Source organism: Lacerta agilis, chromosome 12 (genome assembly GCF_009819535.1).
Source record: "Lacerta agilis isolate rLacAgi1 chromosome 12, rLacAgi1.pri, whole genome shotgun sequence".
In the NCBI taxonomy this organism is placed as follows: domain Eukaryota; kingdom Metazoa; phylum Chordata; class Lepidosauria; order Squamata; family Lacertidae; genus Lacerta; species Lacerta agilis.
This window is the reverse complement of record NC_046323.1, coordinates 19982461-20270818: the sequence shown is the minus strand read 5'-3', so window position 1 is coordinate 20270818 and position 288358 is coordinate 19982461. Positions and strand designations below refer to the sequence as shown.

The 288358-nt window shown below is 42.1% G+C and overlaps 8 protein-coding genes and 1 non-coding gene across 15 annotated transcripts in view; 3 read left to right on the top strand and 6 right to left on the bottom strand.

The window, feature by feature from the left end:
* The window catches only part of WIPF3 (WAS/WASL interacting protein family member 3), a gene marked incomplete at its 5' end in the record, with an annotated part of 35841 nt that extends 10311 nt beyond the window's left edge, over positions 1–25530 (top strand). Inside the window, 6 exons of the mRNA XM_033165931.1 lie at positions 16644–16776; positions 18540–18671; positions 20449–21195; positions 23008–23151; positions 24372–24473; positions 24994–25530. Coding sequence (XP_033021822.1) covers positions 16644–16776; positions 18540–18671; positions 20449–21195; positions 23008–23151; positions 24372–24473; positions 24994–25034 — 1299 coding nt within the window. The remainder of the gene's footprint in view (positions 1–16643; positions 16777–18539; positions 18672–20448; positions 21196–23007; positions 23152–24371; positions 24474–24993) is intronic.
* On the bottom strand, positions 8284–8358 carry TRNAK-CUU. The gene has a single exon. It is a non-coding gene; the product is annotated as a tRNA-Lys (tRNA).
* A 3443-nt stretch (positions 25531–28973) lies between the features above and the next one.
* SCRN1 (secernin 1) lies at positions 28974–54759 on the bottom strand. The gene is made up of 9 exons (XM_033165556.1): positions 54676–54759; positions 42469–42628; positions 41352–41533; positions 37546–37748; positions 36203–36397; positions 35624–35789; positions 33328–33508; positions 30730–30889; positions 28974–30591 (listed from the first exon to the last, which is right to left on the bottom strand). Exons 2-8 carry the CDS (start codon positions 42625–42627, stop codon positions 30731–30733), a joined length of 1245 nt encoding a protein of 414 aa, XP_033021447.1. The 5' UTR covers position 42628; positions 54676–54759; the 3' UTR covers positions 28974–30591; position 30730.
* A 2213-nt stretch (positions 54760–56972) lies between these two features.
* On the bottom strand, positions 56973–62497 carry FKBP14 (FKBP prolyl isomerase 14). The gene is made up of 4 exons (XM_033166359.1): positions 62180–62497; positions 60138–60289; positions 59276–59403; positions 56973–57211 (listed from the first exon to the last, which is right to left on the bottom strand). The coding sequence occupies exons 1-4, from the start codon at positions 62434–62436 to the stop codon at positions 57053–57055; spliced, it is 696 nt and encodes a 231-aa protein (XP_033022250.1). The 5' UTR covers positions 62437–62497; the 3' UTR covers positions 56973–57052.
* Positions 62498–63298: 801 nt separating this feature from the next.
* PLEKHA8 (pleckstrin homology domain containing A8) lies at positions 63299–82906 on the top strand. The gene is made up of 14 exons (XM_033166355.1): positions 63299–63465; positions 69803–69919; positions 70393–70548; positions 71100–71224; positions 72925–73068; positions 74260–74300; positions 74989–75134; positions 75912–76077; positions 76618–76703; positions 77675–77733; positions 78548–78678; positions 80025–80095; positions 80372–80433; positions 82560–82906. The coding sequence occupies exons 1-14, from the start codon at positions 63426–63428 to the stop codon at positions 82755–82757; spliced, it is 1542 nt and encodes a 513-aa protein (XP_033022246.1). The 5' UTR covers positions 63299–63425; the 3' UTR covers positions 82758–82906.
* A 10783-nt stretch (positions 82907–93689) lies between these two features.
* COLQ (collagen like tail subunit of asymmetric acetylcholinesterase) lies at positions 93690–136401 on the bottom strand. 3 transcript variants are annotated; one of them, XM_033166358.1, is made up of 17 exons: positions 135943–136114; positions 126051–126175; positions 121442–121540; positions 119809–119853; positions 117851–117877; positions 116202–116273; positions 113952–114014; positions 111995–112021; positions 110255–110299; positions 109256–109291; positions 108272–108352; positions 105089–105185; positions 102858–102997; positions 101907–102026; positions 98346–98466; positions 97908–98010; positions 93690–96053 (listed from the first exon to the last, which is right to left on the bottom strand). In XM_033166358.1, exons 1-17 carry the CDS (start codon positions 136046–136048, stop codon positions 95984–95986), a joined length of 1377 nt encoding a protein of 458 aa, XP_033022249.1. In that variant the 5' UTR covers positions 136049–136114; the 3' UTR covers positions 93690–95983. The 3 variants fall into 3 exon arrangements, with proteins under 3 accessions (XP_033022249.1, XP_033022247.1, XP_033022248.1); XM_033166356.1 differs by lacking the exon at positions 126051–126175 and having other exon boundaries at positions 98346–98469; positions 135943–136401; XM_033166357.1 differs by lacking the exon at positions 126051–126175 and having other exon boundaries at positions 135943–136401.
* Positions 136402–140826: 4425 nt separating this feature from the next.
* Positions 140827–168172, bottom strand: HACL1 (2-hydroxyacyl-CoA lyase 1). Of its 3 annotated transcripts, none has more exons than XM_033164928.1 (17): positions 167942–168172; positions 163987–164091; positions 159414–159454; positions 158559–158639; positions 157402–157474; positions 155719–155796; positions 154680–154774; positions 152315–152427; positions 150992–151127; positions 149293–149398; positions 148629–148712; positions 147893–147994; positions 147245–147399; positions 145950–146108; positions 145737–145844; positions 144597–144783; positions 140827–141933 (listed from the first exon to the last, which is right to left on the bottom strand). In XM_033164928.1, exons 1-17 carry the CDS (start codon positions 168140–168142, stop codon positions 141901–141903), a joined length of 1857 nt encoding a protein of 618 aa, XP_033020819.1. In that variant the 5' UTR covers positions 168143–168172; the 3' UTR covers positions 140827–141900. The 3 variants fall into 3 exon arrangements, with proteins under 3 accessions (XP_033020819.1, XP_033020820.1, XP_033020821.1); XM_033164929.1 differs by having other exon boundaries at positions 167948–168172; XM_033164930.1 differs by lacking the exons at positions 159414–159454; positions 167942–168172.
* Positions 167945–181622, top strand: BTD (biotinidase). 2 transcript variants are annotated; one of them, XM_033164931.1, is made up of 5 exons: positions 167999–168083; positions 176161–176253; positions 177351–177576; positions 179090–179239; positions 180177–181622. In XM_033164931.1, the coding sequence occupies exons 2-5, from the start codon at positions 176246–176248 to the stop codon at positions 181368–181370; spliced, it is 1578 nt and encodes a 525-aa protein (XP_033020822.1). In that variant the 5' UTR covers positions 167999–168083; positions 176161–176245; the 3' UTR covers positions 181371–181622. The 2 variants fall into 2 exon arrangements, with proteins under 2 accessions (XP_033020823.1, XP_033020822.1); XM_033164932.1 differs by lacking the exon at positions 176161–176253 and having other exon boundaries at positions 167945–168083.
* A 1729-nt stretch (positions 181623–183351) lies between these two features.
* ANKRD28 (ankyrin repeat domain 28) lies at positions 183352–267292 on the bottom strand. 2 transcript variants are annotated; one of them, XM_033165760.1, is made up of 28 exons: positions 235970–236086; positions 235056–235139; positions 220491–220569; positions 218444–218514; positions 215822–216022; positions 214960–215047; positions 212424–212566; positions 210230–210442; positions 208572–208650; positions 206917–207031; positions 206175–206257; positions 202056–202119; positions 201220–201288; positions 199401–199541; positions 197234–197345; positions 196383–196409; positions 195213–195287; positions 194757–194958; positions 193799–193886; positions 192173–192290; positions 191574–191793; positions 190413–190500; positions 190243–190326; positions 188923–189068; positions 187961–188043; positions 187022–187104; positions 186186–186277; positions 183352–185297 (listed from the first exon to the last, which is right to left on the bottom strand). In XM_033165760.1, the coding sequence occupies exons 1-28, from the start codon at positions 236084–236086 to the stop codon at positions 185011–185013; spliced, it is 3252 nt and encodes a 1083-aa protein (XP_033021651.1). In that variant the 3' UTR covers positions 183352–185010. The 2 variants fall into 2 exon arrangements, with proteins under 2 accessions (XP_033021651.1, XP_033021652.1); XM_033165761.1 differs by lacking the exon at positions 235970–236086 and adding an exon at positions 267122–267292 and having other exon boundaries at positions 185011–185297.
* Positions 267293–288358: the final 21066 nt, after the last annotated feature.

The following is a 288358-nucleotide window of genomic DNA, read 5'->3' as shown; positions in this document are numbered from 1 at the left end:
TTTGCAAAGGTGTGTGTGTACCTAATCGGAAAGGTGGATGTAGTGCACCGATGTGAGATTGCTGTGATACAAAAAGGGCAGAAGTATGGAAACTGTGGAGATGAGGGAACATTTTGAGCGAGGTCTTGAGGGTGTGCATAGCGGGATCAAATTGTACAAGACTGAATATCATTAGGGAACCTACAGCTGCTGCTGGTTCCTGTGACTCACAGAGCCAAGGACAAAGGGTGAACATGTGCTCAAGATGTCTTGAGGGAGGAAAACAAGCTGTGGCAATGGGTGGAATCACTCGTGACATTTCCATGCATGAAAGGGAATTTGATGGAAGCAGATAAGCTAGCAGTGGTGCTGTTATAAACACTCTTGAGAACATTATTCAGACAAAGATGCAGGTTTGTGGTGCTGTAGGCCATTAGGAAATGGTTGAGCTATAGATTCATACTATGTTCCGGAGACTCCTGGGGTTTCTCGGGAAGATCAGCTGTGATTCTTTGTCAATAATTTATTTTTACTATTTGTTAAATTTGTGTACTACCCTTCATCCGAAGATCACAGGGCAGTTCACAACGTAAAAATGCAAAATGAGAAACAAAACGCATAATAAAACAAACAAACGAATAACTCCCCTCCCACAAACACGTTTAATCAGCCTGGTGCCTAGAGATATGTAATGAAGGCGCCAGGCGAGCCTCCCTGGGGAGAGCATTCCACAAACGGAGCCACCACAGAAAAGGCCTGTTCTCATCTTGCTGCCTTCCAGGCCTCTCTTCTTGGGGCACACAAAGAAGGGCCTCAGATGATGGTTCCAGGTCAGTTCGCAATGGGGAGAGTTGGTCCTTGTGGAATAAGTAGAAACCTCTATAAACGTGGAATAAGTAGGAATCTCTATGGAGGTGAAGAGCTAGAATTTTAAATTGGTTTTTAGATAATTTCTCATATCACCATGGTACCAGTCTTAAGCTGAAGCTTTTATTTTTCACGACAAAAAAAAACCTTATTGGAGTCTGTTCTTCCAAGTTACTTAATTGGATTTAATAATTGCATTCTGTGCTGTGGGAGGGTGTGGGAATTCTGGAGGGCAACCAAGCAAAGCATAAACTGCATACATAGCATTTTTATTCTTGTTGCCTCTTTGAGCTGGTCTCCATGAATACAGCGTTAGAAACATTATTATTCTAACTGATGCAGGGTCAGCCCCAAACAGGTTGCTGCCTGAGACAAAAACGTCATAAGCTGACTGTACTGCCAGATGAATCTTATGACAACATTGGTGAGGGGAAGGTGTCTCCTGCTGCACCCAAGGCTAGCTTAGGTGGCTCAGGGCAGGCTGCGTGGCGCATGCAGTGCTCTTGTCCAACAGAGAAGAACAGCTGAGGAGGAAAAGCTGGGAGGCTTTTGCTATTGGCTCATCCACACACACACACCAGCACCTGCCTCCTGGGGCATTCATTCTGCCTAATAAGGTGGTCACGTTAAGTGTAATTGGTTTAATTCACACAGAAATGGAAAATGTATATGCATTAATAAAGGTTTAAAATGGGGAAATTCTATTGCTAACATCGGTTTCTCCCCAACAATAAGTTTCTAAAGGATTCCCTGTTGGTTGTTTCTTTTCTCTGTGCTGAGAGTCAGGGGCGTAGCTAGCCGCTGGGCTGCTGGGGAGCGACGCCTCTGCCCGGGCCAGCTGGCCCGCCCCTCTCCTTTCCCCGCGAGCTCCGCTCACGGAGCGCAGCGGGTTTTTGTGCTTCTGCGCTCCCTGAGCGGAGCCGTCCCGGGGCATGGAGAGGGGTTGGGCCAGCGAGGGGGGTGTCACCCCTCCTCGCTGGCCTGCCCCTCTCCATTTCCCGCCGCCTCAGGGAGCGGATCAGCGAAAAAGCCGCTGAAAGGGGGAAAGCCCCCTCTTTCAGTGGCTTTTTTCGCCGCTGGCTGGAGGCGGGGATTGTGGGGGGCGGGGCTCCGCCCCCGAGTGTCACCCCTCCAGGGTGCTACCGGGGCCCCCCACCCCCCTTGCTACGCCCCTGCTGACAGTGAAGATATTGGGTTGCAAATTTGCCATCCTGAAAGGTGGTGGCTGTTAGTCTTGCTCCGAACACCCGCAGAGAACAAAAGCATGTGATAATAGCTCTCCAAAAAGAGCTGCTTAGCCTTAGGCAGGCTGGGATGGGAGGGGGGGGGGAGAGACACCATTTTGATTTTGGGATTATTTCGTATTTTCTAAGATGCTGAGCCTGTGCTGGACAGCACACAAAACACTATGGGTATTTTTTAAAAGTACATTTGATGTTTTGGTGAAGAAAGTTCTGCCCTAAAAGCCTGAATAATATTTTTATGGGCCTGGGCAATGATTTATTCCAAAAGGAGTCGGTTCATAATGCTTCCAGTCGCTTTAAACTGTGCAATATTCATATCTGCAACAGGCCAGCCCTGCTTGTATGCCAGACAAAAAGTGCCTGGTTGGGATTCCCATAGTCCACACAGTGCCTGCTCCCAGTTTGAGCTGGCAACTAGGGAAGGAGCCCTTGTTCAGCAGGGAGGGGGAACTGTGGCCTTCTGGATGTTGCTGCAGCAGCACACCTCCCATCATCCTTGACTATTGGCCGTGCTGGTGGAAGTTAGACTCCAACCACCATAGGTTCCTCGCCTCAGACATAAAGGAAAATTCCATCTGGGAGGGAAGTGGTTGTTAGCAGAGCACTGCATAAATGCTATACTTATTTCTCAGCTTTCCTTTCAAGGGCACACTCTGCTGTAAGGAACAATAGCAAGACGGATCGACAAGTGTGGCTTTAACATTTGTAGACGAGGTTCCATTTGCAAAGCTGGAGTTTTAAGGCGAAGGTCGCCGCCGAATGATTGCAATCATTGCAAACAGTGGTGTGCTCAGAAACTTGAGGCCTATTGTTTCAGGGGAAGAGTGTTTGAGTCAGGCGGTCGGCGGAATAAAATAAAAGTACAAGCACTAGAAAGGTTGACGCGGGCCGAGAAGCTGTAGAGAAGCTGGAACGTCATTGTCTGCCATGAGTAAGAAATTATGGAGCATGAGAATGGTGAAGGTAGAAGAACGGAAGAGGGAAAATCTCAGTCAGCTTGATATGGCCCATGGGCAACCTAGTGAGGAAAAAGAGTCTGAGGGAAGAAATAATGCTTAATTCTCATTGAAGTGAATTATGTGTGTCTGGACTGTATCAGGTCAGATTGTCCCATGAGGGGTCATATCTGAATGTGCTTTCTTTTTTCTTTCTTCAAAATTTTTTAAAAGTCTTCACATAGAAAATTAGATGTCAATGGAAATTTAGTTGTGTCCCAACACGGGCATGTTCCATGCTCAAGCTAATACAGTGGAACCTTGGTTCCTGAACTTAATCCGTTCTGGAAGTCCATTTGACTCCCGCAACTGCTTGGGAACCAAGGCGTGGCTTCCGATTGGCTGCAGGAGCTTCCTGCAGCCAATCGGATGCCACGGAAGCTGCGCCGGATGTTCGGCTCCCAAAGAACGTTCGAAAACTGGAACAATCACTTCCAGTTTTCGATCGTTCGGGAGCCGGAACATTTGGTTCCCAAGGCATTCGGAAACCGAGGTTCCACTGTAGTAGTAATATTACCTTTATCTTGATTGGCAACTTAGACTCAGGGGAGCCAATTTGGGCCCCAGGTTATGGGTGCCCAGTGTGGTACCAGAAATCAGGTTCTGAGGTCTTAGAAGGCCTCAGAAAGCATCTCGGACATTGCATGGGGGCCCTGCGGTGTGGGTGCTGAGCACCCACAACAATTTTTTTTGTGGGTGCCCAGGCACCCAGGGTCCCTCATACTTGGTGCCCCTGCTTAGACTTCTGTTATTCATGTGCATGGGAAAGGAGTGAAGGACCTATGGATTCCACCCAGAACTAAGGTTTGATTAAAAGTCTTCAGTTTTATGAATGACCAAACTGGAGGCTTCTTTGGTGGATGTAGGATGTAAATTCGGTTTTCTTTTTTTCTTTCCCTAGATCATTTTGTCTGTGATCTTTGAGAGCGGACTGACTGAAAATAGAAACTTGACAGATGCCTGTTCCACTGCCACCACCTGCTCCTCCTCTTCCACCATCTCTTTCTGGAGGAGCCCCACCACCAGCTCCTCCTCCTCCTCCTCCTCCTCTTCCGCCATCTTTCTCTGCAGCTCCACCACCACCACCACCACCTCCTCCTCCTCCTCTACCTTCTTGTTCTGGAGGTCCACCACCTGCCCCACCTCCCCTTCCATCACCTTCTTCTGGATGTCCACCACCACCACCACCACCACCACCTCCTCCTCCTGCCTCTTTTTCATCATCTTCTGGAGGCCCACCATCACTGCCATCTTCATGCCCTTTGGTAAGGCTCATCTTTTGATTTTTCCTTGATTGTGAAGAGTATAACCAGCATTGCAGTATCACAATTAAAATTCTGTTTTGGACTTAGAAAGCTAGCTACAAAGCCCTAGGTTTAAAATGTCTTATCAGTAGGTGTTGTTCAAATTAACTAGTCTTGAATGCCTAGACATTCTTCTGTTTATTGCAGATTTCTCCATCCACTTGGTTGTCACCGTTCCCAGTGTCACCCATGAGTCTGTTGACATAATCTGTAGCTTGGACGGTAGAGCATGAGACTCTTAATCTCAGGGTCATGGGTTTGAGTCCCACGTTGGGTGAAAGATTCCTGCATTGCAGGGGGTTGGACTAGATGACCCTCAACCCTGCGCTTCTGTGAAAACATGGTTGCGAAGGCAGAGAAACGCAGGAACATGCTTTATATCAGGGGTGTCAAACTCAAATTCATCGGGGGCCGCATCAGCAGTTTGGTCACCCTCAAAGGGCCGGTTGTATCTGTAGGACTATGTGTCCACTCTTTATTATCATAAATTATTGTCACTGCATTCAATTATTACTGGGTTTTTTAAAAATAATGTCGTGCGTGCGCACTCCGTCGCTGGGCTCCTGCTGCTGCAACGACTTTGCCAGCCCTCTGAGTGAAAATGCGGCTGGGGGGGCTGCCGCGCGTGATCGGCAGCTGCCCCCAAGCCGCCTCCCCCCCCCCAAGCCGCCTTTTCATCCAGCAGCCTCGCAGCATCGCCGCTGATAGCGGCAGCAGAGCGGCAGCAGCGGCGGGAGCCCAGTGATGGAGTGCGCACACGCAACATTTTGCGCGTGCGCACTCAGTCCTGACGTTGCGTCGTGACATCACGGCGCAACGTCACGGCGCCCCGCCCCCAGGGGGGTGCCTCCTCCTCGCTGCCACCCCGGGCGGCGCAGAGCCTCCCTTTGCCCCTGCGGCCGGCGGCGGCTACACGGGCCACATGACGAAGTCTGACAGGCTGGATTCGGCCCGCGGGCCTTGTGTTTGACACCCGTGCTTTATATTGTGACAGACCACTAGTCCATCTAGCTCAGTATTGTTTATATAAACTGACTGGCAGCTGGGATTATTATTTATTAAATTTCTGTACCACCTTCCATCCAAGGATCACAGGGCAGTTTCAGGTTGGGTGTCTCCCAGCCCAACCTGGAGTTGCCAGGCATCTTTTGCTTGTGAGCCACGTGGTCCATCATGGTGCTTCCTAATATCCTAACTTTGGAGGTTGTAGGGCTGCCATACGTATGCAATATCCCGGACGTTGCCGGAATTTCCGAAAATCAGTGAAAACATTTGGGGTAACCCATGCCGGAAATGTTTCTTTTTTTTCCTTTAAAAAGTGCTAATTGGGATTTGTTTGATTATTGGGTAATTTGTATAATTTGGAATATATAATTTGGTTTGATTGGAAAATTTTATTAAAAATTTGCTAACTACCCCCTCCCCCTTAAAATAGCTCAAAAACTCCTCTCAACAGCTTTTGTGTCTAGATTTTCACTTTCTGAAATATGACAATCCCTAGGAGGTTTTTATTTCTTCATTTGCACAGAGAATTTATAGGCCTTTGGTGTCTGTATTGCGCACCTGCTAAGATTACCCAGCTGTTACTGCAGCTGCTAGGTTTTCTGAGGAAACTGGAATGAAGCTTAAGGAATGTAAATGGAATTAGTCCTCACTTACGCACTTCCTGTCCTGCCGTTGTAGCAACAGTCCAAGATATTTGCATATTGTCCATTCTGTTTCCTGCATCATTTGATCACCTCTACCTATTGGGAACAGTTTTTGTTTAGTATTGTGGGTGCTATTTGTTAAAAAAAATATGTTTACCTGAATATTCTTTTTTGACAAAGCCATTTCTACCACTTCCGGTTAGAGACTCACGTTAGGCCTTTTAATCATACAAATGATACAAATACAGCAAATTGTGAATACAGGCATCGCATATGCCCACTTCCTAGAGAGTAATTGGATACAGCAGGACTTGTTTATAAACAAACATTTATAGGATCAGACTATTGATTGAGGGATTAAGACGCTTATGATAAATCATCTAACACTTTTTTAAATTGAATGACATAATCATAAAAACTGAGCCCCATTTTCTTTAACTGGGGATTAGGAGATCGGTGGTGCCTTCCTGCTTTCTGTAATTAGCAGAATTTGAATTTGAATAGAAGCCCACTTGAATAATTTGCACATATGACTCTGTTCACAGAATATAGCTTTTCAAAGCAGAACGTTCTGGGCTTTTTTAAAACAGCCAAATTTATTCTGCCTTTCTACTAAGCAATTAATGCTTTTCTCGGGATACTTCACTAGATTTTATTAAATCCGACATATATTAAATCACCTTAGTGAATTCAATAGGACTATTCTTTCTTAATTGTTGTCACCTTTAAATAAATAAAAAAAAACACCTCTGCGCTTAACTAGGGTTGTGGGAATTCAACACGGAGTCTGGCATCTGACGTAGGAGTGAGAATAAAAGAGTGTATTTGTATTTGGTATCACGAAAGGATATTACATAAAATGCTGTGAGGATTTATTAAAAAAAAAACCTTTAACACTTTATTTTTCACTGGGAGGGGGGGTAACATTGAATTTCAATACACTAAGCTGTCTGGAAAATTACTGCAAGCTTCTTCATTTGGAGCAGGTGTTCTGTTATTCTGTCTGATACTATTGCAATGAGAAACAACCTTCTTGCAGGCGTCCTTGCAGGCAGATGGTGGCAACGATTTAAATAAGTGGGGAGATATTTATTTATGAACTTCCTATGACTGACTGTTTCAAACACTAGATGATGCTTCTTTGACAAAGCCAAAATAATTAATGCTTTTCTTGAATAACAACCCATTCACATTGCTGTTAGTGCTGAAACAGAATCCTCTTTTAAGAAGAAAAAATAATATTACCACCTTTATCCCCATCTCCACGTGCTTGGGAGTAAACCTCGTTGAATTCAGTAGGGCTTACTTCTGAGTCAGCAGTGTGCTGCAAAATCCTGGGTGGAAAACGCAAACAAATCTGAAGCAATCTCAATTTATTTTGTCGGCAGACGGGTGCAAGCTCAGGAAATGTCTGCTGCCCTTTGCACTCCATTACTGCATTATTTACTGTTAATTAAAGCAAATTAATTAATAGCCTGTCCTTTGACAAAAGACACCAGGGCAGTTTACAGCAGTACAAAAAAATACAATACGAATTAATTAAAACAGTCAAAGTTAAAAAACAACAACAACATCTTGCCTCTTTTAGATAACACCTGAGTGGCTGACCTGGGCAGATAGCCGGTCCCCCCTCCTACCCAGAACATAATTGCCAAAGCCTGCCTCTAGACCTGAGGTCTTGGTAAAAGTTAGGCTCTCGACCCAGGGGTGGGGAGCTCATTGGACTACAACGCCCATTATCCCTGACCACAGACCATGCTGGCTGAAGTCTTTGGGAGCTGGGGTCTATCAACATCTGGAAGCTACAGGTTTCCCCCCCCCACACTTCTCTAAGCAGTGGGGTTCTGGGGGTGAAATTTGCCAGAGGCAGGTGTGGTCTGAAAACTTAAGTAACAAGGCAGACGATAAAGTGGGCTGGAAGCATGTACATAGTTGAAAGCAGGTAGAGGTCTAAATCCAAAACAGCAATCAAAGCTAGGTAGCAGGTCCTTAGGGAGAGTCCTCACACAAGGAGCAAGTTGCTCATGCAGACTGAGGAGTGATATCTGATTCAAGGGGTTGCTGGGTGGTGACTGGCCCTTGGGTCAGGTATGCTCAGGTATTGCAAGCCTAGGTAGCACACTCAGAGCACTGTGCTCAATGTGCTGGGCTTGCAGCGGAAAGATAGAATTGTAGAGTTGGAAGGGGCTAGGGTGTGTGTGTGTGTGTGTGTGTGTGTGTGTGATCCTGCAATGCAGGAATCTTTTGCTCAACATGGGTCTCGAACCCATGACCCTGAGATTAAGAGTCTCACGCTCTTTACCGACTGAGCCATCCCAGCTGCCATGTTCAGGAGGGAAGGTACAAGAACCTGACTTCTAAGAGCCCCAGTTTGAGACATCCCTGACACCGAGCGTTTTCAACTTCCTGTAGTTGAGCCCACAGTTTAAATTGGGGAGGGGGCCGCCCATGCCATTCCTGCTTTTAAAGGGAGAGATTTTGGATGGACAAGGCCATCAAAATGAGGCAGCCATCCAAGGTGGCAGATGCAGTGGGGAGTCTGGGCAAGATGAGTCATTGTGCCAGGTGGCAGTGCCCTGTGCTAGCCTGCTGTCCATGGAGGAGGCTGCCCTGTCTCCAATGCTGAAGTAAGATTCAACTGGTCCATTTGGAGGCTGGTCCATTTGGGCAAGAGCTGAGCCCTGCCAAGTGAAATGGTAAGCAGTTAAAAAAAAAAAAAAAAGCTTTCCTTGGAAACATGGGAGCCTTTGCACAGCCATCTGTACCCACAAAATCCTCCTTGGAACTTGGAATCCTGATTGTGCATAGTTCTCGGTCACACAGAAGTGTCCATCCATACCCTTGAAGGGATGAAGGCTTCATCAATACAGGCAGTCACTCGGGTTGGGTGATATATTGATATCTTATCCCAGTGTTTTTCAACCACTGTTCCGCGGCACACTAGTGTGCCGCGAGATGTTGCCTGGTGTGCCGTGGGAAAAATTGAAAAATTACTTTATATATAGTCAATATAGGCACAGAGTTAATTTTTTAAACATTTTTTAACATTTTCTAATGGTGGTGTGCCTCGTGATTTTTTTCATGAAACAAGTGTGCCTTTGCCCAAAAAAGGTTGAAAAACACTGTCTTATCCAAAAACCAGTCCATATTATGATAACGGTTTCATAATTTTTGACCTGGCAATACATCATGAATCATGTTGCATGTGTGTGTGCTATGCAAAAATCATAATGTGGGGCAATCTGTGAAGCCAGCCCTATGCCTCTACATAGCTCCTTCCTTTTTTCAGACATATATTAGTATATTGCAATGTTTAGCTGGTGATATCCTTCTCCTCCTCCTTTGGCGATCACTTGTAGCCGAGTAAGATTGTCTTCCATGAACATGGTCTTAGCGGTTAGGCCAGTTCTGGATCCACACATCCTTCCACAGTGGGGACATAGGTTTCCAGGCGGGAGTTGATCACAGTGATGGTTTGCCAAGTGTGCCTTCCTCTTAGCGCGTTTCTCCCTTTCGTCCTGAGTTTGAGCATCTTTAAAACCCACGGCACCTTTGGTAAAGGCTGTTCTCCAGTTGGGAGCGCTCACATGCCAGTGTTTCCTAGTTGTCAGTGTTTACACTAACTTTTTTAGGATTTGCCTTGAGAGAGTCTTTGAACCTCTTTTGTTGACTACGCTTACCATTTTAAAGTTCGGAATAGAGTAGTTGCTTTGGAAGACGATTATCAGGCATCCGCACAACATGACCAGTTCAGCGAAGTTGATGTTAGAAGCTGGTGATATATTATGAAGTTGAAAATCAGATATTGCCCGGCCTTACTGTTCACTTTTGCATAGTTCCATCCTTATTTCAGACATTGTGATATATTGTGATACGTTGTGATGTTTAGCTGGTATCGTTATATCGCAATGTTGAAAACCAGTTATCACCCTGCCTTAGCAGTCATACTCTTTGCTTGAAAACCAGGGTGTTTTTTTTTGGTGCATTCCCATACCCATTGATGAATTCTGTACAAGAGCATGAACACTCAAATGGAGTTAGAATGTGTTGGGTGGCTGTTCTGATACACTGACCCTCAGGAGGGCTTATAGGGATGTTTGGGTGCAGGGATACCAAAGGAGAATGCCAACAACATGAGAATGGCCCGTTCTAGTGCTTTATCCCAAGAAGGTGTAGACTTACGGCAAAGCACCCCACCAGTTCTCCTAGCCTTTGCAGAAGCAGGATAGACCCTGCAGCAAGGAGACGGCTTGTCTGCACCCAAGCAGATGTACAGATGTTCTCTATGCACAAAGCAGCATATGTCATTTTGTCTAGGACTTCCCATCACATCACCTGCCCAGAAGAGGACATAGGTGGCCAATACCCAGTCCTTACACATAGCTCCCTTTTCTGGGCTCACAGCCCAGCACACCAAGCCCCACAGATAACGGTAACATCAAACCATGCCAATTAGCGTGTTATCACAGCAAATGAGTGCAAACATACGCGAAGCATTCCCCCAGCAATCCAACAATGGCCTTACTCCCCCTCTGCCCAAAAATTTATGTTTTTCATAGCTTCCCACTTGAACCTTCTGTTTTTTTTAAACACACACACACACACACACACACACACACACACACACACGTTTTGGGAAGCATAGATACTGTGTGGTAAAAAATAGAATAACCCTCTCTGCTGAACAGTCAGCCTATTAAATGTATGACTCATTCCATCTCATTTTAAAAAGGAAAGGAAAGAAGGAGGGGCAACACTCCTTATCTAACTTGACATTTCTTATATGCGAAAGAGTAGAAATTCTCCTAGTGTGACAAGGTAAATGTAGAGCCAAGTGAACATGTTCTAATTTAATAAGCCTGGGTCATAGGAATTAATGTTATCCTGATCTGCCAGAGCAATTTGAGGGATTCAGTAAAACGCACAGTCTTCCAGTTTTTGTCATCTTCAGAGCCTTGGCAAAAGGCCCAAATGTTTTTCTTTCTAATGGTGTGCCGCCTTTTGCTTTTCTAATAATAACATAAAAGGCCGAACAAGACTGACACCTTTCTCACTGTCTCTCTGCTTACAAATTCTGCAGCTTTGGAAGAAAATCAATTTTCCATTAATTGCCAGTTTCAAAGGGCTAATCTAATTTTTTTTAAAAAAAGCAAAAAGGGGATGTATCCAATATTGGCCATACTCAGAGTAGACCTACTGAAATTAATGGACATAAATTGGTCATGTTCATCAATTTCAATGGGCTTACTTTGAGTATGATTGGGTACAACCCAATGTATTGTGGCACTGCACCCCAATCTCCAAGTGGTATGAGATTTCCTGGAGCTTTCCCAGGGTTTGAATTCTCTTTGGAATGAGGTACAGAGGAGACTGTGGTGTCTTTCATGATATATGGCTTATTTGCACATATATACAACCTGATCCTACAATGGAGGGGTTCACAGCACCCAAACCCCAAGAGGGTCTTGCTCTCCCATAGCCACAGCCTTAGATTACAGCAGAAATCAAGTATGGCTCTGACCCCATGCCTTCCCAGCCTGCTGTCTCGCTTCCAGCTTCTAGCACACAACTCCAACTCTCCACTCTGACCTTTGTCTTTCTAATTAGCACTCAGTGGAGAGGGGCCCACCCATTTTCTATCTGGCACAGATCCAATTCCTTTGTTACCTTAATGACCCATGACCACACCAGGAAGCTAGCAGACTCTCCAAGTGTCCTGTTTTCCAGGGACAGTCCCGGATTTATAGAAGCCATTCTGATAAACCCTGAATGTCCCGCTATCCCTCTATTTCCATCGGAAAAGCATTGGAGGGTGTGGTTATGCAACCCCCAATGCCTTTAGAAGACATCTGAAGGCAGCCCTGTATTGGGAAGGTTTTGTTTTGTTTTGTTTTGTTTTTAAGTCTAACGTTTTACTATGTTTTTATATACAGTATGTTGGAAGCTGTCCTGAGTGGCTGGGGCAACCCAGTCAGATGGAGGATTATTATTATTATTGAATAGGACATCCTTATTTTCATTGGATAAATGTTGGAGGGTATGAGCTAGCCTAGCTTTTCCAGGAATTTGAGTCCTCCTTTAGATTTTAACACTTGCTGGATCAGGTCTTAGAAGGATCTTGGCAAACAGCCTATATTCCACCCTAAACTCAGGAGAATATACAGTCGTACCTTGGTTTTCGAACAGCTTAGTTCTTGAATGTTTTGGGTCAAGAACACCACAAAACAAGAAGTGAGTGTTCTGGTTTGTGAACTATATTTGGAAACTGAACATCCGACGGGGCTTCCACGGCTTCCGATTGGCTGCAGGAGCTTCCTGCAGCCTATCAGAAGCCGTGTTTTGGTTTTGGAAGTCGAAAGGACTTACGGAACGGATTCCGTTCAACTTCGAAGGTACGACTGTATTGCTTTGCTATTCCTACAAAAAGTAAAGATAGTTGTGTTGGGCAAATCGAAAGCCATATTAGGGCAATCAAAATGTTGTAAGCTTTTGCCGTTCCTGGCCATCCCTAGCCATTTCCACAATGGTCGAGGGTTTATTGGCATCCGAAGTAGCAGGAAAGGAAGCTTGAATGCCCCAAAGTGACCCATTTCTCCCCTAATCCACCAAAATACAAAATGCATTCTTGAATATAAGTACCGGTACTGTGTATGTTCAGAGTTTACCACTTTGTCCAGCCCCCTCCCCGCCCACCACCACCACCAAAATTATCTACTTATTTTGGAAAAGCAGGGGGAATAGCTAGTATTTAGCATGTGGAAATGACACAACCTGTAGATATATGAACCCAGGAACAAAACCACAGCTGTTAGTTCTAAATTTAAACCTACAAGGTCCTGCTCTCTCACCCAAGCAGCAGAGCAAAACGGCAAAACTGTTTGTGGGAGTTGCTGAGATAAATAATTTGTAACAGCACTGGAAAACAAGAAGCAAGAAGTTATTTTGTTCCAGTGATGTTTCTTCAGTTTTTCACAGTACGTATTGCTTGTTCTTCCAGAGGAGATAGGTAAAATTGGTTGTAAATTCCACTGTTGTGTGTGCTGTAGCATTTGCTAAATATATGACTCATTCAGGTTTTGGGTAGCGATGTTAAATAACATTGTCTGTCTGTGTGAAATTTCTAAAGGCACTTGAGGATTAAGTTATGGAAGCTAATTTATAAAGCAATATATTCATCCATGCATTTATTTATTTTTTTTGCAACAAATGTAGCCTTAAAGAATACAAGCTATTAAAGGGATTTTAACATCATCCCCCAGGAATGTTTCTAACAAGACAGTACCCAAGTGTGCCATCTAGAGGAGCTAATGCACATTTAGAAGAAAAGGAAAACGAGGAACTGGCTGTTTAAAATGCTAATACATAGACTGGCAGTTCTTAGCTTATCATTAGGAGGTAGGTTTGTGCTGCTTGTGTCATATTGGGTATCTCTTTCAGACAAATAATAGCCTGTCCTTTGAGCATTTCGGGTGTTTACTTAGTGGCATCAAACACATTCCAATGTGAGCAAAATGCTAGTGCGCTGCTGTTGCAATTGTTTATTCTCTGTACAGTGGTACCTTGGTTCTCAAACGCCTTGGTACTCAAACAACTTGGAACCCAAACACTGCAAACACAGAAGTAAGTGATCTGGTTTGCGAACTTTTTTCGGAAGCCGAATGTGCTCCGTTTTGAGTGTTACACTTTCCTATTTTTGTTTTGTTTTTGTGACTGTGTGGAACCCAGTTCAGCTTCTGACTGATTGTGTGGCTGCAGTATATTGTTTACTGCTTTCATTTTATGGATCAGTGGTCTCATTAGATAGTAAAATTGATGTTAAACTGCTGTTTTAGGGGTTTTTTAAAGTCTGGAATGGATTAATCCATTTTGCATTACTTTCTATGGGAAAGCGTGCCTTGGTTTTGGAACGGACTTCCAGAACGGATTAAGTTTGAGAACCAAGGTACCACTGTATTTTAAAAGTTCTCTCTTGTCTTTATTTCATTTGTCATCACCACACCTCAACAAGGATATTACAGAGCTGGAAAAAATATTCAGAAAAGGGCAACCTAGAGGACCAGTGGCTGCTATGAGGACAGGTGACAACATCCATAGCTTTAGGAGAGTAAAGCAGGGATATGATGATAAAGGTGTATAAAATTATTTTTGTTGTGGGGAAAGGGTCACTCCGGGGGGGGGGAATCATGGGCATCTGGTTGGCCACTGCTGCAGCTTTGTTTTGTCTGGATGTCACACCTGCATGTCCTACCCTATAATAATAATAATAATAATAATAATAATAATAATAATAATAATAATAATAATAATAATAATATATTTATTATTTATACCCCACCCATCTGGCTGGGTTTCCCCAGCCACTCTGGGCAGCTCCCAACAGAATAAAAAAACGATAACATATCAAACATTCAGATAAGGACCTGCTGGATCAAACCAAAGGTTCAGCATTCTGTTTCTACAGTGGCAGCAACAACAAGAAGAAAAACCCTGTTGAAATCTCACAGGAAAGACACAAGCACAGCAGCACAATTTTAATTTTTTTTCAAAAAAAGGAGATGTTGTTTACAGATCTGTCTGTGTTAGATGTCAGCTCCTTTCACTCCGGAAAAGCGTTTCACTTTTGTGTCCTAGCAGAGTATTACCATGGAGATAATGAGTTGTTTCTTACGTTTGCCCCTTTTATCAACTGTGAATGAATGTCCAGGTCAGTCTAGCTCTGCCAAAGGAGGGAGAATATATTTCTAGATAAGCTTATTTGACAATGTCAGGAATGCTGTAATAAAGACTGGCTGTGGGAAGAATAAAAGTGTATTAAGCTTAGCCGTCAAATGGATCTTGGGGGTTATTTCAGGTAGTGTTAACTCCCTTTTCTGCAGAATGAGATGCCTCATGACAGCTGTGGCTAGAGGCAGCCTCCCTGTCACATGACCAAAGTTGTGTACAGATTTCCATTTACTCTGACTCCATTGCTTTCCTACCACTGGCTCTTGAATCTATTTACATAGTGTCACGCAACGATGCAGAACTATCCTGTAGTTTCTAAAGAAATGTTGCTGTTGGATGTCCGTCCGTCCGTCTCCCCGAACCAGCTTCAGTATGCCAGGAAAACTTAAGCCACACTCACTTTGTGGTTCAGCTAAGGTGTGCAAATTGGAGACAGCCATTGCGCATGCGCCGATTACAGCATGTGCAGAGATGACAGCTTCATAGTAGGAGCTGGAGGATGCTTGCCAGGGCAGGGAAACCAAATAGGAAATGCGCATTGGCAGGGGATGGGGTGGGGAGACATCCCGGCCTCCTCTCCGGTGGGGACAACAGCACACAGATGCAACTTGAAATGCAGCAGGAGGGGAAACCAACTTGCTGTACTTTAAGCCGCTAATGTCTATATAGCCCAAAAGTTGCAGAGTTTGGTATGTTGACTCACTTCCTCCAGACTTGCCTTTGTCCCAACTCACTTATGGTCAACGGAATATGCAACCGCACGAGCTGATCGAAAGCGGTCCTATATTGTGTGACTTCATCAAGAGAATTTCCCATGCCCATTAGAGGAAGGAGGAGTAGAAAAGAGCAAGAAAACAGCATTCAACTTCCATAAGATATGTTTGGCAGCCCCTACACTTCAGCAGTCCTAAGCCGCACCTTTCTTTTGCCCTGGTCGTAAGCAGGTGAAGTGAAAGTAAATCCCATTGATCTGGTTTCCGCAGTCTTTGCAACAGTGAGAAATGGATTGACATGTTCAGTGAGTGTCAGTAAGCTGTAAATACAGGATCTAGTGGTGGGATTGTACCAGTATCACAGTGGGATTGTGATTATTGTCCGGAGGGCGGGGGGGATGTCTTAAGACACAGAGCCAAAAAATGATTCATAGAATTGCAGCATTGGAACGGATCCTGAAAGTCATCTAGTCCAACCCCCCGCAATGCAAGTATATTGCAAAGAGCTGTTTCTTAAGGCAGGCGTTGCAAGACACTTTTGTTGCGTATCACAGAGGTAGCCAACACGGTGCTCTCCGAAGATGGCTGGACTCGGATTGGCCCTGATCAGTGGTCGTGCTTGGCTGGAGCTGTTGGGGGAAGGAGGCTAATAACATCTAGAGGGCACCGTGTTGTGTATTGAATAGCTAGTATAAACATAGCAAGTGGTGATCGATGACCAGCTGGTTTTGCTCACCTCCACTGTGTGGCGACTGATGCTTATTGGGACTAGAGGGGCAGAAGGCAGGGAGACCAGCAGGAGGCGGAGCCAGAACCAATGACAAGCAGAGCCAATGACAGGTGGAGGCTGGCTAAGGACCAGTTGAGGTTGGTCCATTAGGGTGAAGGGGGAGCACTGCCCCACCAATTTCAGCCTGCTCCTAGCCCAGCCTTCACCAAACCGCCTCTTTTCTTACAAGAAGTTGGGGGTGGGGTGGCTCTGCCTGTCATAGGTTCTGGCTCCACCTACTGTTGTGTTGTTCCTCCCTCCCATCTATCCTATCAATGGGCATCCCTCACCTGTGGGCCCTAATGGACCAACCTGCCCTGCCTCTCCTCTCCCCCTTGTGCTTCTTCGTTCTTCGGCCTCTGTGGAACCGTGAGCCTCACTGTCTGCTCTCCTTGACAGGCAAACTCCGAACCGCCCAAGCAGAGGAGGGAGGACTCGAAAAGCCGGAGTGCTTTGCTACACGAGATCCAGAGAGGGACTCGGCTGAGAAGAGTGTCGCAGACCAATGACCGAAGTGCACCGCAGATTGAAAGTGAGTCTTCAGCTTCCAGAACTTCTCCAAAGCAACGGTCACAGGGCTGTTTTTTTCCGCAGGCTGAAAGTCCCCATGGGCTTTTTGTTTTGCTTGGTTACCAAACTCTGGAAAAGCACCACATAGATAAGCCTCTTCTACTTATGAGCTGAAAACTGCTTATATTGGCCACATTTCCTGATTTTTGGCCTGTCCAGTTCCACACCCTGCCCTGCAAGGACCAAGCCTCCCATTATAAGCCTCCTGCCCTTTGGTTTGTATTAATGTACAACTTCTTTGAATACATAGCAAGGGGGTGGACAGCCGATATTTTTTTTCCCCGACCAGCCCAGGAGAGGAAACGTATTGTGGATTCTTTCTTAGACTCCCTAACCCCAGTTTGAAAAGTTAATGTTGTTGCTGGAGAGGGGTGCTGTAAATGCAGACTTGACACTGCTCACCCTTTACTTTTTTCTTATTAGATTCCCACCCAGCCCCTGGTCTTTCCTTTAACAGCAATTGTGAAAAAATTTCAGTTGTTCATTGGCCCATGTCACAAGGAAAGTGGAATTGTGAATACTTACCATTTTCTCCGTAAAAAGGCAGGATTCACATATTCCAGCAAATTTAATTTCTACCTGATCTAGGTAGGAAACAATGTGACGGTTTTGATATGGGAATTTGGGTTGTCTTTGGCAACTAGAACTACTGTGTGGCAAGCAACGTATGGAGGTTCTGCATGTTCCAGTGGGAATTGCCTGAAATCTGAGGGTATAGGACTTGTGGGTTGCTGTTTAATATATAAGATTTTCTCTGATAACTATAAGATACCCATAGGGATTTCATGTGACCCTGGGTCATTCCAGATAATATATTTAAAAGGCAATACATGCGTGGTTAATTTATTGAATGGGATGCAGACAGCTTCCCTTGGTATTATTTGCTGTAAGGATTTTATCTTCTCGCACTTAGAAGAGTCATAATTTGTGACTGGAAAAACATGCTCCATAAGGCGGACAGCCGTGGATACAAAACTGATGGAAGTTACCCCTGAGGAAACCAAACAATATTGCTCTTCTAGCGCGGACTGGGGTGGAATCTACACACATATAAAAACCGTTCTGAAAATGCTTTTTTTAAAAAGCGTTTTAAAAAATACGTTGAATTTTCCATAAGGCCCACCATCGCCATCATTCCGACATGACTTCCAATCCCATTGTGTTTCCTAAATTACATTACAACTGTGCATTTAATATCTCTCATAGGTTGTTCAGTCATGTTAATTTTGTAAAGTTCTCTTTTTTTCATGCAGAAGTTAATCCAGGCCTGCCAAAGAATGTGGATTATTACAGTGTTCTTTTAGATACCCTCTGTAAATATTCCACTCTTTATTAAATATTTGTTTTTTGTTTTTTTAAATATATTTATTAAGTTTTCAAATCATCAACAAAATACATACAACAAACAAATACAACTATTACAAACAAACTACAAAAAACTCACTCTTTATTAAATATTTGATCTGTATGGTCTTGGAATCTTGCTGTCAATCTTGCTGTCAAGATGGATAGATTAGCAAGAAGGTCGCTGCCTTTATTCACACACCAGAGGGCGCTGTGTTTCAGTACGTGGAGAATTGTGTATGTGGCTGTTCCATCAAGTTGCTTTCTTATTCATTATACATTGCAAGGAAAGACACCGAGGACAAAAATAAAAGGGCCAGTAACTCGGAAAGCTTGATAAAATAACCCATATTTAATTTTTATTTTATTATTTTGTCACAGACTCTAGGAGGAGGGCCAGCAGAGATGGAGGAAGCTCAGGAACCAGCAGGAGTGACATTCCTCAGGCATTGGGGAACCTCTTTGCAGAGGGTTTTCCTGTTCTGAGACCAGTAGGCCAAAGGGATCTGACAGGTAAAAAAACATTGTTCTATTTAAATACACTGTCCTCTTGCAGCAACTAGAGCCTGGGTAAACAGAACACAATGTTTTTTTCTTATGATATGTTTGAAAGAGACGCTAATTTATTCTTCAGAAACAACAAACTACCGGTATCTATCTATCTATCTATCTATCTATCTATCTATCTATCTATCTATCTATATGTTTCAGTAAAACATTGTAGGGCAAGCCTCTTTGACTCTCCCTTTACACTCAGTTTCCCTAGCAACAATTTTATTTTGGCCCATGATAGGAAAACCATCAAAATATTATATTATTTTTATATATTTAAAAGCCACCGTTAACTACTCTTCAGCCATGGCTCGCAAGAGCAGTTTTCAGAATGGCCCATAAAAACAAATGCAACAAAAAAAGTATATGGGAAAAACTGGATAGCTCAGTTGGTTAGTACATGGATGGTGCTGATAACACCAAGGTTGCAGGTTCAATCCCCACAAGGGGATTCCTGCATTGTGGGAGTTGAACTTAGATGATCCTCAGGGTCCCTTCCAACTCTACGATTCCATTCTATTCTATTATGTTGTGGGGAAAATCTGGCATAAAAAGCAGAAACGAAACACAGAACGAAAGGAGTAGGGCAAGTTGGGAACCTGAGGTACTTGCCTTATAATATCAAGTCAAACTATTGGCCATCTAGCTCTCTCTTGCTTTACTGACAGGAAGCAGCTCTCTGGGGTTTCAGGCAGGAGTCTCTCCCAGCCCTCCCTGGAGATGTCGGGGTTGTATGGAAAGCAGAACCTCTGCCCCTGAGCGTTGTCCTTTCATATTCAGGCCCTTCGGCTGGAGCTGACAATAACACCAAGATGCCACCAGGAGAACCTCTCTTGGAAGGACATTTCAAAGATGGAGTGCCACCACAGAATAAGCCCCATCTCTGGTCATCAGCCATCGCACATCAGACGAGGGAGAGAGGGAGAAGGCAGCAAACACGGAACAAGGCCTCTGAGGCAGGGCAGGTTCCCCTGGTCCCAAGCCATTGAGTGAAAACTGGTCCTTTGACTTGTGCTAGTCCATTGACTAGCAGTTAAATGTAGCATTTTCTGGTGCTGAGATGTTCCATATGCCCAGTTAACAACCCCAATGCTGCCTCTTGCGTTCACTGCAGTTCCGTCTTCAGAAGGCAGCCACACCAACAACAACACACTGCAGCAGTCTAAAAAGCAACGTGACAAGTACCACTGAGAACCATGGCCAGGTTTATCTCTATACATATGCTCTCATTCTGATGGGAGAAATCTAATTAAAGCAACCAGTTTATTGGGGAAATGTGCATCGGACATGGCAGGCTTAATAAGCTGGGTGGAAAGGGCAAAAAACACCCAGATCTGTCCGTACCACAAATGCAGCATCTGCCTCAGGGCTTCTGCCTCGCCTCAGTGCAGCATAACTGAGATGTACAGGAATGATGGCTCATCCCTGTTGAGTAGGAGGCTGTGAATTTCTGTCGTTCGGATCGGAGCAAAATGTGTCTGGGTTTCAGCCACCTCTGCTCTGCCTCCTGGGAAACGGCCGAGTCACTGTTGATACTGCAGCGTCTGACAGCTAATCTGTAGGATTGGAATGACAGGCAGGCAATGGGGATTTGTGGCAAAGGGAAAAGAGATTTGTGAAGAGGCTGAGCAGGACAAGTTCTTATCTCTTTTTTTGGTCGTCCCTCAAAGTGATGGCCCGCGCCATTTTTACCTTGGTTTATTTGCTGTTTCCTAAAACTTTTATTTGGTTTCCTCAGGTGGTCGGGTGGGTCAGCCAAGTGCTGTAAGGACATCTCCTCCTGCAAAGGGTCCAGACCCACCGAACAATAATGGGAAGGCCAGCGGCAACCTTCAAACTGCATCTGACAGCCCCAAACCAGCAAGTACACCGGAAGCATCCAAGGCCCAGCAAGCGATTCCGGCTCGTCCCAACATCCCCGCTCCTCCTCCTCCTCCTCCGCTGCCGCTATCGCCTTCCTCCAGCAAACCTTCGCTTACCTTTCCCCCTCCTCCCTCTCTTCCCCCTCCTCTGCTTGAAAATCCCGAGAACCTCCCCTCCCCAAGCACTGCTGTTCCTTCTCCCCGCAAAACCCCAGCATCCCCTTCACACATGCCGCCGCCACCGCCACCGCCTCCCACTCCCCCTCCCTTGCCTTTAGGGCCCCCTACTTCACTCCCAGGCAAAACCAGCGAGTGCCCCAGCCCATCGGCCTCCCAGCCTGACCTAAGGCTCAGTTCCCCTTCCGTGCCGCCTCCGCCACCCCCAGTGCCTTCTATGTCCACCTTTTCCTCACACAGGACGTCTCTGCCGCTGCCCCCTTCGCCAACCTCTAACAGTGCCTCGAGCGGCAGTGGCGAAGCCCCGCCTCCGCTGCCCCCCAAGTCGCCGTTTGTGCAGTCCCAGATGCAGAAGCCCAGCATTCAGTCGCTGCCTCTTCCGCCAGCCCCTCCAAGCACACAGCAAGCGGCTGTGACCAACAAGAGGAGACAAGGCAGAGGCGGAGGTAGGAATGGCACACTTTAGCTGGTCCATTTTGATGTACCATAGTCCAAAATGCAGGGGTAGGCCAGGGCTGTGGCCTGCAGCTTCCAGCATCCCCAAACATTGGCTACACGGGCTGGTGCTGGAGGGAGGTGTAGTCTTTGCCGCGACCGTGTATCACTGCGAACCTGGAAGTGGCAAAAACTGCCGTAAAGGAATGCAAAAACGGAAACCCCACAAGCCTTTGCAAGTGCAATCCCACAAGCTCTTGCACCAACCGTTGCAGCCTGTGGAGAGTTTGAGCAAAGAGGTTTGGAGGGAGTGATTTTGGTGTTTTCAGGTTTTTTTTGATGGCGTTCCCAATATATGCAATTTCATTTAAACGTGCGGTGCCTTGGAACCTAACCGCTGCACGTAAATGTGAGGAGTTGCTAAAGCACGCCAGACCTGAGCACAGCCAGCCATGCCTTTCTTTTGTATATGCTTTGATTTGTAGAGGAGAGCAAAATCTAAACTAAGCGTGGGGCTAGCAGTGCGGAAGCCATCTTTGTACGCAACTGCAGAATTAATGGGCGTATGTAGAAATCGGAGGAAGCGAAAGCATACGTTTGAAATGGTCTTCCTTTATATTTCAAGCACACTGGTTCTCCCAAAGAATCTTGGGAACTGTAGTTTACCCCCACAAAGAGAGCTACAAATTACACTAGCTTTAAGAAGCTAGTGATATCAGGATTCTTGGAGGGGGAAGAGTTGTTTGCTTTAAATATATGGTGTGTATGTAGCCTTACTGAAATCTAGTGAACAGGCAGGTTTCCGGACAAGTAAATAGCAGCAACAAATGAATGGGACGCATTGAAAGAGGGATAATCATGGGGCCGTTCGGACTCTGTTTAACTGCACATTCAGAACACTTGCCATTGTACAGCTCTACTGGGAATGCACTGCTTTAGGACAAATTGAATGTTCACCTGTTCTTTCAATAACAACAATAAATACCCTTTTAAAATGTGTTGGGGAGGGGGTGGGGCTTACTGGGTTGTTGTTTTTTTAATATTTTTATTACGTATTTTGTGTTTTTATATTGTGGTTTTATGTTGTCACCACCCTGAGACCTCAGGGTATAGGTTGGTATACAAATTTAATAAATAATAATGAATAAGATCATCCTTGTCCATAAAAAGCAAGCACACTGGAAAGTGGGTAAGATTAGAAATTTATTTCACAATGAAAGTCCTGTTGTGCTCAGGTCCTGCTTTCCATGGGTGGGTGGCTGACCACTGTAAAAACACGTCATTGGACTAGATATGTTCTCGTGATGTTAGAATCGGCAGCATTGCATTTCCCCTGTGTAGATATTGCAAAGAGGGGCTACTGTTGTTGTTTTACGTAGGTTGCATGCTAACTTTGTTGTTTAGTCGTGCCCGACTCTTTGTGACCCCGTGGACCAGAGCACGCCAGGCACTCCTGTCTTCCACTGCCTCCCGCAGTTTGGTTGATAGCTTCAAGAACACTGTCCAACCACCTCGTCCTCCTTCGTCCCCTTCTCCTTGTGCCCTCAATCTTTCCCAACATCAGGGTCTTTCTAACTAGCCTGTAGTTTAAAGTGGTCTCGTGCCAATAGGGCTGGAACATAGGGGTTTTCTGAATATTTAGACCTGCTCTTTGCCTATAGCCTACTTCTCGCAGGGATGGTGTACAGGTTATTTTAGCTAGCCTGAGCTCCTTGGGAGGAGGATAAAATGTAAGTTTAGTTAAAAAAAAAAAAAGTATGTATGTCTGATGCAATGTTTGCTTATCTTCTCTGAGCCTTTTTCTAATGTGTATTTTCTCTTAGGAAAGCTGATGCCACCCCCAGTACCTCCTGCAAGGTCTCCGACAACTGAACTCTCAAGCAAATGCCAATATGCCCAAGTATCCCCCTGGCTGCCTAGCCCAGACCTCTGCTCGGCAATTAAGAATGGGGCAGTCCACATAATGGGTAACGTTGATAAATTTACGTCTCTGCCCTGCCCAAAGATAACAATGGCAAGCTTAAAAAGCATGCAGGAACTTGTCTTCTCACAAAACGATGGGGATATTTACCCATGAAGGCTTGTTCAGATAAGGTGTTTACTAATTTACTAAGGAATGGCAAGAGAAGAACCTAAACAATGATATTATAGAAAAAAGCAAATATGCATCAGTAAATTTTAAGTATGTAGCATTGAGCTTCATAAAGTTACAAATGTAATTTTATGTTGTTGTTTTGAGTGGAATTGGGTGGAAACTTTTTTAGAAATAGAGGGAGAATAATATCAATAATGTTTATCAGCTGTCTAAAAAATGAAAGCTGTTTACATGCACCCTCTCTAACTCTTTGTAGGGTGAAACAGTTTTATTATAAGTATCTTTACCGATGTTGTAAAAATTCTGCCATACGATAAGTTTGCCAAATCACTTAATGGCTGAGCATGAACATTCTGGCTCTTGTTTTATTAAAAAAGAATTTCAAACACCACAAGTAACACATAACACTCCCCACCCCAAAAAGCATGCAAACAAAACATGCAAACCATTTTCAGGTTCAACATGCTCCCAAAGGAACTAATTCAATTTCCTGGGGTTCTTTTGTAAAACAAACTAGTTCATGTCACATACAGTTCACAGGTGAATTCAAGTTCATCCAAATCATCATAGAATTGTAGGGTTGGAAGGAACCCCTAGGGTCATCTAGTCCAACCCCCTGCAATGCAGGAATCCCAGCTAATTTTTTTCAGCATTCAGAATATTATAAGCTCTTTGCTTGAAGTATAAAATACACTTGAGAAGACTAAGGAAACATCAAAACATGCACATAGTGGGATGTGAATGGTTTTTATCTTTCTCAACGATTGTGATCTTTAAGGTTAATGGCCCAAAGAGTTTGAAGACTTAAATGTGTGTGTGTGTGTGTGTGTGTGTGTAAAGTAATGGAGTTGAAGATTAAATAGAAATCATTCCAAGTTCTACCCCAAAATGAACCTAATTCACACTCGGTTCAGTTGGCAATGATGGGAACTTCTTTGGGTGTAGTTCAGAGATTTTTGAACTGGTGCAGTAAACTTTGTTGCCTCAGACAACTTTATTCCAAGAACTATCTTAGACCATTCCTGTATCGTTTTTCTACAGTTCCTTGAATTTGTTGTAACTCAAAGGGGTGTTTTCCATTTAATTCTCCAGATGACTTTGAATCTAAATTTACTTTCCATTCCGTGGAAGAATTCCCTCCTCCTGATGAGTTTAAGCCATGCCAGAAAATTTATCCTAGCCAGGAAGCTAGAGGTAAGTGAGAAAGTTCCTTTACGGTCTGATCACTTCAGGAGAGTTAAATTACTCTAATCCACTTGCTTAAAGACTAGAAACGGTTGTGTGATTATGACTCCTTAGAAATTTTCAAGAAACAGTGGCCTGGTCAGAAATAGAGGAGATGCTCACTAGACAGAAGTCTGCTTGGTCAGATCATGTAAAAATAATCTGCAAGAGTTTTGCAGCTAGCATTAAAGGACATGTTTCTATATGCTAGAAAGCCATTGGCTTGGGTCACCTGGCTTGAATCCTCACTGCAGAATCTCCTTTAGCATTCTGAACTTGACTGTTAAATGAGTCCACCTATGAAACTCATGATTCTGTTACCAGAACAAGCCACAAGACTCGGACACCTGCCTGGTTGGATTTGAAGGCACTGAAAGCTAAAGTGGCTTCTTGCATGTCAGAAACATGCCTGAAATCTACAGACTTGGTTGTTCGGCCATGGCTTTTTGTCATTTTGGTTTTCTAGCTAGCCTCCTTTCAATTTTTACAGATAGCACCAACAACCCTCCATTAAGGACACAAGTCAGATGAGAGATCTCAGTAGCAGGAGCATCGCTGAAAGGATCAACAGAGCATTGTGCAACGCAGGACCCTGTTTCGATGACCGCACAGTACATGCAGGCAGAACTGGTGCTACATCCAAGATCATACGTGGTAAACGGTGGGATTGACTGGACTAGGACGCAGTTGGAAACCTACTGTTGTGTAATTCCGTTTCAATTGCTTTAAACCTGGGCTGAGATTTGTTTTTAATTTTGTGGAATACTCAGTATATATACACATATAAAACGTGAAATAGTAGCCCACCTGTGTGGGGGCATACTTTATTTTAGCATGAGTGTTCACCCTGTTCAAAATTGCAAATGAGTTTGCATAGATGACAATGGTTGAAATTCCTGCCTGTACTATCTGCTGGATATAATTTATTCGCCCAAGTAAATCATGCTTTCAAACTAGGTTTGCTATATTTAAATGTATGCAAGTTCCCACCCACCCTCTCTTAGGAATTCTGTGCACTGTAACTTTTTTTATATATATAAATCCCCTTCTTTGCCCCTCTGTAGTTACACTGAATGGCTTTCCAGTTAATGCAGTGGTGTGGATTGCCAGTGGAACGCAGTATGTGTGCATATATGTATATTTAAGTGCATAGGTGATCGGCACTAACCTTCCTTAGCACAGCAGAGGATGGTACTAGGTGTTCACTAGAACATGCACAAACTCCAGCTGATTAGCAAGCATGGAATACCTTCTCCTAAATATTGCCATGTTGCTGCCTTCCACACGTCACCAACATCCCTCCTAGATGCTCTGTCCCATCCATCCCTTTGATTAGGAAGTGGAAGAAAACCTGACGGCTGACTATTGAAATGAGGCAAAGGATAATGGAATGCATATTGACTAATGAGCATCTAGGCTACATCACTACACAACTGTGCCTCCTGGCTGCCCTGGCCTAGCATATTTATGATGTTAACATCCCCAGCAAATCTGAAGGACCAAACTAGATGGTTATATGGCTCTAATAGTTTCTGAACAATTTTGCTCCAGATGAAGAGCATCGACAGGAAGCTGGAGGAAATGAAGCAGGGGAAACATTTTGAATAAGGGAAAATAGGGTTTGATACCTCCTCTGCCGCTCCTGCTTTTAAACTGGCAGTGTCCTCGGCTTGCTTTGCATTAAAAAAAAGGGGGGGGAGAGAAGATGCCAGTATCTTACGCTAGGTACCATATAGCAAAAATATGTAAGAGTAGCAGGTCTTCTTTTTTACATGTGTGTGTGCTCTGTGATATTCAGCTTGGCTCCTGAGAGTAGGCTACTAGCACCTCTGATTTTAGCAACAAACTAATCTGTATCCTAAAGTTCTACTTAAATGTTGTTTCAGAGGTGGGAAAGAGCAACGTAATACCTGTTCTTTCATCTAGCTTCGACACACAAGTTCCTAGTGCGCTTATGATGCAGCAGCAACCAGAAAACGGAGGATCAGTCTGCATTAGGGAACAGAGATGAGCAGGTTGTAGGGGCTTAATGAATCTTGATTTTGAAATAAGGGAGCAAGCATCCCTATTGGTCTCCTTGACTGCTGAACTCTGCCCATTTTGTCTCTAGCAGGGAGAAAGAAATGCAAAATGGGAGTCCGTATGCACCTACAAAAATAGCAGCAAAGTCTTTCTGTGAACTGGATATTTAAAAACAAAGAAGTGTTCTCAATAGTATGAAAAATACCATGTGATTTCATTTTAAAATGCCATGTGAAATGTAACTTCATCTTTTTTTCTTCTTCTTCTCTTGGAGCCTGTTAAGTCAGTAAATGGTTGAAAAGTGCTTTCGTTTAGATCTGCATATATTAAATTATCATGAAACACATGTTTTGCTTACTAATATTTTACAATGGATGCTGAGATCTATTACAGATTCGGTATAAAACACCAGAGTTAAAACTAAGCTTGAACTGGTAATCAAGAGACAGTGTCTAATTCAGTAGAAATTTTTATCCTTAGGATTTATTCTTCACTGGAAGAAAAAACCAGGAGGAAAGTGTACAGAAGTATTTAGCCACTCAAGAGATTACTCTGTGCAGAAACCATTTTATTAGTTTTGTCAATCAGCATTGTCTAATACACGAATCCCAGATGATCGCAACCCCATACATATGTAAACAAAGATTTACAGATTCTGACTCAATTGGATGCTGTTAATGCCAACATATCTTGGGTGAGGCAGCAGGGCCTTATTCCCTCCAACATACCCCAAGCCTTTGGTTAGTGTGTAACGCAGGAGTGGAGAACATATGGCACTCCAACTCCCATTGTCCCGAGCAAGCATGGCCAATGTGCAGGGATGATGGGAGTTGTAGTTCAGCAACAGCTGGTGGGCCAAAGGTTCCCTGCATCTGCTATAGAGGAAACTACAGAAACCATATGCACTTTTATTGCCTTCTAGCCTGACTAAGATTCACCAAGCCCTATAATTTCCAACTGCCTTTTGATGCCACGTCTGTGGATTGAAATAAGCAGTAACGTATCAACTTGCTTTATAATTTAGGCATTTGATTTAGAAACTCCATGTGCACATGCACTTCTGACATAGTATTTGAGCAATGAGGGATTTACATAGGCTCCACAAAGATGCAACAGAGCAACCAAGGAGGAGGAAAATAGGTTGAGTCTCAAGCTTGTTTCTGAAAGGAAGCACAAAAGAGGAGCTTCTGAAAGGAAGCACAAAAGAGGAGCCATCCCACAACTCTTGCACTTGCTTCTATCTCCTCCTCAGTTGCCAGGTTCTTCCAGAAACTACACTGACACTGAAAGTTCAAGACCGGTGTGGTGTTCAGCAATGGACTATGTCTGAGTTTTCCCCTCTTAAGAAAAAAATTAAGGGTTGTGAACACACACACAGCTCACTTGGTGGTAGAAAATTTTCCTGTGCAGAATCAGAGCCCTGACATTTTAACCTACAGGACTAGCACCATAGTTTCTAGAATTTAATCATGTTTGCTTGATACTTACAGGTATATGATTGCTCTTGTCCTTTTTTTAACAACAGAAGCAATGATCCGGAGCAAAGGCTTACATACATTTCAACTAATGGCAAGCAGAGTTTGACTTCCACTTTAACCATGTCTGATGTAAATCTACACAACACTGACACAAAAGCAAACCACACAAAGGAAGACAGATTCAACATGAACATAACAATCAGGGGAGAGTATCATGTTTATCCACAGCCATTTCACACAATTTCACGATGCCAATGAGCCAATAATTTAGTTTCCCCATGTGAGGAAAAGAGAGATTCACACTGAAAATTTGTTTTGTTTTGCTACAATTATGGGATCAGAGGCATATCTAGGATCCCTTGGCAAGGAACTGTATTGGCCTGCATATTGCCTCAAAATGTTGTAAGCCAGCCCTGTTACATTTGGCATCCTTCCAGATCACCCAGCCCTAGTATCTCTACCCCCCAAAGCCCTATCCTGATTGGCATCACTTAGGACTCCTGAACCTTTTAACAGTTAAGAGAGAAAATTTCAACAGATATGGCATAGGGCTGGGCGATATAATGGCTGAAACCGGCTTGAAGTCCATATCATGATATCTGGAAAAACCATGAAGCCAGTCAATGCCTCTACATAGCTCCATATACTTCAGACATTGAGATGTACCAGTATGTTGTGATATTTAGCTGGTGGTACGTCACAGTGTTGAAAGCCAGATATTGCCCAGCCCTAGCATGGCCTTTACTCATGCAAAAGTGTGCACAGGGTTACAGCCTCAGAGCTCGTCAGGAACATGTATAAGACCTCACAATTAGCTTTTTAACTATAAATAGTTAGATATACAGTGATCTATTTTGCCTTGCCTATCAAATGCAATTGAACACAAAACAGTTGCTGTAATTAGTAATTTAAATGATAATCTAACAAACATCAAGGGGGGGGGGTAACACACCATGTTATCTGAGTGAGGAACTGGCAGGGTGACTTTGGCCATGGGTGAGAAATGGAGGACTTCCACCTCCAGGCACCCCTGCTGAGGAGTTGCTCCTCCTGACAGGAAAGAGAAGCAGGAGCCAAGCTGCCTGGATAGTCCTGCTCCTAGTTTGGAGAGGAACCTCATGGGCAGCAGGGCAGCCTTTGGAACTCCCGTCCTGGACAGCACCAGCATCCTCTGTGGGCTTCTGCAAACGCACTTGCTCTCTTGTCTGCCTGGCCCTGTGCTTCTTGCAGGAGTGCCCAGCTGTGACGGCACCCTCCCCTAGAGTTGGCATTTCCAGCCCCCCTGCCTCTGGCTCTTCCCAAGATGCTTGCGAACTAGAGGAAGTGGCTGTTGCTCAGGCTCATTGCTGCAGCAGCCTTTCCCGACTCGCTAACATCTAACTGACAGATAGCGGGGAGAGGGAAGGAAGAGAGCAATGGTGCTTCCAGCCTGCCAGGAGGGTAGACTCAATATTTTGAAAGAGCTCTCTCTTGCTGGGTGCTGCAACCATCCAAAAGGGGCCTAGCATCCCTTCCTCTCCCATGCTGATTTCTGCATGTCCCCACCTCCCTGGTCTGCACCCCGGCAGGGGCCAGTTTCACCACCCCCTCTGTGTATTTTTCGACTAAGTCCCAAAGACAGCACAAAGGAACAATGAAATCTACTGCCTACCATCAGTCGCAGCAAGCATGACCAGCAGGCAAGAATAATCGTAACTGTGCTCCCAACTACATATGGAGAGCCGTAAGTTCCCCTTCTTTGGTGTAAGCAAATATCTGAACAAATTCTGGTCATTTCACTGGAACAATTGCCTTTCCTAAGCAGCTATGGTACAGTTCCCACAACCAAATTAAGGTTCTTGATCTTACCTTCAGTTGTAAGCTTGCTTCTCTTTCTCTCTCTCTCTAAATGCTTAGGCCAATTCACACTGTTCAGAACTCTATTATGGGGAGAAATCGATTATTTAAATGTAATCTTTTCAGCCTGGTATGCAGCAATATGGAACGATAGGTGAGAGAAGCAAAAAAAGAAAAGGAAAAGCTACCAGCCCAATATGTGCACAGGTGAGGCAGCACACAGCTCAACAGACCCAACTCTAAATCGTCAGGACTAGAACAAGTGAGAAGCTTATTCCACTGTTGACATTTATACCAGTAACAAGGCCCATTTTTTCATCCCATCATTTCTTTGTGGCAAAACTCTTTAGGAGCACACATGTACCTGCTGTATTTTTTCCCCTTTTACATGTGGATCAAACTTTTCAGGCAAAACTTTTCAGGCTCATTTTGATTTGCAATATTTAGAACTACATGGATTCTGGCTATTTGTCATCCTTACGTTTCGGTTGCCCAGATGAATGAAAAAACATTCTGCATTACGTTAGCCAGCATGCACACAGTCAGTGAAGGCCCTCTTTCCATAACACACACAGGAGGAAAAGAAAAGAAAAGGAGGAAAGGAATGTGTTAACGCGATACAGCTACTAAGGAACTTTTCTCTAAAAAGAGGGCAATTTCCTCCAAAAATTCGGCAATATGGCGAGAACATCTTTCAAGGCCTGAAGAGCTTTATGGTCTTCTTATGTGAAGGCTAAAGGTGTCTATGGTCACTGCAATGAGAAAAAGCAAAGCTTTAATATTCACTGTTAATTACAAATGCAAGTTTAAATGCAGGGTGGGAATATCCAAATCCATTAGGAGACTTTGCAAAAAGTAGTTACTGGTATGAGGATATGAAAAGGACTCACTTCACTTGAAGAACTTAATTTCTGTATCAACACAGTCATAGAAAAGGTCCTCTACTTCAGAAGGATCAAGAACTTCCGAGCTGGTAATGATGCTCTCCATTGCGTCCAAGCCTTGCTTTTCAAGGTCTAGCATGGTTCTTCTCAGCTTCTCTCCTTTTTCCTACAAAAACCAATGGCCAGCATGAAACGCCTATGAAAAGCATCTGAAAGCTTGATCCAACAGAATCATCTGAAAGCTTGAATGTGCATCCACGTGTTAAGTTCAGGGAGAACTTAGGGGCTTTATCTGCTGTGCGTTGCACAAACTTAGCGCAACAGTCAAACCACAGCAGTATCTCTGTTGAGTTTAGAAATACCAGTTCTGGGAAAAAGGATGCTTTCGCGCAGAGATCGTGTTGAAATAAAAACAAGTCCAGCCTAGTTTACATATTCCTTTCTCTCTGCAATGAGGGGTGGAGTGTGTGAGTTTAAGATTCGAGGAAGGAGATCTTTAAACATTACACTACAACTCTAGGTGGTGTTTTTTTCTGTGGGTCAGTCCCGCAGCATTAGGATCAATGTTTAACGTCCCTCAACCGCGAGGCTTATCACAGCCAATTCTGTGGGAGAGAACCACAGACTCCTATGTTTATCACCCTCAAAGTTTATCAGTACTGAGGGAAAAAGGATGAACAAGAATGTGCCTTGAGAAGAATGGTAACATTTACTGGACTAAAAAAAAAAAAAAAAAGCTTAGAGGCCATTTTTGCTTCATACAACAAGTGGGACTGCAACAAAATGTTGCGGTGTAGAGGATTCATTGTCAGACAATAGTGGCTTTCTTGCGCAATACTTGCCCCGCCACAACGCCTAGTCTGCATTACATGCCCTGGCTGTTTGGGGCTTTTCTTCCCTTTCTTTGGATTTATTTTTTCCGAAGCATCTTTTGTACTACTGCAAACCTTTGAGGGTCCCCCTCACCAATGCCTACTTGGGTAGGGATGGTGCCATTTCACCCATATTAAGGAACTATACTTGGAAAATGAGCTTGCCCAGATAGCTGGAATGAGATTTGGAATAAAGCTTCCCCATATGACTTTCTTGCTGGGTCCATTACAATTAATTTATGTATTGCTGGAAAGGAAACACATTCACTTGCACTGCACACTTCGTCAAACTGGCAGATTATCAATTTCAGTTTTCAACAGATAATGGTTTAACCCTCAAGACTACTGCACTGGCTATCTTCCAGACCTAAGCTGCAAGTTGTTGTTCAGTCGTGTCCGACTCTTCGTGACCCCATGGACCAGAGCACGCCAGGCACTCCTATCTTCCACTGCCTCCCGCAGTTTGGTCAGACTCATGTTGGTAACTTTGAGAACACTGTCCAACCATCTCATCCTCTGTCGTCCCCTTCTCCTTGTGCCCTCCATCTTTCCCAACATCGGGGTCTTTTCCAGGGAGTCTTCTCTTCTCATGTGGTGGCCAAAGTACTGGAGCCTCAACTTCAGGATCTGTCCTTCTAGTGAGCACTCAGGGCCGATTAAGCTACAAGTATCTCCTCCTAAAATACTTCCCGAAGAAACTTATTTCCCAACAGCCAACGGGCCTTTCAGCAAAATATCTCATTGGAACATCTGCACCATTCCTTTGGGACCTCCCCGCCCCTTTAACTTAATGGGAGAAATCCAAGAGGTGCCCAATCACTGGGCATCTGAAAATTCTAATGCAAGCATTAAAGAACTGAAATGTCAAAAGGACCACCTCCTCTTGCATGAACCTGCCCAAGCATCATGTTATTCCTAAGGGCTTGCTCTGCCCTTCCCTCATCAGAGCTAAGGTGACCAGATACATAGCCCTATCTTTGAAATTCCTTCCCCTAGGGCAGGGATTGGGAGCCTGTGGGCCCTCGGATATTGTTGCCTTTCAACTCCCATCAAGCCCTACCAACATGGCCACTGTTTAGGGGCGATGCAACATCTGAAGGGACGATCATCAGGCTCTCTATCCCTGCTGGGGTCTTCCTCATGCAGTTCTTGGAGCCACGTATTTCTTACATGTCCAGGTTTTTAGATGTATCTAACATTGGAATTTCACGAGCTCTGCTGCTTACCTAGCATGAGGAGTTGTTGCTTCCTAGTACGCAATCTGACTACATGTTTTTATATAGCTGAGCAGTGTGGTAATAGGTCAATGCAACACATTTAGAGCTGAACTACATTTTCAGAAAGAGCACGTGCCACAGCAATTCCTGAATTGTAGTGCTACAAAATACAAGAGGACTGAAGTGATGCCTTCAAGTGCATTTGTGCGCCAGGGGACAGGAGGGGCAGAATTCTGTGCACAGAAAAATTGCACTTTAGGGGGAAAAGGTTAAAAATATTTCAGGTGTGGATTTTCCACAGGCAAGGTTATTTTAAGGTGATGGAGATTTTGTACAACTTGCTCAAATATGAGATATTCTGTTGTTTTTTAAAAAAAAGTTTACAGTGACTTAAAAGGGTATTTAACTGGATTTCAAGGGCTCAGGAGGAACTAAACAGAACATAAAATGTAATTTCCAAAGCTCTTCATTTTTTTAAAAAAAATCACTGATGTATTTTCAGAGTGCTGGTTTACCTGTTCATTCTCCATGACTGATCGGGCCCACTCGTGTGCTTTGTACAATTCGTGTCTGCGGTCTGGTTTCTCCTGGAACCGAGGGATTTTTTTCACAGGATCATCACTACCAAAAATGGGTGACTGTACTTTTGACACTAATTTCACATCATCGACAAAGATAAAAGGTTTAAATATGGACCTGAAAGAGATCAGAGGCATCGCTAATTGTTAGCGAGGGCTACATTTTATATTATCACCTAGCAGTTTGCTCACCTTGTTTAAAAAACAGAAAGAAAAGAAAAATTACCTACCACACAAACTTGGATGTGTTGCATAAAATAACTGGGCCATACGAAAAGAGGCAATAACAGTAACACAGATATAGAAGTCATAAGACAGATTGCACTTACTTTTAAACATATTTACTAAATCAGTTCCTTCTAATTTGGACTGGATGGCCCTTGTGGTCTCTTCCAACTCTATGATTCTAATTGTTTGCAGATTAGGACTTCTCTTTCCTTTGATTGTTAGGGAATAAACCAGTCTATGCCATGAAGACTAGCTTAGCAAATATATATTATTTTTAATCCTGAAATATTCTGCACAGAACTGTTCTTAAAAATTAGAATAGATGCACGATGTGTTTAGCAACATTTACAAGACAATGATGCTGTTTTTAAGAAATGCCTGTACAAATTGGTATGTTCAAATCTTCTTTATCCCCTTTACTCTGGGGCTGCATTAAGGTATTTTAGATGAGATCTGTAACACACTTTCAGTAAACAGGGAAGAACCACCATTTGGGATTCACTGACGTTTTCTTTCAAAGTGCTAAAACTTTTTAGACAGATTTGTGTACATTTTCACTTCTCTAGCTTTCAGGAGAATTTTTTAAATACGAATAAATTGCACCAAAACGGGAAGACCAGGAAAATGGAATAACAGCAAATCTCCTTCCGAATAATAAAATGCAGCTTTCCTTGAGAAGGAAAGCAAGCAAGTTAAATTAACTGTACTGCTTTCTGCTTATCCTTTTGCTTTTCATCCCTTTTTATTTGTGGAAGGTATCACATTAAAGGGGTTTGCTTCTACTCAGAATCTCCCTTCCATTATCGAAGGCGGGACTCTGAACAAGCAATAAATGCCACAAGGAGGATTAAAGGGTAAGGCCTACTGTATGGAATGCTAATGAAGAACTATTGATCTTTTCATCAGGAATTGCAAAATGGCTGCTACTTTCCCCAAAAACTTTATAGAGAGTAAATTGAGGTTCTCATCAACTGCAGTCAGTAGAACAGCTGCAAACCCTTGTCCTGAAAAATGACAAGAATGATCCAAAGAATTGCACTGGCAGAAAACAAAGGATATAGCGACTCAAAAGTGCTTCACTTTACACTGATGGTCTTAAATAGTGTTGAGTGAAGTTAGGTGCGTAACCAAAAATGACCCACTACATTCATATTTGCTTTTCTTAGGGAAACTTACCAACCTATCTAATATATGATCCAGTATTCTCTCCTATTAGAGGTCTTATCCACACTTAAGGAACAAGCCTTATGACCTATAGATTATTAGGTAAAACGCTCTATACAGTAGAAGTAAACATTCAAAGATGTCTCAGGGAAGGACTCTGGCAGAAGAGAGATCTTGATGAACTATTTTGCATGCTGTTTACAGAAAATGGATTAGTAGAGTGTGAATAAATGCTGATGCAGTTAAAAACAGAATGCAGCTCTAGCTCTCAGGCTCAAAATGGTAGATAGGAAAGCAATAAATAGCCTCAATGCAGCAGGAGCCACTGTCAGAATTTTTGCTGAGTCAACGTAGCTTATACTTCATCAAAGGCAGTACAAAACAGGCTAATAGGGTTGCCATGTTGAAATTGAAGTAGGTTCTGCCTTAGGTCAGATCAGCTGACTCGCTTGCCGTTTTGCCTTCCCAACCTGCCTTTATGCATCTAGACCGAGGGCAGCGATTGTAGAAATGGGGTTAGGCAAAGAAGAGACCCTTTGGTTGCCTCCCTGCATCGATTAACTTTGCATCAGTAAACAACGTGGAATTAGCCTGATAAGTAAGTTTTTAAAATGCAAAACGAGAAATTAATTTTTGAGGCTTTAAAAAGTACTGGCAGCAAAACTAGAAATTAACTTTGCATCAGTAAACAACGTGGAATTAGCCCGATAAATAAATTTTTAAAATGCAAAACTAGAAATTAATTTTTGAGGTTTTAAAAAGTACTGGCAGCAAAACTAGAAATTAATTCTGAGGGCTTGAAAAAGTGCTGGCAGCCTGCCAGGCACTTTCTCCAATATACCTTGATGGATCTGGTGTGCCGGTAAAATAATGGATGCACGGGGAACTAAGATTCTGAGGTAATACGGACACCATGCTTGATGTAGTAAGAAAAGACTCTGAATCCACACATATACCACCAGGCTTATCCCGCAAGATGTCAATCATCATTTCCACAGTGATAGCGCCTGCAAAAATAAAAACGGAGGCATTAACAGGGTAATAAATTTAGGTCTATCCTACATTGCTGCTCCCGCACTGGGCAGAGGGTTGGGTTCAATGGTTGGGTCCCTTCCCAGTCTGTAACACAAACTGGTTGATCCCATAAAGGGGGGATATCTCTAATTGTTAATAAGTGATCGAAGTTTTGCTAACATTTACACCATCAGAGGCACTGATGCTTCCATAGGTCTGTTGGCTGGAAGGCAGCCAAAGATCTCCGAGATCTTACAAGCACATGCATCTCTAAAGTATCACATATACACAGAACACACTCAAGGAACACAAAAAAGGAAATGCATAATCTTACCAACAGAAGTGATATTTTCACAACTCAGTTCACGCTTTTGGCTATAAGATTTGTGGTGGGTTTTTTACGTACCTTCTTGCTTCTCTAGGATCTCCTTCGCCAAGCAACAATCTGAATGGTTATCAGCCTGAGAAAATACTTGAGAAAAGTTGAACTCTGTATCTGCAGTCCACCACCCTTGACCTTCTGCGTAACTTCTAAGCTCAGGGTGCTCTGCATCGATCTTTGTAGTTAAGGAAAGCTGGCTGCAAATGCACTTGACTCCCTCTATGAAAAAAAACCATTCACATATTATATTGTCGTTCATTAAACGCAAATTTAAGCTGAATCTAATTTACATCGCGCAATATCAATCAATTAGGCATGCAGAGATCACGAAATGCGGGTGGCAAAATTCATTTCCGTGGTACTGTGATGGGATCACCATTCTCAGAGTCGAATACTTTTGAGGCTTATTTGTAAATAACGTGCAGAGTGAATCAGGCATCATCACACCTGATCATCAGTCTTACAAAAGACAGAGGCCAGCATCCAGACTAAGTCAATGAGCCAAGTTAGTCAAGACTTAGTTGAGCTGAAGTTTTATTTGCGTGGTCAGGCGGAGTCCCCCAAACACCAGGCAGCGGAATAACGACACAAGTAAGTGTGCTATGGGATTAGCTAGCAGGACCAGTGGTCAGGGATGGTGGGAATTGTAGTCTCAAAACATCTGGAGGGCTGAGTTTAAGGAAGCCTGCTGTAGAGGTTCCATATGAGCGTGAGAGTATACGAAGAACTGAGGAAAAAAGGGTTTGGATAAGGGCAGTTGCACAATTTGTCTTAAAACTTAAAAATGATTTCTATGTACACTTACAAGCCGCAACAAATTTGTGCGTGGGAGACTTAAATTTGATGGTGCACTATTTTAAAGGTTCAGTGAATGTCAGCGACAATTTGAAGCCAACGTGAAAATGTCAGCAAGTCAGAGAGCCACAATTTCAAGGGACAGATGTGAAAGTAATGTGCACAATTAACCTCGAATGGGAGAACAAGACCTGCAGATAGAAAAAGATCTTTGGTCAATCAACTGTTATTTCTGCTTGAGTGAGAAAAACAAAACTCCACACAGGCAGAAACAGATTTCCTTATGCAGAAAAAGCTTTCTGAATCCTGACATAAAATTCAACCAAGCCAGTATGTTAGAAACTTCCAGAAATTGTCCTTAAGGTTAACAATTAAAAAACACACACACACACACACACACACACACAAACTGCTTTAAATGACATACTACCATTACAATCTGGAAAGCAGGAACAAACATTAAATGGAAATCGGAAATTCATTCATGAGCAACTCATCATCGCCATGGCAAATGTTCATGTACTCAATCACTTCCTCATAAACAGCAAATTAGGATAAAAATTCTAACGGACCTGTAATGTTCTCTGCTGCCCAGTGTTTCCCAATAGTCTCCAGGACCCAAGCTTCTTTTCTGTCCACTATCAGATACGCAGTCTGGAAAGCATGGCATGCACTCCCATCTTCGTAATAATTGCCTCCTTGGCCATGCTCTTCCAACAGAGAGACAATGACATCCAAGGCTTCTTTAGCTGTTCCACCCCTTTCTAGACCAAGCCTGGGGAGGGAACCAAAGGAGGTGGGGAGGAAGCAACTCAACTACAGCAACAATGGAAGGCCATGTCAAAGCAAGCTTACCAGCCCGCCAAAAGATATAACGAAATCTAGAACAAGATCATCATTTGGTTAAGCGATCATGAACCCGACTCCCAAACCCGCATTTGATGTAAAGGTAAAGGACCCCAAGATGGTTAAGTCCAGTCAAAGGTGACTATGGGGTGCAGTGCTCATCTCGCTTTCAGGCCAAAGGAGCCGCCGTTTGTCCACAGACAGCTTTCTGGGCCATGTGGCCACCATGACTAAACCGCTTCCGGCACAACAGAAGACCGTGATGGAAACCAGAGCGCACAGAAAAGCCGTTTACCTTCCCACTACAGCGGTACCTATTTATCTACTTGCACTGGTGTGCTTTCGAACTGCTAGGTTGGCAGGAGCTGGGACTGAACAACGGGAGCTCACCCAGTCGCATGGAATCAAGCCGCCAACCTTCTGATTGGCAAGCTCAAGAGGCTCAGTGATTAAGACCACAGCGCCACCTGCATCCTCATTATCCCTACCAGAACAATCAATTTACCAGTAGTTTAAAATATTTGCATCCCGTTACCACACTTAGTTCATGAACACTAAGATATGTAGTAAAGCACTAACATGCAAGAACATAAAATACTGTATTATTAAGTGGACTAAGCCTTTTACAGGGTAATCCTGTTGGCTCTGCAGGTCATTAGGGAAGATTTTGTAGTAGCCTGAGGGCAGTTGTCACAACTGTACCATTAAAATGGTTTGAAATGGGCAATAGTTTTAATTTTTATCACACCATACTGCTGTGACATGGAACAGGATTTTTTTGGTCAAAATGAACCAGTGGTCCACTTTTCCTTGAATATAAACTCTTGTGGGGTGTAGTTGGTTTTTTAATTGTGCCTGTATATTCTTTAGTGCAGGAAAAGGGACTTAAGATGTCTATGTGCTCCATTTTGCCCTGTCCCACCACCAATTTACTAAATCAAAACAGAATGTTAGCAGATAACATTCCTACGTAGCTGGAAAATACAGAGGAATTGTCAAAAGACAGGGTGAAATAAGGGAACTGGACCTTCTGATGGTCATAACCTCACCCTGCCTTCAATAACCTAATTAAAATTAGCTCCTTTAGTAAGGACTAAGGCGAAGTCTTATTAGAAAGTTACATTTCAAACATCCATAATTTTGATTAATATTGGCCTGCTGTTGCCATTAGGGAATTAATCCCAGAACCCATACATGCTGGAGAATTTGGATATAAGCCGATTTATTCCCGTTAAAGTCAGTGACTGCCGGTCTCCTGCTGTTTTTAAGTTTGAAAAGCAAAATGGATTTGTGAATAATAAAAGTGCCACCTGCTCATAACAAAGTGGGCGGATAAAGGAAGATTCCAGCATAGAAATCCACATTGATTGAAGAATGGGGAAGAGGAGCTTAAAATGTACATATAATCAGCTTATTAAATATACTTCTAATCAGTCACGTGATGAATTGATCTTCCAGCTAAACTGAACGGGATACAGCTGTGTTTTCCCAAAGGAGGATTCAAATCTTGCAAGGACAGTTATAAGGCCTGCACGCTTGGGAACTGCTTGCAACGGGGAGAGTTCATGCAAAAGGAGAGAATCGGGCAGACCCAATCAGTCTTGCTTAGCAGTCTTGCTTGACAGCTTGTCAGGTGTCGAACAGATAAACAACTACAGTATTTGACTTTCAGAAGACACCTGAAGGCAGCCCTGTTCTGGAAAAAAGCTCATACCAAGAACAAACTTAGTTGGTCTCTAAAGTGCTACTGGAAAGAATTTTTTATTTTGTTTTGACCATGGCAGACCAACACGGCTACCCACCTGTAACTGTTCTGGGAAGTTTTTAATGGTTTACTGTGTTTTTAATATTTTGTTGGGAGCTGCCCAGAGTGACTGGATCAACCCAATCAGATGGGTGGCATATAAATAATAAAAATATTATTATCATCATTATTATTAGCTCCAACAACAGCCAGTGTGGTGTAGTGGTTAAGAGCGGTAGACTCGTTATCTGGGGAACCGGGTTCGTGTCTCCACTCCTCCACATGCAGCTGCTGGGTGACCTTGGGCCAGTCACACATCTCTGAAGTCTCTCAGCCCCACTCACCTCACAGAGTGTTTGTTATGGGGGAGGAAGGGAAAGGAGAATGTTAGCCGCTTTGAGACTCCTTCGGGTAGTGAAAAGCGGGATATCAAATCCAAACTACTCTTCTTCTTCTTCTTCTTCTTCTTCTTCTTCTTCTTCTTCTAATCTTGCTGTACTATACTGTACAAACAAGACTGGCCAGAGGAACCATGTCAATCAAGCTGGGCTAGAATAAAACGATTTTCTGGAGCTCATTCGTCAGCACTTGAGTGGTTTTCCATTGGAATGCATGAGATGCAGTATGCCTGACAATGATTTAATTATTCCAGAGTCCCCTCCCCCCCCCACCTCCCCGCCTTGAAGCACACAAGCAAGAATTCTAAGTGGCGTTTTGAAAATGAAGACTAAAACGAAGCTTGTGGGCTGCGCAGATTTACAAAGCAACTGCTGCTTTTAAAAGCACACTAGGTTGTATTCCGACTTTTGGCAAACCATTTTTAAAAAATAAAGAGTGCCCAATTATTACTTTAAAGTTTGTGTACCATGCTCGCCATTCCCAGGGTTTCAAGCCAAAAGGATACATCACATACAATGCTAAAAGGCACAGAGACATGGCAGTTCATGTATTAATGAGGAAAAGAAACACTTGCATTGTACTTCTTGTGTAAAAGCGCAAATAGTTTTCCATATGTGGACCAAAATGGTGATGTTACCAAGAGGAGGGTTTGATTTTCTGCTGATATTTCGTACTGCTGATTCGTTGCTCAGAACCTTTAACAGGTTACGCAACCCATCCACAATGTGGTTGTTAATCACCCACAGGGTGGATTTGATTTAAATCAAACCGATTTAAATCACTAGTCGGTAAGACTTGATTTAAATCTCTCTCCCTCCCTTTTTTTTTTAACAGAAAGACCCATTCTTGCTGGTATAACCTTAGTATTTACAACCAGATGAAGGTTTCATTTTTTGAATAATAAATTTTCAGAGTAGTTTTTACAGTTATATCAAAAATTACTGATTTGGTTATGCTATTAGAAATACATAGACTGATCATTATGAAATTATTGTGAGGTTTAATAAGTTAACTGTTTATATTTGGACTTTTCAGCTGTACTTTATTGGAAGGAGAAAAATAATCATTTCCTTAATAACAACTTAAACAATTTGTTGAACTAAAACAATAACATATGTATCCATGTTTGTTAACTGATGTGAATAAACAATTAAAAAAAACTTAGGCTGAGTTTTAGCAAACATGAAAAACTTAAAACAAATACTTATTTCCTGATGAATAGCCTTTGGACTATAATGTAACTTAAACAGAAAACTATATTTAGAAAGATTTTTCCTGCAAAAGAATTTTATTTTAAAAATCTGATTTAAATATAAAAAGAAACCGATTTAAATTTTAAAAATCCTTTTTAAAAAAAAACATTGATTTTTATCTACCCAGATCACCCACCTGACAAGATCCATTCCTAGGAGCGCTTCAGTTTCTGAGGCTGGTTCTTTGGTGATAATGGCTTCATTGGTAATGAAGACTCCATGTTCATTTGCCCCCATTTCTGCCCCCCAAAGCCAGGAAGGTCTACTCAGAGCGACAGCGTTGGTTTTGGGCACCTGGTCAATCTCAATGTACGTGCACTACAGTGGGGGAGAGGGAGACAAGACCTCACTGAATCAGATTATATTTCTCCATAGAAAGTACAGTGTTATCATATTGACATGTCACCACAGAAAGATTTTTACTTGCCACAGGTAAGTGGCAACTAACAAACTTGTTTTAGACAGGGTATCCTAAAGGATCTCTCACCAGCCCCCAAAGTTACCCAATTCTAGCTGCAAAACTGACCATGAATACACAAAAGATACCGGACAATAATAAAATACAGGCAGTTGCTATTAAATATTTTTAAAGACCAAACATGTCACTTTCCATTGGATTTCAACATGCTGTACTGGTAGAGGAGCGATGCATGAATTTATAGTGCTATGAGAGAGAAAAATCCATTTGATTTTATGGTAGATGTTTTCTATCAAATACGCAGCTGGTTATGATAAGCAAGTTTTCTCTCTAATAAAAGCATATATGATCAAAAATATGTCAGCCCTTTTAAAAAAAGACTTCATAAGGGGAGCAGAAAAGCAAGAGTATGTGTCTCTCTGCTTCTGCAGATTCTGGAATCAGAAAGCAGAATATGTCGTTTTTTCTCACTAAAGTCTTTGTTGTATAAACTGCAATTTGACCCAGCTGCTGTTAGACTGGCAGTGCCTGGATTCAAAGTACAGCAGAAAGAGAATGGTCAGTGCTCTTCATTACGAAAACAAAAGGAAAGTGACTTGGATAACTCCAAGGTATTTGTGAGCCAAAGCTAGTAGGCTCGTTTTAAGATTCCTGTTTTCAATTGCTGTAAAAATGTTCACTATCAGGTAAATGGATCCAAAGGTGAGAACAGGTGAAAGAACAGAGCAACATGCCATTTTACAATATTGACCTTGAGAGTCTATATGTAACATCTGACAAACATGCCCTTTGCCGAATCCACAAATTATGTACAAAATAAAGCCGTTCTGTTTACCTCAACTTTGCATCCTGGATCATGAGTAGCAGCGGCGAAATAAACTATCTCCTGTACCTCGTCCCTGGGCCGGGCAGAATTTTTCCCAATGATTATAAGGCCATCTTTAGTGTGTGGTGGGAATGCAACGAAACAGTAACTGGGAGGTGCCAGAGCCATCCTAGAGAAAAAGGAACATTTTAGGATCATAAGAAACTGCCTTATTCCAGGCCATTTTAGTTCTCCATTTAGCCAGGGCTGGTCCAAAACATTTTGCTGCCTGAAGCGAAGCAGTAAAATCGAGCCTTTCTCACAGGGCATTGTACCCAAGGTTGATCAATTTATTTTGACCCCTGAGGCAGAAAATCCCACAATTGCCCCTCTTGCTGGCAGCAAAAACAATAAGAAAGAACAATTTTCTGCCCCTTTACAAGACACGTTATTTCTTCACCATGCCTAATGATAGGGCTGGCCGTACAGCTATCCCAGTATTTTATTTGCTGCCTGACAAGCAGCAATTTGGGGTATTAGGCAGCCACCTGATTCTTTTAAGTGGTGATGCCAGGATTAAACATGGGATCTCCGAGATACACAAAGGATATGCTCTCCCACTGAGCTACAGACTCTCCCCAAATCGGTTAACTTGACCAAACTGGCATTTGTCGGTTGTTATTCTTGTCTCACCAGCTAAATAATCCCATTTTAATGAAAGAAAGCCATCCAAAATGACTTACTGCAGATCAGTAAACAAAGTCCTTTGAGTGTGAAAGGAGAATGATGGAAGAATTAGTGGGGAGAATAGTGGGATCTGCTTTAATAATTAAAACAGATTATTTTCTCTTACAAACAACTATAGCCAGGTATAGCCAAGGTAAAATGTACCGGTACTTCCTAACTCAAATGTTTAGCAGAGAGATAGGCAAGGATTTTTAAGTACCACAAACATGCCACACCTGAGACAAGGTTATTTGGAAAAATAACCGGTGTTCCCTTATAATCTCAGCCCCACCAATTAATTGACTGAAGCTTTAATGCACTTAAGTCTACTTGTTTCCATTAATTAATGTCTGCAGCCCTAATTGGATATACATTAGCAGAAAGCTGTGTGTTAGTTCTTTTACTGTTTTAACTTCCTCAACAGAGAATTGTCTTAAAGAACTGGAGAATAACTGGCACATCTTGTGCTATTAGCAACCAACTGCCACAAAACTCTGGACCAATATTTTGGCTCCGTTCACACATCGCGTCAAATCATGATTTGCAACCAGCTGCCATTGGTGGTGGAACCTGAGAACTCCAAACCTGTGGCAATAAATCACGCTTAATGACTGAAGTCCTCAAAAACATAACCATTTATTGCTGTGTTCTCATGATTTAAAGACCACAATTGGAGTGTTGGTGCCGTTCTATCTTTAACTGTTCCTGCAGTTTTAGGATTTTTCTGGGCTGCTTGTTTTGACTTTATCACTGGATACTGTTATTTATTAATGCTTGTGTTTTAGGGTTTTAAATGTATTTTGTCTTATGTATTGTTGGAAGCTGCCTTGAATAGGCAGTGTCCCAGAAAGATGGTTTATAAAAATGTCTTTAATAGTAAAGAAAAGACAACAAGAAAAAGACACTTTGGGTCAAAGTGGGCTGCAAACCATAGTTTGGTATAATGTCCGAAATGGCAACTGGTTATTTATCTATCACACTTCAAAGCATCTCAGAGTAATATACATTAATTTGAACCAATAATCAAACTGATAATAATACAATTAAAAACAAAACAAAAGCAAAGCAAGCAAAATAAAAGCCATGTTTTTAAAAAAATCAATAAAAGCCTGAGTGAATAAAGATGTATTCACCAGTAGCCAAAAAGATATCATGTGAACTGTAAGGTAAGCATCCCTGAGGAGAAGATTCAAAAGTTGGGGTGCCACCACGGAGGGTGTCCTGCCTTGCCTCAGATGGCAGCGTCTGAGAGGCAGCCTTTGAGGCAGATATTAATGTTCAGCAGGTGGGCCAGAAACATAATTCTGGCCAGTCTCTGCCTCTGGAGGTTACTACACTATAGTCAGAATGCTGAGCAGAAGGAATCTGAAAGCAGAAATGGAGTTCCAACTTATTTGCTCTTGTGTCTGTTAGCAAAAAAAAAAAAAAAAAAACCATTTTGGGGGCTCTTGGCATGATATTCAAAGTGGGCCTTTGACAAAATAGGTTGGCCTCTTCATTGTCTTCACACAAACACAACCCTACGCACGATTCAGTGTGGTGTAGTGGTTAAGAGTGGTAGACTCGTAATCTGGGGAACCGGGTTCGTGTCTCCACTCCTCCACATGCAGCTACTGGGTGACCTTCGGCTAGTCACACTTCTCTGAAGTCTCTCAGCCCCACTCACCTCACAGAGTGTTTGTTGTGGGGGAGGAAGGGAAAGGAGAATGTTAGCCGCTTTGAGACTCCTTCGGGTAGTGAAAAGCGGGATATCAAATCCAAACTCTTCTTCTTCGTCGTCTTCTTCTTTAGCTATATTCCAGCATCACCAATTATATGATGCACTTTTACATTTCAGTGAAAGGTTAAGGGGAGGGGAATCCTTACCAACTTCCTTGCGTTGGCCATGCCATTTAATAGAATTTGCCCTATGAGCTGGTTGCCATCACAGAGCAAGTTTCCAGCCTCTGATCCAACATAAATAAAAATGGCCTCAGCCCATACAGTAAAGATGTGGACTATGACATTCACCACTGGGATGGATGCTTATGGGATGGATTGTTGTTGCAACAGCTAGAGAAGCTGTGTTTCCCCAGCCACAAATTGCTCACTGCGTACAATACAAAGCATCCCTCGCTTTTTAAGAGCTTGATGGGTATGCTGCTTGTGATTATCATCCCTTGTCTCAAAAGGCATAAATCCACAGAATGGGGACACTGATACATCTTTCAAAAATCCCAGGAGAGCTGAACTGTATTATTCATGCACAGTTAATTAGCTCCAAGAAACAATTTTAGCAGGTTGCTTTGATATAGATCTTATCAGACAAGACAATGGTCAGAATGCAATATCCAATTCCCTTGCGACTACCTGAAGTGACAACTTTCAAGTGATTCCTCACTGTCTAGCTAGTGCTTCTTGATGAAAATTAATCTCAAGGGAATTTGGCTGTACGCTGCTATTTTTGCTGCTGTTTGTTCAGCTAATGCTGCCTTTTCAGTTACTATGCCAATGTGCTTAAAATAGGCTGGCATGCTGAAGAGTAAATAGCTTTGATTAACATGTAAAATGGATTCTTTGTAAGACATTTCAGTGAGCCTAAATGGGGAAAAATTATTTATTTATTCAAGTAAGAACCGCCGTCAAGAGCTCATCTGTACAGATACTCAGGGCTGTCTCCGGGACTTGTGACTTGCCAGCCACAGCATGAACTGAGAACTGCTATTGTGGGAAGTGGACAGCAAACTTATTTTTTTCCCTTTCCTTTATACATATATCTGCATGAATGTAAGGTTGCATTCTCTGACTTGTGACAAGCACAAGGTACGCTGTGAGACTTGGCAAGTCGACAACCCCCTCGTGCTGCTTCTCAAGTTGTTCATACGTATATTAAAAGTGTCTAATTCTCAGCTCTAATGACTTTTAATTAGAGTGTGTTTAGTCTGCTTCCATTATACGCTGAAAGATGTGCAGGCGGCAGGGCTGGTAAAACCAGCACACATTTTTAGCCCGGGGAAATAGGTCAATACTTTGCAATGGTTTTGCGCTGAAACAATGAGATTGCAAGCAGAGGAGGTGGGTGGGGGAGCTGGGGTTTTGTCTACCAAATTGCCTTTTGTTTCAGATGGCTAGAGCCATTAGCTTCTGGTGCAAATACAGTCACTAGGAAACGGCCCACAAAAAGCCTAACCAAGTGTGGGAAAAGCCAGTCTTGCTTTGCAATGTGAACAATTGCTTACTGGATTGAATGGGAGGGTGGTCTTTAAACACTTTTCCCACTTGCTTTTCTACTTTGGTGCCCTGAAGCTTTGTTTCCATGAAACAACCTTGAGATGCTCCTTACTACCTGGCTCCACGTTGGCGAACATTCAGGAAGGCGTATTAAAAACAAACCTAGACTAATTAGTTAAGGATAATACGCCGGTATAAATGGCTTTGATTATACCGAAGGCTTCCCCCCCCCCTATCAGTATCCTCTGTTCACGTTTCTTGAGCAGTAGCAAAAGGCATAAGCTTTGCAGGAAAGCATTTGTTCAAAGGAGACTCATTTTTCCTATTAAAAGAACTTAAGGCAGGTGGGAGCATTTCTGCTGGGAGAAAAGTCTGCATGATGAAACAATAAATCACAGCTCTGCTACCTCTTACATTCCCCTTCAGGCAAAATGCAAGTATAAATAGTACGACTGGGTTACCATTTTCTTTATTAAATATGAATATTTCAAAGTGACTTGAATTCTTAATGCATCTATGGTTGCCAACCCCAAATGCTCTAAAAGTGAGATTCAGAATCTCCACATTCTAAAAGGTTCTTCTCATGCACAGTAATACAGTCATACCTCTAGATACAATTGCTGCGGGTTGCGTTAGTCACGGGATTACGAACGCGCCGAACCCGGAAGTACCGGAATGCACAGAGGCGCCGAATGATACCACGCACATGCACAGACGCGGCGCTTCAGGTTGTGCGCTGCTCAAGTTGTGAACGGGGCTCCAGAACGGATCCCGTTCGCAACCAGAGGTACCACTGTACATACCGACTATCTTTGTAAATACACAGGCCCCAATTCAGACACCCAATCACAGAATTGTAGAGTCGGAAGGGACCACAAGGGTCATCTAGTCCAACCCCCTGCAATACAGGAATCTTTTGCCCAACACAGGGCTCAAACCCATGACCCTAAGGTTAAGAATCTCATGCTCTACCAACTCTGCCACGTTCACCATCCTTCAGCCCCCCTCTCACTATAGGGTGACCCAATGCAGAGATAGTCAGGAATCCTCTGGGAACTGCATAAAAGCAGCTCTAACTACTTCCAACAAATAACACAAACTACCTCCAATATCAAGCAACTGCACCATCTTTGAATTTCAAGGCCACGCAGAAATGTGGCAGCAGCTCTTCAATCGTACACTGCAGCTCCCCTGCAAATACACCACCAGGGGCGTCTTACCGATAGACGCTAGTGGCGCAGGGTGCCAGAGCGCAAGGTTCTGGAGGGTGCCACGCCAGGCGAGAGTCTGGGGAACACTGAGCGCGCTGAGTGAGCGAGGGTGAGTGAACCATTCCTGCCGAGCGTCAGCTCGGTTTTTCCCCTTTAAGCCTGCAATCATGCCCTGTGTTTAATGTTACAGGCTACTCTATCCAGGTGAAGGGAGGAGGCTCTTCTTCTTCTTCTTCTTCTTCTTCTTCTTCTTCTTCTTCTTCTGGGGTGGGCTCCTTCTCCGGCCCCCCACCACCAGCAGCAAGGTCCCTAGGAGTTGTAAAGCAAGCCAGACCATTTAGCACCAACCCCATTCATTCCAGCAGCTGGCCATCACCCACTTACTCCAAGCCCTGCGAAAAATATCATCACCATTACTACTACTACCACTACTACCACCACCACCCCTGGCCCTCCACCCATAGATATCAGGGCGGCTCACAGCCTGAAACTAAGGTACTAAGCACATGCTAAAAACTAGAACAAAGGCAAACCAAACCAAGCCAGCAACACTCCTTCTCCCTTATTTGTGAAACAAGCCTGTTAATTGCCTATCCAACTAAATCAATGCAAGCTAAAAAGCATTGCAGGGGGTTGGGCTAGATGACCCGCAGGGTGCTTTCCAATTCTACGTTTTTCTGAAAAACACACACGCACAACCCAACAACTGTGTGTGAGACTTGCTCCCCAGAAAGTGTGCCTTGTCTTGCTACCTGTGGTTTTTGGTATCTCATCAGCCCCCCCCCCCCATCTATTCACATTCCTTTCTCCCTAATCTCCAATATTATATTTTCCTCTGGTTGAGACTTAAAACAGAAAGCCCTAATTCCCAACTGTGTTTCTTGCTGCAGTCCTACTGTCTACTCAGAAGTAAGGTCCTATTAGATTCAGCAGGGCTTACTCTCAGGTATGTGCAGTTAGGGCTGCAGCCTTTGTGACCCAGGTTTTGGGTCCTTTTTGGGTTCAGGGTGTCACTGCTTTACACCCACCCCCACCCCACCCCCCCACAATATTTGAAAACGTCAGAAGAATCGGCTTTAGCAGGTTAATATTAGGAAAATTGTTCAGAAGAAATTTATGATGTGAATGATTTAATGGTGCAAGAACACTTTAAGATATTGACTATAAGTGATGATTTATACTAGATTAAATAATTTTAAAGAGTATTAAGAGATTTGGTAAATGTTATCGGAAAAAGATATAAAGCTACCTAAAGAGTATATATGATTTTAAAGGCAGTGGAGGGAACAGGGGAAGTCCCCTAACAGATAAGTTAGAAATAAGAAAAGTACAAAGATAGATGTTTGTTAAGGTTTGTATATGTTCTTTTTTGTTCGTTGTTATTGTGATTATTTCTATTTTGATTATTGTTTATTATGTATTGTGTTTTTATTGTGTTTATGTCTATGCAATGTTTTTCTTCTTTCTTTGTTTTATTGTAAAATAATAAAAAATCTTTTTAAAAAAAATGAAAACGTCAGCTTTGTACTTAAACACAAATTGGCCGCGAACTTCTTTATCAATTTATTTAAAGAACAACAAACTGGTGATTGCTTTAACTTTTTGATATGTGGTGATTTGAATCATGAGGATGAATTAGAAGAACTGCTGAGTCTTGAACGAGTCTTGCTTTGGAATTGAGGACTTCAATTAGATTTTCTTCTGCCTTTTCATTTTATTTTGTTCTAAGGGCTTGTTAGAGATAATGTGCAAGCATGTTGTCAGCTCCCTGAAAAAAAGGTCAACAACTCTGGGGAACCTTTCCTAAAAAAGGTAAACAACAACTTTGGGGGTCGTCCCCCCTTAAAAAAGGTTGACAACTCTGGGAAATGGGGGGGCGGGGCGGAAGGATCTTTGCACCACATCACCGGATATGCTTCAGACGGCCCTGTGCATAGGGTTGCCAGGTGTCCACTATTTGAGTGTACAGTCCACTTTTTCACATTATGTTCACTATTTTTTTTCACAAAACAGTGGACTTTTTTTATTCAAAAGCTTTATGATGAAATGGTATTTTAATACGTGTTAAAATGTTTGTAAGAAAATATATAATTTAATTTAACCCCCCCCCCCCGCTTGTCCGCTATTTTTTTGGAAGCAGACCTGGCAACCCTACCTGTGTACTACAGCCCCTATACCCGAATATCTTCCAGAAAAGTGCAAAGGGGAGGGGGAATTTTCCCTTTTCAGTCGAAAAGACTTACAGAACAGCTTACAAATGTCAGCTATAAAACAGTCCCTGACCTCATGCTAAAAGGACATAACACAAAGGGAAAAGGAACCGGGAGAGAGGAAGAAAAAAAGGTTACAGAATCTTAGTAGTCCGGTCAATATACAAAATGACCTGGGCAAAATTGCAACATAAACGCTATTAATGGCATTTTTATGAGAATTGGGTGTAGAATAACATATAAAAAATTAGACAAAATTAAATGACAGGAACACTGTGGTACCTCTGTTTATGAACTTAATTTGTTCCAGAGGTTCTTAACCTGAGGTACCACTTTAGCTTTATGGGGCCTCCTGCTGCTGCCGTGCCACGATTTCTGTTCTCATCCTGAGGTAAAGTTCTTAACTCGAGGTACTACTTCCGGGTTAGCGCAGTCTGTAACTCGAAGTGTTTGTAACCCGAGGTACCACTGAAGTTCCGATGATGCTCACACACTGATGGCAAGTCAAGAGTTTCTGACTTCCTGTGAACCAACCAATAGCATACTCATGCCGCCTCAACACTGCCACTTCTCTTCTGGTATAAGTGGGATCAACAAACCAGGTAGCCTTGGCTTCCCATTATACCCAAGACAGGGTTTTGTGGTCCATTTCTGCTTTAGAAGCCATGGCTATTAGCCAACCTTTGGCTTACAGATCAGATCATGGGCTTGTTAAGTAGCAATATAACACAATCCTCAGTTCATATGCAATATCCTTCCTGGCACAGGTGCCAACACTATAGGGCCCTGGTCCTTTCGCCCCCAATAAAATATTTAGGGGGGCTGCCCCCCCAATATTTTCTGCTTGTTGGCATTTTCCTCCCTCCCTCCCTCCCTTGGGCAGTCACTTCCCCCCCCCCCCGCCCCCAATGGGCACCACCCTCTTTTGCCAGCTTGCCAGCTTTCAGCACCATTTTTGAGCACGTTTGAGCCAGGGCAGCTGTGGAGAGACAAGTGGGCAGGCAGACAGAAGAGGCAGGTCGGTAGGAGAGGTGAGCAGGAAAGGGGGTCAGAAACTTCGGGGGGGGGGATGAGAGGCAAGCGGGTGGGAGGAAGGGAGGCCTGTGCCCAGTTGCGTGCAGCAGAGGAAGGTGTGATCCACAGAAATGCAGTGGGGGGGGAGCAGAAGTGCAGGGAGCAGGGACCCTCCCCCCCACATTATTTTGTTCAAGTTGGTGCCTATGCTTCTTGGTTTGTTTATTCCACTTATGGTAGTGGAGGAGCAACACAGGAACAGAAATATGGAGCAGTACACTGCTCATTCACATGGCAATTCAGAAACTTGTATTGATGCCTCTGGGACGACGCAGCTTACAAATGAAATAAATAGGTGAGCAAAAGGAAATCAGGAGACTGGAGAGAGAGATATATAGTGTTAATTTATTTCAAATCTGTATTCCAATTAGTTTAGTTTACCCCTCAAGGCGGTAAATATAAGCTAGTATATTTTGCAGCGGATAATTGCTATTTCATGCGACACATCAGCCGTTGAGATCTGCAGAGGAGTAGGAGCCGACCAGATCCTGCAACTTTTTGCAAACCCCCCCCCCAAAACCCAACATTTTGTACCAGCAGGGTGGCAGTCACATTAATCACATTCTTATCTATCAAACAGCTTCGAGATTTGCTACAATACTGTATACAAAACAAGTCTCTGCTCTAATAAATGAATGTCAACCAAAGAATATTGCAAAGTGGCTGCAACTTCCTCTCTAGGAGCCAACATCTGTGTTAAGCCACACCCACTTATTTTTTATTTATTCATTAAATTTATATATCACCCTTCATTTGAGGGTCACAGGGTAGTTTACAGTATAAAAGCACAAAAATGCATAGCATAATAACAACACACACACACACACACACACCAGTTTAAAAGGCTATAGATTGTTTAATTAGCCAAAGGCCTGAGAGAAAGAGGAACATTTCTGCCTGAAGATATGCAATGAAGGTGCTAGGTGAGTCTCCCTGGGAGCTCTGCTCCACCTCTGGTATGTTGCGGCAAGCTAAACCATGGTTTGGCTTAGCATGCTTTATGAACCTGGGCTCATGGTTTGTTGTGCTCCAGATAAATAATGAGCTGTAACCAATGTTTGCTCTTTGTTTAAAGTTGAAGGCAGAAGACATGTTAGCTAAGACAGACTTAGCTCACAAGAGCACGAGCTGAGAAGCAGCAAAGTGGCTGTAATCTCCATTCCAAGAGCCCGTACATCTGTGCTAAGCCATGGCTTGTCTCAGTCTTAACACACTTTGAAATGCTACTTTTGAACTGCAAAAGAGATGTTGCTGGGCGACCGAATGCTTCTATAGTTCCCAATAGTCTGAGTTCAAGGGGGTTGCAATGCTCTGTGATAGTGGGGGCAGCCATGGAGTTCTCACTATTCTTTAGATTAGGGAGAGGCAAAAGATAATTTACCAAGGTGTGCTTTCCCATAGCAGCAGGGGACTCAATTTACAAATGGAACACACTCAACAGGAAGCGAAACATGTTCTTATTCCAAGGCAAAGTTCACAAACCAAACACCTACTTCCGGGTTTACAGCGTTCTTAATCCAAGTTGTTCATAAACTAGGCTGTTCTTAAACCAAGGTACCACTGTATACTGAAAGCCACATTCCCTTATTTTAACTGCCAGTGATGGGCGGGGCCAGAGACAAAAGTGGGTGGAGCTAGTAAGCTAGCTTCTACACACCAACTCTTGTCCTCTATACAGGCAAACAAAGGGCACTATGACTATCAGAGGTCAAGGACACATTCCATCCAGGCAAAAACACTCATAGAATCTAACTGAGAAGGAAACTATAATGGACACTACAGGCATTTATACAAAGGTAGCCCACTGGGCCTATGCAGCTGAGTAGTTCAGGGGTCAGCCTAGAAACCCACTAAAATGTCAAGGTCTTGCCTTACAGAGCAGCACAGCTACACAAAGACCAATAGTGCTTTAAACTACAAATCATGCAGATCTAAAACTAATCAGAAAACCCCATTTTGATAAAAGGAAGATGCACATGAATCTCCAAACCCACAATGCCATTTCAAAACCATAACCTTGAGCTGAAAAGCTTATTTTATGTAAGTAGGTCAAACAATGGACAGAGGGAGAAAATGTTCCAGTAAAGCCCAATACCTTAGCCTTGAAGAACTTTTGAATTAAAGTCCCAAAGAGACCACCTGAGCAGGTGCATTTCTTGCAATTATTAAAAACAAAACCAAAAAACAATCAGGCAGTGATAAATCGACTTTCGGTTCATGTATTCACAATTTTAGAAAAGAAAACCATGCATTATTAACAAATCGCAGCAAAATCTCACATTTACTACTTGCAATCTGTGCCCACACTCATATTTAATTAGGAAGGAGCCACAATGAAAAGCAAGTTTGTAGAAATGATTTCAATGAGTCAGATGAACCACAAAGGCTAGACTATATATAGCAGGCAGCCATATTATACTTCACACCAGACTCTAGATAGACAACACCTGTTAAACCTTTGTTAACGAGATAGGAATTTCCAGAAAACCACAGGAAGAAGCAGTGCAACTGATCAAAGGTCACAGAAGATGGATGGCAAATGTCAAAAGTGCAGGAAGACACTGGGGCAACGGGCAGTTAAAACGGCTCAGGAACTCAGCAGCCAACGGAGTTACTACAGCTAGCAAGCCTACATTTCCACCCTGCAAGCATCTCCACAGATACAGCTCCACTACAGCATCTCAGCAATATGCACCTGCCCCCTTCAGTAATACACCCAAAGCCTCGCAGCATCCAAGGACCTCGGTCTCTCAAAAAAATCTCAGATACCAGTAGCTTTCTGGTATCTACAGCCTGAGCGAATTAAGACTTTGTCCCCCCAGGCAGGAAGCTACACACCCAGGGGCAAAAGGTGAAGGGGAGGTCTGGGGTGGGATGGAGACTTTTCCCATCCAGTGCAGAGCATGCAACAATCCAAGGACTGTGTGAAGCAGCCATCGTGGACCAAGGGGAGGCCACAAACACATGCAGAGGAGAGAGGGGCCCAGGGATGAGTCATCAAGTGCAAAGATCAAGGAGGAGCAAGGGAGAAGTAGCCCTAGGCAGCGCTATTTTTTAAGGGAAAGGTGCCTGAACTTACAATGAGCTCACCTCATTCTCTTGAAATGGCAATGCACCCACCTGAGAGGTGCCAAAACTCAGTTCTGGTGAATTCTGCCAGGGGGGAAAAAGCCCTGGCCCTAGAGCTCATAGGAGCCAACGTCCCTTTGGGCCCCCAGTAAAATATTGAGGGGGCTGGGCCCCTGCAAAATGGATGGGCATTGCTATTCAAATGGTGTGTGCGAGCCGCATCTTGTGATCGATTATGCAGGGTGGGTCTTACCTGAGCCGCGCCCCCCCTTCCTATTTTATTCAAGTTGGCACCCCTGCTAGAGCTCGTTCTCCAGATTTCTGGGTTGGCGGAGAGGAAAGGCGTTTGTGTGTGTGTATGAGAGGGAGGATGGGAAAGCTAGGAGGTGACCGGCCTCTTTGCAGAATCCCTGATGGCTGCACCTGCGAAAAAAGAGAGGCCGGCGAGCAGAAGAAAGGGCGCATCCTCCGCGAGACCTGGCCGCGGCTCCCCATGCAGACCGCGGAGGCAGAAGCAGCAGCAGCAGCGCACCTGCCGAGACCTCCAGGTGCGCCCTTGAGGCTGCCTCGCAGCGATGGGGCAGACCTTGGCAAGCAGCAGCGCCGCCGCCGCCTCCCTCGGTCGACGAAACGGGCTGCAGGGAAGTCGCGGGCGAACCGTGGCTGCCGAAGACGAGCAAACCCCCCAAAAGAGACACCCCCGGAGCAAGAGAGAGAGAGAGAGAGAGAGAATTCACCTTGCCGCTTGCTCGCTCCCTTCGAGCTTCCCTCTGCCTGCAGCTCCGTCTGCGTGAGGGCGAGCAGCCGGCGACTAGGAGGCGGCGGCGGCGGCCTCTCCTCCAGGTAACAGCTGCGCTCCTCCGGCTCACGTGAGCGGCCTGCCAGAAGGGAGGGAGTCAGCAGGCGCCGCTGCCTCCTCGCGGATCAGCGCCGGCGCTGCAGCTGCTGCTGCTGCCGCCGCGTCTGCGCAGGGCTCCGCCTAGCGGGCGTGCAGCTGCAGCCGTGGGAATAGGCGAGACAAGGAAGCGGGAGGGTCTTCTGGCCGGAAAGGGGCGTCTGGGTATCCCTCCGCTGGTCTGGGAAGGGCGGCTGCGAGGAAGAAGCCCTATGGGTTCCGGCTACCGGAAGCACAGCTGGGTGATGGAACCCTGAGAAGGGCGCCTCTGAGCATGCACAGAGGGACGCCGGCTTCCCGCAACTGAGTGGCGTCTGAGGTGACGCCCCGACGGCTAGGAGGAGTTCGAGCTGCTGCAGCCCCAACGAACGACGGGAGCCGCCATGAAGCACCCCCCTCTGAAGAGCACTGCAGGGTTTCCTATGAAGAGCAGCAGTCTCAGGGCATTTTTGGACGACCACATTTATTGTGATAAGCTTGGATTAGAGCTCATTTCATCAGATGCATTAAGTGGAGGGGGGGATACGTATTTAAAAACACACCCATGTAAGGAGAAACTATTTTTTTTTAATAGCATTACCTGACCTTTTCAGAAGGTAGCATTAAATTTCTTTGGTTTTTCCAAGAGTTTACGTGTTTTTTTTTAATCAAACGTAGATTTACCAAGCTAAATGTCATCCAGCCACACAAAGAATAGCAAGTTTGAACTCCTCACACCCAAAACATATTTTAAAGACCCCTCACTGAAGAAATGTGCACAAGTTTCGCCTTGTAAAATTGCCCGCCCTGGTGGCTGACCTCTATTTCATGGTCTTTGATCCTTTGTATCTACCAGAGGGAAACGCTTCCATGCACCTGATGATACAGTGAGCTCCACTCAACCAATACTTAAGTCACGGTGGGCTCCTCTAGGCTGTGGTGTTTTATTGCAGGTTTATTTCACGACGTGTTCTTGACATGATAATAATGCACAGCTGGTGGGTTTGTCCTGCTGTGCTTCCCCAATGCTATCTGGCTATCGCTGTCTGGAGGGGGCTACAGTACAACAAAACTTGGGGCCAAAGATAAACCAAAACATTTGTGGTGTAAAGTTAAAAAGATTTCAGCAGGAAGCTATAGGATGTCTGCTGAATGAAAATGAAGCAGTGTGATCACTCAAAAATTCTCCAGGTATGGACAGCATTGAAAGCTGCATCGCGTGTGACCGCAACGATAGCACAAGAGATTGCAATGATATAGTCAGTGTGTTTCATCCTAAGCACAAAGGTGTACTTAGGAAGGCAAGCCATTTGGAACTATTAAAATAGTGAGACACACACCTATAGGTGAAACTCGAAAAATTAGAATATCGTGGAGAGGTTCATTTCTTTCAGTAATTCAACTTAAAAGGTGAAACTAATATATGAGATAGACTCATGACATACAAAGCGAGATATGTCAAGCCTTTATTTGCTATAATTGTGGCGATTATGGCGTACAGCTGATGAGAACCCCAAATGAACAATTTCAACTTTGGGGTTTTCATCAGCTGTACACCATAATCATCACAATTATAACAAATAAAGGCTTGACATATCTCGCTTTGCATGTCAGGAGTCTATCTCATATATTAAACTCCAGTAGCTAATGAAAACAATTGCTTACATAAATGGACTTTTCCACGATATTCTAATTTTTCGGGTTTCACCTGTACTTCACAAGTGACTACAATGGCAATAATTAGCACACTTAACCAGGAATAAGTCCCATTTGATTTAATTCAATGGTGTTTACCTGAGCAGATATGCATAGGGATGCACTATAATATTAATACTGTGGGGGTTTTTTTTTAATCAAAAGCTTCTTGACAGAACACAATAAAATAGGCCAAATACTTAAGTGCTAGAAAAGTTTGAATTTAAGAGCAGGCAGGGGAAGAACAGTGTTGGAGTGTATTTATAAGCAGTAATAATAAACAGAGACTTTTTTATTTCATAGTTTTCTAAATAAATTAATGCACAGAGCTTTCCTACTAAAGTATCATTTGAACAGATGTTGCCACTTTATAACAACAAGTCTCAATGTTTTGTATCAATAGGAGTTCAAGTAGAAAAATGGGCAACACCTTCCACCCCCCCCCCCAGGAGTAACAGGCAACTCCAAATAGAATATATATATAAATTTTGAAGCGTCAGTTTGCCAGTCATTACTTTCTCGTTGGGAATTGCTTCAAAACGTTTTTATAGCTCATCATGTGTATAGACAAACTCCCTTGCAGATATAAATCCATCGCTGTCTTCATCTTCCTTCTCAAATATGTTTTCAACTAAAGAATCATGGTGGCTGTCATTGACGGGAGCACCATGCCTTTCAAATTCTTTCTTCAAGTATTCTTTTACCTATGGAATAAGACATGAAAAAAAAAATAACATTTTAATCATTATGTATCTGTTGGATATGAGAAAGCAAGCCAATGTAAAATGGCCCATCCTCTCTAATATGTTCAGTACAGGTGATAATAATTTGTGCAAAGCAACAGCTATAACATTCCCAAGTGGATTGTAAATCTACGGAACTGGCTGAACACAAATTTTATTTTTATCTTAAAGCCTTCTGCACTGTTTTTCTGCTCACAAAGCAGTGTTCGTAAGATTCATCAAATCAGTTAATATAGCAACAAAACAATTTTTTTAAAAAACCATTGCATTTAATCAACAGATTCCTGCGCTGCAGTGGATTTGACTAGACAAACCTCAGGGTCCCCTTTCCAACTCTACAATTCTATGCTTTTAATAAACCTGGGGGGAAACTAGCCCTGGGCAATAGTCCCATTAGTCAGTATCTCAATTTAAACTCTGTAGGCATTCTAAAAAGATGTCATTTCAAAGTTGTTGCTTTTGAAAGAAGATCAGTGAAGGTGCCCATTTAGATTTTCTCCATGATCAAATTTCATAGCTAAGGTCCCACAGAAAAGAGATTTAGCTTATACGTGTGAGCCTCAGGTTTGCACACTCCTTCTCCCTAATATGGTTGCAAAGGAGATCAGAGGCTTTTGACTCTATTTTCAATTAACCACAGTTTCTTGTTACGTCCAAACTTGGACAAATGGTGGTTACTGCTAACTATGGTTGATTGAAACAATGCCAACTTCAAATTATGGTAGATGCCTTCTAGATACAAACCATAGGTAGGGTTGCCATTTTTTTTAAAAAATGTATTTTTTATTAAAGATTTCTTGGTTTACAAAAGTATGTGCAACGTCTCTTTTTTCAAGTTACATTTTCCACAGGTCAGTTTCATTTTTTGAGACGTTAGTGTTTCCCGACTTCTACTTTTAACTATGGATCGCTATGACGACTCTACCCATGAAAAAGAGGAAGTATCTGGGGAAAAGGAGGACATAATGGCAACCCTACTTAGGTACCAAAACACACACACACCAAGAACTCTGGCCAGAAATTTCAATACTAGGAATAAATCCTACTCATGAGTTGCAGTCATATGCATAGAGACACGTTGATCGCTTCATACGTAGATGCTACATTTGAAAAACATAGAATCACTTGGTACTTTACTAACTAACACGAACTCACACATTAGCTGACGAAGGCGTTCATACCGAAACAGGGCTCTGTCCTGGGTTCTTTCTTTGAATCGACTCTCGACTCCGGCTCCACATACAAAACGACCTTTTGAAGACTTTTGGATACGGACTTATACATCATTTGTTGTTGAGTCAAACCTCTGATGTTCTACATTGTAACGAATTATACGTATGTGACTTTAAAGCTGTTTTTCTGTTAGAATTTACAAGCCTGTAACTCTTACCAGAATATATACCTTTATTTGACTGCAATCCATGAGTAGGATTTAGTCCTAGTATTGAAATTTCTGGCCAGAGTTCTTGGTGTGTGTGTTTTTTGGTATATTAATAACCAGAACTCCAGTTTATCTAACCCTACCTAGGTAGCAGTAACCAAAGACATTTGTTGATGAAACTGTAGTTATCTGAAAATGGAAGCAAAAAGATTCAGCCTCACTGTGATTACTGTTGTCAAAGAAAACTCCAATTTTGTTTGGAAACTCTAAAACCAGAAGATGCAATCGGTAGAAGAGTAATGCAGCAATTATTTCCAAAAACAGACTTAATTTAGTGAAGATGATTTTTCCCCCTGCTGTGTTATTTGTAAAATCTTAGAAATAATGTCCCTTTCTTTGCCACTCAGAAAGGCGGGCACAAGTAGCCTTTGTACTACAAATACTTACTGAAAAGGTGCAGAGAGCACCAGAGTTTTGAGTGTGTAAAAGGAAATTGGAACTGTAATATTTCTCAATCTGCACCACAGTAAAGACGTACAAATGTCACAGTTGCAAAGCATAACCTCAAGGGAAGCAAAACCTAAATTTTTATTTTCCTGTTAAATAAATTAACACACAATTGTAGAATGCATTAGCCTTTTCACCTCTTCTCTGGAAAGCTTCCAATCATCATTAATATCCATTTGTTGAAAGGACTCGTGAGACCGCGGTCCATTCCTGATTTCGAGAAGTTCGATGTTGAAGATCAAAGTGCTCTCAGGTGGAATTTTTCCTACCCAACATGGTACATAAACATTGAGACAAGATTACAAATGTAACCAAGAAGATAAGCATTGTCAGTTTGAATCTGCAGCTTGTCTTGTTTCATTAGCTACTGTGCTCAAAAGAATAGAAAACTGCATAAGTGGCTATGAATTTATGGTGTAATGCATGGGTAGGCAAACTAAGGCCCGGGGGCCAGATCTGGCCCAATCACCTTCTAAATCCGGCACGCGGACAAGTCTGGGAATCAGCGTGTTTTTACATGAGTAGAATGTGTGCTTTTATTTAAAATGCATGTCTGGGTTATTTGTGGGGCATAGGAATTTGTTCTTCTTTTTCAAAATATAGTCTGGCCCCCCACAAGGTCTGAGGGACAGTGGACCTGCCCCACTGTTAAAGTAAATGTGCATGGCATTACACCAGGGGTCAGCAAACTTTTTCAGCAGGGGGCCGGACTATATTTTGAAGGGAAAATATGAACGAATCCCTATGCCCCACAAATAACCTAGAGATGCATTTTAAATAAAAGCACACATTCTACTCATGTAAAAACACGCTGATTCCCAGACCATCTGTGGGCCGGATTTAGAAGGCGACTGGGCTGGATCCGGGCCCCAGGCCTTAGTTCGCCTACCCATGTTCTAAATCATTCCATGCTATGATCAAGATGTTCAGAATGTTTTTTCATTAAATAATAATGTTAAGGATTCCTTGAACCTGGAGAGAGTTCTCCATAACTATTACCTTTTCCTTCTTTTCCATAAGCCAGGGATGGAGGAATGGTTAGCTTACGCCTCTCTCCTACGCACATCTGTTTCAAACCTTTATCCCAGCCTATGATAACTTCCCTTATACCGAGAGTAAACCATGTCGGCTGGGCATTGTTATGCTTGTAGCTGAAACAAACACACAGGAAACATTACTGAGTGAGGTGCCATATACTGTAGTCACAATAAACTGATCATTGGCACTTGAGATGCCAGTTGGAAAGGGCCTTTGCAGGTGCCATTGATCAGCAGGATAATTTCTAGGAAGCAAGCCAAAAAGACCTACTTAAGATCCAGGGGTCCAATACTTTCAAAGGACTAACACAGCGAGATAGTCCATTGTTGCAACCACATGGATGCAGCCTTTTGAAGGACGAATCACTCTATATATTTAATTGTGCTTTAATTAAAAATTTGCCTGGGGCAGAAAGTACTAGGAGACACTCCTGGCGCAGCTATAGACTCTCAAGGCTTGTCTTTTATCTACTAAGAACACCTGCATCCAACAAACATAAGGCGGGTGTATACAGGATTGGCATGTAGGCACTTGTTTCAAAAACTTACCTCTTCATGACGCCTTTCCCTGATGGGTGATCCAGCTATGGTGATGTATTAATCTGATCTACTGATTTATGTTGTGCTGAGGGCGAATAAAAATTCTTGCAAATAAATAAATAAATAGGCCTTAGGGTGGGGGGGGATGTTCTAAGATGATGCCCGTTGCAAGCACATGTATGCACCATCTGAAAATGACGTAATCAGATTATTTTTAGAATTACTGTATTTCATTTCTAAGACAGATTTCATCAAATCAAGAAGAGCTGCATGGTGGCCCAACAGCAAATGGCTTCCTCAACCTCAGCCCTCCAGATGTTTTGAGACTACAATTCCCATCATTCCTGACCACTTGTCCTGCTAGCTAGGGGGATCATGGGAGTTGTAGGCCAAAAACATCTGGAGGGCCGAAGCTGAGGAAGCCTGACCTATGGGTTAAGATTTCTGGACTAGGACCACGAAGATTCTGGGTTCTCAGCCACACAGTTCACTGTGCAAACTGGGACCAGCATCTTTCTCTCAGCCACACCTATGTAAGAAGAGTTCTGATGGATCAGATCAAAAGCTTACCTAGTCTAGCACCACATTCTCACAATAAACAACCAGATGTCTATAAAAACCAGTAAGCAGGACACAAACCTAACACTCGACTCACTTTTGATTCCCAGCAACTGGTATATATATAGGCATACTACACCCCGACAGCAAAATAAGAATATGACCACTGTGATAAGCAACTATCAATAGAGCTATGCTCCATGAATCTGGCCAATCCCTATTAAGAACCTACCTCACAGGCTTGTTGTTTCATAGATTTATTAGAACTGCAGGGTTAGAATGGACCGTTAAGAGTCATCTAGTCTAACACCCTGAAATGCAAGAATCTTTCGCCCAACGTGGAATTTGATAATAATAATAATAATAATAATAATAATAATAATATTTATTATCTGTACCCTGCCCATCTGGCTGGATTTCCCCAGCCACTCTGGGCAGCTTCCAACAGAAATCAACTCAATTTGAACCCACAACCCTGAGATTAAGAGTCTCATGCTCTACCAACTGAGCTGTTCAGATGTTATGAAAATAGGGGCAGCAAGAGAACCAAGTACGCCTGAGCTACTTGGGGAAAGGGTAAATTTAAATGTATCATTTTTATTATTATTAGTGAAAAGAATGTGGCTGACCTGTGCCCCTTCCCCCAGATGCTGCATTGAAAATTAACCACACAATACAGTCATGTTGGACTACAACTCCCATCAACCCCAGCCCACAAGGCCAACGAATGGCCAGGGAGCGTGGGCCATTGCTGTTCCACAGCATCAGGCCCAACAACCTACCATGGGATTTCATGCATCCTGCAGTTTTACAGAGTCTAATACAAAAGAATTCAGATGTAGTTTCCCACCATACATTGCACATACATCATAGTCTGTGTACGTGTGTTGAGGTAGGTATACTCACGTAGAATGAAAGAGCGAGCCATCATTCCCCAAATAGCCTTCGTAGTGCACCAACATCATGTCTCCCGGCTTCGTCTTCCTCTTGCAAATGAAGGGTTTCTGGAGCACTTCGATCTCCACTTCTGGTTCTGGGATGAGACCCGCAGCCCCCAAAGCCACGAACGCAAAGGCAAGGAGAGTCCAAAAGGCACCTTTCATGTTTACCGCCGTGTGTGCAGCGTGTGTGCAATCTTTTAGTTTAAAACGCAACGTGCGCATTTCCCTTAAAAACAAGAAGACGGGGAGACATTCGGACACAATACTAAATGGCCCCAGCACGCTGAATATTTTTTGCAGCAGATTTCGTAGAGGCGATTTTATCTTATTTTCAGAGCACTGGGTTTTTTAATTTTTAATTTTCTGGAGCAGCCACTCCATGCAAGCTTCGCTTCTCAGCAACTTTCCCGAACTTTGGAAGCCCACGCTTTTCCCAGCGCTCTCCGCGAATGAAGGCGGGCTCCCGCTTCCTGCCAGCCCAGCGCATCCCACCGGGCCGTCATTCCCGCTCCTCGAATCCGAAGACGTGGCAAACTCGCCCCCAGAACGCGACGATTTCGCGTCCATTCATTCCCCCCCTCCTCCTCCCTCAGCCTGAGGGGCAGGGTCCAGGCAACGTCGCCGTTCCATTGGGCCACGGAACTGCCAGTATTCAAAACGATACATTGAAACAAACAAAACACACCCTCCCAAGCCGCTGCGAGCGGCGATTGGCTGCTCCAACATTCCAGGAAGAGAACGCCGCGCGTACATCTCGGAATCCCTCAGCACAATACAACCGGCTTCTGCGCCGCAGCCATTGGCTGGCGCGGCGGCGAGAGCGGCGGCCTCATTGGCTAGCTGCGTTCCTGGCCACGCCTGTTCCCCGCGATCACGTGGGCAGCCCGTATTCCCAAACGCGTTTACGCCACTCCTTAGGAAGAAAGAGGAGAAGAAGCGAGTCCTGCGAGGGCAACGTCTCCTGGACGTCTACGCTGCCGGCGTAGTGCCCCGTAGTTGGTTGGCAGGGAAGGGCTAGGGGAGGATCGGGTGGGCGGGTGCGGGAGAAAGGCAGGGAGGCGGGCCGGGCTTCTGCCAGCCTCGGAATGGCCCTGGGTGCCAGTGCTTCAGCCGTGGGGCTGAGCGCTTAAAAGTTTCTGGGGGGGCGGGAAGGCCAGGGGGAGAGGTTTCCCCTGTCCCAAGCAGATCTGGATGGGGGGGCCCTTGTCACCATGGAGGGGGTGCTGTACAAGTGGACCAACTATCTGAGCGGTGAGTATCCCGGTCCTGCCCTGCCCTCTGCCCCCCTCGCCAGGCTGGGAGGGAGAGGCAGACAGCGCGTGTGTTTGTGTGCCAAAGGGACGGGAAGGGGGCAGCATCGCAGGCGCCCCATTCTGACTCTCCCGGTGGGTCTCAGGGGGTGACGGGGGTCCCAAGCATAGGATCCAACTCCTAGGGTCCCTTCACCCCCTACTCAATAAAATATTTGAGGGGGCTGCCCCCACAAAAAAAGTTAATGGAAATTGTCATTCAAATGGTTTGCATGCCGTGTCGTGTGACCGAGTCTGCTTATCTGCGCCCCCCCCCCCAATATTTTATTCAAGTTGACCCTCCCCCCCCGTCCCAAGCGCTGCAATAGGCAGGCTCAACCACGAAGGTACCGCATACATCTTTAACGTGCCTTGGGACTCGTGTGTCATCCCTAAAGAGTTTCAGAGGCGCAGCAAATGTAGGATCTGCTTCTTTGCACACACACACACACCCAAAGAACCCCATCAAGCAGGTAGCGGCTGCAGGTTAAAGGGTGGCAGAGCCCTTCGGTTAGACATGATCTGAGCTGGCAAGGTGATGGGGAAGAGAACTTTGCTTGGGACAGCGAACGCTGCCTCTCAGGAAGAAGGCAGCAGGGGACTTGATGGATGAATAAGTCTGACTTGGGATGCATGCAGCATCGTGTGTTTCTGCAAGTCCACACCTGGCACCAGCGTAGCTCATCTATGTATTTTGGAGGGTAAGAACAGAAAGTTAGAGGGATTTGTTGATAACAGAGTGAAAAATATGATACACACAAACATATATGTATATGTAGTTGATGTTCGTTTTGTTTCTTTCACTTCTGTGTTCAGTGGGGTGTTCTTTTTGTTGTTGCCTTCATCAGTTGACTGAAGTCTGAGTTTCCTGCACAGTATACAGTATGTGTGTGTCTTAAGAATGTGCCTGTGCCCTGATTGTGGTGCTCAAAGTGTTGTGAAGCATATCTTCTGTCTGAGAAGTTATCCTTTGGAAGATCAAGTTGTAATACAAATCTGGGTGAGACCTCCGGGTATAGGGTGGTATATAAATTCAGTAAGTAACAACAACAACAACAACAACAACAACAACAACAACAACAACAGTTTTGATTTAAACCAGCTCAGGAGTGGGGAACCATTTCCAACCAGTGAGCAGGATCCTTACCTTCATCACCCCCTGCACACCATTTTGACAGGTGGGTAGCGCCATCCACCTGCCAGTCACCTGACAACACCTTAATGTCACCATTTCCTTTCCCTGAATTATTCCAAACCACATGGGCAGAGGTTCAATGATGTGTAGGTCAACTGATTGACAGTTCCTGCAAACCCCATATATGATGCCAAGTGAAGGACCAGTGGGCATAGCTAAGAGAAAATGGCTTTGTGGACCGAATTGGGCACTTGAGCCAGAGATTCCTCACCGCTGGATGGGTCATATAGAAACGCAGCTGTGCCTAAGAATTAACTAAGTATCACACAGCAACTTGACTGATGAACTGTGTCAGCTTACTCACAGAGAGTTGTTACCTGGGCTTTTACCTGCGGATTAGCATTTGCCCAGAAGATTTCATTGGGACTAAATAGGCCTAACTCAAATAGTGGTAAATAGACTTTTAAAAAAATGCTTCAGCCACTTAGCAGCACAATGTTATGCATGTCTACTCAGAAGTAAATCTTAATGGGCGTGAAGGGAAAGTATTACAGTATAGGATTGCAAAGAAAGTATTATAGGATTGCAGCTTTTTACCTGAGGAAGTTCAAATTTCAAACTGTTTCCTGTTTACAGAGAAAAATCTGTAACTAAACAAAACACATAATACATAAATAATAATAAAACAAAACCCACCAGGCATGCTTAGCAGATTTCACCGCCTTCATTCCCTCCTTCCCACTCTTAAAACCTAAATAATGTCAGAGAAGTGTCACACTTTCAAATATTTACAAGAATTGCATCCTCTGCCCTACAAATATTTGCAGAGCAAACCGTGGCCGGGTGCATGGAATTATTGGCCGGAGCTCACTGTGAAAGAAATCAGAAAGTGTAACAGTTTCTGTCACTCTTTGTTGTAGAGCAACAAAACTACAAGGCTGAATCAGAGCGAACAGAATGACATTTTGGTTTACAAAAGTTACATTTAAATGAAATGGGTCGTCCTCGATGCTGGGAAAATATATTGATCCCTTTTCACAAACCAGAATCCAGATGCTTGACTTGAGAGTGTGAAACAGCATGCTTTAGCTTAATGAGTTCAGAATCTTGCTGCAGTATTTAGCATCTCATTGATATCGGATGACTTGGCGTTGTACAAGGGCGGTAGGAGTTCAGTGATAGGACAAGGAAATTTGTACGGAGATCAAGAACTAGGGTGTGGGCAGGCAACAGATCACAAAAGAGACTTCCTTCCTCTGTTGCTGAAGTGCGTCCCAGGTCCTCTCCTCCTCCTGGGCTTTTAGTACATTTATCATTCTTTGGTAGCCATGAGATGTATGAATTTGCTTTCCAAAACAAAACTGCCCAGTGTTCTGTTAATTGAATTCAGCTATGCTGTCCAGCATTGCAATAGCTTCTTTGGGGGGAGGTGCAGAGCAACTGCCCGATTCTATCCATGTTTCCCCCCAGAAGTAAACTCTGCAGAATGAGGTAGGACCCCTTCTCAAGTAAAACATACACATGCCAAAGAACTGTCCACAAATAAGTTGAGCTTAAGTATTAATAGGATCAAAGCCCATTCAGGCTGTAATCTTTGCGGCAGATTTTGTAGGAGTTGGTCGTAGTAGTTTCGGTGAGATGTGCTTCTAAATAAACATTGCACAGAACTGCACTATTACGCTGTTGGCCAGGAGCCAATCAGTTACTTTACGAGTGCTTAAGTCATCGCCATGCCCATGTGGGAGGGAAGAGGTGAGTCTTCTTTGCTAGGGTTGAGATAAGGTTCTTATATTCGCAGTTAATGGGTGCGGAGATAAGGCCGAACTATGCCACATATCACCTCATACCACATGTTGTTTCTTCCAGTTTTACACTGTGAGTCATGCTCTCTGTTGGTGTTTGTTGCCACGCCTTTCTTTAAAAAAAAACCCCTACCTGAGGCTCCATATAGTTTATGTTTTTGATTTTTTTTTAAATCAGTTCAATAAAACAAAACAAAACTGAACATAAGCCTACTGGATCAGGCTGTTTGCCTATCTACCGGTAATCTAGCATCCTGTTCTCATAGTGGCCAATGAGATACCTATGGGAAGCCTGAAAGCAGGATCTGACCACAAGAGTACTTTCCCAACCTATAACTCCCAACAACCAGAATCCAGAAGTAGGGCTGGGCGACATACATCATCCCAAACCAGATTGAATTCCATATTGTGATACCGATTTCATAAATTTTGACTTGCCAATGTATCGTGAATCATGATGTCTGTTAGCACTGGGCGATATATTGTCCCAAACCAGTTTGAAATCCATATCGTGATACTCGTTTCGTAATTTTTGACCTGGTGATGTATTGCGAATCATGATGCGTGTGTGCTGTGCAAAAATCACAATGTGAGAAAAACCGTGAAGCCAATGCCTCTACGTACCTCCATCCTTATTCCAGACATTGCAATATATATCATGATGTTTGGCTGGTGATATATCACGATGTTGAAAACCAGGTATCACCCAGCCATATTCAGAAGCATATTGCCTCTGACTATGCAGGCAGAGGATAGCCGTCGTTACTAGTAGCTATTGATAGCTCAATTCTCCATGAATTGATTTAATCTTCTTTTGAAGCCATCCAAGTTGGTGGCCATCAGTAGCTCTTGTTGAAGATGATTCCCTTATTTAACTATTGGGTGAGTGCAAAAGTCCTTTTCCAGCATTCTGCTGCGCCTGATGTCTCCATGTTCTGATGTCATGTAAGAGGGAGAACCCCATTTTTCTAGCTGCTTTCTCGACACTGTGATCCATCTCTATCATGTTTCCTCTTACACACCTTTTGTCTAAACTAAAAAGCCCCAGATGTCAGCTTTCCTCATAGAGTTGTTGTTCCAGCCCATTGATCAGTTTGGTGGCCCATTTCTGAACTTTTTTCTGGTATTCCAATATTCTTTTTGAGCTGAGGCCGTCAGAACTGTACAAAGTATTCCCAGTGTGGTCACACCATCGATTTCTATAATGGCAGTATTATATTGGCAGTTTTGTTTTCAGTTCCTTTCCTAATGATTCCTAGAATTGAATTCATCTTTTTCCACAGCTGCCACACACGGGGTCAACACTGAGCTTTTTCTACTTTTTGCCAAGTTCTTGTTCCAGTTCAGTCCCCATCAGCTCACACCCCATGAGCGTATGTGTGAAATTAGGATGTTCTGCCCCAATGTACACCGCTTTACACTTGCTGATATTGGACTGCATTTGCCAATTTACTGCCCCTTTGTTAAGTTTGGAGGTATTCTTTTGGAGTTCTTCACGGTCTCTCTTGGTTTGGACAACCCTGAACAATTTGGCTGACTCACTGCTCAGCCCTAAATCATTTATGAACAAGTTTAAAAACACATGCCCCAAGACCAATTTCTGCATCCACAGTCTCAACAAGATGTTCTCTCTCTGTATGCACGCTGATGGCTGCAAGTGACGCTAATAGGCTTGTGAGACAGTTATCCTTCCAGAAGCCATGCTGGCTCTGCATCAGTAAGAGTTGTTCTTCTATACGCTTGGGTCATTTTATCTTTAACAGTGCTTTCCATCAGTTTCACCAGAAGCAGATGTTAAACCAGGCATAGGCAAACCCGGCCCTCCAGATGTTTTGGGACTACAATTCCTATCATCCCTGACCACAGGGCCTGTTAGCTAAGGATCTGGATTGCCGAGTTTGCCTATGCCTGTGTTAAACTAACCAGCTTGTCATTTCTAGGATTACCCCTGGATTTCTTGTTACGCTAAAAATAGAACCCATTTTTTGCCAGCATTTGATTAACACTGAAAGCACCCCTGCAGTAGGGTTCTTAAAATTTATGTTAATAAAAGGGGTACATTTTGTTAATACAAATTACGGAGATTTAAAAATATTGTTCGGTCTTGAACGGCGCTAATAAGACAATAGCTGGGGCCTGAGCTGGATTTTTAACCCTAAGTAATTTTACTCAACACGTTTATTTTAAATCCCCATTTGTGAAATCATTTAGGAATGTATGCAACTTGGTGGCCATTGCTGGATAGCTAGCTCAGATTAAATGTGATGTAATAGCATAATATGGCTTTGGGATTAACCCAGTTCGAAGCAAGTTTCCATGTACTAACTCCAGAAATTAATCTGCATCTATATTGGAATTGTCTGATAATATTAAATTGGAAGGGTGTGACTTACTTACGTAACCAAGCTTTGTGGTAGATGCAAGTTCAAACACTTGCACTCTCAAAAGTACCATATAATGATCACTCCACATCTGTATATAGGACAAAATCGGGAGAAGAGAAGGCTAAAGGAGTAAACCCTACACAAATCCAGATTGAGGTCCCTAAGACGGTTGGATGATGTCTTATACGCCTCCTTCCGTCAACTCCTGCAGCCAAGCTGGTGCCAAATGCATTGTTCCGCTTTCCTTTCCTTTTTTAAAATTTTATTTATGCTTTTGGTTTATACATTTCACTAATCATTTTAACATTTCAAAACTTGATTTCCTTCCCCCTCTTTCTGCAGTTCCTTAAATTTATTTTTAATATCCAAATTAACTTAATTTGCTCATTTATTCATCTACTTTAAATATTTACTCTTACAAAACTGCAGGTTATTACAACAACCCTGCCAGTGTTCTTATCTGTTTACTATTTATCTGTAAATATTCAGTAAACCATTTCCATTCTTTTATAAAAAGTTTGTTATCTTGATTTCTTATTCTTCTGGTAAGTTTCACCATTTCTGCATATTTTGTATCCATTCTTCCTCTGCTGGGACTTCTGCTTCTTTCCATTTTGGGGCGAGTAACATTCTTGCCGCTGTAGTCACATACATGAATAAATTTCTGTACAGTTTAGGTAGTTCTGTCCCTATAATTCCCAAAAGTTCTGCTTTCCTTTGGACCACATCAGCAAGGCTGAGAAGGGGAGTCTTGTCATCTGGGCAGCCCAGGACCTCCAAACACACTGTCCAGACTTGGACTCCAGGGAGATGAAACAATGCAGGACGTAGCAGATTCTCCAGTGGTTTGACTCAACCCTGAAGGCTGTAACCCATTCTCTCTCAAGACAGACGGATGCAAACAACAGTTTTGTAAATACCAACTAAATACATGTATATTCCTTCTGGCTGTGATTAAAAAACCATGTTTCTTCCCAGGCTGGCAGCCTCGATGGTTCATTCTCGCAGGAGGTGTGCTATCCTACTACGATTCACGGGAAGATGCTTGGAAAGGCTGTAAGGGGAGCATCCAGATGGCAGTATGTGAAATTCAAGGTAACTAAGAGACACGAACCTGCAGTATGACTTCCATTGAGACATCTACATGCAGCCTCATTTGACTGTAAATAACAAACCTTGGTTTACCAAGCCAAGATAGGCTTGAGGCTTAACACACATACTCCATTTGTGCCACCCTTTCTTTCCTTGACACACTACAATGCAATACTTCCTTGCTTAACTAACCAAATGATCCAGGAAACCGTGATTACCTTGATGAGAACGAGCCAGCACCTGAAACCATGGTTTGAAGTTGGTTTCAGATTCTTTCTCTTCCCCCCCTCCCCCGATCCACATTACCATAGTTTGACCTGTTGGACATAGCGGGAAACCGTGGTTAACTAACCTAGTATATCTTCAGTTACAACATGCTGAGAACAGAAGAGGGAATTGGCAGCGTTTGTGGGCACAGAGCTCTTTCATGATGTTGGCTTAGTAAGCTGAGTCAAGTCTAATTCTGTTGATCTTAGTTCATTCTGCAGACAATACGCGGGTAGATTTGATCATCCCTGGAGAACAGTACTTCTATCTGAAAGCCAGAAATGCGGCGGAGAGGCAAAAGTGGCTGATTGCTCTAGGAACTGCCAAGGCCTGTTTGACGGACGTCCGGACACAGAAAGAAAAAGGCAAGCCGTACTTAGCTGAGACTTCTATCCCCACCTTACTTTCCCAGCATCCCAGAAAACAACATTGCTTGCTTTGTGTTTCCAGTCCCCCTCCCCGTCAGCAAATATTTAGAACAGTTTGTCTTGTGTTTTGTGGGACCTTCCACACCACAACCTTTGAGGCTCTATTTAGTTCCAACACATTTAGTTTGATTCAGCATTACAAGGGGACAGAAAGAAAGAATTGCTAACTTTATTCATTCGTTGATTAAATGTTGTCCTCCCTCCAAATAACCCACCTATGGGGGGAATTGTGATAATGGGTATTTATTTGCAGCATTGAAAAGTATTTAGTTGAGGCATAGGCAAACTCGGCCCTCCAGATGTTTTGGGACTACAACTCCCATCATCCCTACCTAACAGGACCAGTGGTCAGGGATGATGGGAGTTGTAGTCCCAAAACACCTGGAGGGCCAAGTTTGCCTATGCCTGATTTAGCAATTCAGAAGCATTATAAAGTTGTTTCTGGTCACATCCGTTTTGACTTACCTGTGTTATTGCTATTAATTCAGAGTTTACAGAAAACACGGACACTTTGAAAACAAAAATGGCAGAACTCCGGCTGTATTGTGACCTCCTTGTTGAGCAAGTGGCTAAAACGAAGGAAGTCGGCGTGTCTGGTGTTTCAGCAGCTCAGGTAATGTGGTATCAAATAAAAACCAACCTTGTCCAAGGTGCGAGTGAACTTCATATCAGTAGCAGCAATCCCTTCGCTGTAGCATCAATAATACGTTACAGGTGGAGCAGAACCTATGCCACATCCCAAGACCCCGTCAGCTTTTGGCTAGCCTGAAGATGCTGGCCTTGGCCTGCTGCTGTTGGGGGTTGGTTGTATTGTATACTTAGAAATTGTTTATTTTTATTGTTTAAAATAATTTTTATTAAATTTTTCAATTTTATATTCAACACAATCATTATTATCACAAAAAGCATATATAAATCCCTCTTCCCCCCTTCCCATGACTTCCCTCAACTTCCTCTTCTGGTTCTTTAAATATTTACTTCTCCTGCCTGTTTTATTCTACCTTAATTTTATAATCTTTTAATTAAAGGTTGTTGTAATCTTATCATTTTGGTACCATATTCTTCCATATTACATCGTATCCTTTATTATTTCCCAATTATTACATCTTCATTTTTTTACTTCTTTTCTTAATTGTAAGCGTTTACTCAAACCCTGCTACTGAGTAAATACAACATAAATGGTTCCAAGTCCTTTTTAAAGTCTCTATTGTCCTTGTCTCTTAGTTTTCCAGTTAATTTTGCCATTTTGGCGTACTCCGTCAGCTTTTCTTGCCATTCTTATTTTCATTCATATCTTGTAATTTTTCGATCTTTGGGCTAGTAGCATCCTAGCTGCTGTTGTGGCATACATAGTTTTTTCCACTTTTTGTCAAGTCTTGTCCTGTAATGCCTAGCAAGAAAGCTTCTGGGGTTTTTTTTAACAAAAGTTGCTTTAAACATTTTTTTCATTTCATTATAAATCATTTCCCAATAGCTTTTGATTACTTTACACGTGATAAAACGTGCCTTCTTTCTCTTCATACTTCCAACACCTATTGGAGCTCATTCTATACATTTTTGCCATTTTCACAAGAGTAATATACCATTGATCATTATTTAGAAATTGTTTACTGAGGGTGTTTTTTTATGTTCACATCAGTACAACTTTATGGTTCTGCCATATGCATTTATTTTTATTAATTAAATTCATCTCTCACTCTTCCAAAGAGGATCTTCAAAACATCTTTAAAACAATTCCAGTTCAGATGCAGACTGGAAAAATCAACATTTAGTAGAATGGGATTTTCTTATGGTTCCTAATTAAGAATGGCATGCCCTGGACACCCCAGTCTGAAGTGTTGGGGAGAAAGAGACCCCCATATCACTGTATCATCTGTTGAGATGCTCTTGCCTGTGTCTCTCCAATGAGGAGTGAGGCAGGTGTCCACAAAAATAGGAGCTGTTTCAGCTGCGGTGCCTGAGTTACCTAACTCCCTTCCCCTAGGAGGTCTAACCTGCCACTGATATTACTGTGCAGCAAAAAAAAAATACCCTTTCTATTCACCCAGAATTTGTTTTTAAAATTCTGTTAGCATTGTCTTAGAGTGTTGCTCTACTTGTCCCATCTTTGCCTTTTATACTGTTGATTTATTGTTGTGTTTTTATGTCCTTGTGGAAACACGCCCTCCCCCCCAAGAATTTTAACTAAATAAATAAGTTGTTTGTGCAGGTATGTCAACCTGTGCTGGAAAAAGCAAATGTTAGGAGCCTGGCTTGGGGCCAGGTAGAAACCGGGTAGTTCTTGGAAGGTAAAGTCCTCTTCCCATTTTGCAGAATGGAATTGATATGGGAGCGCTGTTGAAATCCACCTGCACTACCTTTCTGAAGACGCTTGAAGATTGTATGCACATTGCAAACGCAGCCTTCTCTCCGGAGATGCTTCCGTCTGGATCTCCCGGCGTTTCCAAACCGAACAAGGTAAGCTTAAGCGCAACCTCTCATCCTAAAGTGTCAATCCACCCTCCCCTTGGTTGCACTGTTGTTCAGCACTGCATTTATTTAGCAACTTCGGAATGCATAATTTAACTAGGAGGCTGCTGTACTAGTTTGCCTGTTTGAGTTGTACCCAATTTTGGAACTTTACAAGTTAAAGCGTACAGTCAAACCTCGGTTGTTGAACGTAATCCGTTCCGGAAGCCCGTTCGGCTTCCGAAATGTTCAACATCCGAGGCGTGGCTTCTGATTGGTTGCAGGAGCTCCCTGCACTCAAGCGGAAGCGGCATCAGACATTCGGCTTCCGGAAAGCATTCAAAATCTGGAGCATTTACTTCCAGGTTTTTGTTGTTCAAGTGCCAAAACGTTCCAAAACGGAGCCGTTCGGGAATCGAGGTTTGACTATACAATAAATCAAGCTGAGGGTCAAAGACATTTTGCAATATAGTCATTGGTGAAGTGTCCAGTAAGACCCATTCGATAATCGGGAGGACAATGATTAAACAAGAAAAAAGGAAACCTGACTCCTGAGACCATGAAGAGCAGCATACTGCTATATAGAGGGCTGGTCCAAAACATTTTGCTGCCTGAGGCAAAAGGACAAGATGGTGCCCTTCGCATTCCACATATAGAATGGCGATGGGAAGCCTCTTCCACCGCACTTGAGGGCAGCAGCTACTTTAGGGGGTTCAGAGCAACCTAGCTTAGAGGACTTGGAGGAGAGGGGGATGAGGCAAGAATGCCATTCAGCATCTTCCACATCAGATAATTGCTTCACCTGCCTAATGGTAGGGCCGGCCCTACATGCAAAAGTTTGTGTCTTGAATCCTTCCATATTCTTTGGATGTATCTAAGGTAAGCTGAAGCACCCAGTGGGAAGTAGCAGTGCCACAAACCTAGCCATCAGAATAGCTGCTGCTTACTGTGAGGAGGAGGGACGAGGCAGTATAGGGACATTGGCACTGTACGGATGCACTTGTGGGGTAAAACTGGCACTTCTGCTGGTATGCCCACACAGTCCAACATCTTTGCCACTACCTGTTCCCCTCCTGCTAAGGAGCAATGAGCCTGCTGGCCAGATGTGAGGGGTGCCACAGTGGCACTCTGAAGGAAAGTAAGTTTCTGAGGTTTAATGATACTAGCATAAACAGTTTTCTTTCTCTTTCCTCCCCACAGCTAATACCTTCCATCTTATTTAGCCGCGATATATCAGAAAGGTACGGTGCAGTTTTTTTCCTTCATTCAGGTGTAGAAATTCTCAGGGTCTGACTCTTTGGGATGAAGCCAATTATGCATCGCTGTTAGAAATAACAAAGAGAAGAAGCATAAAACCATGCTATTGAGGGGTGCACATGTGTATGTGTGTTCAATTCTTTAAGCTCTCTAGATCTCACCACCTGAAATAGGATGCATATCAATTCCAAGAACCTGATGGATGTCAGTTTATTTCTGTTGTTAAGGCAGTGCTACTGAACCATTTTAAGCTGTGTTCTCTTATTTTACTAGTCTTGGGTGTATATATATATATATATATATATATATATATATATATATATATAATCTGAATATGTACACCAAAAATACATTTTAGAGGCTACAGAGCTCCTTTTAAAAAGTAAACTGATTCTGTGACTGGGATGCATTGGGAGTGAAGCCACATTGTGTTACACCACTCCCAAAGCATTCTGGGAAGTGTGACTGGCATGAAGTGGCACAAGGCTGTCTCCGCTGTGCCCTGCCTTCCGCACTTCTGAGCGAAACCCACTAAGGTAAACGGCAACCCTATTCTGGATAGTTTGGAGAAATTATATTGTTCAAAGACTGTAATCAGATAATTCTGTTTAAAACAACAACAACAACAAACTTTATTGAACAAACAGGGTTCTTTTCTTTTGTTCCTCGCAGGAAGATGGAATTAAAAAACTGTGAAAATGGATCTCTGTATGCAAACACCAACCTTCATGAGCGATCCCTGATTGATAAACTGACCCCTGACCCCCTGAAAACTGATAAGATGGACTGCACAAACACGATCAAGCATGATTTGGCAGGTAAAATCATCAGTGGTTATTATTCAGAATCAATGGTGTTGACTCGTCCACTTTTCGGGTTCTTTACCAGTGTTCCGTCCGTCTAAATGGAGCATATAAATTATTATTGTGATTTAATGTAACTGGACTTCCGGTCGATTGCCAAGCCGTGAGCAAGCGGGATTCAACCCCCTGAGGAGGATCCAGCTTTTGGGGAGAAAAGCGGGGCATTGTGATTTAATGTAACAAGTGTGTAATTTGAAACTTCTGTATACTCTTGGCGAAAATGAAATTGAGAAAGCCACTGACATGGAAGCAGTCATTTTGAAGTCTGTATTATTTCACGTTTGTCCTGCCCTTCCTCTGAGAATCTCAGGGCAGTACAGACAACTCTCTCCCGCTCCCCTTTTATTCTCATGAAGCAAAGGTACCTCACAGGTAAAGTAAGGTTCTGCCAAGAGATACTGACTGGCCCAAGACTGAGTGGGGGATTTGAACCCAAGTCTCCTTGTTCTGAGTCTTGAAACTCTAACCACTACACCACACTGGCTGTGCATAAATCCAGAGACAGATTTCGGCAAGCTACACCCATCTCAAAGTTTTCCCATTCAGATTCTGTACGGGTGAGAAGCTGCACAGATGAGCAAGCAGGCATGCCTGCAAAACAGGATATTACTTAAAGAACGATACAGAAGATACAAAATCCACCGCAGTCTCTACCCTCCCCCCTTTTGTTTATATTCAGAGGCAGGTCACCAAGTTTAGTTTTCTGAAGATGTCTCTCCCTTTAAATCCAAGGTGGTGGCAAGGACGATGGAGAGGACAAGCTGCTGCCAAAAGAGGACAATCAAGTCGACAAATCTTTAAAGCCTGTAGTGGAATCAGCGAAGAGATCAACAGCATTGCAATCGGAAGAGAAATCAGACAAAGTGTTACCTACTTTTTTCAGCGCTATGAGCATTAGGTAATGTGCCACCCGGACAGAAATTGCATGGAGAACCTTGAGGAATGGAGTTCAGTCCATTAAGGGGGTGAATTTGCTCTACGTCTTCAGTTTTCTGTACAGAAGGAGAGGGCAGGCTTTGGGGACATGGGAAGCTGCCATCTACTGAGCCTGGCCGCTGGTCTTTCTAGCTTAGTATTGTCTACAGTAATATTTGGATATCTGTCACACAACAACAAATCAGTTTTATCTGTTGCAGACAAATATGAACATCTAGGTAATATCTAGGAGCATGCAAGTGCATACATTTCTGGACATGATATTATCAACATTATGTTGATCTCTTCTATAAAATACATGTAATCAAATTCTTGGTATACATGAAAAGCACTTTTGCACTCTGTGGGTTTCTCCAGTTATATAATTTTAGCGTTATTCCAGTTGTGAAGACGAATAACGTAAATGGCTTTGAAATAGGATTAAAGTGGAATTGCCCCATTACCTCTGATTGCAGTGTGGCCTTGGAATTCCTAAATGTGCTCTTTGTGTTCTTCTCCAAAGGTTTAGTGATATCAAGCTTTTTGAGGACGGAGGTATACCCACAGAAGAATTTCTACAATCTTGTAATGAAATAGTTCCTGTCTTGGGTATGTGATTGCTTGTTTCCTCTGTGGCATATATTGCACGGTGAATATCTCTGCTTTGCTATTGAAGCCTTAGTGGTTCGATTAAGAACATAATGATAAAGTGTGGCTTAGTGGGACATCAATGAATCTAGCCTATTTTTACCAAGCTTGTGTGCTCTTCCTTTCACCTCTCTTCCTCCAACTCCTCTCCTCCTCCCTCGTGGTCAGCAGCAATAAGTTCAGAAGCTTTTGCTTTTGATAACCAGAGCTTGCCATGTCATTCAGACCCCCTAAAATGCAGTTAATCTTAATTGAGGTTAGTTAGCTTCAGAAACCGTAGTTAATATTAACCACAGTTTACTGGATTTGGACAACACAACAAACTGTGGCTAACCAAAAACAAAAAAAAACTCCAAAGTACTGCACCCAGCTATGTTGGATGAAGACAGTGGGTGGTGGAATGTGTGAACCCAGGAATAGACTAGTCATGTTCACATGATAAGTGAAGTGTTCAAATGGAACCATTTGTTATGTGTGTTGTTTGGGCATCCTTGCCCCCAAAGAGAGAATAAACCACATGCATACCACCTTGAGTGTCATGATGGAAGAAAGTAGGATGTAAGAACAAAAATATAAACAAATCTTATAAATATACCCAGCACAGACCTCTTATTTTACCATGAATCTACCCGATGGCTTGCCTTTTAAGCTGTCTGAGACTTTGTGGTTGCCTTTGATCCAGTGAAAAGTCATTGAGTTACCCAAATCATCGTTCTAGACAAGAACTCCTTTTGCTTACAAAATGGAGGGGAAGCCCTGCTTTATAGGGGATGCAAATATTCTTACGTTCTCAACCCAGCTCCTCCTTCAGCTTCTTTCATGCCTTTGAATGCCTTCAAGAAAAAAATCTGAGGTGCTCAATCCTTTCTGCCCTGTTGCCTGTTATCCAGGTTGACCTTTGAGGTCTTGAAAACTCATCTTCTTTCTCCTAGACAAACTTGGGCCCACAGTCTTTGCTCCCGTTAAAATGGATTTTGAAGGGAACATCAAGGTAATGGCTTCAGCTTAACATTCAGTTCTTTAATGATAACTATTTTTAAAATAAATAAAAAATGCTGAAATAATCTTGCAGGTGCTGTTTGGGAAGTCACTCTGTGCTTGGTTCTTTTTTAAATTAAACTTTTATTAATTAAAAATACAGACATATACAAGTGCTTGGTTCTTTATGTGCTTCTCCAGACATGGGCGCAACCAGGATTTATGTTGGGGGGCGGGGCGACAGGACACCTCCTGTCGTCATCCTCTCTCTGGTTCTTTCTAGCAGATTCGGAACAAAATGTCTCAACAACAGTTGTTTTCAATTACTTTCTTCTGACCCCGAGTGCTCAGAAAAATCTGTCAGAACATTACAGATATTCTGATCATTTTTACTTTTAGTAAAGTATTTTTATTTATTTACTTGATTCAGGGAACATCTGCCCCCCTCTGCACCCCCCTGGCTATGCCCATGTCTCTGAACCATGAGTCCAGAGACATTCTCCCATGAGTTGTTAGGCCTTGCTTACCCTCAGCCATTTGCCATTTGCCATTTGCCTTGCAGCTGAGTATTTGAATCCAAGACCCACATTGTTAGGGTGGACTGTGTGGCTCTTTTCCAGATGTCACTTTCCCCAAGAAACCACTTAAGTTGGACCAAGCTATGTGGTTCCTAATTCAGATGCAGTGCAGGAATTAGCTCCACCCTACCTGGCAAGTGTCTTCTGTTCCTTCCCTGTCGGACGCCCCTCACTATATAATTTCTGGGTATGGGCCTGCCAGAAATACTGAACGCCAAAGTGTGTGATCTGGTTCTCTCTCCCGTCTAGAAAGTAAATCAGAAATACATAACCAACAAAGATGAGTTCACCACTCTTCAGAAAATTGTCCTACACGAACTGAGCTCTGAAGAGGCAGCACTTAGAAACTCTGCCACGCAGGCCCTCCTCTGGCTGAAAAGGTAGGTTTGTCTAACTTTGGGGGTGTGGGTGAGGCTGGTTGCACTGCTAACCAAGATCCATTTTGGGCCAGAACCAAATATCCAGCTAAGTCATACCAGTTTAAAAGCAACAGACTTAAGTTAGTCTACGACTAACACTAGATATAACCCAATTAATTGCTTTTTAATTTGGATTCTAGAAGAAGGCAAAGGGCACATTTAATGATCACCGGTGACAGTAAACATGGTCCGGGGCCTACCTCCTGTGGACTCCCTTTCCTAGGTCTGGCTAGTGAATTCCCCACCCTCAGGGAACTGAAAAAGGCTCAATACAGGCGTTAACCAGTGGATTGACAGTATGACCACACTTGCAGCTTATGAATGGACTGCTTGCAGGCGTAGAATTTGTTTGGATAAATATGACAACATTTGGAATGAGTTTATACAGGATGTGGCAGGCTATTAATATCTACATATGTATTAGGATAGTAACATAATGTCAATTTATATAAGAATGTATGGGAGTATACTACATTGTACTGTGTGTGTGTGTGTATTTCTCTACAAATTCTTGTTCTTTTTTCTCTTCCCCCCTTTTTTTCTTTGTATCAATTTTTTTCTTTATAATTGAAATTCTTCCAATAAAATATTAATACTCACAAACACACACAAACCAGAATTGCAACTGACTTTTCACACTATTGCAGATGCTACACTTTTTCGGTATCTCCATTCTGCTATACAGTCGTACCTTGGATCCTGAACACCTCGTGACTCGGACATTTTGGCTCCCGAACGCCGCAAACCCGGAAGTGACTGTTCCGGTTTGCGAACGTTCTTTGGAACCCAGACGTCCGACGCAACTTCTGTGGCTTCCAGTTGGCTGCAGGAGCTTCCTGCAGCCAATCAGAAGCCACGCCTTGGTTTCTGAACGTTTTGGAAGTTGAACAGACTTCCGGAATGGATTCCGTTTGACTTTTGAGGTACGACTGTACTTTATCCAAACCTGTGGGTGTGACATAGCTGCTGTGGCTGAAGAAGGTGTGATTCACCTGAACAGCCATTTGAAGCTCAGCACGCTTTATAACCTTTGCAGTGACAGCTTTTCCTTTCTTTTTTCTCTTTTCTTTATTAGCACAATATCCATTAAAAATTATCGTGCTGTACAGCTTTTTAAAAAATGAATGTTTAATAAACCCTTTCTGGTCACTGCCTTTTGGGCAACACTGTTAACATCGGCAAACAGAATGGGGTTCCCCCCCCCTACCCGATATACCACTGCCCATATTTTCTATTTAAAAAATATTTTAAAGTAACAATTTCAAGAGACAGTATGTGCTCTAACTTCATTCCCTTGTTCCAAACAGGGGTTTAAAATTTCTGAAGGAGTTTTTGAAAGAGCTAAAGAATGGCGAGAAGAATATTCAAGCAGCATTGAGTAAGTGCAGAATATTTTGTGGAAAACAATGGAACTCCACATTTTCGAGGGTGGCAGAGGGGAAACTGGCTTAATTCACTCACATCATCACATGTGCTGAGCGAGAGTGGTGTTTATAATGAAAACCATACTTGGAAATTCGACATGTTTGCTTTAAGAAGGAACGTTTGTTTGATTTATTATTTTGCCAAGCCCCTGAGACGGTCTCAAAAACTTGTCCCTCTGCGCAGCATCTTACAAAATGTTTACTCCCCCCCCCCTTCTGTCGAATTACAGATAATGCTTATGGCAAAACGTTACGGCAATACCACGGCTGGGTTGTCCGAGGGGTTTTTGCGGTGAGTGAGCTTTTTTAGTTAACGGTGATCATAAGAGTAGATTTCTTTAAACTCAGTTATTTTACAGATCGTATACACACACTCTGGATGTATTCATGTATTGCAATTAACTGATTTTCTGATCTTTGCCTCTGACTGCTAGTTCGCACAGACACTGTAAGCCAGCAGAGGGTTGGACTCAAACTCCAATCAGCCCTTGCCATTGGTCAGAGATGATGGGGGTTGTAGTCACAGGTCCCCCACCCCTGCTGTCAGCAGTAATGCCATTGACTTACCACTGATATTTCAAAAGCTTACCAAGAATAAAGTTGTTTTATGGGCAGGAGGCTGGCTACTCAGTGATAGTATCAGATAATTATAGTTGGAAGGGACCCTGAGGATCATCTAGTCCAACCCCCTGCAGTGCAGGAATATGCAGCTGTCCCATACAGGGCTCGAACCTGCATCCTTGACATTATCAACACTATACTCTAACCAACTGAGCTATCCAAAAGTGGTGCTGAGTCATTTCTCTAACTGACCATCTATGAGTGTGGTTATTTCCTCACCAAGCATGACAGAAAAACATATATATTTCAGGGAATGGAGGACAGAATTCTTTTCTTCCTTCCCTCTCTCCTTATCCATACCTACATAGGAATAAGCCCCATTTAATTAATTGTGGCTTACTCCTGAGTAAATGGGTCTAGGACTGCAGCCTAAGTTGGCAGCTCCCTCTGCTGTTTAATGTGAGAAACAATGCTGGGAGTCTACACAAGCCAGTTGTGGTTGTGTTGTTTTGTTTTGGGATTTGGATAAAAATAGGGTTGCTGTTACTCTTTTTCAGTGTAAGAATGCAACATACTTACCCGTGGGTTGACTCTCAAGCAGAATCAGGGGTGCATGGGATATGCACAGAACATTTATATATTACAACATTTATATCCTACTTATCCTTCAAAGAGCTCAAGGCGGCATACATGGTTCTCCCCCTTTCCATTTATCCGCACAACAGCCCTGTGGGGTGGGCTAAGACTCCCTCTAGATGTGCTTTTTACTATGCATTTATGATGCCTTGTGCTCGTAGGAGCAGTCACACGCAAACCCTCTTTTAGTGCTATTTGTATTGAAGCTGCATATTGGTGTATCCTGCAACTTTTCAAAGTGTTGGTGTTGACTTTTAAAGCCCTAAATGGCCTTGGCCTTGTATGCCTGAAGGAGGGTCTCCACCCCTGTGATTTAGCCTGGACACTGAGGTCCAGCTCCGAGGGCTTTCTGGCAGTTCCCTCACTGTGAGAAGTGAAGTTACAGGGAACCAGGCAGAGGGCCTTCTCAGTTGTGGCACCCACTCTGTGGAAGGCCCTCCCACCAAATCGCAAGGAGATAAGTAACTGCAACTTTTAGAAGACGCCTATATGTTTTTATATTCTGCTGGAAGCCGCCCAGAGTAGCTAGTGCAACCCACTCAGATGGGCGAGGTACTAATAATAACAATAATAATAATATACCACAAATATTCAGCTTTATTTTTGTTCTGCTTTTGTTGAACTAGAACCCCTCCTGACAGCAATAGCACGGTAGCACTGGGGAAGTGTCACAGAACCAACTAATAAAGCGGAATAAATCCACCAATGCTCTACAGTCATACCTCAGAAGTCGAACGGAATCCATTCCAGAAGTCCGTTCAACTTCCAGAACGTTCGGGAACCAAGTCACAGCTTATGATTGGCTGCAGGAAGCTCCTGCAGCCAATCGGAAGCCGTGGAAGCCGCGAAGGACGTTTGGGTTCCAAAGAATGTTCGCAAACCGGAACAGTCACTTCCGGGTTTGCGGCACTGGGGAGCCAAAACGTTCGACTCGCAAGGCATTCGACTTCCGAGGTAAGATTGTATTATTATTTTGTTGAGAGCGTGTTGCAGAATGCCACCGCAATAAAAACACCTGCCTGGAGGGCTCCATAGTCTCTTGCTCCACCATACACATTTGTTAGGTCTTCGTTATTTTGCAGGACTCTTTGCTGCCTTTCTAAGAGTCACACCCACGTAAAAGTTTGCTTATCTCCCGCCGCACCCTTCCCAGTCTTTTGTGCACAATAGTTAAAATCACAAGACACCATGTGGATCTCCCTTCGCTTCTGTTCCTTGCAGCTCGCGCTCAGGGCATCTCCGACCTACGGAGACTTTGTGGCTGCGCTCTCTATCGGAGAATGCGAGAACCAGGAAGAAGCTTTTTACAACGGAATGCAAAGGGACCTCGACATGTACCTACCAGCCATGGAGAATCAGCTCTGCATCTTGGACGCACTGTATGACGAACACGGGCTGGAGTCGGACGAAGTGGTGTGATCGCCAGCCCCACGCAGTGCCTCGCAAATTCAGGGATTGTGTCCGCTAACATAGCTTTTTATCCCCAGAAAGCTATTCTGTTTCTTTGTGTTTTTCCATGCTTGGGAAGGGACTCGGCGCTTCCTTTTTTATACACTTTTATTACTATTACCATTATTTTCTGAATGCTTGCTCGTGTTTCAACGCAAAGGTGCTATACATTCAGGCGAGATTGTGACTGTCCTGATGACAGGTACCTTAAGCCGGATCTCGCGGTGTTTGCTGTGTGGCAGGCTATACATGGCGGTGACTCCAAGAGCTGTAGTTTAGTATCACGGCGTTTAGTACCATTGGGCTGAATAGTTCGGAGCTTTTCCTTACTGGCGAAATGACCGCAGATCAAATCAACAAAAGCAATAGTAGCGTTCAGTCTAGTGGCTGTAAAACGTAGCCAGGATTTGCAAAGCCACCCTTCCCATTTTAGTGCAAGTCTTCCTTGCAGGTTAAATCATACCCAGAACCCAGGGACTAGTGTCGCAAGTAACCACCCACTTTCATCATGTTGAAGCAATTGGCTGTATCCCTCCACGAAGGATCTGCCCCATGCTCACTTAACCATGGTGACAGATGACTGCTGACCTCTTTAAGGTTGTGAATGTGCTTCCATTGCTTCCAAGCTGATGTTCTCGTGCTAAGCCAGAAGCACTGCGAAATTCCTCGTGCCACAACAATCATGTATCTTGCACACTGCCTGTCTCTGCTCCAACAGAAGGTGGAGGGAATGGAAGAATGCACCACTTTGCTCCAGCAAAGTTGCAGATGCTTTCTAACTTCCGGGTTCGCTTGCTTTTGGAATCGGTAGAACCCTTTGCAAGTTAGGATTGCGGCTTTTGCTGCCTGTGCTTTAGAGACCTATTTGAAACCAAATCATAAGCATTCCGTGTCTGTATTTGAGTCATTCCCAACTCTGGATTGCAAAAAGGCTGGATTTGGAGCAGAATCTGTGGAATGGTGAATCAATCCATAAACAACTGTCTTCTTCAGAGTAATTGGAAGCCCTTTTTTTTTTTAGGTCCAGATGTAATTTTAGAATACATGAGCGTTTCCACTGCTAATTTTTTTTTTAATTACTAGGTTTGTCTAATCAGAGTTCAGGGTGAACAGCTTTCCTTACGATTATATATAAAATTCATCTCTGGTATATGAAAGCTGGTATATGAAATGTGTATTTATATAGGCACTAGTAGTGTTACTGGAATTACTTCTGAGTTCTTACAGACAAGGGAATTCAAAATGTTACATGATACCTGGGCAGAAACAAGTAGTGTGTCGTGTTCCCCAGACTTAAGGGCTACATATCAATATATTGCCAAAACCAGTCTTTGGCTCAATGTTCCCCTCCCAGAAAACTGCCACTGCAGTTTCTCTGTTTGTCCCGTCTGTTGGTTCTTCACATTCTCCTGGTTCTTGTGTCTCATTCTTCTTCCTCCTGTGTGTAGCATTCTCCCCACATGCAAGATGGAACCTTTGTTTTCCTGAAGTCCTTTGGGGTCATTGGTCTCATGTGGAAGATCATGGAGGCCTCGGGTTGAATTGTTCTGTAGGAGATGATTACCCAGGCTGTCAGGAGCCAACAGATAACTGGCCTGAAAGCTTATTGTGTGGTCTGTAACCATACAGGAAAGAGATTTGTGTGGCCAGTCATGTCATGTCCCCTGATTTCAAAGATATTCACAAGTGATAATGCTGAGCCTAAAATACATACAGTATTTGGAGGTTGCAGTGACCACATCACAAAGTTGCAGGTACCACTTGTTCAATTGGTACCTCATGGTACCTTAGAGTACCAGTCTTAGAGCTTCCAGTCATCTGAATACACCCTCAATGTCTCTGGGTAAAAACTAGTATGGATAGACTAAGGAGAAATTAGGCTGCAAAATCATGAAGAAACCAGTTCCAGTACCCTCAAACACTTTCTACGATGGGATTCCCATAGAACAAGTCCTTTTTAAAATAAATAAATCCACATTATAATTGAAACATACCTAAGGACCTCTGTTGCCTTTAGGATTGAAACAGGGGATCACTGAGTCAGCAGTTTAAAAGAAAGCTTTAAATGAATTAAAGCACAAAATTAAGTACTTGAATTTAGACACCACAAGATCTGCTTGGGCTATAAAATTGCAAATAATCTGGAATCTGGAAAATTCAGGGAAATTGTACTGTTGGGCACAAATGCTACCATTATCCCTGCTTTTAGCCACTGGAACAGAATTCAACAGGATTACTCCAAACACAGTCATATTTCATCTGCAACTTTTAATCCATATGGAGCATATAATCTCCTGTTTATTCACTTACTGACTTTCTGATAAATAACCAAGGTGGCGAGCAGGGTCATAAATGTGTGATTCAATAGAGCAGCCTTTCTACACCTTGGGTCCTCAGATGTTGGACTACAACTCCCATCATTCCTGGCCAGCAGGTCAGGGATGATAGGAGCTGTAGTTTAATAACATCTGGGGACCCAAGGTTAAGAAAGGCTGCAATAGAGAAACATTCAGCCAGTAACCCTATTTTTATTTTGAACTTCTGTTGCTCACAGTGCATCATTTCCCATCAATTATTTAGATCTCTTGTTGTCTTGAATATTATGTTGATAATTTATTTTCATTGCAATTTAAGAAATTTCAATGAGGCCATATTTGGGGCAGGGGGACTCAGCTTTGCATTTCTTTATTGAATGCACAGCACCTAGATCTGTGAGGCACTTTATAAATGTTGTTGTTGACATTCCGGGTGAGGGAATTTCTCACTTGTGCCATCATTGTACCTAAATCCCCTCTGCAGCAATGCAATAATTTCAAGGAAAGATTCCCTAATCCTCTAAATTCACTTTGTGCATTGGCTGTTATTTTAGATAGGTCATAACATTTGAGCTGCAGCAGAGGGCATGTTTTCCAGTTATCTCTTCATCATTCCCAAGTGAAAATCCAAGATGGAGGATCTTTCACTATTTGTTTATAGAGTCCGGTTCATGTGACCAAACTGAATTAGGTAGATTAAGAGGACCTGTGCAGAGATGATCATGTGATGTGTTCCCCATGTACTCTGCTCTCATTGCCTCTCTTTATATCCACCATTCTCGCCACTTCCAGTAGCTTGACAAGAGGTGAATTTCGAGTTGAAAGCTAGGCACAAACCCTTCCCCCGTGGGTCAAGATTAACTTGTTTGTTTGTTTGTTTTAGGCATTAAGTGGCATCCAGCCTGCATCTGCTTACTCCAACAGCTGCCCATCATTTTATAGCAGGCACTTGTGCCAACAGCATTTTATTTTGTGTGTTTCCATTTTGTCATTGTTTCCTCAGAACATCACCTTACCTTCAGCTCCGCTCCCCCCCCCCCTTGAGCAGGTGGTCTTCCTCAAATGGTCAGTTTCTTCCTTCCAACAAATACACAAAGAGAGATATTCTGAAAAGTAGCGTTCTTTTTTTATATATAGTGTCGGGCCTCTAGAATGCCTATTTTGTTTGTCAAATGACATTGCCTAGCAGTTGGCGGTATGGGAGCCATTTTGTATATAGACTGTACAAATAAACACAGCCTAGCGGACAAAATGGCTGGTTCTCCTAACTCTGCTAAGTGTGAGCGTTTTAGAGGATAGCTGAAGTGCTTTGAGGTTTAAAAGAATAACGAGGGGTCCCTTTCAGCTGAACTACAAACACGCTTCAAGTGACAGCTAAGTGGTTAACATGTGTCACTGACTTGTGCCACATGAGCAACAGTGAATTGCAATTAGTCCTGGTGCATTTCTGTCATCTGACTCCCTTAAAAGAAAAAAAAAAAAGGCTGGGAGATACATATTCTCAGGGATTTGAGCAGCAAGGGCAAAAACCCAGTACTGTAGTCTTTAAAGACTCTTGATTGTTCATGTAAATAATGTTGTAGACCAGTTGAGACCTCCTGCAAAGTGCATTTCTATTCTAAACTGTATGAACGGTGGACTTTTGCACAAGACGCAAGAAGCTTCCAAAACTGTACTGCGTGTGAACTGCTGTTGGCATGTTTGACTTGCACTCTGTATATCTTTGTAGAGTACATGCCTGTTGTGTTTGAATGAAGGACAAAAGGTTTTACTAGAGTTACCCCCTACCTTACAGGAATCCCCAGCATGTGCTGTGTTGATTAGATATTTTGTAATGTTTCCTTTTGAAGACACAGGTAGTTGCCAAAAGACAGCCTGAAGGGCATAGTGGCATTCTCATGATTCGTTACACTGAAATGGCAAATGTTTTGAGACTGGCTAAACCGACGGATCACAGCAAGGGTCTTGTTCTTAAAAGAAATATTCCTTTAATATATATATCAGAGAATAACTTATCCTAGTAGAAGTCATGGTAGGGAAAACTATACAATTCTATTTATTATGGCCACCCCCTCTCCCTTCATTTGAACATGTTGCATGGCTTGGGAAATGGTCAACACTTAGGCAATTACTAGGCATTGGGTACAATCCAGAGATTTTAATATATATATATATAAAGAAAACAACAACACATGGGCGTTTCCCCACTGAACACACCGACATGTGGAATGCACTCCGCAATGCTTTGATGATGACAATAAAACTTCCTTTGATTTTATTGTGTCTAAATTGCGATGGTTATTTCTTCTCTGTAGTGGCACCCGCGCCATGGAACTCCCTCCCCTCGGATGTCAAGGAAATAAACAACTTAACTGACTTTTGTTCAGGGGGAGGTTTTTAATGTTTGATGTCGTGTTTTAATTTGTTGGAAGCTGCCCAGAGTGGCAGTCAGATGGGCGGCATTTTATTTATTTGTTTGTTTGTTATTTCATTTATCTCCCTCCACTGAACTTAAACCTGTCTCCACTTGAGTCTCATCTGAGCACTGGCGCACACAGGAAGTCAGGGACTTTATGCTTAGAAATGTTTTAGTAACGGAATGAAGCACCTAAGAATGCTTCACGCTAATAGCCTACTGTTAGAATTAGAGGTTTGGGCTTACCAAGGTTCATCAGGCACCTTTGATACGCGACACGAGGTATCCGGAAATGTCGCTTTAAAAATGGTTGTATTTTGCCCTTTCGTTGCCTAAGAAATTTGCCACCAAGCTCTGCGACGAGCAGTGGGAGCAAGGGAAGGCACCCGTGGTGAACTCTCCAGTTGCCTTTGAAGAATGCCCTGCCAGCAAAGAGGGAGATTCCCCGTGAAATTAAACTGTCTTTTGAAGTCTTCAGTTAACAGGTCCTGGGGCTGCTCAGCATTAGTGCTCCCTGGCTTACGCTGGGTACAGTATAATAGGCAAAGATGGACTTGCTGCTTGCAAAGCGCTGATAAGAGCAGCGGAACAATAAGAGAAGGGCAACGAAATGGGTCCCGAACATACCAGCAGATTTATTTAGACTGCTGGCTTCAGGGTTAAGAAGCTTCGCATATATATACAGTGATTATTGGAGTGGGATAAGAGATTAACCTTTAAGCATGGCAGGGTTTTCTTACACAAAACGTTTCTGCATAGACAAAACCAAAGCGTGGTCTATAGTTCCTTTGTGACTTCCTATCTTTCTTATTTATTTGCAGGTTTTGTAAATAGCTTCATAACCAAAAGCTACCAAAAAGGTGTACAGTATAATAAACTCAGTAAACTAAAACCATTTCTACAATTAACCCATAAAATGATTAGGTCACACTTTAGGGAAGGCCTTCTTAAAGCAAAATAATGTCTTCAATAGCCACCTAAATATCAAATTGTGAGGATTTTTTTTAAAGGCAAATTGCTGCACAAATGTGGAGAACTAAACTTAAGATTGGGAAAAATGAGAAATGGAAAGAACCAAAATCGACAGATTTGTCCATCACTAGTGATACCTCAGCTAGGAATGAAGCCCCCAACTAGTCCCTGCCTTTTCAGAAAATAGTTATAGTGTTGTTCCCTGACATTTTCACTATGGGGCAGTCTTCAACTGTAGGAGAAGCAGGCACTGATGAATAAGAGGGAAAGGGGGCAAAGATCTATTAATGTGTATGGAAGGCGTCTTAAATTCTGTCTTGCAAGAGGTTTCTCCCAAATAATCTAGGAAATTGCCCCAAGGGTGTTGAGGAACTAAATCAATGTTGTTAACCACTTGGAGCATCAATGATGGGGTTATTTCTAGATTAGAGACCCCAGTGCCACCCAGTCAGCTATGGAACTAACCAATGGCATTGGCAGCAAAATGTTGCAGTGTGGAGCACTCCTTTTCAGGGTTTCAGCCACAGTCCTGTTCATTATTCTCAAGCTATCCTCTCCAATTTTCTGATTTCGCTCTCCCTCAAAAGTCAGCATTCTGTGCTTGCTCAGTCCTCATTTGGCTGTTTTTTGTTCCCTCCCCTTAATAGTTGACTGGCAATGCAACATGTGTTCAAAGATGGAGAGGTCTCCCTCTAGACACTATGTGGGCAATATGCCCGGCACTTTCTGTGCAAAAGCTTGGGATCCTAGAAATGTGTGGGATGGGAAATGTTTAGCAGGACAGGCCAATGGTCAGGGACTACAGTGATCCCAAATAGCTCCATTCCTATGCCTGGTACTAGGTAAAGCAGACTAAGCAATAGAACATTTTCTTATTAACACCTTTGGTACAGAATTCAAAGCAGCATATTGTAGAACTTGGTTGCCACCCATTGGTACATGCAGATGCCAATAGATTTGGAAAAGCGTGTGGATATTTCCCCCCTTCCCTTTTGCCTCTTGTCTTCTCCAGCACTCAGATTGTGGCTTTCTGCCAACCCTACCCCAATTAATTTAGCATCTGTTTTCAGGGTTGATATTGTCCGCTCGTATCTCATCTTCAGAGACTAGACATGCCTCAAATATTTTCCAGTAGGTCATGGTTTTCCACTTGGTTTTCGCTTAACAGCTGGCATCTAGTCTCCATCGTGCAATCGAGAAGCAATTTATCATGGTTGGGTCTTGCTGGGTCTTCTCTAAGGCACAATTTCCAATTCTTTCCCTGTAACTCAATATCAGAGGAGCTCAGGTATATCACACTGAAATTGACACCCAACAACAACTTTCCAGCCCACCGTCTATTAGGCAAATTCCATCAAACCACAAAGCTCAACAGAATGGCAATAAGGATAAAGTTACCTGTTTATTTGACTGAAGTAAGCATTTAGAGTGCTGTAAATGCTATTTTGACACTGTTGTGCATTTATCTGACCTTTGTGTAGGCCAGGCTGTGAGGTGGGTTCCCTTTTTTTTACTACAAGTCTCTGGGTTGCCTAAATTATGGAAGGAGACAAGCTCTGGGACGCTGCCACAGCTCACCTCTCTAAATAAAGTGCGGAAACTTCTGATCATCTGCCTAAGTCAGGATTGTTAAGTATGTGTCCAAGCCTGGATTTAGCATGCAGCTAAGGCAACGCTGAACGGGTGTCCCTTCAGAGGAGAAATCATTCCATTCTGAAGTGCTGACAGTATGGAAAATCCTCATTAGGTTACGCCACAATGCTGCTCCCAAGCTATCTTAAAGCAAAATACGGGACAGAGAAATCTGAGCTATCTCACAACTTAAGGGATCTGGGCTGGATGATGTGGACCAACTGCTACGTCCCATGGCTTCACTACAAATATTACGGGTAATTAAAGAGCAGCAGCAACACTTGAGTATTTTTTTTTTGGATATCTCTTGGTGGGCTGTGTTTCTTGAGAATGGAAAAGGAATAGCGTGATCAGTTCCTCAAAGGTTTTGGTTGCTTCCACACCAGCCCCCATCTCCTCAACGATCATCCTTTGTATGGATGCTCCAGAACAAGTGACTGAGCAATGTTCTTTGTCAAACCATTGCAGTACTGTGTTTTCCGTGGAGCTCTCATTTTATCACACTTTCTGCTGCTGAAGACACAGTCACAGCTGCAACAGTCCATCCTGTGTGGACTACTGAAACTTTTGGGAGTTCCTATGCCTGAATTTAACATTTTCATTTTGCAAGTTAAGCCCATTGTCCATTGTTTCCTGTGGGCTGCTTTTAAGGCCTATAGCCCTAGGGAAGGCGTGTTATAAAGGATCATAGAGCCTTACTGATTTCCATGGGCAGGTGCCCACCCTTGGAAGCCCCTCCTCCCATCACTGTGGAAACAACCACCAAATCTGACATATAGCACTTCCCTGTGTTCCTATGCTTGAAGCCATGTACCGGTAGGTCTTAACTAAGACCAATTCTAGAAAGTCCCCCAGGAGAGAGTGTCTACAAGCTGATAGTGTGCTGCTGCTTCTTCACTACACAGTAACCAACCACCATCTACCCCTGTACAGTAGGAAAATTAGGGCAGCTGGATCAAAGGGTTTGATTTCCAGGAAAGTTTCATTCTTGTCACCTTTAATTTTATATTGTTAAGCTTGAGCTGGACCACAAGGTTATTCCTTGCAGCAAAAGAAAGTCTTCCTGCTTTCCTCTCCTGGTTCCTAATAAAAGGAGAAATCGCAGCACTAGAGTTAGCAAGACTGAAAAACATTCAAATATATGGCATTTATTTGGATCCCTGTCCTCCCCAGCTACCTACCCCTAGAAACACAGAATCATAGAGTTGGAAGGGATCCCGAGGATCATCTAGTCCAACCCCCTATAATGCAGGAATCTCAGCTAAAGCAAGCATGACGCATGGCTATCCAGCCTCTGCTTGAAAACCTCCAAGGAAGAAGAGTTTGCTGTCTCCCGAGGGAGACTCACTGAGGATTCATCCTTTCATATAGGAACACATATACACAAGTTGCTGGAAAAGAAAAAAAGGAAAAGGAAAAAACTAATGGGGAAGAGAAGCATAAATAACCAAGTTATTTTTTTCTGATTTCTTTCCAGAAATTAAATAAAATAAATCTGTAATGTAATTTCCAGTAGGAGTGCATTCCATTAATACAATTTCGATTGGCTGACCCTATCAGACACAACATCTCCTTTGCTGAACAAATTGGCCATAGGTCTTCTCTCTTAACTGGCTCAGTGATCACAAATGCAATCAAAACATGCCACAAGACTTTTTTTCCCTCCAGCCTGTTAGAACTTGGAGTGTTGCCAGACACCAATATAGAAATGAGAAGGGGGAGAATAGGACTTCATTGTGCACATCTCCGGGGGTACTGTACAAATACATTAACCTTAGAAATGAGACAGAAGGGGAGAGGGAGGTCAATTTGCATTTACCACTAACCCCCATTTTCTAATTTGAGCTGCTTTGTCTGGGCAAAGTAAATTGCGGGGTTCCCTAATGGATTTAGCAGACATCTGCTTTCACTACTGGTGAACTGACAAAGACTTCACATTTCACATTTGTCTTCTTCGCACCGTCTTTCTGCCAGCAGCACATAGCAAAGGTTCAGTAACTCGAGCCCTTAATGAAATGTTTCCCGGGAACATGTAATTACTCTGCAGCAAATGGCTCTTGAAGAAACTGCTGCCTGTGTTTTCCCAACCTGGTTCCCTGCAGTGACTAGCAGAACCTCCAGCCTTCCTTAACCATTCCTAGAGAGGCCAAGTGATTAGGAACCTTTGAGTGCAAATCATGTGTTTGCTACTACTGGGTGACACTAAGGACATAGCTAGTTCCTTTGCTTTTTGAAGAAATAAAAATATGATGCAAATACCAATGGAGTGACCTTTGGTAATACGGTGTCCTGAGTGAGGACAAAATTTGGCGCCCCCTATGAATATTTCTTATTTTCACAATAATTGAGTAGGCAACTGTATAAATCTAGGTGTTATTATACATGTAAGAGTTCCTATATACCTGGAACTCACCATGGATACCTCCCTTGTTCTCTTATGGCAATGGTGCCCACCTGAGAGGTGCCGGAACAGAGTTCCAGCAAGTTCTGGCTGAAAAAAGGGCCCTGGTTGTTGTTGCTATTTTGTGCCCTCTTGGCTCAGTGCCTTATGCGCTAGAACCACCCACACCAACCTAAATCCAGCACTGCTGCATCAGAGTCCATAAACCAAATAACAAAGAATGGCCACACCCACAGAGTCCATTCAGATGCCAAGCCCAGGGCTCCCCCCCCCCAGCTGAAACTTGCCGTTTCGGTACCTCTGAGGTGGGTGCCATTGCCATTCTCAGAGAACAAGGGAGGTGTTCATGGTGAGTTCCGGCACTTCTTTCTCTATAAAAATAGCACTGGCCGTGCCACTTCGATGCTGGAACACAGCAAGGCGGCAGGGCAACCTTCCACTTCTCTCACAGAACATCTAAGGACACAGGCTGCAGGCCACGCCCATTCTGTGCACAGGCTTAGACCACTTCAGGTACTGCTCCAAGACCTGCTGCCATTGCTCAGCGGTGAGTTGGGAGGGAGCCGGAAAGGAATCCAGTCTATTCTTTCCTCCCCGCTACCCTCCTCTGTTCAAGTTTACACAGTATGGACACCAGGGCTGGCTCAAGACATTTTTACACCTGGTGCAAATGATCAAATGATGCTCCCCTCCCCGGCAAGGTAGAAGGGATAGGTGTAGATCCATATCAGGAACAAGGAGGGAATATAGATGCACATCGGGATCTGCTGCCCCTGTGGATCCTACCACCTGAGGTGGTTTCTTTGCCTTGCCTCATGGGTGGGATGGTCCTGATGGACACCCTGTTTCTTGCTTCTGCACACACAGTATGCAAGTCACCCCCAAGTGGTCATCCAAGTAGGGTCGTTGGGCATATTCCAGGGAAAATTCAGCACACTGAAGGCTGCTGAAATTAAGAGTGGAATTAAATGATGTCCTGCTGAGCTCCATGGACTTACGTTTCCTTAAAATCCACAATACTGTAAGCAATTCAGATAAGAAATATCCATCCCAATTAACTCACTGTCTTTTGTTTTTAAAACACTTACCACATTACATTAGCATAAATCTGCATTCACACTGTAATCCACGCACCTATCCATTTGGTAAAAATGTCTGCATAACTGTTGGTTTTACTTTAATTTTTATTATAATTGTATAATATCTTTCTTATTCAACTCCTATGGAAGTAACAGAACATTAACAACGATAGCTGTTGTTATACATGGGTTCATGCACTTCAAACAAACATTTTAGACCATTAAAGAAAAGGAAAACAGGAATATTGACAGATATGAAAATAATGTCCTATCTTAATTCTCTTAAACCTGAATCCACACGTCACTGTATGAAGAATTTACTCAGAGGTTTATCTAAATTTAAGGTAACTTCCACGTGTATCTAACTCAGTATACTTCCAACATGAAATTTGCTCTTTAGTATCTGTTAGAAAGGAAATCAGTAATTATCTCAAATGCTTTCAAAGATAACATAACCATCTCTGACCAATCCACTTGGAATATATATATATATATATATGCATATATACATACAAAATCTATACAACATGTAATCTGAATAATAACACACTATGGGATAACTCCTATCGGCTATACAAATAGGAATATATACACAAGTTGCTGTGTTCACATTAAACCATGGTTTAGCATGAAAAACAGAAGCTAGAAGGATCCTGAGCAAGCTTTGGGCATGTGTGCTTTCCCTCCCCTCTCTACCTCTGATTAGCAGCGATTAATTTCAGTTCTTCATAAACTCTGCTTGTTCTTGGAATATGAACTGGAGATCATGGCTTATCAATAACTCAGGGCAGTTTAAAAAACCACCCAAACTCAAACCATGGGTTATAAAACTGGCTTGTTTAAACTAAGCATAGTGCAAACCACAATCCCCAGTTCACGTGCAATGGAAACCTGAGATTAAGGGAAAGTAAACACCGCTGAAGTCCTCCTTCAGACCATGCAGACAGAAAAGTGGAACGAATGTGTGAGCCCAAAAATCACCTGGGCTCATTACAGCTCGTGCAGGTCACACTAAACCATGATGGTGTATGAACATGGCCAATAATCCTAACTGTTGTACAAAGCTGAGACTGCAAAGCAATTTCTAGGTAGAAACCAGTAGAACTGAGTATCAGGTACATTAGAAAGCAAGTAACACTTCCTGGCATTACCAATAAAATGAAAGTTTATGGTAGCAGTTTTGCAACAATAGTCTCTAAGGCAATTCTAAGCTTTTCAAGATGCAAACCTCCATTCTGTTGCATAATTCAGAATGCAAATTTCAGGCATATTAGACGCAGGATATATTATTGTAAGTTTAAGAACTTGGCAGGAACGTGGCGTAAGGGGCAGCAGGACTTTGCTTTTGAGAGCTAGTCCCACATGAGTAAATCATCCCAAAGTAATAATCTGACGCTGAAGAATTGGTGAATACGTCCTTAATCTCCCAATGTAGATTGGTGCCTTTCCAGAGCTTTGAAAGTTTATCCCTCCAGTCGGTTTGCCATGATTATATACAAGTGTTGACTCCCTTGTGAATTCTTCCATTTCAGTCACTCTCAATATATTTCAATCTATTTACATCTCTCACATGGTTATACAATTTCTGTTTCTAAGGCTATATCCACTTAACCTGGGAGTACTTCCAAGCTGGCATACATAGAATTGCAATGTAAATAAAGATAATCAGTTCCTTGATCTGGTTCTCTTCCACTTAACTAATAGTGCCATCCTATGCATCTCTATTCAGAAGTAAATCTCAATGAGTTCAATGGGACTTACCCCCACATAAGTGCTCATAGGATTGCAGCCTAATTGCCCCAAGTCAATATATACAAACCCGGGACTTCTAACTTGAATACATGATTAATTCATGCAGCTAAAGCATGTACGAAGTTCACATGGTAATGGGGAAAAAACCCTAAATAGTCCTTATAAACACTGCAACCAGAATATGCTTTGTGTTTATACTGGGAAAAAATATTTTTTTAAAAAAAACATAAACACCCGAAGAGCTTATCTGTAGGACTAGGAGTGCCAAGTTGAGGTATAATTGTGTTTTTATGAAGTAACAGTATTGAAGTAAAATACAGTATTCCGGTTATTTGGTTTTCCTGTTGTACAGGGGAACTCCTGTAAGCAGCCATGGAAAAGGTAAGTCTTAACTGTGAATGTTGCATGACATTTCTCTACTAAGACAGGATTCAGTGGTCCTATTTTCTTCCAGTGTGAGCCAATTTAAAAACACATCTCCAGTCACCACGAGCAGCAGGACATTGGTGGGGTTTTTTCATCATAGAGATGGGTTGCTTGTCTATTGCTCAGTCTTGGGTTGATGGTAACATAGCACCTTATGTATGGATGTCGTATGTGGGATACTCACATATCACAGGGCTCACTTTTCATGTAAAGTATCGACACTCTGTAGAGTCAATATTGCAAAACGAAGAGCATCGTAATTTTCCATAAGACCTAAGACAGAAGCACACCAGTCATTATTACACATGACACTTTTTTTACCAGTTGATTTTAATATCTAATTTCTATCAGGGCGTCCACAGATGGATTGAACACAGCGTTTTGCAGCGAGATAAATACTTTAGACAGAGGGATGTTAAAAAAAGGCTGTGCAGAGACATTTGCAGCACAAAATAAAGCACAATTTGCAATAACATTGCCAACTGAACACTTAATCAATACAGTCCAATATCAAGCTTTGTTTTAACCTATATCTCATTATGCATCCAATTAACAGGATGCTCAAAGGGCAATATGAAATTTGATAACCCTGAAATAAAGGCCTCGGTTTTCAAAATCTTGACCAAATATCAACCTTTAAAGTGTATACATTTTATGATTGCTCTCCTAAAATGTCTGTTTATCCAGTCCTACTGATGTAAAAGGTGCTGTAAGGAGTTAAATTACATCCTGAGAGTTAATACAGAAGAGGGTTTGCAGAACTGACTCTTGTGCTTTCTTTATTCCTGCCAATTAACACATTACTCCTTCAGGAGCCATGAGAACTCTGCAGATAATTTCATTTGCAAATGGAATGTTTCCTGTAAGATCGTAATGATACCTGACAGCATGACACAGCTGCAGCTATTGCAGGTAAAATACTGCAGACAAGAAGAAGCTATTAATAACCAATGAATGCAAGTCAGATTACAAGCAAACAAAGGCCTCAGCTAAAGTCACATTTACATCATAGATTTAAAGCGCATGGCTTGCCCAAAAGAATCCTGGGAACAGTAGTTTTCTAAAGGTGCTGGGAATGGTCATTCTGTGAGGGGTAAACTACAGTTTCCAGGATTCTTTGGGGGTAGCCATGTAGTTTAAATGTATGGTGTGGATGTGACCTGAATATCCTGCTGGACTAAAGAGAAGCACTACAGCTCTGTACCACACGAATATGTTTTTAGCTCGCTCCGGTGTACAACTGATGGCTAACAGCAACCACAGCCTTAATTAGCTCTTTCTAATTCAAGTGCAGACCTCATGGGTGCCTAAATTGGGTGGGGAGAGAATCTGCAAACAGTAGAGATGTCCTACACTTGAACAAAAACAAAGGTGGCCTCTCCATCTGCTTCTGTTAAAATTTATGCATCCATGAATCTCTCACGACTCTTGGAGATACTCCCAACAGCATAAGGTAATTGTAAGTAACTAGTTCTGGGTGCATGAGAGAGAAGAGAACTATGATGGCAGAGCCGCCTCCTCTTCATCCTCAGTTTCCTAGAGATGCCAAGTGAAACAAATCTGGGGAAGTTGCCCCTACACCCCAAGATGCCTTGATGCATAAGACCTAGGTCTTTCTAGCCAGTGGTTTCTTGAAGTCCCATATCTGCAGAGTTTCTTGAAGTCCCATATCTGCAGAGTTAGCTACTGTGTCCCAACAGCTTTAGTACCAAAGTACCCACTTCCTCAGAATATTTCTACCCCATCTTCTACCTGCCCAATTCTCCTCCCCACCAGGTAAAACAAAGGGAGATTGGATCATCATCATTGAAATGGCCACTGGGAAAGGGGTGGCCATAGAGAGGCACAGCCAGTTACTTCCCTACAATTCAAGGTGAAGAGGGATCCCTCCCTTTGTCTCCAAGCAACCACAGACAACATGTGACTGGTGCCACGGGAATCATTTCCCCCCCCAAAAAAAACCCTAAAAAAACACATTTTCTCCTCCATCCATTGGTTCATGGTGGAGCAAAGAAATGAAAGCAGTCCTTTGCCTCCATCTTCCTTCCCGGTCCAATCTTTGGTGGATTTTTAAAACGAATAATAATCTCCCATGTTGTGACAAAAATAACTTAAAAGTTGCCTTACCCAGGGAGATACGTTTTGCAAGTTAAGTATCCAAAATCTTTCCCATCGCACTCTTCTACACCTTCGTGTCGGTAGCCGTCTCCACAATAAGCATGGCGACATTCTAACGAACCCGAAATAAAAGAGAAAGATAAATAAATACATACATAAATGGGGTTATGTCATGTCAGAGGGCAGTGTGGACTTACTTCCAAATCACACATTAACTCCAAGATTAATCAGTTTGCTTGCCTGTGTACGTTTACAAAACTATCTATTGAAAGGTAAAATACCAGCTCTTTTCCACTTAGTGAAAGTAGCTTTTCCTGAGTGTTTTGGTGCTTTTTTATCCAGATCACACGTGGAAACAGTGAAGTATATGAATTAGGCTTTCCATTTATCTGAGAATCCTTCCGTATATTAAAGCAAGAAAACGAGAATTGGTAACATCAAACGTACTTATACAATCATCAGTCACTATGTTATTGCCATCATCGCATTCTTCACCATCTTGGAGGACCCCATCTCCACAGGTGCTGCCATCTTCCAGCGGGTAGTCCACAGGATAAAAAGGCGTGAGCTGCTGGAATAAACACAAAACAGATACTTGAGCGGGACTATAAACATCTTGAAAAAGGAGGCACCAAAGGAACATGTGATTCCTGTTCTCACTTGCTGAAGATTGGGTGTCTGCTCCTGCCACTTCAGCCAACTGCACAATCCCCTGGAAATGTTTGTGTCCTCACAGCTGTAATATGAATACTGCCGGAACCTCCAACAATTTGCATCCAAACCAAAATGCAAACCATTTTATGACAGGTCTTTACTTACCCTTGAGGAGTTCAGTGAATTTAGGTTGAAGGGGGTGTATTTTAAAATCCTTTCCTTTCCTTTTTTTTTTTACATATCCCGTGATCACAGAATCATGGACCCTTAGGACTAGCACAGACGTAATATTGCCGATTGATTAATCAGTCAGTCTCTCCCTTAATTGCTTCAGTCTTAAGTATGAGGTGAAGAAACGTACTGTTCTGCAGTCTGGATCCCCTAACTATGATTAAGGAGTATCAAAACAGGACTATGGTTTTTGCAGTTTGTGCTACAAATAAGCATGGGATATTTATCTACACAATTCTGAAACTGAACAGTGCAATCCCATGCGTGCTTACTCAGAAGTACACCCCACTGTGTACAAGGGGACTTTCTCCCCTGTAAGCACATATAGGATTGCAGTTGGGCAGAGAAATCGCAGGCAGGATAGTGGAGTGGAGTGAAATGGCATATAATTCATCACATCTGAAGTGTGTGTGTGTGTGTGTGTGTGTGTGTGTGTGTGTGTGTGTGTTTGGTGTAGCTGATGTTCCTGATCCTGATCCTAAAGCCTCTTGGAATAATGGATGGAATTTGTTTTTTTTTTGTTTTTTTTTAACAAAATTTATTAGCATTTTCATAATATAACACAAACCCAACCCCACACCTACAAATACAAAAACAAATACAATTACACATAATGTCAGGATTCTTCTTCTTATTTATATACCTTACAAAAAAAAATTTCTAGTTCTAAATCTTGACGTTTGACTTCCCCCGCCTATTCACCTTCGGTTTTAAATCAATATACTATTTCCTTAACAACTTTTCTCTATAAAAAAATTTAACTTTACTTAACGAAAAAAAAACATACTTATCTTAATCTTTGCATTATAACCTAAATCATAACCAAATATTCTTATAGCTAAACTTATTTCTTCTATCCTTTATCATGCTGCTTTTAACTTAAAATTCAATATCTCCTTACTTATTTAAAATAAACTTGTAATTAACAGACTTCACACTCCGATCTCGGATACCATGGCAGACCATTTAAATTATACATTTAATACTTCAACCCACTCCCCCTCTGTCCATTGTCTTTTTCTGTCTTTCTCCAGAACCAAATCTCCAATTGTCTTCCTCTGAGTGTCCACAGATCCAGGCAGCATCCACAACAAACCCCGCATCGAGCCTCAGGGTGCTCATCATCTCCATTCTGGGCTCCTCCGTTTCTTTTTGTTCTTCTTCTTGTAAAAATCTTAATTCCATGTCCCTTGCCCCCGAGCTGCCACCTCGGAGTCTGGATATTGTAAATTTTCCCATTTCAGGTTCCTTTTCCCGGATTTGCCCAGCCATTTCAGACCATCCTTGAAGCACCCCTCCCAGCTCTTTGTCAAGGCTTGATTCCATTGTGTAAAACTTTTGAAAAGCCTCCTCTGTGGAAAGTAAATCCTTTTTATGAATAATTCCACTCAAAACTTGTAGTTTCCGATTAAGCAATTCCATCTGCAAGACAGTGAGCATTTCCTCATCCTTTAAACTAGAGTTCGATGCCAGTGCGAGCACAAAGTCCAGCATTTTAGGAGAGAGGGTGAGTATCAGATTTCAGTTCCTGTCTCTTCCTTCCTTTGTTTCAATTTTTTCCCACGACAAACCAAGTCGCCGCCATTTCTCCGAAGCCGGAGTATAAAGACCAAAACTTCAAGTGGAGATATTTTTTCCCCAGTTAACCCCCGAAGGGAAATCTCAACAGACTCAGTTTTCAATTTCCAAGTACTTTCTATTGATTGTTGTAGCAGCAGCCACTTAAAGAGTTAATTTCTTTCACCACCCGAAGGGAGGGAGGCGGGCTGCCTTTCTTCTTTCCCCCAGATCGTTCCAGGAATACAAAGAGTCAATCAATTACTCACAGCCTCTGGGTTCTTATCAGCTCCTTGAAAACAGGTAGAACTTAGACGCTCATCACAGGCTTTGTCGCCGCATTTACATCCCGGTTGGGGCATGTCCCCTATAGCCCGGCTCCGTCGTCCCTTCACCCCCACTCCCCCTTTACAGGGGGAGCGAGGGAAGGGTTCGGAGCCACAACGGGCACAGCCGGGGAGCCCAGGGTGCGGGACGCTCTTCCCGCACCCCAACCGGAGCCCCGCTATGCGGCTGCAGGGCTCCTGACCCCCGGGATGAACTGGGTGCTTCGCAGCCGAAGCATCCCACGACCACCCATAATGGCGTCAGCCGCCGGAAGTCCTATAATGGATGGAATTTGAGTCCAATGGATAGGCCAGGTCTGACACATACACACCCAATTGCTAGATGCCTGTTTCAGGGCCTACTGCTGGCAGAAATAGATTTATGCCCACAGAGGTGCCCTCTGCTCTGCTGGAGGAACTCTCTGCCATCAGAGAGTGCTCTCTGCCCCTCTGCAGATCTGGGGATTAGGATCACCCTGCAAACTGTCCTTTCACATTAAACAGATATACATATATAGCAGATTCTCCAAGTGTCCCTATTTTCCAGGGACAGTCCTGGATTAACACAAGCCACCCTGGTTTCTGATTTGATCCCAGAATGCCCGACTTTTCCTTAGGATGTCCTTATTTTCATTGGAGAAAAGTTGGAGGGTGTAGAGTTATCCAACCCCTGAGCCATCTGAAGGCAATCCTGTATAGGGAAGATTTTTACAAAATTGTTTAATGTTTTATTATGTTTTTATATACCATATGTTGGAAGCTGCCCAGAGCGGCTGGGGCAACCCAGTAAGATGTGTGAGGTAAAAATAGCAAAATGATAATTATGGAATGAGACATCCCTATTTTCATCAGAGAAATGTTGGGGGGAGGTATGGTATAGACTAGGCATTCCCAAACTCGGCCCTCCAGCTGTTTTGGGATACAATTCCCATCATCCCTGATCACTGGTCCTGTTAGCTAGGGGTGATGGGAGTTGTAGTCCCAAAACAGCTGGAGGGCCAAGTTTGGGGGTGCCTGGTATAGACCACTTGTTTTGTTTATGCCTGCCATAGTCCGTTCAGTGATATTTGCTTTTTCTGATATATATTCGGGGGGGGGGACGACAATTGAGAGTTCATCTGCTGCAGAAATTCACTTCACCCAATAAATACTTTAAACATAGAAATTTTTAGTTCCAATGGAATGAAATGCTTACAAAACTTGCACTATTTATCTATCATTTATTTACCTACCTACCTACCTGAATTGGAAGCCATCCAAAAGCATCTTTGAAATACAAAGATCTCTGATCTCTACGAAATGCTAGGGCATTTTCTGTGTTTAATCTGTCCAGTTCTTCCTGATTATTCACTACAAAAATCTGGAAAAGAGAAATAAAAAGTAGGAGTTGGAGAAGACACAAGGCTGCCACAACACCTACTGTAGGAGAGAATACTAAAGTGGTGATGGAAATTTAGAGACCAAAATCCTTCTAAATCTGAAGGATTTGCATTGACTGAAACCTTCCCCATTGACCTCAAAAAACCACTTGTAATTAAGCGGAATGTACTGTTTGCTCTAATCAAGGGACCAGGAACCCAATACTATGAACACACTCAACTAATAATGAAAACCAGGGGTGGGGAATGAATCGTCCTCCACATGTCACTGAACTCCAACTCCCATCAGCCCCCACCAGCACAGCAATAATGTTAGGGATGGTGGAAGCTTTGTCTGACAAAATTTTGAGGGCGGGAGATTTCCTAGGCCTAGCCTAATACGTAACCAGTGTTGCTATCTGCCCATCCTCATGCAACCGAAAATAAGAGAATATTTTCTGTAGGTAGAATAGTCTTCGAGAAAAAGAACGAGGGAGAGATGTGCTCCATGTCTAGAAGGTGAGAGAGCACAACCTCCAAAGTGTGAGACAAACAAAGAGATAACATAAGCAATTAATTGTTTTAAATTGTTTGCCTCCGGAATTGACAGAGAGAGGAGGTAGTTGTGGTTGCATCATAGTCACATCCCAGGCACCATTCCATAGCTGTCTGTACGTTAAGGAACATGGGATGTGCCCGATATCGAATGAGACCATTGATCCATCTAGCTCTGTACTGTCTGCACTGACAAACCCACAAGTTGACCAAAGTGGCTACTTCATGCCAGCAGTCTGGATCCGTTAACACAGTATGCCCATATCAACCTCACTTACTGCAGGAACCTTTGAATAAGGCTGTCCAAACAGTGGCTCGTCATAGGGTGGGATATTCCCATTTTGCTGAGGGTTGCAGAGACATTTTCCTGGAGGTCCAGGAAGTCCTCTCTCTCCTTTTGTCCCCTTTGTTAGTTGCCCTAGAAAACATCAGATTTGACACGCAAGGTAGATGCTGAAATAGATAAAGACATACTGAAAAGGGAAAAATGAGTCCTTGTCTGCAAGCTAAACGTCTCATATTGAAAAGCTGTCTTTGACTCCTGTAAGCTTCTTTGGGGGCTAGTACAAATACTTGTCAAATATTATTGGCCTCAAATATTATTGACCAATAACTCAGAAACTTACAGGTGCACCAGCTGAGTCACACCTTGCCTTACTCCTGCAAGACAATGACTCCTATACAACCTTGCAGGTGGCAAGGTTTCTAAACTCTGTCATATCTCAAAAAAGGCGCTGTGGCCAACTACACGACCACTAATACTTTTGTTTTCTGCTCCCTGGTTGCAATTTTAAAACTTGTATTTGTGCTGTGGTTTGTTTCCCTATGACTCCAGGGTCTATGGTTTGCTGTAACTTTATGTCATATATTCCATATTTTATGTTTTTATGGGCTTATGGCCGCAATAAATTTGAATTGAATATTGGCCTTCCAACTTTGGGAATGGTTGTATATTGTTTGCCACCATTGTTTGATTTCCATGGGTTATAAATTACAGGTAGATAGCCGTGTTGGTCTGCCATAGTCAAAACAAAATATAAAATAAAAAAATCCTTCCAGTAGCACCTTAGAGACCAACTAAGTTTGTTCTTGGTATGAGCTTTTGTGTGCATCCACTCTTCAGAAGTTGGTCTCTAAGGTGCTTCTGAAAGGATTTTTTGATTTTATATTTTGTTTGACATGGGTTATTAAATTGGTCTTTAACTTAGGATGTTTCCAGATGGATGTTTATTGTGGAATCTGTGCTCTTCATGCATGCAAGTTGAGTCATTGGCATTTAAATGCCAGCCCATTAAACCCCCTCCACATTAACTTCAGACTGATCCTTCTGCCCTTTCCAGGGGAAATCCAATAAGTAACACACACACACTCAAACCCTTTTGCAATGACCCATTTGCAAATTAAATCCCCATCTGGAAGGACCGTTATCATTGCCTTTTAAAAGTTTCAGGGTGGGCATACTGCTTCATTTCCAAGTTATGTTCCAAAACTTACTGCTGAAATCCTCAAACTTTTCAAACCACAAAAGTTCCAGTTTACTTTTTGTCCCACTTTAATTGTTCTGTAATGCTCCAGGTGGTAATAACATGGAAACAATCTGGAAGTATCGCAGAGCAACTAATGAAGCTGAAGTGTATGTAGATGGCCCAGTTTAAATCCACCTCTTATTCACTATTATTGAATCAATGGCATGTCCATTCCTACCTTTTCAGGGAAGTTTTTAATTTGTAATATTTTTGTATCTGATTTTTGTTGGAAGCCGCCCAGAGTGGCTGGGGAAATCCAGCCAGATGGGCGGGGTACAAATTATTATTATTATTATTATTATTATTATTATTATTATTATTATTATTATTATTATTATTACCAACACATCAAAGGCAACAACTGGGACACCATCTTTCTGTTTTTCCTTGCGAGAGGATGGCAGCCATTTTGGGCACCGAGGTCTCACGCAATTTTGCACCACAATTCCCCAGAGGTTTCCCATTTTGGAGCATCATGAGAGAACACATTGCTCAAAATGGCCACCGTCCTCTCATGAGAAAAAAACGGGATGTCCCTTTTTCCAGGACACTGGTGGGGTATGGATTGCTGCAAAATACACCCACAGAACACCACCAGTCAGGGATGCAAACTTGAAAAAAATATTGGGGGGTGGGTGGGTAAGCCTCTTCCTGCATAATCGATCACATGACATGGTACACACATATTTTATTGCAGGGTGAAGGGACCTCAGCCTCTAGGAGTTGGCTCATATTACACCAGTCTAGAAGGGCCCTTATTTCAGAGTGCAAGGGGTAGTTGAGAGCAAAAGAAGTCCAATCATAGTGCAGGGAAAGCCCAACCCCACACTAAAACCTTATCTTAAAAATGTGTGATCCCCCACCTCAGCTAGTGGTTCAGCAGAAACCTCGTGGGCGCCTGTCTCTTTTCTGTGAGGCAACTCAATATGATTAAATTGAAGGGGGAAAGGGAACGAGTAGCCATTTTGAAAGGTCTGCCTTACCTGTTGCCAAAGGGCCTGGTGGACCAGGCTGACCAGGGGGGCCAGGTCTTCCAGGTGGGCCTGAGGCACCAGGAGGTCCTATGTCTCCCCTTTGTCCCTAGTATATAAAAGAAAGGACTGCTTATTTATAACGTTCCCTAACAAGCTAACGTACTCTGTTATAGTGCAAATCCTATGGCTCCATGGGTCAAAATAGCATGCCCTTCAACTACACAGAAAAGATCGAAATGCCAAAATTGCAAATTAAATCTGCAGGACCTTATACATATTATGGCAAATCCATGCATTTCCCCAACAAATATATATATAATAATATATTATGATCCCATAAATTTCCCAGTTCTGCACATTTCAGAATGGCTTATTACAGTAGAAACTCGGTTTTCGAACGTAATCGGTCCTGTCGACCGTTCGACTTCCGAAATGTTTGAAAACCAAAAACTCAAGACGGAAGCCTCAATACAATAGGGAAATTCAAAACGGAAGCTGAGTGGCACGTTCGGCTTCCAAAAATCATTCGAAAACCAGAGCAGTTACTTCTGGGTTTTCGGCGTTCAAAAGCCAAAACATTCGATTTCGGAGGCGTTTGACAACTGAGGTTCCATTATACTAGGACTACACCAAATGTTCAGAGAGAAAAAATTGTGAGGAAATTTCTTCAAGAGTAGGGATGGGAAAATCTATCAATTTGGGGGGTTTTCCCTGGTTTCTAGCTTTTCCAACCTTAAGTTCGATTCTCCACAATTTGCATTCTCCCCCCTCATAAAATTCATCAGCATTTTACTGTGAATTGCTATACGCACACACAAAAAATTGTTTATGATCATCATCACCGCCACAGTGTGGCACTTGTAAGGTTGAAACCGGCAGAGTTGCACTGGCCGGCCTTGTAACTGAATGACTCGAGCCTGAGAAGACTCCGCATGAACCTGAAGGAGTCAAATGAGCTAAGCAAGATGGATCTCAGAATGGAAGTGGAAGTAACACCTTCTTAATTTAGCTGCCACTGCCGGCATTTTATATGGGGTTGTCAGCTGGCTCTGGAGAAAGGAAATGACTGAGTAGGTGAAAAGTGGCCCCTCTCATTACAAACAGCTATGTACACACGGCACTCAGTTTCTCAAAACAATATTTGGAGTTTAGGAAATTGTAGGCCTGTAACAGAATCAATGGGAACAAATTGGCAAGCACATTTGTACAGTATTCAGCTACACCCTTAACAAAAGCACATGTAATGTTTTCTAGTTATTGCCATGCTGGACCTGGTTTCTCTTGCAAGGTTTTTGTGCTAGCAGATGTCAAAGAAAGCGATTGCCTCACAAACAATTATGTTTTCTAGATGGCATCCATGCTTGTAAGAACATCAGACCAGATGCCTACAGGACGTCCACTCCTCCATCAATAAAAGTTTTTCAAGTAAAATATACTCCTTTATTTATTTTGTAGCTCCTACCAAGAGACTCTTTCTATACTGAATAACAACTTTATATAGAGTGAACTTGGGTATACTATTAGTATGTGGGGCCACCACAAAGTAGGGCAGTTGTTTTAATACTTTTGGGGGACTCTCTAGGTATGCAGAAGTATATATGTTTGTAAATTTAAGCATCTCTTAGTGTGTACTGTGTATGAAGGGGAGCAGAGTAAGCATGGTAGGGGAATCTGACTGTTTCCTGAGGGAAATTTCTCTTCTGAATTTGCTGGATGGGCATGTCATCATTCTTCAAAAGGTCAAAATTATGAACGTAGAAAACTTTGCCTTGTGGGGAGAAAAAACTCAGAGAACCCCATAATATATTTTATTCAGCAACGTCTCCATTGCTTTTTTTTATTCCTTTCCAAAGGAAATGGACATTGAGGAGTGGTTCAAACAAGCATTTCCCCCTTTCCCAGCAATCTCCAGACTCACCACTATACAGAGAAAAATATTGAGTGAACCAGGACTACATAGATATAGTCACTGCTCCTTGAATTAATGATGGTATAACCAAGTTAGATCTATTACATATTCCCCTCTAGATGCATTATTTCTGACTGCAGATCATTTTACATTCTACAATTTCTTGAAGCGATAGTGCTGTACTGTACCAAGAGTTTAATGCAATATTCTTTGGTATGGAGATGTGTTAGCTCCTTGGTCTTATGACCTGACATGGTTCCATGGTCCACCTTTAAGCATCACTGCTTTTCACTCATTAAATATCAGTGTTTTTGTCATCTGCCATATTTCTGGATGAAGCAGTCTTTATCTGTTCTGAACTGACTTATATTCTCTATTACCTCCTTTCTCAGCGATATTATGCCCTATTATGAATCATAATCAGATATCCTTGTTCCTTTGCATGGCATTTAATACAAGTGACAATAAATCTGGTCTGTGTTGTTGTTTTTAAATAGGATGTTCAGAAGATCCAATTATAACTGCAATGCACCCAAAAATGTAGAGTCTAAACTAAGGATAGGCAAATCCGTCAATTTTGGTTTCTCCCATTGTCTCATTTTTAATTTATTTTTAGATAATTTTTATTAAATATTCTGTTTTACAATTTAAAATGCTCATTTTACATCTTTAAGGTATCAATAACTTCCCTTCTTCTCTTCCCATGGTTCATTTTACATATCATAAATCCCTGCATATTTTACAAAAACTATACCATTCAGTATTCCATTATTGCATCCATCAAAGCTTATTTACACTGTTGAATTTACCTTAATGCTGTCAGTGCCACTGTCTCAGTTCCCCACATTTCCACATCTGCTTGTGATCTTAAAAAAAGTCTACAAAATTAACCACCATTTTAGTGCTGATTTCCCTTAATATACAATTTTTTCTATGTAATGTTGCCTAATATCCTAATTTTTGCAAACCAATTTCCCCAAGTATAATGCATTTTTGTATGCTATTTCCACTAACATACACATATTATAGGCACGTTTAGCTGTAGAATATGCATTTTTGTATCCATCGCTTAGCTAGAGAACTCCATTGCAAAATGTGGAGAAGATTTTTTGAGAGATAACTGCGTTGAAGTTTGAGTACTGTTTCAGATAGTGTGAATTAGATAACATACATCTTTACATGCCAAATGAACCAAATTCATCCCTCATCCCTTGCTGAGACACAGTCCACAGACAAAATATTTTTGGAAACATGTTAAATAAAATACAGTACAGGATTCCTACTTGTTTGCCTCTTTTCCCTGGTCTTCCAGTTGGACCTCTGTGTCCGGATGAACCAGATTCCCCCTTTGGGCCCATTTCTCCCTTAACGGGGATGGAAAGGACAAAGAGAAGAGCTTTAGCAAAAATATATTTTCTTGGTTTTATTTACAGCCCAGCCCTGGGCAGCTTCCCACCCTCCTGAGAAGGAAGAGCTTTGAAGGGGCAGACCAGGCAGCTGACAGCTTGCCGGATCTGTCCCTTCAAATGTAAAAATGGATCCAGTCGGCTTTCTGTCTTTCAAATCCACACCTCCTCAGGGCGCCCACATGGAATTCAGCAAAGGGCTGAATCTGTCCCTGAGACATAGTTTCCCCCACACTTATTCACAGATCAAGGCAGCATAAACCAGGAGTCAGCAAACTTTTCCAGCAGGGGGCCGGTCCACTGTCGCTCAGACCTTGTGGGGGGCCGGACTACATTTTGAAAAAAAATATGAACGAATTCCTATGCCCCACAAATAACCCAGAGATGCATTTTAAATAAAAGGACACATTCTACTCATGTAAAAACACCAGACAGGCCCCACAAATAACCCAGAGATGCATTTTAAATAAAAGGACACATTGTACTCATGTAAAAACATGCCGATTCCTGGACCATCCGCGGGCCGCATTTAGAAGGCGATTGGGTGCATCCGGCCCCAGGGCCTTAGTTTGGGGACCCCTGGCATAAACCTAATGCTGAATACATTTCACTTGGGAGTCTTAACAGTGCAATGTGTATGTTTTGAGGTGTAAGTTCCTCTGAGTGAAACGGGGCTTATCCCCTCATAAGTGTGCACAGAAAGTAAACCAGAAAGTTAAGTCCTACTGAACACAGTGGGAGTTACTTCTGAGTAAATCTATGAAGGGTTGTACTTTTTAAAGGCTTCCAAATGCAGTATTAATGCCAACATATGCCAAGCAGGTGGAAAGCCTGAGAATTTCTTGCTTTCTATAGACATACCTTCTGCCCCAGCATTCCAGGGAAACCTATGTGTCCCTGCAAAGAGAATGTTGGGAAAGACACAAGTTAAATTGTTTTCTAATGAATCATTTTGAGTTTCGTATAAACACAATAAGAAAGAATGCGAGTCACTGATTCAGTTTGATGATGATGATGATGGTTGCAGTTAGAAAATAAAATAAAAATAAATCACCAGAAAAACTATTATGTGTTGTGTTGTTTTTTTTACCTTGCCCTTCCTTGCATAGAAGCCCAAGATGGATGCATACAATAAGCAAAAGATACAAACCATTTAAAACAAATTAGTAAAACAATGTATTATTTTATGATGAGGCGTGGTGATTACCCTTTTAAAATGTGGGGTTTGGGGAGGGAGTGTTATTGGGTTGTTGTTTTTATTTTGATTATATATTTGTGGTTTTATATTTTTGATTTTGTTCTGTGAACCGCCCTGAGACCTCTGAATATAGGGGAGTATAGAAATTCAATAAAATAATAATAAAGTGTTGGACTAGGTAGGACCTGAGAGACCAGGGTTCAAATCCTCACTTGGCCATGGAGCTCTCCTTGGGCCAGTCACAGTCTCTAAACCAGGGTTGTTGTGAGGATAAAATGTCGAGGAAGAGAACCGGGTACTACACCACCTCGAGCTTCTTGGAGGAAAAGTATGGTATAAATGCAAGTAGTAAATCAGTAAGTAAATAAAGACAGCAAATGAATGATTTTTTTTTTAATGATGTCATTTGGAAAATACGAGGTCATAGACCATTGCAGATATTTCTGACCAATTCTGACATCACAGATAAGGGCTATAGTTCACCGGACCTTCAACCAAATAGATTTGTGTTATTGTCCTAGCAATGAGCATAGCTGATTGTGTACGGAAGTTAAACGAAGTCTGCATCTATAGTCTCCATCCTCATACAACTATGCTATGAATGCAACCACAAATCAAACTACGTTGAACACGAATTAGGTGCTCTATTAAGGTAATATTACCTTGTCTCCTTTGCTGCCTTTGTCGCCCTTCTCTCCCTGAGTTCCCTGTGGAAAACCATACAGGAGATAATAGCTGTACTGTAGATCACGGGGTTTCAAAAACCTATGCTCCCCCCCCCCCAGCATTGAATGTAGAATTAAACACAGAAGCCCATCAAAATGAAGTTGTTCAGTATACAGAACACTTGTTAGATTCTTGGTCCCCCACAATTACCATCCTTGGTACACTCCATGCAAAGTAATGAACACGACTTTCAAGTTAGCTGATCTTCAGCTAGTGGGCCATTACCTGAAATTAAGCCAATGTGGATTGTACCAACATTCAGCACGGGTATCCTTTGTTTGCTTTAAAACCCTTTTAAGTAATTAATGTGTGGACAAATGACACATGCAGTGCTGTGCTTTGACCCATCTCCCCCCCCCAAAAAAAACCCCTCCCTATGCAGCATTCCTGATTACAGAGAGCTGGCTTTGTGTCAACACTTGAACATGTACAAATTATTTTCAGTAATGGAATTTTAAAAATGTAGGTTTGGGGTGGGACAGAGCCTTACGTCACATCTGCCTATGCCTTTTCTATGCATTACCAAATGAAATGAATTAAAGGGGATGAGAGGAGAGGACAAAGAGAGAGAGAGAGTAGGAGGAGGGGAAGCACTCAGAGGAAAATAGAAGAAGAAAGCAATGTATTTTATTCCCAGCACTTTGCCTGCTGATGTGTGCATGACTGTCCAGATGATTATTGGCCAAATGTGTAAACTTTCTCTTTTGCTGCTAAGAATTCCCTTATTCCGAATAGGATTCCTCGCAAGAAAAGGGAAAAGTTGACAGCTATGTGATAAGACTACTTGAAGGGCTTATTGGTGGCAATTCATCTGTGGCTGTATGAGAACATATAACCAATTTCTTGATACTATTCCTAATGGGCGGTGAATGCACATCATAAAGTTGCCTTAATTGGTTCTTCCCAACAGCTGTCAAAGATTTACCCTTTAGCTGTGTCATTCTGAATACCATTTTAAACTTGTTTCACTCTTGGGATGACCGATGTTTTCCACGAATGCATTAAATGCATGATATTGGCTTAACAAGTGGCTGTCAGTGAAGCACTTTTTTTTTTAAACAAAGTAAGCATGTTGGTTTAAAGGCGAAGCGCTTGGAGTAAAGACATGGCGTCTGTGTGCTGAGCAGCCCCCAATAGTTCAAGAGAGCTCTTTCCCCCCGGCCCTCCTGCGAATGCAGGCAAGCAATTGCATGCGCAGGAAGTGGAGCAGGCTGCTTCAGGAAAAGGAAGGCGCAAGTGTGCTCCCATTTCCCGATATCCGCTGAGCCTTTGGCATAGTTTCCCTCCTCCAATGGTCTCACCAGGAAATGGTGTCAGCGGCTTCTATCTGAAATCTCCCACACTGACAAATTGCTTCAGGGCAATGGTACCAGTAGGCTCTGCTTAGGAGTGTGGGATACTGGGTGTCATGCTGATATTGGGTGCAGATGTTGGTCCTGCCCCCTTTCTCCCTTCCATGTGAATTACTCGTGCTCTGAGCACTGCTTGCATGTGCAATTTGTATTCAAGTAGATCCTGTTGGTACTCCACCACACATGAGTGCTGCGCTTTTGGGTCAACTGGATCAGATCCTGTCATTACTAACACACCAAAGCATCACATTTGGGGGTCGCAGCTGAGGAACATAGGTTGCAATGCTTTTCAGCAATTAATTAAGAGTTCTTTGCATGACGAACCTTTTCTCCTCTGCTTCCAGGGTAACCCTAGAAGAAGAGAAAAGGGCAGGTATTTACATGCTTGCTATTGATTACATCATAGTAACACATGGACTTTAAAACCAGGCTGGAAAAGCAATCCGTAATAAGTTGAGGCAACATTTTCCTTTGTAGCCGTTGGAAGAAAATCACAAATATGAGCATTTAAGCCTCAGCCTGGAGGCAGACATGAGAAACAAATAAATCTGGTACAGAAAGCATGCTAGCTAGCCTTGTTAGAAATTGCTTTGGAAATTAAAACAGCAGCAGAAAGCCATTGTAATTCTCAGTATAATAATATAAATGAAAGCAGTCTCTGTGATAAAATGCCTTAAGCCATTTTCTTCAGCTGTTTCCTCTTATCTAGCAAAGGCAAGTCTCTCTCTGATGTTTACTTTGACTGGGCTTCAGCTTAGACCCAACTCTTTTGTAGCATCTCCCATGGACATTTAAGATTTTTTAAAAAAAATCTTTCAAGAAATTATAGCTGCAATTGCGTAATGTAAATACCTAGGCCACTTAGTGGTTTTTAATGATTAAGTGGTATACAATTCGACAAACAAACAAACATACATTAAAGAGATATAGCCTCAATATGTATCTGCTTTGGATACAAATGATGCTTGAACAAAGGTTCTTTTCCCTTTTAAAATCACCTTTGGCTATAGACAGTATTCTAGTTTTTATCACTTTGTAATCAAGTCATCTTCAGATGAACATGAAGTTCCTAATGCCTTATGCGTATGCACTTTTAGTATGATAATATAGAGGGATTTCGTGATCCTGCACCTACCGCAAGACATCCAATGCACAGGAAATCCGAGTTGTGTTACACAAGCACAATTCACAATTTGGCACGGCGCCTATAAATTAATGTGGGGTGTTTTGCAGGACTATGATTTGTGGCCATGCTCCAAATGACTAGTACTCCATCAGTACAGCCCACCTATCAAAACAAGATGATAAAGCCACCTCCTTTAGCAAATATTCCAGCTGCGTCGGAACCACTAACTTGGAAGTTTTTAAATGTCAAAGAGCTGCCTTTGCCATGCTGTCGTTTCAAAAACCCAAAACGAAAACCAGCACCCTAGACATAAAAGTTGGGTGCAGCAGAAAGGGGAGTCCGCGCATCCTATTCTTGGACCAAGGTTACACACACCATCCATTACGTGAGGGTGGCAGGAGGGAAGTGGGGGGAATTATAACTGTCTGGATTTGGATTTGATGATGGTGCTAGAAGAGTAGAAGAGTTTGGATTTGATATCCCGCTTTATCACTACCCGAAGGAGTCTCAAAGCGGCTAACATTCTCCTTTCCCTTCCTCCCCCACAACAAACACTCTGTGAGGTGAGTGGGGCTGAGAGACTTCAGAGAAGTGTGACTAGCCTAAGGTCACCCAGCAGCTGCATGTGGAGGAGTGGAGATGCGAACCCGGTTCCCCAGATTACGAGTCTACCGCTCTTAACCACTACACTAGCTGGCTACACCATGCTGCTAATGCAAATATAGTGTACAACAGTGCTATTTTTCTAGAGAAAGAGGTGCCGGAACTCACCATGAACACCTCCCTTGTTCTCTTATAAATGGCAATGGTGCCCACCTGAGAGGTGCCAGAAATGAGCTCTGCTGAGTTCCAGCTGAAATTAAAAGCCCTGGGGTCTTGAGGCCCATGTTACATGGATTTTGCTTTTAAATTACTTTTTTTCTTTATATTAGATTGTAGTAAGGTATTTGATTAAGTATAAAGCAGAAAACTAGCATGCAGACAAAACTTTTTGATTTTTCATTATTGCTATGGGGAAATCCTGTCTTTTCCCATTATTCCTTCTCCCCACAAACATTGCTGCGATCTTCAAACGATATACACAAGCACTTTGTAACCAAGGAAGCAGCTGTAAGCAGCCAGATGGGGACGACACAGCAGCTGGGTGAAACAAACCTTAAAGCCCGTTGGTCCTCTTGTACCTGGCAATCCCATCAAACCCAAATCTCCCTTTTCACCCTAGAGGGGTCAATAAAAAGGAGTTATTCATTGCGGCTGCAGAAAGGTGTCAGTAACTGGAACACAGACTGTTCTGGTTCTGAATCAGAGAGAGCGGAAACAGACCACAGTCCTATGATTCCTCAAGCAGCAATACAACAGGAAGTTTCATACGGCTAATTCAGACTAAATGTGTTGTCTCTTAACAACATCTCCTGCAACAGATGGCCATTTACCAGCACTACAATGAGACCCGCAAGCAACTGCACAACACTTCTGGCTCAATCTATATTGCTACTCTAGGGGAATGTCTGCTTTGCTGCCCTTCTTAAATTAAACTGCAGCCCCTTTCTCCTGCTCCATAGTGAACTGAGCAATGAGAAGGAGATCCATTTAAGAAAGCAGCAAGGGGGGGGGGGTAGAGACTGTTGCTCACTCCCAGCCTCAGACCCTGCAGTCCCAAGGTACTTGGGGCTTTCCCAGAGCATCCCAGCACCTATTGCATTCAGGTGCCTCAGGCAGCTGCCTGTACTACTTCTTGGATTGGGCCAGCTTAGTCTCTCTGATTTACAGTATCAGCTGCTGAAGTCCACTTAGACTGCCAGTTTTGGCTACTGATCTACCTGGTTTCGCTTGCGAAATGTGAATATATGGGAGGGATGTGTACACCTGAAAACGTTGGCAGCATTAAGATAAATTCAGCAGTGTAAATAAGTTTTGATGGATGCAATAATAAAATACTGAATGGCTTAGTTTTTTTGTAAAATATGCATGGATTGATGCTATGCAAAATAAACCATGGAAAGAGAAGAAGGGAAGTCATTGATAACTTAAGGGTGTTTAAATGAGCATTTTAAATTGTAAAACAGAAAATTTAATAAAAACTATATATATATTTTTTTAAAAAAGCAAAATGTGGGCTGGTAGTCATTTGTGTCTGCAAAAAGGTTTGCAGAAATATCTCTTGCCACGTACGTTTTCTGCTGTCCAGTAATCATCCGAAAAATGAGGAAGCAGGTGATTTGGGAGTGGGGAGCATCGTCATCATAATCAAATCTAGTAGGCTAAGTGTTTGTTAAGATAATCATGCTGGTTTATAGCCAAGCATAGGAGCCAACTCCAGGGGGCTGTGCACTGGCGGAGGAAGAGGGGTGCGGGGGGAGTGCACCGCCCCCAGCAGCGCGATCCCAGTGGAGTGCCATTGTAGCTGCCCCCCCTGCCCACGCTGGGCACCAGGCCCCTGCAGGCGGTATGCCCCGCCCCCGAGACATGCGCCAGCCTCGTCCCCGCCTGCTCTCCGCCCCCCGGTACTGGAGCATGAAGCTCCGCCACTGGGGCTGTGGGTGCTTCTGCACCCGCAATAATATATTTGTCGGGGCCGGGCACCCACAAAGTCAATGAGACAAACCAGCAGGCGGCAGCGGTGCTGCCTCCGAAGAGAAATAGTTCAGCTCTGCCCTCCACAGCCAGCGAGCAAGACACCCTTTTGTTAGGGGATGGGCCTCGAATGCAGGGTGGAAAAGGGTGCCTCACTGGCTGAGGAGAGAAGGAAGAGGAGTCGCTGCCACCGGCCGCCACAACACAGACATGGGATGTCACACACACACACACAAACACACACACCTGCATGTAGATGAGGGACATCGCACGCACTATGTGCAGGCGTGTGTGTGTGATGTTTCATGTCTGCATTATGGCGGTGGGCACCCACAATCCGGAGGGCAAGATGGCACTCCTGTAGCCAAGTGATGGCTATGAGACATCACACACACACACACACACACACACACACACACACACACACACAATATTATCACCCCAAGAATACCACTATGGTCCATTCTGCCATCTTCCCATACTCTAAACTCTCACTATCATTCTGTGGTACATTTCCCTACTTCCTGAACGTGCTCAGAAGTAAAGACGGCATCTTCACATTCCAGTACTGCTCAAGAAACATGTGCAGCATTCAAATCCTGATTGAGAAACCATGTACAGAGGCCTGACCTCAGGAAACCTGTGTTTCTGAGCTGGAAGTATTCATCTCCATTGCACTGGGGTCCGAAAACCATATGCCTTTAGGAACCTAGGGGCACGTAATCGTTTACAAGCTCACTCTACTGCAAGTAGGCTGCATTCGACAAGATGGATTTAACTTAATTTGCATTACAGGTTTGACCATATTAGTAAATTGTGCCTTAATCTTACCCTTGGTCCTATTGGGCCAGGCCATCCAATAGGTCCTGGAAGTCCAGGGACACCTGGGGGACCTGGTCTGCCCTTCAAAAAAAGAGGCCGGGGATGGGGGGAGGAAGTAGAAAGAGAAAAAAATCAGATGCAATAACATCAAAATTGGTAGCAGTAATGTCTGAATACCGTATTAGCCCAACTATAAGCTGCACCTGCAAATAAGCCACACCTTTAAAACTGAAGGGCGGGTGGGGGAGAGAATACCTGGGCTGCTTCCTGGGGGGTGGGGAGCCGTGCTGCTTTTCTGGGAGCATAAAGGTTGCGAATATAAGCCGCACTTTAACTTTTCACGGTTGAAATTTGGGGGGAAAGTGTGGCTTATATTCGGGCCAATACGGTATATTGAACCCTCTTCGAACAACAATAAGGCACCCAGCCACACCCTTGGAAGTTCTTCCTGACCACAGAACATTAAACGTGATAGTGTTGGGACATGACTGTTCATTTTGGGCTGTGGCCTCATTTGTTGCATGTATACCGACCAGCATCCATCTAGCTTATGACACCGGTCAGTGTAATGAACAGATTGGGTCAGTTACTACATGCATGCAAAGCGGGCCCAGGAACATAGCATGTGCTGCTGGCACCTGGGGTGGGCAGGCACTCCGGCATGGTCCATGCACACAGGAGGGCGGGGTGTGGAGAGTGAGCAGAGTCCATGCCCAGCCCCAGCCCCCACCACCAACACCCCACCTCCTGGAGCAAAGCGGGGCCGTGCTGCACCCCTAACCAGACACTAACGCTGCCCTGCCAGCCCCACTCTGCTCTGCGATGCCACAGGGCTGCGTGAGGCGGACACAACAGGCATTTGCCCTTCCTGTTCAGTGCCCTCCTCATGCAGACCTGCAGCGTCGCAAAGCAGGGCAGGCCTGGCAGGGCAGCAGGAGTGCACTCCTTGGACACATGCCTGTTGCGCCCGCCAAGAGCCACGGGTGGGCAGGGGCACAGCGGCACGGGGCTAACAGGGTGTGGAGGAGCAAAATGCAACCCCCATGCACCCAGGGCCACTGCCCCTCTGGTCTTCCCCAAGCAACACCACTAGGTGGGCCTGGTACTGTGGTCAGCTGAGTAGCATCAGTTTCAACAGCCTGTTGTATTTCAATTAAATAATAATAATAATATTAGGTTTCTTACAATGCGTGGGGGGTTTTTTGTAGGGAAGTGGGATCAATTGATGAGTTATGACAGTGTTGTAAAAAAAAATTCTGTTTAAACAACATGTATTTGAGGCTGCAGCAGAAGGAGATGGGAAGCAGGACCACTCCGTGGGCAGTGCTGGGAAGCCAGTTCCATCAGGCTCCTCCTCTGCATGAGCTCACTTGGCAGCAGCTATTCCATCAGGCTGCAGCAGAGGGAGAGAGATGTGTCACAGAGCCAGTTAACTGACTCTGCTAAGCCAAACACCTTCAGACACCTCCTTCCCTCAGCTGTTACCTTCCTCCACTACGTGACTGCAGTGGAGGAAGAGATGGGAAACTAAGAGCTCCATTTGGCCCCTCTTCTCCCCAAACTCTTTCCATTGCAGTTGGCCTTACATGTAGAAATCTCTTTTAACATGTGAATGGGCAAACAATGCTGTAAAGGGTGTGATGCAATTTGTCTCATACCTTCCTTCCTGGTCTGCCAATCTCACCCTGTAAGATAAAGTAACGCATCAGTAGGAGACACAAACAACGCACGAATATGGGAGAAGGTAGAAAACAGGTCACAAGTAGCATACGATAATCTTTTGTGACAGGCTAAAGACAACTGCGGGGAAGGCAAGAGAAACCACAAACACATTTGTTTGTTTTTACTGCATTTCAATCACTCTTTTTTTGGTGGTATACATGGTTCTCCACCCCCTCATTTAATCCTCACAACAGCCCTGTGAAGTAGGCTAGGCTGAGAGGCAGTGAATGGCCCAAGCTCACCCAGTGAGCTTCATGGCCAAGTGAGGATTAGAAGGCTGGTATCCCAGGGAAAGGCTGATCGCCGAAGGATTGATACTTTTGAATTATGGTGCTGGAGGAGACTCTTGAGAGTCCCATGGACTGCAAGAAGATCAAACCTATCCATTCTCAAAGAAATCAGCCCTGAGTGCTCACTAGGACAGATCCTGAAGTTGAGGCTCCAGTACTTTGGCCACCTCATGAGAAGAGAAGACTCCCTGGAAAAGACCCTGATGTTGGGAAAGATGGAGGGCACAAGGAGAAGGGGACGACAGAGGATGAGATGGTTGGACAGTGTTCTTGAAGCTACTAACATGAGTTTGGCCAAACTGCGAGAGGCAGTGAAGGATAGGCGTGCCTGGCGTGCTCTGGTCCATGGGGTCACGAAGAGTCGGACACGACTGAACGACTGAACAACAACAACAACAACAAATCCCAGGGAACCCCTAACCACTACAACACACTGCCGTGGGGATAAAGATGAAGGTAAAGGGACCCCTGACCATTAGGTCCAGTTGTGGATGGCTCTGGGGTTGCGGTACTCATCTCGCTTTATTGGCCAAGGGAGCCAGTGTACAGCTTCCGGATCATGTGGCCAGCATGACTAAGCCGCTTCTGGCGAACCAGAGCAGTGCACGGAAATGCCATTTACCTTCCCGCCAGAGCGGTACCTATTTATCTACTTGCACTATGACGTGCTTTTGAATTGCTAGGTTGGCAGGAGCTGGGACCAAGCAACACTGCTACCAATGTTATGAGACTTCCCGGGGGGGCAAGTTGTTAGACTGACCCCCAGGCAGGAACGAAGCCTCTGTGCCTTCCTGGCTACTCGAGTTCAGGGGCACATCAGTAATATGTGATTGTTCCCAGCTTGCAAGAACTGTCAACTGTCAACCTTCTGATGGGCAAGCCCTAGGTTTAACCCACAGCGCCACCCATGTCCTGCTGTGGGGATAGATGTGCAGTTTTGTTTCGTGTTAAACTTTAGAGGTGGAGCACCATAGTTTCTGGCTTGTGGGGAATGCTGGCAGGTACATTTATTTGCCTGTCTAAACAGGCACAACCTGCTTTTCCTAGCCCAAGCCTTCACAAAGCAGGTAACGAGACAATGAGATACTGTATTGCAAATTCCACTTTGAAACGAGAAGCCACTAAAAACATACCACTATAAGTCATTGTAAACTCAGACATTACAGGTCTGGAATCAGCAGGCCTGGCAGCATGGGGCAAATTCTAGGGTGCTCAGGTCCTAGAGGGCACACGTGCCAGCATCCCTTTAGGGATTTTTAAACACCCCCCCCCCGCTACTATATATAAGTGTTGCTAAAAAAAGATTCAGGCAAAGCATCTTAATTTTCCCAGAATGCCTCTGGGGGTGACTGCAGCAGCTGCTTCATCCGGCACTTTTCCTATGCTAAACTGCCCATTGCTGCCTGTATCTCAGCCTCTGGTACACCAGCTGGGGGATGCCACTAGGGTATCGCTGGGTGGGTAGGCCCTGGAAGAGACCATGCCTCAAACCTGATACCAGCCCTGATAATTAATCTACAGTTCTGAAATGACCTTACATCTAATGCATATATCTCCAAAGGCTCACCAATTTTCACAGTTCAAAAACGAACCCTGGCACTTACTTTTTCCCCCTTTGGTCCCTTCACGCCTGGAACGCCTTGTGGGCCCTAAAAAAGAAGAAGAAGAAATGGGAGGTTCAACATTGCTGTGCTCCTCGTTTGCTCTTCTGCCCACCCCAGTGTCTTTCGCCTGTCGGTTGTGACAAATTAATCAGAAGGCTTCCTACTTTTCTTTTTGCAAAGGATCTCTACCATGTTTCAGCCTCTTCAGCCCATCTCAGATCAGGACTGAAGATCTCACACGAAGCTCCGTTTATGAGGGTTCACATCTGTCAGTCTCTACTGTCCTAGCTGGAGTTAATTTTCAGCTGTACGCGCTACAGTTCCATTTAGGCCGGAGATAATGAGACGCAGCAATGGGTCGGGTGATGAGCGGTGGAAGGATATAATGGAAAAGCAAGCATGGAGTTTGGAAGAAAAGTAGTTCCATATTAGGAAAGAAGGTGTGAGAATAATCAAACATGTGATTCCATCCATCTGACCTGATACAGTCCTAGGAACTGTTATTCTATGCTCTAATTTTAACTCTGAAATTTCTTCTGAGTTCTCTATATTCTTTTGCCTTCTCTATATTATTGAATACTGGATGATATTTAATATCCCAATCTTGGCTTTGAAGCTATTTTTTCTTAAATAGCTGCTTCATTTGCTGATTTTCCATTTTAAGAAAACTGGTTTTTAGAAAAACCTTCCACGTTGCCCCGGTAACTGTTGTTACAACATAGGGCAATTGATAAATGGAATAAATGCAAATAATTTTTTTAAAAGATCAAATGAACACATCTGTATGGTGTGATCGCTTGAGTGCGCAGATCATCCATAGGATAATAGATAAAAGTAAGTTACTAAGAAAGCCTTTCCAACACAAGTATTTTAAGACTCACCCAGTCCTACAAAAGAAGCTCCTCATGAGGCCGGAGGAATATCGTCCGGCTATTGTTATTGATTTATTGATTTAATATGCTGTAAACCGCTTTGAGATTATTATTAAAAATATAAAGCAGTATAGAAATAAAAAATTAAATAAAGCTATTCTGTGAGCTCTTCCGGGGGGGGGGGGATGGTTACCTGGGAGACTGATAATTTTCTCATCATTCTTTTACATCACACTGAAAGGATCCAAGTGGAAGCAACATAATATATCTTGCCGTTAATGAGCCTTGGTTTATTTATCATTACTAATCCAGAAGTCACTTGTAATGCATATTTAAATGATGTACCATACTGAAGAAGAGAAGAGTTTGGATTTGATATCCCACTTTATCACTACCCGAAGGAGTCTCAAAGCGGCTAACATTCTCCTTTCCCTTCCTTTCCCCACAACAAACACTCTGTGAGGTGAGTGGGGCTGAGAGACTTCAGAGAAGTGTGACTAGCCCAAGGTCACCCAGCAGCTGCATGTGGAGGAGCGGAGACGCGAACCCGGTTCACCAGAGTACGAGTCCACCGCTCTTAATCACTATACCACACTGGCTCCACCACACTGCACAGGGGGTGAGGAATCCCAGCTGCCGTTATGTTCTAACCTGCCACAGTATTGAAGAATGAAGGCCTTCTCAACTGTATGGAAAGAGCAGAGATTGAGGATCTGAATTGAAAGGATCTGAATTGGTGTGTTCTAAAAGGAAGTACTAACCTGTGGCCCAGGAGGTCCTGGAGGGCACAGAGATTCTACACATGGAGACTGTATTATCTGAAGCTCTTGACATAGGTTTTTCAGGTTCAGAGACAACATCTAAGAAGTTTAAAAATGGGAGAGAGATCACTAAATACCACAGCAGAAGAGTAAACCTTTGATCAGGGACACGTTTTTAAAACACTCTATTGCAAGGCTGAACTAGATTTTCTTCATCTGCACTTCTCCATCTTCCGTACAGCACTGTTGCAAAAGGAGTACTAGTACTCCAGTACTAGTACTTCCAGTACTATATGGCTCATCCTCCTCAGCCCAAGTAATACACAAGGCTATTTTGCTCCTAGCTCAATTTGCAAGCAGCAGATGCTCTCAGAAATAGCTTCTCCTAATAATGCAGAGTGCATGAGAGTGCAACACAGACTGCATGACTAAAAGAAGCCAAATTCTGCTCCTTGGGAAAGCCAATGGGGAAGAAGTTGTATTAGATGGTGGATAAACACAGAAACTAAATCAAATTATTCCCTCTATCAAATAGCAATTATAGGACCTACAATTTTATATATACAGTGGTGCCTCGCAAGACGAAATTAATTCGTTCTGCGAGTGCTGTCGTATAGCGAAATTTTCGTCTTGCGAAGCACCAACGAGGGAAGAGTGGTTTGACGGGGGAAAAAATCATGGAAATTTTTCGTCTTGCGAGGCAAGCCCATGGGAAAATTTGTCTTGTGAGACAGCCTTTCGCTAGCAAATGCCTTTCGTCTAGCGAGTTTTTCGTCTAGCGAGGTACCACTGTATATATATAATATCAATCAAAAAAGGACGCAAGACCTAGATTTTATTCTCCCTCACAAATTATTGTTTGCTGAACCGCTAGTGTTTGCTCATCGAGAAGACTGCATACAAATCCAGCTGTGCTACATAATTACATTAGCTACTTTTTGTACTGTAGCTGAAATGTAGACAACAGAAAATCCTCTGCTCCATGCCCTTGGGATTCCCTCTTGATGGCTACACAAGATTACATCCTTTACTCCATCTCTCATTTCCAACAGCAGTTTAGGACCCCCTCGAAACGTGTACCAAAAGGTAGGAGGAAACGACAGTATTATCATTCTCTCAGTTGGTAAGCGCTGAAATGTTTTTGGGTGGGGTAAATGGCAGAGCAGCCGGATGGAAATTCTATGGTAGCTACTGCACCACATCCCATACTATGCCTGCTCAGGTGGGAGACCTGCCATTTTGTCTCCTCCCTTCCAGAGCTGGTGTAGTTTCAGGAACGTCAGGGTAAAATTGGGACTTTGGGTTCTGTGCATTCAAGGTTGCCCCAACCTACCCCTCTCCCCTCCATTGGCGGAAAACCTATGGAGTTTTTTGTGGGTGCACTGGAGGTCTTTGCTGGCCTAAGTGTGACCCCACTTACATATAATAATAATACTAATAATAATAATAATAGGAAAAAATATTTTACACAGAAAACTACAGGCTTTAAATCCCTCTTGCAAGTTAATGGAGATGGGGTTTTGAATACAAGTGAAGTCATTACATCAGTGGCTGCAAAAATAGAAGAAAGGATCAAGATCGGAATTGCTGTATTTGGATTGTTGAATTTGCAATGTATAATTGGCTTTATAAATTGTACTATGATTTGGCATGATAATAATGTTGCCCATATTGGAGTATTATTAATGATATTATATATATATATATATATATATATATATATATATATATATATATATATATATATATATATATATATATATATATAACTTTTTCATTAATAAATAAATAAAATTTATTTATACCCCACCCATCTAGCTGGGTTTCCCGAGCCACTCTGGGCGGCTCCCAACAGAATATTAAAAACACGATAAAACATAAAACATTAAAACCTTCCCTAAACCAGGTTGCCTTCAGATGTCTTCTAAAAGTCAGATAGTTGTTTATTTCCTTGACATCTGATGGGAGGGTGGGAGCCACTATCAAGAAGGCCCTCTGCCTGGTTCCCTGTAACCTCACTTCTCTCAGTGAGGGAACCGCCAGAAGGCCCTCGGAGCTGGACCTCAGTGTTTGAGCTGAGCGATGGGGGTGGAGATGCTCCTTCAGTTATATTGGGCAGAGGCTGTTTAGGGCAGGCTTCCTCAACCTCGGCTCTCCAGATGTTTTTGGCCTACAACTCCCATGATCCCTAGCTAGCAGAACCAGTGGTCAGGGATGATGGGAATTGTAGTCTCAAAACATCTGGAGGACCAAGGTTGAGGAAGCCTGGTTTAGGGCTTTAAAGATTAGCACCAACACTTTGAATTGTGCTCAGAAATGTACTGGAAGCCAATGTAGGTCTTTCAGGACCAGTGTTATATGGTCTCGTGGCCACTCCCAGACGTCCACCTCCCTCTCCACTCCAGCACGTACTCCACAGCCACATTCAACAACCCCTCAGCAGTCTTTAGGCAGCTTTCAAGTTGCATCTTAATTTGCTTTCTTTCACATTATGTACCCTTGGCACAAAGTTCAATGATGCTGTCTGACTTGAAATTCTCAGCTTCTTTATACAGATTTTATGAAGAACGGCATTACTTCATTTACTGGACTTCTTCCCAATACGTAGGCTCTAAATTTCGACCTAGCAGTTACAACAAGGGTGAGTGATTGAGTGGTATAAAAGGGAGAGAGAAAGATTGATTTTGTTCAATTCTTTGTCATCTCCCTTCACTTGCAGTAAAATGCCAAGTGACTGACAGGAAATTACACAACAGGGTTGCGGCTCTTGAGGTATTAAAACTAATATCATATAAGGGAGTGGGGGAAATTCCAATAGGAAACCGTGCAAAATGTATCAGGAGCTGGACTGTCTCACAGAACATTTTGTCAAGAAACAGGGTCACCTTGGTATTCCAATAATTGGAGATCCATGTGCCAACAGAATTTGAGTCTACGTCATCCCGCCCTGCCCCCCTAGTATACATTAGGAGCCTAATGACCAACACAAATGCTATATTGTGTGACATGTTAGGTATGTTAGATCAAACTTTTATGGACCGTGTACTGAAAGTTGTTGAGGGAAGGTAGGGTTACGAGGGTAGGAAGCCTCAGAAATCACAAGAAGCTTTTATAATATATGGCAGCTACATGTACACATGTATACATGACTTGAAGCAATTTTTTGACCCACCTCCAGCCCTCAAACCTGTACCTTGTACATTTGCAGCACAATCTTATCTATAGATGTCAAAGAGATAAATAATTCTATGACATCTGAAGGCAGCCCTGTTTTGGGAAGCTTTTAATGTTTGGTGTTGTTGTGTTTTTTTATATTATGTTGGAAGATGCCCAGAGTGGCTGGGGCAACCCAGTCAGATGGGTAGGGTACAATCAATCAATCAATCAATCAATCGATTGATTGATTGATTGATAATGACACTCACTGGGTGATGATAGGGCATCAGCACCAGTGAGTGTAAGTACAGCATTAGTGTGAAACATGAAGCCTGGCTATGGGTGGAAGGATCTATCAGTTTCGGTTCTTTCAGTTCTCTCTGTTTCCCAATCTTAAAATTGGCTCTCTACATTTATGTAGTGATTTGCGAATTTTCTTTTTGAAAATCCTCATAAAAATTCATCCGTATTTTCGTATGAATTTCTCCCAATAAATACATGTCTGTATGCAGTTTTGACTAGTATACACATTTTTTGCAAGCAATTTACCCTCATATAATGCACTTTCATTATTTTCACTAAACACGGCTTGTCTGGAGAACTACTATCCAAGGTCATGTCGTTGCCTACAAATGTGCTTGGTGGATTTTTTGTTGGTTCTGTTGTAAAAATCAACAACATTTAGGTATGTAAAAATCAACAGCACCCATGAGTATCTGGATTCATGTTTTTGGAGGTGCTGGCAAGCACTGGATCTATATATTTTGTTGTGAAATCTACATATGTAAGCTTTAATCCCATCATAATTTTTGAGCACCCTGTGTAAAATCATATCAATTCAAGAGGATCCATTTTAATTCTGCTGTATCTGATTTTGCCCACTCCACAGAAAAGCAAAGTCTCTTTCTCTCTCTGTTTTCTGTGCATGTGTGAACATACTTTGTCTTTCTAGTTCAGGGTTCAGCAAACTTTTTCAGCAGGGGGCTGGTCCACTGTCCCGCAGACCTTGTGGGGATGTCAGAATATATATATATTTTGGGGGGGAATGAACAAATTCCTATGCCCCACAAATAACTCAGAGATGCATTTTAAATGAAAGGACACATGCTACTCATGTAAAAACACGCTGATTCCTGGACCATCTGTGGGCTGGATTTAGAAGGTGATTGGGCCAGATTCGGCCCCCGGGGCCTTAGTTTGCCCACCCATGGTCTAGTTGTCTGGGGTAGTGAAGGCAGCCAGCGCAGATGTTATCCATGTTATCTCTCAGAATTCCAGATGTGCCCACAAGCAACCCCAGACCATTGAACAGACTCCATTTTGCACCTCTGATACACTACATCTCTGGTCACCAAGAATTATGTCACACTTTCTGTGGCAGGGCAGTTTCTTGGAACTGCTAAGGAAGGATAAGCTGTGCTTACAGGAAAGAAACACTTGAAGCCATACTTACAGAATTCCATCCCTGCCTGAAGTGTGGTGGAGGAAATAATGGCGGTGGAGGAGGAGGAGGAAGGGCAAGAAACGAGCACACTCTGTTGTTATTAACCTGCTTCTTCTGGTTCAAGCAAGGGAAGGCTGTTGGGGGAAAAAATACTTCGTCTATTAATTATGGGCTAAGTATGAATTACGATTCTTTTAAGAATGAAGGAGGCTCGGACACAGTAAAATTCAGCATGTTTGCGCCACAGAAATGCAATCCCACCACTCAAGGTTTTGCCAACTATGGCAGCTAAGTAATCCTCCAGTGACAGTCCATAATATTCTGCTACATGAAAAGGTAAAAGGTAAAGGATCCCTGGACGGTTAAGTCCAGTCAAAGGTGACTATGGGGTTGCGGCGCTCATCTTGCTTTCAGGCCGAGGGAGCCGGTGTTTGTCCACAGACAGCTTTCCGGGTCATGTGGCCAGCGTGACTAAACAGCTTCTGGCGCAATTGAACACTGTGAAGGAAGCCAGAGTGCACAGAAATGCCATTTACCGTATATCGCGGCGTATAAGGCGACTCGGCGTATAAGACGACCCCCCAACTTTTAATGTGAAAAAACAGAGTTTGGGGTATACTCACCCAGCCCGGGATCCATGGCTGCTGAGGCGGCGGCAGCGGCGGGGAGAGCGTCCCCCGCGCCACACAGGAGATTTACGCGCTTGCCGCCCAAGCGCACAGCGGCCCCCATGGCTGCTGAGGCGGCGGCAGCGACGAGAAGCTCCCCGTCGCCGCAAAGGAGGCCTCCGCGCTTCCCGCTGAAGCGCAGGACGGCCTCCACGGCTGCTGAGGTGTCGGCAGCGACGCCTGGGGCAGCGGGGAGAAGCTCCCCGTCGCCCCAAAGGAGGCCTCCGCGCTTCCTGCTGAAGCGCAGGACGGCCTCCACGGCTGCTGAGGTGTCGGCAGCGACGCCTGGGGCAGCGGGGAGAAGCTCCCCGTCGCCGCAAAGGAGGCCTCCGCGCTTCCTGCTGAAGCGCAGGACGGCCTCCACGGCTGCTGAGGTGTCGGCAGCGACGCCTGGGGCAGCGGGGAGAAGCTCCCCGTCGCCCCAAAGGAGGCCTCCGCGCTTCCTGCTGAAGCGCAGGACGGCCTCCACGGCTGCTGAGGTGTCGGCAGCGACGCCTGGGGCAGCGGGGAGAAGCTCCCCGTCGCCGCAAAGGAGGCCTCCGCGCTTCCTGCTGAAGCGCAGGACGGCCTCCACGGCTGCTGAGGCGTCGGCAGCGACGCCTGGGGCAGCGGGGAGAAGCTCCCCGTCGCCCCAAAGGAGGCCTCCGCGCTTCCTGCTGAAGCGCAGGACGGCCTCCACGGCTGCTGAGGCGTCGGCAGCGACGCCTGGGGCAGCGGGGAGAAGCTCCCCGTCGCCCCAAAGGAGGCCTCCGCGCTTCCTGCTGAAGCGCAGGACGGCCTCCACGGCTGCTGAGGCGTCGGCAGCGACGCCTGGGGCAGCGGGGAGAAGCTCCCCGTCGCCGCAAAGGAGGCCTCCGCGCTTCCTGCTGAAGCGCAGGACGGCCTCCACGGCTGCTGAGGCGTCGGCAGCGACGCCTGGGGCAGCGGGGAGAAGCTCCCCGTCGCCCCAAAGGAGGCCTCCGCGCTTGCCGCTGAAGCGCAGGACGGCCTCCACGGCTGCTGAGGCGTCGGCAGCGACGCCTGGGGCAGCGGGGAGAACCTCCCCGTCGCCGCACAGGAAGCCTCCGCGCTTGCCGCCCACGCCCAGTCCGGGCTCCATGGCGGCTGAGGCAGCGGTTGCGGCTGGAGCGCCGGGGAGAGGCTCCATGCAGCCAGTGGCGGGGCGGAACTCCGGGTCATGATGTTGCCGGCGTACAAGACGACCCCCGACTTCAGAGAAGATTTTTCGGGCTTAAAAAGTCGTCTTATACGCCGCGATATACGGTACCTTCCCACTGCAGCGGTACCTATTTATCTACTTGGACTGGCCTGCTAGGTTGGCAGAAGCTGGGACAGAGCAACGGGAGCTCAACCCGTCGGGGGGATTCGAACCGCCAACCTTCTGATCGGCAAGCCCTGAACGCAAATGGCACCCTCTCTGCTACAGCCAAGTCTTGCTGTGCCATTCCTGAGATCCACAGGACCATAATCTTGACCCTGTCACTGCTGGCCTTCAGACAGGAAGCATAAACAGTTTTGCCCCCGCTTGCTGTCTCTTTGCCTAAGCTGATAGTAGGTGATCTCCAACAAAGTCACACTCAGAGCAGACCCCTGAAATCAACATAAGCTTGTCGATTAAATGGGTCGACTGTGGGTATGACAAACATTGGCTATCACCCACATTTTGTGAAATTCCTCTTGTTATTTTACATTGTTGCTTTGTATTGTTTACTAGTTTCAACTGAGTTTCTTGGAAGCTCCCTGGAACATATTTTATACAGAAAGGCAAAACATAAATTAAATGAATTATAACAACACTTCTGGAATATTTGCTATGATGGTGGTGTGTTTTTAATGCTTCTTAATAGCAACAGTTCTGCCTTCAATACAGATCAGTGTTACTAAGGGCATCTCCAGACAACCTGTTATTCAGTATTCATCCTGAATTGCTTCCACAAAGCTTACATTCAGGTTAGATTATATCTAATCTTTACTGCGCATTTGTTCTGATTTGTTTGTCGAGAGGTTATACAATGATAACCATTCCTTCCACCTTAATTTGCTTGTGCAGTATTTATACATCTTTCTGCATCCATCCCACACTTTTCCATGCATTCTTCCAGCACTTTACCAACCACAAAAAGTATGGGGATATGGTGGGGAGATAAGGAAAATTTGTAGTGCCAAAGCAACTGTGTGCTTTATTAATTTTATTAATTTTATTAATAATTATTAATAATTAATTATTAATAATTAATTTTATTAATAAAAGCCGCTTTATTTGCTTAAACCCATATTTCCATTAGACACTTGAATCCCTCCCACAAAATAGCGACAGGTTGTACCTTACGTGCACACACACACTTTTGGAAAAAAAGGTAATTTATTTTTAATTGTCCAGTAGCACGTTAGAAACCAACTAAGTTTGTTTTGGGTATAAGCTTTCGTGTGCATGCACACTTCTTCAGATACACACGATACACACAAAAAGCTTATACCCAGAACAAACTTAGTTGGTTCTCTAACGTGCTACTAGACAATTTATTTATTTATTTCAACTGCATCAGGCCAACATGGCTACAGCTGGCTAGAAATACAGTTCTTCCTGCATGTTTGGTCTGAAATGAAGCCAAGAGCCAGGCTGGAGAGATGTCTCCATGACATCAAAGAACACAGCTTCCACACAGGCTTGAACCCTGCCTACCCCTTGCCCCATCCTTGTTTTAAGAAATTAAGCACTACGACCAATACTCTTAAAACAGGATTATTTGCAGTTTCAGCGAGACCATGGCAATAAAGCAATAAAGCATCACTGAAAAATCGTTTCAACTCTTCCACCTGTTCAGAGAAACCCTGGCAACCTTTCCAAGCTGAAATTCAGTGCAGTCACAAGACAAATGAGTAACTGCTATTAAAAGGCCAACGTATAATATAACTGCTATGATCATGTACTCAGTAGCATCTGTGCTTCCCTATGGCTCACTATCAATTCCAGGAGTTCCCTGACAATAAATGCTGCCTTTATCTCGGATGCTGTCCTACTGTTCTCTCACGGACTATGCAGAACCAGGGCTGGATTTAGGTTTGATGAGGCCCTAAGCTACTGAAGGTAATGGGGCCCTTTATATGTCCAGCTGTCCTTTGTCAACAACAAATTGTCGCTGTTTTTTGTCAAAACAAAATAAAAAATAAAAAAAATTCCTTCCAGTAGCACCTTAGAGAGCAACTAAGTTTGTTCTTGGTATGAGATTTCATGTGCACAGGGCCGGCGCGTCCATTTAGGCGAACTACGCAATTGCCTAGGGCGCCAAAATGGAGGGGGCGCTGGCCAGGCTTGGGCGGGACGGGCTAGCAGCAGCTTCTCCGCTGTAGCGGGATGGGCGAGCAGCAGCTTCTCTGCTACAGCGGAGAAACTGCTGCTTGCCTCTCCACCACCCCCCACCTCTCGCTAAAGCAGGCTTGGGGGGGCGGGGGGCGCCAGAAGGTGGTTCGCCTAGGGCGCAAGAAGGCCTAGCACCCGTCCTGCATGTGCATGCACACTGCACACGAAAGCTCATACCAAGAACAAACTTAGTTGCTCTCTAAGGTGCTACTGGAAGGAATTTTTTTGTTTTGATAAACAGAAATGAATCTTGTACCAATGAAGCCCTGCTGATGTGAGCAGCTAGGGGGAAAGGCAACAGGAATATCCAGCAACTTAACATTACCACCTTAGAGCCCAGTGAACACACCCTTAGCTTTCTAAAACTACCTGCGCTTTTACATGTTTGCAATAGTTCTTTAAATATCCAAGCAAAGGTTTTCACTCATCCTTAAAGTCTGCCTCTTCCAAATTTGAGATTTCCTTGACAGAGAGCACACTAGAGACTTGGGGTGTCCTATGTCATGTATGGCTGTATTCAGGGTGGATTTGATTTAAATCAAATCAATTTAAATCACGATTTAAATCACTAGTCAGTAAGACTTAATTTAAATCTTTTTTTTTACAGAAAGACTCATTCTTGCTGGTTATAACATTAATATTTACAACCAGATGAAGGTTTCATTTTTGGAATAATAAATTCTGATTTGGTTATACTATTAGAAATGCACAGACTGATAGTTTTTACAGTTATATCAAAAATTACTGATTTGGTTATACTATTAGAAATACATTGACAGAAAATTATTAAATTATTGTGATATTTAATAATTTAACTGTTTATATTTGGACAACTTTTCTGCTGTACTTCATTGGAAGGAGAAAAATAATCATTTCCTTAATAACAATTTAAACAATTTATTGAACTAAAACAATAACATTATAGCATATGTATCCATATTTGTTAACTGATGTTAAACAATTAAAAAAAAAACTTAGACTGACTTTGAGCACACAAACTCAAACAAATCCTTATTTCCTGATGAATAGCCTTTGGACTATAATGTAACTTAAATGGAAAACTATCTTTAGAGAGATTTTTCCTCCAAAAGCATGTTATTTTAAAAATTCTATTTAAATCAAAAAATCCAATTATTATTTTTTAAATCACTGATTTTTTTTATCCACCCTGGTTGAATTTAAAAACCAACAGGTAGCATTACATGACCCCACCTGCCTGTACACAGCTAGGCAGCATTGGTCGAGTCCCTCAAAATCAGTCCAGTCTCTCAAAATCCTAAACCAAATTTTTAAAATTGCTGCTTCACCACTGTTCCGGCGAATCCTCTTAACATTCAGCCTGGGCAACCCACGCTAAGCCCCCTGTCAGCATGCAAAATGTCTTAAATTGCTCAATTGCATCTCTTGTGCACCTGAAAGGGGCATCATTTTATGTAACGGGGTAACATGCTCACTAGAAGGACAGATCCTGAAGTTGAGGCTCCAGTACTTTGGCCACCTCATGAGAAGAGAAGACTCCCTGGAAAAGACCCTGATGTTGGGAAAGATGGGGGGGCACAAGGAGAAGGGGACGACAGAGGATGAGATGGTTGGACAGTGTTCTCGAAGCTACTAACATGAGTTTGGCCAAACTGCGGGAGGCAGTGGAAGATAGGCGTGCCTGGCGTGCTCTGGTCCATGGGGCCACGAAGAGTCGGACACGACTGAACGACTGAACAAGAACATAACATGGATCATAGCACCATGTACCTCAGGATTAAAAAATAATGTGTATGAAGAAACCATCAAGGTACAGTACCGTAATGACTATATTTTTAGAAAGAGATGCCCCCCAGATAAAATATATTAAAAGGCTCGTCTGTGCATGTTCACACCTCAGGACCTGCTGTTTTGCTCCCAACTGTTGCTGACTACAACATAACCACGTGGAAGCACAGACTCTCAGTCATGTGTTTGATCTTGCAATATATAACACCCAGAAACATTTCCTCTAAAAACGATGCTTCAGCAGCACCAAGAAATCCAGTTGGCCGGAGCTGAGAGGATCATTTCCAGGAACAGCCTGGCCATATCCTGCCAGAGAGGTGGAGTCGGGTGAAAGGTAAAAAAAATATATACTTTGCAAGTTTGCACATTTCTTTTCCCAAGCAAGACCTTCTTTACGATGACATCCCATGCAAAACAACAACTCGGTTGCTCCCATATTGTTTACTTCTGATCACTTAGTTACCGCCATGCCGTGGTTGAAACCTCTTTGTTTGTGACATAGGTTGCCATAGGGAGACATCAGGGGACAATAATAAAAAGGCCCCTAAGGCCACTGGTTTTCAATTATATCTGGAAAATAGCTGAGAGTATTTTTGTAACAATGGGAAAGACAAGTCATCATTCAGGAATGGTGTGGCCGTTTCGTACGATGAGGCTTACACTAGGCTTACCCTTGGCAAGCACAGTGTTTAAACTAGTGTCTTCCAAAAGGAAGCTTCCTTTAGTTGCCAGATAGAAATAATTATCTGGGACTCCAGGCACATGCCAATGAAAGACACAAGTGAGTATTAAAGTATACTAGAAATCACACTAAAATAAACAAGAGTCTCCTCTTCTGCTGAGTGACACCTACTACAAAAACATCGAACATTTATCAGATGATAAGCCCAAATATACATAAAACAATAATTATCCTAATTCAGATGTTATGAAAGACTCGACACATGGAAGAGAATCAGAATTGTGCCTTCTGGCCTTATCCTGCCACCATGACACCAGACAACGTCTGCCACCATGATCCTTCTCTCCACTCCATGAGATGACGCACTATCAAAAGGCCTCAAAAGGATTGATGTCTACTCCGAATTCAATGAACAGGAAAACAAAAAACCTGTTCTGACATAAATCACAGAGCATGGGTCATCAACTCCTTTTTTAAAAACAGAAGCCACATTTTGAATTGAGTTAAGCCTGATGAACCAACAGCTTCACCCAGCGACTAAGGGTCAAAAACCAGACATGGTGTTAATGGTGTGTTTGCAATTAATGTGCATTGTTTTTGCTATGTAAATAACATCTGCAGGGAAATCTGAGCAGCCTCAGGACTCTTTCTCACCCTCCCCTAAAAATCACCTCTGTGGTCTAAACCAGAGCCTCTTGGACTTGCCAATCCGAAGGTCAGAGGTTCGAATCCCTGCAACAGATTGAGCTCCCATTGCTGTGTCCCAGCTCCTGTCAACCTACAGTAGCAGTTCAAAAGCACTCCAGTGCAAGTAGATAAATAGGTACCACTGCAGGGGAAGGTAAACGGCATTTCCGTGCGCTCTGGTTTCCGTCACGGTGTCCTGTTGTGCTAGAAGCGGTTTAGTCATGCTGACCACATAACCCGGAAAGCTGTCTGTGGACAAACAGCGGCTCCCTCGGCCTGAAAGTGAGATGAGCGCTGCAACCCCATAGTCGCCTTTGACTGGACTTAACCATCCATGGGTCCTTTACCTTTACACCATTTGCATTTCAAGAGAAGCCTCCACTGAAAACAATGGGAGCTTCAATTAAAATGCAGATAGGCGTGCTCTGGTCCATGGGGTCATGAAGAGTCGGACACGACTGAACAACAGCAACCTATGAGATGATGTGTCTCGTGTGTGTGTGTGTAGAGAGAGAGTGTGTGTGTGTGTGTGTGGGTGGGTGGCAGGAAGTTAAACTTCCTTATCCCTCTGCTTCCTCACTATTGCTACTGCTACCACGGTTAGCACTCCTGTTGAGCCTCTTGTGGGATGGTGAGATGCCCAGAGCCACTGACATGATCACCCCTGAATGCCCTTGCTATCATTGTAGAGCACATATGTTGCCTTGGTACTCTGGTGACCCCTATGCAATGAAACAGGAGAGTTCATGGCTAGCACACAGGTGGCCCAAACCTGACCTAACACATAGGAGGTTGCATTACCACACACCTACCATGTGGCAGTGAAGTTGAACCTTCGCTTCTCAGAGCAATAGAGTCTATGGCACAGCCCTTGCTTTATTATGTGCCTCGGCCCCTCACTGCAATTTCCCTGTGTCTTTTGCATAGGAGAAACTGGGCGAGTCACATAATAAAAGGAAGAACCTCTGCTGCTGATCACAGTGGGCAGGAGAAGATGGCAAAGAGCCATTTGCCTGTGTTTCTTCCACACAAGCCAAGTACTATAATAAGGATGTGGGATGCTTGGGAATTGGATTCATGCTGGGGGCTGAGTGGGAAACATCTTGAAGCTGGGTTCAACCTCAGGGCTATTAGTTGTCCATCCTTACCATAGCCAAATCCCCATTTCTCCCAAGTTTGCAATGCAGTTCTTCTGTCTCTTGCCTGTTGCAACGTTAACGCAAGTTTTGTGAATGAACACCAAATGGGAGGATGCGGTCGGCTGAAACAACTGTTCCACTTTTAAATAGCTGGTGCAAATATCAATGTCTTTCAAGAAAGACCTATTAGATCACTATTTTCAGTCTGCTGCATTTGTTCTGGATTTATTTTCACTGACACATGTTTTCGTTGTTTTGAATTATCATATCTCCACAAAGATCTATTAATTCACAATGCAGCAAAGGGAAGCTTAAATCATTGTAGCACTGCCATTCTATTGCAGTTTTAAAAGTCCCCAGATTATTATTATTATTATTATTTTAAAAACCATACAATCCTGTAAGAACGATGCTAGAAACCTAAAGCAGGGATGCACACCCTTCTTCAGCCTGAGGGCTGTATTCTCTCAAGGGCAAGGGCCATGACAGATTATTCTTTGGTGTGGCCAGAGGCACAAATGGCCAGAGACACAGTGAGCTGGAGCAATTGATGTGACTCTTAGCTTTGTACAACAGGCTGCTACACAGTAAGCTCCACAAAACTCAGAGGTTTCTATGTACACACCTCCATGCAGGCAAACAAGAGGCACAATCTCGTTCCAGCCAAGCAAACACACTTGAGAGGGTATGGAGCAGGACTAGTGAGAGGTCTGACATGTGGAAAAGGTGACGTGGTCTGGAGTCAGGCCTGAGGGTAGGGACACATTCGGTCTCCTAGGCCTGACATTCCCCTATTTAAAGTCTTATACAACAGCCACCTCAAACTTGATTCTTTAAAGGGTTCCCCTTTCAATAACATTGCATTGAGTAACAAGAGTTCTAGAAAAAGACAGAGCTGTCTCTTTCATATTGCTGTTAAGTTTGCCTTTAAAATGTACAGACCTGCGACAAGCCTCCTGGTCTCCTTTCCAGAACACACAGCTGAAGGGAAACCTGTTGGATTAAAGTGGAAAATAGGATTCCCTGCAGTCAGGCAATCCATGCCCTTTGCCTCCTGCCAATCCAGAGTTTTTTTTCCATGCAGTGGGCTTTTGTTCACTATGAAAGTCATCTGAGTATTTGTTAGTGCCAATGCCCTAGCCAGAAGATGTTTACTGTGCTAGCATCCAGCACAAGTCCAGCAACACTGGATGAGGTCAAGGATGTTAACAGAAACGGACATACATTGTGATTCATCCTCCTCTCATCGACTTCATTTGCATCTCTCTGCAAATTCACAGATCTTCAAGCCAACGCTTGCTCCTGAAATAAAGCAGGATAGCTATCTAACAGCGAAGTTTCTGTTTTGTGGCAATATGGCCCATTAGTATTAAACAGGAGATGTAAGCCTCCTGACGTCAGGTTCAGGAATAATAAAATAAGAACAGATTTGAAAAGGGGGGGGGGCTTCTGGCTTTTATTGTTTTGTGATTCAGCATGCATTGGAATTAAGTATTTCCCAACCATGCTTCCAAGTGCTTAGAAAGGCAGGAAAATCTAAACACGCAGAGATAATCAACGCAAGTCACCGAGAGATAAAATCAATGTTGCAATTTACCTGCTGAAATTGAGAAGACACTGTCCACAAAGGAGGACTGAGATACAGCAAAGCAGAAAAGGAGCTGAAGGTAAAATCCCAAAGCAATACGGCTGAGGATGACCATGTTGGCTCCAAGCTGTATAATTCCAATGTGCAGGGTGCTGATATCTTGTCCACTGTCTTCTCTTGCCTGCCTCCCTGCCTGTTTGCTTGCTTGCTTTCCTCCTTTCGCTCTCTCACTGGTTGGGTATGTTTATGTCTCTCTGTCTCTGCCTCTCTGCCTCTGTGAGCTTTAGTAAGAAAGAATGCCAACCATTTCCCATTAAATCTTCTCCTTACACTAGACAGGGCTATATTTAACTCAAGCACTGGATCAGATGCCCCCATCACAAATACCAGCTATTAAAACATAGAGGACTAATGAAGAGGAGGAGGTTGATTTCAAGCTGAGCTGGGAACCACGTATCTGATTGATAACCAGACAATCATTTGAGAAAGCGTCATTCATTCATTGTCTCCTCCCAACCCAACCCACCCCTCGTTTGACCAGGCCAATGAATGGTTTCTGACTAGGGATATGGACATAGGAACACCTTGCTTCTATATTCTGCTTCCCCTTTATATAGTTCATTTCAGGACTCACAGACCCTCCAAGTGTCCCTATTTTCCAGGGACAGTCCTGGATTTACAGAAGCCGTACCGGTTTCTGAGTTGATCCCGGAATGTCCCGCTTTTCCTTAGGGCATCGCTATTTCCATTGGAGGACATAGACTCAGGAGGCTTAACAAACCATGTGCCATTAAATATTGTACATTATTATGGCTGTAATGATCATTAGAAACTTTAATGACACAGAAATAAGCGCCCATATTTTGTTACAAGCGTTCTGGGTCTTCAGTAGCTTAATGGGTAGGTTGACAATGGGATGGTACAGGAAGTGTCAAATAGCACCGAAGATGACTCTAGGATGGTTCAAATAAGGCATGTTTTAAAGCACACTAGGGTGTGCTTCCTACATACATTCTAGGACTGTTCCCCATCTCACAGGACCCTTTGTGAAATAATTAGGGGGGGATACATTAAAATGTACCAACTTGTGGAGCTTGCTTTCACTTTGTTGTTGTTGTTCAGTCGTTCAGTTGTGTCCGACTCTTCGTGACCCCATGGACCAGAGCACGCCAGGCACGCCTATCCTTCACTACCTCTCGCAGTTTGGCCAAACTCACGTTAGTAGCTTCGAGAACACTGTCCAACCATCTCATCCTCTGTTGTCCCCTTCTCCTTGTGCCCTCCATCTTTCCCAACATCAGGGTCTTTTCTAGGGAGTCTTCTCTTCTCATGAGGTGGCCAAAGTACTGGAGCCTCAACTTCAGGATCTGTCCTTCTAGTGAGCATTCAGGGCTGATTTCTTTGAGAATGGATAGGTTTGATCTTCTTGCAGTCCATGGGACTCTCAAGAGTCTCCTCCAGCACCATAATTCAAAAGCATCAATTCTTTGGCGATCAGAGGCATGGAAATAGAAAAATAGTTGTGTCTCCATAACTATTTGGGCAGCTTACCCACAATATTAATGTTACCTCAACTTCCTAGTGAAATACTTGATCCATCTTAATTGCTTTCTGGAACAAGAGAAAAGTGTCTACATAGACATTTAGAAGAAAACAAGGTACTGGTAATTTTTAATAAATCAGCTCCCTTTATTAAATTGGCACTAATACTCTGCTGATCTGGTAAAGAAAATGGAATTATAAATGTTCTTTTTCTAAGCCAATTCCTACACTAATTAAATGAATTCAGGCTTTTGGTTTTTTCCCTCCTGCACTTTGCTGATCTAAACTGGTCTTAAATTAATGCATCCGTCCTCAATGTATTCTGTTTGCTGTGCTGTTCGAGATGGTTCTGAAAAATGTTTGATGGCTTTGCTGCAAGCCACATTCTCTTGCAGAGGGAAGTTGGGTTGCTGTTGGTTGCCCACACATAGATTCACTGCATTACTTCTTTTTAGCTGCAGTGAAAGAGCAGCCAAAACAGAGGGTAGGGAAAGTCCTCTCTTTAAAAACCCCACAAAAAACCTGCATTGCTGCGTGTTCTTGGAAACAAACTGCAAGTTCATAAATTAAGCTTCAGTTCAAAGACACGTTTTCAGTGAGGCTAGTCCTTTTCACCATTAGGTTAAACCACAGAGCCAAGGGCTTGCCGATCAGAAGGTTGGAGGTTCGAATCCCCGCGATGGGGTGAGCTCCCAGCTCCTGCCAACCTAGCAGTTTGAAAGCACGTCAAAGTGCAAGTAGATAAATAGGTACCGCTCCAGCGGGAAGGTAAACAGAGTTTCCGTGCGCTGCTCTGGTTCGCCAGAAGTGGCTTACTCATGCTGGCCACATGACCCGGAAGCTGTATGCCTGCTCCCTTGGCCAATAAGGTGAGATGAGTGCCGCAACCCCAGTCATCCACGACTGGACCTAATGGTCAGGGGTCCCTTTACCTTTACCTTTAAGGCTTTAATAGAATGGGGCAGGTATTGCAAGCTAATTCCTATCTGGGTAACTAAGAAACACTTCTGAAGAGGGTATTCCAAACTCTGAGAGGCTTCTTCCAGGACTGGCTTGGATCAAGCTTCTCCCACACACAATAGGAGAGCAAGCCACACCTTTGCCTGGCCTACTCAGTGCCCCAGAGTAGTTCTGATGATTCTGGACGTCCACACAAAGCATAACATTTGACTACAGCCAGCATTCATGGGCCCAGATTGTGTGGTTGATTACTGGATTTTATTCAGAAAATAGGCCTACATAAAGTAGATTTTATGTTTGGAGGCCCTGTATTGAAAGTTAGTTCTGCTACCACAGTGGGGTCCACCTCCTTCCGAATTCGAGCAATTTTATCTGCAAAGTTGTTGCAACACATCTTGGAGTCCAGTGGCGAAAGTGGTTCTGTTGGACTACAAACCACCTGAGTCTCCTGGTACTGTTTTCTGCAGATGCAACAGAGGCAGCAAAGAAGACCTTCGCTGTCACCACTTGGTAGGCTCCATGTTGAGCTCTAACCCGTGTTTGGTCCAATTCGGAATGAGTTTTCTGCCACCAGTGCTCTAGCGGTCTCTGTGATTGCTTCATTCCATATAACCCCCGAGTTTAGGGTCATAGGATCATAGCGTTGGAAGGGACCCAAGGGTCATCCAGTCCAACCCCCTGCAATGCGTAAATGTAATGTAATGAAATGGATGGCAACAGATTTAAGCCGACCCAATCCCCATTCTGGTGGTCACCTGTGTTTCCAGGGTGTGTGGAGGGAGGAGTGGTATGACAAATGCTGCACCCCACACCATCCTCATCTCCTCCACCTCTAACTGAGCTGCAAGGTCTACAGTAGAAGTAGAACCTTCACTTTTCGCAGGATGTACTTGGAATCCTCCGTGCCACCAGGATCCCCCGTTGTATGAATTCTAAGTGTGTTGACCTTATCTTGTAAACATTCTCCGTTAAGATCTTCCTGTTCAACATACAAGGATCCCAAGACTGCCAGCTGATCAGGAAAGGACTTAACACCTGCACTGCCTTACTGGCAGAACTTTGCGGAATACAGTGGTACCCCGCAAGACGAATGCCTCGCACAACGAAAAACTCGCAAAACGAAAGGGTTTTGCGAGTTTTTAGTTGACTCGCGAGACGAATTCGTCTATGGCTGTTTTTCGCAAGACGAATTCGTCTGGCGAGGTACCACTGTTGGCCGCCGGAGCCGCGTTTTAAGGCTCCAGCGAGCGCTGCAGCTTTAAAACGCGGCGTCGCGCCGCAGCTAAAAAGGCTTACCTTTTGGCTCCGGTGTGTGGGGGGTGTTTTCCGTGTCGCGCCCGCCATTTTGGATCGACTGCGCATGTCTGAGTCGATCCAAAATGGCGGACGCGACGCAGAAAACACCCCCACCACCACCGGAGCCAAAAGGTAAGCCTTTTTAGCTGCGGCGCGACGCCGCGTTTTAAAGCTGCAGCGCTTGCCGGAGCCTTAAAACACGGCGCCGTGCCGGTCGGGAGGGGCGCGGCTTACCTTTTGGCTCCGGTGGGGGGGTGTTTTCCGCGTCGCGTCCGCCATTTTGGATCGACTGCGCATGTCTGAGTCGATCCAAAATGGCGGACGCGACTCGGAAACCCCCCCCCCACCGGAGCCAAAAGGTAAGCCTTTTTAGCTACGGCGCATTTTAAAGCTGCAGCGGGTGAACAGTTCGCTCGCTGCAGCCTTAAAATGCAGCGCCGCGCGGCTCCGGTGCCGGCCGGCGCCCCTTCCGACCGGCGCTCTCTGATTTTTTTCCCATAGGAACGCATTAATTAAATTTTAATGCGTTCCTATGGGAAACGGTGCCTCGCAAGACGAAATTTCCGCAAGACGAAAAGTCTTGCGGAACGAATTAATTTCGTCTTGCGAGGTACCACTGTACCTAAAATCTATGGAATTCACCAAAAAAAGTGTGGCAATATTAAGCATTTGGCTTAGAAGGCTATAAAAGAGGATTAGACCAATTCATGGAGAATCAGTCAATCAATTGCTTTATAATGACTTCTGAATAGCAGGAACACAAGCAAATAATGAAAGTATGTCTCCATGCTCTCTTCGTGGTCTTCCCCTGATTCAGCTGGCTGGCCACAGCTGAAACCTAGAAATTTGTTCTAATCCAGGTTATGTCCAGAGCCTCACTGAAATGTGTGGCCTGTCTCAGGTATTTAGGACTTTAATTCCGCGCCATCTTTTCCCCATTTCTTGAGACCTCATTAAACTGACAAAGGATCCATTTGCTTTTTTCATAGGCATAGTGAGAGAGTTTAGTCCAACAAAAAAAAACAAAACTGGACATATTGATGATTTAAATCAATTAAAATGCTTTTAAAATGACAGACATAGCGGCACAAGCTCCATTATTTAAAATTCTGTATTGGTATGCTGATACTTTGTTCAATATTTTATCAGCTACTGACATATTTTCAAAACCACTTATGAAATGGCTCGATTATAATTCAGCGGTTTCCCTACCCAATAAAACACTGAAAAATTCATTTAGTAAAAAAAATAAAATCAAGTTTTGCATAGCACTTAGTTATGGAACAAAGAACCATGAATGAAGGGTGCCCTCTGGTGATTTTATGGAGGCACTGATTAAACAAACATTTGTTTTCAAAATGAATTATACAGAATACTGATTTTTTCGAAAGTGGATGGATATCAGGTATAGGAAGGTATTAAAAATGGTTCAGCAGCTTTATATATTCAGAACTCATCACACTATGTCCATTTACTGCCATAATGTAAATGCACAAAAATTCAGAACCAGGCTCATTGGCTTTTAGTTAATACCTTGCACACAATTTGTTTTAAACTAAAGTACTGTTTGTTGACAGCTCAGTTATAGGCATTTTAACACCTTCAACCAAACATAGTCTAGCATCCAAGGTGGAATTTGTTGCAATGTGGATGCTAGGAATGTAGGCACGAGGCCCTACATGCAGCCGCAATAGCGCTGAAATTGCACTGTCTGGAAATAGGACTGTCTGGAAAAGCACATACAGTGCAGCACTATGGTTGCTATCAGCCTTTTGAAACAGGGGTGGAGAAGCAATGGCTCTTCAGATACACTGGAACTCCAGGCCTGATCAGTCCCAGCCAGTATAGCCAATTGCCAGGGATGACGTGAGCTGTTTCGCAAACCGCTCTCTGAAGTACCTCCCCGCTCATTTAGCGGTGGATTTTGAAACGTGGACAGGGCTGCCCAACTGTCAATCATGTGATATCATAACAACACCATATGACACCCACCCACCTGTCAAATCTGGCCCAGGGAGCCAAAAAAAGCCCCCTCCCCCTGATCTATATTACTAATACTTTAAACGTGACCCTCATTCAAATTACATGAAGAATTAGCATGAATCCGAACGTTCATTCGCCTTAGTTCAGTGGTCTTTTGTAGACGTGTTCCAGTCCTTGCAGCTTCTGCTACATGTTCGAGCGGGTCAACCAATGAAAATCCTAAGAATACAAAAAACAAAACAAAAACACACAGCAATATTCAACATCCAGGAACCGAGAGGCTATGCTGGCAGATTACATTATTTTACAGAAAGAACAATCTTAATTTTCCAGCAGTAGAAACGAAAAACCAAATACTGGTAATAAAGCAATACTATAATCGTAGCAAAAGTAAAATGGCTCTTGTTTCTGATGTTTTTGATCTGTTTTATATTTGCTTTATGGTTCTCTTTTGTAGGCTATCTTGAAAAAAATCTAGATTAATAAAATTTAATTTATTTTTTAAAAAACATATAAAATAAAGCAACACTTATCACGTTAGCACAATAAAAAGGGCAAAAAGCTGGTAGTGATGCTTAAGAGGAGTAAGAGAGAGCATCATGCAAGGAAAGGGGGAGGGTGGCTGTGAAGGACCCCAGGGGCTGCCTTGCTGCATCCAGGGTTCCCCACCTGCTTAGAGGCAGGTTCAGGGCCCCCAGTCAATAGGGCTTGTTGGCAATCAATAGGGCTTACATTGGCTCCCAGCACATTTCCAATCACAATTCGAAGTGTTGGTACTAAATGGCTTTGACCCTGTATACCTGAAGGATTGTTTCCATCCCTATTGTTCAGCCCAGACAATGAGGTCCACCTCCGAGAGCCTTTTGGCAGTTGTCTCATTGAGAGAAATGGAAGTTACAGAGAACCAGGGAGAGGGCCTTCTCAGCAGTGGCACCCGCCCTCCCATCAGATGTCAAAGAGATAAAAAATAACCATACAACTTTTAGAAGACACCTGAAGGCAGCCCTCTATCAGGGAGCTTTTAATGCCCGAAGCTTTTAATCGTTGTTGTTTTTTAAAAAATGTTCTGTTGGCAACCCAGTCAAGATGGGTGAGGTATAAGTAATGAATTATTATTATTAAAAGGGGTGCCTGGGAGGAGAGTCTACTGGCAGAAGTGGCTGGTAGCTTTCCCTCCCTGCTGGATAGCCTGACAAGGCAGATAGGAAACAGCTGGAGCCAGAAACAGCTGCTGACATTGAGACTTCAGAGCAGCTTCTGAGAGAGACTCTGGAGGAAGGGAGGGGCTTGGCATCAGAGGGGCTGGTTGGCCGGCATCCCAGTCAAGCAAAAGGCAAGCAGGAAGAAAATTCTTGAATGGAGCTTGAGTGGCCGGCTGTCAACGCAGAGAGGCATTTAGCTGTGGGTCACTCTAAATCAGGGGTCAGCAAACTTTTTCAGCAGGGGGCTGGTCCACTGTCCCTCAGACCCTGTGGGGGACTGGACTATATATATATATATATTTGTTGGGGGGGTATGAATGAATTCCTATGCCCCACAAATAACCCAGAGATGCATTTTAAATAAAAGGACACATTCTACTCAAGTAAAAACACACTGATTCCTGAACCATCCGTAGGCCGGATTTAGGAGGCGATTGGGCCGGCTCCGGCGCCATAGTTTGCCTACCTATGCTTTAAATCAACAACCAGACTACAAAGTAGACTTCCTTCAGTGCCTTCCTTTGACTCAATCCCAAAATGGTGGGAAGGGCTTGGAAAAGTACAGAGTGCTGGTTTGCACTTCTTGGGTGCTAAATTGTCTTTGAGAGGCATCACAGTGTTGGCTGGGGCAATGAGGATGTGCTGTAACACCTAATCTCCAATAAAAAGCCGTGAATTGAACATTCCCTGTGTTTATTTCCCTTTGTAGGAATGGATGCAGCTCTTTTTCGATGTAGCCCTGACCCATGGATGCCCAACAGTGGCCAAACTGTCTCACAAGACACATGCAGCTCCTGGGAAGTGTAGGGGAATGAAATGAAAAGTAACCCTAGTGGACAAGTGTCTGTACACGTATATATTACAAAGGTTAATATACAAAGACAGAACTACGGCCCTTTCTCAGACACAGACAGATGTGCACATGAATGTTTTAGTATGTAGTCTACAAGGTTTGGAATGTTGTTGTTCAGTGCATTTGTACCTCTCTTTGGTGTCCTGTGACTACTAGATACTCTAGCCTAGAAGCATTTTAAAGAAGCACAATGAATGGTGACCAGAACTGGGGAAATCCAAGCAAGGGAGATCAGCCAGCCATAAGAGACATCAAAGTGCCCGTTCTTAGTCATAACTGTTTATAATTTTTCCTTTTTTAAAAAAAATCAAGTCTGGCAGGCATATGGAGTGTGCAAAATAGAAATTAATACAAAGCTGAAGCCGAGGTTTGACCTGTTAAGTTATTCTCCCATTACAAATATAGTTACAGGTGGGTAGCCGTGTTGGTCTGCCATAGTCGAAACAAAATAGAAAATTCTTTCCAGTAGCACCTTAGAGACCAACTGAGTTTGTTCTTGGTATGAGCTTTCGTGTGCATGCACACGAAAGCTCATACCAAGAACAAACTCAGTTGGTCTCTAAGGTGCTACTGGAAAGAGCTCCCATTACAAAGACTGAGCAAGGTATTTGCTATCAAGTCCCTCTTTGCTCTCCCAGGTTATTTGCTGGTTTAATAAGGGAGATTGTTGAGAGTAAATATTGCTTTGTAGTGCCTTCTGCCAACTTTTCTACTTTGAAATCTCAAGCAGCAGCAGGCTTAGCTTACCAAGATGCTATTGAATCTCCATTTGACACAGGAAGTGATGATTTGCTTACACAGAATGGGAGAACAAAATGGACACTCACCTGCTGCTTCCTGTCTGACTGTGGATCGATCATGACATTGATGAGGGAAGGCACATCCTTTCCCGCCAGGCTTGTTTTCAGGGCAGCTTGCAGTTCCTCTGGTGTCTGCACAAAATACCCTTTGCCACCAAAGGCAGACATAATCTGCTCATAGCGAGCATTTGGCAATAGAGACACTGGAGGAATGCTGAAATGAAGCAAAGAGAGGTCTAGCTTTGCTCAAGGAAAGCTCCTTGGCATCATAAAAGGTCACTCTGTTGAGATGATAAATGCGCCCAGCAAGAGAAACTGTTTTCTGTGCCTCAGGGAGATAGATCAGGGCCTGTTTAATTACTGTGGAAGCATTCAAGGATTATTTCAGAGGAGATTTTAGCCAGGAATAGGAAACCCCAGTAATGGAGACCTTGTATCTCTTCCATTCACTTGCGAAGCATTCTGGATGATTTCTACAAAGCACTTAAGCACATCTCTGTAGCTTTTCCAGACAACATGAAATAGTGCCTCACTGGACAAAAGCCAGCATAATTAAAGATTTAAGTGTGGTATTTTTATGGTGGGCATCTGTCACACACTCTTGGCTCTCAAATTTTCTATTTGTGTGGGCGTGACTGTGCTCACTTCCTTTTCTGCCCTTTGAGCATTTTGCTGTATGAGCATGCTTGGAAACAGAGTGTAACTTTTCACCTCTGGAATGGAAATACTTCCCTATGACCTCAGGATGCTCTTCACTAAGAGCTCAACACACCTGTGCTGTCAGAGCCCTCCTCCCTGGCTGCCCCTGCTCTTCTCCTTTCGATTTCCCAATAGCAGAGAACAACCCAGAGAAACCACAGTCACCTTTCACTAGAATGAGTGAGTGTGCACTGTGAGTGTGCCTTTCCCACAGTCTGTGGCACTACCTTGTGATCTACACAACTATATATTATGGGAGCCCAACACCTCAATTATCTCACTGGAGTTTGATTAGGGGTGGTAACACCCAGGAGATTCTATTACAGTATATGTGGAAATGGCAATGCCTATAGATGTACGACTACGATTATTGCTTTACACTAGAACCCTGGCATATGCACAATTTCCAATTTGTAACAGGAAAACGTTAATAAATCGGCTGAGCAAGTGCAGCACAGAAGTACCCACCATGCAGAAGGTTCTCCAAGCTTCAATATTTCCTTCCAAGTATCTTGATCCAAGCCACTGTATATCCCATTGTTATTGACTACGATAATGACAATTGGCAAATGATACCTGCAGTGAATCCCAAAGAGAAATGCATTCAGAATATTTGGGGGGAAACGTGCATTTGTTCTGCATAAGACATTTTTAAAAAGTTGAATCAGACAAAGGTTTTACCTGCAGATGGTCTCTACCTCCATGCCAGAGAACCCGAAGGCACTGTCTCCTTCTATACAGATGACACGTTGCTCAGGATTATGGTCTTTAGTAACCATAGCAGCTGCTACTGCAAAACCTAGCCCAACTCCCATGGTGCCAAAGGTACCAGCATCAAGCCTAGAAAGAAAGAAAGTCTGTCGTCTTTTCTTCCAACACATGTTTTCTGCCAGCTGTTCTTAATTCAAATCCTTTTGTGCCTTATTAAAGTGGCACACGATATCTTTAGAAATAAGAGATGCAGCATGTATTCTCAAACAGAAGTGAATAAAGTGTGGATTTGTAAATGCTTGATAGATGAATGTTACACTGAATTGGTAGTTAGAAAAGGCCTCTTTACAGTCATTCAGTTACAACATTGTCATTTTAGCTGTTTTCAGAGTTAAATTCCTGGCATCTCAAAGCACATGCTAATTATTTGGATTAAGCTGCTCAAGGCTCGGGCGCAACCATTGTTTTCCCTCTGAGATTTGTACCGCAAGGAAAATAAAAGCATGCCAATAGTTAGAGCAATTTCATAGGCTTCTCGGGTCATTAACAAAAAGGTTCATGAAATCTATTCTGTGTGTAATGCCCTTGAAAAATCAACTGGGAGCTTGAACACAACAAAAAAACAATGGCATTAGCACTGTAGTTTTCAAACTAAAGTTGAAATAAGAAAAGTGCCTTGTAATGCCTACACACACACACACAAACACACATTAAGAGATCTGTTGTGTTTAAATAGCCACACACAATAAATGAAGGTTATGGCAAAGAAATATCTTTGCTACAAACATTTCTCCACAAATATTTCTTCCGGGCTATTCCAATGTTTCTCCAGGGTTCTTTGCTGACCCAAAATTCTAATTTCCAAATTGAAGTTTTACACTGAGAAAGCATCTGCTCAAGTTCTAAGATATAGCATGCAGATGCTGGACTCTAACCTGAAGCATTGTGATGCCTTTTCAGAGCTTTGGTATGTAGGTAGTACAAACATCTAAAGCTAATGAAGATTATTCAGTTGCTAAGATAAGAAAGTACCCATTCTATTGATTTTTAGAAGGATTGTACCCTGGAGCATGATTTTTTTTGCTCTAGGTCAATAGAATTCATTATACGATGCAGAAAAACTGGCCCGAGACCAGATTTCATTTGACCCACAAACCACACTGATGAATATCTACCGTATGCTGAAGATGGAGCCATAAAATAATGCCCAAGCTTAGAACTGTAATTAAAAATTAAAACACAGAAGGAAACTTTTTTTTTTTTACCTGTGACGGGCATGATAGTTTGGAAGCATAGTGCGCCCAATGTCCATAGTGTTTGCTCCCTCGCTAACCAGAATGCAGTCCTTTGGCAGAAGTTCCCTGACATGGTGGAATACTTGATAGTAATTCATTGGCAGGTGCTTGCGTAGTGATAATGCCTTAATGGGGAAAGCAAAGCAAATAAAAGGACTTCTGAAGAGCTACTGCCCCAACGGCTGCTGTAGATGTAAGGATTGTGAAAAGATGACTGATATTGATTCATTTATAGAAAACAGACTTGAAGTACAGTCGTACCTTGGAAGTCGAATGGAATCTGTTCCGGAAGTCCGTTCGACTTCCAAAACATTCAAATACCAAAGCGCGGCTTCTGATTGGCTGCAGGAAGCTCCTGCAGCCAATTGGAAGCTGCAGAAGCCCCATTGGACATTTGGCTTCCAAAAATAGTTCACAAACCAGAACAGTCTTGTGATGTTCGGGACCCAAAACATTCGGGAACTAAGCTGTTCGACTTCCAAGGTACGACTGTACTGAATTTTTTAATTTATTTTTTTTAATACAGGAAAACAGTGCACAAAGCTTAACAGAACTGCAGTATCAATTTCATAAGAAGAACCCAGATATATTTTTACTGATACAAATTGCTAGCAGTACCTTGGATGCTTCCTCGTTGCTTTTCATTTTTGCCCGTAGTTCTTTCCACCACTCTGCACTAGAAGGATATTTCCAAGACATTTTGTTCAGCTGATCGAAAAGCTAAGAGAATAGAGAAACTGTTACCATAGAACAGCATCATGCTTTTTCGCCCCTTTGAATTGTTGTTGATATGCACCTTGAATAAAATATGCAAGCACACTGTAATTCAGATGTTGCTGTCTTATACCTTTTGGGTATAGGGCGGTATAGAAAGAAAATAAATAAAAATAAACAAAATTCCCATCATCCCTGATCTTTAGCCATTCCGGCCGGGATTTACCGAGTCCAACCACAACTGGAGGGCCACAAATTAGCCGCCCCATCTCTACCCCGTTGATGAGGTATATATTGGTGGGATATTAACATGCCTGGATAGCTCAGTTGGTCGGAGCATGGTGCTGATAACGCCAAGGCTGCAGGTTCGATCCCCACACAGGACAACTGCATATTCCTGCATTGCAGGAGGTTAGACCAGATGATCCTCAGGGTCCCTTCCAACTCCACAATTCTATAATTCTATGATGTGTGGATATCGGCTCCTGCCCAATATATCAGCACGAGGTTTGCCCCCAAGAAATTAACTGATAATGCACACTAGCCAAAAATGGCTCAAAATCAAGCTATACCCTTCATGATGTGTGGAAGTCCTAAATCCAACCAAACATAAAAAGTTATCTATGTGTTCATGTGTTACCTGCTCCGTCACTGCTTTCACGTCACCCAGTAAGGCTTCAGCGGGTTTCACGTTATTCCCCAGCTCTTCTGCACTAATGTCTACCTGTCAAGTAAAAAGACAACAACCTGAACATAGGTTTGATTACGGTGAACAGCAAAAGGAGTTACAATGTAATGTTCACACCAACATTTCTATCTTAGAATGCATCTCTTCGCGTTTCTTTTCAGCTCACAGCAAGGAACATTGACAGGTTGTTTGCACTCATTATTTCCCCGCAGAAGTTAACTTTCTGCTGCTATACCTTGCTTGGACCTGCTGTACTAAACCCAGCATAATAAGAACCGTCACGCTGCGTGAGACAAACTGCCCCCAAGAGCAAAAAAATGCAGCAGAAGGATCAAACCTGGCGGTAGAAAAAGGCAGGAAAAAGAAGAAACAGTTGCACAAACGAAACTGGCTCCCGATGCGTTTCAAGGAAACTCTACATCAAGGATAATATATTACTTCTTGATTTAATAACTTGAGAGGACTTTCTTCTCCAGCTCAGCTAAGGGTATGCTACCCTGAGCCACACGGAGGATGTGATAAAAAGGTAATAAATAAAAATCCCACTAACCTAGTTGTAGAATAACCAGTCACCCTAGACCCTAACTGATTCTTTATTACGACTCTGTTTGAATACCTGGATAATCTTTACATCCGACCGAAATCTTGGAGGAAGACCAAAGTGTAGAATCCAATTCAGTCTGGCACCCAGTAATATTATAACATCAGCACCCTGCAGTGCCCTAATAGTTAAAAACAAAGAAAAGAATTGGATGGTTATTATTTTTGTACACGTTAGAACTAAAATTTAAAAATACACTCGAAAAATCAGAAGTTCAAATTTTGATATATTTTACCCTGGGAAAGCAGTTTCCCATTCCCATGCACATTATTTGTAGGTTACGTTCACTCATTCAGGCTCCACCTCCTAGACTGCACTGCCATGCCATTGGGAGACGCATGGTTGCTGCTTCACCAGCCACCAATTCTGCCAACCCAGATGCTGCATCACAGCGAGATGTCCCTCTAACACAGTTTCAGTCATTCAAATATGACTGAAGCAATGTAGAAACCAACTATAGAGGGCAAAAACTCTAACCAGAATAAAGACAGGCACTTAACAGTTTGCTTACAGGAAACTGAAGGTAAATACCAGTCACTCGCTGGCATAGCATATCTTATGCACAAGATTTAAGACTGCACACAAAATCTTAAAGGCCTGACAAAATAAATCGATTTTGACACTAAGAAAAGCTGAATTTTGCATGCTGTATACATTGCAAAAAATCCCCCCTCTTTTTTCTAGTTATAGAGAGGATCAAGGAATGATGCATGGCACTGAAGTCCCAAATTATTGGAAATCTTGAGATATCAACGGACAGTGTTCAAACACTTTCAAGTATCTGCATCTATCAGGTGTCAGCAACATTTTTTGAGGCTGGGCCGGTCCACTCCCCGGCAGACCTCTCGGTGGGCCGGAGTGTGCCCACCCGTGCGTACGCTCAAGCTATTTCTGGCGCTCTTCTGGGTCGGAGGAGCACCCATGCACACATGCTATTTCCGGCACTCTTCCGACCTGGAAGTCGGGCCCCACGGTGAGAAAAAAAAATGGTGCAGCGGGGGGGAAAAGCACAAAATCCCCACGCCAATCCACGGAACGGCCATGGGCCAGTTCCAGGAAGCTCATGGGCCGGAACTGGTCCATGGGCCTTAGGTTGCCGACCTCTGACATCTATAATTGCTAGAAACTTGCTTCTCTAAATAAAAAGGCACAGGGACCCGAATTCTTCATTCAGTAGCACAATGTGTTTGTCACCTCGCACAGCATTACCCTGGTTGAGAAGGGCCTGAGATACAGAGCCACTGGGAAATTTCCCCCCAACCTAATGGCAACTAATGGTCATGATTTGAGGACAGTGTACTGAACATACTAAACACCTTCCAATTCATACTTTAGACCAGGCTTCCTCAAACTCAGCCCTCCAGATGTTTTGAGACTACAATTCCCATCATCCCTGACCACTGGTCCTGCTAGCTGGGGATCATGGGAGTTGTAGGCCAAAAGCACCTGGAGGGCCAAGTTTGCCTATGCCTGCTTTAGACTATGCCTAAAACAACTCTCCATCTGCATGGATAAGTCCCACATTTGTAAGGCTGAAAGAAATCCAGAAGGGTTCCATTTTAATTTTCTTGGATTACTTTCCTTACACTCAGCTGTAAGCAGCAGCAACTGGTGTTTTATATTAAGGGATCATTTAAAGAGTGGAATCTTCAAGAAATATATGCTTTAACTTATGGTGCTGGACAAGAGGGGAAGATCTGATTCATATATTTACCTAGATCTGGCTGCAGCCACACAGTATGGATGGTTGTCAGGAACCACTCCCTTCCCCATTGGTGTAGGCAAAAATGGAAGCCCACATTGGTCCACCAACTTTCTGATGCTGTTTTCAGCATGTGCATAAGCAGCACCTGAGAAAGACACCCACCACCACAAGAGATTCCTTGACACTGCTGACATAGCTGCACACTTACACATACTGAGAAATCAATTAGTTTTAAAAGTGGCAAAGGTAGCTGTAGCATTTCGGGTCATCTGTTCCTCACAGCAAATCCATTTTCAGTTGGCCAGTGATCAGTTTCAGCCGTGGAGGATTAGGTTAGCCATATGTACTAGTTGTAATAGCTGCACATTACTATACAGTGGTGCCCCGCTAGACGAATGCCTCGCTAGACGAAAAACTCGTTAGACAAACGGCATTCGCTAGCAGAAGGCTGCCCCGCAAGACGAAAAAGTCAATGGGGCTGCCTCGCAAGACGGGAAAAAAAATTTTTTTGCGCGAAAACCTCCACACTGCATTGCCGCTTCGGTAGACAAAAAATTCGCTCTACGAAGACACTCGTAGAACGAATTATTTTCGTCTAGGGGGGCACCACTGTATATCTGAACTGGGACGCGGGTGGCGCTGTGGTCTAAACCAGAGTCTCTTGGGCTTGCTGACCGGAAGGTCAGCAGTTCAAATACCCACAATGGGGTGAGCTCCCGTTGCCCTGTCCTAGCTCCTGCCAACCTAGCAGTTCAAAAGCACGCCAGTGCAAGTAGATAAATAGGTACCGCTGCGGGAGGTAAATGGCGTTTCCGTGCGCTCTGGCTTCTGTCACAGTGTTCTGTTGTGCCAGAAGAGGTTTAGTCATGCTGGCCACATGACCCGGAAAGCTGTCTGTGGACAAATGCCGGCTCCCTAGGCCTGAAAGCAAGATGAACGCTGCAACCGCATAGTCGCCTCTGACTGGACTTAACCGTCCAGGGGTTCCTTTACCTTTTACCTGTATCTGAATACCAGCTGCTGGGGAAAAGGAGCGGGAGAGGGCTACTGTGCTTGTGCCCTGCTTGTGGGCTTCCCACTGGCATCTGACTGGTCAAGGAGGGAACAGAACGCTGGACTAGATAGGTCTTTGGTGTGATTCATTAGGACTCTTCTTATGTCTCTTGCATAAACAAAGGGACATTGAATAGAGGCCGCTGTATTTTTCTCAAGGGGGTTCATCTCCAACGTTCAGGAAGAATTTACTTTGTGATATAGTCTAAACATGGCAACAGAAGGAAACTTCCCCCTCTCTGTACTTTACGACCAGCCGCAAGCTTGAAAGAGGATTACCTTTGCCAATAATTAGGAGTGGCTTTCTGGAATGTGCAATGAATGAAGCCGCCCTGGAAACAGCGGCCACTTCAGCCATGCTGATGGGAGGTGCTGAGCAGCACTCAATGTATCTGGAAGGCAGAATGAAAAGACCACTGTTTTCAAAAAAAGAAACAGGAAGTCATAGAACTGTAGAGTTGGAGGGGACTACAAGGATTGCTAGTCCAACCCCCTGCAGTGAAGGAGTCTTTTGCCAAACATGGGGCTCAAACTCACAACCCTGAGATTAAGAGTAACTATGGTCACTTTTGAAACAGGAAAAAAAAACAGAACTTAAAAGACGAGTTTTACTTTTGTGTTTTACTTCAGATGTTGTTCTACTGAGCAACATTGTTCTTCGAATGCACACAAATGGCTTCCAAAAGAAACTCAAGTATTTCATTATATGTTTGTTACAAATGCTTACCCTGTAATAAGTTTCTAATAATCCACAGCCAGCAATTTTGCGGCGTAGTGTACGCTTAATACAGATTGCACATTCTACCTCGCAACATGTGGGAAGCCACATGCAGAATGGCACCATCAGGCACCAGCTTCATTTCTTCCTAAGCCGATTTCTTTCAAACAGCTGGAACACAATATTTTCAACAAAGTTAAGTGTTTTGTTGTTCCTTTGCTTACTTCTGTCAAATACGGGCGAGGGTTATTTTCCCCTCACAATGATTCCTCAAGAAACAAGATTGTGTTGTTGTTGTTCAGTCGTTCAGTCATGTCCGACTCTTCGTGACCCCATGGACCAGAGCACGCCAGGCACGCCTATCCTTCACTGCCTCTCGCAGTTTGGCCAAACTCATGTTAGTAGCTTCGAGAACACTGTCCAACCATCTCATCCTCTGTCGTCCCCTTCTCCTTGTGCCCTCCATCATTCCCAACATCAGGGTCTTTTCTAGGGAGTCTTCTCTTCTCATGAGGTGGCCAAAGTACTGGAGCCTCAACTTCAGGATCTGTCCTTCTAGTGAGCACTCAGGGCTGATTTCTTTGAGAATGGATAGGTTTGATCTTCTTGCAGTCCATGGGACTCTCAAGAGTCTCCTCCAGCACCATAATTCAGCCACACAAGATTGTAAAAAGATTGTAAAAAGTTGCAAATGGTGGCTCTCTGTGTGAGCTCTGGAGTTTCTGCACCAAACCTCTGCCTTCCCACTGCAGTCTCCAATGTTCCCCTCCCGCACCATAAAGGCCTTCTTTGAAGTCAGGGAATGTTCCAGAAGAACCTTCAATGAAGCACTGGGAACTGCAGTTGGAAGGTGGCTGGGTGCAAAGAGGGATGGGGAATTTGTGGCCCTCCAACTCTCCTCAGCTGCAGCCAGAATGGCCAATGGTCATTCCCCATTTTGGGGAAGCCATGCCCAGGTGCCCTATGCCAGACATCATACCTGCTGTCAGATGTGGGGTGGGTAAGGGCAGGGAACAAGCAAGAGCTTAAGGTGGGCAAGGAGCAAGGCATACCCCCCACTGGCATGGTCCTTTAAACCTCCAAAATCAAAAGTTCAGAGAAGCTGGTCCATGCTGCTTCTTTAAACCTTTGAAATGGGAAGTTTATGGAACAGTGTGGGGTGGGAGATTGAGCAAGGCATGACACTGCTTCCAAGCAGTCTGACACTGTGCTTTGAAGGCCCGGAGACCAGGGCTTCAAAGCTTAGCATCACCTGATGTCACTGTGATGCTTGATGACTGACAGGTGTGGGTAGGGAGATAACAATCAGGCCCACTTGCCAGAAAAGCTTCCTCACCCTAGATTTATCATATAGGACTCAAAACAACAGTTAATCTGTAGTGCCTCATGTCAGCAATCTCTCACCATTTAACAGAATGCCATTTAAACGCTGGTTCACTGGCATATATGCTTGAGTCTCTTCCAGATCTGAAGACTCTTCCTAATAATGGTGAGCTCAGTTCTTCCATGTCTTATTCTAGATCAGCCTTCCCAATCTGGTGCCCTCCATGTTTTGGATGGTCTCAGGTAGCACAGGTGGGACTTGTAGACAAAAACGACTGGAAGGCACCAGACCAAGGGTGATCAAGATGGGAGTTTCCCTAAAAGGTGTATGCTAAGTAGCAATTTCAGGAAAGTAAACTGGAATCCGCTGGATTGAACACATCCTAGTTGATCAGGAAGCTACTGCCAGATCACATCCATATCTCTTCAGTGTCTCTTACTATGAGGAATTCCTTGTGTTTGTTCAATATGTAGAGTTTATGCTTTCCCTTAGCAATACACTCCTGCAAGGGTCTCAAACACAGGGAAAATTACAATCGAGCACACACAGACACCCTTTTAAAAAAAGGAAACAATCACTCATCTTAATAATAAAGGACTCACTTGACAGAGCTCTTTTTCACCTGCATATTTACAAAGTCTCCTGGTATGTCAATGTAACAGGCACCTGGGCGACCATAGATGCTATTTCTGACAGCCTAGATTGATGAGAGAGAGAAAAGAACTTAAATGTGCTACAATAATTAAACTTTTTTAAAAAACAAAGCAAAACAAAAACACACCACCAGATTTCCTAAAATGCATTCCAAATTTGTATGCAATAGCTAAACCTATTATCCAGCTTGGAGAACAAGAAAGCTACTGGATTCAGCTTGCAGCCATCTGTAGCCACTGTTATATCTGGAGTAACCAAGTCAAAATCTCCTGCTGACTTCCTATTTTAAGTAACACGCTCCCATGTAAATGCCCTGGAGCTTTTCTTCAGTTTCCCTGGATTCTTTTTGTTCCAGCGCATGCCATAGGCTGAGCCAACACTCCTTGAAACTCCTATTGATTAAAGGCTCAAACAGTGGCTCAAACAATCGTAGCAGTTGTAGCAGGGAACTTAACAAAACTGTTCCCTGGAAAGTTGAGAGAATAAATGCATCAGCCACAAAAATAAACCTGCAAGGCTACTGGAAGGATTATAGAGTGTGTGTTTTGTATAGGATATATATTTTGGGAGAATAATGCAGTGTTCACAAAAATGAACAAGAGGTATTTCTGAGAGCAGATGGAGTATTATTTCCACTTTTAGGCTGCAGTCCTATAACACATGCTTGCCGTTGAGCAAGTGCCATTAAACTCAGTGAGGTTTACGTCCGAGTAGACATGCAGAGGGTTGCACTGCCCGCTATATATACACAAAATAGCACATGTAAAATATTAACATCTTCAAAAGCATTGGATGTTTTCTACAGTTATAGGATGATCCTACAACTTACTGTTCAAGATGTACCAATAAGTGGTATGCCAATTCCATCAAGATGTCACCTACGACCTACTATAATGCACTGCCCCTGTAATATTCCACTGCTGGTTGCCTGGCCTACAGAGCTGAATGCTGAGGAGCAAGTATCAATGCTTTTCAACTGCTTCATACCTTCTCAATCACGGCAGGAATACCTTCAAGACTGCTGGGTCTGGCGGAAAATTTGCTGTACAGCCGACAAGCTTCAACCTAGATTCAAGCAAACGCATATGCTAAAGCCAACTTTTACCTGTTTCTCATTTTCTCACAGCATGAGTTTTATTGAAAAGAAGTAGCTTGGCTGCACCCAATCAAAGGTTTGCTCAATGTCCTGTTTCCCAGTGTCCAAAGGGATGCCTTGGGAAAGCCCACAAGTGGGGAATGACGGCAGTGGCCCTCACTGGCTATTGCTCTGCAGGAGCTGGAGTTCAGTGCCATACAGCCTCTAAAATTAGGCATCACAGCTGATGCCAGACAACGCTATGTTAATGTCAGGAAACCCCCCTCCCCACGGCAGGTAGCATCCCAGGAACGTTTGCAGTACAGGGAACCACCCCCTTTGTTCACCAGTTCGTCATCCCCAGCGACCATTCCTCCAGTGGGGAGGGGGAGTTGGAGGCAGGAAGTTGGCGCAGGGGCTGTGAAGGGATCGCAGAGCCTGAGCACCAAGGGGAAAGCGGGGAACAGGGACAGTTTCCCGTGCCCCGAGTTCGCAGACAGGAAAGACGTGGAAGGGGGAAACGGGGGTTTAGAATTCCGCGCCTTTTTTGCTGGAACAAGAACCAGAAGGGTTCATTCCCGGACTCTGCGGAGGGATGAGATGGACGTTTGAACTTTTGCTCCACTGTAAATATCTGCACAATGAAGAACTTAGTTTTTAGAAGTTCTGCGTTTGGCTGATTTCTCATGAGCAACCACTGAACGTCCTGAACATGCAATATTCAGTGAAAGAAAGATTCTACAAAAAAAAAGCCTTTAAATCCAACCAACTGGTGCTTTCTGCAAGAGAGGGCATGCAACAGATCCTATCAGGACATCCATTCTGTACAATGTCAGAATCGGGCCTTGGGTGCTACAGCGCCTAACCTCTGGAACTCCCTTCCACTATATATCGGATAGGTGCCTTTTCTATTGTCCTTTTGGTGCCTGTTGAAGACTTTTCTCTTTCAACAAGCCTTCTTAGTGGAGATCTTTATCCCAGTTGGCATCTGTATTGGATCTGAAGTGATTTTATATATGTGTTGAGATGGTAGTTGTTTTAAATTGATTTTGTACATGCAGTAGTTTTAAACATGTTGATGCTGTATTGTAAATTGTTCCGGGGTGCCTCAAGGAAAACGATACATAAATTAAACAACAACAATGAATAACAATTTTTTTTTTATAAAATAAATAAACTCAATCATTAATTTCATATATGTTTATTTTATTTTTCTAACATTTATATACCACTTGATTGTAAAACAACTCAAGGCAGTTTCAAAAAGAATGAAACAATAACATTTTTAGTAAAATCCAGTGAAACAATCAGAAAATTAAAACCAGGATTAAACTAAAAACATACCAGCATTCTAGATATCTGGGTAGGCATGTCTAAACAAAAATGGTTTTAGCAGGTGCCAAAAACAGTACAGTGACATTGCCTACCTGATATCATTAGGCAGGAAGTAACCAAATTGTGGTTAAAGATCAATTTCTTACATATGTGGAATGGGTATTATGTGGCATTTGTAGCAGTGCCAGTTCCACAGATTGAATACCCTAAACCATTTCATGCAACACCTTTATGGAGGAAAAAGTGACCAAGCTGTGTACCTGTGGAAATTCTTGGAAAGCTCCCATCGTTTCTTGATTTCTGTCCGAGGAACCTCCAATAACAATCAAAGGCCTAGAGAGAGGGGGAGAAACATTTCTTGGAACCAGGGGCCATGAATTATCAAGACTCCGACACACAGTTTCACCTTGATCCTGAAAATGGCAGCATGGCACAAACCCTAGCATCTGGTTCCCAGAGGTTCATGGTGATTGGGACCAGGAATCTTCTAAGAAATTGTAAGCAAGCTCAGCTTTGACAGAGTCACCAGCTGCTGGGGGATTCAGAGGAGAGGGGAGATAGAAGGCTGAATCTAGTCCTGCCTTCCAACACAGGTAGTTGGCACTTCCAAGACTATGACTCCAATTAATGCTGCTGTGCAGGAGGATTTTTTGAATTAGGACCATAACCATTTTGGGCCCAATCTCACTATCTTACTTATGATTTGGCCTTGCAAGCTTTCATCACTTCAAAACAAGATTCATACAGGACTCCATTTATCATATCACCAGTTTGCCTAATATTACAGTTGGCAGGTTTGTTTTTTTTTGAGAGGGGAAAAACACACAGAGAAAGGTTGAATTGGTTCTGCAAAAAGATTAAGAGATTTTTGCCTCCTCTTTTATGACTGGATAAACAAGATGCCTCTTACCCTACCAGACGATATGATAGTTACCAAGCGATAATGTTATCATGTGCTAGACAAGACACTGCGCTTAAAGGATAAGGTGCTGTTATAAACAACATCTTTAAACCAAGTTATGGTGTGATTATATTGGTCACATAGCCGACATGACTCAGCTGATAGATTTCCTAAAGTATCGAGCTCTTTTCCTGTATGATAATGAACTTGGCCGTTGTAAAAAAAGATCTGAAATCTATGGACGAGTCACCATATGTATTTATATGCTGTCCTAGCGCAATGCCCTACCTGCTTAAAACAGTACACACAGAGAGAGTAAAGAAGCAGAAGAAAAATGACATTTTATCTGGCTTTCATGACACAGGATTTGTATTGTAACTGCAGATTAATTAGAAATTGGACTACCAGTTGATTAAAAACAAAACAAAACAAAACAAAACAAAACAAAACAAAACAAAACAAAACAAAACAAAACAAAACAAAACAAAACAAAACAAAACACCATAGGTTCATTACCAGCAATTCATGTTTGCATTTGCCATTCCACCTAGAGCATGTATGAGGCCAGGACCAGAAACTACAAGGCATACGCCAGGCCTAGAGATAAAGGGGGGAAAACAAAGAAGGTATATAAAAATGTATGGAATGAACACACAGATTTAGCAGGCGGGGGAGCAAATTACTCTAAATGCATCATGACGTCATAGGACGTCATGCTGAAGAATTAATTTGGAAGGGCAGAGGCAGGCTACAAATTTTAATCAACAAACCATACAGGAAAGTCAGAGAGGCTCTGGGGAAGCATGTGCATATGAGTAAGAGAGGTGGTGTGTGACTCCTTTCTGTGAAAGTATCTCCTTAGTATTGGCCACAATCCCAAAAACTCTCATGGAAGCTGATGTGCAAGTGTATATTCTTTTTGTAGAATGGAAAACTTCAGGATCTTCAGCAACCATTTCCTTTTCATTCTTTTTGTTTGTTTGTTTACATTTGTTTAGGTTACATTTTCTAAAAGTGGCCTTTTTTAAACTAATGGAGAGAAACGCTTGCTGCACATATACAGAGGTTTGCAGCAGAGAAAACTTTGTAAAGTGGGAAGTAGATAGAGGCATTTCTAGGCCATTGCTCCCTAGTACTGGTGTCACACACACACACACACACACACACGTGTTTGTAAGCACTGCACACTTTATGGGCATACAGATAGCAAAACACTGGTGTACAAACAGTGAAAGCTTATAACTCTGGAAGGCAACAACAAAGTCCTAGAAATCAGTTCCTGGTGATGATGATGATGATGATAGAACCAGGATTGCTTTTGCCTTTCAAACAATTGTTGACTCTGAAGACCAACACAAGGAAGCACCTTACCTGCCTGTCAGATACCCAACTGCAGAGGCAGCATAGGCAGCCTATTGAAAAATAAAACAAATATTTATCAGCAAGCTGGTGAATGGGATTTTTGTAGTTATAACAAAAGAAGTCACCCTTAAACACCCCCAGCTAGTAAGCTGAGAGGACTTCCTAAGGGTGTTCAACCGAAGTAAATGGACAATGCTCAGCACACAAAGATGTCCACATGTGAACTAGAATTGACACAGCTTCTGAATTCAGATTTTCATAGCTACAATAGAAAGCTTCTTTTAAGACTCATTTCAGCTGGGGAGGGCCGGGGGAGGTGGAACCTATGGGCAGAAGGGAATGCCTTCGCACTCCCATGGGCACTGTGTAGATGACCCATATCCTTTACAAAAACAGAAATTTGTCCAGTCAAGGGTTTCACCCAACTTATTTTGCATAGCAGAAACATTTCCTCTGAAAGCAGATCTTCCATGTGCTACTGCTTGTACTAGCATTGCATAAACAAGTGTTATGCAAGCACACAGATGGAAATCTCTGCACATTTTTTCAAGCAGTATTATGGACAGTCATTTCGGACTACTTCTATGACTATTTTTTCCCATATGCCAGCAGGTGGCACCCAAGAGAAACAGTAGGGAAATTAAACAAGGGGGGGGGGGGACGACGGTTGAAACTGCTCCATCAGCACTGTGGAAACAAAACTGCACTACTTGGATTCGAGTGGGCAGCTATTTCAGTCTAGAAACTATTAAACGAGAATGTTATCTGTTTCATTACAATCAACCTTATTCTACGAAAATATTAAAGTAGGTGCAACAAATGAATTCAGTTTGGGGGTGCTTTTTTTATAACCGAACACTCAATGATTCCTGTTTTGCTTTCCAGCTGTTCTGCGAGTAGTTGAAACTGCACAACTAAAGTTGATGCATCTCAGATTGGGATACAGCTCAGAGGAATAAAATTTAGGTTAAAAGAAAATTGAAATCATTTTTTGAGGTCTTGTCAGTGAAATGGGTGGCCTTTTCTCAGTGGTGGCATCCCAACTGTGTAACACTATTCACAGGGAGGCTTGCTTTGTGCTGTTTTTATAGTAACTTCACCCCCAAGTAAAGACACTATCATGCTCCCAGGCCCCTTGAAAACCTGACTTCTGAACCACTCTTTCTCTCTCTCTGCTGGAAGTTTTTTAAACCACATTTTAAAACTGTAGTCTATCATTTTATGCTGTAAGCCATCCAGTAAAAAGTGCTACCAGGCAGATTTATAGAAATATAACAAGTAAGGGTGTGAATAAAATAAAAAGGTGTGAAATGGTTGCAAACACACACACACACACACTCTCTCTCTCACACACACACACACATACACACACACACACACACACACACTCATCACTTTTTCTGTTTCAGTGTTCACATAGGAAACATCAAGAATTGGTAAATTATTATGACAACAAAGATTTGCCAGAGCAGTTCCGCCATTTATACCATGGTTACATTCATGCAAGCATGTCAAACTTATTTACTACTGATAATGAAACTGTCACACTGAATTAATGGGAAACACTACACTGAAAACACACTAACATAATTTTCCAAAGCATGTTAAGGGTTGTTCCTGTCCATTATTTCTATGCCATCTGTTCCATCGCAATAATAAAAAGAGCAGGCAGCTTCCATCTACCCCCAACAGAAAAATATTGGTTTTAAAGTATCGTTTGTCATTGGCCTGGTTTGCACCTCCTGTTAAACCATAGTTAATGCTAACTATGGTTTGACATAAATCAACAAGAGTGCCACTGAAGGCTGCTCCAAGTTCCCACTTCATTCCTCCTCGGCTGTACCAGGACTGTACCAGGAGTGACAAGCCACAAGTGTTGCTTTGTTATATCGTCTGGACCTAGACCATAGGCAAACTAAGGCCCAGGGGCCGGATGCAGCCCAATCGCCTACTAAATACGCCCTGTGGAGGGTCCGGGAATCAGCATGCTTTTACATGAGTAGAATGTGTCCTTTTATTTAAAATGCATCTCTGGGTTATTTGTGGGGCATAGGAATTCGTTAATTTTTTTATTCAAAATATAGTCTGGCCCCCCACAAGGTCTGAAGGATAGTGTACCGGCCCCCTGCTGAAAATGTTTGCTGACCCCTGACCTAGACTCACGGTTTTTGCCAAACAAACCTCAAGTGGAAGCCAAGGTTTATTCTTGGTTTACTGCTTTGTCGGGGATGAAGGGATCCACAAGCCTGGGTTCAAAAAGCATCACAAGCCAAGGCCTGTGGTTTGTCACTTCCAGAGCACTGCAGCCAGGAGTGGGGAAGCTGCAAAGGGGAAATTTTTAGAGCATGCACCACCTTTAGTTACAGACGTGGGATTGTTACATGTCACATGTCTATTTACATTCCAGCATTGTTTGCTGGCGCAAGCGGAACTTCCATTGTGTTGTTGTTGCTTTTGCTTTCCTCTCTCTCTCTCGGAAGAGACGGAAGGAGAGAGACGGCATGTTTCTTTGTTTCTGATTTATGATAATAAATCCGTAGTTTGCCAGTATGTCTTCACAAGCCTCAAGCCTCTTTCTGTTGCACAGTTTGCTCTGCTATGTAAAGTGTGCCCAACTGCCCATGTCAGCAGACTTGGGTCACTGATTTATGTCGCACCAGAGGTCGAGGGATCTTCGCAGCGTGACGGCTGGAAGGAGACGATCCAGCCGGGGGCTAGCCAGCTGCTCGTTCGACCCCCGGATGCCGACAGTGTGCAACTTCTCCTGAACTAGATGTGTCATATTCCAAATCAAGAATCTATGCACTGTGCAAAAATAATAATACCACCAATTTATATGAGAGCCTATGGCACTGCAAAGTATATTCAAGCAGTTTGGTCGATAATTTGGGGAAAGGGGTCAATCCTCCCCACAACAGTTATCTAGAATAGATGTAAAATAATCTTTCTCTCTACATATAGAAAGCCCTCAATCCCTACCCCAAAATATATGCACATATGTGAGCAGGGATGAACAGGAATTGTTAAATAACCAATAACAGGTAAGTCCAGAAAGCAAAGGAATGAATAGTCAACATGGCGCTTAGCGTAGGAGTAGAATATTGAGGTAGCAATTTAGATTCAACATGGTGGGTGAGAATGCAGTTTTTACATAATACCTTTGACGAACAGAAGAGGGGAGAAAATGATTACTACTCAGAAACCAGAAGGCAATTTAATGTGACATGTGTTTCCCTTCTCCTTCTGAAAAAAAAACATGGCAACGTACAAATGTTTAAAGATATACGGAGTGGGCGTTTCATTAGCAAGGTTCTTTGTACCTCACAAGCAGGGTGCCATGGCAACGACACATTGTCAAAGAAACTGACAGGCTAAAGCGACGCACAAAACTTTGCAGGTAGAGTGAATGGCACTTCCCCTTGCAATTAGGCAATCGTGTCAGCGCTGCCTCTGGTTACGCAATTTTTAAATTTATGCTGCTGTAACTCAATGAAATTCACATACAGTATCCTGCCATGTGGCATCACCGGGAAGAATTATGGAAAGCTTCAGCCAGAGCCCACTCAAAAGACAAACTATACCTCTTGCTACTCTGCCCTCTGATAATAACCAAGTTGTCAGTTTGGGTTCTTCAAATGTTAAAACACTGGACCTTTATTAACCTTTAAAACCATTTACAGGTAAATTAACGTATTTTTCCGTGTATAAGACATCCCCATGTATAAGATGCCCCCTATTTTGGGGGACTCCAAATTAAGAAAACACCCCTCAGCACTACCCATGTATAAGACGAGCCCCAAATTTAAACCTAATTTTTTGGTTAAAAAAACCCGTCTTATACACTGAAAAATACGGTAATTTCTCTCTCTCTCTCTCTCTGTATCCGTGTGTGTGTGTTTGTGTGTGTACACATATTATATGCCACACTTACATTTTTTTGTAATCCAGAATATTTGTAGCACAAAGGCAATTCATTGCATTTTGGAAACAGAGGTGATGAGCCGTGAGATCAGAGTTCAGAGTGGTCAGAAAATCTGTGGTCACATCATACTTCTCAGAGTATACCCCACCAGAGTTGTTACACTCATACTCATGGGGGGGGGGGGACTATTAGGATCAAATGACAGGTTATTTTGTTGGGGGGTAGGATGCAAGACAAGGAAAATGTTCAGAAGCCCTCTGCCCCACCCTATGCTGGGTTTCCTGTAACAGATTGCAGCTTCCACAACCACATATAAAAAACACTGGTTAAAGACTATACATAACTGAGTACAGTGGTACCTCAGGTTACAGACGCTTCAGGTTACAGACTCTGCTAACCCAGAAATAACGCTTCAGGTTAAGAACTTTGCTTCAGGATAAGAACAGAAATCGTGCTCTGGCGGCGCAGCGGCAGCGGGAGGCCCCATTAGCTAAAGTGGTGCTTCAGGTTAAGAACAGTTTCAGTTTAAGAACAGACCTCCGGAACGAATTAAGTTCTTAACCTGAGGTACCACTGTACTGCACATCATTCTCATTTTCAGATTATGTATGGGCTCAGATCAAGGCCTGGCTAGCGAACAAGGCTGCTGAAGATACTTACAGCTTGTTCATTGCGCATTCCAATATATTTAATTCCACTTGCTTGAGCGGCAACTGCTACTTCGATCACTGGAACACCAACAATGCCAAACATATACTCGATGTTCTGAAATAAATAACATTGGGGAAAAATTAAGCTGTCTCCCCAAAATATTTATCTTCTAACTATTATCTAACTAGGGTTTTTTTGTTCGTTTAAGGTCAAGATTTCTAGGAGAAAGTTAGAACTGCAACTAAATACTTACAGCTTCAAACCAAGCTAGGCTTCTAGTAATGCCATGCGTAGACCACTGCAGTTGGTATAACTGCATTGATGATACTATGCACCCAAGATTCTATTACTAGCAACAGCCAACAAATGCTTATAATGAATACTTATTTTTCACAAAAATACATTTAAACAGACATTTCCATGCAACTAAAAATAAGGAATTGTAACAAACATGTGATTATCGTTTGGAAAAAAAAATCAAGCAACGTATTTTTCCGTCCATAAGACGCCCCCATGTATAAGACGCCCCCTATTTTGGGGGACTCCGATTTAAGAAAATGGGGGGAGATACTATCCATGTATAAGACGAGCCCAGATTTTGAACATTATTTTAGAGTAAAAAAAACATAGTCTTATACACGGGAAAGTACAGTACTTTAATAAAATGTATATTTATGAACTCTCTGGGTAGTTCACACTTTTTTTTTTTACTACAAAAACAGTCCCAGATATGCAAGAATGGGGACAAATAAGGTTTGTGAACGAGGAAAGTGTAAACAACAGCAACTGTGTTCCCATGTGTTTGCCTGGATAAAGGGACATCATGATCACTAGAATTGTTACAGCTATCCTAGGATATGATGGCTGATTAACACATTGTGTGTGTGTGTCTATACTAGGCGTAGCTAGTGTGGTGCCCTCCAGCTATTGTTGGACTTCCATCAGCCACAGTCAGCATGAGGAATGGTCAAGAATGATGGGAGTTGGTCCAACATCTGGAATCCACCATGTTGGCTACTGCTGGTGTATGAATGCATGACCAAGGAGAGCTGAGAACACGAGCAGCTAATACAGGGGTCGGCAAACTATGGCCCCCGGGCCGGATCAGGCCCATCCGGGTCCTAAATCTGGCCGACGCTGCGAAGCCAGAACCCGCCGTGAAGCCGAGACTCCCAGCAATGGTGACAGGAGGAAGAGGCTGAGCGGTGGTGGCTCTGCCACTCAAACGCCGCAAGAGGTTTACCTCAGCGGCGTTTGATTGGCAGAGATGTCCCCACGACACGCTGAGGTAAACCGGGCACGGCGTTTGATTGGTAGAGCCGCCGCCACTCGGCCTCTTCCTCCCATCGCTGCTTGGCGTCTTCTTACCGTCACCGGCAGAGCTGCCACTGCTCAGCCTCTTACTCCTGTCGCCATCACTGCCCTGGTGCTCCTGTGGGCCAGAGAGCAGAGCGGACGAGCTCGATATGCCTACCCATGAGAAGCAGCAGCAGTGGCAGCCCCTGGGAAGGTAAGTGCAATGGCTGGGGCTGGGGCTGGGGGAGAGGACTACTTGCCCCCCTCGCCTCTTCTTCCAGCTCCCCCCCCCCGTGCCATTTCTCTAGCCCGCCACAAGGTCTGAGGGCCAGTGGACCGGCCCACTGCTAAAAAAAAATGCCAACCCGAGTGAAGACACGCAACCACAGCACAAAAAGCTTTCCAGATGTTGTATGAAGTAGATTATTCTCATCTTCAGTAAAACAGAACATGGGGTTGCCAGAAATTTAGGCAACATAGCTGATGATCAGCATATGGGTGTTCTTTATACAAAAGAAATGCTCTTCTGAGTGATTTCACAGTGAATCTTGGTTTGGAATCCTTGCGTGGACAAAAAAGTAGGCTTAGCCATTATGGTTTATGAGGAAATTGTGAAAGTACCCAAGGCTTTTCTCAAAGCTTGCTCATGTAGGGCCAAGCCACAATTTGGTATTCTTCCTGAATACAGCTTCTATGTATGATATGCCAATATATACAAAACTTGTACATAATATAGGTGTTTACTGCCAGTATGTACCTTTTTGGCTTGTACAATGTCATCCAGGTGATCTGGGCCACCAAAAGGAAGACAAGGCCATATGAAGGAAGCCAAGTCAGCTAAAGCACGGTTTGCTGGAAGCAGTTACACATGCATGCCCAGGTTGCTGACAATGTGATACTTTCAAAGGGCAATAAACCTTGAGCAAAGGGAACTTATTCTGCTGAAGCAATTGCGTATAATGATTAACTTAATAAGCAACGGCCTTTCTACCAATGGGCATAAGAGGTAAGCCTCGTTAGCAAAAATGTCTTCTTCTATTTTGAAGCATTATCTGGAAAATCATTTATAATTTGATTTTACTCAAGCTTTAGTTAATGGTTGATCACTGGGTCCTTGATGATGTGGGAATGTTATTGCACGAATTGTTACAGCTAGGAAGTGGAAGGGACAAGCGGGATATAAAATGGAAGAATGGTCTAAAGAGGTGTGTGATATAGCTATTAATGATAAATTAACATGTGCCATTAAGGTAAGACGGGGAATATGCAGGAGAAATTATTCTAAGGCAGGCTTCCTCAACCTCGGCCCTCCAGATGTTTTGGGCCTACAACTACCATGATCCCTAGCTAACAGGACCAGTGGTCAGGGATGATGGGAATTGTAGTCTCAAAAATATATGGAGGGCTGAGATTGAGGAAGCCTGTTCTAGGGAGATATGGAGGGTGTTTGTAGAATTTGTACTGTTAAAATGGAAAGAGGTCAAACCATCGCAAGAGGTGAAATTTTGGGAGGTTGGATAGTTACAATGCAATAGTCTCAGTGGTGGGGTGCACATTTTTATTCTTATTATTTATGATTATTACTTTGTCCAAAGAAAAAAAAGGGGGGGGGGAATAAAAAAGAAGCCGCCTCATATCAGGTCAAAAGGTTTTATCCAGGGGTTTCCAGGCAGAGATCTGTGCCCCATCTCTGCCTACAAGAATCTTTTCAGCTGGAGGCGAAAGGGCAGGCAGACATGGGGCGTCCTGTGCTCTTTGCCACTCTGCTATTGCTTCTCCTGGCATGCTGTGATCTTTCACCTAAATCCACTAATCCCGGACGCCTTCCTGGATTAACTAATTCTTTTTATCCTCCCTCCACCTTCTTGTGTAACGAGAGCCAAACCTACACAGCCTTCACTGCAAGCAGCACAGCAGCTTGACAGGTACGTGCTGAGAACACGAGAAGCAGGTGGCAGGGGAGTAACAGCTCCTTAAAACGAGCGGGGCCCAAACAGTGACAAGACTCATCCACGACCAAGCCTGGGGCTCTCCTGTTGCTGTTTCGCCCCCCCACTGCATATTGGCAGGACCGGATTTAGGTTTGATGAGGCCTTAAAACTACTGAAGGTAACGGGGCCCTTTATATGTCCAGCTGTCCTTTGTCAACAATAAATTGTCACTGTTTTCAGGGTTGAATATATGCTATATGGTAATTTATGGACCTAAAGCCATTTGAACATAATAAATAGGAACCTACACAACACAAAACACTGTTGCTGTATGCAGGTTTTATTTTATTTGGGTTTTTTTGTCTTTTATTTTGGAATTTTTTTCCTTTAATTTTTTTGGGGGCCCCCAAGTGAGTGAGGCCCTAAACTATAGTTTGTTTAGCTTATACGTAAATCCGGCACTGCATATTGGATAATAATAATTTATTTATACCCCAGCCACTCTGGGCTTCTCCCAACAGAATACTGCATTAAAATCACGATAAAACATTAAAATCTTCCCTAAACAGGATTGCCTTCAGATGCATTAAGGGCTACACGTCCTCGACAGGGATTAGAACCCTTCACGTAAAACTACGCGTTTTCGAAAGAAATGCTCCTTCCCGCTCTCCGTAGGAACCACGTAATATTTCCGGGTTTGCTGCCGGGGTTCAAGGGTCACCAAGAGCGTTTCTTACTTGCATCTTCAGCGCTTCCGCGATGACCTGAGCCCCGCTGACACATTCTTCTTCCTGCCCTGCCGGAGCCATCGCTTCCACAACCGTCTTTTCCCGAGGAAAAGCAGAGACAAGCGGCAGGATACCTTCAAACCACGCTGAGGTACGGCTCCATCGGCCAATGAGAGAAGCGCTAACCGCGTGATTGACGCGCGCCGCCATTCAATAGGAAAAGGCTTCGAGCCTAGCTAATAGGTGGGGGAAGTTTAAATGGGCGGAGCCATTGGAGCAGCCCGCCTCAAACCACCCCGCACTCTGATGGAGAAGGGTTGGGAGGGGGGAAACGCTGCGAAGAAAGGCTCTCGATTGGCCTCTGCTTAGCCAATCCGAGCCCGGAAATTGGAAACACGGAAGGCAGATGCGTAACAGGTTTTTTTGCTTGCAGGAGCCCCAATGGGCGTTGTAGGACGATTATTATTTACCTGACAGGGACTCAAGGCGGATTGCACGTAAACTAAGAACAACTAAAAACAAACATTAAAAACAAACATTAATAGAATTGAAATTATCTATCTGTAATATGTGTGTATGTATGTATGTATATGTGTGCGCGCGCGCGCGCATATGTATGCGCGCACACACACACACACAAAATTAAAACATAAGAATCAACAAAAACAGCATAGTACTAGCCCCCTCATTAAAAGCAGCCAGGTCCCCAAAACTTGTTGTAAGAAGACGGTCTTTACCTGCCAGCAGTAGGATAAGAAGAAAAGTTAGTGATCGGCTTTAATGGATGTTCGTGTGCCATAGTCGTGTAATGTGTCTGCTGTGAAAAATTAGCAGCAACTCGTTTTCCTAGTCCTACACCAACACACATGTTGGGCTTTGTAGTAGAGAAGGCGGGCTGCACTCTTTGCTCTTTTATCAATTTCAGTTTTTATTTAGCTTTTATAGATGTTTTCTCCATTGCAGGTTTTTATCGTATGGGGTTTTTAAAGAAACATGTTTTGGTTTAATGCTACTGCAAATTGCTCTGAGAAGCCGCCTGACCTCGAAAAGCTGGATTTTTAAAATAATAATAATAATTAAATAATTATATTATCATGTGCCTCTTTGTTAAACTTGGTACCGTTTTTAACATAGGAAGCTGCCTTATCCCGAATTAGACCATTGGCTCCTGCTAGTTTAGTGCTGTCTACACTGACTGACAGCAGTTCTCCAGGATTTCTTTTTTTTTCTTCATATCATTTTTATTAACTTTTCCAATCATAAAAATCACATCATATATTTATAAATATCAATTAATCCATATAACCCAATTAGTCCAAATAAGTCCAAATAAATTGCCGAATTATTAGATTTTTCTTTTAAGACTTCCCTTGCTTCAGACAATCAGGATCTTGATCATCCTCTTAATTTCATTGCCTTCCGTAGTCTTCCATCTCTTTTCTGATGTTGTCCTTCTTTTCATTTTTTTTTTTCATGCCACTGAGTGCTTTCACAAGTGAGATAAAACAACCAAAATCCATCCTGACTGTGTGGATTTTATGTCCATACTCTTTTCCACCCCCCTGGCGCGGCGCCTCTCGTTCTTATCCAAAAGTCCCATCTCAACGGTCGCCATCTTAACTTAACTTCGATGAATTCCATATTTTGCGCTTGCTTAAATCATTCTGGCTGCTTCAAAGTCTTTCCAAGAGTGGGAGCCTTTCCATATATAAGTCCGTACATTTTAAAAAAGTTTATGGCATTTCCACTCTCTATGACTTTCACAGCCCGATCTGCTGCAGTCGACCTCTAATTAATCTGCGTCATAAATCACTCCAGACACTCCAAGAAGTCGGCTAAGTCTCTAACAGAGGTAAAGAGGCAACCAAACAGCCAGGGGTGTAATTATGTCGTAAATTCCTTTCCTTTCCACACAGTTTATCTCCAATCTCACTTGTAAATACTAAGAGCGTTTCTTCAAGGGGGGTTTTGCCCACAGAAATATCCAAACTCCATAGCATGAAGCAAGGCTCCCCCCCCCCTTCATTCAATTCCCACATACCGATAGAATGTTACAGTCCTCTTTTCTTCTTATCTTCTCGGTGGCTGGATTTTTAAGCAAAATATCTCTTCTCCTTCTTGTCTGAAGCAAGTCCAAAACATTACCGAATTATTCACTTAAGTCCTGGAACCCAGGGCAGGAAGAGTGGCGTCAGGGAGAGCCGAAGTTCTCTCGGGGGCTATGCGTCCAAACCCCCCTTTCCCTCCCTCCTCAGAGGTCGGGACAGGGTTAATGGGCATCGCGGACGAGGCAGCTCTTCCCACCGATCCTGGGAAGATTTCGGGAGGCTGATTTACTCCCATCTCAGCCCCTAATTACCCCGTGAGACTCGGGAGAGTTGGAATTTTCGGCCATCTTCCTCCCACCCAAAGCGGAAGCCCAGTTCTCCAGGATTTCAGACAGTTGGATCTTCCAGCTACTCCTACCTGGAGATGTCAGTGGTTGAAACTGGGACCTTCTGCATGCACATGGTCTATTCTTGTACTGCAGCTTTTCTTATTTTAATTTTAAAAAAAACCGACTTGAAAAGGGATATTTTAAATGGGCAAGCTAGCTATCTAAACCACTGTGTAACATTCCTAGTGATAAGAATTACATCTTCCCCATCTGTATCTTGTCTTTCAACAGCTGCACCAGCAGCCGGAGTATGGTGAGAAACTGAAGTTTCCCCACAAAGCTCTCACAACTTTCTTGCAAATTATTTCTAGATATGACGACACTTAAAAACTGGAGAAGCCAGTCTATTATTTCAGTACATTTCAAGGTGTAGCATTCTGTTTTTGTCTGTTCTGCATTATGAAAATTATGTAGCAATCATTAATAAATGCACGGGTGTGGTATAGATGGGTAGGATTGCCCATTTTCTAAGGCCATGTTGTAGAATATTATGCCTGGGATTCATAGGAACACATGCTTAGTTCTACACAGTGTTTTTTCTAAAAAAAAAGTTTAGGGGTACTCTAATTTTCCTATTCATATGGAAATACCGCCCCTCAATGAGGTCAAACTTAGATTCACAAAATGTTTAGAGGTATGCGTACCCCTGCGTTCCCCAATAAAAAAAACACTGGTTCTGCATGTCCAAGGGGACTTTAAGCTTATTTTTATATAATAATAACCATGTGGGGAAACCCTTTGAAACCGAGGGACTTTTGAAATCTACTTATAATATGGTGTGAGAGTCTGTAGATCAAAGAAAAGAGACTCTGGTGTGCTTAAATAAGGGATTCGGATCCCAGCCTGTTCATGTATGTATGTATGTTTATTGATTGATGTCGGAAGGTTCTAAGGCTTATGGCCTAAGCTCCCCACAGGTTCTAAGGGCAGCTTACAAAAAGTTAAAAAGACAGTAAAACACATTAAAACAGAAACAGTAAAACACCATAATATAAAAGCAGCCAGTGGAATTAAAAACCAACACCAAGCAGCATAAAACAAATATATTGGTGATTAAAGAACCTGGGAAAACAAGAAGGTATTGGTATTGAAGTGACGTCAAGATCGGTGTCAGGCAAGCATCCCTGTGGAGAGCATTTCATTATGGGGTGCCACCATCAAGTAGGCCCCTTCCCCCAATACACACTTCAAATGATTGGGTAATTCAAAGAAGAACCTTTTCTTGAAGATCTCAGGAGACAAATATTCTGTGTTACTTCTGTAGTACAGAACTTTGCAGAGGGAATGAGTACAAAAATGTTTGATTACAAGCATCTGTTTCTAGTAACCTCAGACTGCAGTCTAGTTAGAAAGTAAGTGGTTGGAGACCCTCTGAAGGGCATGTGTGGGCTGCATGCAGTGGGAGAGGAAGGAGAGTTTAAGGAGAACTACAGTTTTCATTCCTGGAGCGCAGGCAAAGCTCATTTCAGTTTCCAGTTGGGAGTTGGCATCAGAATGAGAAGCCACTTACCATTTACAGTTTGTCTGTGAACAAGAACAGAGTCTTCTTTGTTTTTTATGTTCTCATGCAGAATGTTTTGTCACAGGATAAGAGGAACATGCCCAGTCTTAGGGCGCATTTGTACATTTGTGTTTCTGATACGTCAACGCCACTAGGAGATCACTTATTTTACAAAATCACTCTTAACAGAATTTTATCATATCGGTTTTTAAAGTTTTGTTTTTTTAATCATGTGACTTTACCAGGTCCTAAAGTAAGACTTTAATCAAATTTTAGCTCAGACAGAAAAAAAATTCATATTATTACCCATCAACAGCCATCACATTATTAGGAGCCAAAATGGCCAGATGCCTGGTCCTTTTCCAGACATGTTTAATATGTAATTGGCAAAGCTCCAGCTATTCACCACTGTTACAGAGGCTGAACTATCCTGCTCCAGAATCTAGATAATCTGGATTTGGCCTTTGTCAGACACAAAAGACCAGACTTGTTTTGCATTTGGTCTGTTCTTGTAATTTTGCTTGGAAAGGAATATAGCACCAGTAGCTGGAGAACGGGCACTGGTATTATTGAAGGGATAACTATATCCATTGCTTTATAGTAGTCCAAAAGAGAACCATTTGTCCATCCCACATGGAGGTTGAAGTGGGTACTGATAAGAGGATATATTAATTATATTTAATCTTCTACAGACCCACATGTATCGGCTAGCAAACAAAATAAAAATGGTTTGTGCCTATTTTTCAAAATGCAGGGCTTGCAAATAAAGAGCTCCAGTAGTAGAGTTTAAATCCCGTCATTAGATAGATTTAGTGAAGCCTAGGAACAGGCTTTTAAGCCTTTTAAAACATTCTAGCAACTTGAGGCAGCTGGCTTCCTTTTAATCCTGGTGCAAAGAAACAGATCACACACTAAAGTAAGTTTAAAATATAATTTACTTACAGTAATGCATTGTCCTTAGCAGCAAATAAAATACAGGTTAATGTTCTAGGGTAGAAATTCAGCAATGAGAGCCTCAGATACGTTTGCTGCCTTGTTTGCAATGCAGGGAGAGAGCTGGGGGGGGGAAAGAGAAAATAACAGGAAACAAGTCTTACCTCATCCCTTTCACTGAGCCTTAACTGGTCCTTAAACCCTTCATGTTCTAACTATCTTTGTTAGGTTTGACTGCAAATCTCCCACATTTTTGTACCCTCCACAATACTTTTTTTTCAGCGGAGTTGCATATAAGAGGACCATACAGGAATATATGCTTTCCCATCCCTTAAAATCAGCTTCATTTTTCTTATCTGCTAATGCAAGCAAACAAATGCAAAGCTGATGAAAGGAATATTGCTACATCCATGGGTGTTAACTTAGCAACACACACACACACACACACACACACACACACGTGTTTCTTTATTACTTTTTTGCATGCAACATAACATTATCCTGCAGGATTGGATGTTGGGTCTTTGTCTGTGCCTTTGATCCTACGCAGGGTCATTTGTTTTGTTTGTTGTTTTGTATAACTGGAAAACTTCCAAGGGCCAAATGCTAGTCATAGCGCCAGTTTTTAGTTCACTTCCCAAATTCCTTTTAGAATTATATTCCAGGATTTTCCATGCTTCAGTGGTAAAAGTTGATCAAGTTGAACATAGTTCAATAGTAAAGAACAACAAAGCACAATGACATGCACCAATAAAATGTTTTTCTGGACTGATGGTTTTTTAAAAGGTCATTTCAGTTTGACTTGGGTGTACTGATGTCCTGCTATCTGTACAGCTCTCTATGAAAGGCAAAAATTTATTATTTAGTTTGTCTATATTCATGTATCAAAACGTTCTGCCTTTGCTAATGCAAAGCTTTTTGGATCTCTTTTAAATTGAATCTTGATTACAGCATATTTATTCTTTTCCAGTTATTTTTTGCCCTTGGAATGTTGACATGACTCTCTGTGCTAAACACTATAACCCTTCCGGGACAAGCAGCCACCACTGCAGCTGCCACTTAACCTCCATTTGTGTCAATGGTGTTTGAGCTAACTCTATTGACATGAAAGAGGCTGCAAAACGGCTTGATGGACTGTGCCAAATGCACACCGTTTATATCTATCCATTTTGCCGTGACTGACTGCTGGCTTCCCGAGGCAACTGACGCTCTCAGCTTTCCAACTCTCGTACAGAATACAATAACTGACATAATTTCTCCAACAGAAATGCACGAACAATTGGTGCTTTTAATGGTGGGCACTGTCCTGGCTATTGTCCAATGCATGTAGTCAGAGGCTCTTGCTTATAAGAAAGAGATAGTAACTCAGGCAAGAAATGGCACAAGCTCAGCAGCACAATTCAGGAGTTCAGGAGCGAGAAGTTCAGAAGCAACAAAGGTGTCCCAAGAAGTTCCCACACCCCTAGTGCTAAGCTTTTAAAGACAAGGTGTGACACACACACTCAAAGGACTCCCTTGCCTTGCAAGAATGCCAATATTCCAAGCACATTTTCTCCTGGGGCGAGTGAGTCTGCTCCCATTTGCGAAGGTGGTGCCTGGTTCTAGGTGACAATAATGCACCGTCCTGTTCTAGCTCCAGTTCAGTCACAACCTCCTCCTGTTCATCCTCCCCCTTCGTCTGGTCGAAGCCCTCACCAGCCTGCCAAAGGCTATGAGCTCCAGAGGAAGGCCAGAGGAGAGAGCTGCCATCATTCCTACTTCTCCCAAAGTGACTGAAGATGGTGTAGGAAGGGGAGATCGAACAGTGCCATCTTGTGGAACCATGCTTAGAGGTCCAAGAAAATCAACCAGGTCATGCTCCAGCTGTCTATCTCATGGAGGATGTAATGAATCAGTGCTATTTTTCTAGAAAAAGAAGAACTTACTCTCTTATAACGGCAATGATGTCCATCTGACAAGTGCCAGAACTGAGTTGAGTTCTGGATGGAAAAAGAAAAACCCTGTACAGTCAAACCTCGGTTGTCGAACGTAATCCATTCCGGAAGCCTGTTCGGCTTCTGAAATGTTTAACAACCGAGGCGCAGCTTCCGATTGGTTGCAGGAACTTCCTGCACTCTAGCAGAAGCCGTGTTGGATGAAGAGCTTCCGAAAAACATTTGGAAACCGGAACATTTACTTCTGGGCTTTCGGCATTTGGGAGCCAAAACGTTCCAAAACGGAGGCGTTCGGGATCTGAAATTTGACTGTAATGAGTCAAGGTGACCAAGGCCGACCTGGTCCCAAACTGGAGCCTAAAGCGAGAATGAAATGGATCAAGACTGTCAAGTCTCTCCAAGCACATCTGAAGCTGACCTCTACCTCTCCAACTTGTTTGACAGAGCCTCTTAATAATCACCAGGCTACTGCTTCAGACCTTGTTCGTTCTACAAGGAACTATTTTATTGTTCAAGGAACATCTTTTGCACATAGCAGTATAAGTAATGCTGACTACTGCATACTTTTCATTCCCTACCAACCTCACAGCCTCCATTTTGGGGCTTGTCAGGAAAAGCTGGTGTCAGCAGCCTCATGTCCAGAACTCTTGACATCTTTTGCAGAATGTGTCACATTAATTGTCTTCAGAGATGATGCTGCTTTAGCGTTTACTTGCTGGGTGCCAGATAAATAACCTGCCAACTTGGGAGTCAGCAAAGCTATGTTGCTGGAACGTATTTTAATGTTCAAAACAAGCTAGGTCCATTATAATTTTGGCATTAGCCTGAAATTATTTCTTGTATGCTAACAAGGCAAATGCTTCTACAGTGGTACAGGTACCTTGGGTTACAGACGCTTCAGGTTACAGACTCCGCTAACCCAGAAATAGTACCTCCGATTAAGAACTTTGCTTCAGGATGAAAACAAATCTTGCTGTGGTGGCACAGAGGTCCCATTAGCTAAAGTGGTACCTCAGGTTAAGAACAGTTTCAGGTTAAGAACAGACCTCCAGAACGAATTAAGTTCTTAACTCGAGGCACCACTGTAGTAACATAATGATGATTTAGAAACTGTATTGTGAGTTGGTACAGATTTGCAGCTTGTAGAACTGCATTTATACATTCTATACCAGGCGTAGGCAACCTAAGGCCCGGGGACCGGATCTGGCCCAATCACCTTCTAAATCCGGCCCTCGGACGGTCTGGGAATCAGTGTGTTTTTACATGAGTAGAATGTGTCCTTTTATTTAAAATGCATCTCTGGGTTATTTCTGGGGCCTGCCTGGTGTTTTTATATGAGTAGAATGTGTGCTTTTATTTAAAATGCATCTCAGGGTTATTTGTGGGGCATAGGAATTTGTTCATATTTTTTTTCAACATACAGTCTGGCCCACCACATGGTCTGAGGGATGGTGGACTGGCGCACGGATGAAAAACGTTGCTGACCCCTGTTCTATACAGTATTGGATATGACAGGGTAAGTGCTGATACAACAGTATTTGTTTTAAATTGTATCCCACTTTGTCTTCAAAGAGAAAGCAAAGTGGCTAACACTAAGACAATATATATTTAAAACAAACCAAACAAACAAACCAGTAATACATATAAAACAACAAAGAGTAAACACGGCTGTCAACTAAAACCGCCCACCAAAGAAATTAATTAATAATACTTTGCAGTGGTGGGTCAAAAACTACTGGAATATTCTAAGATATAAGTAAAAAAAATACTTAGCTCAGTGGATCCTCTTTTCATATCAGCTAGGATTTTTTTAATGGAATCTATCACTCAAAATAAGCACAAACTGGTTCAGCTTACACTTCATCACATAGAGTCTATGTAATAGACAGTAATTATAACATATTTTTGTAAGCTTTGCTTTTGTAAGTTCTTGCTTCAAGAATTAGAACTCCGAGAACCCCTGTGCACAGCCCAAACACAATGTGCATCATTGAAATAGACACCACCTATCAAAAAGCAGTTGGAGCTGTAGAATGGATCTGTCTTAAAACTCTTTGCAATTGAATAATCTCTTAAGAAATGCAGGATGTGCTAGTAAATTACTAAAAGAGGACCTTTCCAGGAGGGGCGGACTGTTTCCAAAATACTCTGCGATTGCTTGGATAGCTCAGTTGGTAGAGCATGACTTAGGGTTGTGGGTTTGAGCCCCATGTTGGGCAAGATTCCTGTGTTGCAGGGGGTTGATGACCCCCGTAGTCCCCTCCAACTCGACAATTCTATGATTCTAACTTTGCCCTTTTAACAACATACAGTGTTGAGGTTTGCTTTAACACTTGTGACAGTATTACCTAGAGATAGTTAAATTATCTACTGTAGGTGCTATCCTCTCCTAGAAGTGGAATAGTTCCAACATGACTTATGCACATTTTTATCAATTAGTATACAGTAAGTGCTAATATTTATGGACATCAATGACATCTGTCACTGATGCTGCAGCTGCATTGTAGACCCTCCACTGAGCAGGGCGTTGGGCTAAAGACATCCAAACCCTCATTCCAACTCTATGATTTTACTCAAATATGTTCCACATAAATGTTTTTTTTTCCCTTTTAGATTCATGGCAGACATCACTTTGGGCAGCTGCTGCATGTTCGTCCTGGTCTTCTTCCAAGTTCTGTCTGCAGATGTTCACAGAGGACATTACATTGCTGCTGTGTACGAACATCATGTCATCCTGAATCCCAATCCAACAGCTATTACCAGTCGACGGTCTGCATTACAGCTGATGAACAGAAACCTAGACATTTACGAAGAGCAAGTAATTGCTGCTGTTAAACAGGTACCACAATAATTTAATCGCCTTGCAATCATTTTAAGTAACATGTGCCCAAGAGATTAATTGCTTTATTGTTACAGGATCATTTGTAGGCATATATATTGGGAGGAACTGGATGAAACCTACAGAATCTTGAGCAAGTTCTTCCAGAGTCACAGAGCTCCTGTGTTTTTCTCCCATAATGGCTTTTCTTTTGGAACTATTAGTGAATAACTTACTAGGGTTTTGAAGAGACACCATTTTATCTTAGCTTTTTAATTTTTAGATTAACTGAGAATGTGATGATTTGAACAGGATGCACTCATACTTTCCCCTGTGAAGGTCCTTACCTCTGAAGTATCTGAGCATCACTGGTTTGCCTTCCCGGTTTTACTTCTGTGAAATGGGCATTTTGTTGTGCTTTATGGGGGCAAGTAGGTGGTTTGCTAGCTGAGGCTCAGACCTAACCTCTGCCTTTTGATCAGTTTTTCTGAGCAACTTACATATTGTTTGTGACTATTGCAGCAGTGCCCACAAGTTTCAAAATGGGCACACAGGAGTAAAGAAAGTTGGGGACCCCTAACATACATCCTGCTTGGATGCCCTGTACCTGCAACTGAAGGTTTTCCTATCCCAGTGAATCTAGCACAGTTACTTGTGTGGTGTTTACTACTGAAGCCAATAAACATATATGTTACAAGAACACAGAGCTTTTTCTCCTTAGCACCATGTTGGAGCAGCCACCACGCTGCTTCAAGAAGGCAAGGGTCTCCTTTAAAATCTGCATAGGATACAGCTTTCTGTGTCTAAACACTATGTTTCCTTCCAATCTAGTTGAATCATTTGACACTTCCAAACAGTTCTGGTGTAAATCCCCAAAGCTTTGGTGAAATTGCTTCTGGGCAAGTAGTTTGTGGATTTTAGCCAAAAAGAAACTGGAGAGTGTTTTGTGGTCAGTCCCTCATTTCCACCACAAAGCCACATATGATCTTCTAATTCATAGTAGTAGGTCCAAGGTTTTACAATCAGGGTTATCTTGCCCATAGAGGCAAGTGGCATGGGGCGTCAAGTTCTGGAGGGTGCCAGGGAAGAGGCAGAGGCTGGGCGTGGCGCCTCCCGGCATCAGCTTGCCGCCCCCGCTCGCCTCACTGAAGCAGCGCCGGGCCCCGAGCCTCCGCCTCTTCCCCGCCGGAGGATCCACCCTCCAGCCACTGCCCGCGTCCTCCAGCCCCGCAAAGCTGCCGGCAGCTCCTTAAAAAGGCCGGCAACTCTGGGAAACTTGGGGGGCGCCGGCGCTGGAGGGATGTTTGCACCACGACGCCGGATATACTTAAGACGGCCCTGCTTACAACTATCTTTTAAAAAACACACAATTTAAATGGAATACTGTGTTCTGTGTGTTTTGATGATCAGTAACACTTGAATGAGATTAATGCAATCTGCACAAGCATTAAGTCTTCTTAAAGAGATTTCAAGGCACCTTTCCTTTTTTTTATTCTGACTGACAGCTCTTTATTTTATTTTTGTTTGCTATCAGGGAGCACAGATAATTGTCTTTCCTGAAGATGGAATTCAGGGCTTCAACTTCACCAGGACTTCTATTTATCCTTACTTGGATTTCATTCCATACCCTGACTCTGTGACATGGAATCCATGCAAAGAAGAATACTTGTTCAATGACACAGAGGTATTTGTTATAACTGTTGAAGAACTGCAGAACTGGAAAAAGCTGGATATTCTTTGCTTTAGTAGAATATATAGAGTGACACTCTGTTCCTTAGTGATATTTTGCTGCTCTGTTTCACTAGTGCTTTCTGTCTCACTGCCTCATGCAATACTGGCATTGCATCTCAAAGCATTTTTGTTCACAGTCAATTTCAATCTCCAAGTATTAAGTTAGCGGGACGTGGGTGGCGCTGTGGGTTAAACCATAGAGCCTAGGGCTTGCCGATCAGAAGGTCGGCGGTTCGAATCCCCGCAATTGGGTGAGCTCCCATTGCTCAGTCCCTGCTCCTGCCCACCTAGCAGTTCGAAAGCACGTCAAAGTAAAAGTAGATAAATAGGTACTGCTCCAGCAGGAAGGTAAACGGTGTTCCGTGCGCTGCTCTGGTTTTCCAGAAGCGGCTTAGTCATGCTGGCCACATGACCCGGAATCATGCTGGCCACATGACCCGGAAGCTGTATGCCGGCTCCCTTGGCCAATAAAGCGAGATGAGCGCCGCAACCCCAGAGTCGTCTGTGACTGGACCTAATGGTCAGCGGTCCCTTTACCTTTACCTTAAGTATGAAGTTAAGGTTAATGTAGATGCAATCAAACTGCCAATTTCTGTAAATGCACACCCATTTATTTCTATCACTTAACTATGTTTGGTTGTTAATAGATCTCCTACCTGCTACAGGTACCAAGCACAATCATATTTAAACTTACTTTTTGCAGAGACTACATCTTTCACAAGCACTGAACATCTTTTCATAGGGAACCATTATATAGGGGGGGGAAATAATATATACAAGTATACATGCTTATTTTGTGTTTGATCCAACAGCCAATTATGGTAATAGGACTGCTCAATGCTTTTATCTATTGATGCAACAGAGTATGTATTTACTTTTTTGCCCCCTAGGTTCTCCACCGACTCAGCTGTATGGCACTGAAGAATCAAGTGTTTTTAGTGGTAAACTTAGGAACCAAGCAGCCCTGCAATCACGGTGATCGCCGCTGCCCACCAGATGGGAGATACCACTTTAACACGAATGTAGTATTTAGTAACAGTGGTACACTCATAGCCAGATACCGAAAACAAAATCTGTATTTTGAATGTGCCTTCGATACTCCGCCAGAGGTAGATTACACTGTTTTTAATACGCCTTTTGCAGGCAATTTTGGAATTTTCACTTGCTTTGACATCCTGTTCTATGAGCCAACTGTTAAGCTTATCAAGGAATACAATTTAAAACAGGCTGTGTATCCTACTGCATGGATGAACCAGCTTCCACTTCTGTCTGCTGTAGAATTTCAACAAGCATTTGCAGTTACTTTCAACATCAATCTTTTGGCAGCAAATATCCATCGTCCTGACCTGGGTATGACAGGGAGTGGTATATACACACCATCAGAATCATTCATTTATTATAACATGGAGAACGATAAAGGCAAGCTTATAGTGGCCAAAATCCCTATTACATCAGGGCATGAAACTAACAATAACATACAGATGAGTTTTTCAAACTCCCCTATGGACAATCAGATTTGTCATAAGGAGGATCAAGAAGCCCACTGTGAAAAAGCTGAGAAAGGAGCCCAGGAAGCTCCACCTATATTTCATGGCGAAATGATGTATGACAATTTCACTTTTATGCCCATAATGGAAGCTGAAGGAGAGATCCAGGTCTGTTCCAATACTCTGTGCTGTTCCTTAAGTTACCAGAGACTGACTGTATCAAAGGAACTCTATGCTTTAGGAGTATTTGATGGCCTTCATACAGTTCACGGAACATACTATGTACAAGCTTGTGCGTTAGTGAAGTGCGGCACCCTCAACTATACGAGTTGCGGGCAAGAAGTCACAAAGGCTACTGAACGGATAGATTTTCAGCTGCAAGGGAATTTCAGCACTGCTTTTGTCTTCCCTCTCTTGCTGAAGTCTGGCATCACTCTGGACTTTGCGGACTATCTGGGGTGGGAAAAGAACCACTATGTCATGCAGAAAAAGGGAGCATCTTCTGGCTTAATAACGGCCGGTTTATATGGACGGTGGTATGAGAAGGACTGTAACAAGCATTTGGTGCAACCAAAAGTCATGTGTCAAAATGAATGATTCAGGAGCTTAATAAAAGATTATTGTCCAATGGAGTTCTTGACTTGAACTGTGTATTACCTGAAAAGTAATTTTAGGTTGCATGAATTCATAAAGGTTCTTTATCAATTCCAAGGGTCCACAAATTTTGGCTGATCTCAAAAGGGTTTGTTCTTAGCTCTGACATCACACTAGACTTGTCACATACAACTAGTTGCCTGTTGTCACATAGAATCGTAAGAGTTGGAAGGGACCCCTAAGTGTCATCTAGTCCAACCACATGCAATGCAGGAAGCTCAACTAAAGCATCCAGGACAGATGGGCCATCCAACTTCTGCTTAAGAAATCCAATGAAGGGGAGTCCACCACTTCTGTTCTGCTGTCAAACAGCTCTTACTGTCATGAAGTTCTTCCTGATATTTAGTTGGAATCTCCTTTCTTGTAACTCCTTTCCATTGGTTCAGGTCCTGTCTTCCAGAACAGAAAATAAGTTCATCCATCTTCCATGTGACAGCCCTTTAGATATTTGAAGATGGCTGTGATATCACCTCTCAGTCTCTGCTTTTCCAGGCTAAAACAAGTCCAGCTGCCTCAACTATTCCTCATAAAGCTTAGTTTCCAAACCCTTGATCACCTTGGGCTACTACCTCTGCACATGTTCTTGCTTGTCAATATCCTCCTTAAATTGTGATACCCAGAACTGGACACAGTTCTGCAGGTATGCTCCGTCCAAGGCAGAATATAGCAGTATTATTACTTCCATTGATCTGGACACTATACTATACTTCTGTTGATGCAGCCTAGAATAGCATTAGCTTTCTTTGCTGCTGCATCACACTGTTAACTCATGTTAAGCTTGTGGTCTACTAAGACCCCAAGATCCTTCTCACATGTACTACTGGCCAGCTAGTTGTCCCCTGTCTTATATTTGTGCAGCTGGTTCTTCCTCCCTAAATGTTGCCCCATCCAGCCCACATTTTATCAGCTTCTCCGTAAGAATATTCTAGGGGACTTTGTCAAAAGCCTTACTAAACGCAATATACACTATGTCCACAGTAGACTTCTGATCCACCAAGCTTTTAACTCTTATTAAAAAAAAGAAAGAAATTAGATTTGTCTGTCATGACTTGTTTCTGAGAAACTCAAGATGGGTCTTTGCATCCAGTGTGGATAGATAGGTTAAACACTTGTGAACAGCCCTAAGATCTACAGATGAAGGGCAGTATACAAATTTAAATAATAATAATAATACCGAGTAGAAAGGACTTTTATAGTGAACAGAAATGATGTTGCAGAATAATGTCACTATATTAATAAGATGATACTATATTAAGTGATGTGTTCTAATTCCACTTTCAATAACAGAACGCCACCCCCCCCCAAAAAACACCAGAAGCTCTAAAGGACTCCAGTGTGAAAGATATTTATAAAAACAACAGTTTTTACCTGCATTTAATCTTTTTTTTCTGCCTAAAAGAATGAACTTGAGAAAACAAGAGAATGTCAAATGTAATACTAATTTGATTTATGAGTAAATGCAAAACAAATGTATAAATAAAAGCACTGTTGTAGCATGTCAGCATCACTCACCAGCAACAGCAAGTTACCTACAACAGAAAAGAGAGGCTTACCAAAAACTTTCAGGCAGACAATATCCAGCTATTTCACAGCTAGAGTGCTAATGCTACCAAGTTAACAGGCTTTTCGATCATTTAGTAAGCCATCCATTCCATTTTATGCAATGTCGAAGCACATTAAGGAGAACGATATAGAAAAGCAAAGGCCCCAAGCTTTTCAAATTACCCAACAGTAATAATGCATATGATCAATGATCAAAAGGCCTCCGAAAGATAGCTTAGTTATCTGAATGATTGATCTTTGCTTTAGAATCAACAGGACCCAAAATGTTTTGTAGAATAGGATTTATAAATCTGAGGTATTCGTTGAAGAGAAGCCCTTTCAGGAATTAACAATTATCCCACATAGATACACGGATTATTCATTAAATACAACTCTCACATCTGGGTTTTATTATACTCTGTAAAATATACACAGGAATCTTGATGTACTCAAAGAGTGCAGGTAAATACAGTATTCAAGCAGTAGCTATTTATATGTACATGCTCATTAATTCTTCAAAAACCCACAAAATTATCAAATAGATCAAAATACTGTCCTGTGTTTCCACACTATGTTCAGAAAACAAGCTTATAATTTACAATGGCATTAAGGTTTCCAGTTTCACAATACAAAAAGGATAAAAGAAGGTTGGGGTCAGTTTATAGCAAGTCATTTGTGTTTTATCTCAACATGCAAGAATATGTTCTTGCATGTACATAAGCAAGTTATAATTCAAACTGTTACTTTTCAATTAAAGCAGAACCAAATAAAGTAAATACCTCTATTTTAACAAATTTCATTTTAGGATCGAGAAATGTATTCCATTTTTCAGTTGATTCATTTTTTTACAGCAGCCTGTTATAAATTAGACAAACTCGAGGCAAGCTGTAACTCCAGCCGAAGGACTTGGAATACATTTCCAAAGATTCATCACTGTACCTTTTTGATGAAAAGGAAACCATTTTAACCATCCCCCAGTCACATCCTGTGCCTTAAAAGCTTAGGTGGTTTCTTTTTTAATAAAAAAAAATTATATACATCATAGAGGCACAAATCTCATGTCGTTGTATATGATGTAGAAGACTGGGCAAGCTGTAGAAAATGCCATTTCCCTAAGGCAGCCTAGCAGGGTGTCAGGATTTTACCATTCTCATTTTTGATGCAGTTTTCCTCATTCAGATAATTACCATTCCTGTATTTTGAATAAAAATATATATTTAAAACAGATTTATTTTCGTAAAGGTAAGCTGTGCAATAAATACTGCATCGCTGTCTCATCTCCCTTTTATTATACTACTGTACAAGTTTCACCCTGACTACTCCTGGTTAAGCCAGTACAGCTTCACTACTATAAGATTGTGACAAGTTCCTTTTCATTTCAGCTCAGAGAAACAAAACTGAAAATTACGTCCCGTCCCCCCCATGGTACATTTAACTGTGTTGGGGGGCTGTTAGGTGATTAAAAACAAATAAAGACATTTAAAACCAAATCTAACATTGTCAGAAATAATTTAGGGGTTGGTTAAGACTATTACTTATTTAACCTATTCAACTTTTCAAAAAAAGTTGTTTGTTTGTTTTTTAATTAAAAAAGTCTAAGTTATTCATTTGGTCCTTTGGCAATTTGCTGCACAAACAACGCCTTCTGTACCAAACTCAATTATTGCCTTAAAAATGATCTTGGTAAGATTTAAATCTATCGTCTTCTTTGTTGTATAACTTGTTTATTCATTTAGACAGACAATGGTGCACAGCCTTTTTAGGATTCTTCATGGCACCATGGACAACCTAGTACACTGCAATTAAATAACATTTTGTGTAATTTTTCTTTTCTTTTGCACCATCGATTTGAAGCATTTCCTTTGCATAACCTGCTTTTAAAAGCCTTTGGGAAGTTGCACAAATATTTTGTGTGCACCCATGTTTGTTTAAAAAAAAACTCATCTGGGTGTCCCTTTTTATATTCAGAAACTGCTTTCTACAACAACACAATCTTGAAATTCAGCAGGTGGGTTCCTCTTCTGACCTCCAAGGAAGCTTCTTAATAGGTTTCAGAATCGGAGTCATTAAGTTCATCTTCTTCCGTATATGGGTAGCCATCTTCCCTGCCAATGTTGTTGAAACTACAGTAAGAGCTATGTTCACTCCTGATAATAGGCAAGGAGTCAAAGGTGACAGTTTTTGAGGTGTTGGTGTAATGATTAATGGCATTGAAAGTAAGGGAAGGTAGCGTGGTGCTTGACGAAACAGGCATCATTGTGGCCAGAATGAGAGCCAGGCAATCAGCAACATCCTTATTGGGAGCACAGGCCAAAGCTGGTGTATAACCTAGAGTCAGAATAAAATCATAAATTTTATTTCAAGACACACCCAAAATTTCAGATATTGCCCCAAAGTCCATTCACTTGGTACAGCAGCAAAGTACAATTTTGTTATGCTATACAGTCGTACCTTGGGTTCTCGAATGGAATCTGTTCCGAAAGTCCATTCGACTTCCAAAGACATTTGAAAACCAAGGCACAGCTTTCAATTGGCTGCAGGAGCTTCCTGCACTCAATCGGAAGCCGTGTCAGACGTTTGAGTTCCAAAGAACGTTTGCAAACCGGAACACTCACTTCCGGGTTTGCGGCGTTCGAGAACCAAAGTACGACTGTACTAATTAAAAACTGAATTCTGTGGGTGACAAACAACTGTGTCTGTCTGCCAAGTGGGGATGGGTTTCCATTTGTGCATTGTGCCACCCCTGATCTAGTGCAGCTTCTGTTTTAGACTAGCCACAACTTTTGTGACATCCAAACTGTGATGAATGGAAACAAGTCAACGTCAAAACACAGTTTATAAAGGTAGCTAATTTTCAGCAATTAGCTGTACTTTAGGGTTTGGATATAATGCTTAACTGTGGCTAATCTAATATTGAACCTTCCAATCTCCTTGTAACTGCAGTGGGAAGAAGGTGGGGAGCACGCAAGCCCAAAGCGAACAGCAACACGTAACGCTAAACCATGGTTTAGCATTGCAGGTGAACCAGGTGACCACTGATTTAGATGGTTTGTTAAAATAGCATTAGACAAATCCGTGGAAAATAGACCCCCATAGATGCCCAGAAGCAGCATACCTTTGAATACCAGGCTTCTTGGAGGCAATATGGCACTGCTGGAAAAGGAAGTGCTATGCAGGCTCTTTTGATTCAACTTTACCCTGTTTAAATCTACTTACCATTTTCATCAACGGCAAGTACACTTGCTCCTTTTCCTAGAAGTTCTTGAACTACAACTGTTAATCCATTTCGAGCAGCAACATGCAAAGGTCTGTAGAGACAACCACCCACAAATCTTACAACAAACACATTAAAAATGCATACAAAGATTACTGCCTGATTATATTAGTATTTTCATTTCTATCCTTGTGAAGAGGTAATTATATACATATTAAAGCAAGCCGTTGCAATTTCTAGAGTAGAAAAAGTGATATCCAAATATTTGAGCAGGTTTAAATATTTGTAAGTAGCTTGTTACGTATCTGTAGAATTAATCTATTATTACAATACAGAGAGGGTGGGAGTTATAGTCTGGCAATATCTGAAGGACCAAAGGTTAGCCAACCTTGGTGTAAATACAGAATCTATATGGTGTGAGACTAAGCAGTTCTTTGGTTCCCATGTAACCTGTAATTTTTTTGTGAACTAACTTATCCTATTCCAAGCAAACATGAATCAGAGTACAATAACTGTGTCAGTAACTAGCAAAACATCCTTTTTCTGTCCCTTGTTTTAATCCAGCATGATTACTATTTTCTTGCCTTGTGACCTGTAAATTATTGCTACTTTTGTTTACTGTTAATATTTCTGTTCTGCCTTGCCCTTTACCTAATGTTTCCATGAAGACCATTTCTTAAAACATCATATAGATTCAGTTCATATATTGCCAATTATCACACAAAAAATATTTAGTGAGCACTTTCCCCCATAATCTCCCTGTTCCCACTCCACTACATTCACCTAAATATAGTTTCTTCAATAATAGATTTTCAGTGCTATATGAAGCTCTACTTACGTCTGCAAGGCTGCATTGGTGGCATTGATGAGATTTCTATCTGTAATCTTCTCCAGTATTAACAAGGCACTAGTTTCATGACCCTTTTTTAAAAAAGGAAAAGGGAAAAGAGATTCTTTATTCTTCCTTTAAAACAAAAATCTATTATTTTAAACCTTGGCAAATTTCACGTGTATATTTGAAACAATCTATACAAGTTTTCTTTAGATTATGTAAGCAGGTAGAGTTTTTATTAGCACTAAGTATGGTCTGCAGAAGGACACAAGATACTTAGCCCAATATGCTTAGATATTATAGTGGTGAAGACTGCATGTTTCTATCTTTTACTTCAGTGTCTACAATTTTTGTACCCATTGCTGTCTCTCTTCCTTCATTCCCTTTCTGAACCGTATCATCTTCTCCCCCCCCCCCTTGCCAAAATGCCCTCTGTATTCCTAGCAGGTCCAGTATACGGGATGATGTTTCATCTGCCCAATAATGGAATAGTTCTGGTAGAGAGTCCAGACCACTGGACACCTTAAAAAGCTCAACAGATGGACACCATTGTCTTAGCTTTAGATCAGGCATAGGCAAACTTGGCCCTCCAGGTGTTTTGGGACTACAATTTCCATCATCCCTGACCACTGGTCCTGTTAGCTAGGGATGATGGGAGTTCTAGTCCCAAAACATCTGGAGGGCCGAGTTTGCCTATGCCTGTTTTAGATAGCCATTGTTAAAAATCTGTTACCTGGCTCACAGTGTTGATGCAACTATGAATGAAGCAGCATGATAAAGAACTCAGCACCCCACTCATAGTGTAGTTCTTTCCCAGTGCATTTAAAATACTGCTGCATCACCACTGCTGCTCTAGACCAACTTTATTCAAATGGATAAATGATGAAAACCACGACGAGACCAGCAATAAATCACAGAAGCTCCAAACTGGAGAATGATACATACCTTGCTGCAAGCCAAATGCAGTGCTGTGTTTTTACACTTATCTTGCAAGGTCAGATCGGCTTTAGCGCTGCTAACCAACACCTCTGAAAGAAGTAAAGTGTTACATTAACTGAAAAGATGCATTTATAGACGGAAGCTTTGTAGTGTATACATTTTTTTAAACTGTTATCTCATCAGCAGAGATTGTTCCCAACTCGGAAGTGTAAATAGGCCTGACATGATTAAGAACATAAGAGCATGCTTGCTGTATCAGATCAAAAGCCTTTCAAGTTGAGCGTTCTGTTTCACAAAGTTGCCAACCAGATGCCTTTAGGAATCCCTCAAGCATGATTTGAATGCAATAGTCTCTCCCACCACTCAAGTAACAGTTAGTAACATTTGTTTTGTTTGTGTGTGCAAATTTCCCTACTGCGTGTTTCATCATCCTATGCTTTTCTATCCTCTAAGTCACTCGACAGGTTGCCTGACTTAACACTGCGGCTTATCCTGTAAATGAAATTATGAAACTACTGTACAGTGGTACCTCAGGTTACATACGCTTCAGGTTACATACACTTCAGGTTACATAATCCACTAACCCAGAAATAACGCTTCAGGTTAAGAACTTTGCTTCAGGATAAGAACAGAAATCGTGCTCTGGCAGCGCAGCGGCAGCGGGAGGTCCCATTAGCTAAAGTGGTGCTTCAGGTTAAGAACAGTTTCAGGTTAAGAACGGACCTCCGGAACGAATTAAGTACGTAACCAGAGGCACCACTGTAGTTGCTGCGAGGATGTATGTTCGTTTGAATCCAATTCTGTTGATTAATAAAAATATTAACCAAAAAAAGTTGCTTGATCAACTTGAAAGCTGCAAATCTACTTTAAAAAATGGCCTATGCAGCTCTAATGCAGGTTTTTTAGGTTAGTATAATTAATAGTTATTAGTAATGAAAACAGAAAATACACAAGAGTTCTCTTTTTACCAACTGTATTTGTTTGTCCATTTTCTGCAGCCATCATTAGAGGGGTCTTCCCAGAAGAATCTACAGAGTTTACTTGTGCATTATGGCTGAGCAAAAGCTGTAAGCACTCTACATGGTCTGTAAAGGCTGCTGCATGAAGAGGAGTTCTGGGGAGAAGAAAAAGAGCGCACTTTGTAGATAAAAAGCAGGCTAACAATTAATATCATATGCATGATTCTCCTTAAAAACATAACCCATCTAGCAGTTGTGGAAAAAACTGCTTTAGAAGATTATGATTTGTGATTATGATTTGTGAATTTGAATTATCTCAACACTTTAGAGTCAACTATATACATTTCATTTCTCCTCCTGCCCTTTTCATGGAATAACAAGGGGCAGGAGATATAGAAAGAGTGGGGTTGGGCAAAGCACTGCAGATGATTACAAGAGAGCTCCAGACCCAGTTCTCAGCCCAAAATATCCAAAGCTTCTTTTCATATAATACAAGAGTTTTGGTTTACTGTGTAAAGAAAGCGCAATCCTATATAAGTTTAATGAAGGATTTCCAGATACTTATATGTAGGATCACACAGCTTTGTTTCTTTATTTACTGAACATATTATAAATTATACATATCACTACAATGTTTAGGGAAGGGAATAGTCCAGTCAGCTTGAAATTATACATCAATTATTAAATCTAGCTAGAACATATATAATAGTTAACCTACCATTGTAAAATACTAAGCTTTTACAGATATTAAATCACCAGCTGTTTTAAATTAGAACACATTAAATTAGATCTAGACTAAGGCCCATTTGCACTACAGTATATATTTAAAGCAGTATCATACCAAAGAATCCTGAGAACTGTCGCTCATTAAGGGTACTGAGAGTTGTTAAGAGCCCCCTGTTCCTCTCATAGAGCTACAGATTGCTTTAACAACCAATTCCATTTCCCAGGGAACTCTGGGAACTGTAGCTCCCTGAGGGGCATAGGGGTCTTTTAACAACTCTTGGCACCCTGAACAAACCACAGTTCCCAGAATTCTTTGGGGGAAGCCATGACTGTTTAAAGTATGGTACTGTTAAAAATGTGTAGTGCAGATGGGGCCTTAATCTAGATTAAACACATCAAACCAGCGACAAAATGTTGTAGTTGGCATGCTGCTGTCCAGGGTTCTAACCAGCCATGCTTTCTACCAAGATAGTAGACATTCACGCTTCACTTCCCTTACTGGGATAACAGTCAGAGAACACATAAAGTAGCAACTCTGGCTACCTATTAAGCAGAACTGAAAATGCAGAACATTCTTTTTATTAAATGTGCTTCAAACCTTACCTGGCTTTTCCATCTGTAGAATTTACAATGCTAGAACCCAGTGTATCAATTAGCATTTCAGCAGCGCCCTCGTTATCATTAATCCTATCAGAAATTTAAAAGGGAATTACTTCCAGAAAAGCTGAAGTTTGTTAAAAAGATATAATGAAATCCATGTAGAAGTTGCTTACACAGCACAATGCAATGGGCTGAAAGAATTTCCTTCCATTTTCTGGAAAACTTCCTGCTCCAAAAGAAGTTCGACACAGCTGTCATGACCTAAAATGGTTTAAATGCCAGATAGCAAATGCAAAATAATACAAATCACAGGTCTTTATTATGAAACACTAAGTATAAATAGAATGTATAGTTTATTTCTTATTATGTGTCATGTGTTGGAAACTGATGTGTATTTTTGAACACTCCTGACTATCAGGTAATTGTAGCCATAGGTACCATTTTTTCATGGCTACGATGCTGTCACACAGCTACTATAATAGAAATGACGTGAAACCAAGAGAGGGTGAGGGAGGAGATAAATGAATTCAATATCTATTGGCAGAAATATTGAATAGGGTGTGTCTTTTGTGCATGTAGACTCCAACACTTATTTATCTTTTTCCTGTATGTGTTTATTTGCTATCCATGACCCATTCTGTGGCCTGGCAATTGGTTGCTTCCTACATACCTGAAGGAGCGTCTCCACCCCCAACATTCAGCCCGGACACTGAGATCCAGTGCCGAGGGCCTTCTGGCGGTTCCCCCACTGCGAGAAGCAAAGCTACAGGGAACCAGGCACGGGGCCTCTCGGTAGTGGTGCCCGCCCTGTGGAACGCCCTCCCATCACAGGTCAAGGAGATAAACAACTACCTGACATTCAGAAAATACCTGAAGGCAGCTCTTTTTAGGGAAGTTTTTAATGTGTGATATTTTTGTATCTGATTTTTGTTGGAAGCCGCCCAGAGTGGCTGGGGAAATCCAGCCAGATGGGCGGGGTACTTATTATTATTATTATTATTATTATTATTATTATTATTACAGAGACATCCTGGCACTTGACACTTCTAATTAGTCACATGTTCTGGGATCAATCAGCTACAAACTTCCTAAGGTTGTTTTGCATGTGTAAATCTTCACAGTATGGAGCCTAAGATAATATGTTGCCTCTGGCCAAAATCCTTCTCTAGTTCTCCTGCGCATTTTAGGATTTTATTAGTTGCTGTCTGATCTGAGAATGGCAATGGAGATTGGAAGCGCAAGGCAGCTTATACAAGTAACGTGATTCTACACCAACCAAGTTTTCACCTTCCGCCAGAATATTTATTCTTAAGAAATGATCATGTCTTATTTACCATTGTAACAGGCCCAGTGCAATGAAGTATATCCATGATTGTCTGCAAGGGCAGGTACTGTATCTCCAGATGCTGCTGACTGCAAGAGTGCTCCTAACACCCCAATATGGCCACATGCAGCTGACAAATGTATAGGTGTTCGTCCTCTGCAATCTCGTAGTATGGACTTTGCACCGTGTTGAAGCAGAGCTTCTACACACTCCTCGTGTCCTGTAACTGCCTGGAAAAATGTAACACATAAAGCATATATTGCATCAACGTGTATATAGTAACAAAGAAGAAGAAGAAAAATCAATGGTCTCCTCAGTTATGTGATCCATCCATTGCTTCACTACCATATCAGCCCAATCAGTTTTCACATCGATAAATGGGCAAGGGGGGATATATAACATATAAATAAAGTGTTCTGAATGCAGACTTAGTTTCCATTGAAATAAATGACTCTTTAGTCGTGATTTGCTTGTTGCACTGAGCTCAGCAAGACCTCTAAGCATAACTAATTCAGTCTATATCTAAAGCAATGTTTCTCTAGGGAAACTTCAGCGATAATACCTATTGAAGCAAAAGGTGAGGCAGGGGACAATGAATGACACACTTACCCCTCTGTGCAATGCTGTTCTTCCCCATTTATCTTTGGCATCTACATTTGCTCCTTTATTAAGCAATGAATAGACACAATCTGTGTGCCCATTGAGAACAGACAACATCAGAGGAGTCCTGGAAGAGAAACAAAAAAACCCATACATTCTATGTTAACAAGCTCACAAACCTGCTCACGTGGCAAGCTAGGCAACTGTGAAGAGAAACATTAGCAAATCCTAGTTTGACTCAGTCCATAGACTGGAAGGGCTGCTGCACATTTGAATAGAGACAGAGACAAATCTTCTTAAAAGGAGCATGTTGTTTAGTCGTGTCCGACTCTTCGTGACCCCATGGACCAGAGCACGCCAGGCACTCCTGTCTTCTACTACCTCCCACAGTTTGGTTTGGTCAGACTCATGTTGGTAGCCATATATTAAAGAGCAGGGGTAGGCAACCTAAGGCCCGGGGGGCGGATGCGGCCCAATCGCCTTCTCAATCCGGCCCACAGACGGTCTGGGAATCAGCGTGTTTTTACATGAGTAGAATGTGCGCTTTTATTTAAAATGCATCTTTGGGTTATTTGTGGGGCATAGGAATTCGTGCATTCCCGCCCCCCCCCCAAATATAGTCCGGCCCACCACATGGTCTGAGGGACGGTGGACAGGCCTATGGTTGAAAAAGGTTGCTGACCCCTGTTAAAGAGAGTAGGATAAAGAAACCAGGTCAAAATACAGTTGTGATGCACCTTTCACTATTGTTGCCTCATAACTGTCTGCAAGCCACAACCTAAAAAATGTATGCAATGCCTTAGCCCTTTGTTCTTAATTTTATTTGCAGAATGATTCGAAGATCTGCCTGGTCATAAACTATTTCATGGGTTTTTAAATAATGAATGCTCTGCAATAATTCAGCACTGAGTTTCATAAAAGGCCAGCTGGAGGTAATCGTTCAATACTGCATATCTTAATTTGAAAATAAACATTATCCAAAAGAAAACATGGCCACTGGGAATAATAAATTATTATGAAAATGATAAAATATATTTATTTAAGTCTTTATCTGAATCTGTTTCCTCCAGGCAAACCATGAACTATAAATCCAAGAACAAACTTTGGTTATAGCTTTGAGTTTGTCTGGAGTGAGACAAACCATGAGCCTGAGTTTGGATGAAACGCTAGGTCAAACTGCATTGGCTTAGCTCAGAGCAGAGCAACAGCAGCAGGGCCAGAAGAGGAGCAAATGGTGAAATCTGCTCTCAGATCCTGGTGCATTCAAGCTAAGTCATGATTTTACTTAGTGTTACATGCAAATGGGTCCATGAAAGCCTAGTAAAAAAAGTTTGAAAAGACAAAAAAGCCATTTAGCCATTAAAGAAAACCTCATTATTTGGTTCATAGTGTACTGAAATATTTACTATATGTGTTCAAAGCAAATAAACACCAGGCAAATATGAGTACCGGTATATTTCTTTTTGAAAATCAGATGGTTCTAAAGGATTCTTTAAAATGCTATTTTGATTTCATGCTCATGAAATATATATATTTTTATTAGCAATGATTAAATGATTATATATAATACTACCCAAACTGTCAGCCCAGCACTAGCGAGCTCATTTTAAGAGAAAAATGCAATTTGAGACTTACTGTCCATTTCCATCTTGGATGTCAACAGCATTCTGTGGTTCTGCATTTCCTATCAATAACCGCAGACATTCTGAATGACCATTTGTAGCTGCAAAATATTAACAAATAAAACATTAATATAATTAAACATCAAATTATTTGAAAAATTATGATTTCTGTTTTAAGACGGCCAGAAGGTATTACTGCATTAAAGCATAAAATACTTTTTTGCCAGTGATGCAACCATATTCCATTTATCCTAAGGGTGAAATAATGCAAATTTTTGCTGACACATCTGGATTAACTAAAGACCTACCTTAGGCTTTAGTGGAGAGGTTAAGAGGGAATGGCTGAGATTCACATCACATAAGGGAGAAACTTGCAACTTACACGATTTGTTTTGCCTGGGTGGGGATTATGTGATCAAGAGGGTTGGGTATAAATCTTTAAAAATAAACTAAATAAAAAAATTAAGTCACCCAGAAAGCACACGCATCTCTTGTGCTGGGCTGCTTCTTCACGTTATCCATGCAAGGCTACCATCAAAGCCCAAACCTTAAGGGAGACCAGAAAATATAACCGCATACAATTCACTGCTCTGGGTGCCTAAATATTTTTGAGAACTCAAAACCTCTACAAAAACAAATGGATAAGGAGAGGAAGGAGAAGCTCCCAAGCCAATATAGTTAAAGATGTGGAGGCCTGGATTTAACACCTCTAGTTATAAAACAGTGTCCAATAAAACCAAATAAAATAACCAGAGTAAGATCAATATAACATATTCAAAGCATTTTTTGGTAACTATCTGCTTTTTAGAAACAGCAGATTTAGATAATCTGTTCTCTATTTGTAAGACTACTTGATTTTTCAAAAAAAATAATTAAGCAGTATATAAATTTTGTTAAACAAAATACACAAAATTCTACCCTATTTACTACTTTTCTGCTATGATTTAAAAATGAAGCGTTAAAGGTCTTACCTGCAGCATGTATTGGTGTTCTCTTTACAACATAGTCTTTCACCAAAATAGATGCCCCCTGATTAATTAGTACATCGACACATTCAACGTGTCCTTTAAAAGCTGCAAGATCCAATGGTGTTCTACCATTATTGTTCCGGACATCAAGATCCAACAAAGACTGCACTAATACTTCCAGAGCTTGATGGTGTCCATGATAGGCCTGAGAAATGTTACAACGTTAGAAAGATGGAGACATTATAGCATTTGTGCTAAAAATGAATCAGATTTGAGGCAAAAATGCACACTTTACAAAGATATCTATCAAATGTAGCCCAGGTTTTAGCAAGCATAAATAATTATTGATGCATAAACGAAATCAAAGCACAAGTCAAAATTACATTAAATCATCCAATGCAAAGGTATGTTTATTTTCTAAAAGGTCAATAATCAATATTTGGTGAACTAAATACTTACAGCTAAGTGCAATGGACTAATTGGTGCCCTGTTGTCTGAATCATTCAGCATGTCTGTTCCAGATGTTTCCATTAGCTAAACAGAAAAATATACATGATAAACGTCAAATTATTTTTAAGTTAACATACATACTTCAACAATGCATGGTTGTCCCAATCTAAATTCATTAACAGAGGGAAAATACCGAAGTGAGGAATTTGTATTTTAAAATCAAAGCACGCTTGTTAAACCCTTGTAACAAAAACAAAAAGAGCTTACACTTAAACTTTTCATATTTTTTCCCTGATGTACTACTATAAAACACATTAGAAAGACTTGATGTTAACAAAGTTTTTTTTGTTTTTTTTAAAGATCAGTTAATGGTTATAAGCCTCCAGGAAAAGTCTGGGTGAGAAATGGAAGCAGATAAGAAGGATGTTCCTTGGCCTGGTTCACATGTCACAGTAAGACAGGGTATGGTTTATTATAACTGCATGAATATGCTGGCTCCTGGCGAGGAGCTGACACCCATTTTCCTGATCCCCCAGGCTTTTTCCGTCACCAAAGGATGGCAAGCAAAGCCAAACTTTGGCTCAGCATGTCATCCCAAGCCATGATTGTGGTAAACGTCTCTTCTCCCTAACCACGACCTGTAATCATCGGATGGCCCTCTGCTACAAGGGGAACGCTTAATTATGATCCCAGCTTTGGACAAAACACTAAGCCAAATCTTGGCTTAGTTGCTGTGCCACATTAACTTTAAAAGCTAGACGATCAAAGCAGCTGGAATATCCTCCCTGGGAGCTGCACGATCATGCTTTGCTATGGTTTGGGCTTAGCATGATGTGTGAATGCAGCCTTTAAGGAATCAAGCTGAATTAAAGAAGCAAGAAAACTACATCACGAAAACTGAGCTTAATGAGAAACAAGCAGCAATTTGTGGTTTCTTTAACCTGTCTACTTGTATCACCAGGAACACAGTAGACAACATAAAAGCTATCTGAACGTTACTAATTAGCTTCTTTGGGAAACAAACTAGAAGAGCCATATGTTTTATTCTGAGTCATTCAACTTTTAGTTAAGTATCAGCTGAATTCCCAGTATAAATAGTGAAATGTCAAACAAAATTAGGCTATAAAGCATTCTGAATATTTGCAATAAATATTTTACAGCAAATGTCTTTATACTTACAACATCTAGAGGTGTTTCACTGGCAATCTGCAATGAAATCCACACTTTAGATAACAGTTGCTAAAAATGCGAATACAAAACGCCCAAGTTTTTTATTCTTCTTCAGAAATTCATGGTTATGAATTTAAGTTTAAAAAACAGTAATTGTAATTCAAATATGTACATATCTTTGCAGATATGTATTACGCTTTGTATCCCAAGTTTGGTATGCAAATCATGCATGGAACTATCTACAATATCAGTGTAGTTAAAGGCAACAATCCAACTGATTTTGTTTGAAATGGACTTTACATATTGGTCAAGATTCAAAGAACAATGCTTGTTCTGGGCTTCTGTTTTTTAAACAGCATGCCACATGGCAATCACTTTTCAAACTGTATGAAATATTCAAAAGCAGATTGTGGTGTGGTATTAAGGTCTACAGTTCAAAGAAATGAAAAAGAAATCACCTCAACATGCTTAATTAATAACAAAATAATAGTTCCTCTTTAACCAAGTTTTTTGCTAATTGACACCTTTTAAATGTGGAAGAGGGGATTATTGGATTGTCTTGGTTTTTGTTTTTATTATGTGATATATATATCTCTCTCACGTATATAGGTGAACCACCTTGAGATCTATGGGTATGTGGTGGTACACAAATTTAATAAATGATAATAATAAAATAATTAAGGCTTCAGAAAAAGCTAAAAGTAGCTTTTCACTCGTTTTTCTTTGTAAATGCTCAAGGATAAGATACTAAATTTTATTTTTCATTACTATCTCTTTTTGTCTGACCTACATGTACTTCCTAAGATTTCCCCCACAATCTTTATTTACTGGTCAATGCCCTTCACAGTAAATTATCTTACCAATTCAAGGCATAAGCGATGACCATAGGCTGCAGAATAATGAACTGCATTGTATCCTTGCTTGTCTCGAATCCCTGGATTTGCATCATTTCTTAATAAATATTCCAGGCACCTGTACAAAATGAAATGGCATTTTAATCTTTAATCAATGTCTTCTTCCCCATACATGGATGATTCACTCATTCAATATATTTAGATATTGTCGTTTGTCATAAACAATACACTATAAAGCATTATATAAGAAATGTATCATCATTATCATCATCATAATCAATTATTGAATTTGTAGCCCAATCTTCCTTCACACAAAGCTCAGAATGGCAAAAAGATACACAAGCTAAAAACAAAAATAAAACATTTTAAATGCTTAAAACATTCTAAAAAAAATTACAATTAAAAACATCTATATTAAGCCCAGTAGTAAATTCCATACCAAGCCAACTAAAAGCAGTCCTCCATTACAAAAGGGCAACATTGCACTGTCAAAAATGATTGGAGAGAAATGACTCAAAACAGTGGCAGAGGAAAGAGGCCCCAGGAAGGCATAGGCATGGTTGAGGGAGGAGTCAATGACCACAGACAGCTTATCAGCTGGAGATCTCTATCCCTATTCTAGAGTCCAAATCACACAGCATACTTCAGCACAAATTGTTCTGGGTCTAAAAGAGTGTGTATGCTTCCACGCACGTACCATTTTTAGAAGTTTATTAAACTTATACCACCTTGGTTTGCAGGGGGACAAGATGAGATACTTATATTTTTGTGAATAATTGGTTGGGGGCAACACAACCCTTCCTCCTCAGCTGTGTTCATTGCGTGGCAATGTCCCTCCCTCCCCGTGGGAAATAATGACACGTGAGACGTAATATAGGTTTAATGGGCGGAAAGGCCACAACTTTATTGGTTACGGATGTTGAGCGGTATTGGCTTAGGCATTGGACCCTAACCGACTATATCTGACCCCAACCCGTGTGTTGGAAGTCCGGGAAGGGTTAACCCCTGTGATCACCGTTAGGGGCGTGCCTTAGCCCCTAACCTTCCTAGGCTTCAGACAGGGCCACGCCCCCGGAATCCTTTAACGCAGGCATAGGCAACCTTTGGCTCTCCAGATGTTTCGGACTACAATTCCCATCATCCCTGACCACTGGTCTTGTTAGCTAGGGATCATGGGAGTTGTAGGCCAAAACATCTGGAGAGCCGAAGGTTGCCTATGCCTGCTTTAACGGAATACCTTTTGAATGAGGGTATTGTGAATGCCCACAATGCCACCTCCTGCGCATATGCAGAAGTGGTCTTCCCAAAACCACTTCCTGTGCCACAATTAGCTGGGGCAGAAGAGGAGAGCTTTGTGTTGGGTATGATTAATGGCTTTTTCCAGTGCTATGTTTCTAGAAAAAGAGGTGCTGGAATTGAGTCCCGGTGAGTTCCGGCTGGAAAAAAGCCTAATTAAAGTAGGGGAGTCTTAACAGGTGCAGCAAGGAAGGCCTTGGTGGGCATATGTATGTCTGCACTCCCAGGCTGGCAACCCCCAGAACTGTCCTTTGTCCCCACTGTGTATTCCAGTATATTTATAGCTCTGCTTCTTAGTAACTGTGCTGGGGGTGGACGAAATTATTATGGTACTAAATATACCTAATATGTATAGTTTTATCACCCTATCTGTTTGGTGTTTGGAGACATCTATGATACAATGTATTGAGACTACCAACCCATCTCTTTGCTTTAAACATGAAACAAGCTTATAACAAAAACAGTTAAACTATTTCCTAATTAACATGGAATTGTCAATGCAGTAATATCCTATTTCTGTGCAAATACACAAACAAAAAATTATTTTTTAAAACAATGTTTATTTACTGCCATGTCTTTATCAATAGTAATTTCCACCACTTCAATAATTAAATTGTTGAATAATGACTCATCAGCTATGGGTCACTGCCATTATTCGTTTGCTGGTTCTACAGAAGTCTTTCCCCCCTGTTTCTATGACTTAGCTACTCACAAACAAAACAGATCAATATTTGTGGGAGAAAAGTAACACGACTGTCAGTCTATACTAATCGCTTCTAACAACATATCCCTATTAAAAAAACAAAAAACTGCATGGCAAAATTTCATGCTACTAAGGGGTTTGAATATTAAGATTTCTAAATAGTACCATACTTACTTTCCATCAGTGTCTGATGCAGCTGCATAGTGCAATGGTGTACAACCCCTTTCGTCGAGGTCGTTGACACTTGCTCCAGAACCCACAAGGGCAAACAGGCACTGGTAATTACAATTGGCAGCAGCATAATGGAGTGGAGTTCTATGGCATAATGAGAGAGAGAGAGAGAGAGAGAGAGAGAGAGAGAGAGAGAGAGAGAGAAGGAGAAGGAGAGGTGCAATAGTACACATTAAAAAGCTCACTCTAACACATGAACAGCTGACAAAGCTACTGTAAAACCATTTATATTTCCAATATTTCTTTTTTGCAAGTAAGCACTTCAATGTGTGTGCTTGATAGTGGTTAGTACATCCTCATCTTATCACAGTCTCTGTGATACTGCAAACTCAGGGTTGCTGACCTGAAGCACTCTAGATGTTTTTGAACTACAACTCCTATGTCTAACTATGGTTATGCTGGATAGGGCTGATGGGAGTTGAGAGTCCCACCAACATTAGAAGGGCTGCAGGTTAGTCATCCCTGTTGTAGACTCTGGGCTGGTTAGGATGATCCCCATCCACCCTAATTGCTGTGGGACTCCACCTCTTCCCACATCCAGGACATCCATCGGCAGCACCATGTTTTCACATCGTCTGCAGGTGAAAATCCACTATGCATAAGCCTAGACAGCACAGTGGAATCTCATATTATGTAAAAGTTGTTGGCCATAAGATTCAAATCAACATACATTATATTTTGTGTGTATAGTTCCTATGGAAATGCTTTGTTAATGCATGTTCAGCAAGCCCAATAGCAGGTAGCAGGTCAGACACAACCTTTAGTTCTGGTTTCACTTTCCCATTGTGCGTAGAGAGAAAAGACAAGATTGTTTGAATTGGCTGCTAACATAATGAGCTGTTTAGCCAGGAAAAGAACTTGGGAGTCAAGACAGAAAGAAGGGGAAAACAGCAACCAGCTAACTAACAAGGGTGCAACACCTGGAGACTATAATCCCTACTTAAAATTTCTCCAAACTTTAAGGAATTCTAGATGCAGACCAGAGTTATCAAGTTGCTGGGCCAGATAAAGAGATCACACTTGACTCAATATGCCCATACCTACAAGTGGAAAGCTCATAATAATCTAAAGGTATCAAATAGAAATCAAACAGAAGAATAATAGAAGAAAAATATTTTAGGCTTAAAAGAATGCATTTGTGAATGCTGTCATAAATCTCTCTTCTCAGAGTCCTTCAAGGATAGAAATATGGGTTGGAAGTGCTAATTTCTTCAACAGCTTGATCAAATGAAGCTTTAAAATCAGATTGTAAGATTCAGTTTGAAGGAGAGATGAAAAGCAATCAATTTCTTCCAAGCTACTGACATTTATTGGTAAATAATGGAAAGAAGGGTGCAAGTGGGACATTTCCTGAATGTACTTGGTTGATTTACTGAGGTGATATCAGATATGTTGTTTGTAACAATATTTATACTGAAAATTTATCAATATGCCATGATAATTTTTTATATTTCCAGTAAAGGGTAGAAATAAGTCTGAAAATTTGAACTTGATCAGTCTTGAAATTTACCAGTATATCAGAATACTTGGACATATCCCTAGAGCCTAATTACACTGCAGACAAGTAGATTTCAATGGTAAATGAGTGTCTGTTTATATAAATATATAAAAGCAGATACAATATTAAGTGCAAGGGTGGAAGTGACCATTTCAGTGCTTTTCATAAACAAGGGAAAGAGCATGTAATTAGACACTGATGGTAAGCAAACTATGCTTATTATTTAACATTTCCTGCACATTCAAAAGGAGCATCATGTTTTACCTTCCAAATTTGTCTTTCTTATTGAAGTCTGCACCTGTGTTGAGCAGCAGATTTAGGCACTCCAAATTCCTGAAAGTTTTAGAACATGCTTCGCTTAGTCAGACTTCTCTAAAAGAATCCCCATGCAATGTCACCCACGATAATCAGAATCTGCAGTTTTCTATGAATCTAGGCTAGGATCCAAAGGATTACAAAGAGTTCTGAATGTCTTCCAGCCATATTCCCTAGGATGGCACCTCCTTAAAAGCTCTCCACCCAACCACCAAGGAACCTTAGGGTGAGATGGCACAAGTGACTGACACCAGAAGGTAAAATTGCTTGTGCATGGGCTTCTCTTAATCTTAGGCTCTTAGCCATTGTAAGAAATATTTTAACCAAACCGCAATATTAAATAACTACCAATAAAATAATGCAATATATAGTGTTAACTTCTTTTAATCACAAGCAATAAAGACCTGTAATCATGGAAGGGAAATAAAGGGCATTAGAGAAGGACCCAGATAAGCTAGTTCATTTAGGCTTGATTTTGTTTAACAATGCTTCAAAACCAGGAGTTTGTGAAGAAGCACTTGTTCATAGCTACTTAAACCCATAATATTGTGATGGTATCCCTGAGAGTTCATGGAAGAGTGCATCCAGTACTTCAGACCTCATTAAGTATAGTGGGATAGATACTAGACAAACCCCTTATTGCTGTCCATAACATGTTAAATCTTCTTAAGCACAGAAAAATATTTTCCAAGTATTACACAGGTAGTACAGATCATCTGACAGACTAACTTTTCTGCTGCTGCTGCAAATCCTAAATTTTAAGAAGTTGCTAAAACTGTACATACCCTCCAGCTGCAGCAGCATGAAGACAGGTCCTGCCAAAATCATCTGGAGTATCTATGTCAAAGCCTACAAAAGAAAGGAATTATTCTGTGAAACCACCTATAAAATGCATCTCTCTGTCCAGTTTGGCAGAGTATGCTATGAAGCAAACTTCCTTATATAGTAACTGTAGCATGAATTGTTACTTCTACACAATAAATTAATCCCCCAAAGATGTTCTGTTAATGTATGAAAAAGCTAGCTTTAACCCCACTTTTGTAGCATTGCTGTTGAGTCTTCTCAGACATAGTGTTAAACAATGTCTTAGCATTATGCACAAAAGCTTGAGGGTAACAAATTTCTTGCTATCCTCTGGCACAGCTGCAATGTATCAACTTTTTGCTTTTAAACTAACATGCAGCTCCCTAAAGGTCCAAACAAGCTAGGCTCAAGAGGTGGTTTATAATCCTGGCTTACTCATAAACCACAGTTTAAATTAAACACATTTTTCCTGAGTTTGGATGCAGCCGGGTGTTGTGGTTAGTTTAAAATCAGAAGAAAGTCTTCCATATAGTTGCACCAGAGGAGGTATGTGGGGATGAGGAGAGCATGTGAGCACAAAACTCATTTGCATAACAGCAAACCTGGACCACTGAACACAGTTATGCCTTCAGATTCCTTCTGCTGCAAGTACTGCTTTACATAGGAAGCAAGAGACCTGGGAATTATCACATTTATAGCACAAGATGCCTAAAATAGAAAGACTGGGTATATAAAAGGGGGGGGGGAAATCAAGCTTCCAAACCATACAATGGTTCTCCATCAGCAAGAGAACTTCAGAGTAAAATAAGATCAAATATTCAAAACCAGCCAAATGCCTACCATAATATAATGTGGGGGATATTGAATTTTGCACACTAAAGATGAAGGGAAAATATTTCTTAGGAATTTTGATTCCAGTACATGCCAAAAGGGCACCTATGTTTCTGGAATAAATTTTCCATTAAAGAAAGAAAGGCAGGGTGATATTTCCATCATTCTAGAGGGTAGAACCCCCAGCAGCTTCCAGAGCAATATGCAAGCACTTAAGACTAGAGTCGGCAGATGTTGCTTTCTAACTAGGACAATCCATAGACCAGAATATCTTACTGTTACCCACTGAACAGACCCTGAACTATGAAACTGTAATAAAGGCAGTCACTTGATTTTCATTAAATTATGCATCACACTGCATACGAAGAGGAGCAAGTTTTCCTCTGACCTTGCACTGCATTTCAGAGGTTTAGTACAAGATGGTAGGCAAAACACTCTTGTGGGGAGAGGAGACCTAGCAAAGACCTAGCGACTAAAAATTTTTAGTTGGCCAACAAGACCAGCTAAAATTAGTTGGCAGCTGTTTAAGGTGGAACTCACGATCAGGGATGCAAAACCTGTTGAAAGGTTTATTTAAATATTAAGGTTCATTATTGTTTCACAAGATGTGTATCTCCTTAAAGGCCAGAGTAAATATAATGACCTAGTTTTACAGCAGTATAACAGGTGCTGTTAAGTTGTGTTAATTAAGCTGTGTCAGCAATTGGGTATAGTATATAAAGAGCAGCGTGTACCACTCTCAGTACCCTGGTGAATCATAGATTTAATGTAAAAGGAGTTTTTGTTTTGGTAATTAAAGCCAAGCAAAATATATTTTTGCGTTTCTTCATTGTTTCCTGAACGTGTGGTCTCCCCAGCACACTTTCTGCAGTGCAACTAATCTGCTAAATATGCAACAAAGCCAAGTAACAAGTCAATTGATTTCAGTGGGCCTACTCTTGAGTGTGATTAATGCTGGATATCAACTACTGAATTAAACCCCACACACAAGACATGTAGAGTAGAGGAACTGCATGAGGACAGAGCTTGCTCACAATCCTCCCAACCATGGTTTGGAAAATCATCTAACTATAGGCACAGTCTATTTTAAATCACTTTTCACTACAGTGTGTGTTATCAAGATATGGAATAGCCACTATTTATCTTCTTTAGTTAGTTAGGAGTTTATATCCCACCCTTCAGAGTTTATGCGCATAGCGGTTCAAAAGAGTATTAAAGCAGAAAAAAACACTGAAGATGGGTTTTCCTTTTAGCGATTAACTGTTGCTTTTTTTTTGTTAAAATAGAAGCATTCATGTTATCAGCAAAAATATATCTTTACTGGACTTTTATTACATGCGTACCCATCAGAAAGTTAATTTTTAAAATACCATCACCAAGAATAGTCCTTGATCTGCTTACGGCTCTAGTTATGTAATAAAAATTGTAGCTTCCAACTCCAAAACAATAACTCTGTTATGCCTATCAGGGAGTGTGAAGAGACTTGGAAGAGTAATACCATACACTCCTTCTACCAACAGTTAAAATTTTCTACTAAAAACAGAGGCTGCACCAATATCAATGGCCAAAAATATCTAACAGGCTCTGTCTAACCAGTATAAAAATGTACAGTGGTACCCCGCTAGACGAATGCTTCGCTAGACGAAAAACTCGCTAGACGGAAGCATTCGTCTAGCGGGAGGCTGCCCCGCTAGACGAAAAAGTCTATGGGGCTGCCTCGCAAGACGAAAAAATTTCGTCTTTTTTTTTTTTTCGTTTTTGCGGAGCGCGGCTCCCATTGCCGCTCCGCAAGACGAAAACCCCGCTAGACGAAAATTTTCGCGGGACGAATTATTTTCGTCTAGCGGGGCACCACTGTATCTGACTGAAAGCTTTAGAATGATAGAGTACATTACCTCACAATAAAACTACTCAGTATGTATTCACAGGACTACACAACATTTGCTGTTTTCTTTTTATTAAGACCTACCATATTCCCCCAAGATATTGGATTTCAAAATGAGTGATATGGACAACTGTATAGAACTGCAACTGTTTCATAGCTATAGCAGACTCAAAACTAACAACATACATATACCTGTAATGTAGGCATTTCAGGGTCAGGGGAACATGCAACCATTCTAATCTACAAATCTAAACAACATATAGCTATTTATCATTGAAAATTAAAGTTTCTAAATTCAAACTAGTTTCACCCCAAAGGAAACATTTCTCTGGGTCACTGAATTCATCCCACCACAAGAAAATATGGGATACACTATCTAATGTATCAATTAATGAAACTAATCAATCACAGATAATATAATATAAATTTTTCAGAGGTTTAATACATAAATTATCATCAGTGCTTTTTTTCTAAACCAAAAAGTGCCGGAAGGCACCTCACTTGGAAGACACACTCCAGAGTCCAAAGAGGATATCTATGGCGCTTGGAGGGGGGGTCTCCTCATGAGCCAGAGGAAGTCTTGGTCAGGCTCCATTCATGAGGCTACCTCAACTGCCTTTGCCCAGGCATGGGAGGAAGAGGTGGCCCACCCTCCTGTCCGTGCGAAGGCAGCTGACGCACAGGCAGGTAACTTCTTTAAACTGCTCCGCTGAGCAGCATGTGACTGCTGGCGCCGTAGCTGAGCATCTTGTGTGAGCCAGAGTAGCATGAGGGCTTGCTCAGCTGAGGAGCGGCTTAATTGACTAATACAGAGCACAGAGATCACTTGGGCAATCCTTCAAAATATAAAAGGTAAGGTAAAGGACCCCTGGATGGTTAAGTCCAGTCAAAGGAGCTCACCCCATCGCGTGGATTCAAACTGTCGACCTACCGATCAGCAAGCCCAAGAGGCTCAGTGGTTTAGACCACAGGGCCACCCCCAGAATGCAAGCCCCCATATATCTGGGTGCAGGACAAGACTGAAAAAGATTGCATACTGCATTCTGTCTCATAACTAAAACAAAGCAGATTTCCACCACTGGACATTTTATGTATGAACAGTGAGCGTTCACACCTTTTACATTTAAACTCATCTATGAAGCATCTGAAAAATTCAAAAGCCGTAATTCGTTATAGTCTGAAAAGTATTAATGAGATTATCTACAATTAATTGCAGAGGTAGTACAGTACTTTTTGGTGCATCAGCATACAAAAATGAACGTCATGGCTGACTGAGAACTTGAAACAAAACCTTGCTACTATGAGTCCACCTCTTGAATCATTATATTGTCAAACAACCAAAGGTTAATAGGAAAAGGATTTTAAATTATTTTGAAGAGCCTACCTGAAGACAGCAGCTTTCTGCAACAGTCTGAGAATCCACTTAATGCTGCCAAATGGAGAGGAAACATTCCATGTATACCCCGCCTAAGATACACCATAATCAGACATCACAGTCTCATTACAATAGAAGTAATCCAAGATGTCATGCCAAACTCCTTGTATATAAGGTAGCATTTAATTGCCCTTGTTAAAATAATTAAAGTAACTAATACATTTAAATGTAACGGTTCAGTCTAAATACAGAGCAATCATTCAGAATGAGAGCCAAATAAAGAATTGAGCCTTATCTATTTTTACATTAGAAATACAGAGGCTGTTTGTCTTATTTTAAGCAGCATACACAAAGCAACATGCAGCATTTTTAAGTTTGAATAAATTACAGAAATTTTATTAAGACCTTTATGCAAACTCTTCTCCACAGATGTTTACTGTTCTGTAAAGAGTGTAATATTGCACAAATTCTGTATTATTTATTTGTATAATATTGAGTGAGGTTTTACAGAGGCAATTTGACCAGTTTTGGACTAGATATACATTATATGGGATAAAGCTGTATCTCTTGCTCATGTTCTAAAAAGGGACAATACTACTACACTGAGACACATCATTAGAATTAACTTATTACACTCATTCTCTCTCTCTCTCTCTCTCTCTCTCTCTCTCTCTCTCACACACACACACACACAATATGACCCTTTTAATTGATATATATTTCACTTTGATGTATTACAAGTGTTTCTTACTTTGCAGTGTCAGCACCACTTGTAATTAATGTGTTGATGAGCAGTTCATGGCCATATCTGGCTGCTATGTGCAAAGGTGTATTTCCATTCTTATCTTCACAATCTATTTCAGCTCCTAGAAAGTAAATGTAAAATAAAGTGTAACCATATATGCATGTATGCTCAGCCGCATACAGATTGTTAAACAAATAAATTCACATTTTAGATTATCAGAAAACTCAGAAATTTTCAAAATGTCAAATTGAGTCTAAGGTGTCTGAAGATCCTGAAATGTACCTAAAGGCCACTTGCCATGTTAAGAACAGGCAGAAAGTGGAAGCACAAGAAGTATGTGTTGTTGTTGTTAAATTTGTATACCATCCTATAAAGGTAAAGGACCCCTGGACAGTTAAGTCCAGTCAAAGACGACTATGGGGTATGGCGCTCATCTCGTTTTTCAGGCCAAGGGAGCCGGCTTTTGTCCGGACAGCTTTCTGGGTCATGTTTCCAGAATGACTAAACCACTACTGGTGCACAGAGGACCGTGACGAGTGCCAGTGTGCATGGAAATGCCATTTACCTTCCAACAGCAATGGTACCTATTTACCTACTCGCACTGGTATGCTAGGTTGGCAGGAGCTGGGACAGAGCAACGGGAGCTCACCCCGTCATGGGGATTCGCACTGCCGACCTTCCGATCGGCAAGCCCAAGAGGCTCAGGGGTTTAGACCACAGCGCTACTCACAGGTCTCAGGGCAGTTCATGGGATAAAATCACAACATAATAACACGAAATACACAATCAAAATAAAAACAATACCCCCTCAATAACCCAGTAACTCCCCTTTCCTTCCTGTTAATGCTGATAATGAGATTCAATGATATCCTTCAAAGCAAGTATCAAAAGGCTTCTGGAGGTCACATATCTTACTATAGGAGAAATATCTCAGTTCTAGTTCCCTAATTGAATCATAGACTTGCAGTATGGGGAGGGACCCCAAGGGTCATCTATATAGTTGCCATGAGAAAAGCAGCACTATGTTTTTTGTGTTTGTTTTTAAAGGAAAATGGAAGTGTCTTTGTTTGTGGTACTTTCTTTGATCCCAGGTCTTTGTGGGCTAATTTCAGAGTTCCAGAAAAATTTACTCTGAGACCAAACCTGCCAGTGTAAAACATAAAACACAGGTTAGCAGCATGATAAAGCCAACTAAAAGATGAGTGAGGGCAGGGCCCTCAGAGCAGACTTATTTGCTTGACCCAGGCACTGGCAAACCTGGAAAAAATAAGAGGTTGCCTCCCCAGAGAGAATTCTCTCCCATCAGTTTTTAAGTGCTGTAGCACTAAATTAATGACTTTATATACCCAACTTTAACAATAGTGTTTTAAATTGCAGGATTAGTGTTATAGGTCTGTAACAGCATCTAGATTTATAAAGGTGATGGAGCATACTGGAATTACAGGTTTTTAAAAAAAGGAAAGTTTGCTATTGATTTAGTAACCTGAATATTTCAGAAACAGAAACTTCAAATTTCTGAGATTCATATTTCAGCACACAAGGCAGACAGATGAAAAGGTTAATGCTAGTAAATTAACTGATTTATTTAAAATGTCAAACCATATGCATTGTATGACAGTGACAGAAACATTAATATTTTAATACGTTTTCTTTTCTTTTACCATTCTGGATGATTGTTTGTGATCTTGAAAATCTTCCATGGATTGCTGTCATATGCAAAGGTGTTTTTCCATCTTTACTCTGGGGAAAAAGAAGTCAACCCATGGCTACCAAGTCAATTGACAACATTAGATAGATAACTTCAGTATTTTATTTTTGGTTCATTTATACTCCTTTCCTGCACTATTGTAACGTTGTGCTAGAGGTTTTTTTTTAACATTATAGTTTTGTAAATATTTGCATTATAACTGCACATAACAACACAGTGAGGCCCACTCAGAACTATATGTTCAGGGCACTTGCTGTTTAGACAAGAATGACAGCAGACAATCTTTTTCACCTAGCACCATAGCCACATCCCTAAGCAAGGATGCCAGAATAGTTAAAGCAAGCTTTGACTAGTTAAAGCAAGCTTTTTCATGAATACCTGAGACACCCAAATCTGTTACACACAAATATTTCACCTGTGTCAACTGACACTTTGGTGTTGACCAGAAACCCACCAGCAATTCATTGCAAATCAGAAGCAATGCTCAATGGAACTATTCCATTCTGGGGGATACTGTGTATTTTATATGCAACCATTCCCCTACAATCACATCTTAGAAGTAGGTCAACCTTAAGGCATGAGGTAATTCCGATTTTTTGCTGAACTGCGACAAAGCATTTATAATCTGCAGCCATGATTAGCTATGCTAACATGAACAGAACGGTCAGAAAAAGAAACATTTTCATACATTTAATATAGACAATGTGATAATAAAATACAAAGATAAAAATTCTGATTATTTAAAATACTGCATATATTAGCATTTCAAATTGTAAACTGCTTTGAGAGAACTGGCAGAAAGACAGCATATAAACAAAGTTAAACATATAAGTAAATAAGCAAACAAACAAACTGGCATTCATCCCACTTCAATATTCAAAGAGTAATGTATTTTTCTCTTCCCCATCTCAAGAGAATGGGGATTGGGGGACAATTGTGGAACAAAAGGATGGTAAAATATATTGCCAGCACTCTTTAGTTTTGGCTTACATTTCTATGTATCTATTGATCATCATTACAAAGTAAAACACAGGCCACTGTGTTCATGTTTCCACAGATTTTTTTTTTTTAATTTCAATGAATTATTTTGTGTTATACGTGTGGGGTTTTATTCTTTATCTGAGCAATATGCTCAGATGCACATTTTTAAAAATGTTCAGCTTTGTCTAACATTATTTTTCATAACTTTCCAATAGTCAGTTGGAAGCTCTCTGAATTATTAAACTTTTTTCTTAGTCCCTTTTGTGTGACCCATATGAGTGGTTCTCAAACATTTTGGATCAAGTACAAACCATATCTACTTTGTTTTCAGTGAGTGAACCACAATTACATGGGTGATTCTGTGGACAACTTGATCAAGTAGGGGGATTCCTCAGAGTCCCTTGGGCAAAAAGTAGGCTTTAGAAAGTAGCCTGGAAACCAATGAACCATAATCCTACAAGCTCTCCCACTTATTCACACAGTAAAATGCATTGAGCCATGCGTTGGTTGAATATTAACAGTGTGCATATTATTTCATATTGCGTTTTAGGACGTGCATATTGATAATGCCAAGAAAATGTTCATAAATATTGTTACAGCATTTAAAATTCACCTTTCAGATCATTTTACCTTCATATTCACATCTGCGCCATTACAAACCAGAAGTTCTAAACACAATGCTCCATGGGTCGATGCAGCAGCGAAGTGTAAAGGTGTAAATCCCTTCTCATTCATTTGATTTACATTAGCACCAGAGTCTATCAGTTCATTTACTACAACATCTTGTCCATTGAAGCAAGCGACATGAAGAGGTGTATTTCCATATGCATTTGGTTCATTCATCTGTAGGGGAAAATATTATAGGGAGTCTTTCAAATGTTAAGTCCTTAGGCTACTTTTAGACCATCACAATAATAATCAATATTCAGCAAATGTTATAAACAATATACTTGTTCAATAAAAATGACAATTATTCATTGAATCTGAATCAGGGTTAAAATGCTCAAGGTGGACCACAGTCCAGTACCAGAACATGAACTTTACATACGAATAGTCACAAGTTTAATTCCAGTAAAAAGGATCTCAGATTTGCAGGACAGAGCAAGGTTGCAGTTCAGTGAGGCAGACCACACTAGGCTACATGGGACAATGGTATATGACTCATTATAAACCTTTAGGTTTTCAATTATTAGTTGCAAGAGTTTAGCTCTAATTGACACGTGATTACCCTTTCTTCCATCATAAAAATATAATACAATCAGCAAATCTGTAGTCAAGTACTCTTCCAGAGTTCTGATTATCCTAGGCAAGTTGTAAAACTATAAATATATGGATGCATACAAGGGTGCAACAATGCAGAAATTAAGATTATTTTGTCACCTTCCTAACACCTTCCCTGCTGTGTTATTTCTCTTTCATAGGCTGCCTGTTTTATACTAAGATGGTCTACTACAAAATGGCAATGCCTGTAATTAAAAAATAATAAATGTACTGTGCTCAGTTGTTGAAGCATTATGAACTACACATTTAAAGCTGGATACTGAAGCCCCTGAATGTTCACCTTAAGGCTGAATGATGGTTACTACATCCTAAATTAGACAGAATACCAACCAGAAGTGGTTCACCTGGCATAAAAGAGCTGCAACACTTGTTTCCTGGTGGCAGGGTTGCTACCACTTACTGGGAAGGGAGAGGGCAAGGAGGCAAGGTCAGCATGTTTCAAGTGCACCAGACCAACCCTGTGCTTCCACCAGTGCACCTACCCTGAACCAACCTTTTCACCAATCCTGGTATGCAGAACTCAGCCTGTGGCTAGGAAGTTAGCATTGTGGCGCCACACTACTGGGTTTCAGATATCAACCTTTTGTAACTGGAATCTTAATATTCTTGATATCAGTCTTCATTGAACTTAAAACCTTTCCAAAATGTATTACTAATATTAGATTCTCTTTATGGACTACTTAGCCTTGTACAATACTAAATATTCTTATAGTGCTGGAGTATGGCAATGTTGGCATAATCCCAAATGAATTTTATAAATTTTCTATGCAATATAGTTTTGTGTCTATTGATATCGAGGCAAAAACTAATTGACAAATCAACTGTTAAGAGAGTTCTATTCATATATTACAATGGAGTCATAACCACGATGAGCACAGTACAAATCATTTATTTATTTAGGCTGATATAACCATTTCTGTGGTAGTTAAGAACTGCACTCAGGACCAATCATAAATCACAATTAAAAAGAGCAGATTACAGTCTCTTAACTGGTTTCTAAAAGAAATCTGAAAAAGCAGGATCGATCCGTGTATGGGACAGCTGCATATTCCTGCGTTGCAGGGAGTTGGACAAGATGATCCTCAGGGTCCCTTCCAACTCTACAATTCTACGATTTAGGAGGTGAATGTTCTATATAAAGAACACTAGCTATTCCAGAAACATTCTTATAGAACAGACTAGATACAGTGGTGCCTCGCTAGACGAAAATAATTCGTTCTGCGAGTGCTGTCGTATAGCGAATTTTTCGTCTTGCGAAGCACCAACGAGAGAATAGCGGTTTGACGAAAAAAAGAAAAAAAAAATCGGAAATTTTTTCGTCTTGCGAGGCAAGCCCATTGAAAAATTCGTCTTGCGAGACAGCCTTCCGCTAGCGAATGCCTTTCGTCTAGCGAGTTTTTCGTCTAGCGAGGCATTCGTCTAGCGGGGTACCACTGTATTATTTTATGTCAGTACATACTACATACAATTCCTCAAAAACTGTACTCATGTCTTAACAATGTACAAAACAATGAGAAACAATTTAGAGTCATCTCTTACTCACATCAACTCCAAGATCCAGAAGATACTTGACTACACTAATCATTCCACTGGAAGCTGCAGCATGTAGTGGTGTGTATGATTTTTTATCTTTACATGTAACTTCAGCACCATTGGCTACTAGTAGTTTTACTACATCAATATGACCTGAAAAAATGAATAATTATATCATTTATTATACTGCAAACTTTTAACTGGTCAAGCAAATGTTAATCTCTGGGGCAGAGTTAAGGTCACATGTTTGAGATTATTGTGGTGTTATGATGACTAATAATAGATGAACACATTCAAGATTGCCCTTCTTTTAAACAGTGAGTTGCGGGTCTTAGTCATTAAATTTTAAATGTGAAATCCAATCCTTTTGATCTACCAGACCCATCTGCTAATGTAAGTGAAAGGGGGGGCACATTTTTTTCTTATTCTCCTTTTTGCAGCTCCCTTGCTCCCAAGTATCTTGGTTCAACAGAAACAGTGTACAGGCCCTGAGACCGATTGTGTGGTTTGGATTTAATCTGAACAATAAGTGTGTCACTGTGGTAAACCAAAGGAAGGACCACTGGTGCATCCAGCACTGATCCCTGCACACACCAGCCACAATTAGAAGGTTGCAATTGCCACACTTAATGCATTGTTAGCCATCCCTTGTGACTTGGATGCCATCCACTTAGTATATACTGCCTTGATTTGCTTTAATGAGACACCCTGTCTGCATTTTGTGAGAGGTCCAAGTATGGCTGCCTTCAGAAAGGACGAGACCATGCCACTAAAAGCAACATATTAATGTTGCAGATACCTTTGCCATTTTAAGTCCTGTGGTGATCTAATACAACTCAGGCTGCCCCAGGAAAACTTACCCATGTCTTTTGTTATGGGCTCACTGTTCAGCCCAGGCCTTTGTGAAAATTGATGTTCACTGATAAATTATTCCTATAACTGGATCCACATTGCACCTAGAGATTGTTCAGCTTTTTCATATCTCCCTAGAAGTCTGCTCCATGCTGGTATTCTCCAGACATCATACTGCTGTGGTAAGTTCACTTCTTTCTGATTTTTTGCTAGATCCGTTCCTTGTCCTTTTTCTCTCTCCTTCCCCCACCCCATCTTGATTTCCTTCTCTGAAACACACTTGTCTATTTTCTTCTCAGAAATGGACTAGTCAAAACTCCTGCGCAGAGAGGAACTAGGCTAAGATAGTTCAGTGGAAGCCAAATAAAAATTTAAAGAGGAACAACTTAAGGAGGGGCTAAAGCAACCTAACTTTCTGAAGCACCCTAATTTTTCAAGGATTGTGGTGGGTAAGAAGGTCTCATGGTTTGGGACAGGGGCAGCCCAACTAATTTTACTGCCTGTGGCGAAGCAGCGTATGCCATTAAGTCAAAGTGCATTGTACCCAAGGCCCATCAAGTTCTGTTGACACCTCTCTTTGGCCTTCTTCTTCCCTATCTCTACAATAGTAACTAAACACACAGTCTAGACAACACCCGAGTTGCCTGAGGCCACTGTGTCACTCTGCCTAAAAGTAGTCAGCTCTACTAACATAGGGCGAGTGGTTATGTAGTATAATCCCTTTTTACTTTGCCTGTATGTTTCTGTGAAGGCACTTCAAACCACAAAGCTATTCATTTACTTTTAAACCATTCTATTCTTACTGCTAGCTCCTCTGAAAGGACAGTAATTATAAATTCCCTGAAGTAAGCAAGGTATTTGTAGCAAATGCAATTTGATCTGTAGCATGAAACCATCTATGGTAAAGATCTGTTCTGTGAACGTTCTGGGTCCATGTGCATGTATGTATGGTCATACAGGCAGAACTTGTTGCATTCTGCACCACCTTCCATGGTGTTCTGGAGGGTTGCCCAACTCTTTGGAACAGAGTATGGGGTCACAGGGGACCGTAGCACAAAGTGGAGTCAGTGAAAATCACCACCCTTGTATTAGCAGACACCTTGACTAGATCAAAAGCCATTCCATGGCCCCGATTTTCATTCTATACTTCATCTCATACTTTCTTCAATATCTCATAAATGTCCCTATGTTATTTAGTAATATAGAGATATTTAATGAATACTTTGATCAATCACAATTGGTTAAAAAGAAGTTAGTTAATTAATTGTTCTTTAGTTGGTGGAGTCCCAACCGATTCAATAATGCTTGTCTCTTTCAGAGAAAATAATTTCTTTTTAGTACCATTAGGTGATCTTTTACATGTGAAAGATCCACAATGAACATGCTAGATATGTTTCTAATATTAGAAGGGATTCATCCAGGAGAAAAGACCACCATAACCTTAAACCAGACATAGTGATGCAAAATTGAGACAAGGCTGGTGGAAAGATCAGTCTCTTATCCACACCAAACAAGGATTGTACTGGATGCTCTGTGTTCATATGTGCATTCAAACTGCCTATGATATTCCTGATCCAGGAAGGAAACAGCATGCAGAAGCCTGTTTTAAGAACAAAACCCTGAAACAAAGAAATCAGCCCTGAATAAATTCCTGCCGGAAGTCAAGTAAGGAAGAATGAAGTGCTTTTACATACCCATATAAGCTGCCCAGTGAATTGCTCGTCTGTCTTTCTTGTCAAAGGCATTGATATTGGCACCTCTAGACAATAATAAACTGACCATCTAAAATGAAGATGTTATATTTCTTAATATACATAAATATTTATATTAATTTAAAGCATAATCAAAGTTGAATAAAGTTAATGCCTGCACAGCACTTAAAACTAAAATGCATCTACACTGAGGGAGAAAGTTACTGATGTGATCACTTAGCTTATGTGATCACTGCAGGATTAAAATAACCAAAATAAACAAGCTTCAATCAGTTTTTTTAGCTATTGGGATTTTCACAACAACTTTTCAAAAACTATTAAAAGTCACTGTTGAAGTAGTTTTTGCAACCCTGAAAAAGCAGAAAAAATTAGGTGTGTCATCAAAAACTTGATTCTGATGGTTATGGATTACATTAATGACCATTACCAATTAACATTTTGCTACAGTACATATGATGGAGACTAAAAGGCTTTAATTGGTCTGCAACTATAATGTATGTCTTCCCTTAATCAGCGTTAAACAGTTTCAAGTAGAAAGAAAGTCATGAAGGCACATGACACAGGAACCTTGCTCTAGCTAAAAAGGTCTGGATGTTGACTGCCTGATAACCACATTTACCACCCTGAGTTCCATGATGCAAGAAAGGCAGGATAAACGTATTATTTTAAATTAAATAAGGAGAAAATATTTTTTCCATATTAAAAAAAAGAACAGTATTTCTGCAAAGCTAAAGTAAGCATGTTGCAGTTTTCTTTGCATGTAGCACTGGGATTAGGTAAACAGACACCTGTTTGTGGAGGGACAGCTGGCTTGGGGGAGTCAAATATAAGAAGTCTTCTGTACCTCAACATGTCCACTGAAGGCTGCATGATGTAATGCCGTTCTACCAGCACGGTCTGACACATTTACATTGCTGAGAAGTGGCACCAAGGCTTCTGCACACTTGACAGCTTTATTTGCAGCTGCTATGTGTAGGGGTGTTTGCCAATTTTTGTCACGGGCATTGACATCTGCTGAATGCTTCAACAACACCTGCACAGCATCCTATAAATAATAAAACACACACTTCCAATAAATAAAAAAGATTAGCAAAGTAACCTCCCAATTCTTATATACTCTGCAACAAAGTGTCCAAAAGCATGTGATCAAATATCTGTTCAAAGGCTTATAAAAGGTTTAATGAACGCCTTTCAGCAAGCAACAGGTGACTGGGTGTGACAGCTTCCATACCATGTTCCCCCTTTATTTGTCTCCACTTCCTTGCCAGCACCAGCAGGGAAGGAGGAGTTGTCCTTTTGGATAGGCAGGAAAATTCTTTCTAGTACAGTATTCCTAAAACTAGCATTGATAATTGGTCCCATTGATTCAGGGATTTAGAAGGTTGTGGGGACCAGTGTTATTTAAGCTGCAAGGTTGTTTAGTGAGAGTGGGCAATATAATAACAACATGCTTGGGTATAAAGTCAAGTGAAAGTGAGTTCTCTCCTCCTGCCCTCTTTTGTGTCCCCCCATACAAAGTATAACTTTTTTTTGAGTCCCTTCTACAAACTAATGAGAAAGCAACGATTATTAATGTTTACAAATGTGTTTTATTTTCTGGCTATACTGACCTCTACTTCCTCCTTTTCTAAAATCTATATATGCTGTACTTTTTCATTTATAAATTACAAAATGTGTAACCCAGCTTTCCACATAAATTTTTAAATGGTCAAGGCAACTAAAACCATAAAACACAAAAATAATAGCCAGCTTGGAACCCCTGGTAATATGTGTTTATAATAAAAATAATAAAATATAAAATGAGCATCTACAACCATGTACATTTCCCTATGGAAAGCTTGGCTAGTTCACTGATCATCAGTAACCTGTGTGGGACTGAGGTTGGAATACTATACCTGCCCAACTGCAGGTAAATCAGTGGAATTTACTGAGTGAATATGTAAAGGATTGCACTGTGAATTTTTGTTACGCAGGGTGGAAGGAAGGGCTCTTGTACCTAGACACACTCCTCTTATTATTTCATACAATGAAACCTGGGTCAGTAGTCCTAAGTGTTATCTGAAACCAACATAACACCAAATAGAGCCTAAATTGATCAAACTTTATCTGATATTCAGAGGAAACACATCCAGTTCAGACCATGAGTTTCCCAGGAATGTTTTAGCTTCAGAACTTTTCTTGTTAGTAATAATGCATGCATAATAAAGAGTATTTTTAAAAAATCAAAACAGGAGGCAATATGTATATATTTTGCATTCTGTCCTTTTGTGTGACCTTGGCAAAAGCAGTTTAGGAGGCATTTGACTGCAATGATGTCCCAGCACAAAGGTACAGAGCAAAAACCTTTAGTGCAAAAATTGGCACAATATTATTTTATTAATTTATGAATCCCCAAGGCGATTTACAGTCATACAATAAAAACAATTTAAAAAACCAACTACATATGGGTTTATATACAAACATCTAGGACAGAGACCTTTTGAGAAGTTTTTTTCATCTAGCTGGAAAAGCTTGGCGTTGTTGGTTTTTTTAATCCACTGAAAGTACCAACAGTGGATGCCTGCCTTATGTCCATAAGAATCATAGTCATTTTATGAATGTTTGTCACAGGTCCTCCTTACACCTTGAAAGCCTTTGTAGGTTCCCTGCAACCTCTCTTTCCACATTTAAGCAAGAATAAAGAAATGAGGTGCATGTGGATTGTTCCCTTGGCCAAGCTCTGAGAAGAATCCATGTTCCTGTTGCAGCAGATTTTGACTACAAGCAGCTTCTCTCCTGCCACCAACTGAGCTATTAATCCTCTGGGAGGCTAGATCTGAGCACATCAGCTGGTGATGTGGCAAGTAGGATGGGAGGGGAAACAAGGACAACAGTCATATGTAAAGGTACACGTGCACTGATGGGCAGACAAGATGGCTTGAGGAGGGAACAAGGAGCTCGTGGCAAGCGCCAGAGTTGGAGGGAAAGCTGAGAAGCACCGGCAACACTGTAGAGCCTCTCAAGCTTGTTTCATTTCAGTTCTGAATTTTCCCCCATTTCAGAACAGAACAGTTTTCAACTGAACTTGATCAAATAACTGCTTGCAAAAATTGTGTAAAAGTTTGGGTGGCAAAGAGCAACAGGAGCACCTGGGTATGCTGGGAAGCAAAGCACTACCTGGCTCAGTCTCCAGCCACAGCAACCAGCAACTCTATTTCCACTGAATTCCTCCAGTCCTCACATGGGTCTGGGAAGTAATGAAAATGAAGACAACAGGCAACTAGAGCTGAATAGTGCTTTGCATTATGCTGCCCTATAAAGTGCTTTTTAAAACCTGCAGGAGAAAAAGAGAACAAAAAGTGGTGCTGGGGTGGCAGAGTTTATGGGTCCTTATATTTCTGCCTCAAAGTCTAGTACTAACAGTGTCACTGTCTGCAGGATTCTTTTGCAATAAAATGTACTGAAGAGTTTTAAAGCAAACCCATACCTCACTACATGATGCAACAGCTCTGTGTAAAGGAGTCAACCATTTGCTGTCTTTGGCATTAACTCTAGCTCCTGCAAATGGGGGGGGGATACAAAAAAGGAGTATTATTTGATACCAATTCAAATATCTAAATGACCGTTAAAGGTTAAGAAAAAAAACATTAAAATATTCCTGCAGAGTAAATACAGATTGAGTGTAAATAAAATGTTTTTGCATATTGCAGTTTTTTTGTTTCTCCCTGACAATGACCAGAATTTTAATTTGTCCACCAGCCAGTTTCCTGAATTGTTCAGTACTGAAAGCAGTAACATAAAGCAGTAAATAAGCCAGTATGCTTGTTATCCCTACCTATTCAGTTTCCCTGACTAGATGGGGAAATTATTCCCTTTAATCCAGTTGTTTTTCTTTGATGATTGAGGATTAGCTCTATATTAAAACAGCATACTATATATACCCAGCTAATTGACAGTATTTCATGCCTGTTCATTAAATACTCAGGAATGCAGCACTTGTAGTCCCAAAGCAATACTATGAAACAAAAATCAAACATTAAATATGTAATTCTATGTATGTATATCTGGAAATAAGCCCCACTGAACACAATAGGACTTGCCTCTAAATAAACATGCATAGAATTACACTGTAAGCAAACTAGAAGCTGCAGTATTCCCAGTGAACCATACCTCTCCAACAAAACAAGAAGACAGGAATTTTAGAGGAAGAATAGTAAGTTGTTTGGCTTCACCTTCTCCCACATTAAAACATTCTGTGCCTATGAAGAAGAGACTAGCAGCAGCATCAATGTCGATTCCCATCAAGTCTAATCTTTAACAGAAATATACACATACTAATTTCAGCATTTACAACATTAAAATGAAAGTAGTACTCAGTGTCCCAGAGTATAAATAACATTATCAAAAAAACCTCTGGGAACTAGTTAATGGACTGCCTGCATAACACTAGAACAGATGCATGCATTAATCTTACGCTAATATTTAGAGATGAAATGGCATGTCTGTTAAAGAAAATATACTAGAGGTGGCCTGAGAAGAAAAAAGGAGCAAAACTGTTTCCTTGGGTATTTGTTCCAAGAAAGGGACCATCCTTTTCCACATTATACTACTCAAACTTTAATATAATAATGATTTGCACCAGATGAAGTGGAACAGAAGGGGGAAACACTTTTTTTAAAAGGAAAACAGGAAGCTGCTATATCAGATTATTTGTCAATCTAGCCATATCAGATTATTTGTCAATCTAGCCCAGTACTGTCTACTCTGACCGGCAAGAACTCTTCCAGATCTCAGATGGAGAGGTGTTGCCTAGTAGCTATCTGATTCTTTTAACTTAAAACTCTAGATATTCAACCTGACATCTACATTCAACACATGTGCTCTACCACTGAGCTATAACCCCTCTCCTAAACAGTTTACTTATCAGTGAAACATCAAAGACAAACAGGAGTAAACTTCCCTGGCACATATTGCTCAATTGTGCCAGCATTACCTCAGTTCCCTTCAACTGAACTGATGTTTAGCAAGCTTTCATTTATGCAATAATAGAAAATACTGAAAGTTGCCTCCATGACTGACGTTCATGTAATTTCAAATTTCAGTTTCAACAAATGTTCATAAATAGGCATGGCCTAGCCTTCCTAAAAACTTATTAACAACAGAGGAACAATCTGTTTTCCATAATAGTATATCTTCTATTTAGTTCATATGTAAAATTATCACCAATTCCATGTCCTGCTACAAAAGGAATGACTAAAACAAACAAACTGGAAACTTGGTAGCTACATTATTATTTTTTAATATAGAAGCAGTATTTAAATAGTTAGCTAGCTATGCAATACTTTTAATAATTCTACTGTTATTCACAACAAAACAAAAATGAATGACCAAAACTTTAGTTTTGTGTGTACATTAAACACATGGAAGGTTAAATTCAATAAACAGATTGTTCGTATCTCTTATCACATTTTCAGAACTTGTAAAATGATTGTTCTAGTCACACATCTTGTCCATAATCAAGAAAAGCACCATACCAGATAAAATAAGTAGCTCAATAATTTCTGCATCTCCCAGATACGCAGCAGCATGTAAAGGGGTCCGCTTTTCATTATCCTGTTGCAAGAGGAGGAAAGATTTAATAAATAATAACAAGCAGTAGAAGCATTCCCTACAAATTAATTAAAAATCAAGGTGTAAAGCAGCAGTCAGCAACCTGGGCTGGATCTACACACATCAAAGAAGCGTTTCAGTTAAACAATTTTGCAAATTTTGTATGAAAAATCGGGTAAGCAAAAACAGAACTCCACAGCGTGGAGTGTTACAGTGTCAGAATGCATAAACAACACGTATACTGTAAAGAGTTTTTTCTTTGCCAATGTAGCCAAGTCCCTGGTGTCCACAAAGGCTTTAATTGGTGCCCATGGGCAGGTGTCCTAGATTCTGAGTTTTCATTTTAAAAAAGGATTTAGCCCTCCTAGAAATGAAGTTATGGGGCAAAATGTGCAGGTATCTTGTAATCCAGGGGTAGGCAACCTAAAGCCCGTGGGCCAGATGTGGCCCAATCGCCTTCTCAATCCAGCCCACGGATGGTCCAGGAATCAGTGTGTTTTTACATGAGTAGAATGTGTGCTTTTATTTGAAATGCATCTTTGGGTTATTTGTGGGGCATAGGAATTCATTTCCCCCCCCCCAAAAAAATAATAATAGTCCGGCCCACCACATGGTCTGAGGGATGGTGGACCGACCCACGGCTGAAAAGGGTTGCTGACCCCTATTCTAATCAATTTCTGAGAAATGAGCGAGTGTGTGTGTGTGTGTGTGAGAGAGAGAGGGGGGGGGGAGAGAGAGAGAGGGAGAGAGAGAGAGAGAGAGAGAGAGAGAGAGAGAGCAGTGCAGCCACCTTGTATATTTTCTTGATATTGAGGAATGTTCCCTGTTGCTATTAGATAGCAACAGCATCAAAGTGTGCATGTGAAATCAATATTGTATAATGGTGTGATCTCCATGATCCTGTGCTGGAGGTCCTAGCTGACTTCCCATTGTAAGCATAAAGTTGTTGGGAGTGGCTATCTAATCTAATTTTATGATACTCCGCATGGCAGCCGTTTTGTGTTATCCCACCCCTCATGGCAAGTATTTTGTGGCTAGCATCAGCAGCACTCTCTCAAAATTCAAAATGTGCCCAGTGGTCCATAAAGTTTGGTAATCACTGATGTAAAGCTCTTTTTCAAGTACTGTATTTTACATTTTTAAGAAACACAGTTAACACCATAGCAGTGTTAAACATCTTAGGTGATGAGTAAAAATGTCCATTCCATAATCAAGAACACTTAATGTAGATTAGCAGCCAAGCAAAATACTCCAATCTCCCTTTTATAATCCATCAGTATGGATTTCCAGTTAATGCTTACCAATAGAATTGGAAAACCCCTCATGAGAGGATGGAGCAAGGCTACTAGTTACAAGCAAATTAATTGAAGAGCAAAATAAATATTTCTTTGATTTTTTTTAAAAGGTTCACTTACAGTACAACCCTATACTATATCTACTCAGAAGTAAACACCACTAAATTGAATGGAACTTTCTCCCACATTAGGGTGTAGAACAGCAGCCTTAGTGCAATGCAAATGCTATATATTGAAACAAGCCCCCAAAATTATTTTTACTGGAATACTTGTAAATATATTAAGTCATGCCCACTCAATAGCATACCATTATTTAACTTTATAAAAAATGAGGAACTATTAATACTTCATTTTACTCATTTTAGCATGCTAGAAGAACTGTGGGTGCATATGTACTCCCTAAGGACTGTCACATCATAAAACATATTATGATTTAATCTAGTTTTCACCAGTATTATATGCATTCCAGTTGTTGAATTTGACTTGTATTTTGTCCATTCATTATATATGCCAACTCAAAGTAAGTTTCACTGAGTTCAATTGGGCTTAATCTTAGGTGGGTGGATACAGGATTGCAGCCTAATTAATTTTATGAAAACACATTTCTAAAACTGGAAAATAGTCCATATACCTGTAGGAATATAGTAATAGAAAATGATACACCTCACATCACTGCCTCAAACTGTAATGTGCTGTTACTTCCACATATGCAAACCGCTGTTTGAATGTTCCTTCCCAATTACGGTGATATTGCTTAAACCACTTTGCTGATTTGGATATTATAACAAACTGTGATGTGGGGAAATCAGGAAAAGTGAGAGAGAAGGAAGTTAAGCTTTCTCCTGATGTTCTAAACTGTAGTGTGGAGGACTGGGGAAAATGGTTTCAATTTTCACAAACCAGAAAATGGAAGGCAGACATGAATGAAAAGAAGTTTCACAACAATTCCACGTGTTGTTTCCTGAATTCTGTATGCATGCATGTTCCAATATAGGTCAATTTACTTCACAAAGTGCAAATGAGAAACAAGAAAATCCAAGGCTACGTGCTAGAGACCTTGACACTATATTGAATGATACTTTGTAAATTCCTAGTTTCTTCCTAAGAATGTCATTGTTTACTAATCCAGACAAATGTTATTATTAGCATTAGTATTTTCAATGTGCTCTTCAGTGAAAATGCTCCAAGCCCGGCTTTAAAAAATCACTAATAAGAGTCCCTGTCCTCAGGCTTACACTCTTCAAAAGACATGAAATAAAAGAAATATTGGGGGGGGGGGAGCAGGGGGCAAGCTACACCCAGGCACTAGGTCTACACTACAAGTCTAACAACCAGATGAAATGAAAAGTTAAAGGAGAAAGGACTTGCTAGTCTCTCAACAGAACAGATGGAATGGCCTTGTTTCCCCAAATCCCCTTCTGCTGCAGCCTGACAGAATGCAGTACTATCCTCACAAACTTTTACTATCTTATCGTGGATCTAGGAGTTTCACAGCAGAATACATATCTTTTAACAATATTGTTTTAAAACACTACTTTAAAAGATATTTCACTTCATCACTTTTAAAATACTGGACACAAACACAGCAAGCCAGGCAAGTATTCTTATTCATATTCTGTTGTATGATCTTCCATTTATGTTTGTTTACTATCTATTTTTGTCATTCCTTCAACAGGGTTCTTACATATCATATCATCATAGTCTCTGTCACCCAAAGGAGATAGGACACACATAAATATAGTTTTAATAAAGGGAAACCAATCAGGAAACCCAGTTTTGTACTGATGCAGCCAACATAGGTGTTCTGCATTGCGGAGGTATTAATATGTGTAATAAATGGCCACCAACTAGCACAAAAAGCATCTGGTTTCTTTTTTCCATTCAATACTACCACATCGCAAGTTATTTTCTCCACAACTGCAGCAAAAACAAAAAGGAATTTTGTTGTACCTTAAATAATAATAAATCTGCCACTCTTTAAGATGCAACTAGATTCACTATTGTTGCATAAGGAAGATCCACTCTCCCACTAATTTCTCCCATGCAAATATCCACATTTTTCAATAAAGAAACATCAACTCAACCTCCAAGGCACATGTTTGGGTGCAACTAGATATTTGCTATATTCTGAAAGCAACATTAGACTTGAATGGATACAACAATATTACTATTATGCTGATATTTTATATATATATATATATTTTACACAGGTTACCTATGTGGAAAGACACCTGCCAAAGTTCAAAGTGGATTACTGCAAACACCCATCAGCTGATCAGAGATCAGAGTGAACTCCCTTGAATGTGTACCTTTCAAAGGTGATGCCTCCCTTTGACTGAATGGAGCAAGCTCCTTTGGAGGAGTGCTCTCACTGCCAATCAATGAAACTTGCTTCTTAAATTGGAGCTTTCCCCTCTCTGCTTCAACATGAATCAAACAAGTCACACTCGCCAAGCTCCTGATAGTTCCTTTGTGGACATGTCTGTACCTGCCCTACACCTGACATCACATTATAATGACAGGTAGGCATGACCTGTGGGGGAAAGCTTTATGGGTCAAATTAGGACCCAGACCAGGCATAATTAACCCCATTTGTCATAGGTTTCCCTTCATTGTTGTAGACCTAAATTGTACAGGTCCAAGTAACTTTCACCCAAATATAGGAAGTTTTCAAAATTTATTAATTTATTTCATTACAGTTTGAATTCAACATACTTTAACAATATGCTAGAAGTGCTAGCTTCCACAAGTCTGAATCTTCTGGAACACACTGAGCTCAAAACTGAACATGTTATGCAACTAAGCAATAAAATAAAATAAACCAAAACAGCCCCCTGCACACAAAATTCAGAGAACAAGTGCTGTCTTTTCATGCATTACAAAAGAGGTGCCTAATTAAGACCTTAAATATTAGAATCACAGCAAACAGAAGGTGTGTGTATTCTCTTGGAATCTCACTTGGCAAAGTGGTGCTGCACTTTTTTGTAGCTGCAAAAACAGTTGCATAGTCCCTTTATACTTTCAGTTCCAATTCTTTCTACTTAGCACATTGAAACACTGAGACAATAAAATATCAGTGTTATTCAAGCAGTACTGCTAATAAAGTGTTCACAATAAAATCAAGTAAAATCTTGATGGACCTAACAATAGTTCTTGCCAAGGTTTGGATAGATTACACGATATTAGTGTCATCAACAAATCTCTTAGAAACATTAACAGAACCTGTTCTGTATCAGCACCTACAGTGTTCCAAGGTGTTGGAAAAGGCACTCAGAAGTCTCCTAGTGAGGGAGATTGAAGCTTTATGGACCACAGTGACCTACCAGCCTTTTAATGTCTAATGCAACCAAAAAATGGGGGAGGGTTTTGCCCAGAGTTATTGAGCTTTTATGGGGGGGGGGTCACCGCCACCAATCGCTCTACAGCCTGCCCACCACTGCAAATTGCACGTACCGTGTTTCTCCTAAAATAAGACATAGCCATAAAATAAGCCATAGCAGGATTTCTATGCATTTGTGAAATATACGCCATACCCCGAAAATAAGCCATAGTGACGCGGCACTTCCCATTAAAACAGCCTGGAGAGGCGTGGCTATGCAGCGTACCGATGTGACGCAGTTAAAATAATGCATCCCTTGAAAATAAGCCATACTGTGTTTTGTTGAGGGGGAAAAAAATATAAGACAGTGTCTTATTTTAGGAGAAACACGGTAACGCTGCGGCCACCAATCGTCTGCACGCTTGCCGACCAAAGCCCACCTGCCCACTTGCCACAACCACAGCCAATTATCAGCAGGCCTTGCCACAGCAACCAATCACACGCCCAATCACCGCTGCCAATCTCCTGCTGGCTGCTGCCACCAATTGCCCACCCCCCTCTGTTATCCGTGTATAAGACCACCCACAATTTTTGCCTATTATTTCTAAGGAAAAAATATTGTCTTATACACGAAAAAATATGGTAGTCAGATGGGCAGATACAAGTAATAAATTATTGTTGGTGGTGGTGGTGCTACATTGGTTATTTATATTGAAAAATGTATAAACTACCTGATTAAAAAGTGTTGTGCATAGTAAAATTGTAGATTAAAAACCCAGCTAAAATCTACAAAATTGGTTTAAACAACTATATGAAAACCAATTATATTTAAAACAAACAAAATCAGTAAAACATTTTAAGCTAATATAGGTAACTAGATGCTATGTCTGGGTAGGCTTGTTGATGATCAAAACATTGTAGCAAAGGCTGTTGCCTAATGTTAACAAGCAGGGAGCTCCAAAAGCACTGGTGCTGCCACACTAAAAGACTTCTCACAAATGTGCAACGAACATCATATGGCACTTGTAAAAGTACAAGTTCTGAAGATCAAAGTGGTCAGATAGACACATATGAGGCAAGGTGATTTTGGTACCTGCTGTACGCCTAAAGAAACCAGCCATGCACCCTTTGGACTGGAATAACTATCAACCACTTGCAAATACTCCTTCTTGGGGAAAGTAGTAGAGAGAATTGTGGTGGGACAACTGCAAGCATTCTTGGAAGACACATATGTTTAGGCCTGGCCATGGGACTGACCTGGCCTTAGTCACCCTGATGGATGACCATTACAGAGAATGGGTCCAAGGGAGTGTGACCTTGCTCCTGCTTCTCAGACTCTCCCCAGCTTTCAATGCTATTGGCCATGGTATCCTCTTGGACTAGCTCTGTGAGAATGAGAATTAAGGGCATTGTGTCACAGTGATTCCCATTCTACCTACAGGACAAAGTTCAGAGGACAGCACTAGGAGAGTGTTTTCCAGACTGCTGGTGGTTATACTATGACAGGGGTCAGCAACCTTTTTCAGCCATGGGCCGGTCCACCGTCCCTCAGACCATGTGGTGGGCCAGACTATATTTGGGGGGGGGGGGAATGAACAAATTCCTATACCCCACAAATAACCCAGAGATGCATTTGAAATCAAAGGACACATTCTACTCATGTAAAAACACGCTGATTCCCGGACTATCCGTGGGCCGGATTGTGAAGGCGATTGGGATGCATCCGGCCCACGGGCATTAGGTTGCCACCCCTGTACTATGAGATGCTGCAGTACACTATTCTACTCCCAATGCTATTTAATATCTACATGAAGCCACTGGGAGCGATCATTAAGAGTTTGGGGGCATATTAACATCAGTACACTGCTGACATTCCACATCTGAGTAAGGAGAGGTCATGAGGTCCCTGGACCAGTGCCTGAATGCAGTGGTGGAATGAATGAGGGAAAATAAGATGAGATGGAATCCTGGCAAAACAAAGGTACAGTGAGCGACTGGCTCCTGTGTCTGAGAAATTGATCAAATCTATGCTGTGGAGAGCATTGTGCTTCCTCCAGGTAAGCAGTCTGGGGGTGCTTCTGGGTGTAGCCTCAGTAGCTAAAAGTAACTTTTATCAGAAGTGACCAGTATGACAGTTATAGCTGATCTTGGACCAGGAAAACTTGACATAGCACTTCAGACACTGGTGACTTCAAGACAGGATTACTTCAGTGCACTCTATGCAGGGCTTCCCTTGCACTTGATTGGGAAACTGCAGTCATTGCAGAATGCTGTAGCACAGTTGCTGACAGGAGTTAGAAGCTGCCTGCATGAAACACCTCTGCTCAGAGCTCTGCAGTGGTTGTCTATTCGCTACTGGGCCAGGTTCAAGGTGATACTATAAATATATAAAGCACTTAACTACTTGAGATCAGTTTACCTGTCTAATCCCATAATTTGTTTCAGATGCCACACAATACTCATTCCAAACTTGTAAGAAATCAATCTTTTCGTCTGGCAGCACATACACTTTGGAATTCCTTGCCCACTGACATCAGGCAGGTACCTTCACAAGCCTGCTTATAACATTTTGGCTTAGGCAAGCCTATCTAGACATGTAGAAGTTGCATGTATTTTTCTGTTTTAGATCATGTTGATTTTAGTCATCTTTTGAATGTTTTAAAACTCATTTTAATCAATAATTTTAATGTTTTATTTTCTATTTTTGTGAACCACTTAGAGGTTCTCTATATTACAAGCAAGCAGCATATAATTTTTGCTAAATAAAATAAAATTAGGCAAGCAAACTGACCCCAAGCTGTTACCTATATGGGCACAGCTGGGTCAGATCTACTTTACCCAGCTGTGTGGTAATGCACATTTAAGACAGCTTTCTAATCCACAATCAAATCACAGTATGAACTGATCTGGGACTAGATAATGGCACCATACAAGCTGGAAGGCTTAGTGATAGAATAACCAGGGAGCTAAGGTAAGGGCTAAAGGAAAACTGAAAAGGGGAGTCCTGCCAGAAGCTATTCCCCTCACCACACACCATATCTTCCATTGCTCATGATCACTCTTACCCCAGGACCACTCATTTCTCCCAGCTCTGAAATCATGACTACTTGGGCATACGGATACCCCACCAACATACTCCCCACTTTAGCAGCAATAAAATATCTAATTACAAGCAGTAGGCAGCAGCATGGCATTAACTAAGAAAACACTGCAATAAGAACTAGGTAAAAAAGATTATTAAAGTACCTGTGCTTACAGGAGTCAAAAATATTCAATAAATGAAGTCCCTGGAAAATGACCCTTCCAGTCAAACCATCTCCTGATCTTTAATGCGGTAACCAACAGCTCTCACCTGGTCAAACCCATACATTATCCATCTCTCACCTAAGATAAATCACAGCAATAACCTCCACCTCCACTCAGTCTCCTACTCTGAGTAGTATCACAGATACTCCCTGGACCCTGCCTCCTACCCAGGGCCACAAGCTAGCAATCCACATTTCCAACAGCCGACAAGGGGTAATGCTGCCCATAAGTGTCTCTCCAAAGGGATGTTCTGTTGCTTACAATCAGGTTGGCTTTCATGAGTCCTACCCAGAAAATTCAGTTTCAAGCCTAAGGCTAAGACTTCGAGCTAATGCAGCTGCTTTGCAGAACTTGTCTTGCTGCTGCCACTGACACAACTTGACAGTGTTGCATGTCCAGGCTGGGGCAATCAGCTATAGGAGGAGCAGGGGGCAGTTTTTATCACTGAATTTTTATAGGCATATAGCTTCCCTTTGTACTTCCAGCAACACAGCAAACATCATGCACCCTGGCTAAGACATGTTCTGTATAACTTAAAAATGTATATACCACATTCAAACATGGCTGCTTCTAGGATGTTTCACAAACTCTGCAAGACACACGGAAGCAATGTTGCCAGAAGCATCACCTTGTGATCAGTGAAAACTGACATCTGTGAAAGCTAATTGAAATATTATCTAGGAAGAGAATACAATTTAACAAGGCATTTTTCTTTTTTATGACATCTCTGCTTGTGTGTGGTTCCAGTTGCAAAAGAAAATTATCCACTAATCTTTTAAATAATTAATGCCTTCAAAAAACAGAGAGGCCAAAGCAGTATCTACTTTTGAAGTTAATTAATTTCTGCTTCGTGTTTTGCTAGATTTCCTTATTTAATTCATTTCTATTTGGTTGCATACAAGCTGATGCATGCCAACTTAAAAAAAAAAAAACCCCTAAAAAAAACCAAACAACTCATGTACACTACAGAAGCACACCAGGGAAAAGCTATAATTGGCTCTCTGGCATATATTTCTGTGCTTTTCTTAAAAGTAAAAAAAGAAAGAAAGAAAAGTGTGTATTGTCAAAGGCTATAGCTTTCACAAGTACAAGAGTGGCAACATCTACACTTTTACAGAGATATAACATACACAGAGGTCTTCATTATCTCCTCCTTAAAGTACTTTCATATTTCAAATCATGTCTTCTACCTAAAAACAACTGGATTCTTCTTGGAAAACTCCCTTTTACCTTGGATGCAAGGTCATGGACCAGGAGCTAAAGAGCATGAAACTTAAAAACATAGGGACCAGCTGTTCAAACCCCCATCACATAGCCTAAAGTTCTTGATTCCTGGCTCTAGTTTTCAGCTTCTTTATTACTTAAAAGGTAAAGGGACCCCTGACTGTTAAGTCCAGTCGCAGACGACTCTGGGGTTGTGGTGTTCATCTTGCTTCACAGGCCGAGGTAGCCGACATTTGTCTGCAGACAGTTTTTCTGGGTCATGTGGCCAGCATGACTAGGCCGCTTCTGGCAAAACCAGAGCAGTGACAGAAATGCTGTTTACCTTCCCGCCGGAGTGGTACCTATTTATCTACTTCCACTTGACATGCTTTCGAACTGCTATGTTGGCAGAAGCAGGGACCGAGCAACGGGAGCTCACCCCGTTGCAGGGATTCAAACCGCCGACCTTCTGATCGACAAGCCCTAGGCTCTGTGGTTTAACCCACCGCGCCGCTAGCTTACCATTCATTTAGACATGACCAAGTAATACTGCAATGATAGTTATTTCAAAATATTATATGTTCTATACCCTCATGAATGTGAAGATTCATCTTATTGCAAGGATCCTGGGTCTTCTCAGTGATGGCTCCCCATTTGTGGAATGGCCTTCCTAGTAAGGTGCACCTATATCCCTCACTGACTTTGAGGGCACATGTTAAAACATTCATGTTTACCCAGGCATTTGATGAGTGATATATATTAGCCATGGTAAATGTGAAATTAATAACTTTGAGGGTATATGGTTGTTGTATTAGATATCATAAATGTTTTAAATGGCTTTACAATGTTTTAAAATATGTCAAAAAATTATTTTATTTTAAACTGTATTGTATAGCATTTGATGTTCGTTACCCCAGGATTGTTTCAAGGGGAGGGTGAGATACAAATGTAAATAAACAAGCTAAGATTCCTTGAGACAGAAAGTAATATCAGCAGAAGTCCTTGTCCTGGCAGCCTAGGAAGGGAGAGTGCAGGAGTCTCTTGGATTCACCAAGTTTTCTCCACATAGAGTTAAATCATGGCCTAGCACCATGTATGAACTATCCCATCCTGGAAACTGGGGAGGACTCTCTCTGCCTCTAGAAAAATATTCCACTATTCACACAGAACACTGCAAAGAGCGTTCAAAACTCCCATTGTTCTAGGCGCGTTTTGCGACAAGGAATTACATCAGCGCAAGCAGTTTCTGAGCTCTGATTAAAGCTGCAGAGTGGAAGAAAAGGAGGACCTTTTTCTGCCTCCCCACTTCCAGCCACTCTCTGAAGACTGGAGAAGAGACCCTTGTTAAGAATATTAGGGGTGTGAGGGCAGGGGAAACATGGCTTTGTTTTTTGCAGATGAAGACTAGAGCATGTGAAAACTGAATATAAGATTTTAACAAGTGAAGCCAAGTGGTGGTGGAGGGAAGTCACGATGGTAGACATAAGGAAATCACATATTTACAAATAGATATATACACAAAGTACAACTTGTTATGTATTGTAAATAATGAGAATATGTGTAACTGAATGTAATTTTGTTAATATTTTTTTTTAAATGAATGTAAGATTTTAGCTGCATTTCATTCATTTTCAGCTTTGTACTCTTGTTATTAAAAAAGTGTGCGTAGACATTCCGTTGTTGTGCCCATAACCTAGGTTCAAGGTGCCATTAGCTCCTAGCTTTCATATCTCAGTTTCTAACACTTCTACATTCAGGTAGGTAGCTGTGTTGGTCTGACGCAGTCAAAGTAAAGAATTTTTTTTGAAAAATTGTCCAGTAGCACCTTAGCGACCAACTAAGTTTTTTGCTGGGTATAAGCTTTCGTGTGCATGCATACACATGAAAGCTTATACCCAGAACAAACTTAGGTGCTACTTTTTAAATTATTATTTTTAAAACACTTCTAAGTAAGTGCAAACTTACATTACTAAATGGGAGGAAATGGCTAATCAGTTTGTTGGCATCTTTACATAAAAAGGAAATGAAAAATCATGTTTGTCTAGAAACATTATGTTGGTCAATGTCTATTTTTAGAAATGTCTCTTTCTTCTGTGCTAGTGAACTACCAATGCACAACAATGGAGTGCCTTTGCACACAGTTCCATTGCGCTTTGTTTCTTTAACTATAGAGTATGCATGGTGACTCCAACAAAATGCAAAATAGCATGGCCTCAAGCTTAAACATGGTAAAATTTTAGAACAAATTTTTACCTCCCCAGAAACTACATCAGTGGCTGATGAGTGGACAACAATGAGTAAATTTAGGCCAAAGTACCGTAATAATAGTTACTGTCTAACTCAGGCATAGGCAACCTTCGGCTCTCCAGATGTTTCGGACTACAATTCCCATCATCCCTGACCACTGGTCCTGTTAGCTAGGGATCATGGGAGTTGTAGGCCAAAACATCTGGAGAGCCGAAGGTTCCCTATGCCTGGTCTAACTATTATTCAGCCTTAGCAGAGCACTGGATGTTTGCTAATCTTGCACAGTGACCAGGATCTAGAGAACTAGGCAGAACACAACATGCACCCGGAAGCTGACATCCCTTCCTACCTTACACCTTACCTTGCATTTTCCTTCCAGGATGCAGCTAGAAGGAAAATACTCTCATGATTTATTCCACTCATGAACAAGTTCCACAGATCCTAGCCAATGAAGTTAAGCAACTGCGCTTTCTTGTGCTTTTACTGTATCTTCACCAATTATACTTGAGTATGATTCCTATGGATGTTGTCAAGTTTTATTTATAATTAGCAAGGGAGAACTCTACTTCTTCCAAAATTTCAACTAAAACCCTGCTTACTCCAGACTAAATTATGTTCATTGACAACCCAAACAGTGAAGAATATAACGTTTCCCCAAAACGAAAATATCACAACCCTCATCTACAAGTCTGTTTCAGACCTGGGAGTTCTAACAGCTCCTCCTCCATGAATGGCTTGCCCTATCACAATATGCAGATAAACTTTATCAAAATCCCCCAGCGTGCGTTGATCAATGAAGATCCCAAACCACAGAAGATCTGTGCACACATCAGAGGACACACTCTAGGATTAGAGAGCTAGCCTACAGCCATCAAGGAAGGTTTGCAGCATTCATTGTAATCTGTGTGCCACCATCAATTGGCACTTCAGCATTATTTACTTTACAAAATAACACACTACTTAACATGCTGAAAATCTGAAACACTTAAAATACAGGCAGCCCCCCATTTACGCAAGGATTACGTTTTGTGGCACTGCTCGCATCAGTGAAATCACGTATAATTTAAACCCCTTGAAAATGCCTGCAAACACCCCATTCCACCTTTTTAGTGCTGTCTTTATGACATTTCCGGGCTCAGCATGATGTGTGTATACACGGTTGCACACATATTGAACACATGCAAACGGGAGGCTGCCTGTACCACCAACAGAACAGAGGACAAATTGGGAAGGGGTCGACCCTAATCATGTATTATTTTATTACACATGTTGGATCACAACTCACTCAATTCCTGTTTTGTTCATAACTTGCAGAATAAAGAAGAATACAACTAGGACAGAGCCTATCCTCACTTTAGGCTTTATTACAACCAAATCCTTGTGTCCTTTTGGAAAGCATCTTGTGCTCTGGCTCACACAAGTATAATAGAGTTACTGTACACTAGATCTTGCATTTGAAACATTGGTTTAAAATTCTAATGAGCAGCCCTGTTTCAATGAGATTTGATTTCAATCATTTATTTTTCATTACACATTTTCACCAGCCAACACCCATCATGACAAAAGTTACCCAGTATACATTTGTTTTAAAACCACTAGTAACAACCACTAAATTCAGTGACTAATTCTAGTCAGGTTGAGATTGAACCAAGATTTCGCCAGTAAACCTATAACTATTTTCCTCATATACAGTAAAAACTTCTTTAAAAGTCATAATGTAGCATAATTTTCCCATCATATTTTGTAAAACAGCATTAAAAATAAGTTGTATGCTAAATACCCAATTAGTACTTAAAACCATATCCCTCTGGAATGTTGCTAGACTAAAAGCCTGGTATCTATGTCTACTCTGGAACAAGTCCTACTGAATTCAATGGATATTACTCCCAGAAAATTGGAATTAGAATCACAGGCCACATTTTTGTAGCAAAAAAATATCACGGAATTAAACAGGTCTCTCTCCTGAGTAAGCATGTATAAGACTGTATTAGTCTCACACTGAGGGCTCATCTAGTCAGGCATCCTGTTTTTAACAGCAGTCAGACGATAAATCATATAACATCAGATAATTAGTATGATCATAATAACTTCATGACTAAGTTTGCAAGGCTATGCACCCTTACTTGGGAGTAAGTCCCACTGAACTAAATGTGTCACTTCCAAGTGAATATACATAGAATTGTGATGCATGAATATAATAACTGGATCATCATATATAATTATCTTAATTCTCCTAATGCCAGTTCATATGTAGCCAAAACAGCACCACTCAGGCACAAGAAAGAAGTATCAGGGGACAACAGCTCACAAAACATTCCAATGTGCAGACTGAGCATGCTCAGTGGGCATGGAATACTGACTGGTTGTTGGGAAGAGAATACAAATAAGATAGAAAACTAAGGGGAAATGGAATGAATTATCAAGGAAGAAGGCAGGGGTGGCTGAACAATAAATTCCACAATGCCACATTTTTATTTTTATTTTGCAGGTCCTGCTTGTACATGAAACGTAGTGGCTGCTGGGAAATTCATTAGACTGATTTTACAATATTAAAAAGCCTCTTGCACCTACAGAAAAAGGCCTGCAATTGTCTATCCAGCTGCCAAAGAACAGATCACTTTACGAGTAGTTTGGACAACCAACATAGCAGCAGGAAACCTAATCCAGTTTACCAGCTCTAAAAAGTGAAACATTTTGGCATTCCTCTGTCCCCCCATCTTTTTCCTTGGTTTTATGAAAGGGCTAAAATGAGATGATTTGAACACCAACATGAATTATGGGTGTGGGTAAGGATTATTAATAACTAGAGGCTGGATAGTGGTATATGGTGGAGAAACCATATTTGAGTTGGTAACTTTGTTGCAATTTAGTGCAGTCTTATTATTATTACAATACTGTATCTTAAAAGCATAAGAAGAAAGATAGGCAAGTGTTTCTTTAAGCAAAACAGATTAATTAGTTCACCACCAAATGTAGGTAAAATCTGACAGAATAGTAGTAGGGTAAATTATATTTCATAAATCATTAAATTTATTACAAAGACTCCTGGAGTGTCTCAGATGAGAAAACCAAGACAACAAAATAAAATAAAATCTATGAGCAAAAAATAAGGCATTTACCTGAAAGTTAACATCTTCTTTCTTAAAAATTAGTGCACGAACTTCATCAGGGTCCCCATTAAATATAGCTTGAACAAGTGGTGGCTAAAATATAAGAAAACAGAGAAAGCATTTTAATTTCAACGCTATTCAGGTGTGATTATTACATCACAGTTTTAGACGACGAGTACCAAAACTTTCCATATCACAAATACTTAATTAAAAATCTGTCTAATGCACTATTTTAAAATGCTCTTCTACATACCACACTAATTATCTATACAAGATAAAAATAAAAAATACCTGATTATTGCATACTAATTTTGAAGAATGCCTTCTGAAAGAAACAGAAAACAACTAGACACATGCATGCAATGTGATAGACAAATAAGGAAGTGCAGAACATCTAAATGATCTGGTGACAAACACATCTATTTCTAAAATTATCTACATGTGCTAACCACCACCATAAACATTTGAAAGCATTATTGCCAAAGCAATAAATAATAACTACTCAGCTATTACAATGTTGCTGGACTAGTAGCCCTGCATCACATGATCTATTTTCCATATTTTTAAAGAATGGGACTTGCTTTACTACAGAATATACTATATTGTTTTTGAAAGACTACATAACCAATTATTTTAGGAGTTGAGTTAGAAACAATTTGCTACAAAATTCATTCACTTCTTTGCCAATTTACTTTTGAAGGCAATGATTGGGGTACTCCTTAAGATGTGAAAAGGAACAATCTAGAGAATTTGTTTCATTTGTTTCATTCATTAGGATTATCGTTAGACACAGAAGTGAATCTACATAACCATATTAACTACTTCAGCAAAATAAATACCAGCTACAGTTTCATATTTATGGCAAGTCAATGGAGCCTTGAACCATAATTACAAACAGGACATATTTAGCAAGAACCTCTTACCAAGCAATGTCCTGAAGCTGAAGGATGTAGAGATATGCTTTCCTGAGGCAGTTTGGAAATAAACGTGGGAGAATCATCTTCCACCTCCTCCAAAACAACAATACACACACGACTCATTCGACCCGTTTGAAGGAGAAAACTAGATTTGTAACAGCCTTGTTCCAAGGATAGCCAAGACAGCACAGAAAGTTCTTTTCCTCTCAAACATAATTTACAAACACTAGTGCTTTGTTTTGAAATATTTAAAATGGCATAACTTAAATTATATTCTATTTGTCAAATTCAACAACATATTCAGCTAATGAAGTTTTTCAAAATATTCCATTAAAAGTTATGCTAAAATAGTTCTGTTAGTTTGTAACACTCAATTACTAAAATATCCTCTTACAGTAGAAATTACAACAGTATATATAAAAATTCTGAACTTTCACCAACCAATTTGCTTTTGTTTAATTTCTACAGAATAAGACTACCTAAACAGTAAAATCATTGTTATAGACAACATAACACCATTCTGTATAGAATGAAACAAGAGACAATTGCTCTGGCAGAGATGATCACAGCTCTCCCCACTCCAGCAAGGTCAGCCTCCAGTTAACGGTAGCAGGATTTCTACCAAAAAAGGCACACATGACTGCCCCAAGTGTTCCAGGTCATGATCATTCTGCAATTAAAAATGCTACTGCCTTAAAATCAAAAGTCCACCACACAAAAAGCAACGTATAACTCAACAGTTATTCAGCACTAAAGCTCCAAGGTTGACATTTCTTCTCCATGTAAAAATGCCTGCAATGTACAGCTAAGCTGCAGTACATTTACATGTGATGAGTCAGACAACAAAGGACAATGAGACTCAAATAATACTGCTTCTTCAATCTAGATTCCCCAACAGACCGTAACACAGAATGCTACTCCATCAGTCAGAAAAGAAATGCAGAACATTTGTTTTCCATCATCAGACCATTGCTCTAGCTAGCTGCTCCAACAACATGTAAGATATAAATACCGGTAACAACGTTTTAGCAAAACACCACAAACACAAGCACTTGAATTATTGCTTTAGACTTTTCCTGCAGAAGTAGTTCATCACTCGAGCGCTTCTTTTGATCACTGTGTGAATAGAGGTTCCATTATAGCCTTCATTCAGACCGATGTAAAAAGGGGGGAGGGGGGAGAAAATCAGGCTCCACGCATCATCTTTCAGCCAACTTCTTTATTTGAAGATCTGTGTCCATGCAAGTCCTGTGGTTCTTCACGTTAAATGCTCTATTTATCCAAATTTTGTCATTAAGTTAGGATTTTTCATGCAGCAGATGGTACTGCAAACGGTATAAAAAGCTAGTGCTTTAAAAAGGTCATTACAGAACACATTAACAGGACACAAAAATCGCACCCGCAGCAGTATTCCAACAGAGCAATAGATCCGCAGAATGAAATGCCTAGTAATGCTCACATGTTACACTTACCAAATAACTGAGCTACTGCTCTGGATGCAACTTCCTGTAGCAGGGGGAGGGGGAAAAGCAGCTTTGGGGCAGCCCTCACAGAATATCGATGCCAGTTTTGTGTGACTAATTCAGTTAAAACGTAAGATTTCTGTTGAGCCTTTAACATTTTCCACTAAAAGCCACAAGGAAACTAGTATACTGGCACTGCTGACTAACAATGTAGGAAAATAAACAATTCCAACCCATAACTGCTTTCATATGTTACCATATTCTCAGAACGGTCTGTTAACCCTCTATGGCCATGAAACTTTTTAGTCTTTATAAACTAGGAATTAAAAAGCCTTTTTAAAAAATCAATCCATTATACAAAGGAATAGCTGCTTACCAGAAATATTTGGGTTGCCGTTAAAAGACACATATATAGCATGCTAACAAGCACCTAAGAAAAGTGAGGATATTTACAAACACTAACAAAAAATGTCATCCAATAATCTGAATTTACAGCTTTGGTTTGAATCTGCTGAGCTATAGCAGTGATCTGTGGGTGTATTATATAAATGGGTCATATGCCCAAAGTATTGGAAATGTTGCTTTATTAACTCAACAGTAGTTTCAGTTCATATTAAGTAACCGTACATTTTTAAAGTTCTCAATTTCAGATCAACTGAACAGCCATAACACACACAGTCTTAAAATACAGACTTAGCAGAGTTTCAAGGGACAAGCGCTAAATGACCATAACAAGAGATATCTGAAGTATCTTGCAAGCTGCTTTGGATATGAATAGATATATTCTTATGGGTTAAGTATCAAAATTTTCAGGGATCAACCAAACACTGATATTTTCAAATTCTGTGGTGAAAAATAACTTCAGCAGTATACAATGAAATAAGATTCACATTTCAGAAGAAAAATACTTTTACACAAAATTCCAAGTGACTGACTCAGCAGTCCTCAGCTTGGAGATTTTGAAAATTTAGCTAGAAACCATTTTTGTTTACATTGTCACCTCAGTCATTTCCTCATACCGGTAAATTAATCCCATTTATTTAAATGAAACTTGATTAAAACAATGCATTCAGAATTGGACATTAGATGTTTTAAGTCTGCTATCCTATAAATTTTTAATTGGGAGAAATAAGTTACACTGAACACAGTGATCTTACATGGTCATAATGTTCCTAGTTTACTAAACCATAGTCTAGTAAGTCAGCAATGACCACTGAGGCTCACAATGTTCCCCTTTATGCACTGGCTCTGAAATTTCCATCCCCATCTGAAGAAGTGTGCATGCACAAGAAAGCTCATACCAAGAACAAACTTAGTTGGTCTCTAAGGTGCTACTGGAAGGAAAAAATTTTTTTGTTATTATTTAAATGAGTTTCCCATTTCAGTAAGTAACAGTGAGCTCTGGTTTAAATGTATCAGGACTGAAGCACTGAGGTCAGTGGGTGAAGGAGCCAAAGTGGGGGGAGAAGGGGGAACACACAGGTCCAATGTTCTCATACTATGGTTTGACAACTTCAATCCAGCCCTGTGGGTGCTTACCCAGAAGTAAATTTCTGTGAGTCTTTTCGAACATAATGTTCCTGGCTCAACAGAACTATGGTTTTATTTAGTCTGGAACATTATGTCCAAAAAGGCCTCCTGAGATTTACTTCTGGGTAAACATGCATAGGATTGGGCTGAAACTATCTAATACTGAGGAAAACTAGAAGCACTTTGCCCTTCTTTTTCTATTTAAAGGGCAAAGGCAGCTAACACCTGTAGGGGCTGGTGGGGCAGAGGGATGGGCAGCTTATGGTAAGAAGTGCTAAGGCTAACAGAGCTGTGTTCTTAGGAAAGGTGCGCTTGTTGAATATCTGCCTCTCTGCAGCTGTTAAAGGCACAGGAGCTCTGTTAAGAGAAAAGGTAGTGACCATGTTGTTCCCTGCAAATATATGCTCTGATGCATCTAGACTAACACTAGCAGCCAGACTGCTGGTTTTTATTTTCTGGGTCTGCTGTTCTGAGTTTACAAAAAGCCATATATGGAAAAAAGGGGGGCATAGTCCTGTGCACTTAGAAGCAAGTCCTGGTTTAGCTTTAGAAGCTCCAGGTATTAAAATAAACATTCACTCAATTTTCAACAGCCCAAAATACTACATTTTCAGTTACTGGTAACAAAGAAACAGTCACATAGACTTGCCATCACCTGAAATGGAATTTTGTCTGTACTGGAATTGCAGAGGGGGGAGGGGGGAGAGGAAGAAGTTAAATATACCTTGCTATTCAAAGCCTGGATCTGATAGTGTCCCATAGGGACAAGGTCACTTGCTGCTGCTGTTTTCATCAGTGGTGTGGGTTCTGTGTGTGATTCACAGGTGTAAACAATCAAGCGCTTGGAATTTATCGTAGGTACCTGTCACAAAATGCCCCTCTTTTTACAAATAACTGGGTCCCAATTGGCTAGCTGTTCCAGGTTGCAAGGAAAGGAGGGTGTATGAAATGTCACTGGTTTTCACCATCTCTCAAGGCTAATTTTCAATAGGAATTGCTTTGGGGGGGGTTATGGAAGGTTATAAGGCAGGACTGGGACACAGTGATGCAGACGTTGAACTATTTGTTTATTTCACAAATCTTATATGCAACTTGATTGTAAAAACAAAAAATCTTCAGAGCAGGAGGAAAGAAAGAAAAGACAAGAATGGGCTCAGGTTCTGGAAAGCACAAGGGACTATCCCAATTGATATTTAAGGGTAAGCCTCTGGAGGAACCCTGCCTAACAAGATATGCAGGTAAAGCTCTGCTGCATATACCACACTTGGCTTGGGGTAGGAAACACAGAAAGCAATGGCTGCATCTATATATCACAAGAAAGCAAACAGAACGTTCCCAAATGTGTGTTTGTAAATATATTTAATACAGTATCTTTTAAATGTTAAGTATATTTCTAGTGACTACAACCCCTCTCTAAGCAAATTCTAACAATGCAGGAAGGAAAGCTGGCATAAATATATTTTCAAAAAGCCTAAGCACGTCAGGTACTACATGAAACACAGCTGCTAGATATGTCACAAATTCATCCATATAAAAATCACAAGTTCATCTTAACCCCATGCCTGGTTTCATAAATTAATATTAAAAACAAAATAAGTAGTCTGTCATTTAAAAACCACAGACTACAAGGAAAATGACATGTAAAATGAATGTACTTCTAATTTTATCTTGTTACAGTAAGCATTGAAATACTGAAATACCTACTAAAAAGGACTCTTAACTGTATGCATTAAATATACCTACAGAAGTACTACTTGCCTTCCAATAACATCTTTTGAAAGTACAATATTGTTTATAAGAGTATGAAGCAAACGTATTCCAGGAAGAATTCATCTGAAGACAATCAGCTCCATATAGCACAGCATTACCTGGGAATTTAAAACTGACATTCTGCTACTGCCCACCCATGTGAAAGTATAATTAGCAAATTGCATACTATACCCATATGCCACATAGAATATAACATATGGACACAGAGTGCTATATTTTGGGGGGGGATAATAAAAAGCTATCCTTATGTCATTATAGCTAATGATAGCAATTATAACTGTCACAGAACATGAAGGGATCATATCCTACTTCTTCTAAGTTTGAGTAAATCTCTTCTGTAGTACTGTCCTCAACTTATTCTATCTGAATCGTTTAAGGATTTTGCAGGCAACAACCGAAAGACGCAGGGCATAATGGAGTGGGACACGCTTATACACACTCTGCTGGTGCGCACAGAGCGGGGGGGGGGGACGTAACCCCTGTGTGAAAAGGCCGTTAACTGTATTTCCTTCAAAATACCTGTTTCTCAGACAATTAGTTCTTTGTCGTTCAACAACACTAACTCTTGATTCCACTGTCTCCAAAGTTCTCTCCTGGTATGAGCCTTTCTAAATAGGAAATCCAAGGAGGACACACCACAGCTGCTGGAAACTGACTCCAGCTTATCAGAAACGATAGGATTTGCTTCTCTTAGAATGGTATGCTGTAGGTTTCTTGTAGGTGGGATTCCGAGAGGCACAACACAGCTTCAACTTGCTTACAGGGTCTGTTAAACTCCCATCACTGTTCCTCATGTTTCCCCTAAGAAACTCCTATCCTGAAGGTTGAAGCCATAAGATGTGAGAGACTGCCACCAAACAGCAGAAAACAGACACTGTCATCTTCACCACCTTCTACAAACATGTGCAATTCCAGATCCCATATGACTCTGAGAGCAAGTATGATTACTCATATCATTCAGTAGCCAGGAGACAATGCTGTCAGACTGGAAAACTGTTGGCATCTTAACAACAGAATTCACTAAAAACAAATTCTAACACCCGATAATTCGTACTTCATAGGAAGAAACCAGTGATAGCAGCAGCAAAACAGATTGTGATCTAAGGTTTTTTTTGGGGGGTGTAACATTTTGCTTCAAGAATTTGACTATTTGATGTGAAGTTTCCAACCAACTGCGTTTACTCACAAAGCTGAATAATGAAGCTAAGACAAAGACCGTACTCATAGAGAGCCATCATATGATAAGCAAGACATCAAAGGGGGTAAATATCAGTGTACTGCATTTATTTGCTTTTTGAAAAGGGAAAGCCTGCTTTCAAAGTGCATCTGATGCTCAATTTTAATCTGACACAGCAGGAGCCTTATCATCAGGATTCCTGCTTTGCAGGGGGTTGGACTAGATGAACTATGAGGTCCCTTCCAACTCTACAATTCTATGATTCTATGTTTACTGGGAATAAAGTCCAGAACAGTTCAAAAGTATTTTCTTTCTTAGGATGGAAGAAAGTGACAAATTCTTGCTGAGAAGTACTACCATCCGCACTGCAAATCCAAATCACATAGGCAGCCTTTACTTTCTAGCAGGAACAGCAGGCATGAATATGAGAAATCACAATATAGGGAATTAGACTAGGGCATGGGTAGGCAAACTAAGGCCCGGGGGGCGGATCTGGCCCAATTGCCTTCTAAATCCGGCCTGCGGATGGTCCGGGGATCAGCATGTTTTTACATGAGTAGAATGTATGCTTTTATTTAAAATGCATCTCTGTGTTATTTGTGGGGCACAGGAATTTGTTATTTCCCCCCCAAAAAAATATAGTTGGGCCCCCCACAGGGTCTGAGGGACAGTGGACTGGCCCCCTGCTGAAAGTTTGCTGACCCCTATTAAAGAGCCAACCCCCAAGTCTCAGAAATTAAACATTACAATCAAGTAACCTTGTTAAAAAGAAATAGAACTACTGATGTGGCAGAACTGGGATACATTTGGTGACTATATATTCCATAATTCCCTGATATGCATGATATCTCATATAGCTGGACAAATTAACTGCCATTGAGACTCAACACTTACACAGAAGAACAGAGAGGTATCTAATCTTTAATGTATGAAGTATATTCTTTAGCATGGAGATTTGTGTGTGTGTGTGTGTGTGTTCTCTATGAATCTAAGTGGTAGTCTGGATTATTTCTAGGTTTTTTTAAATTGAGAATATCTCCCATGTGTGACAAAAGCAGTTGAAGATTTCCCACCCACAGTTCACTAGACAAGAGGCAGACAGAAAATAAGTGCCCAGGATATACCCAGCAAAAATAAGATAGCTTCCACATACCGGTATTTCCAACTGCAGAAGGAAGCAAAGCAGTAAAGTGACTATTAGGGAAGTGGAGCATTTGACTATTTTGTAAGTACCGGTAAAGGTAAAGGGACCCCTGACCATTAGGTCCAGTCGTGTCCGACTCTGGGGTTGCGGCGCTCATCTCGTGTTACTGGCCAAGGGAGGCGGCGTACAGCTTCCGGGTCATGTGGCCAGCATGACAAAGCCGCTTCTGGTGAACCAGAGCAGTGCATGGAAACACCGTTTACCTTCCCGCCGGAGCAGTGCCTATTTATCTACTTGCACTTTGACGTAAACTGCTAGGTGGGCAGGAGCTGGGACCGAGCTCACCCCATCGCAGGGATTCGAACCGCCGACCTTCTGATCAGCAAGCCCTGGGCTCTGTGGTTTAACCCACAGTGCCACCTTCATTTAAAAAAACAAAACACAAAAATTCACTGCAATTTTGAGAGCCTTCTTTCCTCCACCTGGGGCACAAGGCTTCCTTAAATAATAATAATAATAATATTTATTATTTGTACCCCACCCATCTGGCTGGATTTCCCCAGCCACTCTGGGCGGCTTCCAACAAAAATCAGATACAAAAATAATGGAGTTGGAAATGTAGAACATCCTAACTGGCTTCCTCACAGTCTCTAATTTTGAAATACTAGTTACCAGTCAAAATATGAGTCAGGGATCAGATACATTATGGAGGCTCTGACACATTCAGGAAGCAAAATCTGAGCTGAATGCATTAGTCCAGGGGTCCCCAAACTAAGGCCCGTGGGCCAGATGTGGCCCAATTGCCTTCTAAATCCGGCCCGCGGACAGTCTGGGAATCAGCGTGTTTTTACATGAGCAGAATGTGTCCTTTTATTTAAAATGCATCTCTGGGTTATTTGTGGGGCCTGCCTGGTGTTTTTACATGAGTAGAATGTGTCCTTTTATTTAAAATGCATCTCTGGGTTATTTGTGGGGCATAGGAATTGTTCATTTTTTTTTCCAAAATATAGTCCGGCCCCCCACAAGGTCTGAGGGATAGTGGACCGGCCCCCTGCTGAAAAGGTTTGCTGCCCCCTGCATTGGTCCTTCTTTTGTTATTCCTTGGCTGAGGAAAAAGCCCTACCTTGATTATTTATAATTTTGAATAAAGGGGACACACACATACACAATTTTGAATGTAGTTTACAAAGATACTGGTCTTCAACTATTTTCAAAAAAACATAATTTGTTTGCATTCAAATATATCAATATTTAGCACCTTGTTATATTTATCTGTGGCAACAGAAAGCCATATGAAATAATATTTATGGTTAAAGTAAGTTGCTAGGGTTACAAAATGTTTGTCTAGTAGTCAAACCAAAACCATTTGAAAATTCTTTTGAAAATCCCATGTGTCTATCAGTAGCAGTACTTGGGAGGATACCACCAGTGTTTTACAACTTATTACAGGAATACATGCTACTTCCTCTCAAACTATTTAGGAAACACAGAAGAAAATGATTCATATTATTCTGGCCTGTGGAAGGGTGTGGACAACACACTGATTACAACTATTTTAAATCTTCAACAGTGACTCATCACTGGTATAGGGCATTTCCAACTCCAGCCTCTTTGGCAACGTAATATCTTCTGTTACATTATTCAGAGGAAGAGCAAATTGATGAAATCTAACCCATTCTTTCTTAGAATATACGTATGACAAAATAGTTTTCAGAACTGAGCACATGGCAAAGTTACCTAAGCTGCAATTCTATATGAATTTACATAGGAGTAAATCCCACTGAGCTCAATGTGGCTTACATCTGAGCAGATATTTATAGGATTGCACTGTTAAGCATCCAGGTTTGAAGGGTATTAATAGATCAGCTAAAATCAGGTGACTAGAGAAATCTATCCAGGTTTCTTTACCACCTCAAACGAGAGGAGATGCTTTGTTTTCCTTTTTGGACACTATTGTCTAGTTCTTTCTTCCATCCTGGAAATTACAAATACACTCTTGTTCAAGTACGTGAAAATTCAGATTGTTTTGTTTCCAGAAGTTTACTGTCAAATAATATACATGAGTCTTTTTAATTACAAAAGGTACAAATACAAATGCTGCCTGTTTGACAAACAGTTTTCTGCGAAAGAGAACTCCAAAATAAGCATGTGCAGCCAGTTTAGCAAGGTTTACAAGATCCTTCATGAAAGACACCAAAAAAAGACAGAGGGGGGCTGTTTTTTTCCTATTGTTGTTTTGTGAATTTTAGCTCTCGAAAGTTTTTTTTAAAAAATGTCTTATAGATTTGGCCAAAGGCAAATGAATACATTTCTCAAAATTCATATGCATTAAGATGTCAGGAAATAACTAGGTTGCTAATCATACACACTATTTGTTGTTCTAGCGGTTAGGAACAGACATACTGCATATGTGAAAGAATTGAATTACAGTTTCCATGGATACCATTTTTTATCTAAAAAAATGTGACTCCTGCAAGAATTACTCATCATCACTACATCTGCACAATCTGACTTTGCAAAACTAGCCAGGGTCAAGGTTAATCATTAAATCAGATGCATGGTGCCTAATTATTTATTTAAAAATCCTTGGGGAAGATTCAGGTTGATCACAAATACCGTATGTAGTCCTATACCAGCTCCAGAAAGCTTTTCCAAAGTAATGCTTTGGAAGCAGAAAGAATATTAAAAATCCCAGTTCAAGTGAGTAAGAACTGTATAAATCTGACTCTCTGGGGTTCATGTATATGCTTACAAATTAGTATACATACGGAACAGGAATGAATTACATGTCTTTTTTCACTGTTCACATTATGGCTAAACTCAGATGCTGTTCTTGGTTTATTCTTTACCCAATCCTTCTCACCAAATAACACATTTCAGAAGACAATTGTGCTAGCTAGATCACTGCTACATTTCAAAACCAATATTAATTCAATCTGAAATGTGAATGCTACTGATATTTCTCAGCATATAGTTAACTGAGATGCTGATGATATGGCCTGCACTGCTATTTTTGTGAGCTCCTGGGGTAGTGTGTGGTTATGGAGGAGAGAGTCCTTGAAAAACATGCCTGGAAGGGAGGCCTTGCAAGGAAGTCTCAGGGATATCAACTATTCAAGTGACTGGAGGCAGATGTAAGTGAGGCTAGAGCGGGGGTCAGCAACCTGCGGCTCCGGAGCCGCATGCGGCTCTCTGACAGGTCTCCCGCGGCTCCGGCATGCCCCCTTTCAATGCCCTTTCAATAATAATTAAATGGTTATCGGCAAAAAAAAAAAGGGCCAAAAAACCCATGAATAATCCGCATCAACGTTGAACAGCTGGGCGGTCCTTCTCAGCCCTCTCGGGGTTCCCGAGGACAGACCCAAGATTGATGTCCACCTTGACCACTCCCAGAGAGAGGAAGCGACTTCTTCACACCAATAAGCGTGTGGGGAGGGCTGAGCTTTTACCACCTCGGCGTGCCGATTGGCAGGACAGATCGCCCGCCTTGGTGCATAGGCTCGGAGCCGGGGCCTTACCGCCAAGGTAGCCACTGAGGATGAAGGCGGGAGGCGGGCACGGGAGAGCGATGCTTCGTCCGGCCAATGAGCCGCCGGGATGCCTGTTCCTGTTTGAGGGGAACATGCCAATGAGGGTGGCGTTAGGGCGGGGAGAAGGAGGAGCTGGGCTTTGCGAGTTATCGAGAGAGAGAGAGAGAAAAGAGTTGGGATAATAAAGGCGGTGGGAGGTGGCGGCGGCGATTGGAGCGGCCCCTGTTCTGAGCGGCCGGGCCAGGCGTCGCCATGACGGGAGGGCGGTGATGGTCGCCGACAGGATGAAGTAGAGCTGCTTTGGGGCGGCGGCAGCGAAAACGTCCGGGCTGCTTCTGAAACCTCCGCCAACCGGTGCTTCGCCAGCGCTCGCTGTGGGCGGTGTACATGCTCAAGACGGCCCCAAGGGCGGCTCGGGGGCCCGGAGCCCCGAGGTCGGCGCGCTGCAGTGCCTGGCGTGATTTCCCCCCCCCAAACCTGTTTTTTTGCTTTTTGCCTTGCTCTCCCACCCCCCTCTTTTTCTTCCTCCCCTCCTTTTTTAATCCAAGGGGAGAAATCCCATTTTTAAAACAAACAAACAAACGAAAAACAAACAAACACCTCCCACAGCTGCTGCAGCCACTCTATTTGAATTTTTATTATTACCCTTTTCTCCCTCTATACCCCCTTTTTCTTTTCTCTTCCCCTTTTGTTTTTGTTTTCAAAAAAGGAAAAAGAAGAAAAAGATTTTCCCCCTTTATTTTTATTTTTTTAAACTACTACATATTTTTAATAGATATTCTCCCCTCCCCACCCCACCCCCAATTTATATTTTTCCACCCCACTTTTCCATTCCCACCCCCCTTTTTCTTTCTTTATTAGTTCGCTTGCCAACCTATCTTAGAGGGGGAAGCCCTCTCTCCCACCCACCACATCCCCCAAAAAACAACTTTGAGCTGAACCCAAAAAAACGGGGGTAGATCACTGCTGAAAGTAGATCACAGTTTCTTGGGAGTTGGCCACCCCTGGTATAAGACATGTAACTAGAATAAAAAATTTTAAAAACCAAGCAAATAATTGTAATAACTACTGTAATAAAGCACTGCTATAATTATATATAATTTCCCTAAAATTTTGGTTTCATTCGCCTTTCCGTGCTGAAATGTCACAACCTGAACGACCATGACTTGCCCCCCCCCCTAGTTTTGATCCTGGGTACGCCCCTGAGTCAATGCAAAAAAGTAATAACTTATTCTTGTTGTTTTTACTAATTATACTTTGCATTGGCTCCTATACGTTATTTATTATTATTGCATTAAGGTAAGAAACAATATATGCAGCGTTATATTTGTTTTAAATGTTGCAATGGTTTTGCGGCTCCCAGTTGTTGTTTTTCCCTTTGGAAACGGGTCCAAGTGGCTCTTTGTGTCTTAAAGGTTGCAGACCCCTGGGCTAGAGGATGGCTGGGTCAGAGGGAAGCTTACAGAAGCTTGCATTCTGTTGCTCGCTCGGACCTCCTACCTGTGGTATCACTGGAGGTCTGGTGGTGGTGTTACTGAACACTAATCCAGTTCCTAAGATCCATAATGTTATTGTGGACAAAGAGGCTGACCTGATCTGCATAATAGAGACCTGGGGGGAGAGAGATGGATGGACCTGACCTAACACAACTCTCTCTACCTGGAGTGACCAACACTCTCATGTGTTGTCCCACAGCTATTTGTTGTTGCTGTCAGCCTCTTTAGGGCCTGCACTGAAAGAAATTTATGTCTTTGAAATGAGTACCTATTCCATGATTCATGGCTAGATTTGAAATCCCTAAATCTACTTTGGAGATAGAACCCACAAAGGGCTGACTATTCTGATAGTGAGTCATAAAAAGGATGCTTCTTGTCCTGACATGTAACAAGATTTTTTGTCTTATCATGAGACTCCATCAAAATGCTCTATAGGAAAGGCTGATAGCATGCATTAGTTGGATGTGGATTAGAATGTGAACTAAATGTACAAATTAGATGTGTATAAATCTGTTGTGTATGTTGAGTTATACATAAATTAAAGTTTAACAGGTACAACCAATCTTAAAGTGTAAACTATCCTTCAATGGCACTTTTTTAAAGTGCAAACTTTTCAAACAGAACGTTCATCTAAATCAGTAGTTTAAAATCAGCCTATTATCTCAGCCTCACAAAAGAGGTCATTATGACACAGTCCCACTTCTGCAGTAATAGTCTCTAGAAATTTCTTAATCTATAGGTTTCTATTCGACTGTTGGGTTCTGTGTGTGAAAATCCATAATCTAAAATGCAAGTTTTGAATGCATATGTTTTAGCACAGTTTCACTAGCTAATGAAAAAGCCACTATACAGTACAAAGTAAACTACTGCCCCCTGGGGTACAAAATCAGAATGTTAAATCCACTCTAGCAAACAATTCAAATAATTACATCTATGGATATACTGAAATACAGGCTGACAATTCCAGACAGATTTGCTAATTACCAACCCAGAACTATCCTCTTCTTCCCATCTATATTTAAAAGCCTGATTTTAAAATATCACATCTCTAGCTAATTAATGTTGCCTGAAAAAAAGAAATCACTCTAAACAGTATCTGAAATTTCAATCTAAGATTGTACAATTAAGACATTGTTCTTCAGAGCAACTTTGTAACACCATGATAATCACTAGAGTCTGCAAGTACATGCACCAAAATTTAAAAATTCACACATAGTAAAACAGGAAACTCTCTTGGGAACAGAAAATTAAAAGCTGCAGGACATTTGAATGAGAGTGTCTTACTTTACACTATATACAGGAGGCATCAGTGAAAAGTCCAAAAAATAATCTAAAAAACTTGCAACATACACTTAACACAAAAAATAATGTTCCTATTTCTTTGTCCAGTATAGGTGCCAAATGTTCAAAGCAGCTGCCTAAATGTTCACTGATGAGAAAGGCAGAGGAAATGAATCTCTGAATTAGCCACCCCTGCCTCTCTTATAGGTCAATCACAGAACATACAACTAGCAAAGTGGCTGACTACTACAAAAGGGCTGGGTAAAGCACAATTACCGTAGGTTGTGGTGTTTAACTCTACCTCACAACAACAAGCCCAATTATATTATTTGCACCACTTACCCCCTACTTTTCCATGGTATCAGTGTCCTCCATCTTTTCACTGTCCCTCAAATCATAGAAATTACTTTTAAAAACACTCAGACTAATGTGGGGTGGCTGGTAGAAGCCATTTTCACATAACAAATATGTAATGCATTCCAAAATTTTGGTGAAACAAATTAATTACATTCTTTGACATGCCCTCCTATATCCACAATCTTAACAATGATCAGAAGAAGCATGATTACCCACCAGACAGGCCCAGATTTAAACTGCCAAAACAGCAACAAATGTACATGTTAGTAAGGGTGAACCTGAAAGGTTCCATCTATGATCACTTAATACTTAATGGGTATAAATTAGTAAGCCTAGCATACTAGCCAAGCATGGGTAGGCAAACTAAGGCCCTGGGGCCGGATCTGGCCCAATCACCTTCTAAATCCGGATCACGGGTGGTCTAAGAATCAGCATGTTTTTACAGGAGTAGAATGTGTCCTTTTATTTAAAATGCATCTCTAGGTTATTTGTGGGGCCTGCCTGGTGTGTTTACATGAGTAGAATGTGTGCTTTTATTTAAAATGCATCTCTGGGTTATTTGTGGGGCATAGGAATTCATTCATTATTATTTTTCAAAATATAGTCCGGCCCCCCACAAGGTCTGAGGGACAGTGGACTGGCCCCCTGCTGAATAAGTTTGCTGACTCCTGAGCCAAGGTATTTAAACTCCAAGATTAGCATTAGGCTATCAGGGGAATTAACTCTAACATTATAGCCTCATTGAGATGTAACCCTAAACAACCAGTTAGCATTACAAGAACAATTTGCAGCAAGCCATAGGTTAACATGCTTCCTCATCCTCACTCCTCCTTTTGCATGTCTATGAAAAGCAGTTTAGAAGCTTTCACTTCCATTTTCAATTAACCGCACCTTGTTATATTTGAACCTAGACCACAATCTTAACTATGGCTTGTTAAAACAAACCAACGTCAAACAAAAGTTCAGACGGTACAATAAAATGCAGTTAATCCAAAACAGAAATCAAAATGAAGTCATGTGTAGCTAAATTGATTGGGGGGGGATTGCAACAGCTTAAGTTACATTTCTAGGTTCTTTTCAACAATAGTATGAAACAACAGGAAATTAAAGGATACTGCAGAAACCAATGCTAAATTCTATAATTTAAGAACCCAAATTTGCTAAAAAGGGACCTTCCAAGAGCTTTCATAATGCAGTTCTGACTAGTCTTAACAATTACTGATCAGCCAACAAGTACTGGTACTTTAGAAAAACCCATTTTCAGCAGTTAGAGAAACTAGTCCATTGATTCAGTTTTAGATCAGCATTTACTCCAAACAGTTTACATGTAATATCATATTCATTTATTTTTATTTGGCTTATATGACAGTAGTTTATAGTTGAGCCACATGGTGGCACAATACAAAAAGAAAACACAGTTTAAAAACCAAAAGCACAAGTTTTATTGTTAACTAAAATGTGAATGCAGAACCACCATGTGTATGGAAGAGGAAAGATTTCATGCAGAAAATGAACAGGAGGCAGTGCTGATCCCCTACTTCATGTCTCCCAACCCAACAAGATCTACTTAGAGAAAAGCAGATGGGGGAAAGTAATTTGGGAGGGGAGTAGGAGAGATAAAATAAGGTTTAAGTTTAAAGCTGCATTTTAAATCAGTTTTATTTTGTACTACTGCATGCATTAATTATTATTTCACTTATAACAAATGCTATTTTAAAGAATCATACACAAGTCTACCACTACTGTAGTTTAAATCTATTTTATTTAAATGTTGAAGGCACACACGGAAATTACACAGGGCACTAGCACACTGCATGCATCCTTTTTTTTCCCCTAGGGCACAGACATAGCTCTCAAGGTGTTGTTGGGGAGCTGTACTCCAACATATTGGGAACCCGAGGTTCCCCATCTCTGCTAAGGCTGCAGTAAGTCTGTACAGTCATTACTTTATCCAGTCTCAAACCAAAGAGAATAATGCCACTGCAACTTCTTTAATAAAGTATGCTTTTGAGGTGCCTGTTCATGGTACGTTTTAAAAAAAACAAAACACTAGACTGAGGATTTCTCTTTTGAAATGCAATGACAGAGAAATAATTCCCAAGTATCAGGTACCGGTACATATTCCCAGTCTCAGGCACTGCTTCTAAGGCACTATTTTGCACAATCAGATTGAAGCAGGACCCAATTTTAGAAACAAAGATTGTGAGAAGGTGGCTATAGGGAAATGTGGTCTCTAAAGTATGTGTGTCCCATGTGTGTAGCTATTTATAAGTTAAAACCAGCACCTTGATTTGGGCTCAGAAGCATGCTAGTAGCATGTGCAGTTGGCAAATCCAAGGCTGCAAAGTCTCATTTAAAGGGAGATAAGCTACAGCATTTTGCAGCAGCTTAAACATCTGGATCATTTTTCTCAAGGTCAGCCCTTCATAAAACACATTACAGTTGTCAAGCCTGGAAGTTATGAAAGCATGGTTCAATGTGGCATGGCCATGTCCTCCAAGATGTAATTGACAGAAAGCTGCTCTAGGCTACAGCAACCTGCTTGGCAAATGCCATTGACTTGGACAGACTTTCCCAACCTGGCACCCTCTAGATATTTTGGAGTACAACTCCCATCATGCCAGACCTTCAGACTGGGACTGATAAAGAGTTGGGAGTCCAAAACACTTGGAAATCACTGGAGTGGAGAAAGCTATTCTAGGATAACACCAAGGCTGTGGTAGAAGCATAAAGTGAATCCAAAGAGAGACACACCCAATAAACTTCCTTCTGCAGCTCAAATCACAGGTCAAGTCTGTGCTATGTAAACTCTACTATTAGGATAGTGTTGACTTCACCCTCATGCATCAAGACAATTTTCTCTCTTTTCTGGTTCCACCAGTTCTCTGGTGCACATTCATTTGTGTGCCCTATTCCTGCACTCCAAAACAACAACAACAACAACAACAATAACAACACAATTCAGGGTGTGACAGAACTGTACCGTTATCCAGGTTCTTAAGTACATTTTTATTTTTTATCATAAAGGTTACTAAGACTGCTAACTTGCTGAGTCTTTTTCCAAATGTTAGTTATGTCAAAATTAAGTACATAAAGGTTATGAGCTTTATTCAAAGTAATGTTGATCACAATTAAATCCACTGATTTCAATTTGACAAATCTATTTGACTTTAGATTTTGAGGGCCACAATATCTAATAGATTTCATTGAAATTTTTGCTAATTTAGAGAGAAAAGGAGAAGGCAATGCAAACTTACAAATAAATAAAATATTTCATAGAGCACAGTAAAGGGCAAAAAACACCTCCTTTTCGTCTGAATGAACTACAAGACTCAGAGAGAGATGAACATCTCATAAAACTCAAGACACAAACCTACCGGTACATGTTCATTGACACTCTTGGAGAAAAATGTTTCTCAACTATACTTACATGTGCAACTTTAAAGAAAAATGGGTTAAGTATCAATAATTACTAATTATGTTACACTTCATAACAGTTATTGAGAATAAAAGCAGAAACTCTGAAAGCTGCTTGTTACCAGGTCTCCCAATAGTAAAAATACTTCATGTGATTGGCTGGCACAGAGTCTCAAACAGTGATTGACAACTCGAAGATCACAGTAATGAGCATGCTACAAATGACTAGAGCAGTTAAATTGCTGTCATGCAATACACAACTATGATAAATTGCACTGGACATGTGTGGTAGAAATACAGACCATTCTTGCATCAGATTTTGTTAAGCACAACATAAAACATTCTTATACAACTATTGTAGCAGAATCTAACATGCCATAGAATCAGGTGTCAAATGCTGAGCATTAGCAGATTTTATCTAATAATTTATCTTACTCACTCCCACTCAAACAGCAATACTGGTGAAAACTAATCCATATATTTCCAAGATGAACAAGTTGTCTGCTAAGTATTAATTTGAAAGAATATTTTTGAGGAAATTTGATCTTTAAAGCTCTATAGATAGCTGGTTTTTCCTACCGTAGTTACATGCTCCACTAGGCAAACATTATCCTTTGTCAAGGGACTCCACAACCACAGTTATTAAGTAAGCAGATTGTAGAAGAGCAAGCAATAGCATGTAGTAGTACACCCCTGATTTTTTCAGTAGATTTGCAACTCTGCAATTTCCCTCAATATTCAATACTTGATGTTCATCGCACAGTCACAATGTTTTAAAATGAATTAGTCCTTTGCGGACTTTGACACAGATCTGTCTCTGTTAATTATGCAATCTCAGTCCACAGACAAACCTTGCAAAGACAGAGAATTATAATGAAATACAAAAATAAAATATCTCTTTGATGGCATATTAGCTGCATTTGGATGAATGTATACCAGCTTATTAAGCAGAGATTAACACACACACACCCAAGCAGGTAGCTTCCTTGCTCCTTCCTTTGTGCAAGGCGCAAGTAAACCAGGAAATAATTAGCCAGTAAACTATGGTTTGGATCAAGAGAGGACCTTAAGCAATGTTCTGAATATGATTTTAGACCCTTTCTTGTTCCAAAGCTGGTAACCACAGTTTCCCATTCTGTAAGAAATAGAGAAGCTATATTTAATTTGGGGAATCTGGATATAATGGCTCACAAAAAGGGAGGAGGAAAAGAGTTCTGTGCATGGGCAAAGACTTGTTCATTCTCATCTAAGCCAGACCATATTAGTGTTAGAATCTCAGGTGTATAAGCTAATTTATATAGTTGCCCCATAGCAGAAGTACTTTAGGAAGCCAGTGTGGTGTAGTGGTTAGAGTTTCAGACTATGATCAGGGTTCAAATCCTCACTCAGCCATGAAGCTCACTGGGTGACCTTGGGCCAATCACAACCTCTTAACCTACCTCACAGGTCTTTGTAGGGATTATTGAAGAAGGGGGGTGAACCATGTACTCCTTGGAGAAAAAGGTAGGATATAAATGCAGTAAATAAGCTCTTCATCTTACTTGCTTAAGAAAGCTAGAGAGACCAGCCAGATGGACATGTCAGTCACCAACCTGGCATCCAGAAATCTCCACATGGTTGCAATCAGACCCATGCCAATCGCAAAACGTGCCTGGTGCCTGGGGAATTTCGAGCACTAACTATAATGTAAGGTCAAATGAGGCAAAGCATTTAAAGTACAGTGATACCTTAGTTTTCAAACATAATCCATTCCGGAAGACCATTCGAATTCTGAAACGTTCAAAAACCGAAAACTCAATAGCCGACACCTAAGCCTCAGGATCTTGCACTCAGTGGAAGCCACGTGGCACATTCGACTTCAGAGGTGTGTTCAAAAACAGAGGTACCACTGTATTTCTCACTCATTCACCACAAATCCTTATAACTATAAAAATTGTCCTTCAATTAATCAGAGTACAATGTATTATAGAACAAGGATAGATCTGCAAGAATTGCTGGTAGGCAGAGTGCTGTTGCGCTTATGTCAAGCTTGCAGGCAGGTTCCCCATAGGTAATGGCTGGCCACTGTGAGAACAATATAGAGACACGAAGTTTCATCTTTGAAGCACCTAGCAAATTTGCCACATTTGGGTAAATAACAAGAATCCCTGCACAACTAAGAACAGCTCTGCTGAACAGCAACTTGAGAATGCAATGGAAGCCGCAAAATAAATATTCTTTGCTGCTTTCACTCCATAATGCAGGTGCAATTATGAGCTATAGCACGTGTCAGGTTGTGTTTGGTTGGCATCAGTCTGTCTCAGGAGACAATGGAAGAGTGCACCTTTGGGGGTGAAGTCAAACTGTTGGAGAATTACAGTGCCTGCTATGGCTGTAGAGACTAATACGGGAGAGACATGCTTAGCTGCAACCGAGGCAGATGAGGGTGCCTGGTTGTGCTGATGCAGGTATACCGGGGCATTTCTTCTTTCTGTGCTCCTCCCAGCAGCCATTCCTCCTCTGGTCCCTGCTGTGGATACATGACCTGACTGGTTGTCTTTACACTGAAACTTATGCAACTTGCACTCTAGTAGTCACTGAGTCTGTTTGGTTGCCCTGAATTCCCTCATAATTTCAGGAAGCAACCTGGGCTTCACAGTGCCAGAGAGGACACTAACAATCAATTATGCTGAAAACCCATCAGGCCTCACTATTCCCATCAAGTCTCACTATTCCATAGTGAACTTTGGCCACTTGAAAAGCTCCCATAATACTGAGGAATCCACCAAACTCCGTAAGAGACAGATCATCTTAATGAATCTCCCTCTCCTCCAAACTTCTTCAGATAGTGCAGTCAATGACAATGGAGTAGATAATTTAACCCCCCCCCATCCCAATAGCCAAACCATTCTCTCACATCTTGAAGCAGAGACTAAATAAAGGGTATGGCCTACCCTGTGTCTAATGAGACAGCCCTCTGGTTGTCATGGAGATCACAAAGTCCAAAAGCCAGCCCAGCCAAGGCAACCTTGATGTGGATATTGAAGTTCTCCACAATCAATGTCCTGGGATTCCAAGACACCAGATTTGGGACCATCTCTGCCAGTTCAGCTGTTGGGCAACAGGGTGGGCAGTACACCAACAGCACCCCAGTCTCTCTTGCTGGACAAGCATCAGATAAAGGCCCTAATAGCCTATATCAGCGTAGAGAAGTTTCCTGATGAATAAAAAAGCAGTTTTGTGGACCACAGCAAATCTGCTATGCCACAATTGCCACATGCCTAACCTAGACTGGTGCTGCATCAAGTACATAAGTCAAGACCCCACTGCCCACCCAGTAATTCATGCCAGTTTAGCTCCATCATCTGTGGTAAAGTCCTGTTTGTGGATGTGTTCTGAATCAATGGAATTGAGCTACGTATCTGCCTGGCTAAAGAGCTCACAGCCGGTCCTCTGATTATCCATAGCATTGGGTGTCAGGCAAGGAGATCATATGAACATATTTCCATCCTATATCTATGCCAGCATTCACTTCTATATGCTTCAGGGAACCCTGGGCAACAGCAAACAGTGGCTGAATTTACTAATTAGTTGTTATCTGTGGCTTCTGCCAACCCTATCTTTCTTCCCACATTGAGAGCTCAAGGGAAGAGCTGGATCTTATCCCAAACATCACAATAAGCTTCAGAAGAACTCATTAGCAGGGTGGATAAAAATCAATGATTTAAAAAAAAAAAACACAGCAGCATATATATTTTGATTTAAATCTGATTTTTTTTATTTAAATTGGATTTTTAAAATAAAATGCTTCTGGGGGGAAATCTTTCTAAAGATAGTTTTCTATTAAAGTTATATCATCATCATCATCATCATCATCATTATATTATTTTAAAATTTTCTATACCGCTTTATAGAATATTAAATCAATAAAACAATAGCCGGGCGATGTTCCTCCTGCCTCATGAGGAGCCTGTTTAGTAGAGCTGACAAGTCTGGGCCCAGGTGGAAAGGGCCTTGCATTATAGTCCAAAGCAGGGGTCAGCAAACTTTTTCAGGAGGGGGGTGGTGGTCCACTGTTCCTCAGACCTTGTGGGGGGCCAGACCCTCCCTCTCCCAAAAGCACCCCTTCCCGTAAGTACCCCTCTCTCCCAAAAGGAAAGCCCTCTTCCGCTGCCACTCATGCTGCAGCCACCGACACCGCCTCGTCTGCAGCAGTGTCAGCACCGTCCTCTGTCTCGGAGGGGCACAGAGCCCATGCCGCTGGCCTGGGCAGCGGAGGCATCCTCTGCACTGCCACCACTTCCTCCCGCTTGGCTCTTCCCACTAGGCCACTTCCTCCCGCTTGGCTGCCTCTGGGCGCCGCCCCTTCCTTCCCGCTGAGGTGGCCAAGCGGGAGGAAGCAGCTGAGCATGAAGAGCCAAGTGGGAGGAAGCGGCGGTGGTGCAGAGGCTGCGCCAGCATCGCCACCCGCAGCTTCTGATTTGCTGCAGGAGCTTCCTGCAGCCAATCAGAAGCCGCATCGTGGAAGTCAGTCCCTGCGCAGCAAGGCTTCTGTGCTGCGTCAGTTTAGCGAGGGGACTGACTGAGCGGGCAGCAGGGTCCGCAAGCCAGATTAAAGAGCCCAACGGGCCACATCCAGCCCGCGGGTCTTAGTTTGCCAGCCCCTGGTCCAAAGGCTATTCATCAGGAAATAAGGATTTGTTTTAAGTTTTTTATGTGTGCTAAAACTCAGTGTAAGGTTTTTTATTTTTTAAAAAACCGTTTAATCACATCAGTTAACAAACACGGATACATATGCTATAATGTTATTGTTTTAGTTAAATAAATTGTTTAAATTGTTATTAAATAAATGATTGTTTTTCTCCTTCCAATAATGTACAGCAGAAAAGTTGCCCAAATATAAAGTTAACTTATTAAACCTCACAATAATTTAATAATTTTCTGTCAATGTATTTCTAATAGTATAACCAAATCAGTAATTTTTGATATAACTGTAAAAACTATTCTGAAAATTTATTACAGTATTCCAAAAATGAAACCTTCATCTGGTTGTAAATATTAAGATTATACCAGCAAGAATGAGTCTTTCCGTAAAAGTAAAAATAATAAATTAAATCAAGTCTTACTGACTAGTGATTTAAATCAATTTGATTTAAATCAAATCCACCCTGTTCACTAGTAAGTCATCTTGTTGTTTTCAGGTGCCTCTGAACCCTAGAGACAATATCTGTCCTTACCTTACAAAGTACTCAAGCAAATGGTCACTAGGCTAAAATAGCAATGCCACTGGCAACTGCATGTTTATAAAGCTCTCCAGGATACATACAGCACAAACCAATATTGAAACAGTCTTTAATATACCCTTATGTGAACTGCATCTGAAGCAAACACACCTCTACTCTTTTAAAACAGTTTTTTGTATCATGATGGAACCAAACCTTATACAAACCAAGGTGTTCTTAAGTGCAGGAAAGACCACATTAAACCACTGCTTTTTCCTGAATGTGAAGACTATTTGAAGGTTTGTGGAATTTGTACCCTTTTCTTAAAAGCAGGTTACCAGTTCAGAATAAGGGTTCAACTTTTTTTTTTTTAAGTAGCACATTCACTGCCCCATCCAGAATGAATGAGGAATGTACAGTTTTTCACATATTTTGGTCTTTGTCTTGGCTTATGTTCTGTCTTCTTAAAGGGTTGTGAAACAGGAAGCAAAATAAATATGCAATCTACTGTAATTAAATAGTACAAAATAAGAGCATGTTACGAATATGATACTAGATGTTCTAGGTTTTTTTAATGCATGCTTCAAAGTACATTTTCGGTTATGGCTTTCAACTAATTGTACCACTCCACTTAGTGAATTAGAACTGTAGTGTGAACTAGACTCAACCAGCTCCAGAAGTGTTCTGAACTAGCCGCTGAAACCCTTACTGCTTTGAATCACAGCAAATTCACTCAAAATCAAATTGGAACCAAACAAAAGCATTCATTGGCTTGACTCTCCAGTTAAAATAGCTATATAAAAAGCTCTAAAAAGCCATATTGAAAAGGGACAAGAAAAGCTTCTTTTATAATTACTACCATTTAGAATCAAGCATTAAGTTTATCAATAAATACAAATGCATTCTACATGATGCAACAACAAAAAAGACAAATTATGCCATATGTACTGAATTTACTGCAATGAAGGAGGTGTTAACCTATGTATAGTAATGTAAAGCAGCATACAATTATTGCAATGTGAATACAATTTAAATAACTTAATACTGTTACCAACTAAAGCTGAAACTCAAACTTTTGAAATGTAACACAGGTTATCTACAACTGGAAAACATTACAATCACCATATACTATGCAAATTGAAATTTAACATGGCATCAAGGTGAGAATGCCCAAGATGGTGCTCAATCAATGCAATTTAAAAACAGAAACAGCAAGATTAAAAATAAAAACAAGAGAGAAAGCACACAGCAGATAAAGGACTAGCTCCAGACTAAGCTGTACTTAGTTCAATGAAATCAGTGGGACTTTAATTAGTCATGATTTAACTTCCCACAATGATTTCAATGGAATGAGTGAACCCAATTACTGTAACTCTAACCATTTTAAAAGGGGGTAGGGCTCAGAAATCCAGCATGCCATAAGCCCACTGAAACCAAATAGGCACGGAGGATATGATCTCTGTTCCCTAGAATGTACCAGTATCCTATACACAGCTACATATACACACATACAAATTTTGGTCATGAGCACATTTTAAAAGCACAACTTGAAAAACATAAGGTGTGAAGAGGGATAGGCCCTCAAAATTAGTGGTGGTTTTGTAGAAGTAAAATAAAACAAGTTTCTCGAGCAGGCAGAAAAGCTGGATTGGCTCTGTTCCACTTGCCAAGGTTAGAATGTGTAAGTATCATATTACCACAGCTAAAGCTTAATAGAAAGACCATAAGTGTTGTGACTTTCAACAATAGGCATGCTACGTAAGATTAAGGTAATTCTCATGGTTACCTAGACTAATAAAGCATACATTGAAGCATACAGAGTTTGAAGGCAAAGGTGCTCTAAAGCAGAAAAAGCATGCCCTCAAGTCCAAGTTCATGTTGCAAAGGCCTGTCCAAATACGAAAGTCTTCAAGAGATGTCTTAATAAAAGTAAGGATGGCTGTCACCAACTGCTGCTGGTAGGGAGTTCCACAGGGCAGGGTCTGCCACACTAAACAAACGGCCCTTTCTTATGGCCAGCTGAATCTCAGTGGTATGGGGAACCATCAAAAGTCCTCCATCAGAGCATTCACAGCAGCCCAGTCTCCCAGACCCTCTAGCCTGGGTTGATGCTACTGGCAAAGATATGCTCCCCTATCTTGGTAATGCATACCAGGCCAGCATTCTTGTGATTAAGGGATAGAAAGCAGTGATAAGATCCAGGAGAACCCACAAACTACAAACCTGCTCCTTCAGGGGGAGCACAACCTCATCCAGTAAGAAGAACCAGCTACTAAGAGCATCTTTGTCTTGTCTGGATTGAGCTTCAGTTAACTGGCCTTCACCCAGTCCACTAATGAAGCCAGGCATCAATTCAACACATCCACTGACTCACTGCCTGAAGATTAAAAGGATAGAGCTGGATGCCATCAGCATACTGAAAACAAAGCAGTCCCAAACACTGAAGAAGTGTGCATGCACAGGAAAGCTCATACCAATAACAAACTTAGTTGGTCTCTAAGGTGCTACTGGAAGGTATTTATTTATTTATTTATTGTTCCCACTCCACAGTTACACATTTTAGACAGGTGTTCAAAATTAGACAGGGGCATTTTGCACCTGGCTATTGGCCAACTGCGACCGAGTGAAGATGTCCCGGTACAAATGGGCTAAGGACATAGTGGTCCAGTTCAGATCATGGTTTAGCACCTGAGTGTACAACCTTTAACCTGCAACCTAGTTTCATTATACGAACGAAAACTCACAAAGGAAAGGAGGACAAAGCAAAATGGACGGAATCATGGAAGGAGGGAAATTCCATTCCAAGTAATTAGTTCAGCATGGTGAGGAGCGTAAGAGAGAAAATGGATGGCTCTACCTATTTTTGGCTCAGGCCATGCCTACACCTGGCAGCAATCCCATTCACTACCAGCAAACAGCCCCCAACAGATTACCACCAAGAGGATGCAGTCCTCAATAGAAAAAAAAGGATCACCACCCATGGTTTAGCATTAGCAGACCTGCCACAGTAAACCTGGGGCTCACATGGCCCCAGTTAATAAAACTAGTTTATTGCAACTGTCTGTGCATCTGAAACTAATACTTCATCGTGGTTTTCTTGTAGTAACCAGTTAGAATAAACCAGAGTTTCCAAGTTTGGATGTATTATGCAACAATGTTCATTCAAAACCAAACCTGGAAGCTTTTGATCTCTTCCCCCCATGAGCCTGGTAGAGGGGAGACTGAGAGAAATAGGATAGCCATCTATAGGGCTATCACATGGAGCATGTTATCTCCTCTCTGAAGGCTAGGACCAATGGATCCAAGTTAAAAGAAAAGAGATTCTGACCAAACATCAGAACAACTTTCTGACAGTAAGAGCTGTTCGGCTGTGCAACAGTCTCACGAGAGGTGGAAGACATTCTTTCCTTGGAGGTTTTTAAGCACAGGTTGGATGGCCAGGGAGTTGGTCTCTTCCAACACTACAATTCTACCCTACAGAAATCCAGGAGGCAGTGGCAGGGAGAAAAACTGCTGTGATTAGAAAGACAATTGCTCCTTCTCCCACTTATTAGATGATCAATTAGATGGGGAAGGGTACATTTGCATACCCACTATGCCACTGGACTGGGTGGAGGGACTGGAAACCCCTTTGCTCAGTGTCAGTTATGAGAAATCACAATTGCTGGAACTCTGCACTTTATCTCCCAAGTGGCAGTGCTGCCACCAGTGAAAGATTGGGTCTGGCCACCAAGGAAAACCAGATCAGGCCATTGCATACACCACCCATGGCATACAGAACCTAGCAGTACAAGGGGGTGTACTTCTGCAAAAAGGAAATCCGAAGGCAAGTGAGGAAGGCATGGGGCAAAGCATATAGCCCTGTCATGGGAATTCTGCCAATTCTGAGTTCTACTTACTGTAACCTTCTAAACCAGTCCGGCCCACGGAGGGTCTCCGCGAGTGATCCAGCCCATGCCCGGTAAGCTTTGCCAACTCCTGTTCTAAACCTAAGTGCTGGTGATAATCTGGGGGTGTGGAATATGAGTATGAATACTCATTTCTCACATAGCATTGACAGAAGCCTAACTTTTGTGGGACGATGGGTGGAAAATATTTGATCTTCAAGGCAGTTACATTACTGCAGATTAATTCTTGAGGACAAAGCAAGACAATTCTGTTTATATACACACATTTTGCTTGTATTCATGCTATAAATGTTTTAAGAAGCAAGAAGTCTTTTTAGTGTTTATTTGAAGAAAAATGTCTAATTGGTTGGAAGCAGGTGAAACAGATATTTCTGTTGCAAAATTCTGGGTGTAGCTCCTGAGCAAGGAATTTAGTCTTGCAACACATTTATGTTTGACACCCCTGCTGCAGACTGAATGTGGGAAGGGAAAGAGAACTTGAAGTCATAACAATGGAGCATGAAACCACCCAAAACAGAAATTCTCAGCCCCCTGAATTCTAGAGTTTATGCATTAACTGCTTCCATGCTTTCAAAGATCAACAAAAATCAACTCCCAGTCCATACAAATGTATACCGGTAACTAGTATATAGAAAGCACAACTAAAGTTTACATTTAAACTTAAAGTTTAATTAAATTAAAGTTTCTTGCGAGTCCACCAGCTACATTTCAAGAAAGCAAACACTGGTCCCATTTCCTCCCACTCTACTTCTACAGCCAACAGGACAGGATTCTAACTTATCCTGCAGACAGTCATGGCAGACTATGGAGCTGGCAAGCATTATGTATTACAATCCCTCTGTCTTTTTAGGCTCTTTTGAGGCAGCTCTTCAACAAGATTCCCAATGCAACACAGACCAGCAACAATGGATAGTATGCATCCAACCATTCCTCTGTAGTTGCCCCATTTGTTTCCTCACAAGGCTCCTGCACCTTTACAAACCTTTTTTTTTTTGGATCATGATATTGTTGAATACTGGGCAGTTTACAAATTTTTTAAATAAAGAATTCGGTTGTATTCAATTAAATACTTGTGCTAGCTGGTGCCAGTGAGACGAGTCCCACTAGTGCAACAGGGACACCCCCTGACAACTTTTCTCTTGCACCCCTCAAATCAGCTCTAAGGGGTCAGGACATCCCCAAAACAGCATGCAGGGAGAGAAACGGAAGGTAATTCCATCAGGGAGCAGAAATGCTTGTGCGGACAGAGCAATCTCCTTAGTGCTACTTTCAATTAAACCCATTGTCCAGTGTGCAAGTCAACTCTTCCAAGAGAGATCTACACCTACACTATGGTATCAAATTGTTAACAAGTTCCAATACCCATTTCATACCAGGAATTTCACAGTACCAATCACCAAGTACCTGAATAGCACTTCAGGTGGTTTCTTCCTTCCTACTGTTTAATGTTTGCCTTTTTGTGAAAGGAACAAGTTCAGGAAGTACAATACAGTGGTACCTCTGGTTACGAACTTAATTCGTTCCGGAGGTCCGTTCTTAACCTGAAACCGTTCTTAACCCAAGGTACCACTTTAGCTAATGAGGCCTCCCACTGTTGCTGCACCGCCACACAATTTCTGTTCTCATCCTGGGGCAAAGTTCTTAACCCAAGGTACTATTTCCAAGTTAGCGGAGTCTGTAACCCGAAGTGTTTGTAACCCGAGGTACCACTGTACTATGCATTTGTCCTGGCTCTCCCCATCTGATGCAGAGCTGGAACTCATGACTCCAGTTTTGCCAAAGGCATTCAGATTAGAATGGTAGAGAAGTCACATCATAAATTGCAAGGATTAGCAGTTACATGAGGGGTCAAAGGCATGGCTAGTTTGCAGGCTAAGATGCTGAACCAGCAAGCCACGTGCCCCTGCACCTTTCTTTTGAAGGACGGGGTGAGCACAGAATGTACCATAGTTTGGTAGGCAGCTGGAGTCCCAAGCAAATAGGCACTCCTTTTAGTGGGCTGGCAAAGTGAGGTTTGTGCATGCTGGCTTCTCGTGTCCTAGTGGTAGAGGCAGAGCGGTTGCCAGTGCAGCATCAGATTTAGTCCGAGTTGCTTCCTGTGGAGGGGAACGAAGGCTCCTATATAACAGGAAGAAGTGCCAGAGGTGGCTCACCAGCTGGAAAAGTTATGGGGGGAGTGTCTGGAAGGCAGGTAATGAGAAACTCAGATCAAACTCCCCAAGCTCCTCCCACTCATCAGGGTTTGACTACCTGCACCATTGAACCTCCAAAGCTCGCATTACAGTACAGTATTCAATATATGAAATTATTAGCCTGAAATCTATACCAGGGGTTAGCAAATTTTTTCAGCAGGGGGCCGGTCCACTGTCCCTCAGACCTTGTGGGGGGCCAAACTATATTTTGAAAAAAATATATGAACAAATTCCTATGCCCCACAAATAACCCAGAAATGCATTTTAAATAAAAGAACACATTCTACTCATGTAAAAACACGCTGATTCCTGGACCATCCATGGGCCGCATTAGTTTGGGGACCCCTGATCTATGTTTAATTTGATACATTTTCTATTCCCCCGCCCAAATGGGACTAATTCTTCCACTACCACTACATTGGCACATTAACATGAAAATAGATTTAGGTTTCTAAATCCATAAATATATATGTAAGATTTTAGCTAATAAGAACACAATGAAGGAATGAGTAGACATAAATAGTGTGCAATGGAGCTTTTCCATATTTGAAGTACTTCTCATGCCTATGAGTAAGGATGTGCATTGCACAACGGGGGGGGGGGGGATTATAAACAGCAAGTCAAAAACCCACCATTAAGCAGATCTTGGAATATTATAAGCAATTGTTCATCAGCAGAATAGTGTTAGAAAGAGCCCTAGTATACTGCAAACATGTATTTTACAGATTAAAAGGCAATATAGCAATCAAGCCAGAAGGCTGTAACAACTTTGAATAGGCAAGCCAACATTCAACAAGTCAAGGCCAGAAAAGGAGGTGGTGAGATACGCAGTAAAAGCATGGCTATGATAAATGAAAATATTTGCTATGTAGCAAATCTATCTAGATAAGAGTCTAAAATCTAACAAGAAAAAAGCCAAGCCAACATTTTCCACTAGCAAAGAAATTCTGAGGGAAACACTTTACAAAAGGTACATTAATGGGAGGCAGAGAGAGACAAGCAGACACTTAAACACTGCAAAATTTGGATCTTTCTGACCTTCATACATCAGCTAAGGAAATGAATATAGAATTATATTGTTCTACAAATGGAAACTATAGAAGCAGATATGACTGTTGTGGTAGAAGTGAGTGTGGTGATTAATGCTGGCTTGGCAACAGGGAAGACTGGGTTCAAATCTCTGCTCATCCACAAAACTCACACAAAACAGCCAAGGCTGGGTAGACACAGTATACCTTTAAAGCACATTCAAAGCACACTCCTACTCTCAAAGAATTCTGGGCACTGTAGTTTACTCCTCAGAATTCCCACTAGCCCTTAAACTATTGAAAATTCTTTGAGGAAAAGCATGTTTTAAAGGTATTGTGTGTAGACAGCACAAGTCACTAAATTTTAGCCAGCCAGATCTCTTTCAGGGGGTTGTGATGAAAACAAAATGAAACGGGCCTTTGTAAGCCACACCAAATCAAGGCCTTTGTGTGATGGGCCACGAATGTAATAAAAAAGTGTACGTATTGCTACGTTAACACTGCATTAAAATGGACTGGGATATGAGAGTGCTAGAGAGAAGGATGAATATCATTTTAAATAGATCAGGCTGGAAGGCATGCCAGTATGTTATTTGAGCCCCTTAGATACATGTACAACACCGAGTGATAGCAGACTGTCTATGTTAAATTAAATGGTTCCTTCTGTCGGGGTCCTCCGATATCAGACACTGGGATGGAAGAAACCCTTATTTATGTCAGAAATAGAACAAGCTCCCATTAGCAGCATTCCCAGAGACCCCTAGTTGGCCCCCACTGGAAGGGGGGGGGGGCGGACGGACTTCTAGGCGGACCTTTACTCTGAGACCCACCAGGGCTCTTCCTAGTGCTCCCAGCAGAGTTTCAGCCACGGCCATGTAGGGCAAAGGGGTACCACTTTGTCCAATCTGCGCAGCCACCTGCACAGCAGTACATAAAGGTGCAAGCACATAACGCCGAAATGCATATAAAGATATAGATGTGTGTATGTGTGTGTGTGTTGTCTGCTCGCACCTTTATACACTGCGTGTGTGTGTGTGTGCAGGGAGCAGGCGAGCGGAGCCGTACGGCATAATAAAGGGGGCGTGCGTGCATGTGTCGGGGGGGGGGGAGCTCTCAGCACACGAGGCTACCGGGAAAGTAGAGGAGAAATGTGGCGGTGGAGGGGGGGTGGAGAGGAAAAACGACTCGTTGCCACCTGTTAGGCCTGAGCCACAGAGTAACCTGGGAAAGGAGGAGGAGGAGGAGGAGCCAGGAGATACCAGGAGGTAAAGGGAAAGGGGGGGTGGGAAGGAGTGAGCAGCACCACCATCACCACTCCCCCCGCCGTTTCCTAGCAGGCGGGCGCGCGCACTGCCGCCACACACGCGCGCACGGGGGGAGGGGAGGGGGGAAAGCAACGCCCTCCGGCCCGTATTCCCTCAGCCACACACGCACCCTGTCACCACCACGCCGGAAGCCTGAGAGAGAGAGAGAGGGCCACGGCGGGGCCACGCCATCCCCACCCACCCCCGTCCGTCCCTAATGCCGCCATAGTGCCTCTCCCGCCCCCCAGCCTGTCACCCTCACCAAAGAGGGGGAAACGGCCGGCCAGACTCATCCCCTCAGAAAAACGTTAATGCTGAGGGCGGCGAGGGGAAGGCCGCCGCCGCGCTTGAAGCACCCACCTGCTCGCGTAGTTTGAGGAAAACCATGGCGAGGCCGCCGCCGCCGCTACTACTACCCCGCCTCCTCACGGGCCACCGCTGCTATTCCTCGCCGCCGCCAACGACTCCTTCCCTCGGCAGTCCCGCCTCCTCAGCGCCTGGGCCGCTCAGCCCGTGCTCAGCAGGCCACGCCCACGGCCACGCCCCCCGCCTCCTGGCGCGGCGGCGGCGGCGGCTGCCTCTGCTGCGAGGCGCGCGGATGGGGCCGGGCGGGAGCGAGACGGTGAGGTACCTCTTCGCCCCGCCCCCTCTCCTCTTCCACTCCTGTCCGCTAAAACACACACACACACGCGGAGTATTGTATCTCTCTCTTTCAATCTTGCCCTTTCACTAAAGGGTATACTGTAATGTGGCACGGGGAGAGTGTCGTTTTGATCCGCCCCTCCCCTTTCTTCTCCCTACGCCCTCCCGATGAGGGTCGCGACGCCCGTCACTCACCACCAAAAGCCGGCGGTGATTGGGCGCGCGGCGAGGGCGGAGGCTGATTGGAAGGCAGGTTGGCGTGTGCGGGTGAGAGTGCGCGTGTGATTGGCAGGAATGAAGATGAGGAGGGTCGGCACAGAGAAAAAGAGAGACAAGAGTGCGCGCGCTGGGCGCGAAAGATGTGCCAGTGGCTTCTGGGAGAAGGAGGGCTGGGGAGATGAGCTAAGTGAGGGCAAGGTGGAGGTGTGTCGCCCTCCTTTACTGGGCTTCACCTTGGAATCCTTTATAATTTATTATTGCCTGCAGCCTCCCTATCCAGGTTCAGGCAGAGTCCGATTCATACCTCTGCAGCTGATTCGTTATAGTTAGTGCATGGTTTCCCAGCTGGAAATCGATATGTCTCAGTTCAGGTTTTAAAAGCAGGACTCATGGAAATTCAGTCAAAATTCACTATGGCTCCCAAGAGAACGTATTTTTTAGCAACTGCACAAGTTGATAAGAGTTCCCCTGTGGCTGATGGCAGCTACTGCTTCCACGCGGGATGAAAAGGCTTAGCCGAAATAGGTTATTAAAGTTGCAAGTGGCCAGGCTGCCCCATGAGAGCTGAAATCATCATGTGAGAATTGTGATAATGTTAATTTGGTGGGTAGGTTGTATAGGTTGGAAATGGCTGGGTGGATGTTTTCATAATTCTAATTCTTAGAAGGTGGTTTCTTCATCCTGAAATAACTGGATTGTAAAAGCCACCCAAGTTTGGATGTGGGGGTATGTATATACAGTATGTGAAATAAAGAAACTTTGGAGTGGGTAGCGGACTAGAGTGATTTTTAGCAGCAACAATGATGTAAGCACCTTGGAAAAACCTGGGGTGCCTGTCTGGATTTACAGAGTTTATTTTCCGTAAACTCCTTTGAACACGAGAAATTGTAGTACTGTATGTAAATAAGACTGAGAGCACCTGCAGACTGTCAGTATTTCAAGTGCATGCCTGGAAATGTAGGTTTGCACAATCAAAAGTGTATTAAAGTGCTCTGTTGCCTTACTATAACAAACACACTTTTATGGAAATAAGCTTTCTGTAGTTAGGAAGGTAAAGGGACCCCTGACAGTTAAGTCCAGTTGCGAACGACTCTGGAGTTGCAACGCTCATTTCGCTTTACAGGCCAAGGGAGTCGGCATTTGTCCGCTGCACAGACAGTTTTTCTGGGTCTTGTGGCCAGCATGACTAAACCGCTTCTGGCGCAATGGAACACCGAAACCAGAGCAGCGCACGGAAACGCTGTTTACCTTCCTGCTGGAGCAGTACCTATTAACCTACTTGCACTTTTTGGCGTGTTTTTGAACTGCTAGGTTGGCAGGAGCTGGGACCAAGCAACAGAAGCTCACCCTGTCACGGGGATTCGAACTGCCGACCTTTTGCTTGGCAAGCCCTAGGCTCAGTGGTTTAGACCACTGCGCCACCCACATCCCTATGTAGTTAGGAAAGTGACAAGAAAATGCATAGAATTGTAAGCTGAACAAATTAGTAACAGGAAGACATTTAAACACTTCAGAAGCAAATCAGGATGAATGCTTATTCCATAATCTTCCTTTAAAGAAATCAGAATCAAAATTCAATAAAAGACCATATATAATCTAACCTCTCTGAAAGCTTAGCAAGTGAAACAGGATGAATGCTCAGTACGCATGTCATCACATGGATACAGTGAGGGCATCCAGTGTTTGATCTGAGGTCCTTCTATAGCTCCCCCTGCTATCTGTGATAGTGGTTAAGTGGTGCCCTGATTATGGAATACTCTTCCTAATGAGATTCATCTAGTGCATATGTTGGTGTTTTGTATTGTAAAACAGCATTAAAATTTACGGTATTTGAAGGATAAAATATAAATTCATATAATAAGAAAGAAGGAAGGAAAATAATCTGTTGGTAGTGCATCTGCTGCCAGGAATGAAATGCTGCTTGCCTTGACCTCTGTTCTATTTGTATATCTGTAAACGGGCAAATATTTCAAAACACTTAACTCTCCAGTGCTGTCCTCCAAAAGAAACCAAAATTGAAGTGCTGTTGTCCCTGGAATCTGTCACCATTCAGAAAATGCTGAGTGGGAAGCAATGTATGTCGTCAAGTTCAAAGGCAATTAGTCTAAATAACTGGAAAAAACCAGGAATAAGTAAGGTTTAATGTAGTTCTGTTCTGCAGTTTTGGTTGACAGCAGAAGAAGGAAGACTGGTGGGAGAAGGTAGATCAAGATATACAGTATTAGGTTTCTGGGTGATCTGCAGAATAGTGGCATGGTCTTCTGGGTAAGTAAAACTGCAAGTTAAAAAAAATCTCATTATTCACCTGTAAAACGTGAAGAATGCCATTCTTAAAAAATTGCTCAGTGATATGTATTTGAAATAAGGAAATCTAAAATATAATGAAACATTCAAACGCGTTGTAGTGTATAAGGTAAGGTAAAGGTAAAGGACCCCTGGATGGTTAAGTCCAGTCAAAGGCGGCTGGGGTGCGGCGCTCATCTCGCTTTCAGGCTGAGGGAGCCGGCCTTTGTCCACAGACAGCTTTCCGAGTCATGTGCACAGCATGACTAAACCGTTAATGGCGCAACGGGACACCGTGACAGAAGCCAGAGCGCACAGAAAGGCCGTTTAACTTCCCGCCACAGCGGTACCTATTCATCTACTTGCACTGGCGGGCTTTCGAACTGCTAGGTTGGCAGGAGCTGGGACAGAGCAACAGGAGCTCACCCTGTTGCACAGATTCAAACCGCTGACCTTCTGATCGGCAAGCCCAAGAGGCTCAGAGGTTTAGACCACAGCACCACCTGCGTCCCCATCCCAGTAGTCCTCCCCTCAATTCAGTTGTTAAACTAAGTTGGCTGTCCTTGATAATTTCAAATTATTTAAGGGCGCCACGGTGGCATATCATCAAAATTATTGTTCTACAGTACAGTACAAAATAAAATGTATTTTAAAAACAACAGCGGCTAGTTAATTCTTCCTGATTAATTAAAAACTGAAGTTCTGAATCCTGTTTGAGGAATCAGCCTTTAAAGAGTTGGAGGCTCTTTTACAGGTAAGAAAACTCTGAAGTCTAGTTCTAGCTTTATTTGTCTGTGTTTGCTGGATTTTGAGAGTACACAAAGGCAGTAAGATAATACCTTTAATTGCTCTTACCACCATAGGTTAGTCTGCAGGTATCTCCTTACCTTCTTTGTTTCTGGCCTTCTCCGGGATCAACACATTCAAAAAAGCTCTGTATCAAATTCTTTATTTTGGGCACTTAAAGGATATAACCACATTCACTCTTCATTTATTTCTGATTCACCATGCTAATACAAGCAAGAGCAGCTACCAGGACTGCTCAGCAGGAGGCTCTTATTGTTTTCATCAAGGACAAGGATATGTTTCAACACTGTGCAGCTGAACTCTGGTCCAGAATAAATAGTAGAGTCTCACAAGGCGCTCGGATCCAACACAAAATATTTCTAAGAGTAGACAAGGACCACAAGCCACATCCTGTAAACATTTTACTGAAAGGCCCTTCAGAATTTGCCCTCCCCACGTTCCAAACGTGGGGAGGAAGAATGGGGAGTGCTGCCCCCTGCCCTGGACAAAGCTCTTAAGGAGGGACTTCGCTGCATTTGGCTGAGTGGCCTTTAGCTCCTCTATGTTACTGCATACTTTCTCCCTACAGACCTACTGCCAAACAGAGGGGTCTGGACGAGACACCAGGAGAAGCAGGGACATTGGGACTGGGGGCAACAAATGTGTCCCTTCAGCTCCACGAGTGGAGGGCAGTTTGTGGAGTCAGGTAGTAAATGCAGCTTCAGCATAGGTGGAGGTACAGCTTGACACTCCCAACGAATCCACCGCCCCACATCTCATATCCAGAGAGGCAGGCCCCCCTGCTGCTTTTAGTTTACATCCACCAAAACTCAGCCCTCTCTTTGCCTTTGCCTTTGTGTCGCACTCAAAAACTGCAGTCTGCCCTTTGCTCCCTTTTCCTGTGAGATATTACATCATTCACATTACACTATTCTTCAATTGGACATGGGGGCAAGGTCTATTTTTTTTCCTTATTGAGAGGACTTAAGGAAGATAGAGCTTTTAAGAGCAATTGTATCATCATCAGCTCCCATGGAGGCACATCACCTGCATATCCTGGGCTATTAATCCATGGTTTTCCCATCCAAAATTACACCTGGCAGACTGTTATTTCTGGCTCCATTAACCCTCTCCTATCCAAAAAAATTATCGTACAACAATGTACATCTTCACCACAATTACATACTTAAAATTAAGATCCAGGTCCCCATTTCCTTTAATAGATACTGGGTCAATGGTTTTCAACCAGTGTGCCATGGCACCCTGAGGTGCCTTGAATGATAGTCAGGGGTACAGTGGGCAATGCTGGCCTCTGTCCCTCTTTTCTTCCCTTCCTCCTCTGATGCCCTCTTCCTCCCAAAGGCTTACACAGCTGTTTGCTGCAACAGCCCTGGCTACAAGCTGCCCAGGCAAATGGTGCTTCTGGAGCTGGCCGGGGGGTGCTCCCCAGGCCCCTGTGGGGCAGGGTGAGGAGGTACCTCTCTTTGGGGCAGGGGGGCAGCTCAGAGACCAGGGGCAGCAGCTGCAGATGCCCGGAGGATTCCTAAGGAGAGGAGAGGAGAGGAGGCTGAGTGAACACTCCACAAGGGAAGGTGTTCGAAAAAGAGTGAGGGGCTGCCAGCTCTGCAAGCAAGGGGCTGGGCTCCTGAGCCCCACAGGGGTGCCACAGAAAGAATGTAGTTGGTCAAGGGAGCTGTGGACTCAAAAAGGTTGAAAGCCTCTGTACTGTGTAATAATGAAACACAGTTAAGACACTGTTCTAACTGACTGTCATTTGGCCATATAGTTAACTACAAATAATTTGTTATCATGATGCCCAGGCCAGTCTTGAAAGCTGCAAAGGCAGCAGAAGGCTGTTCACATGGACTCTAGTGCTTAAGCTTATGTGCTTGCTGCCACATGGGGCACATGTATCATTCCACACGCATTACTCCATAAGCAGATGTGCTCTGCTGCCTGTCTGCTGTGCTCCTTGTAGAACAAATCCACATTTTAAAATTTTGCAAAAGGCTAGGCAGTCTTTCTGCAGATATCCTTAATCAATGTGTGCTAACGATTATATGTACTACAACTGACCATGGGTGGGAGACACTACTTTTGAGATTGAATCCAAAATGTCTGCCCATCAGTATTTCTTTATGTAAACAACATGGTTTTATAGGCTTGTTATGAATTAATAGTACTTTTTATTCAATACTAACTGTTGAAACGTGGCTGCCCTTCCAAGTCCAGAAATTTCACTTGGTCTGGAATGCAGCTGCCAGGGTTTTTGTATTTTTTTTCTGGGTCTCCTCATTCATATCTGTTGATATCAAGCCAGATCTTGATATCAACCAGATTTCACTGGTGGCCAATTTATTTCTGGGATAAATGAAACTTGCTGGCTTTGATCTTGAAAGCATTGAATTGGGACCAGATAATCATAGGAACTACCTCTCCCTGGACAAACCTGTCCAGGAACTCTGTGCCACATCTAAGGTTTGCCTCTCAGATAGATGTGCATTGGTGGTGGCACCAAGATAGTGGCGGCGCCAAGATTGTGGAATGGCCATCGAAGAATGATATGCCCGGCCCCCTTTTTTTCTGCTTCAAGGCAAGGTATAAAAACAATTTTGCTTCAGTGGGCATCTTTTAGTTCCTTCTCTTTGGCTGCGATCCTAAACACACATCCTAAGGAGTAGGATTAATGAATATGTCAGTTTCGGTTCATCTCGCTTTCTCATTTTTCTAAACTTAAAGTCGGTTATCCACATTTGGGCAGCAATTTGCGATTTTTGTTTTGTTTTTAAATCTTCATGAAAATCCATCAGTATGTCAGTAAATAAATTAACAGCATTTAGTGCAAATTCCTCCCAAAATACATATTTTTATATGCAGTTTTGAGGGATAGACACATTTTTGCAAGCAATTTTCCTTAATGTAATGCATTTTTCTATGTTATTTTCATTAATATATGCAATATATTTTCCCTAATATACAAACTGTTTGGTAGGAGAATTGCATCTCAAAATTCAGAGAAGTGTAAACAGCAAAGTATAGTTGTGCTTTGGCTCACGTGATCTGAGCATAGCTGTCAACTTTCCCTTTTTCTTGCAAGGAATCCTATTCGGAATAAGGGAATTTCCCTTTTAAAAACGGAAAAGTTGACAGCTGTGGGTCCGAGAAGTATGAATTAGATAGTTTCTCATTAAATGCCAACAAAATCCAAATTTATCTCCCATCCCTTCTAAGGAGTAAGTGTCACTGGACACAGTGGGACTTACTTCTGAATAAGAACACATAGGACTTCATTTTTAAATCAGCTGCTGTAATTGTCTGTTGTTTTATTTGATTATATTGTAAACATTTGTGAAACACTTTTAGTGTATCTTGATTCCTGAAAGTTCAGAGAAATAAATAATACATATAAGGCTCTCAAAGCAATTCAGATTTTTTTTCTTTCCGCAACAAATTGGTTTAACAGCACAATCCTGTGTACACAACTTAGCTAGGAGTAAATTGCTTTGAACACTTTGCAACTTATTACTGTGTGTGCATACACAGAACTGCGCTGTAAATAAAGTACCGGTAATGCTGTTCTTATACTATGGATGACAATTGCCCATTGTTCAAAACACATGAATACAGGAAATATTATTGATATAGCATTTTTATTTTTCACCCACTTTGTCTTTGCAAATGTTTAGCAGCCTATATGAGAACGGTTTGATTCCTCTTTCGAGTTACAGAGAGAAATCATGTTTGCATAATAAGACTATATTTACAATTGGACTCTTATTCATCAGTACAGCACTGTAGTTCCATTGTCAGATATGTGCTTTTATTTTATTTTTTGCAGGGAAGGCATTCTAATTTTGTAACAATTTGCAGGTGAGATCCTCAAATGGCATCCTTTTCTGCAAAGTGACAGTAGTTTCCAGCGCAGCAATTGCTTTAATTCTTAGACTCCACCAATTTGATTTTGACACTCATAGCTACCAATTATAATGGGGTCTATACCAAAATATGGTCTGAAGCTCAACATCAAAAAAAACTAAGATCATGGCCACTGGTCCCATCACCTCCTGGCAAACAGAAGGGGAAGAAATGGAGGCAGTAGCCACCTCATGAGAAGAGAAGACTCTCTGGAAAAGACCCTGATGTTGGGAAAGATGGAGGGCACAAGGAGAAGGAGACAACAGAGGACAAGATGGTTGGACAGTGTTCTCGAAGCTACCAACATGAGTCTGACCAAACTGCAGGAGGCAGTGGAAGACAGGAGTGCCTGGTGTGCTCTGGTCCATGGGGTCACGAAGAGTCGGACATGACTGAACGACTCAACAACAACAACAACAAACCATAACATCTTCCAGTTACATTGGGTCTCTAGACCATAATAGCATTTTTATTTTTTATTTTTGGTCAAATCTGTCAGCTTTTCATATGCCTTTATCAGAGCAGCACCTTTTCACTAACTATGTGTCACTTCTTGTCTTAATCAAACCAAGGCAGGTGGTCCATCGTTTTTGTATATGGGAATTAGTGTTCTCTTCCCAAAACAAAGCTCTGTGGGCTGTAAAGACTTAAGTTCTTTTCTGCCAGGTGAGATGCTGAAAGGTGTGCAAAACCTGTGAAATTCAGTGCGGGAGCCAAAGCCTGAGCTCCCAAGTGGAGATGCATTACAAGAGACATTTGGTCTAGCCATTGGTGGTCACGCTCGTTTTCCTAATGATGTTTCCTAACTCTGTCCCCTTTCCTAACTCCCAAACACAAAATCTACACATTAACTAAGTTGTAGAATCCAAAATATAAACAGCATGTTTTTGTTGTGCTTTGAAACCACCTAAATAACAAAGTCACTAAATATAACTGAAGCGAAAGGATGATGGAGCTATTCTTTTTTAGAAAAACCTCCAGCCATAATAATAATAATAATAATAATAATAATAATAATAATAATAATAATTTTATACCCCGCCCATCTGGCTGAGTTTCCCTCTTGATGTCTCATCAGTAGTTAATAATGGCATGAAATAAGTCTGATGGCTGGAGGTGCTCTCTAGGTTTTGACAAGTGATATACCCATAAGAACTGACGCCCTTTCAAGTGAGCAGACAGGCAAAGAAATACCAAAAAGCAGTGGGGAAGGGACAATGAGCTGAACATTTCTCACTGGGGTTAGATGGAAACTGGGGTGCAGGCTTGTGGACATGGGGACAGAGGAAGCTGTTGTGCTGAATCAGACAATTAGACCATCCATTTAGGTGCTTTCAGGGGTATACAATATGGTGCTCATCAGCACACATGTGCCTGCACAAGTCTTCCCTGGTGTCCACATTGAAGAAGCACTTTATTGTCGCTAGTAGAGTAAGTAGGTTGCAGTGCATGCTTTGTTGTGGTGCTGTCAGGCTTTGGGGAATCAGGACCCTCCCCTGACGGCAGCAAAGAAGCAGATATAAAAGTAGAAGAGTTCTTCGTCTCTCTTATCATATGTGAGCCCTGTGCCAGCTGATCTGTGCTTTCTGTCTCTAAGCTTTCTGTTCGGCTACTCTCAGTGCCCGCCTAGTTCTGGGAGAAGGGGGCTCAGGAATGCTCTTCAAAGACACTGAATCTGTCAACTGTCTCTTCTCCAGTGATTCTTCTTCCTGCTGTTCCTCTTCCAATATTTCCCAGCTTCTCCCCTCTGCAGTCTCTGAACTATGTCCTTCTGCAAAACACTGTTCTAAACATATACAGTCGTACCTCGGTTCTTGAATGCCCCAGAACTTGTACGTTTTGGCTCCTGAATGATTGAAAACCGGAAGTGAGTGTTCTGGTTTTCAAGCGTTCTTTTGGAAGCCGAACATGCGACAGGGCTTCCGTGGCTTCTGATTGGCTGCAGGAGCTTTGGAAGTCGAATGGACTTCTGGAATGGATTCCGTTCAACTTCCGGGGTACGACTGTACTGTCTTCCTGTTCTCGGGAAGGTTCAGGAGAAGGGGGGTGGCCTCCAACATTCCTCCTCAGTCCAGCCCCAGACAGGTGCCCATTGCACATTCACTGGTTTGCACATGCCCCCAGAGTGACCCTGCTGATTGGCAGCTGCTTTCCAGGGTTTCTTCCATCCCTACTTGGAGATGCTAGAGATTGCACCTGGGACCTCCTGCATACAAAATGGAAGTTCTACCACTGAGCTGTAGCCCTTCCACAAAGGGTGTGTGGAGCTTCCTATGTCGATCTCTGGAATTCTGATGCAAAATTCGGCAGTTTGATGCTTGTAGTAGAGTGCAGTTTGCTTCCATTATTCTCTGCAGTTTTGTAAAATAAATAATTACAAAGAGACTGCAAGTCTGCTGTGCTCTTCCATCCAAATAAACTAAGCCCTGTAACACCCCCATAATTTCTTAGTGCACAGAAGTTGCTGTTGTTTAGTCGTGTCCGACTTTTCGTGACCCCATGGACCAGAGCACGCCAGGCACTCCTATCTTCCACTGCCTCCCGCAGTTTGGTCAGACTCATGTTGGTAGCTTCGAGAACACTGTCCAACCATCTCGTCCTCCGTCATCCCCTTCTCCTGCAGTGACCATGGAGCCCAAGAAAATAAAATTTCTCACTGCCTCCATTTCTTCCCCTTCTATTTGCCAGGAGGTGATGGAACCTGCGGCTATGATATTAGGTTTTTTTCCCCCATGTTAGCTTCAGACCATATTTTGCACTCTCCTCTTTCACCCTCATTGAAAGGTTCTTTAATTCCTCCTCACTTTCTGCCATCAAGGTTTCTTCCATGAGGTTGTTGATATTTCTTCCGGCAATCTTAATTCCGGCTTGGGATTCTTCCAGTCCCGCCTTTCGCATGATGAATTCTGCATACTGGAGCAGGAACTGGTAAGCCACTCCAATATCCCTGCCAAAAAAAACTCCATGGACAAAGACAAAAGAAGTTGCTAGCACTTAACAATACAAGAGCACCAAGAAGAGATATTTAGACTACAATCCCATACCTGCTTCTGCATAGACACATATAGCATTGCACTGTTAACAATTACAGGTGGGTAGCCGTGCTGGTCTGCCATAGTCGAAACAAAATAGAAAATTCTTTCCAGTAGCACCTTAGAGACCAGCTGAGTTTGTTCTTGGTATGAGCTTTCGTGTGCATGCACACTTCTTCAGATACATACATGCACACGAAAGCTCATACCAAGAACAAACTCAGCTGGTCTCTAAGGTGCTACTGGAAAGAATTCACTGTTAACAAAACTGTGCCATTTTTTCTTGATAGAAACTGTTAAATATGTTTATGAATGCACAGAGTTACACTGCTATACGTCTTCTCAGATAAAAACGATCATAAGAGCTAAAGAGCCTCTGGCAAAAGATGGGCCTCTCTTATAAATGTACATCTATGATGAATATTATTTGTCAAGCAGGTGCCATTGTGTGGATTTTCAGAGAAGATAAAAAGCACCGCCATGACGGGGGTGGGGGTGGGGGTGGGGACGACGACTAATGGCAGCACAGGCAAGCAGACAAACCATTTTTACTTATCTTTGCATTTTTTCCCCTGACAAACCTGTTCCTGTTTCCACAATGATCTCTCTTTGTTCATGCTAAGAGATTTAACAGTACGCCAAACAGAAACAAGAAGGGAGGATCAGATCAAAATCTCTGTATCCTCCTCATTTACAATTAGCTGTAAAAATGTTTTGTTACATTTCCTTCTTTACTGTACATAGCTGTCTGAGGAAAGTGCCTAAGATGGCTGATAAGTTGCTTAGATGTCAGATGATTTAACATTCTTGATTTAAATTCTAATCAGCTTTTGAGCAGATACAGCACCTAAAAAGCGATCTTTCTCAAAGGGCATCTATTTGACCGTGGAGTCAGATACATATCTACACGGAAGTAAGCCTTGTGGAGTTCAATAGGATATACTGCCAGGTAAATGTGTGTGCAAGGAGTTTCTCTCACTCTTCTCCAGCTTTGGGTGGTTGGGGGAACCCCTAGAACAGATATGGGGGTGTGGGAGGTGTGTGGAGAGAGAAGAGGGAGAAGTCCTGTTGTGCATGTGGAACTCCTTGCACTAATGCGGCTTCCGACAAATTAAAACACAGTAAGACATCAAACACTAAAAAATTCCCTATACAGGACTGCCTTTGGCCTTCCACAGATGTTGCCAAACTACAACTCCCAGTTTGTTCTGGGAAGCGTGTCCGATGGCCAGGCGTTTTATTTATACGTAAAAAAAGATGCAAAGGAACAAAGAGGCAGTCAGCGAGAGCAGAGCCAATCAAAGTCCGGTCCCATGTGCATTGTCACTGAACAGAAATATGTAGGCGTATGGTGTGAAAGCTAAAATATTGACTGAATCCATAGACCCTCTGCCTCTTGGGCTCCAGACAGTTAGTTCCTAACTGTGAGTATAACATGTATTTTTATTTTATTTATTTATTTATTTATTTATTTATTTATTTATTTATTTCCTTTGAATGCTAAGCCTGTCACAAAATGCATGCTTCCAAATCTTGCTTCCGGTGTTCTCAAGACTTGCTTGCCCAACAGAATATACTGCCTCATCAGTTCTTCACTGTATTTATTGTCTGAAAAAGATGTATTTTATCTTTCCTACCTGAAGCAATGCAAAACATTTGAGTGCGCTAGAGTGTGCATGCTAACTCAGAAGAAAGTCCCACTTTTTTTCAGTGGAGCTTACTCTCGGGGGGGTAAACACATTCCAGACTGCAACCACGATAGTCTATTAAGGATGAAACGAACACTTTTGTCCAAAAGCATAGTTTGGCTCCCAGGGAATGTGAAGTATATAGCCATGGATTCCTTGTAGTGATCTCGTTTCCTTCCTTGTTCATCTTGGAATGTCCAGCTTTTGTTGCATTTAGGGTTCTTGTTTTTTAAATTGCTTAATTCAGATAAAACAGATCAGAAAATCCACTGAGCTACTTTCAACGCAGTCAACACAGATCAATCAGCTTCTTGCATTAAGAGGAATTCTTAATATGCATGCCATGTTCTCTTTTATTGAGGGGGCAGCTCACCAATATTCCCTTTCCTTGAAGTGCTCCAAGTTCCTGTCACAAGACAACCAGGGTAGCCTGTACCAATTCCTGTATCTTACTGATGTAGATAATGCAGGTCTGGTGAAAGTCAGATTAGCATCGGCCTGCGCACGCAAGGTTTTTAATGAGGTCATTTTGTACGCCATTTTATCTGTACTTTAGATACAATTAACTGATCTAGAAGTGTGTTGGAGGTGGTGGAATTATGAGTCAGTGTAGCACACACACACACACACCCCATGCGTGGGTTGGTGCAGCCCAGAAGGTTTGAAAGCTCAATAATATTTCTCGGCTCTTATTACCTTGCATAATGAAAATTAAAATCATGTCTATGTATGACTAATTAGCTGGGGGATGGGGAATCAGTTTGTGTGCATCTGGCATTATTTATCACATTTGTGTCATGGCTGCAGGTCTTTATCCTTCAAGGTGCATATGACAAGTTTGCCATTGTCATGCGACTACAAGTGTTGCAAAGAAACAGCTCTGAGGTGCCCATTATTTGGTGGGTTGTTTTTTTTATAAAAAAAGATAGGATTGGCTGCTTACGAAGCTCCATGCACTTCCAGTTTTCTCTTTGGACTCAGAGGGACTATTGCATTGTCCGTGTGTTAATTACTTCTGCATTTCGCTCTTTGTGGGCAAATGCTATATTGTTTTGTACTGTGGTGGTTAAAGGTAAAGGTAAAGGGACCTGGGACTGAACAACGGGAGCTCACCCCATCACGGGGATTCGAACCGCCGACCTTCTGATCAGCAAACCCTATGCTCTGTGGTTTAGACCACAGTGCCACCCGCATCCCTCCAAAGCAATTTACAGCCCAATAAAAAACATACATAAAACAGTTAACAGGCAGTGTTTTGTTTTTTAAGGAAGTTGTTACAGTTACATCATGAAGTTGTTACAGTAAGTGCCACACTTTTAACATTTGGATAAAATAGAAGGTGCCTGTACTGTGTACCCTTGAGTACCCCCAGAAAAAAAGCACTGGTACAGGTATAAAAACTGTTAAACCAACTGCATATGTAAAAAACAATTCATGTAACCGAAACAGCTTATGTATAAAAGCAATTCAATACTGATATCTAGATGACAGAGTTGTATACAACATTAGACACTAGGTAGACCCATTTAAGTTAATAAACATAACTGTTTTAGGTCCATTTATTTCAATGGGTTCACTCCCAAGTAGTCAGGCAATGATGGGGTTTTGGTTACCCTTTGACCCCTGGGTTTGAGTGGCTATTGCTCCGTTTGTGGGGTGCTGCAAAATGTGGGGTTTTCGCTGCAAAATGCCTGCAAAACTTTGGCACTGGTTTTGAGGGGATCCCAGATATTGGTGTCCATAGTTAATGAAGCCATGGGGGATTTCCCTTTTCAATTTTCTCCCAAGCTTCCTATCATCTTCTCTGTAATTGTAACCAAACTGATGATTATATATCTCACTGAAGACAATGTCAACACGCAGGTTTCCTGTCATTCCTTGTGGGGATGTACCGGTAATTACATTTTCAAATCTGTTTTCTCTGTAAGCCACAACAAAACAAAGACAGCGTCTCTTCAAAGTAGTAGTGGTTGAGATGCTGAGGTCGGCTGCAGTTGTGATGCCTTGCTTACAATGTTTACACAGAACATGGTATCATGCCAAACCACAATGAGACCAGAAATTGGAAGTCAGTGATGGTTTGATTCCTGTCTTGGCTTGACTGTGCTACTCGAACAAGGGAACATGAACTTTAGTCAGCTGGTGCTTCACTGCCTTTACACTGTCAATGTAGTTTTCCCAGCAAGTGTCATTTAACACCTTCATGGTCAGATCTGTAATATTGTCTGTGAAAATCCTCCATCTGATCACTGATGCTGAAAACAGGATTTACATCCTTTGCAACACTCTGAAGAGAGACTCTGATCCACATAAATATGGCTCAAAAACTTCTAGAAAAAATGGGGGAAATATAACTCTGTGAAAGTCAGGAAAGTTCCACGAGATTCTACAAAATTCAAGAATTTTATGAGAATTCGATGAGGTTAGTGAAAAATGGATCTCCAGACTCTGAATTTAAGGTTGGAAAAATTAGAATCTAACAGAACTGAAATGGACAGATCCTTCCATCCCTATTTAGGACTAACCAATTCAGACTGCAGTCCTGTATATACTTATTCTGTGCAGCTCACGTCTGAGTAATATACAGTTATTGTGACAGCAGGGTCCCCTTCTGAACCATGTTAAGACACTTTAGTTTCTAAGCGTTAATAAAACTGCAATATTTAATTGTCCACTGTTTATTTGCAAAGGAGAAGGATGGGGGGGGGGACCAGAACTTGCCACTGTGACATCTCATTGGCTACACCTCTGTGACCTCATTGTAACCTCACCAGCTTGAGGGAGCACTAACTACCACAATGGGATGCGGGTGACGCTGTGGTTTAAACCACTGTACCGCTTGGACTTGCTGATCGGAAGGTTGGCGGTTCGAATCCCCGTGACAGGGTGAGCTCCCATTGCTCTGTCCCAGCTCCTGTCAACCTAGCAGCTTGAAAGCACGTAGTGCAAGTAGATAAATAGGTACCGCTCCGGCGGGAAGGTAAACGGCGTTTCCGTGTGCTGCTCTGGCTTTGCCATGCTGGCCACATGACCCAGAAAAACTGTCTGCGGAAGTGGACAAATGTCGGCTTCCTTGGCCTGTAGAGCGAGATGAGCACCGCAACTCCAGAGTGGTTCGTGACTGGACTGAACTGTCAGGGGTGCCTTTACCTTTACCTTTAACCACCACAGTACAAAACAATATAGCATTTGCCCACAAAGAGCGAAATGCAGAAGTAATTAACACATGAACAATGCAATAGCCGCAGGCCTGGGCAGGCTGTGTCGTCCTCTTATATACCTGCTGGGATTGACAAGGCATCTGACCCTCGCCTGAATCTCATAGCTCTCATAGCTCGCCTTTGATTAGTTATCATTTAACTATTGGGGGAAATAATTAGCATCACACATTATGTGCATGGAAGTTGCCAAACCAATTAATCAACTAGAAGGATTACTGTTAATAGCACCAGTGTGATTTCTTGCTTAACAGCTTCAAGGTCCCTGCTCTCCCTTCTTATGCTCTTTGTACTGGACCTGGAGACTCCAACAGAGAGCATTCCATGTCAAGAAGGAGGGCAAGTGGGCACTCTGTCAAATGACAGGGCAGGAGTTACACAGAGCAGGGCCTTTTCACTGGTGGTGCCCATTGTATGCCTTGCTCTTTCCAGACCTGCTCTCTTTTGGCCTGTATTTCGGAGCTTTATAGTTTAGGAAAACTTTGGAAGAACACGTTGACAAGTCTTATCAGTTGCTGATGTATGAGCGGATTTTATTTGCTGCTATTCTGTGCTTCTGGTGCACCAGGGTTTACACCAGCATAATAGAGTTGGCCAGGATGCCAGAAGGGATACAATTTACAAGCTTTCTCCATTATCTGCACAGCAGGGGGTGTTCAGTCAACGGTGCAAAGGCTGAGTGAAGCATTCCCTGCTGGTTTCCTGCTTTCAGCAATAGGGGTCGTTGTTTGGTAGTACCCAATTGGTTAGCTGTCAGATTCTAGAGCTCCCTATTGGTGGCTCTTAGGTAATTCACAAAATACAGAGTCCATTCATAAAACACAGTGTTCATTCATAAAGCAGTAACGTAAATCTCCATTGCTACATATTGGGTGTATATTTCAGAGGTTGAACGTACAAGTTTATGGCCATGCTGTAGTGTAGTGCTTATGCGACAGTGAATAAAAGGTGGCTGGGCTCACTGTCTCAGGGTTTGGGTGGGGGCGGAAGAGGTGACAAAACTGATTTCCAATAAGTGCCTCCCCTTTATTTCCATAACAAGTCATTGAGTCTGTACTCTGAATGGTGACACCAGGGACCTAGAAGGTGCAGGGCTTGTAAGTCCAACCCCTACACAGTCTCATCAGGGCTGGCCTTAAGGCAGTTGGAGCAATTGGGTCAAATTGGGCCCTGTGGGCTGCTCCTAAGGGGGCCCCTGCATCAGGGCAATCTAGATGGATTTTATTTATATCTAGAAGATTTTGCAGACTTTGGCTGTGACCTGGGGCCCTACCAAAAAAAAAAAAATCAAGTTGTGCCCCACTGCTTCAAATTGGGCCCCACTGGCTAGCCCTGAGTTTGATAGTTGCTGGGCCTGAGTTGCATGAAGTCTTGGGTTTACAATTTTGGGAGAGGGGAGACTGCCCACTGGGGAGTGGGAGGGCTGGCGAGGCCCCTAGTTTTAGAGGCCCTAGGCTTCAGCCTACTTAGTCTATACAGTACATAAATCTGGCACTGCTGGTATCAATAGTAGAAACATTCTTTAAATTTTGATAATTTCTGACAAAAGAATTGGGTCACCCTGGAGAAGTGAAAACCAGCATATATTCCTGTTGGCATTGAAGACAACTAAATTAATAAATCCAAGCGGACAAGGCCGTAAGAAAGGCCATCAACACTGCTAAAGAGTCGTGCGGTTTATCTAGGGGCAATGTCACAGCTGCAAAGCCTCTTTGTGGGGGGAGGGCCTTCATTCTAGCGTAAAACCAGGAGAACAATTTAATTTTCAATGGTACAAATATGCTTTGTGAGGGGAGGTTTGTTTGTTTGTTTGTTTGTTTGATTTAACGGGAAATATTTTGTATTTTGCTTTTTAATGCTTTGCACTAGGCCCATAAGACAGAAAAAAAACCCTCAATTTATGGATTTTGTTTAATGTGTGCTTTAGGGCATTCCTGCAAATTCAGCAACTCACAGCTATCTAAATGACCCCGACAGTTAGAATCTGTCACAATAGACAGGCAGTGTTTACCTTTTACTTACTGTTTAGTCAAAAGACGAGCTGTAATGATACTCACATCAGCAGTAATCATCCAGCAATCTCACAACAGTGTCATTTCGATCCCGAGTAGTATATTCCCAATTAAAGAACTTGGGGTAGGGGGGCAGGGGGCGTTGTCATTTTTTGAAATGCTAACATACTTTGGGAAAAAATGTATCTCCTTGGAATTTCAAAGAACAAAGGGTATATTTATCCCGATTTAGGGTTTTGAAGGGGGGGGGGAAGGGATTTTGCTATGGGTCAGCCCATTATGAGACTCGGGCAAGGCATCTGTGTGCTGGCCTCTTTTTGAGAAAAGCCTAAATAAAATGTGTTGAATGAACGAGGCAATAATTAAGCAGCCTCTGTTTCTGTCAGCAGTGCAAGAAAAGTGAGAAATAATTCAACAAGCAGTTGTTGAAATCACTGATGACCATCCCAACACCATTCCCCCCCCCCCCCCGCCTCAGGAGATACACACACATACAGCTCATTAGTTCACATTCCCACAATGAAAGAAAGGCACAGTTCAGTGTAGTTTTAAGAAATATAATTATAGCTATTAGCATTACTCATTCTGAGTTGGCAGCGATTCTTTTCATGTACTTTGTCATGTTGTGCTGTACAGGACATTTTTTTTAACCGTTCTTGGGCAGTTGTGCACTGGAAATTTGCATGGTTTGCAATTCTACTGTGGACTGCGGAATATAACCTGAGATGGAGAATGAGATCTAGCAGCTGTTAAAATAATCTTGATCATCTGAGGGTTTTTAAAAATTATTTTTAAAGGGCAGGTTTCTAGAGCTCATCATTCTGGTTTCTAAATATTAATTATCATAGTCAGTTGTTTGAAAACACATGGTTTTGGCAGAACCCTTAGAACAGGCCTGGCCAGCATGATGCCTCCCAGTCCTTTTGGATTAAAACTCCCATCAGCCCTTGCCACCATGGCCAATTGTGAGGGATGATGGGGGCTGTAGTCCAAAACATCTGGAGGGCATCAAATTGGCTACGCCTCCCATAGAAACACCACAAGAAAAAGAAGTGTAGATGTTGTGGATTGGTTGGATGCAGAGGAATGGTGGGAGGAACCAGCTGGGGAGCCACCAAGGGAAGAAGGCTCAGAGCCCAGGGAGTTGTGGTGGGACAATGATGAGTAGTTAGAGAGAGAAGACGGGGAAGAGGAGGTGTCAGAAGCTGAAGAGGTAACAGGGCTTAGTGAGCCAGGAGAGTCTGTGGCAGAGAGAAGTCCAGAATCAGATGCTGAAGCTGGTGAGTGGGAGGAAGGAGATCAAGAAGCAGAGATGAGTCAGGCTGGTGAAGAGTTATGGGTTTCTCCCCCTCTTGCTGTGACAAGCTCCCCTCCTCCTTGTCTCCCAGAACCAGGAGAGGCAAGAAAAGGGCGGAGCAGAGGTTGGCTGCATGCAGGCGCAGTCTCCGATTGCTCGGAGAAAGCCCTGGAGAGGAGGAGACATAGAAAGGCAGGGACTTTTAGTCTTGGCAAGTGATTTCATGAAGTAAGACCCACAGGGAATGAGCCACTGTGTTCATTAGGCCTGACACTGAGCCAAGTCTGTGGACATCATGCTTTTGCTAATAAAGCGTTAACTCTAACTATGAACCATCTGATTTCTGACTGGCATGCTCTGTGATAGTATGTCACAGTTACCCCAAACCCATAGGATGAAATGAGTGTCTTTCTCTTCACTTAGAAGCCCACTTCATTAGCCGTCATATTATGTTAAGTAGCTTTAATCATCTGTTCAGAGAAGAGGACATAGTGGAGAAACAGATAATGGACTCAGCTATACAGCTGCAAATATAATGTTTAAAGCATGTTTTAAGTGCATTATACAAATGCGACACTAGGTGGCGCCGATGAGGTAATGGCAAATTCCATATATTTTACATTTTTTTAAAAAGCATTTCCACAGCATTTTTTAATATCTGTATAGATTCAGCCTTAGTTTTTGCCTTCTCTCGCCACCCACCAAATGGAAAGTAAACAGTAGCAAGCACAGCCTGATTATTGCAGTATGATACTTTACAATCCATGCAAATGCCTATTTGCATGTGCCTTTCTTCTTTTTGGATTGGGTTGTAAAATGAAGTACCACCACTATCCCATAGTAAGGGCAGAACGATTATGATGGTGTTTTAAAAATCTTAAGACTCCAAGTCATATTAATTTATGTCAAGCATTCCTCAATTCATTTCTGAGACTCACAACATTCTCTTTGTGTTCTGTTAGTTTATATCTTGGTAATTAAACCCTGCTCGTTAATGAAAATTCCTTCTATCTTGTGTAATGTTGAAACGACAAAAAAAGAGGAACAGGCCCATTTAATTCCTTGTTATCTTGCAATAATTTCCTTTCCCCCCTCTCTTTCAGTTTTAAGTGGTTCTCATCAAAGTCAATTTTCTAACGTAATGCTCTGAATTTAGGCTCCTCGTATGGCTAGAAGACGTTGAGGAAGACTGCAGGGTGGTTCTAAGGCAACCACCTTTTCGTATGAGAGCTCAGAAATAGAAACATTTTAATCGTTTACTAATTCGTAAATAAGTCCTGTTATTTTTGTCAGTTCGGAGAAAACTCAGGATAGCAGTGCAAATTTGTGCTATACGGTGAGGATATTTGTAAAGAAGAGCCTCACTAGGTCAGGCCAAAGGCCTATCTATCCCCAGGTCTACCCCAGGTGCCTACCGGAATCCCACAAGCCGTTCTTTTACTTAGGACAAATACCTGTACTCAGCAAATCTACTCTTCAGGAATAACATGATGGTTTGCCAGCCCCTTTCATTCCTCCTGTTACTGGGTGGGCGGGTAGAACAGAGGGTGTTAATAGCAATAAGTTTCTAAAGTGAGGACCAAATTAGGCATGAAGTTAATTAATCAAATCTAATCAGTACATTATGTTAAAAAATTGTTTTTGCTACGAGTTCCCCCTTTTACAGGGAACCAGGCAGGGGGCCTTCTCGGCTGTGGCAACCTCCCTGTGGAACGCCCTTCCATCAGATGTCAAGGAGATAAATAGCTATACAACTTTCAGAAGACATCTGAAGGTAGCCTTGTACTGGGAAGGTTTTAATGTTTCATTATGTTTTTTATATGTGCCCAGTGTGGTGGTTAACCATATAGAGTACAATCTGAAGGCATACTTAAACTGAACAGTGTGGTGTAGTGGTTAAGAGTGGTAGACTCATAATCTGGTGAACCGGGTTCGCGTCTCCACTCCCCCACATGCAGCTGATGGGTGACCTTGGGCTAGTCACACTTCTTTGAAGTCTCTCAGCCCCACTCACCTCACAGAGTGTTTGTTGTGGGGGAGGAAGGGAAAGGAGAATGTTAACCGCTTTGAGACTCCCTAGGGTAGTGATAAAGCAGGATATCAAATCCAAACTCCTCCTCCTCCTCCTCTTCTTTGGATGGCAATGGAAGACTCTCAAGGAGGGCGAGAGATGAATCTTCTTGCAACAGGGTGTTCTGTATTTGGGTGCCACCACAGATAAAACCCTTTCTTCTTTTCCCACAAACCATAGTTCTGATGGTAGTGGAGCATGTGGAAGGCCACACCTACTGACTGCAGTTTAGTAGCCACAACCAGATTGTCATAGTCACAACTAAATAAGACTTTAATCAGCCTTTGCCATCATGAGCTTTTGTGATAAACCAAGTGTACAAGATGTTAGCTTGCAACAATGACATGATTCCAAGCAGCAAATATTAAGGTATTGGGGGGGGGGGCAGGCACTGACTGGCCTTTGGCCAAAGGATCTGTGAATAGCACATTAGG

What these genes read in the sequence shown, in the direction of transcription:
- FKBP14 (XM_033166359.1), bottom strand. Translation starts at nt 62,436, where the DNA reads ATGCGCACGTTGCGTTTTAAACTAAAAGATTGCACACACGCTGCACAC. An exon ending in GGCTCGCTCTTTCATTCTAC is followed by an intron (nt 60,290 to 62,179) that starts GTGAGTATACCT and finishes TGTTTGTTTCAG; the next exon opens with CTACAAGCATAACAATGCCC. An exon ending in GGAAGCTTTCCAGAGAAGAG is followed by an intron (nt 57,212 to 59,275) that starts GTGAAAAGGCTA and finishes CTTATTCCATAG; the next exon opens with GTAAAAGAATACTTGAAGAA.
- ANKRD28 (XM_033165760.1), bottom strand. Translation starts at nt 236,086, where the DNA reads ATGAGTCGTGTGTGTATTGTTGTTTTGGAGGAGGTGGAAGATGATTCT. An exon ending in GCGCAGATGTGAATATGAAG is followed by an intron (nt 208,651 to 210,229) that starts GTAAAATGATCT and finishes CTTTTTCCCCAG; the next exon opens with AGTAAAGATGGAAAAACACC. An exon ending in CAGAAAGCTGCTGTCTTCAG is followed by an intron (nt 202,120 to 206,174) that starts GTAGGCTCTTCA and finishes TTTCTTTTGTAG; the next exon opens with GCTTTGACATAGATACTCCA.
- HACL1 (XM_033164928.1), bottom strand. Translation starts at nt 168,142, where the DNA reads ATGGCGGCGCGCGTCAATCACGCGGTTAGCGCTTCTCTCATTGGCCGA. An exon ending in GAATGCGCAATGAACAAGCT is followed by an intron (nt 159,455 to 163,986) that starts GTAAGTATCTTC and finishes ATTTTTCAATAG; the next exon opens with GCTGCCTATGCTGCCTCTGC. An exon ending in GTGGCTGCAGCCAGATCTAG is followed by an intron (nt 149,399 to 150,991) that starts GTAAATATATGA and finishes TTTAACTATTAG; the next exon opens with GGCACTGCAGGGTGCTGATG.
- COLQ (XM_033166356.1), bottom strand. Translation starts at nt 136,311, where the DNA reads ATGGGGGCATCTGATCCAGTGCTTGAGTTAAATATAGCCCTGTCTAGT. An exon ending in GAGGACCAACGGGCTTTAAG is followed by an intron (nt 112,022 to 113,951) that starts GTTTGTTTCACC and finishes CTCTTCTTCTAG; the next exon opens with GGTTACCCTGGAAGCAGAGG. An exon ending in CTGGAAGCAGAGGAGAAAAG is followed by an intron (nt 110,300 to 111,994) that starts GTTCGTCATGCA and finishes GGTTTTCCACAG; the next exon opens with GGAACTCAGGGAGAGAAGGG.
- PLEKHA8 (XM_033166355.1), top strand. Translation starts at nt 63,426, where the DNA reads ATGGAGGGGGTGCTGTACAAGTGGACCAACTATCTGAGCG. An exon ending in GGCAGTATGTGAAATTCAAG is followed by an intron (nt 69,920 to 70,392) that starts GTAACTAAGAGA and finishes TGTTGATCTTAG; the next exon opens with TTCATTCTGCAGACAATACG. An exon ending in AGCCGCGATATATCAGAAAG is followed by an intron (nt 74,301 to 74,988) that starts GTACGGTGCAGT and finishes TGTTCCTCGCAG; the next exon opens with GAAGATGGAATTAAAAAACT.
- BTD (XM_033164931.1), top strand. An exon ending in TAATTGCTGCTGTTAAACAG is followed by an intron (nt 177,577 to 179,089) that starts GTACCACAATAA and finishes GTTTGCTATCAG; the next exon opens with GGAGCACAGATAATTGTCTT. An exon ending in ACTTGTTCAATGACACAGAG is followed by an intron (nt 179,240 to 180,176) that starts GTATTTGTTATA and finishes TTTGCCCCCTAG; the next exon opens with GTTCTCCACCGACTCAGCTG.
- SCRN1 (XM_033165556.1), bottom strand. Translation starts at nt 42,627, where the DNA reads ATGGCTCTGGCACCTCCCAGTTACTGTTTCGTTGCATTCCCACCACAC. An exon ending in CTAGGAATGGATCTTGTCAG is followed by an intron (nt 37,749 to 41,351) that starts GTGGGTGATCTG and finishes TTCCCTCCCCAG; the next exon opens with GCTTGGTCTAGAAAGGGGTG. An exon ending in GATCCTAGAGAAGCAAGAAG is followed by an intron (nt 35,790 to 36,202) that starts GTACGTAAAAAA and finishes TTATTTTTGCAG; the next exon opens with GCGCTATCACTGTGGAAATG.